This window comes from Camarhynchus parvulus, chromosome 1 (genome assembly GCF_901933205.1).
Source record: "Camarhynchus parvulus chromosome 1, STF_HiC, whole genome shotgun sequence".
NCBI classification, from domain to species: domain Eukaryota; kingdom Metazoa; phylum Chordata; class Aves; order Passeriformes; family Thraupidae; genus Camarhynchus; species Camarhynchus parvulus.
In genome coordinates this window covers 7,498,535-7,786,892 of record NC_044571.1, presented here as the reverse complement: position 1 = coordinate 7,786,892, position 288,358 = coordinate 7,498,535, and the positions used below count along the sequence as shown (strand labels likewise).

General features: G+C 40.1%; 5 protein-coding genes across 14 annotated transcripts in view; 4 read left to right on the top strand and 1 right to left on the bottom strand.

The window, feature by feature from the left end:
- Nucleotides 1-3,047, top strand: part of DDX3X (DEAD-box helicase 3 X-linked) — a 17,266-nt gene extending 14,219 nt beyond the window's left edge. Inside the window, exons 16-17 of the mRNA XM_030948156.1 lie at nucleotides 97-224; nucleotides 525-3,047. Of these exons, the coding sequence (XP_030804016.1) occupies nucleotides 97-224; nucleotides 525-607 (211 nt within the window). The 3' untranslated portion in view covers nucleotides 608-3,047. The remainder of the gene's footprint in view (nucleotides 1-96; nucleotides 225-524) is intronic.
- A 28,748-nt stretch (nucleotides 3,048-31,795) lies between these two features.
- On the top strand, nucleotides 31,796-36,901 carry NYX (nyctalopin). The gene is made up of 2 exons (XM_030957865.1): nucleotides 31,796-31,817; nucleotides 35,502-36,901. The coding sequence occupies exons 1-2, from the start codon at nucleotides 31,796-31,798 to the stop codon at nucleotides 36,899-36,901; spliced, it is 1,422 nt and encodes a 473-aa protein (XP_030813725.1).
- A 17,686-nt stretch (nucleotides 36,902-54,587) lies between these two features.
- On the bottom strand, nucleotides 54,588-240,325 carry CASK (calcium/calmodulin dependent serine protein kinase). Of its 10 annotated transcripts, none has more exons than XM_030971396.1 (27): nucleotides 240,061-240,325; nucleotides 191,045-191,157; nucleotides 160,733-160,838; nucleotides 153,933-154,010; nucleotides 152,532-152,604; nucleotides 134,452-134,554; nucleotides 124,481-124,656; nucleotides 122,195-122,317; nucleotides 119,776-119,859; nucleotides 118,107-118,206; nucleotides 112,951-112,968; nucleotides 105,118-105,239; nucleotides 89,568-89,645; nucleotides 88,175-88,255; nucleotides 84,415-84,603; nucleotides 83,863-83,941; nucleotides 81,538-81,623; nucleotides 80,438-80,506; nucleotides 74,904-74,972; nucleotides 73,492-73,527; nucleotides 70,533-70,729; nucleotides 69,176-69,291; nucleotides 64,304-64,384; nucleotides 64,130-64,210; nucleotides 62,498-62,700; nucleotides 60,620-60,703; nucleotides 54,588-55,028 (listed from the first exon to the last, which is right to left on the bottom strand). In XM_030971396.1, the coding sequence occupies exons 1-27, from the start codon at nucleotides 240,117-240,119 to the stop codon at nucleotides 54,852-54,854; spliced, it is 2,781 nt and encodes a 926-aa protein (XP_030827256.1). In that variant the 5' UTR covers nucleotides 240,120-240,325; the 3' UTR covers nucleotides 54,588-54,851. The 10 variants fall into 10 exon arrangements, with proteins under 10 accessions (XP_030827256.1, XP_030827265.1, XP_030827287.1 ...); XM_030971405.1 differs by having other exon boundaries at nucleotides 64,304-64,369; XM_030971427.1 differs by lacking the exon at nucleotides 73,492-73,527.
- GPR34 (G protein-coupled receptor 34) lies at nucleotides 138,066-139,478 on the top strand. The gene has a single exon (XM_030971492.1). It carries the CDS (start codon nucleotides 138,083-138,085, stop codon nucleotides 139,226-139,228), a length of 1,146 nt encoding a protein of 381 aa, XP_030827352.1. The 5' UTR covers nucleotides 138,066-138,082; the 3' UTR covers nucleotides 139,229-139,478.
- Nucleotides 146,113-147,225, top strand: GPR82 (G protein-coupled receptor 82). Its single transcript, XM_030971502.1, has one exon. It carries the CDS (start codon nucleotides 146,113-146,115, stop codon nucleotides 147,151-147,153), a length of 1,041 nt encoding a protein of 346 aa, XP_030827362.1. The 3' UTR covers nucleotides 147,154-147,225.
- Nucleotides 240,326-288,358: the final 48,033 nt, after the last annotated feature.

Genomic DNA, 288,358 nt, shown 5'->3' with positions numbered 1-288,358 from the left:
GGTTGGTACCCAGAGTCAGAGCACATCACTCTCAGTGTGTGCAGTGCTCAGAATGCCCCCTGTTTGACCCCAGTGTTTGTCTCCTGCCCTCTGCAGCAGTCGGTTCAGCGGAGGCTTCGGAGCCAGGGACTACCGGACGAGCAGCGGCTTCGGCAGCAGCAGCTCCAGCAGCAGCCGCTCCACCAGCAGCCGCAGCGGCGGGAGCGGCAGCAGGGGCTTCGGAGGTGAGAGAGAGGGGCTGGGCAGCTGCACACACAGTGCTTGCTGGGGTAAAACTGGGTGTGATGTTGGAGTAAGAGATCATCTGGTGCTTGTCATGCAGTCTCAGCATCCTGCTTGGATCTAGGCCAGGTTACCTGATTGATGGTTTGATGCTACCTGCCTTTCCAGTGTTAATGTTGCGCATTTGACAGTACTGCTGGGTGGGGTTCTTTAATAGACAGCAGATACCTGGGTTGTTTTCTTGTTGTAAAGGTGCAAATCTTTAGAGTTAATTAAGCGTCACTTTCTCTTGCCTTTCATAGGTGGTGGTTATGGAGGCTTCTACAACAGTGATGGATATGGAGGAAACTATAACTCCCAGGGGGTGGACTGGTGGGGCAACTGATCTGCTTGCAGCAGATACCCCACCAAACAAGCTAATATGGAAACCACATGTAACTTAGCCAGACTATACCTTGTGTAGCTTCAAGAACTCGCAGTACATTACCAGCTGTGATTCTCCACTGAAATTTTTTTTAAGGGAGCTCAAGGTCACAAGATGGAAATAAAGGAACAAGTAGCCCTATCTCGAAGGTGGTTTTGAAGACTCTTATTGCTGTAGTCAGGATTAACTCCCCTCCCACCCATCCCCACCCAGAAACTGCATTTATAATTTTGTGACTGAGGATCATTTGTTTGTTAATGTACTGTGCCTTTAACTTTAGACAACTTTTATTTTGATGTCCTGTTGGCTCAGTAATGCTCAAGATATCAATTGTTTTGACAAAATAAAAATTACTGAACTTGGGCTAAAATCAAACCTTGGCACACAGGTGTGATACAACTTAAACAGGAATCACTGATTCATCCATAATATTACAAAGAAAAACTTATGCGGTAGCCTGCATTAGGGCTTTTGGTATCTGCAGATTTGAAAAATAAAACATCTTGAAGCATATCAATGCAATTAGTTTCTAATGTGGCAAAACTGTACTAAGTTAAAGTTCTGATTTGCTCACTCTATCCTGGATAGGTACTTAGAACCTGATAGCCTTTAATAAGCCATTCCAGTCATGATGAGATGATGTATGGATACATGCATACATTAAAAGCACTGTTTTTGAAGTTAATGCAAGTAAATACAGCAATTCCTTTTTCAATATTTAGGCAGATCATTAATGTGAGCTAGCCAAATGTGGGCAGAACATTACAGGGAACGTTTAAAGGTCTGATAACTTGAAATAGTTTTTAGGAGAATTCATCTATTTAGACTTTTTAAAAATGCCTGCCATATGAAATTGAAATGGTAGAATGGCTGACCATGGCAGTGATTGGTCCTCCGTAAGGGCCTGACTGAATTTTTGGTCTAATAACGCATGCTAGTGTTGATGTTTTTTGGTCAAGAGGGTATGAACAGGAAGAATTATGCAGCAGGCTTTATTTTAATGCAGATTCACATTACTCTGTTCAAGCTGCGTGGAGATGTTAAACTGGCTTACTGTAGACTTTGTAAAATGGCTCCAGAAGAGTAACAAACAAACCTGAGATCACAGAGGTTGGAAATGTACATAAACTGCACAAGGTTTCAATTCTGCTATTAAAGTGCAGTTTTAGTCAGTTTTAGTTGCATAGGTTTCCATTGTATTTATAGTCTGTTATGCTAAATCTGGCCAAAGATAAGTATTGTCCACCAGAAAAATGCCTCTGCCACTTGGAATTTCTGTGCTAACTTTGCGGCCAGAGCATTTAACAACTAATCTACAGTGGCATAGGAAAATGGCAAAAATCTCCTAAAGTGCAATAGATTTTTTCAAGTGTATTGTGCCTTGTTCTAAAACTTTTATTAAGTAGGTGCACTTGACAGTATTGAGGTCATTTGTTATGGTGCTATTTCAAGTCTAGGTTTAGGCCCTTGTACATTTTGCCCATAACTTTTTACAAAATACTTCTTTTATTGCACATTCAGAGAATTTTATATATGTCTTGTGTGCGTGTCCTTAACTTCCAATCTTATTTTGTCTCTTGGAGATTGAACGCAGCTTGTTTAAGGAGAAGGAAATAGATTCTAAAACTTATTTGGGACCATGGGAATGATAGCTGGGAAGAAAACTATTTGCACACGACAGATTTCTAGATACTTTTTGCTGCTAGTTTTGTGTAATATTTATTGAACATTTTTGACAAATATTTATTTTTGTAAGCCTAAAAGTGATTCTTTGAAAGTTTAAAGAAACTTGACCAAAAGACAGTACAAAAACACTGGCACTTGAATGTTGAATGTCACCGTATGCGTGAAATTATATATTTCGGGGTAGTGTGAGCTTTTAATGTTTAAGTCATATTAAACTCTTAAGTCAAATTAAGCAGACCCGGCATTGGCAGTATAGCCATAACTTTCTGATAGTAAAACAAAAATTGGCAACTTAAAATTAAACATGCCAAGGTTTTGATACACTTGTCTTAAGATATTTATGAAACACTTCTAAACACTGATGTGAAGTGTCCAGATTCTCAGATGTTTGTTGCGTGAGTTTTGTTTAGTTGTGTGTTTTTTTTTTCAGTGAATGTCTGGCACATTGCAATCCTCAAACATGTGGTTATCTTTGTTGTATTGGCATAATCAGTGACTTGTGCATTTTAGCAAGTTTTATCAGCCAGCAATATTTTCAGTTCAGATACAAGGATTCAAACCAATATGCAAGAATGGATTTAAACTTGCTGAATGTGAAAATTGAACTTCAAGTCACTGTAGGTTTAGAATTGCTTATTGTATTAGTTTAGATGCTAGCACTGCATGTGCTGTGCATATTCTTGATTTTATTAAAATAAAAAACTTGAACTGCACAGTCTATTCATTTGTGAAGCGTCACTCCTGGTTTCTGAGCTCTGTAGCCCCAGCAGTCTCATTCACGTGCAGCTCTGGAAGCAGGTGACTCTAGTGTGGCACATGTCAGTGTGGTGGCAGATGGCAGCCAGGCGCAGGGCTGTAGCTGGAATAACCTAAAATGGCCTGTGCCCCACAGTGCAGGGCTACTGTCAAGTGTCAGAGGTGGGACAGACAGAAACCACCTGGGTTTGTTCATTAGGGGAACCAAGTTAGGCTGTAACAACCTAATAAACCTTGTGGAGTTGGGCTTGGTTCCTCAGCCCCTGACTGCTCATCTCACAGTTGTCCCTCTGAATTTCACAGGAGTGCCTTGTAGAGGGCCTTAAGTTTTGAGGTCATACCTGTTCATTGTTCCTAGGTATTGACAAGCCAAAATGAGGTGGAATACTGGAATATCCAAGGAAGTAGAGTGGAAGGAATAGATTCAGGTGTTTCCAGTTTCTTTGAAGTGAGATAAATTGCTTCATTTGAGAGAAAGTGATTTAGAAAGAGCCTGCGTTTCGAGTTTGGTGCTGAAATGACTGTAGAAACTTGAGATGCTCTGGTTGGTGAGTAAGGAAGCAGGGGTGGGGGGGAAAGTAATGCCTGGGACCTCTGATCCATAGAAGTGGGATGCAGGTGAATGGCATGGGGTAAGGACTGGTAAAGGTGTGATGTGCCCCTGCAATCCTGGATCCATACAGGAAATGAAATCCACCCCACCAATCCAGTGTATGGGCCTTGGAGAATAATGGACAGCATGGCGATGACTGATTACCAGGATAGCTTGCTGGAGCAGCTGCACTGAGCACACTGACTGGGCCACACTAAATTTACCTGCTTTAGACTTGCATTAATTATCAAACTCATCATGCAGGGCTTTGTGTTGTCATGCGATGTCCCTGGATGTGCAACATGCACTTAAATACCTTCCAAAGGCAGTTCTCCCTCGCCTGTGTATCTGTACAAATGCTGGAACCACACTTAGGAGATGTATGTGCCAAAGGAGGTGCCCCATGGTATCTGGAGTGTTGAGTGTGAAGGTTTGCACTTGGTGCTTTAGCTTAGGCTTGTCCCTGGCAGAGTGCAGGAGTGGCAGAGGAGTCATTTGGCAGCCAAATCCCCAGGAGCACAGGGCTGTGAGCAAGGCTCTGCACTGGGGCTTGCAGAGGTGGTGGAAGGGCTAATGTAAGGCAGTAATGGGCACAAAGGGGGTGAAAACCAAAGGAGGAAGTCTGGCCCTCACAGGAAGTTTGTTCCTACAGATTGGAGGAAACCATTTACTTCTGGAGATGGAAGTTAGGCTGGGGAAAAGGCAGACATGAGGAGCCTTGGGACGCCAAAGTGACTGGGGTAAGAGAAGCATAGAGAATGTTCCCACAGAGGTGGAAGTTTGTATCTCATTAGGTCTTGGCATACTGGGCAGCAACATTTTTCCCACTGTAAATGAGAAAAGATTTGGGAAGAGGTGGGCAAGGCATCCTAAATTGTAAAGAAGAAGGCTGTGAAGTTAAATGGTAAAAATTATTATTGATTTGTCTTTGTGAAGCTGTGTTGTGTGAGGCCTTCAAAACATGCAGTAAAGTCAATCTTTGGCCAATAAATGTGCATGTGCCAACAGTGACAGAGGTTATGGCAGGAAGGTTGTAGTAAATTCTGCTCTTGGTTTGCCAGTGAGGTCACTGTGACCTGTACAGATAAGGAGAGGTCTTGAAACTATTTGGCTAATGGTGACAGGGGTGGGACTTGGATTGATGTCCTGGTGTGGAGTTCATAGAAGTGGAGAGAGCAATGGGGTTACCAAAGAGACTTGGTTACTGTTTGTTTGGTGTGAGGATTGAGCACAGGAGAGGCAGCTTGTACAAGCAGGATATTGCTGGGGCTGTGGCAGCCTAAAGTTGCCCTATAAACCTCGTTAAAGCTGTGTGTCTGTAGCCTTCCAAGTTTGTGAATCCTCATCCAGTGCAGTGTTCAGTGTTGCTCATATTGATCAATGTGTTCATGAAATAGCCTGCAGTCAGTTACGACAGGCCACACTGAATTACAGATCCCAGGTGTTGGTGCTCATTCTTGGGTGGAGGGGAGCAAAGGGTGGGTCAGGAGTTTCACTGTGCTGTGAGCTCTGTGAACTTCAGTGAACCTGGCTGGAGCTGTCACACCAGCACTCAGACCAACCTCACAGTCTGTCCGTGGATGGTTTTTGAGGGGTGGATTGCCAGGGCTGTTGAGGTGACAGTTTCATGCTGTGTTCTCTGTCTTGATTACCACTTTGTGTCAGAAAACAGCAGTCCAGATCCTGTCTGGTTCTGCCAGCCCTTGGCTGGTTGCTTCATGGGATCAGTGGCCTTGTGCATAACATGGGTAGCAGTTGTGTAAGTAGTCCCAGGAAGTGGGAAGTGGTTTGTGTAATTGTCCTGTGCTCACAGAATGATGACCCTTAGCAAGCTGAAAGTCACCTGCTGGTGGTTAATGAGGCAGGCCTGGAGCAGAGCCAAGACCAGGAAAAGTGTAAGTGGTGGGAGGGCTTTGCTGATGTACCATGAAGAGCTCCTCTACTGCTGTCCTTAGCTCTTTCCTGGCATTATTTAGGGAAGGTCTGGAAAGGCTGTCAGTGCTATGCATCTGCAAGTCTGGCCTGTCCCTTTAGGATAAGCAAATTCTGCTGTGTATTTAATCATTAAGGGCACTGCATCTCCTCAGAGTGTTTTTGTAAACAATTGAAATTCTGCTCTAAACTGCATTCTAGCAAGGGTTTGTTCTTTGTCCTGCCACTTCAGGGGAAATTCACCATCATCTGATTTGTCAGCAAAAAATATTGCTGCTAAAGGAATTGCATGGTTCAAACAAACATTCAGTGTGTCAGAGCATAGATTACACTATTCTGGGCCTGATTAATGTGCAAGTTTCAGTAAGTGATGCCGTCAAATTATGTATTTGGTGTGATGAAAGCTTTGCTCCCACTGGACTTCCATGCAAACCAGAGTTTGTCATAGGGACTACAGGCTTTGCAGGGAAGGCTGAAGTACAGCCTGGAGCAAGTGTTGGCATTACGTGCTTAGATACTCAGTGCAGAGAATGAAACTGTTGCTTCAAGGTGGGACCTGATTACCAGGGGTTTTTTCAGAGGCTAAAGAGTTTGTCTAATCTCCTTCAGTTGATGACTCACTGGGAAAGAAGGAGTAGTGATAAATTTGAAAAGGAAGCAGAACAAAAAGTTTGGCAAAGACACAAAACATCTGCTCCCAGCTGTGCTGTTGCTGTGGGTAACCTGGGCTCAATCACATCATCATACCGCAACTGTTCTTTGTCTCTTGTTCATCCTGTCAGTGTAAAGACATCGGTTTTTTCAATCAGCACTTGCAGCACCAATATCCAGTCTCATCTGTTATCTCACCTGGGACTTGTAGGTTCTACTACAAACCAGTAATTTGCAGGTACATTCAGCTTAAAAAATGACAGCCCAGTGAGAGCATAGGACACCCTGGCATATTCCTTGATTATTCTACTCTAACAAGGGAGAGCAATGAGATTTCTGATAGCATTTCTCAAATATTTACCCTAGTTCTTTCTAACCCAACTTCCGTTGTTTACTTTTCTTTTTTTTTCTACATACTTGTTTCTTCTTGCAGTCAAAACAAACATTGCTTCTGATGGCACTTGAGATCTCAGAGGCTCATGTGATTGAAAACATTTCTTGTGCAGCAAGGGAAACAATCTCTCAGGGTTATTTACAAAGAAGGAACAGCCAGAAATTAAGTGGACTGTGGGACTCTTAATGGAAGCAGTTTGTTAAATACCACTTGTGTGCTGAGCTTAGTCAGAGATTAGATGCAGGTTAAGGAAAGTGTTCTCTGAAGAAATAGAAAAACATTGGAGAGCTGAGAAGTGGCTTATGGAAGCAGAGAACCACCATCTTTTCCAGCTCTCTCCATTTATGCATGAAGATGATATGCCCAGGACTCTCTGGGTGAAAAGACTGTACTTAATTATGTGAGTCTACAAACATAGCAGGATCTTGTACTTGAAAGCTTGCCTGAATTTTCTGACTGTATCAGCTGGTCTGAGGAAGGATGCAGCCTCTTCTCACAGCTCCTTAAGCAGCTGAGGAATCTGGTAATTAGGCTACTGTTAAATCACAGTGTGCTTTATGAGAATTCCCACAGGGACTCAAGTACTTGCCTATTTCATGTGGATAAATTAAAATGATGGGCTCACTGCAACCACTGCAGAACTTCTCAGGAGTAAATCTCAGCAAAGTTTGAAGGAGGTCAGCCTTGCCAGGAAATGGGGAGACAGAGCAGCCAAGCAAGAGGCCAGTGGCCGAGCTCTCCTCTGAGTCCCAGCTCTCCTCTGAGTGAGTGACCCGTGTTGCTCTGACACACAAACATCAGCTTCCTCTCACCATGACCTAGGGATCTGGGAGCAGCCCAGGCTCCTGGTCATAGCATAGGAACTTCACTCAGCCCACAGCCACTGCCCTTGCCTTGGGACTCTTTACCCTTTGGGAATAATTCCCTTGGAATCAGAGTTCTCCATGCAGGATGAGCCTTGTGGTGGTCACCAGGGTTTTAGGAGATTTTCTGCTACTGCTCTTTGGTTTAGCACCAGAGTGATTTACTTTTGCTTCACTTGCTGTAAAACTCTGAGTTGTTAACTCTGAGGTTTTTAAAGGAGTTAATTGTGACTTTGAAATGCCCTTTATAGGAGCCTGTCACAGACTGGTGGCAGCTTTCAGTGCTGTAGTCTGTGATAGCATCCCCAAAACTCACAGCAAATGGAGCTGAACCCTGCAGTGCCCTGGTGAATTTTCTGGCCTGAGCTGTGCTCTAGGATTATGAATGTCTTAACAAGCTGGAAGCACCAGCACATTGTTGTTGATGTTGTTGACATCTGGTTGTTGATGTATGCCAATAGAATGTCTATCTGATAACAGCAGTCACTTCTCCAGGGCCTTGTTAGCTCAGTGGAGACTCTAGGATGCACCAGAGGTCAAATCATGCTTTTTGGTTTGGATACTGGAGTCTCCCTCCCATGTCAGGAAAGGATCATACTACTCTGACCAGTACTTTTAGTTTTATTGGCACAGCTTTTCTAGACTGATCATCTTTCTTAAGATGATCAGTTTAGAAGTCTGATAATCTTTCTTAACTGAAGCCCACGTGAACAGGCTGCAGACACCACATACAGGTTCATCCCTACCTCAGTTTCAGTTCTTGTGCTGAAGGCAGTGGATTGGAGATGGATCTTGCAGCAATGGAAACATCTGAAAGCAGTTTAAGTTGACTTATCAAGAATTATGTGAATTAATTATGAGTTAGGTTTAGGGACAAGGAATATGTTTCCACATGGATGGTTCAGTTGGAAACCCAACTTCTTTTTTGTGGTGTACTCAACCTTGGCTGTTGGAGTGGTTTTTTATTTGCAGCCACCAGATTCTCTATGATTGTGCTGTGCTGGGTTTTACATCCATCAGTGTGTAGGTAGGGTGTTAAATTGCCAGCCTTGGAGCTGGGGACCACCAGTCATTTACTGCTGTGTGTTTGTGCCATTTGTCCCCCTGGCCTGAAACCCTTTTGTTTTCCTTCTGTCCTCCCTGACTCTTTCTGCTAAGCCCAGGAGCTCACACTTTGAGTCCCAAAGACCTGCCCTCATCCTTCTGCATCAGGTAACGCTTCCTTTCCCCCCAAACTCTGCTCACCATCTGCAACCTCTGCTTGGTTTGGGTAATTTCAGAGATCCACCTGCCTTCCCAAAGTCAAAAATTTTCCATGCTGTTGTTTCCTTCAATGTTCCTGCTCCCACAGGCCTGTTTCTAGAGGAATAGTTTGCAGGGCTGCTAAGGCAGCATCTGATAAGTGATAGCTGCAGGAATATGGCTGTGCAAGGCTTTTCTCAGCAGATTTGTTACTGTAGGTTATTTAAGCATACCTCTGCTGGGTCACTCAATTCTTTCAGCCCAGAGCAGTAGCTGGCAGAACTGTAAATGGATATGGCTGTCAAATTTGCATGTAGTCCTCAAAAACTGCTTTATGAACTACTTGGTATTTGAATTCTCATCCGTTCAGGAGAAAATACAGATGCTTAGGGTTTTTTACTATTATTTTACCAATAGCATAAAAATAACAAGAATGCAATGACTGATAAGCCTCCAAAATTAGGAAGAGGCTGTTTTTTATTTACATTTTATATTTAATTTTGTTTACTAGAGCATGCTGTGTTATTAAAATTAGACCTGGATGAAATGTTTTTCCTTTTCCATGGAATCTTTAACTTTAAAATTGAAATTTTTTCTCCTTGCCAATACAGATCAAAATAGCATGTCTTTGATGTAACATAAAGTCTGGGTGTTTGATAGCTTTGGGCTTTGTTCTACTGCTTCCTTTATTAAAAATTGCAGTAAAATGGTTTTAGTTTCTATATCCAATTCCCAAAACACACCCTTTTAAAGAAGGGTGACATTTTGACAATTCTGAACCAGTTTTCACAATGCCCCCGCCTTATAAATGTTTTTTCAAGTATCAGCACTTTCTAACAGCCACAACAGTTTTGTTGAACAGCTGCTGTCCAGCTCTGTGGTCACTTCATGTCAGTGTGTGACACCATTTCCATTGTCACAGTGTGACTCACCATCTGCTGTGCCTGTCACCAGTTCAGCCTTGGGTGCTGCAGGTTCAGGTAGTGATGCAGAGTGACCCCAATGTAAGGAATCAAGAGTCTTGACTCCATGATTCAGAAGGTTGAACAAATGCTTTATTAAGCTATGCTGTATTACATTATTCTAATTCTATACTAAAGAAAAAGCCTGTGACCCCTTACAGACAGTCATGACACAGCTTTGACCCAATTGGTCAATCAGTCCAAACAACTATCAGCAGAATCTAATTAACAAATCCCTTTTGGTAAATAATCTCTATAACACATTCCACATGTGCCAAACAACAAGAACAACAAGTAGAGATAAGAATTGTTTTCTTCTCTCTCTGAGCTTTCTCGCTACCTAACCCAGGAAAAATCCTGGGAGAGAGAATTATGTCTCTGTCTGTTCAAAAAGTATGTAAATACCACATTCAGGGCTCCTGTATGGGTGACACCTGGCAAGAAAAACTTTATTTTAGCTCCAGTGAGCAGCAGGGTTCCTGTTTTGCTTTGCTATTCACTGTACTGTTCTATATTTTCATTTTACAAAGTTAGCACCAATTTACAAACGTACAGCCTCAGCAGTCTATGTGTTCAGTGTGTGGATTGCAAAATATATCTGATTTATAGCTCCATCCTGGTGTCAGAAATGTAGAGAAACTGTCTATTGGATTTTCAAGAGCAAAAGTGGTCCTTTAAGCTCTGGGTTAATTTGTCTCCTTCTGTGCACTGTGCAAGGCTGATTCTGCTGAGGCCAACACCAGTGTTACATCATCTCTATTAATGCTCTTGCAAAGCACTTTTCCAGCTCAGAAGAGACAGTTGAGGCAGTATTTCCAAAGCATCCTGCCTCTTGCTGTGCCTTCACCACTGTTTTCTTGAAAGGAGTTCCCTGCAGATGCTGAGTGGGAAGAAATCTCAGCAGCACAACTCTGCTGACACCTCCCCACAGCCCAGCATGGGGTGAGAGGAGCACCAAGGTCAGGTAAAATAGGGTGAGAAGAGCACCAAGGTCAGGCTTAAAGGGAGACTTTCCTTAGGGAGGCTCGGCCAGGAGAGGTCTTCAGTGGCCTGCCAAAGACACCAGTGTCAAACTCAGAGTTTTTGTTGGTTTTCATACAACAAAAGGTTTCCCCTTCCCTCTTCCCCACACATCTTTTCATGCAATAAACAACCCTGCTAGTGTCACCTGTGGCCACTGAGCTTTGGCTACCAATGGGCCTGGCTTTTCCCCCAAAAAAGAGAGATCACAGCATCTTTGTGTCCAGGAGGCCAAGGCATACTCACCTGGCTTGTGGCAGAAATGCAAAGCCCAGTGAATAAAATTGTCACAGTGCCCCTCAATACCCAACAACTGCAGGAAGACACTTCTTAAAGTGACCCTTGGGGGTCTGGCATCAGCCTTCACATCCCTGTGGGAGCAGCTCCAGAGATCAGGAGACCTTTTTGACCCACCCTGTTCTATTAAAGGGCTGCCCTTTTCTTCCTGGTATCTCCTGTCCTGAGGATGTCAAAGTAACCAGAAGGAGGAAAAATGCCATTCCATGTTTCACTGTTTCGGCAGCCTGCAGCATTCATTCAAACCAAGCACTTTCTGGAAACCATGCCGGATGACTCTTGTTTTCAGGAGGAGGTTTGTTATCAAGAGAGGAAATTGTATTTGGATAGTAAGTAAAAGTTTCAGAATTCTTGATTTCTGTCCCCTTCCTTTTCAGTAAATTCCACTTTTCAGAGTGGCACCTCCCCAGCTTAGTGCTCTTTGTGTCCTCCTTTCTCTTCTGCCTTCCTTTACCTGCTGTTTCTTTCCTAGTGTCAGACTTTAACCCCAGCAGCTCCAGCCAAGAACCCTCCCCTGATTTTTTTCCCCAGTCCATGTGCTAAAACAGCCCTGGGTTAAGTCATGAAGGCTGGCAGTGAAATGTGATTGTGAAATCTTGCTCCACTTGGGTTTCAGCCCTTTCAGATCTTTGCCTTAGAGGGCAGGAACATCTTCTCCTTGCTGGAAACTGGAATTCCTGACCATTGCAGTGTGTGCCACGGATCACAGAGGGGAATTACTGAGGCTCCTGGGGTGCTGTTTCTGCTGTGCCTCCCCAGGGAGCTGTGCAGGTGACAAAGTGACAAGCTGGACCCTGGGAACCTCATGAGCTTCAACAAGGCCAAGTGCCAGGTTCTGGGTTGGGGCAATCCCTGAGTCCTGGATTCATCCTTGCTTTTGCCATTTCCTTGAAAGGAAAGTTTCCTGCTGATGCTGAGTGGGAAGAAATTTCAACAGCTCTCACCACTGCTGATGGGGATTCCTGGTGGGCAGCTGAGGGTGATCCCTCCTCTGCTGTGCCAAGGGGCCCTTCTGAAGGAGGGGACATCCTCTGCTGTGCCAAGGGGCTCCTCTGAAGGAGGGGACATCCTCTGCTGTGCCAAGGGGCTCCTCTGAAGGAGGGGACATTCTCAAGCCTTGAAGGCAGCAGGTGCTCAGTCACGGGGTTGGCTCTGGCTGCTCTCAGTGAGGTCTGCAGTGGGTCTGACACCCAGGGGGAGGCAGCTCAGCCTTGCTGAGGAAATTGCAGCGTAGGCTTTGCCCTCCAACGTCAAAAGCAGAGGGTGGGAATGAGGTCAAAGCTTTGGATGTTCCTGCTTTTAGTCACGGGACAGATCGCAGTCTGTGTCCTGGTCTGTGTACCGTGGGGGCTGGCTGGAAGCAGCAGAGACACTCCAGGGAGGGAGGAGGATGGCAGCTGTGGGTGCTGGCACTGGTGCAAGCTGGCTGCTGCTGACGCTTGCAGGCTGGCAGGAGGATGTGCTTGATCAGCTTTGTGGGTAGAGAAAATGTCCTGGATCAGTTCGTGCTGGCAGGAAATGAAGTGAGAAAAATACTGAGACTGAAGTGGTGGAAGTGAGTCCTTCCCTGGCTTTCCATGCAGAGCATTCCACAGCTCCCCTGTTCACAAGGTACATACCACATTTTTCTTTTGAAAATCACAAAATTGATCCTCTCCATACAGAAATTATCTGTTTCCTTCTCATAGTGGGAGTTATTTAGCCACTTTACTTGGAAGTAGCTGGTGTTACCCTTTATTCCCATTATCCCCCTTGAAGTTCAAATTTGTGTTTCCTTGGGCTGGGAGGTGAGGAAAAAAACCTTGTGGCTCTGGGGTAACACCTCCCACCCAGCCTGATTTAACCTGTGGTGCTGCCCTCAGATTCAGTCTGGAGTGGGTTGTACTTCTCCTTTTCTCCCAGAGAAAGTTCCCACTATGGTTCTGCTGGAATCACTGAGGGGTCCTCAGAGTTCTGGCCTGGAATAGTGCTGGGCATGGCAGAGTGAGCAAAGCAGCAGCTAAAATGAGTGTGTTGGTGGGTTTGATTTCTGTTGTTCTTGTACATTGTGTCACCAGTGACTTTCAGAGCACATTTTCAGGTATGCTGGGAAGATTACCTGCAGGATAACATGACAGTGTTAATAAAGGAGCAGGCAGGAACGAAACATGTTCATGTTCTTGCAGATCAAACTGGAAAAGAAGCAGCTAGGGAGTGAGGAAACGGTGATTTCAGTACAGTAGAGAAGGGTGTCAGGCTCGGCTGGGTGATTGCTGATGGGCAGCAATGGAGTGCAGCAGTGTCAGAACATTCCTTCCCCTGTCACCTCAAGTTTCCAGGGCCCAGCTGGTGCAGGATGCATATTTGCATTGTGAAGGGCCAGTGAACCAGGCTAGAGAGGAGCCAGGCTTCTCCTAGCTGACTTAAATAACATAAAACTACTGTCCTTTAGTGGGAGACACTAAAAATCCCAGGGATAGTGCTCAAGACCCTTTCGTGTGATGAGAAATTAATTCAATTTCAAATTCAACACCGTATAGCCAATAGCTTAATTTATGCTTCAATTTCTAACATTAATCTTTAATTCAGCCCAGTGCCTCTTCATCTAGCTGAGAGCTCAGCTTTTGATTAAAGATGCTGCTCTTCAAGGGCTGCAGCCCCTCACACTCTACAGTCACACACAGCAGATGGTTACCCAGGGGAGCAGGGACAGACCTGTCTGCTCAGACTGCTCAGTCTGTTCAAAACTGACAACTTGTGGATTGGAAACTGGATGTTCTGTTAGTTTTGGAGCTGAGCTCTTAAACAGTGCAAGAGTGCTTCCTTTTTAACTGAGGATAATTCAGTTTGAACTGGACAAGGATTTTGCATGTCCAAATGCAGCTTTTCACTCTTCCCTTGCAGCTTTCCTGTTTTGGTGTGCAGTCATGTGTCACATGTGTTACAGCTGCTCATGTTCTGATGGACAGAAGCAATTTCAGGGGAAATCTGAGGCCCCAGAGCACACAGGGGTGTAAGGCAGAGAACTGCCCAGGTCCCAGGCTCCACACTTCTTCCATCTGTTTCATTGTCTCTCACTTACCTTGTTGCCAGGTGCTTTGGTTTTAACACCACAGAACTCCAAAAAACTCCTTCTTGGACCATCTTTTTATATCTCATCCCACTTTGTCAGCTGTGGAATATGTCTCCTTTCCATTATTTACCTCCTTTGCCCAAATGAGATCATAGAAGGGTTAGGGTTGGCTGGGACCCTAAAGATCACTCGGTTCCAACCTCGCTGCCATGGCCTGGGAACTTCACACTAGCCCACGTTGCTCAGAGCCCCATCCAGCCTGGCCTTGAACACTTCCAGGAGCAGGAAATGCACCTCTCTGAGCAAACCTCTTTGGGATCATCCCTCTGGAGGGTGGCAGTGTGCATGCCAGGACTTGTGGGGTAACAGGAAACCTGGGGAAACTCATAGGAAAGCAGGAACACAGTCCCAGGACATCTGTGATGTCCTGCAGCCTTTTGCTCCGTGTTTGTACAGCATCTAGGGAAGTAGCATCTTATCTGAATTGCCTTGCAAATCCATAGAATTAGTCATGAGAGCAGGGAGGTTTAACTGTGTCATTCAGAGTGATGCTAATGAGAGCTTAGAGAGGTCATTTCATAGTGGTCTCTTAGGTCTTCTTCTCACCTGTGAGCTGTGAGAGTGTGGCTGACAAACTGTAACCAGATGTTACAGACCTGAGCAGAAATTCCTATCTGGGGAATAAACAAGCAGTGCTTTACACTTTGCTGTAGGAAATTCAGGGATTAGCTAAGGCTGTGTTTTAAACCTCCCCCATAAACAGACTCCAGCTGTGGCAGTCCTGGGATCTGAACCCTCTTGCTCCAAGCTGCTGTGCCAAGTTAGAAACAGGCTTTTTCTGGGCAGGCTTTGTCCTGAGATGATCTCTTGGTTTGTGAGTGTGTTCTGACTGGGCAAAACCCCAGTTGTTTAAAACATTCATTGAGACAGCTGTGAACCTGCACAGGCCCATGGCGTGATGAGTGACCACAGGAGCCAGGAGAGCCTCTGCAGAGCCACAGCCAGGGCTGGTGTCAGGGCTCACAGCTCCAGCCCAGGCCATTCATGAGCCCCTCATCACCCCTCACCTGTCACAGCTGAGAGATGGAGGTGCAGCTTCTCCTGGGAGATAAAAGGGAGTAAAATCCATCAGCAGCCTGGAAATGCCTTGCAGTGTTTGCATTGCAGTCTTCTACGTGCAAGGCTAAAATAGGACATGTCTGTGTCTATCTTAATAGGGGCAGAGTCCTCCAGTGACCTTCCTGGACTGTAAACCTCACACTGGATCATGGTGTCTATTCACAGGTATAGAATCAAATGTTTGAGCCAAAAGGCTTGCTGCCAATTTGCTGTGCAGGCTGTTTGATTAAATCTCAATCTACGACTTTCCCTTTGATGGAAAAGAAAGGCCATCCCTTACAACAAACCCCTGTGTAGTGTGTTTGTGACAGCACAAGTTAGGCAGATGAATAACAGTATTTGGAGGAAATTTCTGTAAGCTGCTTAGTGAGGTTACAACAGCCAGTGCAGAATTACATGTGTCATTTGCCCAAGTGGAGCTGCTGCTGTGCCCCCTTTGCCTCACACACAGCACCACACACACTGTGCCTGGATGCCTGGGTACCAATGATGCCACTTCTCTGATTTAGGGATGATTATCTGCAGCTTTCACTTGTCCTTTCATGTCAGCCTCAGGTGAGAGCACTGAGTTTTCCGGACTTATCAGTGGATTAAAGCTGGCAAGAAAGTACAAAAAAACCCCAATCATTTCTTCTTAGCTAGCTTATGAGAGATAAAGGAACTCTGAAGTATTTCTATTTCTCCCCAAATAGGGAACTGTTTTCCTGCCTTTCCTCTCAAAAGAATATGGCGTGGGAGGTCTCAGAAGTATTAAATTATTTTTACTTAATCAGGAAGACAAGAGTCTTGGAGCCCTAATAGAGACATATTTTCCTCTCAACGCTTCTCAAACATTTGAGCTACATCGGATTTAATGACACAGGAGTTTTATAGGGGCTGAATAAATCACTACTTTTGCTTTTCCTCAAGTGACATGCTGGTGATAAAGCTTCTGTTAAAGACCTGGTAGACCTTTCAGGAAAAAAACAGCATTAAAACTAGACTGAATCCACTGTGTTTGAAACACAGCAGTGGAAAAACATGCCTCAATTACATAAATGTTACTGTTCAACACAAGAATGTCAAATGTGCATGAGGTTCTTGGTTATATTCAGTAAATATATTCAGTTACTAGTGGTAACTTGGAAGACAGGAGCAGAGAAGAGAGGGAGGGATCACTGAGCAGAAAGCTGACAAGGGCTGCAGCTGTGCAAGCATGGCTTGGCTGGCTGGAGCTGCAGCATGGGGGCTCTGGTAGGTCACAGCACAGTTTGTTCTCTCTGATTTAGGAGCCCCACACTTTGAGCATGTCCTGGCTTTGCTGTGTTAATGGCTTTGAGTGCCCAGGAGTGTGTGCATGTCTCATCAGGGATCAGCGTATCGCCAGTGTCAATCATGGGGCAGCAGCTCTGTGCACACACTGCTGCATTCCCACCTGCTCAAAAAGGCTTTTGCTTTGCAAAATGCAGAGCCAGGGCTGTGTCACTGCCCTCCAAATGGGACCCTGAAGGGAGCAGTCAGCAGCTAGAAAGGGCACAAGAGGTTCTCATTGCTGTGGGCAGTCAGACCAAGCTCGAGGTGCATTGCCAGGTGAACATTGCGCCCTGTATTTCCAGCACAGCTCAGCTCAGGTGCAGTTAATCCAGGGAGAAGGAAAATAAATAAAGCAATATGCTTGCATGTACTGCTATTACATCACATCCTGTTCATTGCATAGAACTCCTCCTACCCTATTAATAAAACGCCCTAAGGTTTCAAAGTGGAAAACTCAGCAGCTGCTGATGCAAAATGACAAGAGCAGAGTGATGGTGTTTTATACCACGCACAGATCAAGACTGAAAGCTTTGTTTCCATGCTGCAAAGCTGTTTGCACAAGGCCTTACCCACTTTGGAGCATGAGAAATCCGGTGGTGAAAAAATTCAGTTGTGTTACAAAATTAAAAACCCTTCTAAAGACTTAAGGCATTAAGTGCTCTTTGTGTGCTGCTGTATTACATTCATAAAATACCCAAGCCTGGCTCTAATGGGCTGTAAATGAACTCTTGGTGAAGAATATATCAAAATAAAACTACAGGCAGTCTGGGAAAATGCCTTCCAGGTTCCTCATAAAGACTTCATACCAATTAGCAAAGCCAGTCCCAGAGAGCACATAACAGGCTTTTGACACTAGGCCTGGCACATACTGGGATGTTACTTTATTTTTTACAATATCAGTATTTACACCAGCTGGGGCTTTAGTGAAAGAAATGCAGGATTTTCTGTGAGGGCAAGGAAACGGTATCATTTACAACAGAAGAGAAACAAAATTGTTACTACCAGGAAAATGGGAAGTCAGAGCTGTGTGGGCTGAATTCTGTCCTTATTTGGCTTTGGGGAATTATGTGATTTTATTCTATGACTCAGAGTTGTTTTTACAGCATTTGCGTCACCCAGAGAAGTTGAATCTGCATAAGACCCAGCATGTTCCAGGAGAGAATATTTTGTTCTGTAATGTGAACTGGCTAGCAGGCACTGACAGGTCTCATGTTTAGCTTTATTATTGTTATTATTATTATTGTTGTCATTTAGTCATAAACTGCAAGATGTCTCAGAGCTATCAGTTTGTGTTACTGCAGCAAGTATGTGCAGTATTGGGGAAAAGCCTAATACTTGGAGAATCATTTCACAAACCAGCAGCAGTGAATTCCATTTGCTTTCAGTTTGCCTCCTTTGACCTCAGTTCACATGTGGAAAAACACAGCCTGTGTCTGACGTGGATAATGTAACTTCCCTGCTCAGTTCCACCCGGATCTCAAGGTATTTCACTTGCAGAGCCTCACCCATTATGGGTGCCGCAAATCAGCCACTGCCCTGAAGTGTAAATGCTTGTGTTTTTCCATCCAGGAGGCTGGTTAGAGAATTTGGCACATAATGCTGCAATGAGTTGGCAGAACTGAAAGTAGGTGAGCTCAGACACTGCTCTGAAGAATGCAGCAAATCCAAATTTAGGGCTCTGGAGGCTGGATCACAAGTGCTGCAGCCCTGTGATGCAAAGTGCTGATCTGATACTGGCTCATCCTGCTCGTTCAGATGTGTTCGAGTGTTTCTGAGAAGTTATTTTTGTGCTGGCAGGCTTTGTGAGAGATCAGGTGGTGTCTGCCCATGAGGCTCTGTCTTTCTGCAAGGCTGGAGATCATTTCTCTTCCTGCAGCTGGCACGGAGCTGTCATTAAAAGTCTGACACTGCTCTGGCTAATTAGCAGTGAGGTTGTGTGCCTGACCCAGCCTGGGGCATCCTGGCAGCTGTGGAGGAGCCTCACGCCCCATCCATTGCTCAGGACAGAGGAACAGCTTGGGCAGGGCTGAAATCCAAAGCAAAATGAGTTGGTTTTCTCATTCCCGAGGGTGGGACCCCTCTTTGACCCCTCCTCCTTGCTGGAGGGTGCTGGCACTGGACTTGGACTCCAGTTCCCTGTGCTGCTGCTTTGGCACCAAGTTTGGGCCCGAGGGTGAATCATGGTCCTGAGGGCCATTCCTATAAAGCAAACTTCCTTCTCTCTCACCTACTAATTTTTTTTAAAATTTGCTTTAACAGTGTTTTGCTAGTGGTCTGCTTTTGGCTTTTGCTTTCTGGTTGCTCAGGTTTTGTCAGGACGAAAGGGTGAGGCTCAGCAAGGTGCAAGCATCTCTGCAGCCTGGGAGAGGGAGCACTGCAGTAATTTCCTGCTCTCTGTCTCTCCCCTTGTGTCCAGAGGAGAAGAAAATGAAGCCTGACATGATTATCAGACAGCTCATTACCTGAATCCCATCAGAAGTGGTCACTCGGCAAATTCTCGGTGATTTAATTCCCCCATTTAATTAATTCCTCCCCTAGAAATTATCGGCTCACATTAGAGACAAATTACCTGTTAATTTTCCGTTTGATAATTAGTGCTCTTCTAGGCCTTAGTTAAGCTTTCTTGCTTTATGTCAGATTTGATCAAAAGGAGACACCTGAGCCTTTTGATTTGTGCTCCTGCCAATGTTGACATTTCCCCTTTTGTGTGTGGAGCTCAGGCTAAGGCAGGGTCTGACAATGCCCAGGCACCTGCAGAGAGGGTTCCCTGCCCACTTCTGCTGGGGACACTTTGCATGGGCCTGGGAGAGACAAAAGACAAAAAACCCACCTGTGAAAAACGCCAATCACTTGTTTTCAAAATTTTAAAAGTTTAACAGTAATAAAATGGTTATAAAAATAGTAATACAATTAGAGTAATAATAATTTGGACAAATTGAATTAGGACAATATGAGACAATAGAGACAAAGAGCTATGGACGTCCAGGTACCTTTTTCTGGGAAGCATGAGCCTGAAAAAGGACACACGTTAACAGAGGATTAACCCTTTACAGCAATAACCTGTTGCATATTCATACACCTCATACATGATGCATAAATTCCATTCAAACACAGGATTCTGTCTGGTCATCATCAACTTCCTCTGAATCCTGACAGCACCTTCGAGGTGGGTGGGAAGAAGTTCATTTCTTCTGATAAGAGGCAATAAATTCTTTTTCTCTGAAAGATTTCGGTGTCCTGTGGCTGCTGTCTCGCTGCAAGTCCTTTCTTTAAAAAAAATATCCTACATAGCATAGTTTCTATTTTAACATTTCATTATAACCTAAAACTATATTTAACACACTACTTAAGAGAATTAATAGAGCATTACTTTCTAACACAACACATATAATATTCATTTAATATTTGCGAAAAGCCAACCATAAAATACGCATTGTCACTATACGACACAAAAGAACACAAGCACACTGCCTTCTCAAGGTGAAGGAAGAAAGAGAGCGTTTATTTTCCTGACTCCAACATTTATAGTTTTCCAAAAGTGACAGTGGATTGGAGGGTGACAGTGATACCTCTCCAATGACACTGGACAAACCAACAGTCCATCAACTTTCTCGTCCTCCATAAAAGAAGACAAAACAATCAGTTATTTACAGAAAGTGTCTGAGAAAGTTCACCACAAGAATGTCAATATCAGAAGGCCTAGAAAATCTTAAAAAAACAGGGTGACATCGCATTTTTCACACCACCCCAAAAATAATTACAGTGCACCCCTGTGACCTTTGCAGCTCCTGCTCTGCTGGCGCCCGAAGCCTCTGAGCGCTGATTTTTTATCTGCCAGGGCAGTGGCCTGCAGGGGGTGGCAGTGCAAGGGCTGCATGGAGGGCTGTGATGGTGGATGGGGGAATTTCTTGGGCTCTGTCTCAGCCCCTGAGGCTGCTCCTGTGTTTTATCTACGGATTTGTTCCGTGCAAAACGCAGAAGCTGCCGAGGAAACAGAAGGCGCTGCTCCCCCCGCCGTCTCTCCCGGAAGTGTTTGCAAATCCCATCTCCTCTGTGCCGTGTGTTCCTGCCAGAGGCTGCTGGCGTTATTTATTCCTTTCACTGCACAGTGTCATGGTTTCAACAGGAGGGGGGGACAGTCCCCTTTTGATCCCTGCTGGCCCACGCCTCCTCTTGGTGGGACACTTCCCCGGGGGAGGTGGTGGGGCGGGCTTGGCTCTCCTGGAGCTTGGGGCGCTGCTCCCCAGGCAAGCACTGAGAAAGCTGCTGGTTGTCAGCCTGGGGCTGATGGTGAGGGTTTGCTGTGCTGCACGGTTTGCCTTGCACCCTCCCAGGGCAGGGAAAGGCTCAGTTCGGGCTGGTGTGGGGCAGAGCTCAGAGCACAGGGCTGGGCTCCCTGCAGGAGCTCAGGGCTGTGAGCAGGGTCCCAGTGACCCCTGACAGAGCCTGCTTGGGCTGGGCTGCCTGGTCATGCACAGGCATGATGGACTAAAGGCAAACACCCCACAGACTTTGTCATGGAAAAGTGATAGGCACGTTCCAGGCTTGGATGAATAAAATGTTTAGATCTCCTTCAGGTGCTGCCTGGGTCTCACAAAACACTTCTGGCCAAACATTCAGGCCCAGAAGCTCGAGGGTGTTTCAGCATCCGTGCTGCTGGCATTCCCTGGCATACACTAAATCCTCTTTAGTGAGTAGGGCCACCCAAACACAGGTGCTGCTGCCTGGCACAGCCCCAGAGCTGCAGGTGTGGGTCTGAGGCAAGGTGTGTCCAGATCTGGGCTTTGCTAGCACAAGCCAACCTCTGTGTACTGTGTCAGTGCCCTGGCTGCTCATCCTGCTCCCCAGGGGATGCTGCTGCCCACTGAGTTGTGTGTGCTCTCCTTCTCCCCACCCTGAGCTCAGGCTGCAGCACCTCACAGCCAGCTGGAGGCACTGGTGGGGTCCCCCAGACTCGATGGGACCCACTGGGCATCTTCCCCAAATAATGGTCTGAGAGCATCCCAGCTTGGTGCTTTCATTCATTGCTTCCACAGTCTGCTCTTCATTTTGCAAATTTTGAACTGCACCAATTGCAGCCCAAGCAGCAGGGTTTCCCTATCCAAGGGAAGCATTTCTGTGACACCGGTGAGAGAGAGACTGTAGAGGCTGCCACCAAGTGCACCTGAGTGGCTGCTGTGAATGCTCAGAGTGCCAAGGAGAGAGAGAGAGGATGTTTTGGATGCCCCAGAGGTGCTGCCCTCTGTGGCCCAGCAGCTCCTTCTCCCTCCCACACCCTCGGGTACCAAATGTGTCTCCCCTGTACAGCCCAGTGAGGCTCTGGGAAGTGTGAAAGTGCTGCTGAAATCAAAGGGAAATGATAATCATGGTGAGAAATTCTGGGTGGAACACAGGTTTTTTTGAGGGCTGTTGTATCTTGCAGAGCCCTGGTGTGATTTATTTTTAATGCTGAATGTCTGGCCCTCCATCTCATTTCCCACCTGTGTCATTTGCCCCCTCATTTATTTGTTTCCCACCACACAAGGAGGGCAGACACTCTCTATCTCTGTTATAACTCACACTGGGCACAACAGCTTGTTGCTACACACACGTGGCTAAAGCCCAGCTGTTGTGGCACAGCTTCTCTGGCAGGAGCACAGAGGGTTTCCCCCACCTGCCTGCATGAACCCAGCACAGCCTGCATCCCTGGATGCAGCTCAGAAATGGTTAAGGGGTGAGCAGGCTGTGGTGCTGCTGCTGTCAAGCTTGCAGGAATGGAGCTTTACCTTCCCCTTGCCAGTTGCTGGGTTTGGGACTCAGCACTGATCCTCTCCAGGAGTGTGCTTGCCCTGCTGCAGAGGAGCTGCATCCTCTGCCACCATCAATTTGATGTCTCAGAAAAAGGTGCTGAACTCCCTGTCCCTCAGGTAATGTCACAGACATGTTTTATGAAAAATCCTTTCCTTAGGATTTTTTTCTCCTGAGAAGCTGAGAGGCCTCAGAAACAAAATGTAAACAATGATTATCTGCTGCTGTGGAATGCAACAAGTAGATCTAGGATTGGTCTCGTGTGGTTGTTTCTAATTAATGGCCAATCACAGGCCAGCTGTCTGGACTGTCTCAGTCAGTCACAAGCCTTTGTTATCATTCTTTTTCTATTCTTAGCTAGCCTTCTGATGAAATCCTTTCTTCTATTCTTTTAGTATAGTTTTAATATAATATATATCATAAAATAATAAATCAAGCCTTCTGAAACATGGAGTCAACATTCTTGTCTCCTCCCTCATCCTGGGACCCCTGCAAACACCACCACGAGGTAACCAGGACTTCTGCAGCTGGCAGGAAGCAGAGTCTTTAGCATGAGCAGAAGTGCTGTACTTCTGTGATCCCTAGATACACCCCAGTGTGGGGGATCTGCTGTCTTTGCCGTGTCATGGCTGTGGGGGCTTTTTTTGGCAACACCCAGGGTTGGTATGGAGGAGGAGGTGTCAGCAGCCCATAAAAGCACAGGCAAGGAACGAGTGGGAAGCAGAATATGTGGGTGTAAATGTGAGCTTATCTCCTGCAGTGGCTGTTCCCCTCCCACCCCAAGCTCTGCTAGCTTTGATCATCTCAGACCCGTGCAAAAACTCTGCGTATGTCAGGTGCAGGATGTTTGAGCAGCTGCATTGCTGAGCTGCAGGACCTAAACCCCTTGCACTTGGGCTTTGTGGAGGTGGCAGACGGCTCCCAATGGCCACAGCTCCTGAGCCCAGGGCAGCTCCTGACCCCAGTGACTGCTCCACCCCCCTCTGGTGTGTCCTGGAGCAATGGGTGTTTCACATCTGGGCTTGATATATTCAGAGAATGCACAGCCACTGCATATTCAGTAAGGCATGATAAGTTCATTAAACAAGTCTTCCACATCATCTGTGAGTGTACACTGCTCTAACCTTCTGTTTAATGTGCTGGTTATTGTGGTATTGAAGTTTATTCCTGATCTGATGCTTTCCTCCTTTCCTGCCTGCCAGCATCTTTGACAGACAGCAGAATTCTATTTTAGATCTGTACCAGGTAATTGTGTTTGCTTGGCATGTTGCAATGCTCCTTGTTACTTTGCATTCAGAAGTGTCAGGCAGGCAGGGGAAAGTGCCATGACAGGTGGAGTAAAATCACATTGCAGCCCAGCTGTAGCCCCCAGGTCCCCTCCTCCAAGAGTCCCAGGGCTTGTGGTTCATTCTCCCAAGTATTTGACCTGGCTGCAGAGCAGGATCCTGACATAAATGCCTGAGTTAAGCATAGACAGGTAAAGTGATGAACCTCACCCAAATATTGACTCCATACAGGGGTGAGAAGGTGGCACAGATCCTGTCCTGGAGGTGGGAGAGATGAATTACCAGGAGGTAAATAAAGTGTCTGGTGAGTCCTGGGAGGGCTGCTGGCTTGGATAATGTATGGCCTGTTGTGCCTTTACTGCAGAAAGGCTGTTTCAAAAGGTGTTTGCAGAGCTGTGTTCAATTCATTGTGCATTGCCTGTGTGTGGCTGTGGAGGAGTTTATCAGGATGAATGGACCCATGAGCACTAAGGGGGAATTAAGCAGAACTCACTGCCATGTCCTTGCCTTCCTGTGTGCACTGTGCAGGCTCCCCATGAGATCACAAGGAGCTGCAGGAGCCCCTGCCTTGGAGAGCAGCCTGTGGGAAGGATGGCATGAGGACTTCAGCAGGACATGAGCAGCTCCCTCTCACTGTCCTGGCTGGCAGTGGGAGCTCCAGACAAAATTTACTGCAGAAACCCTGCCATTGAGTCATGAGGTGCAGAGAGGACCCCCTTGCTTTTTAAACTTCTCAGAGAGGAGCCTGAAGGTGGCTGGATCCAATCTTAGCCTCGGACTGCCAACAGTTCAAGTAACTTTGACCTGCAGGATTTAAAGATGGCAAATCAGATATGTTTATATTATAAAACAAATTATTTATTATGACAAATGATTAGACAAAAGATCTTAATCAGAATTACTAACTACACAGAATAAAAGCTGAAACTACTATAGTTTATATAGTATACTATATATAGTTATATAGTATAGTTTATATAGTATACTATATATAGTTATATAGTATAACACAGTGCACTACATTAAAGCAGTTGTATTAAAGGTAGCAAAAAGAAACATTGATGTAATTCACCATACCAACACTCAGAGCGGACAGGTCTTTCTTAACATTGAGGAGCAGCCTTGAGGGCCATCCCCATTCAAGGGACTGCGTCCAAATGCAGTCCAAAAAGTCAGAAGAACCTACTGTATAGAAAGTGGACTGGATTTTTAGAGTTTAAAGGGGCTGACTGTCAGTCATTTGCCTGCAGGTCAGTTTAGCAGCTTATCTGCCAAAGCTTTGCCTTACTGTCAGCATGTTGATTTGGGCTTGGTGTGCCAGATTGAGTTTCAGCATAATTCAACACCAAAACAACACACAGGACCCCTCTCAATCCACCCTGATAGATTTGCAAATAGGACATTGTCCACTGAGTTCTTGACCACATTCCAGGCCAAAGCATGAGGGGGTGTGGGGGGGAAATCATCCTGCCACAATTCCACAGGATAGAAATGTCCCCACAGATGGGCTGGAGCAGAGCAGAGCATCTCCCCAGCTGCTGGAAAATGCACCAGGAGCCCACACTCCCCCAGGGCTCCCTGGCTGTGCATGCCCACATCAGTGGCACCCTCAGGTGGCACCTTCAGCAGGGAGGGCAGGCTGATGGTCCAGGGGCTGTGCCAGTCTTGGAAATCCCCATCTGCTGTGGGACATGGGAGCAGCAGCTGCTCCTTGGATGCTCCCTGGATTCCAGCGATGCCCTGCTGCACAGGAGGGCTGCTCGAAGGCAGGAGGGAGGGCACAGCTCCCCTCACCCTGCAGAGCAAGAGGATGCAGCCCTGTTCAGGCTTCAATAGCAGTGTTTTTTCCCTGAACAGAGAACCCTGAGCACAGCTGGCCAGTTTTAGTCAAGGCCAAGAGTCACAGAGTGGATGTGGGAAACATGGATCCAAGTCCCTCTTCAGTTTTGATTAATACAGATGTGAACCCATCTCCTCTCTCCTTCCCCGGACTGCTCTGGGTATTGAGGGAATTACCCAGCAGCCCAAATAATGTTATTTTTCAGCACTGCATCCATACACATGTACCTGCTTCCCTGGCAAACACCCAGCCCCTCACTGCAGAGCAGGCCTCACTGCTCCTCTCTTGCTGGAAATGTTTCTGTTTGATTGGCATGGGACAATCATGAAACCACATCTGCAGGATGGACTGGGAAAGATTGCATGAGCTGATGTAAAATCCAGTGGCCTGGACAGACTTGGAGAGGATCTCTGTCCTGCTCTTAGCAAGCACTGGGAGGATTTCACCTTGGTGGAGGCCATGCCCAGGGCTCCTTGTCCTCTCTGTGTGGGGTCTGTGTGGTGTCTTACAGAGCTGCTGGCAGATGAGTGCACTGGCTGTGTTTTGCTGTGCACTGCATCTGCTTCAGGCTGCCTACCCTAGAGTGTGCTGTTCCCTTTCAGAAATGCTCCTGCTGCAGCTGCTCCTGCAGCATGGCTTGGCCACCAGGCACCACCTGGGCTGGGGCTGAGACCTGGTGCCCAGCTTGACCCTCTCTTCTTCCTGCTCCTTTATTGGCTTTAATTCATCACTTTCCACGTGAGTAAGTGGCTTTTTGGTGGCTACTTCTTGCCAAGTGCTGCTGCTGGCTGCCTTGTGTCATCCACAGACCAGGTGGTGAAGAATTCTCCAGCAGGATTGCTCCTGCAGGCAGCTGCCAGCTGCTGTGCCCTTGGGCTGGGTTTGGGCATTGAGAGGTGCTCTCAGTCCACAGTCAGGTGTCCATCAGGAACCTGTCCCCACTCAGGCCACTCTGTGATGGCAGAGATGATGTGTCTGTGTGTGTGTGGTGGGGACACGGCTCAGGTGAGATGGTGCTGAGAGCTTGAGGCCCTCCTTGCTGAGGAGCCACAGGGAACTCGTGGGGGGAACCACAGCAGCTCTTCTGTCCAAGGGATGTCTTGAAGTGGTGTTGGTGTTCTGCAGGGGTGGGAGCAGGAGAAGGCAGGCTGGCAAGGACATGGCACAGCTCCCTGAGGGGGCTGAGCCTGCTGTGAGGGAGCTCTGGAGCTCAATGCCTGGGCAGTTTGGTGGCCTCAGTCTACACAAAAATGAAACCCCAGCCTGCAGATGGAAGTCTGCCCTCTCTTCTGAGCAAACTCTTCAACTCCTTGCTCTCGAAGTCCTGGTTGGCTCCTCAGCTGTTTCTGCATCTCCTGTGAGCAGCCACATCCCGCGTGTACCGAGTGCTATTTCTGGGGGCAGTGCAGGCTGGGCTGCAGCTGCAAACCCCAGCACAGCCACGCTGGTCCCTCCTGTCTGCTCACAGCTCTGTGATCCCACCACAGGACACATCCTCCCTGCCCCAACTCACCCCAGCCAGGGCTCTGTGACCATCCTGTGTGCAACCGGGTCCCGCAGGCAGTGCTGACAGCAGGAGCTCTGCCAAGAAATGCTGAGGCAGCTCCTTCAAAGGTCACCCTGGTGATTACGAGCACAGGAAAGGCTCAGATGTGACACAGCTGTGGCTGGGAGATGAGGGGAAGTGTGCACTGAGCTGTGCCTGCTCTTACAGGAGCTCAGGAAACCAAAGCCTGCAGAAGGCGGAGGGGCTCGGGCGCTCTGTGGCACGAGGACCTCACCCCCAGCCCTGGTGCCATGAATGCAAGCAGCTGGTAGGGATAAAAACCAGGGGAGTGAAGATGTTCAGCCACCAGAGTCAGGCAGCAGCTCTGCTCCTTCACTGCCCAGCACTTGGCTGGATGTGTTGGGATGTGCAGTGCTTGGGTTCCAGCTCATCCAGCACTGGTGTCAGCAAAGCTGCACCTTGTGCATCCTGTCAGAGAAAGTGAGCGCTGCTGAGGGCCGTGGTGGTGCCCACAGGTAAGTGGCCAAAGTGAGTGAAATGAGACCTGTCACCTCCTCTTAGGTAAAACAAGTCCCACCAAGCTGTTCTTGGACAAACTTGGAAAATAACTTGGAATATTTTAATATGCAAGAAGCAGTCCCCAGTGATAATTTAAAATCATATCAATGTATATTAGAGATAGGAGCTACCTACAGATCCTTAAGTCACCATCACATGGAATGCCCCTGGCCATGAAGAAATGGGCTTTTAGAAGCAATCTTTGCACTGAGTCTACTCAGGATTGCCCTGCAAGGCAGACTTGTCCTCACTGCCAGCTGGTGAAGCTGTGCCAAGGTTTATAACCCCACAGCACACACCTCTGGAGCAGAGCAGGTTCCTTCAATCAGGACTAAATTCTCCAAATTCTTTTGGTGGAAGATCAGATATAAACATCTATTGATTTTTTTTTTCAGTGGCGGCATATCTCTGCAGTTTTCTGGTCCTGCTCCCCTGCTCTGTTGACCACTGGCTTCTCAGAGTTTCCAGAGATTAAAAAGAGCAGGATAGATCATGAGAAGAAACTCTTGGTGGCAAAAAAATTTACCAGCACAGAGCTGCAGTAGCACAGTCTGTAACTTCTGACTACTGCCAGCCAGGCAGCCACAGCAGCTTCCAAACATGAGCATCTCTAGTGTGCTCAACCCTCGGCATTAGGCAGCCATGAGTGATGCTCTAGATAATGCTGAGATGTGGTCTAGAGCCCGAGTTTGTTTCTTTAGACAGCACATGCTGGTCTCCTTTAGGTACACTGGTATTTCAGTTTTCCTACCTAAGATGACAAGAAACTTCTCCTTTTCAGGCCTCTTTCTCACATTGTCGTGCCCTTTCGGGGCCAAGGGTTATCAGGAAATGAGTCAGGAGTCACCAGAAGTTCATGAAGTCGTGCCCTGCTTGGTGCACCTGCAGTGCTCTGCTGAAGCCACTCACAGGGCAATGCTCCCTGACTTTCCTAGAAATGGGGACCTCATTTGCCTCCCAATCCCAGCTGGCTGCAGTCACTGCACTGGGTGTGTGTGGGGTGGGTGCTGGTGGCAGAAGCTCCTGCAGGAGCAGATGCTGTCTGGGCAGGTCTCTGCTGAGGCTGCCTGCTGCAGCAGCTCTCTCAGAGGTGTTCCCTGCCTGCCTTCCTGCGCTGCTTTGGCAGCATCACCTCCTCAGCACTGTGGCTGCTGATTCCTCAGCAGACACCTACTGCCCCTGCCCCCTGTGAAAAATGCGTGTTTTAGGATTGGCTTTTCGCAAATATTAAAATGAATATTATATGTGTTGTGTTAGAAAGTAATGCTGTGCTAATTCTCTTAAGTAGTGTGTTAAATATAGTTTTAGGTTATAACAAAATGTTAAAATAGAAACTATGCTATGTAGGATACTTTTTTAAAGAAAGGACTTGCAGCGAGACAGCAGCCACAGGACACCGAAATCTTTCAGAGAAAAAGAATTTATTGCCTCTTATCAGAAGAAAGGAACTTCTTCCCACCTCAAAGGCACTGTCAGGATTCAGAGGAAGTTGATGATGACCAGACAGAATCCTGTATTTGAATGGAATTTATGCATCATGTATGAGGTGTATGAATATGCAACAGGTTATTGCTGTAAAGGGTTAATCCTCTGTTATTGTGTGTCCTTTTTCAGGCTCATGCTGCCCAGAAAAAGGTACCTGGACTGTCCGTAATTCTTTGTCTCTATTGTCTCATATTGTCCTAATTCAATTTGTCCAAATTATTATTACTCTAATTGTATTACTATTTTTATAACCATTTTATTACTATTAAATTTTTAAAATTTTGAAAACAAGTGATTGGCGTTTTTCACACCCCCGCCCCCAAAAGGGGCTGCTGAGGTGCTCCCAGTTCATCAAAACCACCCATCCCCAGCCCACCAGCCCCCACCCACCTGCTGTGCACAGCAGAGGGTCCCAGTGCCCTTCATTGGGAATTGTGTTGGTCCTGCAAGCTGCTCCTCTGAGGGAGATGGTTCTGCTGATCACAGAAACACTTCCCAGGGCTCAGTGGTCCTTCATGTCCCATCCCTCCAGCCCTTATATTGTGCCCATGGAAAAAGAGCAGCGAGGCACAGGGGAGCCCCAGAAGCTCACAGAAATGTGAGATTTTGTGCTGCAGAGCAGCCCCTCCTCGCTCCCTGTGAGCAGGTTTAGTGCTGCTCTGCAAACCCAGCTGCAGGTCTAATCCCTGGGGAGCTGCCAGCTGCTCAGACACCAGTTTGTCCCCAAATCCCACACACCCTCCCCGCCCTCTGCCTTCCCCCTTGCCAACAGCGTGTGCGCACCTGGGGAGAGGCATTCCTGGTACCCCTGATAAGGCTCTTGCAGATACTGAGGAAGAAAGAAGTGGGAATAGCACCTCCTTCTCCTCCCCTCTCAGTTTCTTCATGGCTGAAAGGTCAGTGATCTCCTTTCTGTGGTCAGGGAGGTTGTGGCTTCCTGGTATTCCCATGGGAACCAGAGCTTCCAGAGCAAACATCAGCTGCCCCAGCACTGGTGAGGACCCAGCTGGTGCTGGTTCTGTCACCACAAGGTCTCCAGCAGCCTCAGCTCTGTGCTGGAGGCTGCAATGTGCCCGTCTGTGGCTTTGCAAATCTCTTTCCTCCTCTGCAGAACAGCGCCCTGCAAAGCACTGAAGTGCAAAGCTGGAGGGTTTATTACAGCAGGTGGTGGGGAAAGGCTTAAAATCTAAAATTCAGCTAAAATCTGTGCTCTGTGGGTCACCCCCTGCCCTCCAGCCTCACCCCAGCACAGCCTGCTTACAGACTGTTGGGACAGACAAATTTCCTGAGGTGCCAGCCAGATGCCTTAAGACTGAGGGAAAGCCAAACCAAAACAAACCTGATGTAGCTGGGTGCTTTAATTTGCAGGAAGAGCTGTGCAGCAGCAGGCTGAATATTTCTTGCTGTATCAAGCATAAATTCATCAGGTATTCCATTTCCTGGGGAAAAAAAAAATAACGCAGAATAATTCACTTGGAAATAAAGAGTGGAGCTATTTTTCCCTCTGACACTGTGAATGCAATTACCTAAGGCATGGGAGGCTGAGATAACTCACTGATTCAGCCCCCACTCTCCAAAGAAACCATCATCATTCTGTCAGAAAAGGCTTTAAACTCCAATTCACATCCTGAATGCTAAAACATCACCACATACAGAAGCTGTCCTTATGATTTCCATGCACCAGCTGCTGCATCACAAGGAAAACACACTCAGAGACAGGCCAGAATTTGTTATTGTCGAGGCCATATACACAGTGCAAGCTCCCTGTGTTTGCTGACCCTTTTCCTGATGCTGTTGGTGTCTCCTTGTCCATCAGGAGCAATTGCTAGTGAGGTAAAGCCCACTGACACCCTGTTAGTAGTGTGTGAGCCCTGCTGGGGCTGGGAAAATGTGCATGGGGGTTGAGAGTCTCAGGCTGTGTCTGTTTGGAGAGCTCAGTGCAGGCAAGCCATAAGCCTGTCATTGCCCCCAGATTCAATTCCATTTGGGCAGCACTCTCCCACCTCTTCTGCCATTACATAATGGGGAGCAGAGTAATGACTTTCAGCAATACTGTTTGAGTGGCAGCAGTCCAATTCTGGACTGTATTTTATTTTTTTTTAATGGTGGGGGGAGAGCAGGTTGGCAGAGGGGAGGAAGCATCCGTTTGGTTCGTCTGCAATCCCTGTTTCGCTCTGGGAGCTTTAGAGGACGGACACATTCTTCCATCTCTGCTAATCCTCCTCTGATACAGAGGATTTTCCTGCCATTAAATGATAGCTTGTGAGAAAAAAATGCCAACTTTTCAGGGACTGACTCGTGTGGCTAAGGGCAGCCTCATGAGCAGGAGGGAGGACACAGCCACTGCCTGGCCAGGTAAGAACACATCCTGGTGGGATTTCTGTTGGGAATTTTGGTTTCCACCATTTGATGCTAAGCTGGTTACACTCCTCTGTACCAGCACCTACTTCCTGGGGATAGAGCCAGCCCCTTACTGTTGGTGATCCTTTCCCACCTCAGATGAGAGGAATCTGCCTTTGGCATGGCTTGTGGGAAGGACGCAGATGAGCTCCTGAAAAGCAGTGGCACAAAGCTGCAGGATTCCCTGAGAAGGTCAGTGGTGGAAGACAGATACTCACCAGGAAGGTGCTGGGGACTTCTTCAGTTTGAAAGTGTGTGAGAGAAGAGCGTTTTCCTTCATCTTCCTTTCTAAACATAGATCTTGTTGTGGAAAAATGATGCAGGGAAACGACAGAGGATGAAACCCATCTCTATTCTTCCTGTGTGCTTTTAGATCCCTTAAGTTTGCTTGTCAGACCTGAAATGCCACTAGAGAATAATCAAGGTAATGTTTGCCATCATCCTAAATGGTGAGTATGCTTTTATTCTGCATTATCCAGTAGTGGATTAGACAGATCATTTGGAAAGGTGGTTGTTAAATATTCAATTATTGCAATCATTTTCTCTTTACCCTTCTTAAGAATCTGCAACCTTTCTTTTTTGTTTCTTTTCCTTTGGTCTCTCACTCTTTCTTCCAAATACGGAGTTACTGTAGTATTTAAAAGAGCGAAAGATATCATCCATGGGAGGAGATTTTTTTATTCTTTAATGTCACAAATGTTTTTGACCTTGCTGCTCTATTTCACACATCTCATTTGAGGGCTCAAGTGTGTCACTGAGGGGCTGAAAGCTTCCAGCTGCTGCCCTTTTTTAGGGAAGGGGAAGGAGTGAGGTGGGAAAGATGGGAATGTTTCAGGCTGTGTTGATCAGAGGAGATCTCACTAAAGGGGAAGAGCTGATCTCTTTTGCCCTGAGCAAAAGCTCTCCCAAGGTTTTGGTACAGTTCATGTAGAGGATTTTTTCCAACTTCCTTTCTAGGAGAAAGAGGGGAAGTTGCCCACTAATGCTGCATTGCTGATGGGTTTCTCTGAGCTCCTGTTGCTGGGGGGATATTTTCTCATTGGATGGTCCTCACACTCTTGCTGTCCATGTCCCACACATTGCAAAGGTGCACTTGTAAACAGAGATCTTAGAAGCCTGCTATGAAATGCCACTAGCAGAAGACCCAGATGTGGCACTTGTGTATAAGAAAACCAGGCTGGATATGGCTTGGGGACAGATATTTCCTTTACTGAGTGATTAGAGGGGAAGCAGTGGGGGAAGGAGGGGATCTGGTTATCAGCAGGCTCATTCCTACACTGCCCACCGTGGGCACAGCGGTGGGTGGAGGTCTGCTCTGAAGGCCAGGGGTGTGACTGAGCTTGGGGCAGCTGGAGCTGAACATGGGGCTTGCTCAGGACAGCCTCACCTATGGGACAGGCCATGCAGAAATGCCCCTCTGGATGTCACCCTGAACCCACACAAGGCTCCCTACCAGCAGCAACCCTTGCATCCCTCATTCTCCAGACAACCACCTGCAGTCAGACATTTGGGAACAGGCAAATCCTTAATCTGTCTGGCCCTCAGTTTATGTAACAGCCTAACAAAAACAACATATGCCCCTGTTGGCAGGCAGAGGGTGGACTGGTGCAGAGGGGAGCACAGAGGCAGCCCTGGGCAGGCTGCACCAAGAAAGAGCAATCTGAGACCAGCTTATTGTTCCTCTTCTTGTCCTTAAACTCCCGCTATTGTCAGGAGGATTGAAGGGGACTTTCTTTTGGCTGTGGCTGTTAGATAAGGGCATGGGAAAAAGGGGAAGAGCAGACAAACAAAATGACAACCTGTCTAAAATCCTTTCCACCTCCCAGAGTCCTTCACTATCATTTATCCTTGAAGTGATGCTGTTTTGCTAATTCTCCAGTCACAATAGTGTGCCCAGGCATGATGAGACCTGAATTTCGATGAAGAGACCACAGCTCATCCTTTTGTGATGCTCTCTGTGTGTTTAAATACCTTTCCTACATGCAGTAACCAGAATGGTTTGAACAGACCCAGGCTCCAGGGCAGCTCCTGGGTTGATGCCCTTCAGCAGGGACTTGCCCAACAACTGGTTCTGCAAGTTTCCTTTACACAGGCAGTGCAAACTCCTAAACACAGCCCCATGCATGTTGTCTTTAGAAAGGATGGAGGAAAGGCAGAGCAATTGTAGCCCAGGCTGTCTTTTGTCCTGTACATTAAAGCCTTAAGGACTGCAGAAATAAAACTTGATGCTTGCTGAAGCTGATGCTTCTGGGCATATCACCTCACAAATCTGTCTTATTAAAAATGCCCATGGGAATCCAGCTGTAGTGGGCAATCCTTGTGCTGCACACCACAGGGAGAGGCAGCCCAGCTGCTGGGAGCTTCCTCCTCTGGACACTCAGCAGGAGCATGGAGGAAACCCCAGCAGCACAGGAATAGAGGTGGCTGTTGGTAAAGCTGTTGGTATCTCATGTTTTGCTGAAAAAAAAAAGAAGAAAAGGGTTGTGTTTGTATGGGAGCTAATAAACTGCAGCAGAAAAGCAGTCAGCAGCAATAGCACCATTTTGTGCTTGTGGCTACATGGAGATTGCTGGTGTGGCTGCTCATTTTGTGGAGAAGATTGGGTGTGTCTGGGAGAGCAATTAGGGAAACTGCCTTCAGTTCTTCCTCTCTAATGAGTTTATATTCATGGAATCAGAGAAAGGAAGGGACCTAAAAGATCATCTCATTCCAGGCCCCCTGCCATGAGCAGGGACACCTTCACTAGCCCGGGTTTCTCAGAGCTTCATCCAGCCTGGCCTTGGGCACTGCCAGGGATGGGGCATCCACAGCTTCTCTGGGTACCCTGTGCCAGGGCCTCACCACCCTCACAGTGAAGAATTTATTCCATACACCGAACCTAAATTTCCTCTCTTTCAGATGGGAAAAGCATTTTGAATTTCAAAAAAATCACTTTTCAGATTTTTTTTTGACTGGATGTTTTTTCCCCACAAAACTCCTGTCTGTGGAGGCTGATGTCTCCCAGTCCTTTTGCTCCTTTTTGCTCTTCTCTCATTTCTCCCAAGAGCCTCCTTCTCTTCTTTGTTGTTCACCCACCTGTGTGGGACTAATTTGGGAGGAAACCACAGCTTTGCATGTCAGGCTGATAAAGGACAAAGCGGCTGCTCCCATCAAACATAAGGCACTCTGGTGACTCTTGAGAATTGGCAAAGCAGCAAAAACTGTGCTGGAGATGCAGAGTTTCTCATCTATGATTAAATCATGAAGCCAGCAGTTGAACAATATCTCTTAGCTTGTTTTCACTCATGCTGTCATAGCAGCACACAGTGGGAATGTGTTTTCAAACACTGCATTGCATCTCCTTGAGAGCTGAGAGTTCCCCTTCCAGTGCTGCTCCAGCTCATGGCTCTGGTGGAGAAACATTAGGTAGGAAGGAAGGAAGGAAGGAAGGAAGGAAGGAAGGAAGGAAGGAAGGAAGGAAGGAAGGAAGGAAGGAAGGAAGGAAGGAAGGAAGGAAGGAAGGAAGGAAGGAAGGAAGGAAGGAAGGAAGGAAGGAAGGAAGGAAGGAAGGAAGAGGAAGAGGAAAAGAAAGAAGAAGGAAGAAGGAAAAGAAAAGGAAGAAGGAAAAGAAAGAAAGAAAGAAAGAAAGAAAGAAAGAAAGAAAGAAAGAAAGAAAGAAAGAAAGAAAGAAAGAAAGAAAAAGAATTTGACACACTTTGAGCAATTAATTGATCTCCCCTGCCCACTGCCAGACTCAGCACACACACTGCCATCCCCTTTTCCACACCCAGGAATGCTGTAATCCCCCCACAGCTGCTGGCCTTCAATGCATTTCTGCCTGCCCCCTGGCCAAACCCTGTCCCCGTCAGGCAGCAGAGAGAGCCCAACAGAGACACCTGAGAAATACTGAATTCTAGGTGAGCCCCCTCTTGGGGAGAGGAATTAATCAGAGATTATATTCCAGGTGATATATTCTCAGCAGGTTTAGAAAGCCCAGAAGATTTTTAGGAATTTTCCACAGGAGCTCCTCAGTCAGCACTGGTGTTACTAGTGGCAATTAGCTTGGCTAGAGGGGAGGAAAAGATGGTGTAATTTCTTTTTACTGCTCTAGTTGATCTGCTAACGATGCATTCTTTTCTCTGTGGGGATGGCAGTGATCCTTTGGGTCCCACAGGCGCACGGGGCGTGGGCCTGCGTGCGCTCCTGCCCTCCCAGCTGCCTGTGCACCCCGGAGAGGAGCTGCTCCGTGCGCTGCGACCGCGCCGGGCTGGGCCAGATCCCCAGCGAGTTCCCCTGCGAGGCCTCCTCCATCAACCTGGATAAAAACAGCATCAAGTTCCTGTCCGAGAGGGCCTTCGGGACGCTGCCTTCCCTCAAGTCCCTGTCACTCAACCACAACAACATCTCCTTCATCACGCCGGGCGCCTTCAAGGGGCTGCCCAGCCTGACGGAGCTGAGGATGGCCCACAACGAGTACATCCGCTACCTGCACACGCGCACCTTCACCGCGCTCCGCCGCCTCGTCAGGCTGGACCTGGCCGACTGCAACCTCTTCAACATCCCAGACAGGATCTTCATCGAGCTGCCTGCTCTGCAGGAGCTGTTCTGCTTCCAGAACAACTTCCGAAGGATCCCGGGCGCCATCAGGGGCATGGAGAACTTGACCCATGTGTACCTGGAGAGAAACAGGATCGAAGCGGTGGCCTATAACTCCCTGCAGGGCCTGACCAAGCTGAAATACCTGAATCTGCAGGACAACAAGATAAATGTCATCCATGAGCGAGCTTTTCAGGGCTGTCAGAGGATGGAGTACCTGTACCTGAATGACAACTTGATCAGTGAGCTTCCAGAAAACTCTTTTGATGGCCTGAGGCGCCTGAAGATGCTCAACCTGGGGGGGAATTTTCTCAGGAACATTTCCAACACCTGGTTCCGGGACTTGGGGGAGCTGGAGTTCCTCTACCTGGACCGCAACAGGATCAGCTACATCGAGGAAGGGGCTTTTGAGAACCTCACCAGCCTGGTGGCTCTGCACTTGAACAGCAACAACCTGACGACGCTGCCCTTCTCCGTGTTCGAGCCCGTGTACTTCCTGGGCCGGCTGTACCTCTTCCGCAACCCCTGGGAGTGCGACTGCCGCCTCGAGTGGCTCAAGGAGTGGATGGAGAACTACAGGCTGGTCAGAGACATCCCGTGTGCCTCCCCCTCCTCGGTGGCTGGCACTGATCTGACGGACGTGCTCTTCGAGAGGTCTCCCGAAGGTTTCTGCCTGGACCCGGAGGAGCTGAACGTCACGTCTGAGCGGCCCACCCCCAGCGAGGAGCCTTGGTCCACCACAGAGAGCAAGTTCAACAGCCTTATCTCCAAACTCCTGCTCCAGATGGGCCTTCCCGAAGAGGTGGCAAACGCCACTGAAGTGTACAGTAACAGCACGCAGCCAGATGGACAGACTGAAGGGGTTTCTTCTGGCGTGGGGGAGGACAGAACCAAGGCTGACTCCTCTTCCTTGTACCTCCCAGCACTTTTGACAGCGATTGTTCTGCTGTGCAAATAGTCCAAGGGCTGGAGGGAGCAGGGGCTCTGCTTAAGTGTTTAGACCCTGCGCCTACTTAGTCATCAGAGTGGGCCTCTGATGTGTAAAGGGCTCCCAACTCTTCCAGGTTGGGTTTGTTGGATCTGGCTCCAGATTCCCTTGGGAGCTGGTGAGATCTGGGTCCCACTCTGGGTGACAAACCTGCCCTGTGGGTGTCCCAGAGCCTCCTGGCTACTCACAGGGAGATGAGCAGCACTAGGGTTGAATTTTGCCCAGAGATGTGTGATGTTCCTGCTGGGAAAGGAGGGATGAGGGGTCTGTCTGTGGGGTGTTTGTTCCATTGGGCCAGCTTGAGAGAGCAAGATGTTCCATGGTGACTCAGCTTCATGAGAGAAAGATGAGGCTGCAAAACCGGGCCCCTCTTCGTGTCCTGACAGACACCCACACCCACAGCAGATGCTGCAACAATGGGAAACTATTCCTGATTTCCCCCAGTGGGTGCAGGAGGGAGCAGGGCAGTCCTGGGCAACATCCAGGGATGCAGCACTAGGCCTCATGGAAACATCCAGGAAATATGTACAGGCCTCATGGAAACATCCAGGGAACATGTACAGGCCTCATGGAAACATCCAGGGAACATGTACAGGATTCATGGAAACATCTGGGGAACATGTACAGGACTCATGGAGACATCCAGGAAATATGAACAGGCTTCATAAAACATCCAGGGAACATGTACAGGCCCCATGGAAACAAGGAAAGTGCCTGGGGGGGACACCTGCTCCAGGCAGATCTGGAATGGGCACAGTATTTTGGCTGTGACCACAGGCATGAGTTTGATCCTTTCTCCCCCCCCGTTATCCTGGTACTGGTGCAGAACCAGATGGACCTGTGTTTGTCCAAGCATTCTTCTCTGAGGCAAAGCTACTTAAACTTAACCTACTTATTCCTATAATTTTAATGTGTTTAATTTTTCAGTGAATTTATTGTTTCAAGGAATACATTTTTTTATTTGTAGATTGTTTCATGGCATGGCTGCAGGGGCAGAGCAAGGTGACGACAAATGCAACCAGGGCCTATGAACTATTTTGTATTTCCACCACTAATATGTACCATGTAGTGTTTCACATTATGCCATATTGATAATTTTCTTTTATACAGCATCTTAAATGTTTTATCTTTGAACTTCTCAATAACAGCTGCTAATATGACCAGAAAAAATGATGTTTTAGGTATCAAAGCATATTAATAAAATAATTTGATATTGTACTCACAAAAATAAATTATCTGCTCAAACCTAGGTTTTGGGGTTTTTTTGAGATCCTTGAACAACTCTAGTGATTGTTTTTTGGTAGGCTGCTCAAATGGGTGCACATGAGTGTCCTTTCATGGCCTAGAGCAAATGGCAAGATATTTATTTCAACATAAGTACTTTCAATTAGAACCTGACTGTGCTTGTGTTTGTGTTAAGCAGCAGCACTTGAAAATATAAGTGACTATATAGAGATACACTTCTGTCCAAAAAGATCTACTGCTTTCTAATTAGTGCCGGAGATTTCCAGAGGAAAAGCTGAGTACAGGGAAAACCAAGCCTGCAATGGCTTCTTAGTTATCTGTAGCTCGACCACAGCTTCCCCAGGGAATCAGAATGCCAGATGGTTTGATAAATGCCTATTTGACCTGTTCCATGAACTAAATTCAATGAGTTTGGATTTCCAGGCTATTTATGAATCCATTAATCTTCTTAAGTGCTAAATTCATCTGAGTATTATAAGAGGCTGTTTTTCAAACCTAGTCCAGCCTGGTGCTGTAGAGGCATATTAGGTTAAGGATGCCTTTTAGAGGAGCACTGTTTCATCCTGTCAGGAAGGTTTAGCAATAGGCCTGGCACAGATGGGAGGACACAAATGGTTGTATTTCACTTCCTATAAGTACAGATGCCTCATGAGTGAATTGTTTTTATAACCCACAAATTCATTTTCTGTGCTGGGGCACATTAAAGCTGAAGATCACCTCACTGTGCAATTGCTGAGTGGCTTTCAAGTCAATCAGTGCTCCAAAGATGCTCCTGCTTTACCTGCAAGATGCAGATCTGAACATGAAGCATCTTAAAATGCTTTTAGCAGAGATTGTGCTGTCAGGTGATGGGTGAGAGGGCTGTACATTGCACTCAGCTGTGTGACAGCAGGGACACTGACCTTGGGGTCAATGGTTTAAGTGTCTCTTGTGCTCAAACAGCTGCCTGGCCCAGAGAGCTTTCCCTGTGCTGCTCTGACACAGCCCAGAGAGAGTGGCTGACATTGTGCTGGGTGTAATGTCTTCATCTTCCCTGCAGGAATGGGGACAGACTCTGTGCTCTCCTGCTCTGAAATCCTGCTCTGAGCTGAGAGATCAGCAATGGCACAGGGCAGCTGGCATGTGGCACTCCAGGTGGGTTGGGAAAGGTCTGTGAGCCTGTGGTTGCTTTTCTCCTCTGCTCTGTGTTGCTCATTCCTTGAGGAGACACTGGAACTGCCTGCTTCATTCTTTCATGATCCTTGTTTCTAAACTCGTATCAAATGGCTTGTTTCTCTGATTACTCAGGCAGGTGACAACTCATAATTACATTTTGTTGCATAAATAGTTTGGATTTTTTCTTTATTTTCTTAGACCAGACTCTGCAAAATTGTGCTTCAGCTGGTAAACCTGAACCAGCTGTTGGTTACAAGTCCATGCCTCAGAGTCCCTTCACAAATCAATGCTGTTTTCAAAATCTCTCTCTGGACTGGGACACCTCCAAAGATGCCAAACCTTTGTCTGTTTGGAATAACTGCAAATATTTTTCAGCAAAGTGGTGCTCCCTGCCCTGCCCTCAGCATGAGGTGCTGAGATTTTATTTGAAGCAGTGGGAAGGGATGGCTGTGAGTTAGGATACACCTTCTGACTGAAGTTTATTCAGAGAGCTGGTGTCCCCAGGCACCTGACATCCTGGAGAAGGCAATTTGTTTTAATGTGTGGTGCCTGGTGACACTGCACTGCTCTGCACTGGTGCAACTGCTTTTCATGCTTTACAAGAGTTACTGTTGGAGCAGAGGGGAGAAGGTGTAAATGGAAATAGAGGAAAGAAACAATTTGATTTTTGTATATACCTCTGAGTCTCAGAATTCTGTTGCTATGTTGCTCCCCTAGGATCATACTCAGTGTTTTAACATGAACACCTTTATGTACACTTTAGTTTCTTTAAATTTGCAGCTATTGCCTGTAACCCCTTGTGAAATGAAGCTATTGGCTGTTTTGCTTCTCTTGTGGATTGTCATAGAAACATGAAGTGCAGGACATGAGAAATTGCTGTACTTTTCTAGAGAGGCAGCAGCTGCTGTCTGAGACTGACAGCTGCTGGCCAGCCAGGACTCAGGAACTTCATGGTCAGTTTTCAAAGAGGCTGTATTTTGGCTAATTCTTGTCTTCACAGCATCCAGCTGATGGCTTTTAAAAAATTGATTTTTAATTTGTTGGGTTTTCCTTTGATAATTTTTGTGGTCACAAATTTAACTCGGTTGATTTGGAGGAACCAAATCAACCGAGTTAAATTCCAGAAAACTCTTGCGCCTGCTCTAGAGGATATTAAGCCTTGCAAGAAAATAGCCTGTCATGGTCACTCCTGCTCCAGTGTGAGCTTCAGAAGACAGGGCTAGTTTGGGTGAGAAAACAGTGATTGTAAATGCCTGCTTTTGCAGAATCAAGGAATGGGATTGTTGCAGAAACACTAAAACTACTGATCCTTCCTCTTCCCCCACCCACATCTGATAGAGATCAGTGGAGTTTGAAGGATTTGCTGCAATAACCTTCAAAGCAGTTTTAAAAGAACTTTAAAGAAAATTCTAACCATGGAATAAAGACCAGAAGTTCTAATTTAAAAAAAAAAGGTATCACAAGTATTACTTCAAAGAAAAACATACAGCTAATATTTAAAACATAAACCTAAACATGTGCAAGATCAGCACCAAAGTTCCATTTCTCATGGGACAAGGCTGGTAATTTAAACTCCAATATAAAGATGAATACAGAAAATAGATATTTCTGGACAGAGAATTATCTATGCCTCTCACCCAAAGCCTGATTTTCTTGACCCTGTGGTTACTTGAACCAGTCTGATCTTGTACTCTGTGGTTAGTTTTAGCCTTGAATGGGAGAAGTTTATTTCTTCTGCAGTTCTTCTCAACTTTGACCTTCACCACATCCTTTGATTTTTGTTGTACTTCCTTCTTCATCTGTCCTTTAAAAGACTGTTTCAGAGTTAATTCTTAACTTGAACATCATAAATCTTATATTTTCAATGAAAAATACTGAAGCATTTCAAAAAGACCTAAAACTACCTTTTAGTTTTTCTGTACACACCTGATGGTTTACTCTTCATGCATATTCTATGTATTTGCCATTTGGATCAACAGCTGCTTTCACTTTGTGCTTGTTCAGTGGGTTTTGTCCTGTGTCAGGAGCTTCTTGATGTGGCTGGAGCTTTGCAATGAGGCTCGGGGCATTCTTGTTCTGCCTCCCCTTGTATTCCACACCCTCCTTTCCACTCCTCCTCTCCTCACCTGCTTGTTTCTGCTCTGTGCCCTCACTGTGCTGCTCCAGCAGGGCCAGCTGTCATTGAAACTGGATCAGTTAAAACCAACATTCAACCCTTCCCTCTTTTTTTTATGTTTAGATTCCCTACTATTTCCCCTAATATTTTGTAAGTCAGGTTGGGCCATAAGTGGGTTAAACTGGGGATAACTGGAATAAAATGCTATGGTTGTATCTGAAAGGAGGACAAGCTAAGTGGGAAAGATGGTGCTCAGTTTGCTTAGACTGAGGACAGACCCACAGGCACAAGGATATTGGGAAGAGGCTTAGGGAGTTCGTGGCTTTTGTGGGGGCAGATCAGGGGACCAACAAGTGAGCACTGAGCCCCTGGTGAGATGAGGATGTGCTGGACTCTCAACAAACTGTGGCACGAAGCCAGGTGTAAAAACGTGTAAAAATATAAGTGGTTTTACTTCTGGGCTTTTGATGATGAGAACAAGGCTGAGTGCCCAGTGCCAGAGTGGGCAAATATGATAAATCAGTAACAAAGGACAACCAGCTGTGCCCACAGAAATTGGGATGGAATTGGCAGCAGCAATTCCTCCCAGTGCTGAATGATTATGTGTCAGTGTGCTGTGACAATAAGAAATACATCAGGCTCTAAGTGGACAGGCACTTTCCTGATGTATGAGATTGGTAAAGAGCCAGAGGGCAAAGCACAGAAATAAGTGATAAACTTGCAATCAGACTAAGCTGGTTCTACAAAGATCCCTTTGTCTCTACTGAAAGCAAACCTGAATCCAGATATCCAATGCTGCATGGATCATGGGCAATGTGGGTCCCAAATGACCACAAATTCTAGGGATGGGTGAGACATCTCTGCTCTGTGCCACAGGGCACAATGACCTTCACCAGAGGAACCCCTAAGGTTGTGAAGTTGATTTTGATTCACAGAGCTTTTCTCTTTTCCTAAGAGTAGGGCTGGGTTTCTGTGTTCTTGGCTCAGACGTTGTCTATCTGTGGTGGCTCCTCCAGTGATGCTGCCAACCTTTATAACCAAATCTCAGCTGTGGATCTCTGACACCTGAGGGCCAGCTGAGGACACCCCTTGGCCTAAGGTTAACAGAGCACAGGAGGCATTTATGCCAACGCAAACCAATAAAAATCACCACGGAGCTCTCAAGGATACAGAGCCTACCTTTTTGAGAGGAAAATGTTTTCATTAAATCACTAAAACAGGACGAATCTGAAATTAGAATGGTTTGGATTGGAAGGGATCTTAGAAATCACCTAGGTCAGGTTGCTCAAAGTCCCAACCAATCTGGCCCTGAACACTTCCAGGGATGGGGCATCCACAACTTCCTTGGGCAACCTGTGCCAGTGCCTCACCACTCTCACAGTAAAGAATTCCTTCCTTATACCTAATCTAACCTTTCCCTCTTTCAGTTTAAAGCCATTTCCCCTTGTCCCATCACCATATTCTCTTGTAAAAAGTCCCTCTCCATCATTCTTGTAGGTCCCCTTTATGTACTGGAAGGCTATGGTGAGGTCTCCCCTTAAAAAAAAATGTTTGTCAGAAGGAGTTTGGAAAACAAGAGACAAACCAGACAGGAGGCAGATGCAGGTCAGCAGGAGAAGGAGAGTTGCAGCTGGTGTCACACTGGAGAAAATGGTTTAGAAAAACAATGGCCCAAAGTTGTGAACTGGAAATTAACAAAACAAACCAAAAAATTAGGGACCTACATCCATCCCACAGACTGCAAGGTCCTGGATTTTAAACTGTGGGCAGATTCCTTTGGCTCAGTGAAGTGCTCCTGGTGAGCATCTATGCTCCCATCTTCCAGCCCTGGAAATTTCTCATCTCTCAGTCTTTGGCCACAGAATATCCTGAGTTGGAAGGGACCCCAGTGGAAGATCTTCCACAGCATGCTGCCTGTGCAGCTCAGTATGAAAAGTGCTAGTTAGTGTTTCAGTAAACCCACCTGTCTTTGAGGCATGGATGCATCTGCACCACCCACTGAAATCCAGATTTGAATCCCAAAGTTACTGAGATGGGGTAAAATCTCTGATGAAACCCCAAGTTCCCCCACATGGGCCCTGCCTGCCGTTACTGCTCAGGGGCTGGGGACAATCCTCACCTTTGGGATCGTTGTCAGCCCGCAGCCTGACCTTGGCCTGACTCTATCACACGTGGTGTCATGTCCCTAATGCATCCTGAGCAGGGGTGACACTGCAGGAAGAGGTGAAGGGACTCCCCCTGTCCTGCACAGCAGATGACTCCTGCACAGCTCTCAGGTTCCACATCTGCTGCTCTCTTTCTGAGCCTTTGCCTTTTTATTTTCTGAGTAGACAAAGCACCTTTCTACCAGTTCATTCAGTCCTACTGTTTCATTTCTACTGACAGGTACCCTTAAAAATCCAAATTGGGTTGGGTATGAACTCCTGAAGTGGAGTGGATTACTCAAGTGAAGTTCAGGAATTTTCAAGTGACAAGAGATAAAAAACCTGACAGCTGAACTATCAGCTTGGATTGAGCAGCAGTGTCACTCTTCCCTCAAGGCTCATTACTGCACACAGCCAGGACTGAGTCTGTGAGACCCAGGCAGGATTTCATCACTCTGTGGATCCTAAAAGGTCCTTTCTAGTGTGAGACTGGGCATGTGAAGCCAGCCAGCCTCAGAGCTACAGAACAACCCAGCTGCAGCACAGCTGGGACAGGCAGAATGGGGAAGTAGAGAGTGGCACCCCCAGTGATCTCTCACTCTTTAGCTGTTTTAATGATCAAACCAGATGCACATGTTAAAAACATATTAATAAAAGTACACAAGACAGAAAGTCAAAGATTCTTGAATTATTTTGAGTCTTTCCATTGCCCTCAGAGGCTTAATATCACAAATTACAGCCAAAGGGATAACACTGAGCTCAGCAGCCCACAAGACAGTTGAAACATTTTAATTTCTACCTGAAATCTTGCTAATTTAAAATCACAACTTGTAACAAGATGATGTTGGCAGAGCAGAACCCTCAAATGGCTGGCACTGAAATTCCTTGGAGGCTGCTCTGGGCAGGGGCAGCTGCTTAAATCAACAAGGAATTTTCCTGGAAGCAGGATCTCTCCCCTTTTCCTTTCCTAACACTTGGGAAATATCCTAAAGCCTTTACTGAAATGCCTATTATGATGAGTGGAGAAAAAGAATATTTTACTTGAGGAGGGTTGTCATGATAAATATCCCTTACATTTCAGAGAAAAATCTTTTTTATCCATGATAAAATTTACTTGACTGCATTTTTTTCCCCTAGCAATAAATGAAAAAATTTTTGAATGTTTTCATAATAAACAGAAAACAACCTTGTGGGATTTATCTTCTTTCACCTATGGCGTAACTTCATAAATCTTTACTGATTTATAATCCAATAATCCTTATTGGGTTGTGGTTTTGACACAGATTTGTTGCTTTTGTTACACCCATCCTAGTAAACAAAAATGGCTGTAAGGCAGAGTAAGGAGATGTTTAGACATTGAAATTATTGAATTTAGTGAAAAATGAGTTTCAAAAACTTTATTTCTTCATAAGCCTGGGGTGGATTCTTCAGTATTCAGTAGTGTGTCCTGTAACATTGCTGCAACCTGTAATATTTATTGCTTATTAATGAAATACTCTACACAACAATACATCCATCTCTCACCCCACAGTTAGGTTAGTTAAGAGATGAGGGCTTCTGTAACTTCATCCCCTTGCTCTGAACTCAGGAAGCTGTTGTTGTGCAGAGGCAAAGCAGACAACTGTGTTGAAGCCATCTGAAAATTCATGCAGTGGTTTAGCCCACTTCCACAAATGACTCTTTCATCCTTGATAAAAAGCAGTTTTTATTCACTTTTACATAAATTTTAATTCCAATTAAAATACTTCCAATTGATAATTCCAGTTTTGATTACAGAGTCATTTAGGTTGGAAATCAGCTCTGAAAACCATCTAGTACAACCCCCTTGCTTCAAGCAATGGGAACTGCAGCAGGGTTTTCACAACTGTGGGCACTTGAATTAAGTGTCTACAGAACTTTTCTCTAAAGTGTTTTTTTAAAGGAATTTAGGAAAACCTTCTAAAGGTTTTATGTACATGCTGCAGACCCTTGATCTTTCCAGATAAGAATTTCCCTAAGCATGCTCATCATGGGCTGCCTGTCTCCCAGTGGAAACTGTGGCATGTTTAGGTTGGTAGCTCTGAATTGCCCTAATGTGGCTGCAACTTATCAAGGAAACACCTGGAGCTATTGTCATGTCAGGTTCTGAAATGTGACCTACCTGCAAGCAGGGTTAGTTATAATCGCTTGGTACCTGCTCAGAATGTTCAGTTTTTTCACAGTAAGATTAGGTATCTCTTGAAAAGTACAAATATATTGGAAGTCTACTGAAAAAATGAACATATGTAACATATATTTTACCATTGCCTTGCTGCCTCACTTTTAACCACAGTAAATATGCCTATTAATGCCAGGAACAAACTTATTTTTCTTTATGGGAAAAGAAACTGGCTAATGCTGGGCATTCTACCTCCAAACACTTTTATATAAATCACTATCCTAGGTTTTTTTTTTTAAGAGATTTTTCATAGCAAATAAAACAAATACAGTGACTTTGGGATATTAAAAATAAAAGAGCAGGCCATAACATACAGAACTTTTGAAAAAACCAGCAACATACATGGCTTGGCCAAATCAAAAGAGAGCAGCCAGCAGCAAAGCTGCTGTTGATGCTATTTTTCAAAGGAGGTCAAGCTGCACCAAGGTTCAGGCAATTCCAGGAGGAATTTCTTCACTGAAGGGATGGTTAAGCACTGGGACTGGATGTGGCACTGAGAGCAAAGGTTTATTTGATATAATTATGTCCAAGTTTGGACTCAATGTTCTTAGGGGTCTCTTATGTGATTCCCTGACTCTGTGTAATTTACAAAGTATCCGAATCTCTAATTATTTACTTGCATCAAAGATGCTTTGTTACACTTTGAGGATTTCCCTCTTCCTTTCTTCTTCAATCTGCAGCTATTTAAAAAAAGTGAATTTAATTTATGTTTTATTAGGTTGATTTCATTAATATGTTCACTGAAAATAGATCTTTATTTCCTTTCCCATTTGCCCAATCTTAATTTTTATTCCAAATTTAATATGAAGGCTTTAAATATTTTAAAATATTTTTTGCAAAGGCAAACTTCTTGCCTTTCCCCCCCTTCTTGTAGACCTTTCTTGATGAGCTTTACTGTATTTGTGGATTGGTTTTGAATTTCTTATTTTTTACTGTAGTCAGTTTTGGTATAAGAAGTACAGTGCTGTGCATTTTTTAAAATTTTGGGGTGAAATTTTAATACCTGCTAAACAAGTCTCTATTTGACTTGTGGTAGCATAATGACATAATCTAAATATGAATAATAGGAGTTGCCTGTATATATGAAATATAAACAAATATGGAGACAAATTCCATTACCTGGAATCTCCCATTCCAGTAACTGGATTTCTTCTGCTACAGCTGTTGGTAGAATAATGCTGAAATGCTTTTTGACCACAACTAAAGATCTTTTTTTTGTATCTATGTGGTTTTGTTGGCACAAAAATTCACATGAACTGAAGATGGCTGAGCTGAGTAATAGTTTTGATTTTTTCCAGATTTTTTAATAGGGTAATTCAGCTGGAAGAGATCTTTGGAGGTCTCAGGTTTAAAGTAGGGTCAGCTCTGACATTAGGCTGGATTGCTCAGGACTTGATCCACGCGAGTCTTTTAAAACCTCCAGGGACAGAGCTTGCACAAATTCTCTGGGAAATTGACTCTGTTACATATGAACTCTTGCCTTCTGCTATGGTTCTTAAAATACTCTTTTATTGTTCAGAATTACCTAATGCATGAATTAAAAATTAAGTCTGGTAGACCCAATATCTGAAGAAAATTTGAAAAAAGGAAAAATAAGGCAAGATGGGCTAGTTGATAATGGGCTTGGTTATCTGCAGTAAAATATTTAAAATAATTAATCAAAATAAAAATAGCTAAATTAACTTTTTCCATAAAAAGCCTCAGAAAAGGCTTTATAATGAAACCAAAAGAGATAATATTCAATTAGTTCAACTTTCTGCATAATTTATTTCCATATGTATGCTTTTCTTTAAGTTTTTTCTTTTCCTTAAGGCAATTTCCCACTCCTGTTAAAGGCTAGTGGAGATTAAGTTCCTGATGTGAATACAAACCTGATAGACCCATCCATTTTTTATTTTGTTTACATATAAAGTTATTTAAATCCATTGCAGTAACTTCAAAATTTGTTATATGAAATGGATTTAAAACAAACTGCAACCCTGATTTCTCTAATGTATCAGTGGTTAGAGTAAGACCTTTGAAACAAACTATGTGATTGGGAAGAATTCCATGAAGTGTAGCTAACATAATAAAAATTTTACTATAAGAAAAATGTACAATTGATATGGAATTGAAACAATGAATGACACTAATTATTGACAAGTAGCTTAGATTTCCATTAGCTGGCTTGTGGCTTTTTGAAAGAGAGCAGTAATACTTACCATACTTTGGTTCTCAAAAAAAAAAACAAACAAAAACCCTATCCAAAATAACCACAAAATCAAATAAACTTTTTGCATGGTTTTAATTCACGTTGTTCTTCAATACCCACTGATCATTGCATGGAGGAACTTCTGAAGGTGACCCTGGGGTCTGGGATCAGCCCTCACCTCACTGAGGGAACAGGACAGACCACGAGACCTTTTTGCCTCTTCACTTCCTACTGAAGAGCAAACCTGAGCTGCCCTTTTCTCCTGGTGCCCCATCATGTCCTCTGCTGAGAGGAGGTAAAATGCCAATCCATGTTTCCTTGTGCCTGCAGCCTGCAACTTCCATTCCAACCAAGCACTTTTTGGAAACCATGCTGGATGACTCTTGTTTTCAGGAGGAGGTTTGTGATACAAGGGAGGAAATATTGTACTTGGATAGTAAATAAAAGTTTCAGAATTCTTGATTTCTGTCCCCTTCCTTTTCAGTAAATTCCACTTTGGTTTTCACAGTGCCACCTTCCCAGCTTATTGCTCTTTGTGTCCTCCTTTCCCTTCCGCCTTTCTCTGCTCTGTTTCTTTCCCAGTGTCCATCTGTACCTGTGGCAGCTGAGCCAAAGAGTCTCACCACATCATTTTTCCCCAGTCCATGCGCTGAAACAGCCCTGGGTTAAGTCTTGAAGGCTGGCAGTGAAATGTCATTGTGAAATCTTACTCTACTTGGGTTTCAGCCCTTTCAGATCTTTGCCTTAGAGGGCAGGAACATCTTTTCCTTGCTGGAAACTGGAATTCCAGACCATTGCAGTGTGTGCCACGGATCACAGAAGGTTTTCTTTGCTTGAGATGAACATAAACCTCCAGAGACCTTTCAAATGAAGGATACCAAGTAATACTGAGGGATAAACCACATTTTCTGACTGGTAGGAAAATGCACCTTAAAATCAAGTTTGTAAGACTGTGTAACTGTGAGGGGAAGCAGGTGACAACAAAGACAGACCCAAGTATGAGGCAATTCTGCTATTTTGCATCTATTTACATTTTGGGAAGAATGATGAGTGCTCCACCCGGATGGCCAACAATGAACAAACACAGACTGATGTTCCAGTTTTGAGATGGGCTACACTTAAAAATGAGCAAATTCCACCCTTCCTCATGGGTGTTCCCATTATGCAGACACTAAAACAAGCTTTGGCTGCTGCTAAGGGAGAATTTGCAAGAATTACTTTGCTAATAATCAACCTGAATTCTTTCAAGCATACAGCTACTAGTTCAGTTATCTTCCACAACACTAATGGAGGCTCAAGCTACATTTTAATAAGAACACAGAGATGTGGCCAGATTTAATGTTCCTGATTGTCCCATGGCAGCTGCCAAGAGATTCAGCAGGATGCATGGAAATGCATAAACACTCCCCCTCCCACTATTTTTGCTTAGAAAGGTTAAGATTACATGAGAAGCCATCAACTTTCTGCCCAAAATCTTAACTGGGAAATGTACTTCTGAGGTAAGAATTAATTATTTATTCATTTACAGGTCTGAGAAAGAGGCTTAACTCTGAGGCTAAATTGTAGGGAGCCAAGAAGATTTTTGTATTTGCTTCAGTCCAGCTTTCAGAGGATTAGAGCAGGAGACTGTTAAAAATCACTTAAGGGGACAAAGTATAAATTACTATAGGTGCACTTACTGTATCAGCAAGCAAAAAAAACCCCAAACACTGCAAACATTTACATGTGGGAAGTAGCTTTGTATTTTTTTGTGTAGCATTAGTAAAAATAGTCTCCTCTATCCTAAGCTTGTGCACTTGTCCCCTTGTGGACACAAGGCACAATTATTCAGAATTTACTTCTGTTGGTCAATGACATGCTTCCTGTTGTGCAGATATTTTGATTTATATGTGACTATTTGACATAATGTGCAGCAGTTTCCTTGGTAAGAGTTATGACTATCTCTGAGCTCATTAATGGTAGAGAAGAAATCAGTGTGAGAGACTGGTCTATTAAGGAAATGAATATGCTTTACAGAAAAAAGCAGACTTTTTATGGTGCCTGCTTTAGCTCATCCTCTGTCAATTTAGCTTATAAAAACAGATAACTCTTTACTATAATAGTCAGGAAATAGATATATTTTTCTGTAGTTTTCAAAAATCCTTCTCTATGAAGTATTTTAAAGTCTGAAATTGAGCTCTAACAGCCTTCATTAAAGTTGTTGAATACTATCTGCATTGGAAAAGAATGGGGCCAGAACTGTTTGCATCTAGAATTTCAACGCAGATTTGCAAAGCACCCCTGGAAGCTCTGGCAGCATTTCCAATGATTTCTTTAAGTAACAGCACTCTGAAATATTTTCCTTATGGAAAAGAATAAAAATGGAACAAATACTGGTTAGTTCTCGGGATTTCTAGCTGGTCAGTGACTCTTGAGATACGTTAGAAAGTCTCTTTTCTCAGCTCGGTGATCGACGAAGGAGTCAGAATTCTTTTGCTCTCATTCTCAAGGTTGTTTATTGTATCTTATCTATAAAATTCTTTCTCCTGTCCAGCTGAGGTCCACTCAGCAAGACAGTTCCAGGCACTCTGCCTGCCCCCGGGCAGTGTTATGTCTTTATACTAAAAACTACGTGTACAATGTTTACAACTACTTTCCAATACCTATCACCTGTGTTAGACAGTGAGCTTCTACTCTAAACCAATCTGTAAGTGCCAACATCACAGCAGAAGATGGAGGCCAAGAAGAAGAAGGAGAAAGGCTGGACACGCCCAGATTCCTCCATCTTGCCCCCTGAACCCCCATATCAAAAACTTCAAAAACCTATTTTTCACCCTGTGATAAATGCATTATCATTCTACTTAAACTGTCGTGGCTTGTAATTCTTCATATAAGGTTGGTAATTGTTTTTTCCAAGGGCTAAATCAAAGGCACAGAGGTCTTGAGTTCTGTGCCAAGGTCTCTGAGCCCCCTGGGCAGGGGCTCGAGTCTTTCAGGGCAGCCAGAGGAATTTCTTAGGTTCAGACAGTTAGTCTGTGCTTTAACTTTTCCTAGTGCCTCACTGGGCTGGTGTGTATACTCCAGTTTTTGGAGTATACACACCAGCCCAATGTTGCTCAGGTTGCAACACCCCTTCTTCTTTGTTGTGTTTTCAAAGTCAACTGAGTAACCTTCTTCATGCAGTTTCTGAGGTAAGTAGATGCTGTTTTCTTTCAGAGGTGAGTGGCACAGTATTGTTCTTGACCAAACCACATAAAAAGAAAACCACTGCTAAAACACATGGAAGAATTTGGGTTTAGTGATGAGATCAAGAATGTCCATCTGGCAGTGGCCAGGAGTCTAAACTAGGCTACCATTTCCATGCAATAATCTTACCACTCTGAGACACTGAGTAACCTAGTGTACTTTTATTAGGTAAATGGAAGCAGAGGTTAATGAACATTTATTGGACCAACTTAACACCTTGAAATCACAGGCATCAGTCAGACTGAGAGGCAGCATACTGATAAGATCAAGTTTTCTTTACAAATCTATGAGCCCCTGTACAAAAATAAAGTATTAAAGGGGCAAACAGAAACATTTGTTTCTTCCCAATCCCAGGGCTGCTTCTGAGGTCACATTCAGCATAAATTTAGAGAAGTCCATGTGGTGCTCCAAATGATGCAGTGATATTTACAGTACCAGGAGGACCCTTCACCTGGAGACTGAAAAAAACAACAAACTATAACACCAGCTTTCCACCTGCAGGAGCCTTCCTCATGCAGGTGAAGCTTCCAGCTCAACTTCTGCAGAACTTTGCCCTCTATGTACCACACAAACAACAGAGACATTCAGAAGGGTTTGAGCAGGGTGGGAGGATTGGACAGACTGAGGAGTCCTGGGCTTGCTCTGTCTGGGACTGTGCTGAAATCTGCTCATGGAGCTCACTGTGTGCTGTGGATCTTATGAACTTAAAGCCTAGGCAGGGTTTCCAATTTAATCTTTTGCTACTGAAGGCTCCTACAAAGAAAACAGACTGTGGTAAAGGAGGCAAGACAGGATGCTAAGTGTATGCTTTACAGTTTTTGTCTCTTGATAAAAGGTTATACAGTAATAAAAGAAACAAAGCTCTCCAGGTCAATCTTTCTACTGTGTAGCATTACTGAATGGTAGTTCCACTTAAGAAAAGGTATTAATTACATCAAATCACTACTTATTGTCATCTACATAAGGCAGAAGCACCCTCATGGGCCTTGTGAGATTTCTTTCCTTACAAGCTGGGTACACAGAACTCCAAGAAATTCACATTAACAGAGTCAAAAGTGTAGTTAAAACATTTATGATAGACTATACTCAAATTATCAAAATTACTTTACCTGTTTAATGCCATAAACATTTGAGATGAAAAACGTGGCACTGAAGTCAGATACCAATGTTCACCAGAGAAGTTTGTATTTCTAACATCAGAAACACTCCACTGCTTGATTTTCAGTAGGTCTTCCCATCTTTGTGCTTTGCTGGGAAAAGAGGTAGTTCTGAGAGTGAATTAACCCTTTCACTTCCATGAGCTCAGCCACTGTGGACTCACCACTGCAACAGCTGCCTACAGGACACCAGCTACGCTCCACCAGGACTAAACAACACAACCACTTGAAAAATTACCTCTTACTCACAGAATAGTTCACAGTTTTCACCATCCCCTCCTTGTGGGGCTAAACCCAGAACAGATGAGCACCTACAACTCCTCTGACAGCTCCCCTGTTTCCCTCCACGTGAGGCCCACGCTGACTCTCTCATCCATTACTTCCCACAAAACCACAAACTCAAGCGACTCAGGTACAGTTCTTGTTTTGGGATGCACAGAACTGTGATTCCAGCTGTGGCACTAAGGGCACTCAGCAGCTGGGGTAAAGTGATGGATGAATTTCCCTTCTGTGGGCTGCAAGCTGGGCTGTGGATGCTGCAGGAAATAAACACCTTTGCCTGCCCTGGCTGGGTGGGAGGAGGCACAGCCAGACTGAGATTTCAGCTGCGGATTTTACAAGAATTGTAAACATATTTGGCCACCCAACCTGCAGAAAGAGTAGGCAGGAGAAAATTAGCAATAGGATTACTCTTGTGAGAAAGATTCAACCTTGAGAACCCTTTTCTGATTGCACGTGCAATGGTCTCAAACGACTGGAACAGCCCACAGACCAACTCCAGCTGCAAGTTCCACTGTGAGGAAAAATCCTGTATAATTTTAATATAAACACTAAAATTCATGCTATACAACAGCACAGCCAAACCAAACTTTGAGGAGAAGTCATTTTAAGGAACAGTGTGCTTCTGACACCTAAAAGGAGGTGGCAATGCCTGCTGCTTTTAACCATTTTCAGAGAAAATTCAGATCATGTGGGCCAGCAAGAGCATGAAGAAGGAAAACGAAGTGCCAGGTCTATCCATGGTTACACTTCCTCAGTTGGCTCTGCCCTAATTCCAGCTTTGTGGAAGGAAGCCTGTGCTGATCCAGGAGGAGCAGAGCCCCTGGGACAAACTGCAGGCTGTGTCCCTACAAAGGCTTCCACTAAAGACTTGAAGACACTTTTCTTCACTGCACGAGTCACCGATTCGTGCTTGAAACTCCCTGTGATGAAATGAAGGACCCAAAAGCATTTAATTGTTGAACACATAAAAGGAAGTATATTTAAAATAAAAAAAAATTGGTCAGACTGTAGAGTCAATTACCATTTTTAAAGGAATTTACAGGGCTGTTGTAGATGAGTCTTTTGGAATAGTCAATTTATCGCAATGTCTAAACTGGTTTCTTCATTGCACAGTATTTTCTTTTAAAATGTGTGCATCTTTAAACAATTACATACATATTAAAAATCAGCATTTCTTTGCTTGAACTTAATTAAAACGTTAATACTCTCAGACAACACAGATCTGAAATGGTGAAACCAGTAATTGCCCCCTCCCACCTTACAACAAATTAAATTGAGACGAAATTACAAACACATTTCACTACATGATTATTATTAATAAAAATCAGTTTTTCTTTTTTTTTTCTTTTTTTTTAGAAAGTTGCCCAAAATGCAAGGGATGTGCATAGGTTTACAACTTAGTCAGAATAATATTTTGCTTTATTCCCTTGGGTACGTGTTCCCATGAACGGAATGTACTTTGCTGTAGATTACAGGTTTTATCAACACAGATACACCAACGGCATGAACGCTTGCGACTGTCCACATGCATTAAGAGTCAAGACCCAATTTCAAATTTCTAAAACTTTTACAGAGTTCTTCAAAGAGACAGTATCACATTATCTGGATGTTACACAAAAAAGTACTTAAAAATACTATCCTAGGAGAGAAAAAAAAAGCATGGAAGAAAAAAAAGGCCTTTAAAATGTATGAATTTGTTTTGTAATCACTAGACTAATTACTTCAAATAAATAAAGGAAAGCAAAGTATTCCAATCCATAAAATCAGACTCTAAAAAGAATGTAGTGTTCCACCCCCAAGTTAAGGTAACAGAATCATATTATTATTACTATTAAAATAGATTATAGAAAGCAGCATCTATTTTGTGCAGTTTTTAGGGGCCCTTGAAATAAAAAGCTATGATTTCCAAAAATATAACATTCCAAAAGACTGAATAGTACATATATTTAAAGATACATTTTATTAAAGTTTAGGAGAAATTATTAAAAAAAAGATACTGTCTCTTTAAATTAGTGTTTCATCTTTTTTCCCCCTCCTCCTATCTATTCGGACATGACAATAATTATATTTTAGGTCACACTACATCTAGGTAGTCTCTAGGGGCCAAGACCTGTTGACACAAGGTCAATAACGAAGAGGTTTTCCATGTATGAGGTGGTTCCCAGTAATGACAGATTTTTTTTCTTTCTCAATTCTCTCATTCCTGGTCTAGTAGACCCAGGAGACTGGGACCCACTGGGAGGCTGTACACACGAGCTCGATGGCTTCCTCCAGGTGCCTGATGGTTTCATCAATCTCATTGTTGATAATTGTTAGGTCAAAGTAGTGTGCATATGTTCTCTGTAAGATCTCGGACTCCTTCTGCAGGCGCTGAAGGGATTCATCCTGTGCGGTGGCCGGGAGAGAAAACGGGAGAAAACAAATGTTGGATTCTTTCGTGCTCTCCCACAACAGCTCCTCAGCTGAGAAGGAAATGGGCAAAAAGGCCTCAGGGAGTTGAGGTGCTTTAGCTCTCCCACCTACAGCTATGGGAATCACATGGGAGAAAGGGCACAGCTCCCTCTGGAAGCTGACACTCAAACAGCACTCGGTTATTGACATACTGGGAGACAAACACAGCTCTAGAGTTAAAAAAGCAAGGTAGAGGATGGAAGCTTGGAAAAGCAGCAATGGAGACCACATGTGAATAAATCAGACCTGGTGCTCAAGTAAGAGCTATTGGGCCTATGTCCCAGTGAGAATGTGAGAGAAATGGGAGGAGGGGGACAGGCTGTCAGGAATCAGCTGTTCCCACTTTTAGTAATGTTTTCTGTTCCACACCAATCCTCTGGGTCTGCTTCCTTTAATGACAATTTACTGATAAGGAAGTTCTCACTCCACATCACTGCTCTGTGGTTTCTGTCTCAGAGCAGGGCATTTCCAGCCCCTCTCAGTGGGAGATCCTGGAGATGAACCAGGCACCCTGGACATGAGACCTTAGCCAGGTCTGCCTGCCTGAGGGAGCTGCATGCAAAACGCTTCTTCCCAGGGCTCTGTAGCAATTTTAAGTTTGAATTCTCTTCCTGCAAATTGCCTTATGAATTAAAAAAAACCAAAAGCCAACAAACCCATTTGCTGTTTTCAGGAACCTTGAAATAGGCACAGGAAAGCAATCAATTCCTGTCCCACAGGTTTGGGGTGGATTTGGTGTAAAGTGACTCCTGCTGCTCTGCAGCATCCATAGGCTGACTCTACTTGATCAATCAGCTGGGATACACTTTGCTAAACAGAGTTTTAGGCTGCAGAAGTACAGACACAGTGCCCACAGCTTTGTCACTAGAAATTACTCTGGAAACAGATTTTTATCCAGCTGTTAAGATGACCCCCACCTTTATTTTTTTCTGTTTCAGTTTCCCAAGTATTTGTAATTACAGTGGCAAGCAGCTGTGGAACAAGAGCTTTCAGGTCCCCTCAAGGAAACAACCTGCTCTGAGACAGTTCTCCTTCCCTGCAGCAATGAAACCAGCCACTTCTGGAGGAGAAGTTCTCTGCCAGAGTTACAGTTCTGCTTCTCTCCTGAAGCTGCAGCCTCAGATGGGGAGGGGGCTGTGTGGTGTGCTTGTCTTCACTTGAAAATTATTACAAATTTCCTTCCAAGTCAGGCAAACACTCCTCACATGCATTTCTGTACAAGGGATGTTCCCTGTATGGGCCATTATGCAGCACCAGCAACTCCTGGAACTTCTGTAGAAAATTCTAGTGTGTCTAAATTTAATTTATGCTATTAAAATAGAGAATAATGTGGATCAACACTAGTATTAAATATTTTTGTGGATTATTTCATATGGCCCAGTGTCTTTAAGCCAAACCCCTAGTTAGGTGAACTTCCAACTTCTCAGAGAGTCCAAAAGAGACATCGATATGTACCAGCTGAGCATCAAACCTTTCCTGCTTAAATTAACCTACAAAGGAAGGTCAGTAACTTGTCATGCAGACTATTTTCAATGCTTTAAATATATCTAGCTAAGATTAATTTTGTATTTATAGTCTGTCTTGTCCAAATCATAGTGCACCTTGAAAAGAGTTTTGATCCCATGACACAGGGCTAACAGTACCTGAAAAGCCCCCGGAAGCCTCAGAACTTTTAAGTTCTTAAGCAGATTTTTAATTATTATTCATATTTCCCATCAATGTTACTTTTACCTTCAGATATGGACTTTTCTCACTACAGCATATATCCTATTGTGAGTGACAAAGAAAATCTGAAAATCTTACAGCTCTCTCATATTAAAAAAAGTGAACTGGTAAACTTTACATTGCACACACAGTTCCACAAAGCTAAGTCTTTCATAAATTCATTAAATTTCAGGATTTTTCTGACTTAGCTTCCCCTAGATCCAACTTTACTGGGATCAAAGTGGTCTTTATTTTGGAATATCTAAATTTCCCAGCCTGCTGGAAATATAAATCATTGCTTCTTTCATATACTTTAATGGGCAGTAGTAAGTTTGGGGTAAGCCATTACAATAAGTTTCAAATAGGTTCAAACTTTCCTAAGCTCAGCAAAAGGAAAGAGATCAAAGCTCTTGATTTTTGTTTCATTTTGGGACTAACTTTCACCTGTGCTTGTGATAGAGTATCTGTACATGTCAGACTTGGCTGTTTTCTCTGAGTCTGCAAGACTTAAATACCAAAATTCATCTTTGAAGCTAGCTGTAATCAAAGAATTTGCTGTAGTAAGTTCCTCTCAATTTCTCTAAAATGTCTTAATTAAATTTTGCATACTGAACATCCCAGCTTATGTTCCAAGAAGGAAATTCTTCAGCAGTTGTGCTCTCAATAGTGTCAAGAAAGAAGATATTTATCAAAATGTTCAGTGAGCTGCAGACAAATGAATGGCCACAACTTCAGAAATTAACATTTGGGAGCACAACATCTGCATTTCCTTCTTCCCTCAGCTCTTGTGCAACAGGAATTTTATGTGGGTCTAGTTGCAGTGTGTCCATTACTGGATCAGACTTCTTCTTCCTAATTCAATTCACTTTCATAATCTCTCCTTTTCCACCACAGCTGAAAGGAGTTAAACATGGCTTTGTCCATGAAATACTCATGTACATAAAGGCCACCAGTGGCACCTTCACTCTCTGAGGGCTGGGTTTTTTTGGCCTGAAAGTCCATAGAACAACAGCTGCCACTTGTGGCAATCAAAGCCCAGCCCAAAAAATTACTAATATTCCCTTCTAAGGCTGTGGACAATGTGTAAACACCATCAGGCCTTTGCCAGATTTGCTTCAATAGAAAGAAATTCACAATTTAAACAGCTGGTGGGCTCCACACTTCCTAAGAAAAATTCCTTTTATTCTTTGGCTGTAGGAAGGGAGGAAGCACAGCTAAAAGTCTGAAGAATTTGGCTCAATCAGGTTTACATCAAACAAATGGAGCCTGTGATCTCTTTGCTGCTGTCGGGGCAAAGGAGGTAAGAACAGCTGGAGAAAAAAGGAACCACCCCAAGGTTTTCTGATGCACTCTCTCCTCTGTTTTACCACAACAACCATCAGATTTAAGCTTCTTCTGGGAAGATTCCCTGTATAATTTACATTGGTCTTGTGCTTTGCAGTTCTGCTCAGGGTGCATTGCTACATCCACTGGAAAGGAAATATTTTGTCTCCTGACTCTTGATGCGTGGGCCTCAATTACTGAAACATTTTGTGTGGTCTTTGACAGGATAAAGTGTCTCAAGAGAGACACTGTTAGATTAAGCCTCTGCACTGGTTTTACCACAAAGTTCAGATATACATCTGGAAGAGGAGAATTTTTACTCCATAGCCTCTCTTTTTGCTAGCAGATAATTCTAGTGCAGATATCAAAGTCATTATTATATTAAATTTTGACTCCAATGGCAAAAGTAATGTTGAATGGGAACAAGCATGTCTACATTCTAGAACTACTGCAATAACCAGGACTACCTTGTGAGCCCCTAGCTGGTACTTACAGGCAGTTTTCTGCACCATTTTGGCAGCTATGTACAATTAGTACGAATGCAGGAAAATGAAAAGAAAAGCAAAGATGAATTTTAAGAAAACATGGGGAGGGGAAAAAAGGACAGTTATTACAGAAGTGTTCTCAAAAAGTGCAAGTAAAATAAAACAAGGCAGGGCAAGAGGATCAACAGAAAGGGACACTCATTATGCAAATGAACCTTTCAAAAAGGAAGCATGAATGGGAAATAGGAAACACACACTCCTCACCCTTGTTTGCTGCCCTACACACAGACACACTGCTTATCTGCCCAGAAAACCTTGGAAAATAGAATCCTGTATTTGGGTAAGGGCTGTTGCTATTACCATTGCCTGCCCCTCCCTTTCCTTAGCTTTAATTGATTAATAAATTAGCATATTTTTTAAGTGTGGCCTTGGCTTAGCAATTCATGTGCCTGTGGGCACAGAGACTTTTGTCACAGGAGCTTATAACAGGTTTTACAGCACAAACACAATATTTTACTTCTACTAGCATGAAGTACTTCCCCACCACTACTATAAAAGTCACATTTCTGTTCTCTTCCCAGTGTATGAGGGAAAATGTCTTCTCCCTCACATGAACTGTCCCAAGTATCTCTGTATTACATCCTAACTGGAAGATTAAAATTTAAGTACCACTGGCAAATGAGTGAGGCCAAGGAAAGACTATCTGGGAGCTGAGGCAGGTATGGAGGCAACAAGCCTGAGCATTTGTGTTTTTTACAGGGTACTGGATGCAATGCTATTTGTTTACACAAAGGAAAATTCAGTGTAGATGACAAAATTCTAGTATTTTATCCAGCTTGTACTGATTCACAGCATCACACCAGCAGTTACATGAAGTGTCACTTCACTAACATGGCAAGCTGTGCTGTGCTGCGAGATCTTTGTTTTTACACTCTTGGGTTGTACCATTAGGGTGGGGGTCCCTAGGACACAGTGAAATGACATAATGCTGTGAAAGTGAACAGAGCCATCTTCCCCCTCCTGTCCCTCTTTCACTGCTTGTTCTAGCACTGGTGCTTAAAAATTAACAAAACTCCAACTTAGAGCTGAAGTAGCTCACTAAAGCATCACAGTGAACTAGCAGAATGCCTCAGCTGTCAGTAAAATTCCAGCTTGAGGCCAAAATTTTTCACTTTCCACTTTTGGTTTGAATAATCATGCAGGTTATTTGCATTTAAATGTGCAAGTCTGGCTCCTTCCTTTCCTGCAAGCCTCTGCAGTGATGTCACAGCTTCATGTTTGTGATATTGTAATTTCTATAGAAACCTGCTGTAGTGACATGGCTTCTGACTTTGTGTTTTGATGATCAAGGAGACATCTAGGATATATGGAACAGATTCATGATCAAATCCAAAAGATTAAATACTTTAATATCATGGTTTAAGGAAGGTGTTTGTGAAAATGGAGTTTGTGTTAGTGTCAGCTAAATCCAGAATTGCTTGGTATCCTTGAAATCAGCAGCAAGAGCAGAAACCCTATTAAAACTAAGTAGGAAATGGATGATGTGGACCTCCATGAATATTTAGCATCACTCCTGAGGTCAAAGAGTCCAGTTCTCAGAGGACAGCTGTCAAAATGAACAAGCCTATTTCTGATACTTATTTGCTGCGCAGGGAAAATGCTAAAGCTAAAGGTGGGATCAGTGCTGGCATTGCAACTGACAATTGAGTAATTTGTGCCAATGATTTGGAAATGGATCTTTGAGCTGGAGCAGGGAATGAAATATAAGAAATGTACTTCTAAGAATATGTACTTTTAGCATACAGCACTGGATCCTTCCTCTTGAAGTCCACATTTTGAATTATTGGTTCATAAACAATAAATGTATGTCAATCAGCTTAATAAAGCTGTTATTCAATTATTTTTCTGCTTCTTCATTTACAGACAAGGAAACAATTGAGAGTCTGATTTGCACATTTGAACCTCATCCTTAATTCTGTCTCTGCCAGGAAATCAGATTGCAACGTGCCATACCTCATTAATGCCTGGGGTAATCGTAGGTGCAGCAATAAAAACAACAAAAGGAGCAAACTCTGCAGTTCTCAGGACCTTCAATGCCTAGGGGAAAAAAAATCAGATACTTTAGAGGAAATTTCCAACAATCAATGTGAAGTAAGTTTAGTCACACAAGCAAAAGAGACAAATTCATGATCTACCAATGCTGGATTTGTTTTAACTGAATTGGAGTCAAGACCTTAGTAATACAGACACCTAACTTTTTCTATTATTTTATATTTTTGGTGGTCAAGACATGCACCTATCCTTAAATAAAGTGAGTTTATGAGTCAGTAAAAGCTTTAGCATTTTCAGAGTGCCCCTCCCCATACACTCTCAAAGAATGTGGGATTCTGTTTACATTTAAATTGACTGATGAAATACCATGTAAAAAAATTCAGTTATGCCATAAATAAGGAAAATAGCCATCTGTATTTTAGAATATTGATTAGAGTATGAATTTTATTATAAAACTATTATTTTTTTAATGAAAATGTGATGTGAGCAGTTTGAAGTATCTAAAAATTGAGCATAGCACTAAATGGAATAAATACAGCTCCAATCTCCTGAACCAAATCTGTGCAAAAGAGAAAAGTTCTCTTTAAAGAGTTGCCTTAATGAACTGAGTGACACAGAGCTGCCATGTGTGACACTCTGTCACAGACCTGGGCTGGACTGAAGTGCAGGACAGTGGGTTAAACACCTCAGCTGAACCCAAAGGGATGGACAAGATTAAGTCAGACTGCTAAAGGTCACTCTGGGTTTGCTCTTTTGATTTTTTGTCTTCTCCAGAGCTTTTTCTTTTTAAAGAAATCAACAAAACAAAATCCCCATAATCCACCCTCTGCTTGAGCTAAAAGGTTTTCATCTCTGCTACCACCAACAGGAATCACCTCTGCCAGCCTGCTCCAAACAAGAGACAAACCCCATAAGTGAAATGCAAGAAAATCCATAAGAGTGCCCAAGGGAGAACAGGCAAGGGGTGTAAGAGAACCAGGAATAAATCCACAAACAGGTTGGCCTCAGTGAGCTGAGATGGATGAATGAGGAAGCTGGTTAGCAAAGTGGCTTGCTGGACATGAGCTGGAGGAAATGTGGCAAAGGCAGCTGTTACCAAATGTAAATATATTCCAACAAAGATTAAAATCTCTTCTGAGAATTGTACAGCTCTTGAATTATGCATATTGAAAAAGTTTATCAAGAGAGTTTGCTGTTAACAGCGGCTCCATTTGAACTCATTATAAATGCTGCTCTCCCTGAATGCTGTTAAATGTGGGATTTTATTTCTAAGAACACCACCACACCATCATACTCTGAACTCTCTTAAATAATTTCAGTCAGGTATCTTATTTCTGTTGTGAAATTCTTAGAAAAATTTGAACTTCCTAAATCCATTCACAAAGAAGAAATAAGTCAGCAAATTTAAGTAGATAACCCTGGTCACAATTTTGTCCTTCCTCCCATTTCCTTCCATCTGCTAGAATAATATGAACATCACAATTGTCTATATTCATGTTGTTTCATTTAATAAAACATATAAACAGATCCCTGTGAATTGAAAGTAATGACTACACAGATGTTTCAAAGGAAATGTACCAGAATTTTCAACAGATTTGCTACAATGAATAAATAAACTATTAGGGTTTCTTGAGAGCCTGATTTTTCTTTCTCCTCTGTGTTCTTCTAACCATATGATTACCAGAATTCAACAGATTGATATCCTGGTGGTTCAAGGACTTTTGTTTCACATCACTTTATGCAGCACTTACCTAGTGTGCAATCAATAAAAACATTTCAATGAAACAAGGTTGAAGGATTTGTGATGAGTCCCATTTTTATACACGTCTAACTAGTTACCTGAGGTTCTACATCAAGTATTGCAATTAGTCCCTGCTCATGGATCTTTCGTATTGTTTCCAGTTTTGTCCCATACATTGCATCCTCATGGCTGCCATATTCCAAATATTCATTGTTTGATATATCCTGCATCATTTGGTCATGTGATACAAAGTAGTAATTTTTGCCATTTTCTTCATCTTTCTTTGGAGGTCTGGTTGTGTCTGAAAATATAAAATATTTTAGTATAGAAGCAATATTAAGGTTATATGTGGCTTCTTTTTTCTGTTTGTTTATCAATACTTATTCACTGAATGATAACCTGTCAGATCACACACAGAGCAATGAAGTATGAGGCAGTCAGAATGACAGGCACTGGGAAAAGCAGGAGTTTGAGGGACATGTGTTGGAAAAGGCAGCAGAAGAGTCCCCAGGGTCTACTGAACCTAAGATACTCATATTTCTCCTAAATCCCCTTCTGTCACAAAAACATTTCTGCTTTCTCCTTTTTAAAAATTTTTATGAGGTTCTTATGAGTGTGAAAAGCATAAATCTAAAAAACTGTTAAAAAACCTGATTACCTGTGGTCAAGAGAGGTAAAAGGTACTTAGGAATAACTACTTCTTGAATATTGCTTCTACAGACTTATGTAAAATGGAGACTTATGTGGTAAGAGAAGTATGGTCTACTAATCTTTACAACTAACTGCCATTGTGCCTGACCTGATATTTTTGATCTGGTTTTCAGTATGCAGGTAATTCCTTCATAAAGCATTCTTCTAAACTCCTCACCCAATTTAAGGCCCATCTCAAAAGCCACCTACTACACCATGGTTTTGTAAAGGAGTGCAGAAAATGCATCTTTTTATATTATAAAATCAGTGAAACAATTTCAGGGCAGGAACCACAGAGCAGGAATCTAATCCAGGCAACCTAAGGCATGCTCACCATGGTATAGGTGAGTCCATTTTAAAAGCATCTGCAGATAAAATCACTACTTTCTGTGAAGAAAATTAAATGAGTGTCACTTGTGAGCCATGTATGGCATTTCTGAGGTCAGTCTGAAATAGAGTGGACAGGTAGGGGCTGGATGCTCTTGTTTTGGCGTGCTCAGCTTGGGGAAAAAGGACGCATCTCCAAGAGACCACGTAATGGGATCTGCAGTTCCTGCAGGGAATTCATAGAGAAAACACCTCTGTGGTTTTCATAACAACCCACTGGCAAGCAGTGAAATAATTGTGTTTTCTGGAAACCTGAAACTATTTTAGTGCAATACCAGTCCTTAAGATATGGCTGTGTGAAGTAATTAAAACACTACAGAGTCCCCCTAAATTCAGCTCATATTTCTTCTCATGAGAATTATACACAGTTAAAAATGGGAAAACTTTTATCCTTCATTCTAAATTAACAAACATTTGGGTAGAGAGAAGTAGGTCTAACAAGAAGTTTTATGAATAGTAACGAACATTTGATGCAAAAATGGTGTTTTCACCCTGCCCTTTGCAAAAGCAAAAGAACCAGCCCCAGTCCTACACAGATCCCACCTTCAAGGCAGGATTTGTCTCAGCTGAGCTGAACACAGGCAGTAGAAGCAGGAGGGTGTTGCCAAGGAGGACACAAACAATTCTGCAGCACATTGAGCCCTGCTACTTACGAGGAATGGGGTAAGCAAATCTGTCTGGGTGTTTTGTGATGAGCGTATTTTTTATGTGTCTTCTTCCCACACCGTGGGCACCTGAGCCACAACACAAAAAAATCATTTAGAAATATTCCACCAGAAGGGCTTCAAAGCTATGATGCTATGTTCAGAAAAGTAACTGAAAATTACCTAGTAGGACTAGTGTTTTCCTTTTGAATGCTGGCAGCTTTACTACTTCTTCATATGTGACGAGATCTAATTGATCAAACACTAAAACACAAAAGAAAGCCCCAAAGGATAAGAAAAAAAAGGCATATGAAGGGTGACAACTAATTCTGCTACAAATTATAGTTTTATCAAGATTAAAATTTATAATACAAAGTAACATGTTATGGAAAATAGAACCATTCATTCCTTATGCAATTTTAACAAGTGTTCATTTAGGAAACTGTTAAGAGCAGTAACAAAGCTACTGAGATGCTCAGCAAAGTTTGCATGTCCTTTCATGCAGTGTTCAGCAGACCACAAAAATCAGCTAGAACAGCATGCCATTCACGTTTGCATTCCTGAGAAATAGCAATACTAAAGAAAAATTTGTGGACAGCGACCAACATGAATACAATATGAGAACATCTATTTACACTGAAGATAGGGATACTTTCATCATAATGTTTTAACAAGATCTATGAGAAATGCACAGTGTTAATACTTTGTGGTATTTATTCTTTCAAACCACACCACTTACTTGTAATTAGAGTTCTCTTTAAACACACGTGCTAATTAAACTGACATGCTTTTAAAACTTGTGACAGAATGAAGAATTCTAATGAAAAGTGATGGCATTACAGAAAAGAACCTCCACCATATTTAGGGAAAAATTGTAAAAGTATTATTTCAGATATCATTTCAACTGCAGTTGAAATTGGATGAATTCCAGCATGCCTATCAATCTGTTGTCAATTGCCAGGGAATAAATATAGTGATTGACAAATCAAGTTTTGTTCATTAATAACAGCTTATTCCTCCTGTGCCCAGCAACACATCATCTCTGGTAACTCCTGCTGAATTCTAATGACAGAAGCAGGCAAGAGGCAGTTATTTATATTTGTAAAGATTGCAGCAACCAGCAATTGTGGAGCTGAATAACAAACAAGAGTTTTCAGTTCTGTATTTCTGCATGCTATGAAAAGGAGTCAGGAGAGACTCCATCCAAACTATGGAATCTCCCTCTGAGCGTTTCCAAGGCTTAAGTGTTGTATCCACCTCAGCCATATCCAATCCATCTTTTAGGATGAGTGTGGGTATCTCTCAGTTTTTCAATTTGATGGCAGTCTTTTCACCTGAGAAAGTCCAATGGCTTCAATTTGGTGAAGCTACAAATCAGCCAATTGACACACCCAAGTCTTTAAAGCCTTGAAAAGATACAGATATGAAAACTTCCTGGTCCATTTGAAGCATTTTGAATTTCATCCTAAAGGAGAATCTCTTTCAACCTTTCCCCAAATACTACAAGCAAGAATTTAGTAATATTTTTCTTTCATTCCACAATGGAATTATTACTCTTGTCCTTTTTGCAACTTCACATTATTTAAACAAATCAATAATTCATTTCATAATAACGATCTACAACACACTAAACAGCTTTACCATGCTAACCACCTAAGCCTGCAAGTGTCTTTTTCCATTGAAAAATAATAATTAAAAAAGAAATCAATCCTTCATTTTCTTCTTGAACAAAACCACGTTATGTTAGATACAAACAACAGGAACAAACACCAGAAATGACACATATTAACGCCTTCATCACAAAGTAGTAGCATGGAGAAAATGTGTCTCAGTCTACATGGATTTAACTAATGATTGTGGGGTTCTCAGATGCAAAAGAAAAAGGATTCATTTCTTAATATACAAAGATAGGAGGAATACAGGGCACACTTAAAGACTGAACTTCAATGCTTCTGTGTTACTAGCTGATAAAAGAAAAGGAGTTCTTGAAAGGAAACAGTAAGAAGCAAATAAAGAGGCATTGTCACTTGACAGGTTACTTACATGCACAGAGGCCATTGGGAGTAAGACAGCATGAAAAATGTACAGGGGTCATTGAGATATGGCTTGTAATATATTAGTAAAATAAAAAGTATATGCACAAAATAAACTTTACCATGCAATAGTCTAAACACAAGGCAAATAAATCACATTAAGAAATGATAAACATATTTTATAAAAGCTTGGCAATTTTCTACATTATGCATAATATGGAGCATAGTTCTGGTATGTTCTTCTCTTTTCTGAAGCCCTGCAATAACTTTTCAGCAAAATAAATGAAAAATGTATCTGGATATCACTGCAGCGTATCTCTAGAGCATTTATAAAAATGTCAGTGAATCTAATAATGGAAAAGATATTTCATTTTTCTGGGGGCTTTGGCTTAAAACTGACTTTATACTGATAAAACATATGATCATGAAATTGTCCAATACTCTAATATGAAGCATAAAGGCAAGAACAACAGGATTACATTTTTCTTGCAAAGGAGAATGTATTTGCTTCTAATTCTAAAAAGTAACTGAAATAATCTCCTGTTTACTTCATAAACTATGTCTGATTTGCAGAATAATCTCATTTCTACTTCCAGTAATATCCCAATATACCACACCAACTCTCAAATCATCAGCTGGTCAACAAATCTGAGTTGACTATGAATTATTTTACTGGGTCATTTCTCAGCACCCCAGACTAGTCTCACCCCTAAGAGAAAAATAACACACAAGTCCAAATAGATTACACACTGCTGATCAATTTATTTAATTTTATACTCGGATAAAAGAGAAATAAATTCTACTTTCCTGTAAGAGCAACATTTTGACAATGATTATACTTGTTTTGGATCCAGGAGAAGAAAAGATCTGGTTTTTATTCTGAAACAGAAGCACTGAAAGGTTGCAAGGGCCAGTGCTGCCATATTTCTGACCAGCAATCCTGGATGTGACAGAGCACTTCAGAGAATGTGAATTCAGAGCCACCTCAGATAAACCTGAACTCACCTGAGCACCAAAGCAATTAATAATATTCATATATTGAATATTCTATATTTGGTGTCATTCCCTGGAATATTAATGGCATTACTTTCAGTACCTCAGGGACACTAATATCAATAACATTTCTACAAGATATCTTGATTTCAATCTGTGCTTACATTAACCTTTTGACTTAGGGGAAAGGAGAAGCTGTATTCTAAAGGGAACAGTTTCTTTTATGGTCATTATCATAATTTTTAATGTTGGTATTTCTAATTCTTGGCAAACACCTGCTCTGATATAAAGCAAATAAAGGTATAACACTGCTGGTGAAGGCAGGTGAACTGTGTGAATCAAAGTGCCATCAACCTACCCCAAAATGTCCCCTAAGTCAAGACTGCAAAGTCCACATTCCTTTCAGGAATTTAACTGATAAAAAATCTCTGAGCTAGGTCTGCTCCTACAGTGCTGCCTGCTCCTCCTCCTACCCTGGCTGTCCTTCCCTTAGCTCAATCCCTTGTAGCAGCCCCTGCTTACCCACAAGACATTTTCAGTTCTGTATTTGCACTGAGAGATGCATTAAGAAATGTACCTGCCCTAAAGAAATAAAATCCCTGTTTTTTTAGGTTGTTCTTGATCCATTTCACAGCATGGCCACAAGTGAAGGGAGGAGCAAGGCTGCGGGAATGTGTGCTGGGAGCAGATGATACCAGTACTGGGAAAGGCTTTGGCTCATAAAATCCAGTTTACTCTCAACAGCTTTTGTTGCAATTATTAAAATGTGGTTGAGTGCTACTGCAGTGAGGGGGAAACATTAGAACAAGCAGGGTGTTACAGCAGCAAAAGGAAGGAACCTGCTTAAAGCTTTCAATCTCTGCTTGTGAGAGCTTTCAGAGTAACAAATAGTTTCATATTCACCTGTGAACATCTTAAATGCAACAGTGAATATAAAGAGTATAAACAACAATTACTGTCTTAGAATTTAGGCTTTCTTAGAATTTACTGTCAAATTACTTTTAAGGAAACACATATTCTGTAATAGTGACACATTATGAGCTCTGATCCTGCATACATTGTGCATGTAAAGAGAAATACCTGAAAATTATGGATTTATATTGTTTAATCAGTGTGCTCAAGAATGCAACTGAAATAAAACCCCTAGAAATGAATGTAATATAGAATACTTTCATTACAGTGCTTGGACAGGTATCTATTCTGATTCTAATAAAAATCTCTGCAAGTCTCTCAGGAGACCACAACAACATAAGCATCACAGAATGTGCTACCAAAGCAGGAGCAACAGAAAAGTGTTGAAAAGCAGTTTCAGCACATTAAGTATTTTATATTAAAAGAAGAAAATAAGCAAATTCAGCTCATAAATGACAGGGTCTGTCTTCTTTACTACTAAAACTAATGAATTTTGCTTGACAAAGATCTCTTACTCTACACTTTTAAAATTTTCTAAAACAATTCATTTTTTCAGCACTCTAAACAGAAGCCCAAACTCAGGATTCAGGCAGAAATCACTGCAAGGAGGATAAACCTCCACAGCTGGTTCTATCTGGTAGCTGTAAATAACACACTGACTGTGCAATGACTCTTATTCCACTTCCAGCTGTGCCACTTCAACAAAAATGCTCTTTCATGATGTTCTCACATATGTAATCTGTAACTATAAATACATATTTACAAGGATGCTACAGAACAGTCTGTTGTAGAGCACAGTACAGTTATATAGGTTGCAAAAATCATATCCTGTTTGTTTCTAATGCTGCTTTACACATAAACCCCCAAACACTCTAAGCCTCTATCAGGACATACTATGATGCACTGCTTTTGTGGCAGCTTGCCCTCTCCACTGACTAAGCTCCATGCTTAAATAGCAAAGAACAAGCAGAGTAATGTTGGCATAATTAGAATTTTACTTATATTTTCTTAAGTAACTCATTAGGTTTATACAATACTGCCAGCTGAACAATTAATGGCAACGCTTAAACTCCAAAAAATGTAACCTGTTACAGATACCTGCATTTTCTGTTCATACCTGCATTGTGCTTTGCCAAATATTTGTCTTTGTACTGCTTTTTTTTCTTTCCAAACCAAGTACAGCTGGCCTGTTGCTCCTGTTTGGTCTTCTCCATGGCAATACAAGCAACTCGCCTGACATAAGGAGGAGAAAAAAACATTTTCTGTTGTAATCAAGGATCTTTAAAAAGCTGCACAGAATGAACTAGAAAAGCAAGACTTTTTTATAGAACATGAGTACAGTAAAACTTTTAAAAACTTTTTTTTATGACTTTAAAGAACATATATACAGGGGTATTATGTAAGAATATTTTCTTAGAGGTAGGTGATGGAAGCTCACAGATGAAGTGAGCATGGGAGGAAGGGCAGCTCCTGGAATGAATCCAGACCACTCTGCAGCAGATCAGAAGGGAAGAGCACAAGGTCTGGAATGACCACCATGGTCCAAATTCCTGCAGAGCAAGTGGTGCTGTGCTGGGGCACTGTGAGGAATTGATCTCTAGGGTGGAGCACTGCAAGGGACCCTGCTGCAATGTGGACTGTGCCTCCCTTACACAGGGCTGGCACAGAGCTCAGGACACGGAACTAAAGGTCTTGTCTGCCTCTTGTCTGTCCCTCTTCTGCCAAAATCTCCCTTATCCAGCACAGGAGCAGTGCACAACTCCAGCTCTTTTACATGGCAAATCCTGTATGAAGTATTTTGTGTTAAATTATCTGAACTTTACTGAGTTATGGCCACGCCTTCCAAGGCCCAGGACTTGTTTGCCACAATTTGTGCTGATACATTTAAAATTTTTTACCAACAGCTCCTGCAAGAGGTTGTTTAAAGGCTCTGCATTGTTCAGTGCCACTGTTGTTCATTGAACCTGCCACTGGCACTGTGATTTTGTTCTGCTTTTTGACATTCATATGAAAAATGAAAAGGAAAGAAAACCCTAAAACTCCCTCAATGACCTTTTTGCTTGACAACTTGCTAAAACCCTATTCCTGCAGCACTTGCATGTAAACAGTACTAATGAAATCCCTGATTAGAAGCTGAAAGAGAAACTAATTTGACCCTCTTATATAACCAATTTGTGTGTAGCCATCTTAAACTCTAATTTCCTACAGTATACTAGAAAGCACAATGTTTATTAACACAGGAATTCATTTTTTAAAATGTAATCACACATATGAAATTGCAGGTAACCCTTACTGCTATGCATACATGAGAAAAAATTAATACCACACAAATTGAATGAATATATAGACTTAGAGGGAAAAAAAGGAAGAAAAAGAGAAAATAATTCAAAGGCTGGCTATACAACAATGAAAAGTCTGAAAGACAGAAATAAAATCAAAACTAAATTCATTTTTATAGAAAACTTAAATCATACCATTCCTGAAGTTCAGGAGAAGGAATAAGACCTGCAGTACCATTTTTGGAGTTCTCAAGTTTACCCTGCCACCAGTTATGATCATCTTTGCTAATGATTTGGATAATATCACCAACTCGGAATCTGATGCCAGCTTCTTTGCAAGGAATGAGGTCATCCTTTGCTGGATCATATTCAAATTGTGCTCTTACATAGATCTAGAAAAAAAAGAGTTTATAAGAGACACTGCAGAATCATCACTGCTATTCAGAGTAACAGGTGAAAATTTGATCTGTGAATGCAGCTACACATATTGGTTGCAACAAGCAAAGAAAGAAATAAAAAAGGAAGGTGCCAAAGAATAAGTGATAGTTGAACATGAAAATGAAAATGCCCCCTCCAGCAAATGATGGAGACATATGATGTTATTTCAAAAGCCCATGTTTTCTACATTCTATAGAACCTGAACAGCAAAAATGTAATAAACTCATGGAGTCCCTCAACAGTTATTAACTACCACAAATCATTCCAGACACAAGCCAGCACCTTACAACTCAATCTGTAATGTATTTTCCAACTGAAGTCCCACGGTATGTTTTAAAACTTTCTGTGACAGGAAATTTTACTGGATGCTATGAAGGACTTTGGCTTTATTAGTGAACTTCAGAATGAGAATTTTTAAGATTTAAGGCATTAAAAAAAAAATCTTTTTTTTTAGGAAGTCCTGTATTGCTCCTATCACAGAGTTACTCAGGAGGAATGTGGGAATTCTCCGTATGGGTTTTTCAGTAAAAGTCTGCTCCTGTGTAAATAAAACTCATGATTTGAGCAAGTTATTCTCTAAAGAACATGAAGAGAAAGAATCCAGACTCTGACTTCACAATCCTTTCCTTGTGTGTTACTAAGTTCTCAACTCTAGAAAATCAAAATAAAAGTGATACCCAGTTTTGGTTACTAATTGGAGCCCTGATGCACCCAAGGAGCTCAAAACCAAAATTAAGTGTCATGCACTAGATGGGTAATTTCTACAGTTCATGAACTTCCAACATCACCCTGCAGCATCTCACCCAGCTTTGTATACACATACTGCTGATTTTCTTACTAAAAATAGACTAGATTTAAAAATCCCCAACAATTACATTGCAAAGTAATATCCTTAGAAAATGTAACAATCACTTTTCAACTCTACTCAAATTCTGCTCCAGTAATAGCTGTAACTGTGCAGTGTTAGCACTATTCATGGCACTTAAAGTAATCCAATCTGCACCTCAACACATGAATAAATTAACTTAAAATGGCTAATCACTTTTCTTTTGTATCTGATGTATTTTTATTGGTTTGCAGTGAGAGCATCAGATGACAAGACCAATACAGAACTCAATTTTTAATATATTAAATCTGACCCATGCTCTGCTGTGCATTGAGTTAAAAAAAGCAACCCATCTTCTTTTAATTACTTGAGAAATAGGATATTTTGAAACCAATTATGTTTACTTAGTAATTTGTTTTTCATGAAGTAATCAATACTGAGCCAATCCCTTATTTTGGCTGAAGCTTATTCATACAGGTCTAAAAGCATTAGCAGTATTTTTACTATCTAGAAACTTCCCTGTTTTTCAAGTCCCTGCTCCAGTTTGAGCCATTATCCACCATATACTGGCAGCTCATGGAACACTACAGACTTTCTGACACATAAAAATGTATCTATTAGCCAAGCCCTCACTGGTTTCAAGGATGACAAGAAAAATATGCTGGTTCAATGGGAAAAATCAGGTAAAAATTGAAAAAATAATGTAATTATAAATGGTGTGAGTAAGAGAAACACCATTGTTTTGATATTGCCTTGAACAAAGTTTCTTCTTCTGGGGAAAAAAAAACCTATAAGAAGCAAATGAAAACCTAATATAAATGTCTGGAAGGTGTTTCATGGAGCCTCTCCAGATTTACATTCAGGCAGCTTCAGAAGAAAATGGAAAGTTGAAAGAACCATAGAGAGCTGTAAAAATGGGAAGTGAAGTAAGAGCAAACCATTCTTGTAATAGAAGTTCCAGCCAACTCAACTAGACAGCAATATAAAAAGGTTCTCAGAGACAAGAGTTAATGTAGCTGATTGACTTCTTGAATGGAATTGCAAGAGCTATTAAAAAAATTCCTGGTAGAGAAAGAGGCTGAGTACACAGTTAAAAATTCAGCGGTAGATTCTGGAAAGACTATAAATAACTGGAGCAGTTACTGGAGATCAATCACAAATCACTTCATGCTATGTGCTCATTTGGAGGCTGCAGATAAAGAACAAAAATTCTTAATATTGCAAGAAGAAAGATGGGGAATCATCTGAGAAGCCCCACATGCTTTCTTGGAATTTTCTGGAGAGGGAAGATCTTTCTGTGGTCTGTGCTGATCTGCACAACCAGCAGGTCAAGGTAACAAAGTTAAGGGAGGTTATTGAAAATGGGACTAAGGACTGAAATTTTAAGAGACCATCTTCAGATTTATCAACCCCTAACAGAAACTATCTTTAATGCTTTTCTTTGAAAAACTTTTTTAATGTTAATAATTAGTGTCAGATAAACTCAAGCTTTACAATCTTTGTCAGCACAATATTTTAGAGTTTTAGACACTTGCCCTAATTGTCTCCATTCCAGCTAAAATAGAAATTTCAGCTTTCCTCTAAGATTAAAACCTGAACACGTCACTGCACAACAGGAAGTCTATTAATGCATTCTGAACTAAATCAACATCTCCAGTTAAATTCTCAGTGAATTTGTAACTCTCACACGTGGACACATGAAAAAACAAAAAGGTATTTTGAATTAGCTACAAACAAATGAGTTAAAAGAAAAATGAAAAAAATGGAACAAAATTTTCAAGCTTAAATGTTTTAGTCCAGCACATACAGAATATGAGTGGGGAAAAGGTAAGCAGGGATGTTTGCTAGCAGCTAAGTTTACAAAAATTCCCATGGAGGATATCTATTCACCTGTCGTCCTTTTGGTTGTGTTGTCGATGGCAAGTCCTGCAGAATAAAGTCAACCCAGGAGAAGAAATTTTCATTTTACTTTTTAAGGGTACATAACACTGTTTGTTAGTGATTCATACTACATTACAGTAAAATGGTAAGTTAGACAAAAGTATAAAGCATTGACCCATGTTTAGAAATAACTTTTTTCTTAAAGAAAAATCAAACCCAGGCTGTTTAGCAGCAAGCTGAAGAAAGCAGGTAAAAAGTTTAAGCAGATAGAGAATGTGCTTTTTAATAAATAATTCAGCATCTTCAACACAAAAGCACCACCAAGTGAAAGAGGCTCTTTATGTGAATGCCTTTTCCATTTAAATATCAAGTTTTGCTTTCAAAAGAGAGAGGCTATTATAAATGTTAAAAAACCTATGATTAAAAATGTATAAATGTGATCAGTTGTGCTGAGAATTAAGATTATAACTACTTTCATGTTATAAATTTAATTCACAAAAATGTCCTAAATTTTTCATTCACACAATTATTTTTCATTCTACTAATTAATAAGCGCTTTACCTTGTGGCAAATAATGTCTAATTTTTATCAATAGTTAAAGAAACAGTTACTTGGTTTTGGGTTTTTTTTTTGGTTTGTTTTTAGCTAGTCCCATGAACTCATGATATTGACAGCACTCACTGAAGAAACTTGTATGCAGTTACTACATTGGTCCAAACAACAACAAATGAGAAACAAGACGAATTTTAACACCAATGTACTTTAGGAAGAACGGGAGATTGACAGCACCTTTCTACCTGAATACATACAAAACAGAAGTACTTTGTGTTAAAGATGTGATGGTAATAGCTTGGTTTGTAGTGCAGTTTAAAGCCACTTCCTTTTGCTTTCCATATCCAGGCAAGGCTCATGTTTCACACAGTATGTGCACGTACCACGACAGCAGAGAGCACACCAATTCCTTAACTCAGATAGCGGAAACCAGTACACGTTCCAGAGGGCTCTCAAACACAAAACTTAAAAAAAAAAAAGGATCTAAAATGTCTTGGGATACCAACTGCACAGTTACTCCCTTCCTTCAAACTCTGCTTCCAAAGTTCAGGATGGAAATAAAAGCTTCCACTTTAAACCTCTGCTCAGTTTTGAGGAAAGTGCTGACAATGATTTAAGGATGACTGAAGTGTCACAGTACAGTTATTACCATTTAATTCACTGTATGGCTTTTAATGAGAAGAACATGTTGGAAAAAGCCCTTAAAAAAAAAGAAAAAAAAAAAAAAATGGGGGAGTTACATATGCAATAACCTGGGTTCTCTCAGCAGGACAAAATTTTCCACTGACCACACGATAAGTATAACAGTAATGGCAGATGAGCACCAACAAAACTTTCACACTTTCTCTGTGTGGAACTGGAAATCTTACCGAAACAGAATTGTTAGTGCTGCTATGACCATTAGCGGGGGACTGTCTGGATGTAGAGGGGGAATCTCTCTGAAATAAGACACAAGGTTCATTAACAACACAACACTATCACAGGAACACAGAAATATTTCAAAGAACAGTTACATCCACAGCCTCATAACCATTTGCTTAGCTGCTTCATTTGTGAAAGTTTCCACACTACAAACTCTGTAAAGCTGAAAACTTTTCCACAGCTTAGGATTCAGGTTTGACATTTTGATTTATCTGAGGTAATAATAAATCTGGTAGTTCTATGTTGCCTTCAGCTTTTTAATAAATAACTGGGATTTCAGAGATCTCACATGGCTGACAACGCTACCAGCCCTCAGTCACACACCAGTTCTGGTTAAAGTACCTGGAAGCTATACCCTGAACAGTACTTGGAATAGAATGAGGCCCATATCCTGTTTTAAAGATATTTCTGAATATTTTTTCAGCTTTGTGGTGGTTGTCAGTCTCTACTCAGCAAGATGCATCTCCCTGCAGTGCCTCACAAACACCGAGGAGAAAGCTGGATTTTCTCTCCTCCCTTCTCATCCATTTTACAGCATAGTGAGGGTTTTCCTCCAACATTCTTATGGGCTTGAAAGTATCAAACCTTGCCAAAATACAGCACTTTAAAAAAGCCAATTCCCTTGACCCAGACTACCAGTGTGGCCCTACACTTCAGTGCAGAGACAGCAGACACAGGGAGCACACTGGGAAATTCTACAGGAAGGATAACAGGAATTTCTGGTGGGTTTTTCAGAGCCATCTTTTTCACATGCCATTTTGACTGCATAGTGCTTAACTCCATGAGGTCAGATAATTGAGCCATCTCTTCTGAAAATAAAATAATCCACTCATATACTGTAAAAAAAAAAATCCCCTTTACCCTCACAGGAACTCTGGAATATAATGTTCCATGTCAAAAGTCAGCTTAGGAATGTCTGGTCATTTTGTGTAACATCAAGGACAGCAGAGAAAAAGAGCTAAAACAGTTTTCTAAGCAAACAAAGTTAACCCTGTCATATTTTATCAATACCATTATTTTGTGAATAATTAAAAACCTGGAGCTAAACTGTTCATGCAACACTAATCAGGGATTAATGCCACATACATAAGAACAAAACTTGCCTCCCATAAGTATTTGCAATATGTAACGGAGTGGGGGAAATCAGCCCTAATTCTAATTAGAAAATCACTCCAGCAGAGGTTTAAAATATTCAAATGAGAGCAAATAAACCATTCATTAGTGAAAAAATATTTAAAAATTTAAAAAATACAAAAAACCTGAAAAGCCTAAAGGAATCAGTATTCTTTTTTTTTCTTTTGTGTATGGATTATCAGCACCACCTTTATCAAATTGTAACCAGAAGAACTTTTTTCAAAAAGGCAGTAAATTCCTTGCTTTATAAAGAAATTACATGCTTGCTCTGCAATTCTGTCTATGCTATTTTCTCGCTTTCAAGAGGTGAAAAATAATTTTAAACTATTTTTTAATAAGGTTTATTATGATCTGTTGTCAGTGATGGTTTAGCAAGGGAAAGCTTTGGAAACTGATGCAAGCACCCAAATCATGTGGAGAAAAACAAGTTTAAAGAATGCCACTATTTCTGGACTGTCTTGAAGAATTCTGCCTTTGAAGGAAATTTTCTTGGTTTGAGAATGTTTTGATTTGTATTCCTCCAACAATTCCCAACACAAGACAGCATATTATTCAAAGCAAATGTTCATCATAACATACTGAGGAAAATATACATTTTCAGTGCTACTGGTGTTTCAGTACTGTCAGAAATAATCTAACAAGTTAGTCAAGAGACATTTTTTTATGTATGACTTTTACATAATTAGGCTGTTCTGTCAGAATTTCAAAGGCATTTAGATTCTTAATTTTCTAGGGACAGGTCTTTCAAAAAATACCGGACTCTAAAGTTAGGAGAAAAACTGTATTATGGACAATCTAATGAGACAAATCAATAAGCACAGAGATCCTTGTAGAATAACAAGACTGCTTAGGACTGGCCTGGAAAAATTCAGTTTGGGTTGTGAGTTTGTGTCTCCAGTAAATCAGCAGAAGCCTTTCTTATCCTGGGAACAGGGGCAGAAAAACACTTGGAGGATCCAATGATTCTGAGAAATGCAGGAAGGTTATTATAATTATATTTTAGTAAACTAGACTGTCTGGACTTCCCAGCCTTCTCCAGCCCCAAGACAAAAATCACAGAAACTTTTGGGGTCACCACTATTCAGCAGAAGAGCCACAGAGCCAGAGCCTTAGAGGAAACAACCACAGTTATTTCCAAATGATGGCAAACCCAGCTTCCTGTTGATTCCCCATTTTTAGGTGCGGTTTTTGAATGATAAACTAACGTATTTGAGATGTAAACCTATACAAAAGAACTAAATGATGTCTATAAATATGATCTGATCAAATTAGATACTGACAAAAATGGGTGGAGCAATTGTTGCCAGACATAAAAAAAGAAACTCAAACAAGAAAACCAACAAAACCTAAACCTCCAATAAAAACAGACAGAATTTCCAAAATTCTGGAAATACTTTACATTTCTGTCTTGCTCAAGGAACACATCTGTCAGTATCTTTAATACAAATTTTAAAAAGGTTTAAGACAATAAAAAATCCTGATGTTTGAGCACTAATGGAAACCATGGAAGATAAAGGAAAAAAATCTGTGGTGATTATCACCAGGCTTTCAAAAACTCCCATGTATAAAGGCTTTTCTTCTTAATGAAACAACTTAAGATTTTCACAAAGGCAATCTGTTTATAAGGATTGTTTTTTGTAAAAAAAAAAAAAAAAAAGAAAAAGTACTTCTCTTATCATTCTCACATATCTGACGCTATAAAAAGCCACTCTGGGTGCTGTGTCAGTACAAAGCAAAAATAAAATGTAGCCAGAGCAAAATGCTTAATCATTGGGATAAAACTGAAACACATAAATAGTGTACACATCCATCAGCCATAAGAAGGATGTGTTGCAATAGTTACTTAAGTTCATATTTATGTAAATCTGCAATTTTCCTGGTATCTGATGAAGAAAACAACACCCTGGCCCCTTGTTATCTAAGTTTGTGTGTTAACTCAGGTCATTTGCCATGTCAGTGACTAAACAGGTCACCTCACACCACATCAGCTGATCCAATTTTTACACAAGGGAATTCAAAATTATTATGTCTTCAAGCAAGGTCTGCTCCATGAAATAGAAGGTCTGGTAACTGAATGGAAGGCATGGGTGCAGGAAAAGCCACAACTGCCAAAAAACCTGAAATTATTCAGCTGAGATTTTGCAAACTGCCTAGTGACCCTGAATTACATAGTGTCGGAAAAAGATTTCCCTATATATATGCAGAAGTGGCTCAATATTTAGAAAATAACACATATTTTAAATGACTATAAAAGAAGACAAATATTGCAAGTGAAATTTGAATCCTAGTTATTAAAAAAAAACATTCCATGCCCCCTCACCTTTGTGAAGGTCTAAGATTGTAAATAAAAGGCACATCATCTCTTATTCTACTAATATGTAGTTTTTTTCTTATTCAAGATTAACAAGATGTTTTGCAATTCAATGATGTGATCCTGGTAGGAGCCTCAAAGCCCCTCAGTCCTCAATTCTGTTTTATATTCCTCTTCTCATAAAACTACACTACATGAGCACCAGTCCATGACTGAAGGAGGGGAGAAACAATATAGACTGAAATGTTGCCAAAAAACACCTTAACTAGGAAGATTATATTAGTGAAGACCCAATATCTCTCTATTTCTCCTGCTGGAGGGCACAAGAAGCAAGATTTCTGTTAGTACTGTCAGTCAACACTGAATTTTAGCCTTTTTCAATAGTTAAGGATTTAATTCATTTTCTGAATCACCTTCCTGAAAAATTCTGTGAAAAAAATTCTCTTTGTACCAAAGGAGTAGTGACACTTTAACAGGATGATTTAAGAACACTGGGGTTTTTGTGTACACCTGTAAGTGATGAAAATCAAGCCAAAGCCTCAGCGTGGCTGAGCAAGTGGAAAAGACTGATCCATCTCTGACTTAATGAATGCTAAATGCCACAAAGTGGGATAATTAGACATGATTTCTTTTTCTCTTTGATCACACATTTCTGTTTAGCCATTTTTTTCCAAAGGAAGGTAAGAGTCTATTTTCCATTCTTCTGTGAAATAAATAGTCATGAAAAGCCTAAAGATGCAAAACTAAAGAAAAGAGATTATCTGCTATTACTAAAATGACAACTAATAGTATTAATTTAAAGCTGTATGCTGAGTCTTTCCAAATAATCATCACCCCAGCAAGTCTGCAGTTTCACCAGTTTCTGTATTTCAATACTGGGAAGTGAGGTATCTTTTAGTATTACTCCTCTTTGCAGCACAGAAGTCATTACATGAATTTGTCAGCACGCTGCAATTTTTTTAAAAGCCTTTGCATTTCATGAAAAACTTTTGGTTTCATATTTATTTTAAGAAAATTGGCCTCATAGGTAAAAATCTGTCAAACCTTCTACCTCTAAAACCTTTTAGTTTTTGTTGAATTCTACTAGAAGAAACGAAGGCAACCAAAAACCAGTAATTTTTTCCCTTGCAAAACAGCTTGTTCTGACAACCACAATAGCAATTTCTGTGTATTCTAGCATCTGCTGAGCCATAAGAACAATTAAGGTGAAATCAGAGCTCTAATTAAGATAAGGTGCTTGACTTCAGCAGGGGTTGTGATTTCACTCGGGGAGTTCTAATTCGGGAGCTGTTTGCGCAGTAAAGGCGCGTGGCTGAGATTGGCACCATCCACACGCTGCAAATGCCATCTGTGTGCTCACACTGAACAGGGGCTCTCAAGTAGCCATTTCATACAATTTAATCCCCTTCAGTTGCAATCTGGAATCTAACTTTGCGAGCAGAAGGGAATTAAACGTTGCTGTGCAAGAGCTGTAATACCAAGTTTCTAGCTCAGCAACAACTCGGAATCTGTTTTTCTTCTGTAGTGACAAAGACCATTTTTTCATGGAAACATAATATTAAGCCACATGTAACTGTTACACACGACCACCACAAATTTACCTCAACAGGGTTATACAGAAACAGGTTTTTCAATTAACCCTTAACAGCCCAAAGCAGCAATATAATGTTTAAAGCCTAAAAAAGAGGAGGATCGTTCCTCAGCTTAGGAACTTTAATAGACTTACTGAAGTATGAGTTTAAATGGTCATATTTTAAAGGGGCTTCCTAAATGCATAAGTTGAGGATCCCCTTTCCTATTTTTTTTTCTTTAATAGGCTGTAAAGAGTTAGTTAAGGTGCTGATGAGATGAATATGAAGGCAGGGCTGAGTAGGTAGGTGGGACCTACTCGTGTTCCGTTATCTTTGTTGTAAAATTGGTGTGCGATCTAACAGGACAGGCAGAAAAAATTTCCCAGAAAGCAGGAACATTCAGCCATCAGCAGGCAGTTAGTTACAGGACTGAGGAAGAAAGGGGATGGCTCATTAAATTCATTACCTCACAGGATGAAGACTGCGTGCGATAACTTGGCACAATCTTGAAGGTAATACTTCCACGCATTTCCCTCTGTGGAAAAAGAAGCACTTTGAGACTAACACTGAAGAGAAAATCTCCAAATTGTTAATGTTAGAACGGAAACATCATAGTCCAAAAGCTAAAATGCTATGGATGAGTTGTCATATCACCTATAAACAAACATTTATATTGTCCTCGTTAATCTAAAGGATGAACATGCATTACCAATTTGTTCACCTGACCAGGTTTTGAATGCTTAGAATCCAAAATTGTATTTTTATGCAAGAGATTCAGAGATGTGTAGGCTTCTTCCATGTTAACCTTTTCTTTGTAGCTATATTCTTGTCATCTACAGTCTTTTCTACCAAAGTGGCATTTTCTTCCACTTCATAATACGTATTAAATAGCAAAACTGTATTCAGTTTCTGGAAAGCTGCATTTTCCTGAAGGTAGGAATTTCAAAAACAGTCTTTCATCAAAACAGGACATGGGGTCTGCCACTTTGCATTTACTATTGTGTAAGAATATTTACAACACGCAGTAACTGCAGAATAGCAGCAGATTGTGACAACATATTTTCTTAAATGACAATCTGAATACTTGTGAGTACCACGTGGCTGACAACTGCAGGACTGGATCTGAACAGAAATGTGAGCAGATCACTTCAAGAGATCTCAAGAGTTTCTCCCCTTTCTCTCTTTGGCTGGCTCACTGTGACTCCAAAAAAATTCTATTCCCCTTGAAGTTTGTCTAGGATTAGTGATACCATCCAAGATGTCAAGGTTAGTATTGTGTGTAGAAAAATTAACAAGTGTTATGGAAACGTCAAATAGACTCTACTAGCAAGGACAAAGGTGGAGTTTTCCTGGAAAAAGATAGACTGTCTGAGCTCAACGTAATGTTTTTTAAATTTGTAACTGTGAGCTCAACTGTAATAAACTGAAAGAACTTTTTGTTGCATGGACATGTAGCCTATCAAGAACACTAGAAAAAGGGGAAGCTAGAACACAATTACACAAAAGTTTTGACTAAATAAGACAGGCATTTTTACAGACAGTATGAAGAAGACTTCAGGCACTTACAAGCATTTTTTGTAGCTGTTCTACAGTTTGATTTGCCACACTGATTCCGTTTATTTCTCTGATTTCATCTCCTACATGTAGCGTACCTGCAGAGTTAACAAACACACTATCACCTCAGTTTCTACAAACTGAAATAATTATAACACAGCACTATTATTCATAGAAGGGTATAAACAGAAAACAAGATTAAAATAGTTTTTTTGCTAGATTCAGAAAAGGACTTTGTATTAGCTACAAATCTGTCTTTCAGAGTGCAGTGAATACACAGCAAGAGATGCCCAGGCATCTTCTCAGTAAACAGGAAAAACATGTTTTTGTTATTAAACAATAATACTGAATCAAAACCACCATATGGCCTGGAATAGCATAAAGACTCTCTGATACTATTCAAAACATAAAACTGACTGGATTACATATTAGACTGAGAATCAGATTCAGTAACATCCCTGTATCAAATAAAATCCCCTTTTCTGCATCATTTCCCATTTCTGTCACTCTGACAGAAGTGAATATTGTTATGTTCATGACTGTAAGGAGAAGTATACATAAAAACTAGGAATAAAGAATGGACATTTGGCAGACATGTCAACAACAAACAATTTTTAATGACTGACACTGGTGTTTCATTTCTACTGAATTCTCTGGAAGGTGTGAGTAGATGGAATCTTTAAAAGCCTTTCTTCCCATTTCAACTCTGCCACCTTTGGAATAAGAACAATTTCAATCACCAGGACTAGGCAGGGCTGGCCTAGAGACAGGAGGCAACTTCACAGCAGCTACAATTTTGTGAATGGGAATTGCACAGTTTGTGTTTAATATTGCTAGACCTGAAATTATACAGTTCCTGTAACCCTTACAGCAGATAAAAATGATCTAACACTCCCCCAAACCAATTCAAGGCACAGGCCCTACCAACAGGATTCAAAGATGGGGCTTGAGATCACTGTCAAATTACACTTGTGTTGTTCTAGTCAGTACAAATATTCTAAATACAGGTATGTTGAATGAAGCAGTGAATCTAAGGGGCATCTAGAGCACTAACAGAATTAGAAGCATTAAAAAACAGATGACCATACTAAAGAAACACTGAAGTAAAGCTCAATTTCAAGTGCAGAAGCATGACCTTAGCTAGATGAAGCACACATAGATTAAGTTAAATTTCCCAAATCTTTAGAAATAAAAGATACTGTATAATTAAAAAGAAGAGTTGTAATGGGCACAGTTGGATATTTTACCCAGTTTTAGCAGGTTTTAAAAGTTTTATTAGCCCCATTATGGAACACAGCCATGTGAAGCAATACTGTGCAGAGCATCATCACTACCTAAGCACAGTTGGAAGAAAATCTTGCTCCTGTGAATCTTAGAGCAATCTCCTTTTAAAACTCACTTTCAGAAGCCAAATAAATTTCAATTCAGAAGGTCCTCCAAAGACACAGAATTCTCTCTGAATTGCATCTTTGTATTAAAACTTTTGTCTTTCCTGCTTTCTGACAGATTTTACCATGTCAGTGAGACAAAGTATGTTTTGTCTTCCCAATCACCTGTTCCTAGCTCCCTTTGAAATAGAACAGTAGGCTAGAGGGAACTCTGGTCTGAAAAATTAAGAAAATTTTTGTTTTCATCACAAGAAAAAGATGCGATGTCTGAAAAAAACTGAAGTAACCCTTTCATGGCTGCAATCCAAACTTGAAGCCAACAACCTAGTAAGGAAGTTCATATGTTTAAAGCAGGACAAAACCCAGTTACTTCTGGACATCTGAGCTGAACACACAAAATGACAAAAAGGAGAAGACTGGGGATGAGAAAAAAAAGCATGTTTGCAGGATTTGTTATGGTAGTGAAAACTGAAAATAAAGATTTAGAATCTAGGCACAAGTAATATTTTTATTTCAAACCCCATTTTTGTGATTCTCAACACCAAAAATATAAAGATCCTCAAGAACTGCGTGGACAAAGCTCTTTCATTTTGGCAAGAGAAAGTACTGCTACTTGTGTAAGGATTGTTTTTAAACAGAGGATTAAGTAAGTACAGCTCCAAAATTATTGGTGTTTCCATCTCCAGCCGAGTTATACTCAGTAATAAGATAGTAATTAGTAATTATCCTAATTAAGACCTAAATGAAAGACAGCGGGCCCTCACCTCAAAACACTGGCAGAATTCTGCAACTAGAAGGTTACTAAAGCAGTTAGCAGGAGTCCATGCACACACAGAGAGACACTGCCATGGAATAGTAGCAATCCAAATCAGGAGAATGTACACAGTTTGTACAAAAGGATCTAAAATAACTGTGTTTGATGACAAAACTCTTCATGAGATGTGATTACCTTGCCGGTGAATCATTCCTCCATGCATAATTCTTGCCACAATGCAGTGGTTCAGCTCATTCATTTTTAAAGTGATTCCCTAGAAAAAAAGGGATGTTTATACTTTTAAAATAAAATATTAAGCACTGTGATTCTTGAGTGGTTAAGAATAGTCATGTTTCCTGAAAGCTTGAAGGCAGGGTATAAATTTTAAGATTAAAATAAAATCTTTGTCACTCACTTCGAGATGAGCATTAAGACCAGATCCTATTTATAAGTGAGGATGCAATACTTCAACATATGAGTATTTAAGGACCTGGTTTGTTAAAACTGTGGTTTTATACTGAAGTGCAAAGGCTCAGTTGGGTTTAAGGTGTAATTTGCTGTAGCTTTTAAACAAACCCAGCCGTAGTGGCACAGCAGCAGTGTGAGCGCACACAAAGCATTTCAAGGAGGATAAATATCTATTCCAGTTAATTGATAACCCCACCTCAAAGTGAGGAAATGACACTAAAATCATCACAACACTGGTCTTTACCAGCACAGAGGGAAACAGTGAGCTTCCCCCCCTACCATGGGCTCATCTGTGTTCTTCTGGAACTGCACCAGGCGGACGCGCGTGACGTTCTCCATGTCCATGTCGCCGTTGGCGCTCTCCGGGGAATCCCCGTTCAGGTAGGGCGAGGTGGGAGGAGGGGTCACCCTCAGCGCTTCGTCACTGTAAACTTCATGTGCCACTACATCATGAGTTTGAAGTAAGGCCTGCAGGACAGCACAGCAACCAAATGTCACATTTCCACCATCTCCCATGTCCTTTGCTCGTTTCTTGTAAGGGATTTTTTTGAAGATTTTCAAGGAAATCCAAGATATTTGTGCCCTATTTCCCACTCAAGAACTTTTCCCTTAAAGGAGTCTAAGACAGACTTTCAGAATGCAAACACCTACAAACACTGAGACTCTAAAGCCTGCATGAGTTAATGTGATTTTTACTGTAGGGACTTCAATGAGAATGATGCTGCCTCCCTTCTCCTCATCCTCTTGACATCTGCAGGGTTAGAGTAAATCCATCTTCATGTGCATAGACAGAGAATGAGGAATCTACCTTTCTGTGCAAACCATTCTATAATAATTACTTTACTAAAATGCAAAGCTACTCAGATCCCATGGTATCTCACTCTAATAAAGGCAGACTATAGATCAATACCAACTGAATGAAGAAAATACTGCTTTTTTGTTGCTTACTATCATAATCACTTCCATACTGTCCCATTCCCCTAGAACTTGGTCCCAGCACAACCACCGAGTTAATAATGCTTCACAAAAATTAAGAGTGCAAACCAGCAAACTGCTAAAATACTGCTTCATTAGCTTTCATTAGTTGCTTCAGTAGCACTTCTAAAGTGTACTGTAATAAAAGGTAATTTCTTAAATACTTTATGTTCTCATTTCTCTAATTGATTTGAAACTATATTTGGAAAGTCAGCACTATAATGATGGAACAAAATTCCCTAAACTAAACAATGCTTTGCCCATATTCCCTCCCATTTTCCCAGTGTTTCAAGCATACTATTAGTTAAATATTAATGTGTATCTGCATTTCCTACTTCTCATCTTATTTTGTCAACCACTAAGCCCAAACTCCCAACAATTCCTCTGCATTAGTCTGCTCTACAGAAGCAACATTTTATATTAGAGATCTGGACCATGTAAGTTAAACCACTTAAACAATATTTAATTAAAATTTGATTTATTTGTGGGTCCATTTACGTGTGGGAACTCCAATGCAGGTTAATGGTTGGACACAATGACCTTGGAGGTGCTTCTGTGCCCCTGCCTGTATCTGTTACACTCTCCACACTTTAATATTACATTTCTTACGTAATCCAGGTCCTTACCTTTTCATCACATCAACTATTTGCCCTGCTTTATATTATTTTTAGCCATAATATGCACCTTGTAGGAGGTTAAAATTTGGCACTTCCAGCATTTTTAAAGGTCCATAATTATACTTAATGACTTCTGAATATATTCACAAAAATGAACACTACTTCAGAAATACATTAAAGTACAGCAACCTCAATTTAATATTGAAAACATTTAATAAAAAGATTCCTATTGGACCTTACTTAAAGATGCCCGTTTTCAGGCATTTCTGCTAATTTTGATAATGTGTTTTTTCCTGTCTGTTTTTCCTTTGCAGGACATGATAATCCTGTTAAAAATTAGTTTAATGAGGGCAACTGCTTTCTGCTGTACTGCAGGATCACTGCAGAGAACAGGAAGGCATATGATGATGGATAAAACTTCAACATGTCATTAAGCAAAAGTCTCCCAGCAAATATTTCAACTGTTACAACATGCTAAACTTAAATGATAGAATCTTTTACACATGAAACTGGCATATTTGAAAAACTACTGAAAGTCGTGAAATGGAATAAAAACTCTTTGAAATGCGTACGTACATAACAAATGAGGTACTTGACAATGCTTTCGGAATTCTTAAATTAATTATCTACTAAAAGGCCTTCATGCAAAATTTACATACATTTCTTTAACTAAAAATGTTAAGCATGCACAGAATAAATTGATAATTTATTTCTGCAGCCATAAGGCACATGAGGGCGAAAGAAAATTAGAACAGAACACCCTAAGATCTGTTACAAACATATTGGCTTTGGTTCTGTGAAGGCCTGCACACAGTTTAACCCACTAACACTGTGGGGTTAAGTAAACAAGACAGGTTATACTCTTTTTTCTTCTGATTAGGGATATACAATAGATAAAAAAAAAAATAAAACAGTCCATTATTATATAGGTGTTAATGCACACTCTTATTTATTACACCCAATTGATTACTGAATTAATGTGCATTAATAACCAGAATATTGCTCAGTAAAACACCTGGTAAACACATACAGCGTGGGTTAACAATATTGGTTTACACAATTATTCCTTTTCCTAATAGTTTCCTTTAAAATAGAAAGGCTTTTGCTCTGAAGGGAAGTTTAGCAGAATGCAACAAATGTAAGAATAATTTTATTAAAGTCTGCAACCCATAAAGGCGCATCTGGGAGCAGGAGTGGGAATGATGGAGAGGATAGAGTTGTCCCTTTGGCATCTGGAGACTCTGGGGTCTGCAGGTGTGGATCCACACCAACTTATGCTGCTTTAATTGCTGCTTTACATTCCTCCCTAACACTGGTTAGTTGGGGATTTTTTTTTTTTTTGGGAGCAATTTTCTACTAGTTCAGCTGAGGGCAACATTAAAGTGCAGTTCTAGATGAAAGCCAGCACTACAAGGGAGAGGATGAAAGATGGGGAAAAGGGATAATAGGACTTCAGCAACTGGCAATTTAGCCTGGGATATCACAGATTCACTTGCTGAAATTACTCATCATCAAAAGTACTTGTTATGGAATTGCAGCTTATTCCTTATGAAAAAATACTTTTCACAGATTTGCAGCAAAAGAATTCTGACAAAGGGTTTTAGATTTATGAGCATATTAGGGAACAGAGATACCTAAAAAAGAGGATTTTCAACTCCATTTTTCTGTCACTTTATTTGATATATGAAATTTCTACATACCACTATCACTTTTGTTGATGCCTACTCTGAAAATAATTTATACTTAAAAAAATGCTCTTTCTCAACAGTGCTTCATGTTTTAGCAACACTGTGGGCTGATTACACACAAAAAAAATTAAATAAAATGAACCTATCTGATTCCAAATGAAGCTGAGTAGGTAAAGTCAAATTCTTGACTCTAAGCTGACAAGAGTGTACAGCAGATTTAAGCAAACATGTTTATTTCTCAATTTATGAACTTCACCTACAGCATAAACAAAAGAAATCCTTCAAATTAGTAGAATTCAGCAACTTGAACCAAGTTACAAAGCAGTAACATCCCTGAATTTAGGACAATTATTGCCCTCAAATCAGATTTGGGAAACAGACACAATAAGTGTTGATATGTAACACAAACTCAACAGACTGTACAAACTACTGATTTGTTGTAAAATAACATTAAATGAACACTTATTTTGCAATGAATTCACACAACTTTTTCCTAAGAAGACCTTTGGAAAAAGAAAAAGGAGGATCCCGGCTCTATCTATGGATATCCAAAAGGATTGATTCTTCTTTCCACGTGCAAGACAGACCTCCAAAACCACAGAGAAACTGCTCCATAACTACACTACTCCAGACTGCTGACAGTTTTCAGCAAAGTAATGAGGACCAATACAAATTCTTTTGCCAGAGCAGCAGGTTAGAAATACTTATTAATAAAAACAAATAGAAAAAAAACCCCAAACAAGAGTAGGATCTGCTTACCATGAAATGAGGTTGTGTTAAAATACGCTTTAGCTCCTTTGCATCATTGTTCTCTGGGTAACATGAAATTTCTTCCAATACCTGCAAAATAAGCAGGAGAAATGTCCCATAGTAACTTTCTTTTAAAGCTATTAAGGAACTAAACCTCTCACTGCTCAGTCAGAATATCCCCAAGTGATTATACACACCAACATTTCTGACACAGGGAAGGGTTTAAGAGAATGTGCCCCTACCCAGCTGCCCCAAGAGAATAAAATACCTTGTTCCAGTGTTCTCTCTGAAAGAGATTAAAGCAGAAATTTGAAGGAATTTTTCAATTTGAAGGTTTTTTTTCAATTGACAGCATTCCTCCAACAGCTAAATACATGGGGACAGGAATGGAGTGCTAACAGGTGACATGCAAGACCTCCACCAGTTGTGCTTTCTTACATGGTCTCAATTTATTAAAACAAATTATTTAAAAGCAGAATTAAAAACACTCTAAAATCAATTGTTAAAGACACCAAGTCCAGCTGGGCAATGTGCTACTCCACCTCTAAGCTCCAGATTTTATAAAATTTGAGCCACTTTACCATTGGGGAAGGAGTAAAGAAGCTTTAACTCATTTGCTTGCAACCTGATTATTACACCTTAATTTTCACATGCAGCTAGTTGGAAAATGAAAGCAGAGTATTTTGCTTCTGGGAGCACCCCCCATGATTAAGTGACAGCAAATTTTGCAGAACAGGACTTGAGGGTATCTATCAGTGTGACTTTAGTTATTACACAGAGTTTTAAATTCTTCCTCCTTTAATAGCACAACAAACAGTTTTCTATGATCTAACCTCTAACAACTGCATGAATTTTTACTGGTAATACATAATACAATATGGGTCTAGGTTTTTTACTACTTGCCATAAATAAGCAATAACATACTATTTGCAAGGTACAAGAATTAAGAACATCTGTGTCTATCTTTGGTCTTAGTGGGTCACCTTCACTGCATTTCTAAACCTGCTCTTCTTGGACCTATCTATGATAAACTTGGGGTTTTTTCAATTTAAAAAGCTGACACTTAAAAACATTTGTTTTTGTGACTAAATTTTATAAACATCAGATTTCTTGATGAACAGGAAAGATACTGCAATTACCCAGGAGGAATATTCCTTTTAACACCACTACTGTTGAAGAAAAGGTTAAATGATTAAACTGAGTAATATTCATAATCCTTACACAGATAATGGAATTCTGCAAGTTTATGCAACTTATTTACATAACTTGGGTAGGCAATGGTAATATTCCAGATATATTTCAGATAATGAGCCAGAATACACATGTTAATGAAGAAAACTAAGTTACAGTTTAAATACAATCAACCTTTCAAAGTAAAAAAAACATACTTTAAAGCCATTACCTCTTTGGCTCTCTGTACAGCATCACTTGGAGGATTCCTGATTTGTGGCGAAGATTTTGTGTTTATTTTGTCATAAAGCTGAAATAACAAGAAAACAAACTATTGAAATAATATGCTACTTTATATAAATTAATGAGTGTTTACAATAGCCTGCTTATGTTACCAGGATTAGGATAATTGTTAAACTGCAAAACCCCCAGATGTTCTGTATACAAAATCTAGCAGCCTAGGGTTTTGACTTTTCATTTTTAAACATTTCCTGATTTGAGCAGTGCCATAGATTCAGAGTTCATAGGATGACATGGGAAAGTTCAAGAGGTTAAGGGCTTCTGCAAACCTCCCATGCTTTTGCCACAGATTTACAGAAACTATATTCTTCTACTAGAAGTGACCCTATGAATCTTGAATAAATGCTATAAACTGAACATTCTGCAATAAAATCAAGCTAATCTGCATATCTCACTTTTCTCAATAAATCAAATATTCTGAGCAGTAATTTAAATAAACCTTGGAATATGGGAAAATGCTCTTGAAGGCAGAATGTTACAAAAGCCAAATACTCTGAGAACAGAAAAACAAACTTTCCAAGAATGAGTACTCATAAAAAAGGGTAACCTTATTTTACTAGGATTTTCTGTTAGACAGAAGAATGTCATTGTATTTAAACAGGCTACTGCAATTAATTAATAATTAACATGCAAACCTTCCGCATTAATTATTTTTTTAAAAAAACCCTTTTAAGAACCATTCAACTATGTAAAGCATAACAGAATAAAGATCTTCATGTTTCAAATTAGAGATAAGACATTACAGGGTCTTCCTCATACAAACCTAACAGACTGTGCATGTTTTAAAAGAAAAAATATATACTTAAGAATAAACAGGTACTGTGATAAGCAGCATTTTCAAATAAAACCCTTTGGTTTACATTTCAAGTGATATAAAGATGGTCATGTCTGTAATTATTTTCTAATTATGTTAGACTATTTCTTTGATATATAAGACAGAAAAAAAAGCACAAATAACATTTTTAGGGAATTAGAGAAATTTTTATCACAACAAGGGTGGTGAAACACTGCAACAAGTTGCCCAGGGAAGCTGGGGAATCTCTCAACTTTGGAAACACTCAAAATTTAACTGAAATTCAAAATACTGAATACAAAAAAGCATTCAAAATATAAAAGTGATTCTAAAATCTTCAGCAAACCCTGACACTACCAAGGATGAGGTGACAAGAAATCACCATTTAGGCTGCTCAGCAAGGAGTGCTCAGGAGCTTCCTCTGGAAGTTCTCAGCTCCACTGTTTGGTTCAGAATGGCCTTGGATGTTTGAAAAAGGGAATCCTGCCAGGACACGGAACTGCCCTCTTCTCTTTCTCACACAACATGAAATACCACTCAGTTTTAGATACATAAACTGCCATAAATGCAACCCAACACCACCATCACTTCCCTGGGTTAACAATTTAACAAACATGTTGAACATCTCAAGCCCATACACAAATAAGCACAAAACCAGCAAACAGTGTCACTTCCAAAAAAACATTCCCTGCAGGACAGTTACACCACTCTCTTGGGGAAAGAAAAGTAGAAAAATCGAGCTAAATCAGTTTCTTCCAATGCAACAACTTCAGCTTGTGCTGCCAAAACACCACTAAACTCCACAGTTTAAGCAGCCTTGAAAGTTTTGTGATAAAAGCTTTCTCCCAGCTTGTAGTTCAGGAGATATTTTATTTGTGCACACAATTATTTGTTTTACCTTTTCTTAAATAAATTAACAAAATCTACCCAAAGTCCAGCAACTGCAAATTACAAAGTACCACCCTATGCCTGTTAAGAAACTGCACTGAGCACTGTGTCCTGACCAAAGCACAGCACAAAATGCACAATACCCACCATGAATATTACTGAATGTCTTTTTCCTTTTTAAGAGCAATGAAATTATAGAAAAGTTACCTTGAAAATATTTTTATTAGTTACTTCTAGCAATGGTTGAGAAGCTAAGTCTCTAAGTTGCTGATTTCCCTTGTTACTGTGACCCAAAACAACCAGCATTTTACAGAAATAATTTTTCCCCCACTAACATGGGAGAGTTATCTTCTGAGATTAGGAAGGAGGCAAAAAGAAAATTAGGGAGCAGAGTTCTTCAAATAATGTTTAGAAAAAAATCAAGGCAAAGTTCAGACTAAACAAGAGTGCATTTATTTTTCCACAGTGCCTTCATGCTGAGGCATAGCACCTAAATTTCATCTTCCAGGATTTCTGCTTACTGAGGTTTGCTTTGAAGGCATCAAACTATCAGAAGGAACTCTGACAGCACTTGAAAGAAAAACCTTCATATTTGCATTAAGCTTTAAGGATCATGTATTACCCAAGGCAAGGGATCTATTAATTGTGGAGCTAGAACACTGCCTCACCCAGAGAATGGATGTGAATTTGGTAGATTCACTAGCAGGAGGAGATCTCTTCATTTTGAAATGGCATACTCTAAGTTACTTCAAGGAGATGTTTTACAAGAGGCAAGAGGAGCAAAGCTTATAATGTGCACTAATGCACCAGAACTGGTGAAGCAGTCCCACTTCCCTTGCAATCTTTGAAAAAAGACTGGTTTTGCAATACTTTTCAATATTTTTCCACTTAAATACTAGTTGTAGCAAAAACAATTTAGAATTAAGGAATTTACTGCTTGCACAATTAATTTGTGAAAGCGTTTGAATGTAAAGGTTTCATTCAGGCATTAAAAAGAACATTTGCTCCCTTGGATGTAAGAACCTAACACACATTTACATGAGTGTTTTCAAAAAGTGTATAAGAAAATTTTGAGTAACATCTGCACACATCATAGATTGAAGTAAACATTAATTACATTTCAGCCAGGCTCTGTATGCTCCCTGTGGTAGAGAACATACTACTTTGTGCGGTTAGCTACAATATATTCATCACAGAAACCCATCCTCTTCACAATACCGCCTCCTTTCAGCAACCCTGAAAATCTAAATTCTACAGGGACCACACCAAAGGTGGTTTCTTGTAGAGAAGAATGAACTGGCTCATTCTTCACTGTCCTCTGCAGAAAGCTTTTCTATGCACTAACAACAGACTTACAGCAGGACAAAATGTGTGCCCTAATCATGGCTTTCTTTTTGCTGAGAGACTCTATTCTCCAGCAAATAACTCTGCCCCCTCAGCCCAGGTACCCAACCTCCAACAATTTCACTCAGCAATAAGCATAAACACACCAATTAAAATTTTATAATAATTTAAAAAAAGGTAAAATGACACAGTATATGTAACTTTTAGCATGTCCAGACTTTCGAATACTTTTTATGTCAATCTCACTCCTCAGCATCAATTATTCTGCATTTCCTAGAAAGAAAATTGAAATTGAGAGCTTGCTCTTGACAAGATTAACAATCCCAACTGAAGTATTAACAAACTTGATATAACAAGCATACATTGACATTATAGCTAATAAACAGTATAGTACTGCTTATCAAAGCAAGTTCTGATTTAAATTTTGCATGCTAGAACACAAAAGCTATGAAGAGAATACCCACAAGTTGAGTTGCTATCAGTTCACCAGCTTTTGCAGTGTCAAGACTTTTTGTCTTCTGCCTGTACAAAGGGAGCTCCTCTCTTCTGATATTTAAAGCAGACAGCCCAAAGCCTAATCCACAATCAGGCAGTGGAGACAAAACAACCAACTCTGCTCTTCTGACTAGTTTTTCAGATGTGCAGAAATTCCTTTTTAACAATTTCCTGTAAGAGGAGTCAGAATACTGTTCCAATGCAACCCCCATTCAATGTCACACTGAAAAATTTAGATATTTCACAAGCAGCAGAAATGCAGCTTCACCACCTAGTCTGATCCTGAATGTAATAAAGATCAGATCACAGTGAAATCAGTAAGTATTTTAGCTACCCAGACCTCAAAGTTCCTGTGAAGCAAGTGAGAAACTTCTTAAAACAAGAGCTACTGAACTGCTAGAGCATGAAGCCTCCTGATCATTCAATACAAACACACATTTTGTGGGGATCCAGTTGCAATTCAGACCAGATACTTGGCTGCCAACCTCAAATATTAAACTCCCACATTGAAACATCTAAAAATAATCATTACAGTACGTCCTTATATATTTCACTTTCTGAACAGTTTAACCACAGGCAACACAGTGATATTAGAGGGTTGTTTTTAATCGCTTTTAGGTTTTGGGACAAGCTGAAAAATTCTCATCTGGAGGTGCTGCCCCTTGCACAGCAGCATTTACTAACAAAGAGAGTTTTTGCTCTGTTACCTCCCACAGCTCCCTGTCCTGGTTCTCCATCCGCCCCAGAGGTTTTATGTGCTCAGAGACTGAAGGAAATTCATGTCCACTGAATAAATAATACTCACAAGTAGAAGCATCAAAGAATGGCTAAAATTAAAGGGCCAATTAGATTTATGCTAGATCACATCATTCTTTCTTCTGCTAGTTCTGTTTCACATCTCCTTTTCCATGCAAAATATTATAATGTTCCCATGGGTGCCTCTTTTCCTGGGATTCTAAGCACTCAAGGAAACACATCCCTGAAGCTAATAACTCCTACTGGAAAACACAGAGTAGCAAGGTCACAGCAGAGGCCTTATCTTTGTTTAAAGACAGTTTACTCTTTCCAACCTGCTGTTCTCCACTGTTAAGGACTGTGCATGAAGTTAATTTTTACCATTTCAGCATCAGAGACCTAACATTTGCTTCCCAGCATAATTCTACAGAATTATCCCAGAACATGTTACAGTTCCATCCCGTACTAAAGTCCAAAGCATCTTTCAGACTCTACTTGTGCCTGTTAGAGCATTTTGGCTACAGCCCTCTACAGCTTCAAATCTTTTTCTGCTATACACTCACTGTAGAAGAGGAGCATAATCAACATCTGCATGCCAGTTCCTCACCCAGTGAAATGCTGCACAATGCAAACAAAACGAATTCAGCAAAAGGGTTCAGGAAGCAGTTTATCAGCTAAACTCAAGATTCCCTGACAGAGTGTTCACAGAAGCCAGTCTGAAGCAGAACATGAATTCTGTCTGAACAAGTGTTTGTTTCTGTCATGCCCCAGAACTGGCAGCTGCCAACACTGCAGCTTGTTACTGGAAGCACTCAGACTTTCAGTAACCCTGACAAGGGTCATGCAGATTTGAAATACTCAATTCCTCTGTGCATATTCGCATTCAAGCAACACATGAATAACTTTTCCAGTAAAAAATGTTGCAGTAGCAACTGCACCCTGAATTTCAATTTTAAGTTTGATCATTTACATGACAGAGCAGAAATAAAAACTCAAATTTTTAGAGGAACTTTTATCTGCAAAAAGCAGGACAACTGTATCTTGTTTTCAGAAGTCATCTATATTCCTACATACTCATAATGTGTCTTTTAGAACAGAGTTACACTTGGTGCTACCTGTATCAGAAATAAACATAAAATCAGATTTTCTTACATCTTTACCTACTACACATAGGAGAAAATGATGCCAGCTAAACTCAGTCAGCCCTATGCAATTTCAGCTTTTACTCAAAGCTGCCTTATTTTTTTTTGATCATTCCTCATCTGGGCTTCTTCACTTGTTTTGTTATAAACCAAAATGTAACTTTTTGGAGGTAAGAACAGAGGAGAGAAACTCAACTGGGCAGAACCATTTTTTTTGAGCATTAGTTCAGTTCCCACTGTGTGACTGGCAAACAAGTGTATTGTAGGGAGTGAGAATGACAAACTTCACTGCACAAACCCGGAAATCCTGGCACACCACTGAAGCTAAATGCCAACTGGAGAATGTTTAATATGTATTAACAGGTTGTTAATGACCACATTTCTGAGGCACAAAAGATAATACTTGCTTCTTAGGGGTCAGTGCCTTGCTATGGGAGAAGGAGATACATGAACTTATCTACTTCAAGAACTGATAGAATAAAATTCTTGACCCTCTGGTGTGTTGTACAGACAACAAACTGCCTGTCAGACAGGCAGAGTTGCCAGAACAGCATCTTAGTAAAAGACAAATGATGAAGGTTTATTTTACTGAGGATGAACATAAATGACAGGTGAGAGATACAGTTCCCTTTAGTAAAAGTGGAACCCTGAAATGATTGTAGGCTCCTTTGAGATGGAAAACACAGTCCCAGCCACAGCCAAAGACTGTGCATGTATTGCCATTGTAGTGATCCAAAGGGCAAAAAGGATTCCAGAAAGAAATCCTCTTCACTGCCTTCCCAGGGTCTGTCAGTGGCAATCTGATGACACAAAAACTGTAAGGAAAAGCACACAGCCCTTCACCTGTGCCAGCAGCAGGGAGAGATGCCCTGTGGCATTAGACATTACCAGTCAATATTTTATCAAGTATATCTTCCACTGACAAATTTTGTATGCTTGGAGACACGAGGGGAACCAGAAGGTTCAGGTAAAGAACACTGAAAAGGTTTTTTATCCTGTTATGTAGCTAACTGTTGGCATATCTGTTGTATATCTTTTGATCAAAACATCAAAAAGTGAAAATGTATCCAAGTTTAAATTCTCTCAAAAGGTTATAATGCTGTAGCAAAACTGCAGGCAGTCATGAACTGTGGGGAAATCACAGAGTTCAGTCTGAAACAAAGACTACACAAATCCCTGCAGCTCCACACACTGATACAGTGACAAACAGATTCAAGGACACATTTCTGCTTACATTGGTTCAGACCCCACAGATATCCAGTAATATCTGATTTGTATATTCTATTTCTTCGCAAAGGTTGAAGTTTCTACCCTCAGTGTACATGACCTGCAAACAAATTTTGGCTCTGTTGTGGAACATATTCCTTTTTAGCAGAGATTATCAAGTGCTATGCACTTACTCTGTAAAATCAAAGCCATAACACTTCAGAGGCAAAAGAGCCAAGGAAAGGACTATATTTGTACAAAATAAAACTCCAGGTGTGTGCATTTCTTCCCCCACAACTGAATTTTGAATTATGCCTTTGGATTTGCTCCACAGTTACCAAGAAAAGATTTATTTATTTATTTATTTATTTATTTCAAGTTGTCTCACAGAAGTACTGATAATGAATGGTTATGCTACTCCTCAAAATCACAGCAGACATTATTTTCTTCTATTTAATTTCAGGTGTCCCTAAATGCCTCATTCATGTATGATGAACCCAGACACTGGTGTCTGACAGCATTTTATTTCCTTACAAAGTAGGACTCTAACCTAGTAATTTGTCTCCTATTTTAAGGCAAACCCATATTAATACTCATCATAAAAATGTTATTGACTGCAGAAGCTGCAGTTCTCCACAAGTGGCAGATGTTGAAGACATGCCAGACAGTACACAGACATAACCAGACTTTATTCTGTTCACACTGCAAATGTTTCAATATCTTTTGCAAAGATGAAATATGCCAAACTAGGATGAGTTAAAGGTACTGATTTGCACATGGCAGTACCAACAAAACCAGCACAGCAGTTGGAAAACAAAAATTCAAAGGTCCCATTTAAAAAAAGCAAAACACTCTCACACTGGAATGTACCAGTAGTAATGTTGGGAAAAACTTGGGCTTAGAACAGTATTTCCCAAAGCACTCTGCCATATTAGTGACTTCAAGGACACAAAAATCCCGTTATTTCAACAACAGAGTCACTTTTTTTCTTCTTTTTTACTGCATTGGATATCATTGAAGCTGATCTTAACAAAACCAAGACAAAGCACTTTTTAGAGATGACAGCATGCAGCTGATCAGTTAAAAGTAAATGTAAAAGACATTGAAGTGCTGGAAGGAGTTTAGATAAACGGTCTGGAACATAAGTCTAAACAGGGAAGCAGAGAACTTGGGGTGTTTAGTCTGGAGAAAAGGAGGCTCAGAGGAGACCTTATCACTCACTATAACTCACTCAAAGGAGGAGCAAGCTGGGGGTTGATCTCCTCTCCCAAGTAACAAGGGATAGGTCAGGAGCAAATAGTCTTAAGTTGTGCTAGGAAAGGTTTTAGATTAGATATTAGGGAAATTTTTCACAAAAAGTGTTATCAAGCTCTGGAACAGGCTGCCTGGTGAAGGGGTGCACTTAGCAGTGTTGGGTTTACAGCTGGACTTGATGACCTTAAAGATTTTTTCCAACCCAAATGATTCAATAAGCACCAGGAAAAATTACTCCCTCAGTACAGAAGGGCTTCATAAAGAGATTTATTCCATGGACAACACCTTGCTACACCCCACAGAATAACCTTTGCTCCTGTCTTTCCCTCACCTTTCAGTATGGACTAATAACCAAGAACAGGAACTAACAGAGTTGGGTTAGGCTTGAACGGGCTTCATTCCCAAACCTGTTGGCCAAAGTACCTTGTCAGGGTTGGATCATCACCCTGAAGAAAAAATGTTAATGACCAAAAACCTCATTCCAGGGGGACAGAGAACCCATAAAATCAGTTAAATGCACAATAACTAAGAAGAACACAGCTCCTCCCCGGTTTTGTGACATGGAGCACACACTGCACCAGGAGGTGTTAATGCTGGAATTCACAACTATTTTTGTTTCTCCCTATTCACATAAATTTTCTGCAAGGATATTCTGAGAATAAAAATACACTGCAATGACATCACCAGCATCTAGAACAGACAACAGGCCCCAGCCAAGTACCTGAAGGACTGGAAGAAGGAGGCAGAGAGGACTGACTGAATTCAGAGACAGAGGCAGAGCTCATTGGGCTCTTCATACATTGCCTTTGGGTTTTTGAATGCAAACGAAGTGCAGACTGAAGTATCACTCCAAAGTTAAGCTCCCAGCACTAAGAAAGCTGAAGCATTATTCAAGATTTGCAGCCCAGGTGCTGCAGCATTTCCTTATTTTTGTCATTTCTCAGAGCAGATCCCAAACTCTAGGAGAAATAATAAACCTAAGAATCTGAAGGTTTATAAGGAAAAAATCCCAAACACAATAGGTAGCCCTCATGGTTAAAAAGAAACTTGAACTACACACAACACAAGAAGTGAAGGAAATGCAGAAAGTTAAATATGAAATTGATCCTCTTTATCTCAAGACAATATTAATGAAGTTAATTAAATATTCCACAAATGTCAGGAATACAATGCTACTATTCTTTGATGTATCGGGGCCCAGTAAATTAAAAACGGACTGAAATAATGGGAATTTTTAGTTCCACATAAAAAAGGAAGTCTATGGATTTGGAGTAAGAGATGTTGGTGCACACAGACATAACGACACACCTTTTACATAGAGGAGATGACATCAGGCCAAGAAGAATGGGCTAAGTACTAAAATTGGCATTTAAAATACATTAGCAAGCTGAATTTCACTTGAGGATTCACCACATCAGTATCAAGCTTATAATTACTCAAAATGACGGAATATTAGTTAAAAAGAAAACAGGTTAAGCATAACAAAGTAACTCACAGTGTCATGAAAACAGAATTTTGCACTGTTGGAAAGTGGTGGATGCATAAATTTCTCAAAAATTACTCTCAATTAATATAAAAGTAACTGTTGGCTCATATTTGTATTAGCCTTGGGTTTAAGAGACCCACTCACTTATCAGTATTACATATTATAAAAATGTGGAACAGTGCCTTCTGCTCTGAAGGCTAAATATAAAATAAATTCCCCATTTCATTTGTAAGGCAGAGGAACAGGAAGAACAAGAAAACAAGGAGAGGATGCTGAGTGGCAAAGTGATCCACCTATTCCAGCAGCAGAGAAAATGAAATGCAAAGGTACAGTGGAAGATGAAAATGGAAAGTATTTTAGAGAATGATTATGAAATAATGCAGAAAGAATTCCAGGATAGCCTCTGCTTTTTGTGTTCTTTCAGACAGAGCTTCCAGTGAAGTTACCTGTTGGAGAACAAATGCACTGCACTGCTGGTGATGATCCAGCCCACCTGCTGAAGGAATTCTCCCCAATTCTCCCTAAGGCTTGGCCATTGTTCTGTCTCCACTGCTGGGAAAAGGAGTTCCCACTGCAGTGTGGGACAGTCCCTCCCACTCCTGGGGCTGAGCATGCTGCCTCTGCTCTGGGATAAAAGCCAGATTTGATTCCCCAAATAGCAAGGTGCCTTCCTGCCAACATAGTTTCTTCTGGTTTTTTTTTAACAAATATTTTCCATGTGTTTTTGTCTTACAATGATATGAAATAAAGGACAATTAAAAATATGAAAACAATGTGTTTTAAAAATGATAAAGTAATATTTCACTACAGCATAACATGCTCTGAGGAATTGTAAGCAAGGCATCCATAACACACTTTGTGGTCTGTTTTTGCAAAAGAGAAGCATTCAGGTTTCACTAAAACATGTTCCCCCTATAAGTGCTAACAAAATCAGTATTCAAGAGGGTAAAGACCAATGTGCATCCAAAAAAACTCACACCACACTATGTGATTCACATATAAAGTTATTCTCATTCAAATCAAAACACAGTAAAACTGGATGATCTAGGAAAATATTTAAGCTTGCTATACACACCTGCTAGTTTTATTTTCTATATCATATGATAGATATTCCACCAGTCTATTTATGAATTAAAATTAAAGAAAAAAGGAAATGAAAGCAACCTGAAGAGAAAAATCTAAAGGTTTTTTGTTCCCCCCCCTTTTTTAAATTATAAAGTACATATTATAATTGTTAAAATAATACACTTTGCTCCAAAAAGAGCAGATCAGGGATAAATACATGGAGAGTTTAGAACATTGTTAAGTAGAGGACTATAGTATCAGCCCTGCCTGGACACTGCTGAATAACTGCAACTTTTACAAAGGACATTCAAATTTACTGTGCCAACATCCAGCCTGGGAGGGTAAACAGAACAAACCAAAATAAACCCAGCAAAAAGCTTTAGCCAACCATGTAAGAAGCTAAACTGAGGTTCCAACAACATTCATTTTAGCAAAAGAGAAAATATGTTTCCTTAGAAGTCTGGACTTCAGGACCAAATCTGTCTGGATGACAGAGTTCAAAAGAAATCCTAAGGAAACTCTGAAGTGTGCACAGATGCAGGTTCCTGTGAAACACTACCATGAGCAGCAGAGGATAACAGACACAGAAGTGAGATTCTCTTGAGAAATCAGCATGCCTTAAATATGCACTGTGAATATAAATTAAACTAGAAAAAGAAAGAAGTCGCTGCACACATAGATATGATACAAATGGCCAGACCAAAATTTATTTATCCTCATTTTGTTAAAACCATACATGTGTAATGTATTAAGCCAGCAAAAAATAAAATAAACTTTCTTGAAAGCTTGTAACATTTCTATCACAGAAATAACAAAACTTACCTCAATGATTCCCTCTATGAAAATTTGTAACAAACTTTTAAAATTAACAGCCAAAAGACATCAGCCTAGAGAACTATCTCTGCCTTGGGACAGACAGATGCAGACAAAGCCAGCAGAGAGGCCCCAGTCACACAAAAGCTGATATTGTTCTCCTGCTGGGTGAAAATCTCACTTGTAAATTGAGGGACATCTGCATTCAGAGTCAGCCCAGCCAGGGCCCTGCAGAGGTGACCAAAGCACAGGAAAATGATTGCTCTGATCTCCTTCAGGGCAGGCAGCTGCACCAAGCAGCAGCTCCTGGGTTTCCATCTGAGCAAAATTCCTTTGATGCACTGACAGAGATGAAACATCATGGATAAAATTCTACCCCACTAAGCACAGCCTTGAAGCCTGCTAGACTTAGTAGAACAAGTAATAATTAAAGTAAAAGACCTCCAAAATTAGTAACCTCTTCACAATTCTTTCCAACTTCTTTATCAGTACTGCTAACACAGGACAGCAGTGTCTCCCAGGATGTCTTTCATGAAAATCAATAAAAAAGAATTTAATTCAAGCATTTGATAAGGCTTCTAAAAATCTGTCCATGGTGATAAAAAACTGCTTTCACTACTTAAATTTAACTCTGTTTTTTCATGAAGTTATTTATATACTGTACTGCATTCTTTATCATCTAAATTGGATACTGGAATGAAACAGTCTATAAAGCTTTATATAGTCATAAATCCAGACATTTCTAAGTGACACTGAGAAATACCCTACAGCATGCACCAAAATTTTAATCATCACACATTTAACAAAGCAAGAGAAAAGAAAAATCTGTCCAAACCAAAGTTATTCTTTTACTTAAAAAAAAATCAATTATTAAACAATCATTTTTTTAGGCAGTGAATATTTCTACATGGCTGTTTCTAGAAGGGCCTTTACTCTCTGCAGTGAACACAATTAAGTTTTTAATAATAAAATGTGAAACTTCTGTGCAGGAAAAAAACCCACTCGACACAAATAATAGGATTCTATAAAATGATGAAAAAAACACACAATGAAACTACTCAATAAACCCACATCAGGATATGCTTCTCTACTGCAGAATTTGGCTGAGAGTGATAAACTACTTTCTAAGCTGTTGGCACCTTTTTTCCCCTTGTTTTGAACACTTTTGGCCACCAAGTAAATTAGAAGAGAGCCTTAAGACAGTTACCTAAACAAATTAATCAATTAAAAACAATCAATAGGATGGATGCCTTCTGTGGCCTTCAGAGGTGCCTGTCCTCATAACACCCAAGTTAATAAATTACCGAGAAAGAAGATTTCTATTTTGTAGTCTGAAAAAACCACAACACATGGGTAACTTGCACCCTTAACAAAATGATTGTTCTTTCCTTTTTGGCCTTCAGAAGAAGTTATTTCAGAGGCAAAATAAGGTATTTCAGCAGCAGGCATGATCTACCATCATGTGCTTAATCTAAAAATAAGGATAACTCTTGAGAAAGAGTAGGAACATGAGAACAAATTTAACTGTGGAAAATGGCCACAGAAGAGGAACAGTATTTAATGCAAAGTGACAGCCACAACTTCATAACAGAATAGAAAATTCCTACTAAGAGGGATATAATGGTTTATAGGTTACTTGGTCTAGAGGCTTCAGTAAACCCAAATACTTTAAGATGAATAAAAAGTTTCCCTGACAGAACTTCATCCAAGTACAACTGGTGATTTTTCCTGAGAAAGAAACTGGAATAGTATTGATACAAAACCAGAAATCAATCTCCCACATGCAAGTTATGGACATGAAAAAACTACCCTTTCAAGTAATACTGAAACTTGCTTCAGGCTTTAAAAGGTGTATTTCAGGGCACAGCACTGTTTCAGAATTTTAGTTTGTATTTTTCTAACCAAAGTATCTTTGGAAGGATTCTATCATCTCCCTTCCACATAGCATAATAAAAGAAAAATGCTTTTCGATGGCATTTTGTTCTTACAGATATCTTTATAAGGTGTAATTAAATGTACCCCTTTCTGTTTATGAGAATAACTGATGAAGAACGTGAAAATTGTACTAATTCACTGCTGGTGTTTCTTATTTGAAAAGCTACAACAGACCATTACAGCAATAATAGGTCATGAATGAAGTACTAGGAACCTGACTGGTACTGTCAAGGGCAGAAAAAAGCAAAAGCATTACAGAAGCATGACTTAATGTCTGGCAGATCTGTCACCCTGAAAAATACTCAAACTAAGGCCATGTGGTTTACCACAGCCCAAGAAGTTATAAGATAACACAATAATGGTTAATAAATATCTAAAACCTTTCTGCATGAGTGACACAAGTATTTTGGTTCTTACTACACTAATTTTATTCTACTCCTTTCCAGATTTTTTATTTCTTATTCATATTAACTGAGCACCCTTTCTGTACTGCAGCATGCCATATAAAAAGTAATTTAAGCATCTGGGACACAAGCTAGGTAAACTTAAAGAGGGAAAAAATACATTTTTTAATGCAAATTGCAAAGATGAGTTGTTGGAGATGCAATCAGGAAGTCATGAGCTCCTAGTCCCTTCCTTCTGTGTGCTCCGTATAATTTTATCCAATGACTGTTGGTGTAAAATGCATAAACACTTATCAGAGAACAAAGATGAGGACTGCAGTGTTGTGCCAGGGCAATGCCACCATCACTTAGCAGCAATCCCCTTCTCTGGATGCTCCAGTTTCAGGGGCAGCTGTGCTGTGGGGAAGCTCTGCCAGCAGCTTTGTGTTCAGGCTAGCTCAGAACCCAGCAGCTGGGGCCACTTCCAGACTGGAATCCCTTGAACTTCAAGAATGCACAGAATTCAAGTGACTGATCAAACTGTAACAAGTGTACAAATCATTCACTACATTTTAAAGAGTCTGGACACCAAGGGACCTGTGGCACTGTTGACATTCAGCTCATGCTCCTGCAAAGCTGCAAAGAGGAACCAGAGCACTCAACAGCATAGCAGAAACTCTCTCAAGTCTCTACAAACATCATCATCTACCTGCAGATCAGACAGCTGGAATGACTCCTACTCCTGTGGTTCTTTCACCGAGTGAAAAACACACACATCTTGTTAGATTTGTGATATTCACTGAGCTGTTCAGTTTAAGACATTGTACTAAAAAGGTCATCCCTGTGATCACACAAACATTATGGTTTGATCCAGGAGTGCATATTTTAAAGTAATCTCATTATGCCCACCTACCATTCTTTATTTTTCACTGTACACTGTTACCAGAGCATATTTACCCTCAAACAATAAAATAAAAGATGCGGTCCACCTACTAGCGGTTATTCAGCCCACAGGACTGCAGCACAACTGACATAAAGTAAAAGCAGTCAGAACACACAGAACTGTCAGCCCTGGCTCCTCAGTGCCAGCTGCTTTGCCCTGCAGATGTGCCACTGCTGTGTCACAGCACCTGCCAAGGTGCCTCTGTGCATTTGGTTCCATCTGGAGTTTTTTCTCAGTGCAAGCTGTAGATTGCTTTAGAAAAAGCTGGCCTTTCCTAAAAGCAAGTCCTCTGTCTTCAACATGAAGTATCCACATAGCCCAGAAAAAAACATCAGGGAAAGTATTTTTTCTGCTGCCTTTTTTGATTTTCATTTTAGACCTCAGTGCTGTGCAGATACAAAGTCACTGACAGCATGATGTGCTTTTGAATTTGTCATTCAGTGAGTGTTTTGGCACTCCAGTAAGACACTGCTGCCTTATGGACTAGCAGCTCCCCAGAACAACAAAGAAATACAGATTTTAGATGACTGAGCCTATTACATACCATGCCCAGGTGTGAAAGAGAAATGAGCATACCTTGGTGCATCACACAAAAAATTTCACACTTGTAAGAATATCCCCAGAACTGGCCTAATATTAGTACATTTAATGTTAATAATAGTAATAATAGAACATGCACAGTTATAAAGTCGCAATTCACATTTAAAATAAAAACTAAAATCTCATCCTTATTAACCAAAAAAATCTATTCTGATGAATTATTTTAAAGCAAACCTATTAACTAAAACTCTTAATCACTTACATATTCTAAAATACTCTATATTACAGTCCTGAAAATGTATTTTTGCATAAAGTGCTGGATGATTCTTACATTCTACAACTAAAGAAATTGATTTTGGTATCAAACAAGAAAAGGGAATATGCTAAGGATAAAATAAAATATTATCCAATGAACAACAGATACAGGAACACATTCAAATTTTTATCACAGAAAACTTACATCTAGTAACGTGTGAAGATGCTGATCCTGGAAAACACTGTGAAGAAAATCTAAGTCTTTTTCACTGCAGTCTGTAAGTGCATGAATTTCTTCCAGGCTGTCTAGCACCTGTGAGACTGCTCCTATGGGGCAACAGACAGGGAAAAAAAGAGAAAAAAGAATCAATAAAGCAAAGGCTCAGGGTAAACTGAACTTTGGAAAAGGAAACTTTCCCTTCATCTGGTACAACTGGAATAGGAGCTTAAAAAAGGTGTAGTTTTAACAGGAAAACTCACTGAATAAATTTTACATATATCAAAAGTGCTCACAGATAATGTAATTATACATAAGAAACAGCTTAACGGGAGAGAGGTTAAAACCTGATTTTATTAAGCTCAGCTTTGTTCTATTTTAGCCTTGCTTCCAACAATGTCTCATGGAGCCACTTGGATTATTGGCCTGTCCTCACCATTCCCACCCCAACCTTCACTTCTCTTTTTGAACTGCCAGACAATTTCAAATACATACTGTACAATTTTGAAACATCAGTAAGAATTATTTTGAAATCAAATCCCAAACACTGCTAAAATCAGCAAGAACCAATGCTTTCACAAATATTTTTAAAATCAGCATCGGGATAAAGGATGGAAGAGGGAGAAACACGTGACTGCTGGATCTTGGGGGACAAAAAAGGCTGTAATGTGTTTTTGTTCTGTTTGTCCTGCTTGCCTGGTTGTCTCCTACCCAGCTATTACCCTGCTTTTTCACCAGGGCATGGTTTTGGGTCATAGGATGATGGGGATGATTTTTATATGGCATGAGGGTGAGAGAGAAGTGAGAGCTATGGAGACAAAAAGGAGAAATGGGAGGCATTGTGGAAGGCACAAGTCCATGAGGGAAAGCTGAATTCTCAGCAGGAGAGGACAAAGAAACACAACACAAACTCACAGTAAACCACCACACAGTGGTTCTGTGTGAAAAAACTTGTTTAAAAATCAGAGTATCAGGGGTGGCTGCCACCTGTGTGCTTTACTAGGATGACAACTTCGGCGTATCTCAACACCCACAGATCATGTCTTCACTTTTTCCACTGTGGTAAAAGCATTTGGTAAGAGGCAGCATATCCAGTGAGAGTCTGCAGCAAAGCTGGTGGTCTGGCAGTGAACAACTGAATGCTTTTTCATAAATAAATTCTTAATTCTGGATACTGAATTCTAGACATTCTCTATTTCACTAATTTCTCATCAATATGCTTATTCTGTTTACTTACGCATTTGCCTGTGTCTTTTTGACAAGAGAGATAACATCTAAAAAAATTGCTGCATTCCTTTTTTATCTTCTACTGCATGAACAATTCTTTTATCCTCCACTGCATGAACAATTCTTACCAGTCCTCAACTCAAAGCCTCCTGTACTGCATTTTCAGAATGTAATAAAAACAATATACCAAACTGCCTCTTAACCACACAAAGAAAAGTTAACTTATTTCTCTGAAAGTCTTGAAAAAGTGGAATAAACATAACAAAATACACAAAAATTACTATACAAGACTCGCAACCTCATGGCTTAGAAGGAGAAATAAATTACAAATCTAGAAACTCTTGCATCACATTCAGTACAAACCTCAGCCTAAAATTCTCCTCACAGTTCTCTGTACAAGGTTTGAGAACCACAATATCCCCCTCACTCACAACTCATGTCTCAGGAACAATAAAACTTCTTAGCTCTCTCCCATCAAGTGTGTCTGACTACTTACACCTATTTGATGTACTAATTTATGTTCTTTTAAAAATCTGTGGCTGTCAGCAAATAAAACAAATGGTTTTACTTTTAGTAGTTGCTGCGCACGAGGTCGGGTGCACTAAAAAAAGAGAAAAATTTGCTGCCTCTTTGATAATGAACAAGAATGCTTAGCTGAAAAGAACCATCCACATCCCTCTGCCAGAGGAAATACAAGGACTGGGGATCTGCTGGTAAGAGGATAGAGAGATCACAGCTAAGCCTCAAAGGCAAGGAAAAAACCTACCCAGGGACCCCAAAAGGACTGCACTGCTTCCTTTCACTGTTTCCTTTCCGTGTTCAGCACATCAGTTAAAGGCTGATGGACTTCGAGATCTCCAAGCCCGAAGGAAAGTGCTTGACTTTCCAGGATCCAGTTGGCAGAAGAAAATTTGTTAAAATTCTCTTTTATTTCTGCTCTTTTCACACTCAGAGTTTGGATTATTTTATTTCCAAGCAAAGCTTCTTTTTCTGGGTTCAAAGCCATTTCTGTGTGTTTGGAGTATTTAAGGAAAACTCAAGAAGAGATTCACTTCAGAGGCCTGGGGATCTTAAGAGTCTCTAATACTGCTCAGTGTTGCCCATAATCCCCAAAACCTGAGCCAAATCTGGAACCAGGAAGAAGTGTGTTCAAAGTTGCCTGCAGTGCTGTGTTACTGTGAAACACCAAATGCTCTGGACCACCACATTTTTTATTTGACAGTATTGTTTCCTTTGCAAACTTTATTTTGTGGAATACTTTGAGGGCTTTGAAATAGAAATGAAAGTTATGATTTTTCAATATTTGCATCTCAACAACCTCTTGAATATTTGGGAATTAAAAAAAAATAGGGTTTGATCATTAGGTCTTTTTTTTCTCCTGTCCATTGGTCACATTGAATAGGAGGCTGTAAATAAAGTTTCCAAGAATGCCCTTAAGAAATTTGATGGGACTTTGTGAAAGTGGCTTTGTTAATCTCCCAAATGACAGTTTTTACCTTATGTTTTTATTTTTACCTATAATCTTATGCTTCACCTACTGCCATGCACCTCACTCATTTACAAATAATGTGCACCTGCATGAGCAAATGGCATAGCAGCAATATACTGACAGCATGTTAGTGCTTAAAAAGAAGTGACAGAAAATTTTACAGGAATTTTTGTGAACATCTAAACGATCTTTGTTACAGACATCTATTAAAATGTCTAAAAGTTCCTTTCAGAAGTTTTAAATTCAGGGAAGAGATATTACATAAAATGAAGTTAACCAACCTTTACAGCACACCTGTTTCTAGAAACATTCATATTCAAGCTAAATTTCTAACCTTTGGGGAAAGTGTAAAGGCACTCAATATTTATAATTAAAACTTATACCCTCTTGAAATAGGATGTAACCTCTTTTCAGCATTGCAAGTGCACCCCTTTTAGCCTTAGCATAGATAATGAAGGACTTAAGTGAATTATTACAGTCATACAAACTAAGATCTCAGACTTCTCATGGTGTGTAGCAGTTACAGACAGAATCTAGAAACATGAAAATTAAAATGATGCATAAATAGTAGTAAGGCAGGAAAAATCAGGAAGTTGACTAACTTGAGTGGTGGTATGTCCATTTGTTTTTTAAGACTCCATAAAGTAAACTTTGTTAGAAAATGCTGCTCACTGTCCCAGAATTTTCAAGTAAGCTCCAACTTTTGGGTGAGATGAATCTCACTCTGCACCTTAAGTTACTATAAAAACAGATCCAATTGCACAGGAAAGGCTGCAATTCCAGTGATATAAATAGAAGACTCTTCTCTGCAGAAACAGTAACAAAATCCACACCAAACATGGTTCTGTGAGAAGACTGTGGATCCTCCTGTAAATGCACAGTAAGTGACCTCAGTGTCAAAAGGAGCAGGGACACTCTGGGCCATGCACACAACCTTGTCTTCCCTGTATTCCCATAAGAAAACCTAGGAAAGAATGGCTGCAGCTATTCAGAGTTTCCTGGGGACTGCCAACTGTGAAAAGTTGAAAACTATGAGCTGTCATATATAAAAAAGAGGAAAAAAAACCACATTAGAATGCTTATGACAGTCTCCGGCAGTCAGTACTAGTACATAAAATGCTTTTATAGTTAGTGGAATGACTTCTTAAGGATGATACCCAATTACTTCTGAGAAGACAGATGAATTGAGCAGTTTTCTGCCTACTGAGGCAGATCTGTTATTTATCAGACACACATTTGCCTTGTGAGGCAGAAACTTGGGAATTTCTCTTCACACAGTGCGCAGTCAAAATTTCCACAGGCATTATGTGCAAGGCTCTGCCACCTCATTTTTTGACATGGCCAGTGAGAAACAGTTTTCTCTTACAGTTGAATTATGCCTCTAGAGTCTGTAGTTGTCATACAGCGCACCTGAAGTTGCTACAGACACTGGTTCATCAGGCTGGAAGTAGACAAAGCTTTGGTAAAATAGTGTTGTTACTACAACATCCAGCTATTCTAGTCTGGAACAGGTGGTTTGACTAGAGAAACTGAACTTTAAAGGTAGGGAGGAGTTGCTTACTTCTCCCTAGAACAGAGGAAAAAAAGAACTTTAAGTACTGATTCCAAGTACATATTCTGCAGAAGCTATGTGTTCCCCCAGTACAAAGCATTCCAAAAGTTTGATTTTCTGAGGCTTCTCAGCACACCAGGGAGGTATAACTGGCTCTCTCTGTTATGTAACAGGCAGTAAATAGAATTAGGAGCCTCTTTTCATGTGACATGTATGTGATCTGCAACACTGTACAACTGAATAAAGTGTTTAGGTAAAGAGACTCAGATATTGCTACAAAGCACAGACTACATCCTGACTGCAAACATGTTCTGATAGAGGGCAAAAGAACTCCTTGGTTTATTTTTTAACACTGAAGATTACAAACATTCATGTAAAGTGTCATAAAAATCAGAAATTCACTTCTGAGTAATGAAAACCCAGAACTCAAGAAGCCTGACATTGTTTGAACACAAAACTATAAACACCTTTTTGCCATTCTCCTGCAATTACTAAGCCGGGAAATAACTCTGCAGAAGAACTTGTAATAACCATTATGCTATAAGCAATTTTTATGAAAGAGACATTGGCAAAATCTGAATCTCTTAGATTTGTAGAGCCACATAAAATGAAGCTCATGACACCAGCCACTCCTTTGTATCCTGTTCATTCTTATAAACTATCTTTATTTGACTGGCTTTCCAGCTATTCTTTATATTGTGTAAATAGGTAAGTAACTGCATCTTGAAGATTTTACAGTGGTATTTAAAGCAAGGCTTTGCTGTCATTTGCAATTTCTCTATATATACAGTTCAGTCCTTAAGCCAGCCAATCTACAATAAACAGAAGCTGATTTCTCTCAGCCTCATCCCATGGCTGCCTTCTCATGGGCAGCTGCTGGAAATGAAATTAAAAGACCAATCCTGGCTCTTAAAGCACAGGCATTTCAGAAGGCAGGATTTACATTTTACTTTGTTTGTGAAGAGGTCTCAGGTTAGTACATCCAGCAAGGAAAGATGAAAAATCATCAGAAATTGCTAAATTTTGGAGAGACCAAATATTAGAATCACAAAATGAAGTCACAGGATACAATCTCATGAAAAAACAAGCATGGGCATTATTATAAAGCGCAGACCTTTCCACTACTTTAAGTGATGTAACTTCTCAGATTTAGAGAAAGCCAGATGAGCACCACCTGCTCTTCATCACTTGCAACAACATCATCAAAAATCACTGGAGCTGAGATGCCTCTGATCTCACACAGGAATTTGCTGTTCTTTGCTGCTCACTGTGTTCCAGAGCAACTGACTCTGCAGGAACAGATGACAGCCAAAGCAGGTGTACACATGTACATGACTATAATAGTTTAAAATAAGGTGGCAGATACATGTTTTACATATACACAGCAGTGTAATTAACATGTAAGGCAAGTAAAGGCTCTGTCCGGCTCAAATTTGAGCGATAGAGCATTTCATGACTTCTTCCTTCTTGGACTGAAATCAAACAGTGAAGTTTAGACACCCTATAAAATTACAAATAAGCTCCTACATGCACACAGTTGTGCGAATGCTACTGGGAAGCAAATAAGGCAGTGATAAAAGAAATGTATGTATATCCATACACTGCATGTATATAAAACAATTAGGAAGAGTGTAGTAGGGGAACTGGAAAGATGGAGGTTTATGGAGATGACAACAACGATTCAGAAAGAAGACTGCTGGTGCAATGGCAGGGTATTGGGATTTACAGCTACATTAAAGAAGGTAAGAACATCTAAGGAGTACAAGAAAAGAGAGAAAAGCATGCAAAAGTCAGAAAAGAAACTAAAGGAAATAGGTGCAGGAGAGAAAAACAGGGAGAAAGAGACTAAACAAAGGAAAAAAGAAAAATAAAGAAAATAAGAAAAGAAAACAAGAGATTAAGTGTTTCCAAACAGCAGAAGGAATATAGAGGAGAGTACTATGCATGGAAAACAACCAAGGATGGCAGGGAAGAGGAAGTGGTGGGGGAGAGGACAAAGAGGGCAGCAAGAAACTGATGCTTAATTTTGAAGAGAGACTTTGTTCATCCTGCACACACAGGGGCACTGAGAGTGGGCAAGGTCCCACTTTCTCCTGTCTCTATACTTGGCACCTTCACACAGTTTGCCAACTCTTTTTCCCAGCTACCCCTCACTGAAAATCCAGCCACAGATATGACAGAAGCCAGTCTAGTGTGGTGGCAAATAAACAAGCAGAAGTGTTGTTTTTCAGACCAGACCTGTAGCTTACATCTAAGTGCACTCACATGCAACTAAACAAATGAATATTTTAATAGATGAATGCCCTTCACCATCCCTTCCTTAGATCCTTTCTTCCTCCTTGCAAAAATGTCTAAAAAACCCTCTTCTGACCAGCATGAAGGGAGCACACCCTTATAGTCAGTTTGTGGAAGAAAAGTCTCTATGCATGAACAAAAACCCAAAAATCATGGCACAGGCTCTGTATGAGGTTTTTTTTTTCTCTCCCCCTACAACTGCTTAAAAATAATACTATCACAAAGTTTTTTATACAAAAATCCATTGAACTTTCACTCTCATGTTACTGGACAGGCATTCTGTGATGGGCAAATAGGAGGAAAAGGAACAACTTCCTCCACAATCTGTAAAATCAAAAGAATGAACCAAACAACAACAACCACAAAATCCATGATTGATCAGACATGGAGAGAGGGACACATGTCCTGCTGACATGTCCTGACCTAGGACAGAAGCAGAGCTGTTAATCTACAAGTCTCAAAATGCTGCAGGAAACCCCCACTTTCTATAGCTTGTTTTTGGGGAATTAGTTTTGCTGAATTAGTTGTTTTTGAAATGGTTGTGGTTTGTATCAAAGGGTCTAAAATTTCACAGCTTCTCCTCCGCCTAGTGTAGTCTGCAGGTTTTAGAAATGCTTGTGGTCCCAGTTTCTCACAAATTGTGCAGCTGCTTTGCACCAGAACCTCCTCCCTACATGCCAACAATATTCCTTCATTGAGGAGACACATTTTGGATAGCTGTTGAAATAAGGTGTATGCATATCCACAGTGCATATGCATAGATCAGGGAACACACCAACACAGAAGGATCAAGAAAGTTCATGCAAGTTGAGAGCAAGAATATAATATTTGACTAATATTACAGTATATGTTTGGTAGTAGAAAGAAAAAAAGCAAACATTAGTCCATGAAAACAATTTTGGAATGAAAATGCAAACCCAAAATATACTTTATTAATTCAATGAAAATTAAATTTTAGTTCAGTTGTGTTGCAAATATTAAATATTGGGAAAAAAACCCCAAAACTCAGGTAATTTTAATACTGCCTCTAAATTAGAACCTTCAGAATTCCCTGGAAATCATTCTTCTGCTTAATTATACTGTTGATTATACATTACACCGCAGACAGATTTAGTCAATACCATATAATTTTGTCTGAGCAGGCAGTATTAAAACTGAAAAGAGCAAAGAGAAGCAAAAGAAAGCGGATTTTTAAACATGCAAAGACACACACCATAGCTGACTGATATGCCTTAAAGGAAAACAAAGGGATACCTACTTTCTGCTGCTAGAAGTCCTAGAAGGAAGGCAGCATTTGGACAAACAACAAACAGTATGAAGATTTCAGAACAAGCCATTTATAAAGCTGCAACCTAGCAGACTAATTTAGCCACAAAATAGTCTCAACAGAGTGACAAAGATCCCCCCAGTTTTTAATATGGATTTTTCTATGTGTGAAGCAAATGGCACTGGCAGACTGGGATGGGAGGAAAACAAACACTTGGCATTGGGAAGGCAGCACATGGATGCAGTGTTAGAGATCTTTTAATACCAGACTTTTCCCAACATTGGTTAAACTATTTTAAAAAACTCATGGACAAAAAGGGATTTTTTAGTAAAAATATTGCAAGAGTTGATATGATAAAATAATTCAACATACTGCAAATGATGCATAACATCTTAATATCCTTAGTAAGCAAAATTTAGCAATGTTATATTGAAATCAAAAGTTTCAGTGAAAATGTTATGTGAACCATTTAGAAATGCAACCACTTCTTTATTGCTTTTAATTAACAGTGTCTTTATGCCCTTTTAAAAAAAACTTAAACATATCAGAGCAAAGAATCAATAGCTGAAAAATCATCAAGTTAATAATGGAATGTTGGAAACACAAACTCATGATCTCAAAACTGACAGCTGTGCTTGCAATACTAGCAAAGGAATTAGTAACAATTATAAGGTGAATGTAGTTTTTTTCCCCCAAGCATTCATATTTTAAAATCTTCCACAACACCCTTTGCAAATATTTACAAAATCAATGCTAATTTTTGTGTAACAAAAGTGGGTTTTGTTTCTTACTTCTGTTGATGAAACTGATGGGTTTTAATATGGGCTTGTATTGACAATATTTCATGAATTCTAAATCCCATAAAACAAGTAACTATTCTGACTTGTGAGTTCAGCTGCTTCCATGTAGGTTGGAAACAGTGAGCTCACAACTTGTCTGTATCTGTGCTGTTTGACCTTGCTCTGAAGGACTAAGAGATTTAGCTTTATTCCCATTTTTATTATCAAATTTGAAAATCAAGATCTCACGCTGTTAAAAATTTCTCGTTTGCTACGACAACACGGAGTCTGACAAAATAGAACAGGATGAAAATTTCAATTTGCACACATCAATCCTGAGACAAAATACCAAAAAGTATTTGCAAAAATGCTGTGTGTGGAGAAAACGAGGCAGAAGCACTAAAGGAGCCTCAGTGTGGCTGCTTTGTGCGCAGTGCAAAATTCTGCTTCTGTTTATCTGCTTCCAGAGTGACCACAGAGCCCAGCACTGACATGAATGCAGGAAATACTGCAGCACTGCCACTGCTCAGCACAGATGCAGGAGCGCATTTGGCCACTCAGGCTCTTTTCTTGTTCTGAGGTTACCCCAAAGCACAGCTTGAGGATCCTTTACAGGAATCCAGACCTGTCTGTGGCAAAAAGCTGCTCTGAAACCTCTTAGTCACAGTTCAGAAATGTGTGCCACAGACCAAGCAATTCCAGCAGACACCAGAGAGTAACAACCTTTAACAAAAGGTAAGGGTTGTTTTAATTAAAATTCAGTTATGCAGTTTTCCAAAGACTATGGACTATCCATTAGCTTAACTCCAGCACTAACTGGAGTGGCTACAAAAAGCTTTTGGAAACATAAGTTTATAAAAAACCTCTTCAATTTATCAGTTTTTCTAACTGTTGGCCTGAAAATGTAACTATTTTGAATCTACTTAACACCCCATATGAAACAGTCATCCTCAATTCAGCTTCTCAAGTCAAACCCCAAGAAACAAAAGGAGGAAAAATTAAAAGCTTTACACTGGTGCTGCTCATTCCCAGCCTGAGGCACTGTTATGAAAACACTTGAAAACTGTATGTCTGTACATTCTGCAGGGGGACAAGTGGCCAGCATATGACAGAAGGAGAGGAAATCCTGTCTAGAGCTAATGTGCAATCAGGAGGGTCAGGCACTGGGCAGGGAAAGGGAGGGAGGCAGATGGGGAAGGGCAGCAGAGAGCAAATGCTGTGAATTTCCCTGGCACCTTATGGATTTCATGGTCCACTTCAAATACTGCCTACTGGACCAGTTTTTCTCCTGCGACAGATTTAGCCTTCCGGGCTGCTGATTGCTAACTTCTGATTTATGTTTATTTCAGCATATTAAAAATATCCAAAACATTTGTTGCCTTGGGGAATACACATTTTAGAATGTCTTGAAGATAGGCAACCTGAAAGTCAGATGTTTCACATTCTAGAGAAGACCATTTGCAGCAGGCTTGCCAGCTGAGCTGCTTGGTGGCTTTACTGGAGAAGTTACTGAACACAGCAATAAAGCAGCATTGTAGTTTAAAAGTATTTTAAAAGGTTTTATTGCACTCAAAATTCAGCAAGACTGATTTCTGCCATGTTACCAACAGGATGGTAGCAGGATTAAGTCAAGTTTTTCAGAGGATGGTTGGTGACAAAAGAGGAAACAGACCACCCAGTGGTCAGCAAGTGGTTGGAACCAAGAGTTGTTAACACTGTACAAAGGAAAAGAAGATGTGTACAGAAAAAAACCTGGTTGACCTTAAACAAAATTTATGTCTGTTCATTCCCATCTAATTTAGCTATGCAATTTTCTGACTTTCACTGGAAAACTCTCTAACAAGAATATCCTTTGTGATTCTGCATCTACAGAAGTCATCTGACTGGCTGCCTGCAGTGCCTTCCTATCCTGGGATAACCCTCTGGTAGCACAGGAAGATGCTCCAAGGTTCCAGCAACCCCAAGTTTCCATATTGAACTTTGAGGAAGAACACCTCTAGACTAATTGAGTAAAAAGGGAGAACTGAATTTTTCTGTTTCTGTGTTTGGAAAGCCCTGGAAGAATGGAAATGTGATTTGCATAACCTAATAAGCATCTATATTTCTGTGTATTTATCTCTGTAGGAGTTCTGTATTTGCCTGTTTCTGACAAACCATTTAATTACAGTGACAGGTTTCATGAAATTTTATGGGAGGAGTAATTGGCAACCACATCTAAAATATTAAATGGTCTTCATTAAGAGTTTATGATCTGGAATAACATTATGAGGTACTAGGAAGGAAACTTAAATAACCTTAAGATAATCAAGTTTCTACTGCAATTCTTGAGTTTGTATTTCTCCAAACTAGTTTGGTTTAGAATCATCACAAGACCCATCCTCCAAGCCAGAAGTATTTGAAAATACTATTGTATTTGAAAGTACTATTGTATTTGAAAGTACTATTGTACTATTTGAAAATACTAATGTACTTCTGAAGAGGAAACAAAATAGATTTCAGTATCTAGGGATTTCAGCTGAAATGTTATAATCTCTGAAAGAGAAAGCTGAAAGAGTTGTAGAGTCTTTTCTTGCAAGGCTTAGTGTTCAATATTAAATATTTTGTCAGCTAAAGTAGTGGGTCAGAGAAACATAATGAAAACTACCCACTTAGGATGGTCTCCTGATCACTGTGATTCCCCCATCAGTTTGATCAACAATGTCAGGCTAGAGAGTAACTTTGCTTTCCTGAGAATTCCAAGCTTTTGTTTCCGTTATTTCAGAGATGACCACATGCTAACAAAGGATCCAACACAGATATTCTGTACAATTTACATGTGCACTAGGTTCAAGTATTCTGTGAGCAGAAAAAAATAGAACTTGGAACTTTCCTGTGTAGTGATATCTGCAATTACATCACTCTGAGGAAGACACATGTCCTGTTGATGTGAGACTGAAACTGGAAAGCAGAACTGCTGTTTCCAGATTAGGAAAGTTGCCACTGCCAGTCATGTTGGTGGCCATTCACCACTGAAATGGGGGAAGTAGATGGAAACAAAAATTAAGGCACTGCAAGTAGTTCTAGGTGAAGTAAAACTGACTTATTCTTTCTTTAAAAGAATAGGTGGATCCTTAACTGCAAGTACAAGTATCCAAAAGCTGTGTGGCTGAACTTAAGCCATCAGGCTTTGGTTACATTTGCAATAAAAAATCTGAGATTCTCATTAATTTCTATGGGAATTATGAATCGTGGTCATGTCTAAGGACAAAGAAATGTTTTAATTTTAGTACTTGAAATTGGATTCCAAGAAGTGAAATTGGAGAATTTCAACCAAGAGAAGTTGCCCCCATTCTTATGGGGCATATCATTCCTATATTAATGACATTGAAAGAATTTATAAAAATTGCTTGCTTAAATGAAACAGAAGGAAAAATAATTAATATATGCAGTCAATACATAATTTTCTCACCTATAAAAATATTGGGACAGAGAATTATCACACAGCAGATCAACACACACAATTAAGTTCCTGAAATGTCTTCTAGAGAAGTCATTATATAGCTAAAATATTCTGCCAGTACTCCTAAATTGTTTAGAAAGATTAAAGACAGTCCTTTTGGTCTTAGGTTTTTCTTAAAGGTTCATTTAAATTGATCCTAAATCCTAATTTTAGATCAGACAAACCAACCTGGACTTTTGCACTGCAAATATTTTGAGCAATGTCATCTCAAAATTAAGATACATAACTAAGACAGGGGCTGTGGTAGTTTAGGGACTGACAGGTGATTTAAATTTCTGAATATGGGCTATGGACAAAAGGATTGCTTGGTAAGGTCACTGTCCTGTCCAAGGCCTAGATCACAGCACAAGTATTATCTTCCCCTTTGAGTACATGTATTGTCTCTCTCTGAAGATTTGGGGTCAGAAATACTGTCCAGTGTGCTTTAAACAGGACACAGTCATATTGTTCTCTAAAACAGGAGTCAGGAAACTTTGGTACAGAATGGCTTCTTTTTATAAATAACTATTAGTAAGGTATTAGAGCTTTGCTCCTGCCTAAGAATTCAAGACAAAATTTCAATAAGCTTTTATACTCAAGGAATATAAAGAGAAATGTGAGATTGTAACATTATTTGTAATTAAATGTACATACACTAAAAAATAAAAAAATCAGACAGAATTTCTGTAGAAGCTTAAAACTGTGCCGAGATTTTTCTCTCCATTTTTGCCAGCTGTGAATGCCATTGTGAATGAAAATTATTCATCCTTTCATATGTAAATGCTAACTTAATATTCAATTTTATAGAATCTCAAGAAATGAGTAAATACTTGGTACTCTGGTCAGTATGGACATGCTGACTGCAGTAAAGACACTTTCTGTTAAAATACCTGAGGAGGTGGGGTCTTCAGAGAAGTCTGGCAGCTCTTCAGGGGGGTCACCATAGAAGGAGTTGAATTTGTGGCTTGACACAGCTGCTAGTACTGCCCCCTGAATAAAAATACCCACACAGTCTCAATTACACAAAGCAGGATAACAAAACATTTCCAGACCCCTTGGATCACTCAGTCTCCTGAGGTCTCTTGTTTGTTGACCTTTTCAGTGAAGAGCAAATTTATTTCTAGTTTTCAGCTCTGCCTCCCTTTTCACAGTGACCATATCTAACAGAAGAGCTGGGCATACACTAATAAACAGTAAAAATATTCTTTGCAAGAGGATTCATCAGAACAGTTCTTTATGTGAATGCATTTTGAAATAGTAACTGTGAGGCACAAATTCACATTGTAGTACAATATAAACAAAAGAACTAATCTCTTTATCTTTTCCTCTTACCTAGACTGAGTGGATTAGCTGGAATAAAAATTCACTCTTTAAATCAAACACTATGTTTTTATTTTAGAAATTAATTTGACACTGACAGCACTAGAATACTTTGACACCCATAATGCATCAATATAAAAATAACAGAGTTATATAGGCAATTACAGAGTCCCAGAATGAGCATTACAGGGGAATTTACAAACCCAGAAAAATGGTCACCTCCTCTGACATATATTTACTTGTTCAAGTAAATTACACTTTCACCACTCAGGTTTAAATGCCTCACAGTTAGGGAAGTATGGATGAATTTCATGAAACATACTGCAGAACAATGCTTTGGATAAAATGGCATAAATAATATAATAAAGGTATAAAAGCTCAGGAAACAAATATAGTGGTCTCCCCAGGAAGAAATCCAGGAAATATCTGAAATTGCACCTAGAACAGGAATCAGCTCATATTCTAAAATGTACTAGATAAACATTTTAATGGAAGGATTACCAGGGCATACAAACCACCTAAGAGAAAGAGCTGTTCATGAACTGTGGCAGCTGTGCATCCTCATCATCAGCCACATGAAGCTTTTGCAAAGCAGCAGCTCAATGTGAATACCTGATTCTGAGTTTTATCACAAATTGTAAAACAGCCCATGAATTGTAATGCTCCATGTTTCTGTCATAATTTTCTGAACCTTTCAGTGAATTCAGAAATGTTTCTGTTAAACATTCCACGACAGGAACAGAAGGAAAACCATGCTGTTTTGGGCTGAAATGTTAACATTCTTTTCAACATGGCTTAGAAATAAACTAGTATGTAGTTAAACATAAACAGGATAAATTGAAGAATATGTATTTACTCTTCTTCCACAAAGAAATTAAAAAATACTATGTTCCTTTTATTCTAAATGTAACACAATAATAACAGAAGTGACTGCACGATTCTCTACAGTAATTCGTATTACACAAAATTACTGAATTATTGAAGATGAAGACCTCATATACACCTTGGTTGATACCAGACAATTTGCACTGAAATTTGAAAACTATGCACTAAGAAAGAAAGGAAGGACAAACACCCTTTCTAAGCATTTCAATAAACACCTGTCAAGGCCTGCTGCAACTTTTGATTTTATTGCTGACTTCAAAACATGGATTTCTCTTAGCACTTTTTAAATTAATCAAGTATCATAGAAAATTCAAGCTGTGTAATTATACTGTTTAAACACTACATTGAGTTTACCTTTAGTTTTCGTCTTGCATTGAATTTTCTCAACTGTTCTACTGTTTCTGGAAGATGAATCTTGTATGCATAGCGATCTCTCTCCTTGAAAAACCCCACAAAAAACAAACCAAAAGAACATTAAATACAAGCTTTTAATATCCTCTTGACAGTAAGAAACCAGACAAGAAAAGTACCAGCTCATAAATATCCTAAGGAGAATGAGGATTTGTTGCAACTTAAGGAAAACTTTAAGAAATTAAGAGGGGTTAAAGTGCTTTGACAGAATTCTTAACTTGGACCAAGGATATTTTATTTTTGTAATTGTTTCCCACCTTGTAGTAAGACCCCAGTCTTTTGTTTTACTGTTGTGCTGTCAGTCTGTGTCTAGCACTGAACTTCAAAGCAGAAAAAGCAGTTCTACTGTTTGGAATTCGCAAACCTCAGTAAAGGAACAAGTTCAAGCACTCTTTGACAGGGTGCTGGATACTTCAGGTGAGTTTGGGAGATGGGGTACCTGTCCAATAGGGCAGGAAATGCCAACCCAATGCCAGCCAGAGGATGGTATAGGAAGAATTCTCCATTGTAGGTGCAGATGAAAAATGTGCCAATGAACAACTGCAGTGACAGAAGGGACAAAACTTGCAGCTGCCATCTACCTTTTCCCCCTGAAGCTATATAAAATCATTAATTTAATGTGTTTATCACATTCTTCTCCTGAATCAGAGTGAAACCACAGCAGTCTGTGGTCTATGGTACTAAAGATGTCTCTGTCTCATGCTGTATTTGCTCCTATCTATAAATGGATTGGAAAGCTCTGAGTCAGCAAAGAAGGCAGTTTATTGTAGGCAGAAATAAGAAGACTGACTGGTAGAATGCCTGGCAAACAAAGTTGTCATAAACTAAACCATGTGACTTCCAACAAATAACAACATGGTCAAAAAGAGACCACAGACACCAAAAGTGCAAAACTGCACAGGCAGAGCTTGCACATGCACATTACAGAATTGCCTTTTTAACAAACCTAATTAGCTTAGTTGCTCAAACAACAAAAATTACAGGTTTTCTGCCAAAATGACCCTCAACCAAGCTCTAGCTTTGGCATCTCAATGTGGGTATGCTTTCAAAGTGAAGAAAAGGTCCACTTACAAGCAGGTAAAAACAGATCACCTGTGTTTGTATGATATTCTGGGATTCCAAAACACAGCATTCATTTCCATACCCTTTGATATTTGATGTACTATGTACATCCCAGACCAACAGACAGAACTTTGCCTCTTTTTGAGTAGAATGGCTTGAACCTGCAGTTTCCCAATACACAGAAGAGCTGCCTTAACCACTGTCATTTCTGAGAGGTGAACACTCCCAACCTCCTCTGACAAGCTAGACCATTCTGCAGCTTGGAATACAAGAGTCAGAGGCAGACAGAGAGCAGAGAAACGAAGACTGACTCCATTCACTGGTGGCTACACCATTTACTTGGAGGGAGAACAGCATAGGATCCTGTTCTTCCCAGGTTGTGTCTTTGTGGGTTTCTCTTTGTCTCATGTAGAGCATGAAGAGAGGCCAGCAGCAGACACCAGATCAGCCCCCTTTCAAAATAAGTGCACTGTTTAAGTTAATGATATTGTGACCTTTCTACCCTGGACACCCACTATAGAAAATCAAAGGATAGCTGAGAAAATAGTTAATTCATCAGCTTCTGCCAAAGAAAATACAGTGCTCTGAACCAGCACTTTTCACCTTTTAATTCTGCTGCACAACCCATCATTCTCAAACCCCAGTGTTTAGCAGACTAGTGATGGACTGCTGAGAAGCTACAGGTGTATTTTCTCCTGCTCCTGTTGCAAACCTTCAGTGTGCAGCAATTACTCTTCCACTGGCTTGAAGTGTGCTGTAAATTCTGCCATCACTGAAAAATAATTTGATTACCAGATGTCATATAATTTTATGCAGTCACAGTGGCCTTGGAGCAACACTCCACTAGACTTCCTTCCCTTTTGGTGGGATATTTTCAAGAATCTAATGTAAGGAAGCAGCACAGTTCAGCAGCATAACCTACAGCCGTAGAGTGCATGGCTACATGACTAACAGGAAAGAGGTTTAGATATGACTAAAAGCAAAAGGAGATCAGAAATTACTTCTCTGGAGTTTGAGAGCCACAGAAAGACACATTAATACCTTCTTTAAGCTTTATGTAATGCAGCCCTACTCCCCGCACTCTGGTGCTGCTGAAGATGTCCAACTGAGTTTGCTCTTAAGCAAGAGTTTAAGCCTGGCAATTATCAAAATCTCAGGTTCTAATCCTAGAAAGCATTTAAATCATATTATCCCACATTTTGTACAGTTCATGTCTACTTTGAAAAGCTCAGAAAACAAAGAAATCCATGGTTTTCTCCCTTAAATGAGAAAGTAGCATGTAAACAGCTGCTTTTACTACCTTTAACCAGGGGTGATTCAGTGCTTCATACACTGTTATCCTCTCTGCTGGATCCAGCATAAGCATGCGGCGCACCAGATCTTTGGCACTTTCAGAAATATGGCTCCATTGCCTAGGATTCATCTGATTAGGAGCAAGAAAAAAAAATTAAATTAGTAACAAGAATGTAGAAAAGAACCTAGTGTTTATCTACAAAAATTGCAGAGATTTAACAGAATCACAGAATCAACAGTGGTTGGTGCTTGCAAACATTTCCGTGTAATGAACGTAAAAGGAAATTTCTAAGGGTTTAAATAACTTGTAAAAATGGAACACTAGTTGTTACTGAAATGGCACAAAAATTGAAAACATAAACCTGACATGTCGTTAGTATTATGTTATAATCACAGTGTAATTTCTACCTACTCTACATTCTGCTCAGATAAAAGTCACCACTCACTAGATAAAGCAAAACATAATTAAGCTTTGTTTAACTGTTAATGATGCATATGATAACTGCAGAAATTGAATCTACTCCTGAAATCAATAAATGACAAGAGAATTTATCTGTTTCAACCCACAATTCCATGCTAGTGATTCTGGGTAAGAAAGGAATAAGAGAATGCCTGTTGTGAAGTACACAGATCCTGTCCTGAAGGTGCTATGGGACAATGTTTCTTCCCAATAAATTCCTTCCAACTTCACAACAGGTAAAGTTTTTCCACTAGGAAAAGGAAAAAAGTCCTTTTCCTTCCTTTCCACAGAAAAGCATAAAAGGACAAGACAATATCAGCAATTGTAACACTTTCAGAGCAGAACTCTAGGAGAAACAATGTGAAGGATGATTTAAAATATATTTCCATTTTGTGCATATATGTAGGTTTGTGCCCAAACACTCAAAATGATGGACACCTGATAAAACTGTACCAAAGTAAGAAAATTCTGTATGTGATATAAAGGATAATATCCTTAAGGTATTTCTAGTATTTCTTTAAATTATGAAGAAGCTAAGTTTTATTTAGATTACAGACAGCTAACTTTACAAAGTACTAAATGCAAATTCAAAATTATAACCAGACTCTTTTCAATGTTACAATCTGGTCATTTAAAGAGGTCCATTTCATTTAAAATCAGTCTTTACAAAAAACGGTCACTTTGAATTGGGACACTTAGCAATGTTATCTGGCTATGAAATGCACATTTATAGCTGTGATTTAATTTCCTTTTCAGCTCTAATGAAATGAAGGTAATTGCAAATTTGACAGGATTTTCACTGAATAGACAAATTACTGCGGAAACAGGAACAGAAAAGGAACTAAGAGGACACAATGTACTGGTTGTAGCTTTTTTGTTTAAAAAAAAGAGAAGTTAACTTGTATCCTTCCAGAAGGTTTTAGCTGCTTAAGAGATTCCATAAAGAAATCTTCCATAAAGTGAAATATCTGTCAGTCTGTACAATCTCAAAACTAGTGCCATGAAGAAATGCTGCTGTTTCTAGGATTATAAAATGGAAAAAATGAAATATGTGCTCCTGACCAAGTACAGTAACACTGCTGTCACTTACATTTCAGCAGGCTGTTAGTGATAAAATAAATCAGACTATCAGACAGCTTTGGGAGTTTCCATTTGTAATTTGCTCATGCACAGCTCATGTATGACCTTGGTTCCAAAGCACAGCAAAGCTGATCTTAGGCAAACCCACAGTGAAGCTGCAGCTTTAAATTTGTCACCACAATGGTCTGTGGCTGAGGCTGTGACAGCTTCTGTGTGCACCCTGACCTGCCCCTGGCTGCAAGCGGCTCCTGGTGAATCATCAGCTGCACTTTATTGCACTAAGAAGAAAAATGCTTGCCTGCATTTGTAAACTAACATACATTTTGTTTTAAATCAAGGCAATATGATGACGATGAATGTTTAGGACAGCTCTGTTATAAACAGATAACAGATCAAATTTTTGATCTGTTCGCTGATCAAAAATTTTAAATTGTTTATATATCTGAGGTTACAGTATGTTCTAATTCACAGCTAAACCTCTTGTCTTCCTGCTGGGGTCAATGTACAGTTAGAGGCTGATTGTAATTATTTATTATTTCACTTGAGCAAATATTTCCATATTGTAATTCCTAACAATGATACAAAACACATCAGGTACAAGACAGACTGGGGAGGGAAAATAATCTCTCTTCCTGTGTGACAGATTTCCATAAACTTTAAATTTAAATCAGGCTAAATACAAACATCAACTTTCAGAAATGTTACCAACAGAGCTCATCTCATTGGAAAGGATTCATGTATGCTGTCATTTACCTTGTATTTGCCTTTAATAATGCCTTCAAATAACCTTTCCTTGGTTCCATAAAAAGGCAAACAACCACTTAGCAGGATAAACAGGATCACACCACAACCCCAAACATCTACAGGCTTCCCATATGGTTCTCTTTTTACCACTTCTGGAGCCATAAAGTGAGGTGTTCCTACACGTCCTGAATGGAAATAAAAATAAAAATAAAATTGAGTCAAAGTGATGTGTGTCAAACATGGAAATGAAGAATATCACTGCATTAAAAAAACCCAGCTTTAATACATTTTGTTCATGGCTTAAAGCTTTTAACACGTTTTTTTTTTTTTACCTTAAGTTTATATTTTTATATATACGTAGTGAGATAAATCAGCATTTTCCCTTTTGCTTAATTTTTACTTTTATAAATTGAGGAATAGTCTACCCAAGCTGGCAGAATGTGAAACAAGACTTGTAAGAACACTGGGACTCTTCAGTAAAACTTGCCATATAAAAGTAAACCCATCAATTTGGACAATCTTTGAAACAGGAATTATTTAGAGAGCAAATACAAAGATGCTGTAGAGTTCTAGTCCACACTGATAACCTGAAAAAGCTGCATCTAATTGGCAAGAGCAGAGTCTGATGCTCTGCCCATACCTTGGCTGGTCTACTGAAACTGCCAGCAAAAATGCAAAATGCCAGCAAATGTGTTATTCATTTATTTGAAGAGGGCAGTATCTTACTGGAGGTGAAAAGATAATGCTAATTTCACGGAGTGCTTTCATTGAGTTTCATAATGTTTTCCTATGAAAACAAAATGCATTTAGCACCAACTGATCTTTTGAGCAGATAAAACTGGTTAGAATAACTTCATTCAATTTCTATGTAACACATTTAGCCAAATAAAGCAATTAACATTTTACCTCTCCTTATAAATGCTTCCCATTGTAAAGAGTTTTGTCTCCTTTGCAAAAATGAAGCTTGGAATGCTCAGGTTATCACTGACACTTACAAACACTGCAGTCTTTGGACTACCCTGGTTCCACCAAATAACAACAGAAGAAAGAGAACATCAGTGTAGCAAACTTTCACCACTAGTACCTCCTAATAAATTATTGTTGCTTATTACAGTGGATTTCAGGGGCTCCACTCCAGGCCTGCAGCACCTGCTGGTTAGGAGAGCCTAAAATGCAGCCCAGAGGATCCAGGGTGTTTGCAGGGCATGTATTTAACTCAGTCTTGTCTTTGTAAAGAGGCTCTTGCTTGATCAATCTGTCCTGCTCACCCTCTGCCTGGGACTCAGCCAAGTCACAGCACTGAGAAGAACACCTGGGGGACTACTTGGACATGGCTTCCTCAGGGAAGACCATCCTTTGGTTATCCCACCTAATCCAGGAATATGATCTGACCATGTTCTCTTAATGAGTCCTTTTTGCATCTAAAGGATTAAAATATTGTCAGAAAAGACAGCAGCTTTTCAACCATACTCTTAAGAAATAACATCACCACTATCAAACTTCTTCACGTAGCTTGCTGCTAAATCTTTTCAAACCCAGTTTAGCAGGGAATTCCTCTGCCAAACAAATGTTAGGGATCTGTCTGTGACAAAGGGATGTGACCTCATCAGTAGGCTAAGCTGGCATCTTAACAAGTCCCTGCAGTCCAGGTTGACCTGACAGCAAAGGGGCAGTTCCTTCCTGAGCTGAAAAAGATTAAATCACCAAGATGCTGCAAGTCCAGCTCATCCCTCATATCACAGGAGGAAGAGGAAGGATATTTAGTGTGGACAGAGAAAGAATCCACATAGGGGAAGATGAGTCATTCTTCTTGTGGGCTGTACACACTTTGGAGGTGTATGGCATAATTTCAGCCAGAGAAACCTCAAAGGCAAATCTTCAAAATCACATATATGAGGTACAGAATTATCTCCTTAGATGACTCTCTCTCTTTTAGATGCCTGGTGGCAGGGAAGACAAGGAAAATGGACATCATATACACACACATCCAGCATGCATAATTAGCTGTGATTTTTTTTTGCCTTTTTTATGTGCCTAAAAACTTATATCTATAAAGTTTCCTCTTTTTTTTCCCCCCTCTGGATGCCATCATTGGTGACAGGAAAAGCATCAGCATTTCCAGCTCTGCATCAGGCCATGCCTGTGCATAAGCAGCAACACCTGCCTATTCAAAGAGCATTTCTCTATCCCTCAGACTTGCTCACGGGATGTTCGTGGTGTACCTACCACAGACTGGAGACCTTTAACTCAGGAGGTGATCACAGACCACAGACCAGAGTTACTCAGGTTTTGTTTGTCTCAGTGGAAACTTCTTGAGACTTGGGTGCAAAGGAACCCATGTGCAACTTTGGAGCAGGTGTAACCTTTCTTACATGTTGAAAAAAATATCTTTTGTGGTACTACAGCGCACTTAAATATTTTTCATAAATACAAATGGAAAATCGTATATTCTCTGAAAATTCTGCATTCCCACCATGCTTTATAATTGCTGTTATAAAATCTGACAAGTGTGGAGAAGAGGGATTACTCTGAAGACAAACGGGGGAAATCAGCAGAAGACAAAATATCACATGGGATAACAAGCAACTTAAAAGAGGCATTAAGGTACAGTTGTCTGGAAAAAGTAGCTAATGAAACCATGAACCTCAGATATCAAATGATATCTAAGTTGATTTAATGTGCATTTTCAACAATTATGCACCAGCCCTCTCAGCTCAAGAACTTTCTGTGGTTTCAATAAGAAATTGCAGAGGTGAACACAGTGCAAAAATGGCTGTGTGCTGTGAGAACACTTAAAGGTTTGGGGTTTGGCTTTGGGGTTTTTTTGTTTTTGTTAATGCACTTAAGTCTGCTGGGCATTTCAGTGAAGGGTAACCTCAAGAGTATCTTGTGTCTTGGCAAACAATTACATTTTCTCCTGGTGTAAATAGCATATTGAGCAGCAGCACATGCTATAAAAGCAATCCAACAGCATGATGGAGTGTAGGAATTCAGGTGTTAAGGGGCTGGCACCGGGGCTGCAGTGGTGGTCTCTGTGAGGAGGGGCTGGAGCTGCCCCATGCCAGACACAGTTCCAAGGGATCACTGCAGGCACAGCTCAGCCCAGCAGACAGGACAGTGGTGTGAGAAAGCAGGGGAAAGTGTGTGTAAGAAAGGGAAAAAAACCTGCCCAGCAAGTGAGGAGACTGGAAACTGCCCCTTCCCATCCTCCCTGAACCACCTGGGGCTGGGGGGTGAGTCAGGAGTGAGGGGGTGAAGCTGAACCTGGGGAAGGTGAGGAGAGGAGGTGGTTTAATTTGTCTTTGCTTCCCACTATCCAAATCTATCTGATAATTCAAAGCTCCTATTTTGCTTCATCTGGAGACCTCACATCAGAATGTCAGGCTGCACCTTCACTTGGTGCTCAAGTGCTCTTACAAACAGACAAGTGATGGTCAAAAACCAGTCCCTCTCTGATCATCACACATCTTCTTTCTGGTCCCCTGAAGTTAGAAGGTGTTTCTTCCACCACAGGTAGAAGAACTTGATCTTTGTTGGCTTGGTCCAAACCCAGGACACAATAAAAATCCATTTTGATGAACTGCTTGTCATGGAGCAGAAGGAATAGAGTGATTTTGTAAAAGGAAACACTACACAGCTGTTTAAGTCCCCACCAGGCTGCTGCCATAACCCAGATGAAAAATGGATTTTACTTAAAAGCAAACTGAAAAATCAGTGCTGCTAAACTCTAATACTCACTTTAAAACTTGGATGAAGTGGGTACTTATGGTGGTGGAAATCACAATTTTATGTCCATGAAAAAGCAAATCCAAAAGAAGCAGAAACTTAACTGGTTGAGACTGAACTGTCCAGTCAAACAGGATTTTAAAATGCATGTATATATGTCTACATATGTATTGGAATCTTAAAAAGGCTATAGAAGTTTCTGGGCCAGCTGTTATCCTTGTGACCAGTCCACTGGGTTCATCAGAGGAATAAATGATGATTTTGAAGTTATTTTAAAAACTGACCTGAGCAAGGACTATTGAGCTGCACCTTTGAACTGAACTTAGCTCAGGAAAATGAACAAAGTGCACACATGAACTTACACAGATGGGGAACTTTCCTATGTTGCAACTACAAGAACTGTAAGGAATATCAGTAACAGCATAAATACAGGCAATAGACAGCAAAGTTGTCTAAAACCATGGATATTCACTGCCCCTAAGGTCAAATATCACTTCTGCTGAAAATTATTTAGTAGAAAATCTGCCTTCTAAACATGTCCAGTGTAAAATTTTAAAATTCTTCTCAACAGCAAATTTTTAAAATATTTTAGAGATTTTCAAAATTTCTTTGGTATTTTGGGAGAAAGTCTGCACTTTTTGGAGGCAGTTTGAAAAAGAGCAGTAAGCAAAGGCACTTTTCTCTGAAACAGGTGACTTCTGCCTTCCACAGGCTTTTTATTCTTCAGAATATAAGCACACTAATGGATATATTCAAATGACTGTGCATGAAAAAAACCCAACATTTTAACTGAATATAGATTGCATGCATGCACACACAGAGGATTTTTAGTTGTATCCATATATGAGAAGAAATCATATGGAAGACTGGAATAAATTTTCTGTCTGTGTGCATTTAGGTTCTTTGTTCTAGAGTGGCATTAACTGAAAATCATCACTGTACAAAGACTCAACAGTGGCATGTGATACCTGCCTCCATCCATTTCACTGCAAATGCCTACACCAAGGTGTTTGCTGAGTTAGGAAGCACTCAGTGCCTGGACAGAGACATCTAGGTTACATTGGTATGGACACCTTATTCCTAGAAGTAAACTTTCTTACCAGCCAGTTTTTAAGGCATGTTGGCTGCCTGTAAATTTATTAAGTTGCTAATTTTGCTGATTTTTCCTGTGGATAAACAGAAAGCTTCAGCCTTCAGGTGCTGTCAATCTGACATCATTTACAAGCACTAAAGATAAATTTTGACTTACCTTTGGTAATTTAGTTTCTATGACTCTTTCCATATTATTCCAGACAATAGGGCTATGCTTTCCACAAGAAGAAGAGTATATACAGAGACCCAATCAGATTTTGTCATCCCTAAGGCAGGGGATTGATGACCAAGATATCAGAAGGAGAGTCTTTCAACAGCAGTAGTATCTGAACGATGTATAAGGAAACAACTGGAACAAATAATTTTTAGGAAAAAAAATGTGAGGTACTAATAAACATCACCATCTGACCTCTCACAATAGTGTAATAAGAAATATGCTCACAAATTAAGGTGTTTCTAAAAGAGTGGGATGTCCAGAATAATGTGGAAGGAATCAAAGAATCACACACAACAGATCAGAGAGGGCAGTACTTTACTACTATTAATTCCTTTCCACATTACTCCAGACAATAGAGATGTTTAAAGCAGATCTACAGAGGAGATGAGTAGATTAAAAAAAAAAAAAAGGAAAAAAAGGGGGCAGAAAAAGGGGTAATTCAGCTTCAGCACAGAAGATTGTCTGAAGAAAATGTGTTTAAAAGATGCATCAGCAGACGATTGGACCACTGGATATGACTGTCCAGAAAACAAACAAAGCACCTAACTCACATGTTAACAAGACTAATTAGAATTAATTCAATGGCCTTTTCTGCCATACAACTATGGTGGAGGAAGCAAACCTAAATGATTTCTCAACACATTAGCCTCCTGTAAGCACTCTCAAATCAGCCCAGCTGTGAAGTGGCATTTCTGTGAGAAAGCAAACCAAAGCTGTATCTTTTAAATAAAACAAAGTCTCTTACAGGCAAAGCTGTGAAGGGACTTGCATTCTTTTATTTTTCAGGAAAAAAAACCAAGTGAAAACTCTACCCTGTAAAAGAAAGAAGAATAGTAGTGTAGGATCTCAGCTTACAAAATTTTATTTCTCTTTGAAAAAGAAATGAAAGCTTCAAAATACCATTCAGACTCTGATGATGAAAAGGAAAAAGAATCTGCACAGTATAAAAACCCTCCAACATTAAAAACAAACAAAAGAAGAGTTTTCTAACATGGGGTTGATAAAACCACCAAGATTCAGTTTGGTGAAGCACTGAAGATGTTGCCCAGAGAGGTGACAGATGCTCCATCCCAGGAGACATCTAAGGTCAGGCTGCTCTGAGCAACCTCATCTGTTGGAAGGTGCTCTGCTCCTACCAGGGGGTTGGACTGGATGAGCTTTAAAGGTCCCTTTTCAACCCAAACCATTCTATGATCATTTTCACACTGATGAGAACAAAACAAAAAATAAGGAACTCTAAAAAGTTCTGCCCCCTTTCCCCACCATTTCATAGTCTTAATTAGAGGGAAATTTATGGCAATGCCTTCTTTTGCTCTTTTGGTAATAAGCCTACAAATACAGCTCACAAGGAACCAAGAGCACTTGGTATTTATGTGCTGTACTGCTGCTAAGAACACATAAGATGTTTTCCAATAAGAGAATAATTTACATTAGGATACTATAGGATTTTGAGGCAGCCTAGGGCATGTAACTAACAATACATGAAAATTAATACTGGACTGGATTAGCATTATGGTATCTGTGACATTTTGCTGCTGAAGGTAAAATGTGAAAGTTAAGTATTGACAGTTAACTATCCCCAGATAAAGAACCTCATCCTACTTAGGTCTATACAGTTATCTTGGCACTAGTTGAACCCAGGAGAAATTAAGTAGATTAAGTGAAGGAAATATCAGTTGTGAACTTGATGGGTTTAGTTCCTTCTGACTTTTTTACCATATACTAGTTAAAAATCCCAAGATTTAGCATCTAAGATATTTGATATCAGATAAATATGATGTCACATTTAAGAAAATACTGCGACAATTCATACTATGCTCTGCAAGAAAAACTCTTCAAGGAAGGAGACAGAGATCATAATGTGAGATCAGTCTATTAAATCACTGACTTCCCAGAGGTTCCACTACTCCAGCTGCATCATGACAATGCAACACAGACTGTTTACTGTCTTATGGAACTGTGCTGTTCCTTAAAATGAATTCACTCATAAATTATGATGTTCTCTAACTCCTGTGTATACTGCCAGAGTTCCTTTATAAAGTACTTCAAGGCTTCAAGTGAAGCCCATAGCACAATTTTCCACTTCTGATCATAAGAACTGAAGCAAAAAGAAACCTTCAGAGATTGGTAGCTCATGAAGCCTATTTCCTCTAGCTCAGATGACAACACATGAATCTTAGCCATTTATTGCAGATTGGGGCAAATGGAGTGGAACAAAGAATATTTCCTGCCATTTTCCCCTCTGGCCTTATGAAGAAATGAGTTATGGCTACGTCATTTTTTTTTGGGTTTTTTTTTTTTTACTTTATTTTACTTACGTAAAGTAAACAATAACTAGTAATAAAACTTTCTTAAAAATAATGTCAACTGAGTTGTTAGCTGATAAAATACAGTTACTCCTAAAATCTCCTCCATACACATTTTCATCAATGACATCTAGTATGATGTCACAGCTTGTTCTCCTGAGCTCTCTTACACTTCTGTAAAACAGCCATCTACCTAGTTGAAAGAAAGAATCCTGTAGTTATAATCCTTCTAAATTTTCTAAGTTTGTCTTTGGACTAATATAAAAAGATTTTAATACCTGGGGTTTAATTTAACTTCACTACAAAAATCCTTCTCCAGCAATTTATGCACACTCTGATAAAGATGCCTTTGTCAAGTCAAAAATGCTACAGTCCCAAACAAAGCAAAAGCTGTAAGCTTGAAGGCTGGCTTCAAACACACTGAGGGAGAAAATTCCCTTTAGTTTGTTCTCCTGGGGCTACATAGAATCTGGGATTGCCAGGCACAGGTGTGTCAAGGTGTACAGAAGTAGGAAAAACAGCACAAACAAAGCACAGGGGATTTCAGGTCAGCAAAATTATCTTAATGCCATGATACATTTTATTTAATAAAGAATTTCTTTTTTTATGTACTATCCACCAAACGCAGGCATTGCCATGCTAAAATGGAAATAGTTGACTATGTCAAGAGGAATCAATGTTTTCCACTAAAAACTAAAAAAGCAATGTGAAAGTGAACAGGTTGGTTATGATGCTGTTCAGACTTCTCTATTTGGAGAATTTCTACTTTTTTTATGAGACAATTGAGAAATAAGAAGCGCCTGTAAATTATTGTTAGTATTATGACAAAATTTATCCATATGAATAACACCCTTAAACAAATGTGTAGATAAACACTGATTTATAAGGAATTTATAGTCCAGTTCAAACAGCCAGTAATGGCAGCTTTCATATAACACATGTGTTATATTGTAAAACTAAATAAATAAGACCTGGCCAGTTCTGTGTAGGGAACTGTCCAGTAATTTGTCTTCAGGTAGGGTTCTGGCAGGGAAAAGAATTGTCAGACAACAGAGGTAGTTTGTGCTTAAAAGACTGGAATGGAAGATGAGAAGGAAGAGAGGAGTCTGTTATGGAGACTTTCCACAGTAAATAAATGGAGTGGAATTACTCTGGCTATCCCTGAAAATGAGTGGAATTTGAAGTTGAAAGCAACAAGTGCCAATGAAAAGGCTGCAAATTGGGAGATGCCAGATGAGAAAAAGGGAAAAAAATAATTGTGTGAAGGCAGACCAACATGGTAGAAGTTGAGGTGGAAGAAGCAAAAGATACTGATAAATATCACAGTGATGAGATTTGGGATCTTCTGTGAGAGCTGCAAACAGAACTCCCAGCACTGATCACTGCTGGAGGTTGAGCTCAGGAACAGTGAGTGGGCACAGTAACACAAAAGGAAGGCCATGGCAAACTTCAGGAAAAATGCAGTAATTCTTTTTTTAAAGTTGAACTTGAATGTTTCTTGCTAGACAGCTGGTAGTCTGAAAGTACACTGCACCTGACTACCTCCAAAAGAGTGGCTGAAACAGAAGGAGTGGGTAAAGTTGCTCAGCAGAACATAAAGAAAAATGAGACAATTAGAAACAAAAGTGTAGAAACTACCGCTAAAAAAAACAGTGACTGAGGTAAAGATAATTTGAGTAACACAAGAAAACAATGACTTTCTTTTACAGCTTAACTGAATGTACTTTCTTGGAGAAGATGTCTCTAGTTAATAAGATACTTGGATATTTCCAGGGTATCAGCAATATCTGGAAGGGAATGAAAGCTGTTGATATGTTTATATTTGATTTGCTTTTTATTTAAAAAAATGTACAAAACTCAAATTGACACAGAATGTTAAGTGGTTAAATTAGGAAATCTGAGATTTTGAAGATGCATGGTACTGAAGAAAGTTATTAATTCAGAAGAAAAAAATATTAAAACTAACAAAATGTTTTGTTGTGGTCTCCTACTCTGGCAATGAAAGCATCAGAAAATTGCTTGGGTCTTCATCTGTGCAGGCTGATTAAAGCATAACCCTATTGTCTGGAACAATATGGAAGGCAGCTAGAGGAAATAAAATCCACAGAAAACAAAATACAGTCAAAAAATATACATACATATCAAGATATTGATGTCTTATGCAATAATTACAATGAAATTTTAAAACACAGAAAAGAATCACAGTAAGCTTTTGCTATTAAACAGGACAGCATTCTGACAGGAATTGCCTATCAAACCGGGGAGCACTGATGATGCTGCAGTAAGTCCTTACTCAAGTGCTTCAATGACTGCATTTTTATTTTCTTTGCTTTACCAAGCATGGCAGAATTAAGCCAAAGCTTGTATTAAAGTGGAAAATTCTTTGGGTTTTTTCAGTTTTATTTTGATCAAACCAGCATGAACTCCTGTTAAGTAACATTTACAGGGATTTAATGTTTGAATGCAGGTTATATTCCACTACCAATTTAGCTTGGCTGGGTGCATCTACCATGTTAACTTAGCCTGTAGTGAAATATTATTTTTGAGCTCTTGTTTTGCACGTCAGGCTGTGTCAGAAAAACAGAACTCTGCACTACAACATGCACAACACTAAATAACTTAGAAGGAAAACTTCTTACCTCCAGCAACTAGCCCAGACTCTCCTAATTGAATTGCTACCCCAAAGCCACCAAGCTTTACTGGGGCTGAATTCTCTTTTGAGGCAAGCAGTACACAGTGTGGCTGAAAAGACAAAAATCCAGACAAATTATTACACTGTTTGAGAAAAACAACCCGTATTTTAGAACTTACTCTCATAAATATGTGATCAGAGGTTAGATTTTGGTTTTTTTCAATAATGTCTTAATTTCAAATATCTTCTTTTCTGGCATGGACTCCTCTTTCTACACTGGCTTCCCTTCTATTACCCCAGGCACAGAAAAATCATTTCAGAACTTACCAGAACTAGCAAGGAACACAAAGTGAAATCAAGATAAAATGGAGCTAAAAACCCCATGTCTATAATTTCTTACCTAGTATTACTTTTCCTTTTTGTCTGTCATCCTATTAACCCTTATACTGTTTCCACTCTCCAGCTGAAATATCTTGCTTACGGTATGTTTTGTGGGGTCTTATCCTTCCCACAGAGAACATAAAACTCTGTTTTGAGCCTTAATCACAGAATTCACTCAGCACTTCTCAAGTGCAGGAAAGAAAAGGAACACCCCTGGAATATTCCAGTGAGGGATATTCTTTAGGTGTCTAAACTGGAGTCCAGCCATAGGCATATATACCTTTGATTTTCCACAAATAAGAGTGAGGTGTAATGTATAAAAATGAAATAACTGAATGAATTATAATTTTATAATAAATATATAAATGAAATAATTATACAACAATTCAGACGGGTACTGACTGCTGCAGGAGGAAGCAACATACAGACAAAATCTATCAGAACGCAGTTTGGTATTAAATACACGTACCCAAACAATTGCATTTAATTTAGAACTTCATGCATTTACTCAAAGCCTCTCTTTTCAATACCATATTATTTAAAATGAAGAACCTCAAATTTGTATCCTACTTCCTGAGAATACATTACTGCTTAAATTGCAAAACCAAGAACTCAAAAAAGTGCACAGGACCTACCAGAAGTTCCTTCTGACTACCTGTGAAGTTATCATCTCTAACCACCCACGTCTTTTCGTAAAAGTTTAAATTATATGAGAACAAAGACCTTCAAAACAATGTTCTTGAGATCTTAGTTTAATTTAGGCCTAGTCATATTAGGTCTTCTAGAATCCACTCTTAAATTTCCAATTTATATATGTAATTTTCAATTCCTATGCCCCACTTGGAAGTGTATTACCAGGTGGTATTATTGCTGCATATTGTATTTCACTTCTGCCTTAGTGAAATGGTTCAGATGCACACTTTGGGCACTTTCACATCCTCTTGTCACTGTCATTTGGAGTGAGAAAGAATTCTAAAATTCTAATCCCAGGCAAGGAGAAAGGTAGATGGGAGAACTATATAAACATTTACAAAATGTACCATTACCCTGTGGTCCTGACTTATCTTTACCCTCTACTGGAAAAAAGTGACACTACTTCCACGAAGTATTAAAGAGATGACAGATAGTACCAACATCATCACCCAAAAAACCACTGGCACGGCTCACCAGAAACAAAACCTCTGAGAAAAAAACTTCCCATCTCCAAATCAGAGCAATACTGAGAAAAACTGATTACAGAACCTCTCTCAGCGGAGCTCAAATAAACTGGGTAGAGCCAGATAAAAATGCCTTCAAAAAAACAAAGCAAACCAGTTGCAACACCAGATAAAACTTCCCCCTGTTGCCAATTGTACGAGTCAGCTGGAGCTCGCCACTTTCAGACAGAAGCTGCTGCTGCAGCTTTCTAATAAAAGGACCTGCACGTTTCTCCTCCCCGTCTTCACCAGCGCTTTTGAGAACCAGCAGAACTTCTTAGCACGTAAATGGTAAGTGAATTCTTTTACACTTAAGCTATAGTTCTCTTGTAATTCTTTTAATACCTAGGTTTAAGCACGTCTGCTTGCTTAGAGGTGACACAACTTATGAGAGTGAAAAGTTTTGTTCCCAATCCATTCGCAGCGTAACCCAAGTTTCTCTCTCATTGATCTAAACTTCCTTATACAAGTCCCCATATCAAACATTTTCATAGAAAAGCAACTTAAACATGAAGTCATTGCAGTAGATGGGTTTCAAGATATATTTGAAAACACTGCAGTTTGAAATCAATCTTTTGAAATTACTTGCCCTGACAATATCATGTGGCAAGTATGAGAACAGCTGGTTTGGAAACTGCTAATGTACCCTACCAGTTTAATGCAAGTGTAGGGTCAAACAACACAGGATGTTAAAATATTTTAGACTCTCAAGAATTCAGATTCTGTAAGTACATCAGGTCTTCTTAGAATTTTGCCAAAAGTGTTGCCATTTTCACTGCTGTGGCTGCATCACAGAATTAAAGGTAAATTTGCATTTTTTAAGACCTAGCATGCAAAGTGCATGGCTTAGACACAGAGCTAGCATAAAATTTATTTTAAGATTACATGTACAGCAGTGGTTTTTTGGTTTTTTCCGTAACAGTTGCCAGAAAACTAAGTGCAGAGTGAGAAAACCACTTCTGAAAATTTTGTGAGATTATAGGAAAAAACCTCTTTCCTCTGTAAAACTAAAATATTCTAAATAAACTTTTGTATGGCATTTCTTGTTGCTATGACAAACAAGTTGAAGGCTAAAGTTTTGTCGTTACTTATCAGTGAAAAACATCTCTCTAAATGCCTTCATGTGACTGCTCTCCAAACCACACGCTTCTGGTTTTCCTTTGTTGGTCAAGGCTGATTTTTATCTTTCACATTGTACCTTACTGGTCAGCAATAAGCTTAGTGAAATTAAAAACTATTCAATGAAAGCCAAGAAAAACATGAAAACAAGAAAGGTTTGAAAACAACCTGTTACTGCATTATTGTGATTTCCAGCTAATAGTAGTTTATTTGTGTAATACTGATATGTGAATAGTCGAGAAAAGGAAAAAAACCATTTACATTTATGTGAAGGTACAGATTATTAAAGACAAGCTGCTACTGCAATAATACTGTCTCACAGGGTTACTTATAACACAGTACATAGCCAAATAAATATTATTAATTGATGAATGCTTTTTTAATTGAGAACCAGTGAGTTGCATGTGAGAGATGTGAATTACTTAAAATTAACACAGATGAGTTTAGACTTCCTTTAACATACTCTGTGTACTTTGTGTCAACACTGAGAATACTTAGCTATGCTTACCTGTCCCTGCACCTTAGTTAAGATTTTTTCTGTGCTAGAAATCCTGGTCCTAAGAAGTGAACTTAAAAAACTTATTTACTCTTATAGATAAAGAAAATTCGTAAGTTTGCAGGAAAATGTAATAGCTGACTTTTAAAACAACACAAAACAGTAATAACGCTGTAATTACAGAAATATTTATCTGTGAGTACTCTACACTATCTGTTCTTTCTTGCCTGCAGATTACATAGACTTACATTATTTTATGATATCTGGCTGAAACTCCTTCTATTCAGCTACACCAATACTTGGCACATTTCTTCCTTTTAGCTACTGCCTTTTATGTTTATACCACATTAGACTGTAGGCTATAAAGCAAACAGACACTTGAATGGAGATTTAATTCTTAAAATCTCTCTTTGTCTTTTTGCAGAACAGCTAAAACCCCTTTGCAAATGATGGCTGCAACTTCAGCTGATTTACCAACCATTGGTCCACACAAGGAAGAATTCTGGAGTAACCAAACCAACCTGACCATAAATGCCTCAGAAAGTCACAATGATGCCAGCTGTTCCTTGGATGACAACAACTCACTGTCACTTGCTTTGATAGTTTTTTACTCCATTATTTTTGTTGTTGGATTGGTTGGAAATATTGTAGCCCTTTTTGCTTTCCTGTGCATTCATCAGAAGAGGAATTCTATCCAAGTTTACTTGCTAAATGTGGCTGTTGCAGACCTCCTGCTCATCTTCTGCCTTCCCTTCCGGATCCTCTATCACGCCACCAACCGCTGGATGTTCGGGCGGGCTTTTTGCAAGGTTGTGGGAACTCTGTTCTACACGAACATGTACATTAGCATAGTACTGCTGGGACTAATTAGTCTGGATCGTTATATAAAAATAACGAAGTCTGTGAGGCGTCCAAAGATGCTCACCACTACCCGGAGCGTGCAGATCTGTTGCACGGTGTGGGCCATTGCACTGGCAGGATTTATAGTGGTAGTTGCACCATCTTTCTTTAAGACTGAGGACAGCAACTCTACCAAGTGCTTTCATTACCGAAGCAAACAGAATGCAGAGAAGACAGAAGCAATTTTAAACTATATCACTGTACTGATTTTTTGGATTGTTTTTTTCCTTTTGATACTTTCGTATGTTAAAATTGCCAAGAACCTTCTGAAAATTTCGAGGAGAAGGGCAAATTTTCCCAATGCAGGAAAATACACCAAGACAGCAAGAAATTCCTTCATTGTTCTCATAATTTTCACCACCTGTTTTGTGCCTTATCACATGTTCCGAGTTGTCTACATCACATCACAGTTACAAACCCCATCCTGTTATTGGATGAAGATCATTCACACGTGCAATGAGGTGATGCTCATATTTTCATCATTTAACAGCTGCCTAGACCCAGTTATGTATTTCCTAATGTCCAGAAGTGTCCGTAAGACTGTATTCCAACTGATTTGCAGAAGACTCCATGGAGAGAAAAGCCTAAACCTGGAGAGCACTTCAGACATAAAACTTGGCCAATACGGTCAAGAGCGATTATCTACCACCACTCCTCACTCCAGCTACTCAAGGAAGAAGTCTGTGATTTGAATGTTTAAATTGATCTCTGTGACTCCAGGTCACCAATTTCAGATCACAAAATCCTCTACTCTAGAGTTACTAATTCTGCCTCTTTCCTCCTGTAAAGAAAAATGAGAAGTTGTACTTCTGGTTTGTGAAAATGGGAAGTTACTTTTCAGAAGAATTTTTTCGCTCTTGTTTATCCAAGAAAACAAATTAGGAAGTTCTCAGACTTTTTTGTGTTGGACTAAACTAGAACACTAACTCTTTAGGGACATTTCCACAAAAGGGTTTGAACCTGTAAAAGTAAACTTGTATATATACATTAATATTAGTCGCTTGTGTATGTAAATAATAGATGAATTTTTCAAAAAGTAAATTCTGTCCTGTTTGAAAGATCTAGATACCATTACAGATTTTATGTATTTTATGGTTTTCTCTGTTTTAATAGGTTTCCAAGAGATCAGTATTTTTACTACATTTATAAATGCATTTTTAAAGAAAATATTTGAGAATTTAGCAACATGTGTCTTAAAAATCACGTGAAGAATACAACAGCTATCGATTCAGTTTTAAGTACAGAAGACACTCTTAGTTTTATTAAGCAGCAAAATTAAAATATTCACTCCTACTAAGGCCTTTGTATTTCCAACATTTTAATGAGTGCCAAGATCAAACACCTGAGGAAAAGCAAGCAACGCCTTCAGAAAATTCTAAATAAATGAAGGAGAGATGATGTGGGTATTTCCTAAGATTTCCTTCAATGTGACAAATCTGATGACTGCACAAAGTAATTCAGCAAGGAACACCAACTCACAGAATGGAGCAAAAAGATCAGCCAGGCTCAGGCACTGGTCTACTCCTAGATTTCCAAAGCCACACATTCCAGCTGTATGCTTCCTCCCTGGCAGGAGACTTTTCTTTCCATGTGATTAAAATAATCTTAATAATTGGTGATGCCATGTGAACAGCAATGTAATGACAACATTTCATAGCTACAGCTACATTCTCAGATACTAAACAGCTTTACATATTTAGGCACAAGAAAATATCAAACTGTAACATTTCTCAAAAACCAGAGAGCTGAAGGTGGGGAATGTCTGGCACCAAGATGACTAAAGCAGCACAACCATGAACAAATTAAATGTCTGGCATAACAGACCAGAAAGGTGAAAGATAGAGAGACCAGACATCAAGCTCTGTGAAATAAGGATTTATTGTCTTTATACACACAAACAATACTGCTCAAATAAGTAGGTGTAAAGAAGTTGGTTTTAATATGACTACCAGTAACTTCTTTAATGCATCATGTGACTGTTAATGCCAAATCTGTGCCAAAATGTGTGAGTTTTTACTAATTCTATACAATATTCTGATTTTACAGAAGATACTCATAATATTTTGATTGAACAAAGTAAACATAAGGCTTCACCTCAGCTAGATATATACTTGGCTTAATTTTGATGTGAATTTATATCATTCAGATTTGATGGAACTGGATATAAACACGTCAAACAAATTACAATGACTAGCCAGTCTGTTTTGTTTTCCTTTTTTTTTAAATAAAAAAATTATGGGGTTTCTTTATCTTCAAAAGAAAGATTCCTACAAATCTGTAATTTCATAAAGATATGATAGTAACTGACTTTTTCTAAAAACATTTCAGCATACAACAGAGGTGTTTGTACAATAATTTCTGACCGATTCTCACAGAAACTGCATTTCAGGATCTTTTATCTATCATTTTGCCATCCTATTATATTAAAGCTTCTACTGGTTTTGTATTTGTCCAGTGCAATTTTATTATGCAATACTGTAGTTCTACATAATGACATCAATTCTGGTACATCTAGTGGAGTTTATAAACTATAATTTCACAAGATTTATATGTATCTCATCATTCTTTCTTTTCTATGCTCATTCTGTGAGCAGTTGGTTGATGATACTGAACAGCAGGTTGGGGTGAGGTTGTGGGCTGGGGAACTCAGGAGAGGACAGACATGAACAACAGCAGCTTTAACAAAATGTGATTTCTAAAATTCTTTTGAATGAAGTGTTAGACCAGAATTTTCATTCACAAGGTTTGTAATTCATGGACACAGCAGTATTGCCAAAATAAACTCAGATCTCTTCAGAAGATCAAGTAGTAGTACAGGGTTTTGATATAGAAAATCCAAACTGCATTACATTAATCAACTCTCCAGCTCAGAAATGAAAATCTGAGAGGGAACAGGTCTGTAAGAAAATCTCTAAGAGCAGGAATGGCACAGAAAAAGGGAACAGGAATGACCACATGATCTTGACAAAGTGCAGCATTAAGGGAGCAGAAGTTAGAACAAAGAGACAACTACAGAAAGCAATCAGAAAAAACATTTGGATTTCTACAACTCTATAAATCAGTGCTTCAAGATGTTAAAGGTCAGATGTATCAACTGTCTCACAATGGCATCTGAAACTAGACAGCACTGTCATGTAGGAAGCAGTCACTACTGACCAAGAAACAAAAGCAGGTATATTTACTCTTTAAAAAAAATATTTAATCCTTACATATTTTTTCTGCAATCAGTTTTCCCAAATTTAAAGGGTAAAACACCAGGCCTTACAAGAAAATATTACTGAAGAACAAACAGTACCGAAACATCTTGGGAAACCTGCTGAAAGTCACACTGTGACGTGTCAAATGACCACAGAATCAGTCACTCAAAGAGTGTCGTACTTCTCCTCTTCCCAGTGCTTCCTGATTACCCGAGTCTTCAGAAGAATTTTAACATGAAGGTAATTCTATTTATTTTGCTTTCTGTATTTAAAAGCTAACTCAACACACATCCCTATACAATTGCATGAACCTAATTTTCCTCAAATCTATAAACACATGAATTTCTGCTGGTGTACCAACATGTACCAGTGTTGTGCTGGTTTTGGCTAGGACACACTTCACAATATGGGCTGTGGTTTGGACTTGTGAACAAAAGTGTTGACACCCAGGGATGCTTCAGCCATTGCTAAGCAGCCCTTGCACAACAAGCAGGACTTCACTGTCTCTCAGAACACCCCAGCAGAGATAGGCTGGGGGTGCACAAGGACATGGAGGGGACACAGCAGGGACAGCTGGCCCCAGGGATATCCCAGAGCACATGGTGCCATGCTCAGCAATAGAAGCCAAGAAGGAAGCCTGGCTGTGTTGCTATTTTTAGGATCTCACTGGGCACTGGTCAGGCGGGGTTGCTTTCTATCACTTGGGTTTTTTTTTTTTCTTTTTCTTTAAGCTTATTAAACTCTTTCTCACAAACCATGAATTTCCATTTTAACCCTACTGGTTCTGCCTCCCAGCCCACTGGAGAGGAAGTAAATGAATGTGTGGGATTTAGGAGCTTTCTGGGATAAACCACAACCACCTACTTTGGTAGACACTGGCAGATTTGATCAGTGTTTCAGACAAAGCAGGAGGGAAGGTCTGTTCTGCAGGACACCGGCCACAAGAACAAGAGGGGGAAGAGGGAAAAAAAATAAACAAAGTTTCTCACTTTTACCTTTTTGATTCTTCCCATCCCACTGAGGGGGAGTGGGTGGGCAGCTGCGAGGGCTTGCCCACCTACCAGCGTTAAACCACAACATCAACTTTCATTTTTGCATTGAAATTAAATGCAATTATGGTTTTAACTTGCAAACTGTTTCTGAGAACAGTATAAAAGAGGAGTGCAACTCATACCACTGAAAAACAAGTGAGAATCACATTATTCCCAGAACTGGGAGCTTCACACATGGAAGTTTTAGTCTGATGCTCTGACAGCACACAAGGCTGTGAGAGACAGTGCCAAAGCATTGCTGAAGTTGAGGAATTCCACCACTGGGAATTTCCTGGGTTTTGTGTTTTTAGGGCCAGAAGACAAGTTGTCTGCATATAATGATGAAATGCAACATATGCTGTCTATTGGCAATATAAAATCTAGAACATGTATAAACTAAGAGTAATCATGGTTCGAGAATAGAGAAAATGTCAAATCATTGAGGTGAATGATGCACATAAAAATAATTATGAAGAACTTAAGAGTGAATGGCATAAAAATGCACATGTTCCATTTGAGTATCTTCAAATACATTTAGATAAAACACACCATTTGTAAGTTAGGTAAATGGAAACAGTCTACTAAAAGAATAAGGAAGGCGCTTGCTACAGCTTAGAACCAACTGCAACTGTATTCCTGGGACAGATGGCATTTTTAAAAGACTTACAATACTTCATTACTTTGCTACTGCTCTCAGTAATCCATTCCAAAATAAAGTCTGATAGACTCTAGTTCACTACAACAATCTATTATCATACAATAATTCAGAAAAAAATGTAGCAGTTATCTCTTCTTACAGCATGAATTATCATCATTAAATTATAAATACTACAGGCAACAGTCAATAACCAACCAAATAATACTACCAATTTAAAAAAACCTGCTAACTGGAATTGTTCCCACCACTCTCAGCAACTTTTCAGGGTATGCATTCTTGTATCTAAACCTCAGTGGAATGCCACAGCAACAAGGACTTCTAACACTACTTAAGAAACTATTAAACATGTAATAAATAGAAGATTCTCTCTGTTAGAATGATTTTTAATATAATATACATTTAGAAGTGGAAAATGAGGTATAATTAAATCTAACAAGAACAATAATTAAAGTACATGCAAACTAATTACAGCTTCACAACCTAATTACTAATACTCCACAGCAAATAAATGTAACTGTAAATGAGTTCAGCTATGGATTCAGAACAGGAGGCCAGCTTATATGTCCATCATTTAAAAAAAAAATTAGTAATAATAAGACTGAACAATGATAACAGATCATGAGGTGAATTTATGCTTAAACATAAAGCCAAACTAGCAAAACAAGAACCTTACCAAACTTCTGTTCTCAGAAAGGAACTTATTTAGATATTTAAGATTATCTTACAACCATAGATGTATCAGAAAGCAGAAAGCTCAAAAGTCTCAACTTCTGCAGAGGTGACCAGAGTTTGCCCTGTGATCATACCTATACTGTGGAGGAAGGAAACTGTCCTGTGTACACCTCTGGATGCTTTGTGTAAAACACTGCATTTCTTGGACAGTCCACTGAGTCCATTTTCCCTGCCAGAACCCTCGGATGCATCAGGTATAAATTGCTTCCCGACATTCCATCACCTGACCAGACAGAAGGGATGTGTCCATGTGGTCACTCATGTGAGGACAGACATGGACACAGCACTACTCCACATGGCCTTTGGGAATAAACCCCTTGTGGAGCTGAAAACCTGTTAAATATGACTGAAAGGACAAGTTTTCATGCATAAAATAGCAGCATGGAGGAAAGTGGGCAGTCCTAAAGAGAACCCCTCCACCCCCAAAAGAGGAAAGCACTACATAAAGTATTGCGAGGTGTTTTTTCTCTGCTTTACCTAAAGGACTGTCACAGCTGCTCTTCCATGCTACCTCCAGTTTTTTTTTTTCCCTAATGGAGATGATCCTGACTTAATTTCAAAGCCTTTTTTTTGTACAGACATCATATTTTCTGAACTTTAAATGACTACCTGCCTCTTGACATTGTAAAAGGAAAGAGTACGCTCTGAAAACCCAGTTATGTCAGAGAGAAATTTTTAACTGCACTCTCCAGGTTCCAGTGCCATCATTTTCACTACAGCAGTGGAAATTAAACAGATATCAGACAGAAATATTTCCTCTCAGCAAAAGAAGGTGCCTGCAACTTGTATAGGTAAGCTTAAAATTACTGCTTTGTTTTACCTGATGAAATTTGGTCAATTACACAAAAATTTTCATTAACTTCTAAAATGAGTAAATTCAACAATTACTTTGTGAATTCAACACATTATAATAAAAATTTAATACATTTTGGTTCGACAATACATATAGAACTTAGTGTACATTAAAATGCAAGAGCTATAAAAGTTAGTTTAATTTGCAAGTTTGTCAAACACTGCCTACAGCAGTTTTATACTTGGTGTCTGGGCTTTTTATAATCGCTACACTGAACTCTCTTTAGCATCTGAGTTCATTTATTTAGAGCTGTTTAAAAAAATTATTATTAGTCTCTAAGTTTGAAATAGGTTATTTTTTTCATATGATTTGATATGAAAAAAAGCTAACTAGGATACACTCCACTAAAATATCTATGCAAATGTATGCATACAACAGGAAAAACTCTCCACTACAGGGTTGTAAGCTGAAATGTCACTTTTTACACACAGTCATTGCACAGAGCTTTCATTTCTTATTTTCAGTTTGGAAATTGAGAAAAGACTGAAAAATGAATTTGGAAAAATTAATATACATCAGTTTTCAACAATCACTGTATGTACTAAAAAATATAGACTGAGTTGCTAAATGTACATCTGACATTAGAGCTGTGATAAAGTAACACCACATACAGACATGAGCACAGAATAAATATATATAGAGTGAGATTCTTCAAGTATACAGACTAATTTATAGTTAAATGGAGGTACAGATACTCTTCTGCATGTCTGGAATTAAAGTAATTCTTTGCACTTAACTTGCTCATTTAATTTTAAATGGTCTGTAAGTGGTTTCCAAATTAGGTTACAGATGTTCCAGAAGACTGAGAAATAAACCAAGATCATAGAAGTTCTGCCAGACCCTAGCTTGAACCTTCAGCTTCCTAATTTATTTTATTAGATTCTAGGCACATAAAAGCTTTGGGGTTTAATTTTTCTTCATGAAACTCCAGTGGAAGAGAATGCCCAAACTGTAACCTCACGCAAACTTAAGGTAACAGCATGAAAAGTCAGGGAGACAGAAACAGCTCAGATAAGAGCAAAGAAGAGATGTTAGATGCACATTACAGAAATATTAATTTTTAAATTGTGTTTCAACTCTGACCACTCAAGGAATCCTGCCATAAATGAACAACTCATCATGTCTTCAGCCATCGCCAGCTACCACTGTAGCTCTCCCTATCCTCTACTCCTGCCTGTTTCCCGCTGGAATCTTTGGGAACATTCTGAGTGCCTGGATATTTTTACGTAAAGTGCCCACCAGAAGGACTCAGTACATTTACCTGGCCAACCTGGTGGCTGCAAATCTGCTGGTTTGCAGCACCATGCCCTTCCTGGCTGCCTACTTTGCGGAGGGGCACCGCTGGCCCTACGAGTCGGCGGCGTGCAGGATTGCCCAGCACCTGGGGACGCTGGTGGTGCACGTCAGCATGTACGTGACCATCACCATCCTGTGCTCCATTGCCCTCAGCCAGTATGCCACCCTGAAGAAGAACTGTGGCCCACAACACTCCCAAGCTCTGCCAGGAACCTTCCACGGGCGCCTGCTGCACGAGTTCCGGCAGCCAAAGTTCGCTAAATATTTGTGTGCTGTTATCTGGCTGATTGTACTCTGCATTACAGTCACAGCCATCACCTACAACGCCCAGGAGAGGGTTTCAGGAGAGTTCCCCACGTGCTACAACATCAAGGTAGAAGCTGGTGAACGTCCTGCAATGATTGCAGCTTATCTTGCCACTGTGGGCTTCTTTCTGGCTTTTATGACTGTTTTGTGGTCATACTATTCGCTTACCAGACATCTGAGCAGAATACAAAGAAACACCTGTATTGGAGAAAAACATCTCATTTACAGAACAGTGAAAAGAAACATTCTTGTCATCCAGATGATATTAACTGTCTGTTTTCTTCCATACCATATTTTTAGGCCAATTTTCTATGTATTGCTTACAGATAACAACTGTCCAAGGTTAAATTATCTAGTGGAAATTAAAAATGTCCTTACTTGTCTTGCTGCTACTAAAAGCAGTTTAGATCCAGTTATAACCCTTCTGTTAGATAAAACATTTAAGAAAAGTCTTTATAGCCTGTTTACAAAATCCACACCAGAACATCAAAAACAGAATGATGATATTTTCACTGAAATGGGAAGGAGTATGGAAAGATTTTAATAGACTATAAATAATAATAAACTAATTTTAACTACCTTTAGGCAGGCTTTGATATAAAATTTAAATTTAAATAAAATGGTAACATACTGTATTTTCTTTTCAAATCATCTTGCTGCATCAACATTGGCCATAATAAATCCTATGTGTATATCCAAATCAATCCAAGTTTGTAGAGTGAACAGTGTAGTACCCATTCATCCATGTAATACAAAAGATGTTTTACATTTGACCTATGGACAGTTCCTTTTACCTAAAAAGTCAAGGAAGAAGGCAAAAACTAGGCTGAAGTTGAGGACCCAGCTCTCCCTTGTTATCAGCAAAATTTTTGGACAAAGGTTTCCTTTACAAGAAGGTTGAACAAAGCACAGACACTTTCCTTGGGATGGGTGAACCACAACTGTGCTACACATCCAACAGCCATGTAACCACAGCAAGGCAGAACTGAGCAGTCAAAGCTTTCCAGATGGCAAAGTGCTGCTGACAGGACTGGTTTTAGATCATCAGCTGCAAGTCTGGGTGAGCAGAGCTGTTCACTACCTAAGTTCTCTTCTGATTTGCACAGACACAAACTCAAACCCCATCACTTCTGTCCTTCCTGAAGTACACTTTATAGGGAATGTAGCTGCAGTTATCTCAGCAAAATGCCTGCCTGGGCTTGTTTCTCTTAACACAGTTTTTGAGGGCAGCATAGGCTGAAGACATTCCTCCTACATTTTTCTAGTCACAACCACTTGTTCCCCAGTGCTTCATCAAAAAGGCAAGAAAATGAATGAAACTTTGGGAACTACTAATCAAATATAACTTTGTGATAGACTCTTAGCAAGATCCCACTCCAACACTTCCACATAGCACCAAAAAATGACATATACCTGATTATTTTCCTATGTAATCTGCCCAAGATTATGTCCTTTAAAGTTCTTAACTGCATCAAAGTTTTTCTTGTTTCAAATAGTGGAAAAGCTTTTGTGCAGTACAGGCAATTTGAGAAACTACAAATTGAGTCCTGCACTGGTCTAGCATTTGACAGAAGAGTTCATGGAGGAAAATCCCCCAAAATTTAAAGGCATGAGAGATGAGGAGAGTTAGAAAAACACTACAGCAAAACAGAGCTCATGTGGAAAATTCCTTGCATTGCTTGGACATGCTGGTGCCAAAATCAGAAGTTAGCAGGTAACATGTGAATTGTTTAATAAAAACAATAAAACAACTAATTTCTATTGCAGTGAACACAAAATCATAAAACTGGTTTGCAAACTGGTTTGCACCTGGTTTGCAAAGCAGTTTAGAGACCACAAGAGTCTGTCAAATTTTTGGTTAAGCTATTCAAATGCGCTGCATGGGAAGCCAGCTCATCGATCAGAAGACAGGAGTTTTCTGAGTGTGTGAGCAAATGACTGAAACATACAAACTTATTGACCATAAAGTTTGTAAATGTTGAACTCCAGGTAGGCCAAGCAAAATAAATACATTTTTCTCAGCAAAACCGCTTCTGAACATACTAACAGGTCAACAGGAGAAGGGCTGGACAAAACAAGCATGGGGACCTTGAGATAGGAAGCAGGGGCCCTGGAGTGAAAATAAACAGGGGGAAAAGAGCATTGCCTGAAGAAACACTGAGAAATGATACTGAAAGTTTTGTTTTTGGAGTCTCAACTCATACATTGAATGAGGAAGTGCACCTCAGAAAAAAATGCGTCCAGGTAGGACATTTCAATTGCATCTCTGATAGTAGTTTTGCAGCCTTAATCACTTTCAAACAACTTAATATGTAACAAAATCCTCACCAAGAAGTTGCTACTGGATCTCAAGGATCTAGTAAGCTCTAGAAAATACAGAAAAAACACCAATTATTACTGCATGTCCCCAGAAAGCAGAAAAGAAGTTTCAAAGTGAAAAGACTGGAGGGAAAGTAACATGCCGCAGATTTCTTGTTTTGGGTATTCAAAGATGGAAAAAGATAAAGAACAGATTCTATCCTGGTAGTTTTTTAAATAGCCAAATATAGAGTTACATAAATACACACAAACACATATATACTACTTTTACTCATTTTTAGATATGCCTAAAAGCAGAAGTGTAGGAGTGTTGAACTCTACCAGCAAAATCTGAAATGCTGAGCTAGAAGCAGTTCAGGCAACGAAAGACAGAAGTGGTAACTGAGTGTGCTCTCAGAATTCATATCACAGGTTAAGTTCTGTTTAGTGCAAAAATCACCATGCAAATCTATCTACAGTTCAAGTCTCAGGTCACCTGGACCAACTCAGATATGTATATGACATGCAGGGCAGAGCATAATACTTGGTCCTATTCCCTGGAAAAACTCCCTGGTTTTGACTCCCAGTCACAGAAATATTGAACTGAATCTTAGTGACAGAGAAGGTAGAATATGTGTATTTTTGCTTTAGCAGGTTTATCTATTTAGATGATCACATGTAGGAAACAAGCATTCATACCTATCCAGATAAAGCCATAATGAAAATTTTGGATGTCTGCATTTTGCTGACAGGCTCACCCGGACCCCAGCTGCACACTAATTTGCTAATCAGTAACATATACAGGTACTCAAACTACGTGAAGTCATGGAACAAAGCTGGAGCACTTGGAATGAGTTAAGGATAAAACTTCAGCAACTAAAGCTCTTGATGTGATTACTCTTGCACCTTATATACTCTCACTCTTATATCCCTCAGTTATATTAAGAGGTATTTTTATAACAACAATTTTGCAACTATGGAAAATTCTACATAACAATAAAGGCTCAGAAAGGATTGCAAAACCTCTTGATCTTTTACTGATAAAAACCATTCTGTTGAAGTTATTGCAAAAATAAGCCAGTAACAAATGGTACTCAAATTGCAGCAGGAGTTTTACAGGAAAACACAAGAAACTAATTTCAGAGCCATATCCCCCCCTTTCCCTTTTGCTGTTCTCTTACATAAAGATTTCTCTGTACACAAACTGCTCTGTAATAACATTTGGTAATAGAAAAGCCTTCCTTTCAATGCTGCTACTTTCAACAGTCACCTTCTGGGTATTCTTGACACAGCAAGGTTATGACAGTAGAAAAGGAATTGCTGAGTCCTCTATCAGTAGGTTGAAAGAACAGAACAAATGTGGCAAGGGAAAAAGTTCTTGACATTCACATTTCTGATGCACAACTGTCTTGAGTTTTCTACCTTCCTGCACGTTCTGTTTTCCTTACCATATGATCCAGCTTCCAAGCACTGCAGGATCATGTTAACTGAGGGTGAAGCAAATTTGTAATTGTCACAGATTATAGTCTTTAAGCAATGCTGAAGGGGGTCAAATGATGTACACAGGCTCAAGACATATCGGGTCTCACAGAGCAATCAGGACAACTGCAGGCCATCCTGTGAAAGCTTTCACATTTTGATTCTGACATCAGAGGTAAATGTGGAGCACAGGGAGTTTGTCCCAGCCTGGAGTCACTTGGAAAAGTCAGGTGAAGTTTCTGGGACCAGACAACAGCAAACTTTAATTTTGTCTACTCTAAACTGTCTAGCTTCTTAACCAGCCAGGAGCTAAGGGAGCACAAAAACAGCCGAAAGACACCTGAACCTCATGGACTATAAGGTGCTGATTTTCCTGAGCAGTAAAAAACGACCAACCATTTTACATTTCAAAATAACACTGACAGAAAGTCTAAAAGGGATAAAAATGTAGCCTGACTATATCAACCTTACAGATTTTATTAAAGCACTTTCACTTTCACCCATTCAGGTAATTTCTAAAGTGGTCATTTAGTCTATTTCCTTTCAAAACAACATCTACAGTGACATCTAGAGCCTGGATACTGCAGTTTAATGTGTTCAACTCCTAAACCCCACAGCTCTGCACTGCTTTTGCCAAAAAAAAAAACCCCTCTTGGTTTACACTGCTTTAGGCTGATACCTTAGACTTTTTTTCCTAACCCATGTAATTTGAACAGGTTCCTTTCTAAGGATGGTATTTTAAAATAAAACAACCCTGTGATTCTGAGGTTCTAAGAGACAGGATAAGCAATAAAACAAATCCCCACTTTACCCTCAGCAAAACGGCCTCCCTCAAAGGCCCTTGAAGTTAACACTTGTTTTTTTTTTCAAGAATATGGTCCAAGAAAAACAAGAGGAGCTTTCACAAAGACACAGCAACATAAAGATGACGTTAATTCTGAAATTCAAGCGGTACCAAAACCAAACAATTAAAAGTACCTACAATCCTCAACACAGAACAAGATGAGACATTCTACCAGCAATTAAGAGCTGACATTCAAAAATTCTAATTTTTAGACTCTGTTTTAAGAAATGACTATTAAAACAAAAAAAAAACTTAAAAAGAAAGCCTGTTTCATAATAATCTTCTTGATTTTAAAAGGAAAGGAGTAAGAGGTTGTGAATGGTCTGCAGTATCTGGGTACAGAAGACCAAATGACTCCTCATAAAAACCACCAGTTCAGTGTCTGTATTCTCTCCCCTCAAAGGTCACCTGCAGGAGTTTGAAGCACAGTTTACCCTCTCTCCATCTTCTCTGTTCACTAAAATCCAAGAGTCATTTCTCAAACTACACCATCAGAGCTTGCTAGTATTTTCCTTAATTCTTACAGTGCTTGACTCACTTTGGATGAAACGAAATTCTTGGAGAAATGGGAATAACTACTTTAGGCAATGACAATAACAAAAAATATGCATATTCAAACTGAAGAGAGTCAAGCCCACTTGGGTTAAAACTCCCATCTACTTACAATGAAGTACTTAAGGATAAACTACTTCCATAAATATCTATAGAAACAGCACAAAGTTTAAAAGTTTACCAGATTAAAACCAGTATGTAGACACACTGATCTTAAACACTGCATTTATCCTCTCAAACTTATTTATATTAAAGACGTTTTCATAATAATAAATGTTTATTGGACCGTCTCCAAGAAGCAGATAATATTATTAATATTGTAGCATTTAAGCCTGTGCATTTCTGTGAAATCTTAGTGTGAATGAGGGCTGTCATTATGCTGTCAAATTGATGCCGATAAACTACCAATTCCAGTTTAATTTATGCAATTAATTTATATACACATTTTCCTAACAAGAAGAAAGTGCAAGCAGTTTCTGTATGAATATTCAAAAACTAGAAATTAAACTGACTTTCAAAGCATGCTGTAATCAAATGCACGTATAATTTGTGAATACAGACCTCCTAAATGTTCCATATTGATGGAATTAGGGTGGGCTTCACTCTTACACGACACAGTAAGAGTAAAGACACTCAGCAAACAGAGATTCCTTTTCTACAGCTGCTCCCCCCTCTAAATTATAGAAATTGAAATTCAGTACTTTGCATTATTGTGGTGAAGAAAAAAAAAGTAATTAAAGCCCCCTTACCTTCACATCTCTGTGAATTATATTATTATCATGACAGTAACGTAGAGCTTCCAGTATCTGTCTCATGTAATGACTGAAAAAACAAACACATTAGGCATGACAAATTTTTCCTGCATGCAGGAAAAATTACTATACACATTTAACAATCTAAGTATTAAGAGTCTAACTGTATAAAACTAATCAACCAATTTAATCTCAAATATACAGAGTTTTGTAGAATGGAGTTTAGGTTTATAGTAGTAAATAATACACTCTAAAGCTTGAGAATTATTCTGACTGAAGATGAGAGAAATTAAAAAAGAAAAATCCGTGTTTTCCAGGTTTTTAAAGGTTTCAAATATTCAATATTCTGCTTGATATAACAAGGAAGTCAGGGATCCTTCATTTTTTTTTTTAGTAACAAAACACAAACGAAAAAAGAAAGAAAAAAGTGAACATCAGTGCCTGATTTATCTGGAAAAGGACTGCACCAAGGTCTTGGCTTGCTCGGCACAGACTGGAGAGCATCCCTGTTCTCCATTGTGTCCAGAGGATGCCCTGAGAGATCACTGCCCACAGATCACTGCCCACAGCAGGGCCAACACGTGCAGCAGCACCCTGGGCTGCATCAGAGCATCACTGGGGCTCAGGGAGTCCTCTGGGGACTCCAGTTAGTTAAAGGCAATGTTTTTGTCCACAGGAACATCACAATGCACTGGATCAAGCTGCTCAGGGAGGCTGTGGAATCTCCCTCCTTGGAGGGAATCTAGACCCCACTGGACAAAGCCTGAGCAGCATGATACAAATGCTGTGCTGAGCCTGAGCAGGAGCTTCAAACACAGACACTGATGTCTCCTCCAACCTGGCTCCTATCATGCTAAAAAATCTACAGTGTTGAGAAAAGCAAACACAGAATGCTGTGGGCTTTGAGCTCAACTATCAGGCCATTAGGACAGTGGATTTCATTATCCTTTTGCAATTTTACAGTCTTTCATCTTAGTTAATCTCATAAATGAAAAGACGAGGTGACCATAAATACAGTGATACATTAGAAAGAAAAAACCAAACCAACTCCATGTAGAAAGAAAAAAACAAACCAACTCGACCAGTAAAATTCTCACCCTGTCAGGCAAGTCACTTAATGCCATAATATGAGAGATCCATAAAGGCAAACACAGACAATTAGGTATCAGATGTGAAATACAGTTTTACTCAGTAATCTCATCCAAATCTGTAACTAGTAAATGGCAAAATGTTCCAAAATTCTAGTTTGATTGTGCTAATTATTGCAATAAACATCTAGAGTGCGGAAACAGGAATATTTATAGTACAACTTTCAACTTTTAGCTAACAGATTGTACAACACTATATTCCATTCTTTTCTATTTATCCCGAGGGATTAATTAAAATGATAATAAATACCTGGCTACAGCTTCACTGTAGACAAATCCAGCATCTGCTCTCTTCACAATTTCAAAACACAGGTCTGCTCCATCCATACTGCAGGTAAGAAGAGGCAAAAATGCTTAACAACTGGTAACTACAATCCATTACATAAAAATGCTTTAAAAAAATCTATTTATTTCCCTTAGATAAATCTTACATAAAGTACTCTAGATACAAGTACAGTGCATTACTCATTAAAACAGCATTTAATGGGCAATCGAATAGAAAATGGCTTGCCACAGGTTAACCATTTTATGTCCCTCAAGTCATGTAACAGTTCTCTAAAAGCATCACCAATACCAAACATTTACTTAATTGCTTAAACTGCTCATTGAACAAGGTGTGCAAGAAAAGTCAATGCCCTGCAAAGAGGACACTGCAATTTAACAATTAGCTCCTGATATTAGGTTAAGTGTGTTCTTATAAGCATTACAAGTGCAACTCTATACTAACAACTGTAGTAACAAGAAGATGTTACTCAATCTGAATTTTAAATGAAGACTTTAAAAAATACTCTAGAAATACAGTACAGTCTTCCCAGTTGGCATTGTCCTCTGCATAATTAAGCAGCCAAGATGAGATTTTACAGCTCACAGACACCTGAGAACACTGACAGCCCACATACTGTACCACCAGCTCTGAAACTTGATACCTTTTTCCTCTTCTCCCTCATCTTTCTGATCACCAAACTTCCCACAATGAGCAGCACTACACTTTGGATGCAGATATATTCACAGACCTTAGTCTGAAATTAGGCTGGCATTTCTTTAAAATGAAAGCAGCCTGGTGCTGCCCTTCTTTTCCCTCTCCTGAAAGGGACCTAAGGCAGACTGGTATCTAGAAATGGTCTCAGCCTGATGGGGCAAGAAGAGAGTCACGAGTTAACAGGAACAATAAAAATCACGTAACTCATGTTTAATAAGGAACTTGCAAAAATACTGAATGTAACATGACATCTTCAGACTTCACACCTTTTCTTTTTACTCTCCACAAAGAATCAAGGGGGAAAAACCCAAAAGGCAGGATTTCCAGGGCATCTGGACAGCCAACATTCCCAGGGCTGTTTCAGTAAGTTATTCAGAATATCAGCATCACTTCTGCTTTGTTACATACCTGCAATGCCAAACTTCTGCTTAGGGAGCCACAAGCCATGTGCAGAAGCTGTAATTCCCAAATAAATCCCTAAGGTGTCCCTCATGCAAAATACACTATCATGTGGATAGAGCACTGACAATATAAGAGGGACTGGTGACCAAAAGAAAAGCACATTGAAGAGTGCAAAGAGCCCCATATTGCCAAACCATGACTGTTCTTCACTGCATCAATATTCCTCTCTGTAGGTTTTTTTCCCAGCAGTTTTTATGTCTTGCACAGCTCCTGACACCAGGTCTGCATACAGGGCTAAATATCACTCAGAGGATATCACAGTGTCCATACATCCCAGAGGATGTAAATATAAAATAAATATAAATATATAAATATCACTGAGTCCATACATCCCAGAAGATGTAAATATAAAACATAAATATATGTATATTCACATGTAAATATATTTATATATAAATATATAAATATCACCCAGAGGATATCACAGAGTCCATACAGCAGCCATGGGGCAGAGACCTGGAATTCACTGGCTCATTGGAAAAAATCCCTCATGTCAACCTCTCAAACCTCTCTCAAATGTAGAATATATAAAATGTATGATCAGCTACCAAAAATAAGGAGATGTAATTCTCATGAAGCAGCAGAACCCTTTAGAAGACTAATTATCTGTACTTTATAACAAGTCAGTGAAATTAAAGATCCAGAGGCACTCAAGCTTTTTAGCAGCATCCACAGTTCCTGAGACAGGGAGGGAGAAGTGTAATGTTTTTACATTAATTTTTCTATTACACAAGGTGTTTATAATCAGCATGGTCTTTAACATATATTACTACCTCCCACTTACAGATTCCAGCATTTTTAATTGAAATTTTGTACCAGTAAGTGCCAGTTTGTATTTCTTCTTGGCACATATGTTTGAAAGTTTTACTCCGTTAAGATGAACTCTGTTGACCTCCCAGGCACAAATATGAGTTAGGTGTACTTTAATCTCTCACTTCAATTGACCATTTTTTCAAGACAAATCTTTTTTTTTTAAGAGAAGATTGTGATTCACATGTAAAGAGGTCTTTTATCACTCCATGTGATACAATATATTCAATACATCATACTGAATTTTACCTGAAAATCATGAGACTTTTGTCTAGCTGAGGCTGAAAAAAAGCCAGAGTCAACCTCAGTTATAAGAAATCCCAGAAAATTCAGTGAACCAACAGACTAAAAACTCAGCAATAGCTCAATCACAAGATGACTTTGCAGAAACTGAAAGCCTTGTATGATAAAAAAGCCATAAAGTTTTTGAATATTGACGGAATGAAAGTTTAGGAAGTCTCAAGAGTTTGCAACTATCAGCATAAGCATGTGAAAATCACAAAAAAGGAAAAAAAAAGGTAAGTTAGAATCCACTGAAATAAACATACAAATATATTCTAGCTGAAGACGTAAGTGGATGATGCAAAAAAATTTGGGAAAAATCAAAACACAGTCATAACCTGAGAGAACTCCCTGACACCAGCAGAGGGAGCTCATGGAAGGGACATGAACTGACTGGGATGGATGTATTTAAAATAAATAAATAAATATACACAATAAATAAAAAAAATATGTATGTATGTATGTATGTATATATGTATGTATGTATGTATGTATGTATGTATGTATGTAAATCTGCTCTGACACCAGCAGTAACTGAAGAGTAGACAGCATACTGCTTAAGAAATCTGTGTTTTCATATTGGGGTATGATAGCTTTGAATTTGCAGACCTAATAGGATGTGGCTTACAATTTAATTTATAGATGAAGAATGAGAAAGCTTTAGAAGCATTCCTTCATTTAGGGAACTGAATTATTACTTAATGAAGATAAGAAAAAAAATTCAGAGTTGACATACTGCTCTTACTGAGTTTACTAAGTTTTGTACCATGTATGTTCAAGGCTTGTGTACAATGGCATTTTCCCCCTCACCTGAACAGTTTTCATACATTTGCCATCTTCACTTACCTCAAATAAGCCAACTGCAACCCTGTTAAGTACTGCTTTTATGAATTTGAGATTTTAAACCTGAAGCATTTTTACATGTTAGCTACATTAAATGGCAAAGCTGTATGTATGCAACTATATTTACATACACATCCTAACTGCTCAGTCTTAACACATCAGTTCTTCTAATGTCCACAATATAAATCTCTCTTAGAATACACCAAGAAAAACAAACCCCCCTATCTATAGTGGTGAGACAATATTCTGCAAATTATCAAATACCAAGGTATTTTGGAATGCACTCACTGCCCCTGTATCTGAGCTCTTCAGCATGGAAGTACTCTCAGTCCATATATACTGAGAATAAACTGCAAATAATGTACTCATAAGTCTAAAATCTAGTTTTCAGACCCTTCAAAATGAATATTTGCTTTCTTTTAGAAATATTGCAAGTAGCTCTGACCCTTCTCAAAGTATTCTCACTGATAAAAATCAATGATCATTAGGAAAAAATGTAATAAGCAATAGAATATCAAGTGACACTTGTATACCACAGAGAAAACAGTATTCTAAATTAAACCAGGAGGCTGATGGGGGACCTCATCAGTCTCTACAAATGCCTGAAAGAGGTTATAGCCAGGTCAGGGTTGGTTTGTTCTCTCAGGTAACAAAGGCAATCACAAAAGGCAAAATGGCCTCCATTTGTGCTAGGGGAGGTTTCCATTGGATAGCAGTAAAAATTTCTTTACTGAGAGGGTTGTCAAGCATGAAAACAGGATGCCCAGGTTAATGGTGTAGTCACCATCCCTGGGGTTCTTTAAAATATGTGTAGATGGGGAGTTTAGGGACCCGGTTTAGTGGTGGACTTGGCACTGCTGGGTTAATGGTTGGACTTGATCATCTTATGAGGTCTTTTCCAACCTAAATGACCCCATGATACTATACAGCTGCCAGCAAATAACATCAAAAATGGGAAAGAAAATTGCAACTTTATTATAGAGAGCAGAATTGGCCTCTCTCAGATGTAAGGTGTCTCCAGAGCCTCCAAGGGATCATTTCCTTCAGAGTAAAGAGCCCCTCTGGGGGGCCAGCTGGGATGTGTGTGAGGGAAATAATTTTGCACAGGTAGATCTTCTCTCATTTGTAATGCAGTAACACCTAAATACTTTTAAAATAATATTTTCACCTTAGCAATAATGCCTTCTGAGATAGGGTCTACTTCTTACTCTACACATGCATTTCATCTATTATGGCCACCTGCTTCACTGCAATTTATTACAGCAGCACCATGCGGCCTGCTGGGAATCTGAGATACAGGCCAGTCTAAAGAGTGCTTGGGCTTATGTAAGAATAAGGGGCTCAAAACAGAGCTCATTTTTTGGTGTTAAACCTCATTGCTACTCTGCATCTTCATCAGTGCTTCTATGAATTGTGGTTTGATTTTTAAAATGGTTCTTTTTATGAAAGCTTTCAAAATTGGGCACAAGTTGTACATTTTCCTGAGTGGTTCAATCAGCTGTTCCCAGGTACATGCTACATTTGCTTATTTCATTTGTATTTTTCCTGTATCAATAGGTTTGGCAAGGTATTCAGGGTTCTCCTAGCAGCTGCCCCATGCAGCTCACAGCTTATGAACAGCAGTGAACCAATGTTTCATTTATGTGCAAGTGATGGCACCAAGTTTTAGCTTTGGTTATTCCACACATTTCATGTGCTGGGCCTGCCTTAGTTTCCATGCAAAGCACCTGCCAGCCCACAAATCATTCATCACAGCTGGGTTTATGTCTCTGCAGATCTGTGTTGTCTTCCTCTTTTCAGTCCCTTCAGAGTAACTAGACCCTAATGAAATATATTTTATTACTGTAGACAGAAATTTGCTGCAAATCAGTTGAGCTGGTTACAGTAACAGCATAATGAACAGAAAGCAGAACGGAGGAAAATGAATTACCTACATGTACAGAGATGCTTTTGTGCTAACTCCAAGTTTGTTTTTCTGGTCACAGTTGCAGAGTATGTCCCTAACTGCTCAGACTCAGACAATGCAGTCTCACTTCTCACAAACATCAGCCTGCTGTGAATCCCTTTACCAAAGCATCCCCTCCAGCACAACTACACATCCTGCCACAGCCCTTCCATTCCCTCCCACATCTCAAGCACAGGTGCTCCTACTGCCTCAGTTTCTATCACTGCTACAAAAGACTGATGATTTTTGTGTACAAAGGAAACAAGGACATACATATGATAAACAATCATCACCCCTCAAATAATTTAGCTTTGTAATTCCTTCTTTCATGTAGCCTGAAGTCAGGTGCAGTATTTGTGTAGTAATTCTAATTGTTCAGACTTGCTTTTTGTGTGTACAAACATAAATTATAATAGGGTTGTCATTAAAAAATAATTACTGCTTTTGTCTCATATTTCTGAACTATCAGCATGTTAAAAATAGAAGCAACCCTTTTTTTTTCCATTTCAGAATCTTGTTAATTATCTGAGTATGACTACCCAAGGTGTACATAATTATTTCATAATAGGGTAATTAAAGTGTCTCGGTCAATGCTTTGGGATTTTCAAAATAAAATGCAAGTCAGTATTGAATCAAAATGTACAGAGAGGAAAGCATATAACAATTATTTCACAAAACTATAGGTTTATAAACTCATTTAAAAAATGCAGAAGACTTGCAAACAACAATTTTCTGCTTTACCTTATGTTTTATTGTGGCTTTTCTACTACCTCAGTGGTAAAACATGTGAGAATTATTTTTTATGTGGACATCTCAAATCAAATTCTTGGCTCTAGTGGGTAAGCCAGTTTTACCTAAGAAACCTGTGTGATGTGGTTACTCCAACATCAGCAGCTCAAATCCACCAGAAAACACAATGGAGGAAGATCAGAGAAATTTAGGAGGTACAATTACAACATGCCCAGACTGACTAGGAATGAATATATGGGGAGCATAAAAAGAAGAGTTGGTAGGCAGAGAGAAAGAAGATCAAATACAAAACATGCACAAAAGACCATTTCACATGTCTGGCTGTATCCTTCTCATTTAGATAAAACCTAACTCAGGAAGAACTAGTAATTTTCTCTCAAAGAAAGAATGTGGTAATTTCAGCGCTGCTCCTCTTCTTGGTTTCTTCATGTTGAATAAAAATACCTGTCCATTGCTGAAAAGTCATGTTTTGTTCCCTCTTACAACTAAACTTTTACATTCAAGCTTTCAAAACAAATCATGTAGACAAAAGCCTCTTTTCATATCTATTGTGAACAGGTATATTGATTTACAAGAACACTTAAAAACACCAATAACTTTACTTTCTTATCGAATATTAGGAAAGCAGTGCTAAGGAAGCAACAGTGTGGAAAGAAATAAATAAAATTTCACAACTGGAACAAAATACCCTCAGTTACCCAAAAGTGATGTCTACCAGCAGATTTTCAACTTGTTCTTTTACCCTGCAGCCATCAAAAAAGATCATGTCTGTCTTTGGAAAGCCCTGATGTTCACCACTCAGACAGTGGGAGAACTTTTTTTTTTTAATTGGGGACAACCTGAACTTGCCAGAAGTAAATATTTTCAAAGTACTCAAGCCCTCTGAGCTACAAAACCTACAGGTATGAGCAGCCATACTTGTAGGATTTTATTTAGCAAATGACAACACAGAAAGGTGGAATCGGGGAGAGACACTTACAACTCAAAGACCATATAAAGCATTCCATCTGAGCTGTATGTCTCCAACAGTTCAACAATGTGAGGATGCTTCAGCATGTGACAAATACTGGCTTCTCTCTTCAGATCTGTGGAAGACAAGAAGGTAGTTGCAGATTAGCTATATATTCAAGCTGTTTAGAACACAATGTTTGGAAAGGTGTACACATTTGAAATTTCTAAAAAAATTCATTAATTTTTATAAAGATCTCTGACAAGATGATATTTAATTATGTTTAACTCAAATACATTTCTCTCAAAATGTAACAGATTCTTGAATTCACATATTAATAGAAGATCTCCTTGGTCATAGACTGAAGAACTCTACAGAAGTTCCTTGAATGTACAGTTGCAGACTACACTGAGATTTTCATCCTAAATATTTAACAACACTGCAGAATTACCTCCAAATGCACAAGACAGACTTTCACCACACTACAGAATTATTAATAAGTGGAGGTCTCTAAATCCTCTGCTCAAAGGAAGGTGATCTGGAGCAGATTGTGCAGGGTCACATCCAGTTGAGCTCTGAACACGCCCAGGTGTGGAAACTCTACAACCTGCTCAGAAAACCTACACCAGTACCTGATCCTCCTCAGAAGAAGTGTTTTTCTTATGGTTAAATTTCTTGCAGTTTACTTCTTCAATAGTATTTATTTTAAAATTGCATTGTATGAAATTACAATGGCATAAATTTTAACCAGCATACATTAGTTTGCATCTCTGCTCTAGAGAAGAGTGAATAAAGCAGGAAAAGCTGCAGCTAAAAGAAGAGCAGAAACCACTCTGAAATCTCTCAAAGCTTAAAAGATTTTGTTTTAAACAACACTCTTAACTTTTTCTGATCACAAATCAATCCTTCTGCACAAAAAGAAATGCAAAAACCAAACCACACTGAATTAATTTTCTTTCTTCTTTGTTGAAACAATTTGGTATTTTTGTTATCTAATCATCCTTAAACTTTTTTCTTTTAACTTATCTACTTGTATTCTAGAAAGAATAGCAAAATCTTGAATGAATAGCTTTGATGATAATTTGATAAGTGAGGAAAATATCAGTCTGAATTCTGAAGCAGACATTTTACTTCCCTATTCTCTTTCCATACAATTGGTCATTGTTCAAGAATGACCTACACATGCATTTATGGAGAAATAAAAATATCATTTCTTGGTTTGAGAATATTCACCATATAATTGGGCTACACTAGAAAGAAATTTACAATGCACTATTTTCACACGTGCCCTCCTACATTTTTAACATGAATCAATTATATTGAAAAATGCAAGCAGCAAGATGAAGATTCCTTTATGTGAAGCATTTAACAGGTAACTCAGATTTATGCTAGACTCTGGATCTTTCAGCCACCTATAAATTCAAATGAAAAGCTGAGAGTTTGGAAATGACTGAATTTCAATCCAAGAAAAATGTTCAGACCCACGAAGTGCAAATTTTGTTACCAGAACTTTCATATTACACCTGCAATTTGTGTCCCCTCCCTCACAACCTTGCAAATACAATCTAAAAGCAAAATAACAGAACAATCCTTTAGAAACCACCAGGTAATGGCACCTTAGGAGGTGCAAGCTGAACAGCAAACAGAAGTATCATTCAGTGATACAGAAGAAATTTTGATAAAGAAATTAATCTAAAATTTGGCCTTTATTTGTCCATCTATTTATTTAGATTAAATTCTACAACCTGAGGAAACAGCAGTGTGTCTTTCAGGATGGAAAATACTCACATTATCAGTTCTTAATGCAAAATAACTACTAAAGCCACACTGTAACCTTCTCTTCCATCACATTAGGCAATGATTTGACACTAAATGGTTCCCACTCCTTTCCTAGGCAGAGAGGTTCACACATCCAGTCCTTTCCAAACAGGATCAGAGATGAGCACTCCGAGGAGCGGGGTAAGGGAATGAAAAACTGTGATTCTGCGAATGACTATGATCTTCAGAAAACTGGCTGCTTGTGTTTTGTCTCTCACTTTGTAACAACTTTAATGCCACCACACTTCACCGTGGATCTGATACCTATTTCAGATGGAAAGTCAAGTGAAAATACCCAACATGAAATTGCAGGAAAGTTCTGCTATATTTACGGGCAAAAATTGTGTTCAAAATAGTTTATTTTGGCTGCTCCCTTTATTAATATTTTGTGGGCTTTATTTGAAAGGAATTAGAACTGAAAGGAAGAAAGTATATGCTGCCATTTCCCTCATTCCTCTGTGTAATATTGGATGAGTGCAGCAATTGCTCAGACTGAGTACCAGCACATGAGGAAGGAGAAACAAAGTGGAAAATAAAATCTCCAAACAGGAAAACAAATGAATAGAAGTTACAGAACAAGGCTTTTTATGACTAAGGGGTCTTGGGGCTAAGAGCAGAACAAAGTCCTATTTTAAACACAGCAGGGACTTGTTCAACAGTACGCCTATTAAGAAAAAGAAAACGAGGTATAAGGAGACAGACAAGCACATACCACACTGATTCAACAAAGCCACAGGGCAGGAAAGAGATGATGGATTCTGAAATACATTTGGACCACGACCCAAAGATCAAAATAAGTCATGTTTCAGACCCGTAAAAAGGAAAGGGGAGGAGGAGAAAAGGCAGAGATGACACATATGTTTCATTGTTTGCACTTAAAAAAATGACATCAGCATCTACTCAATCCTTTAGGAAATGGTTTTTCTAGACTGAATTAAATTTTACCTCTGCAAGTCAAAGTGGTAAATAAAGTCCCAAGTACCCACAGACACATTCTGAATGCAACACAAACCCAAGCAGATGCTCACCTGCACCAGGTGATTAAGGATATCCCAAAAAAATCCCATTATTGTCTTGTGAGCCACAATATTATCTGAGGCATCATTCTGAATACCACATTGTATGAACTATGCTACCTCCTGTTAAGTTTTCTAAACCTCTGCTGAGTATTTGAGCCATATTGTGTAGTAATAAAGGTCCCAGACACACATCTCATATTCAAATTAACCTTTCATATTCCAGACACCTACAAAAGATTCAAGACAACTCCAGAATCTGCCACTGGAGCAAGTTGGCTTTAAGCAGCAAGAGGTGATGTGTCATTTAGTAATGGTCAGTGTCCATATTTACAGCAGTGTCCTCCACTAGTAAACAAAATTTAGCTGAAAGAACACACCCTGTAGGTCTTGGAATCTAAAAAACTTTAGATCCAAAACTTTTAAAAGTAATCTTTTACTGGCTGGACTATTTAACTTCATTTGAATCCTTTCTGAATGCATCATCTATTCATTTTTCTCTTGTTCTTGATATGGCTGAAGAAATTACTTTCTGGTTCATTCTTTAAGCCTTCCCTGTCACCACTTTTTTCAAAATTAAACATAATTGACAACAGGGATAATAAATAGAACTGCAAGTTTTAAAAGTACAAGTTTTATAAGTTTCTCTGTCAGCTGCATGAAAGGTATTGTCACACAACCAGGAAGAGGGAAAAAAACCTGGTGTTCCATTTGACTTGTTTAACACACAGGCTCATACTTTACATCACAATTTAAAAAGCATTTACAAGCTATCCTTTTACACAACTGTCATCAATATACATTCCAGAATTTCAGTCTATTTACAAAACTTCGAGGGTTTTTTTAGCAACTGGAGACATGTTAAAGTTTCCATTTTAGACCTGGCTACTTACTAAGGGAGGCACTAAAGCTGTTTAAAGGGCAGGAAAGTTCAGACTTTAGTAAAAAAGAAGGAAAGTTCTAAGATGGAAAAGGGAATTCCCAACCATAATCAGCACACAGAAAATGCAGCCTCATGTATGGAGAGCAATGCTAAAAGTGAATTGCTGGAAGCACTAAAAAAGATAAGTGCTCCATATAATTGCACAGAAAGATATATCAGTCTTTGATAAAAAACATAAAACATGAGTATCACTTAAAATTCCCATGGGAATTAACAATCTAATATCCTACACATCTCTGACAATTCTGGCAAACACCTAATTTCCTTTCAAAATCTGATACCCAAGGTTTTAAAACACCTCAAATATACTGAACACATTTTCAAAGTACATTCATGGAAGAATTAGATGATCTCTAGCAGCCTACATAATAGCACCATTTCATTATTTTAAAAGTAACATGCACAGACTGTAGCAGCCCCATCTTTTTTTGGGACAGACAGCTCCAAGTTTCTTAGCAAGACGGAAGACACGTCATTTTTATGTATACACATTCTGATTTTCCAGGTTCAGTCCTTTAAAGGATTAGTTTTCCAGCCACAGCTTGGGCATGACAGTATTTTGAAAGGAAGTCTCTTCAACAGTAAGCTTCTAGCTTAAAATGCTTCTATATGTTTTGTACAGCAAGATATGATTATTTATAACTTAAATAGATTTGGTAGTACTGAGTTTTAAAGGGAAATCAATATGCTTTGTTCACTTGGTTATGTCATTCTCACCAACCATCCTCAGGTGAGCATCATGGAGAAGCTTCTGACCACCCAAATGGATTTTTTCCAGAAACAGCTAAACTGAACTGTGTGTCTTGAAATGTGCATGATGCATCACCTGAAGCATGGACAAGGGAGATCTCAGCCCCAGCTGTTTCATCCTACACACAACTGTCCTGTGGATTATTTGCCTTTGCTAGATGCTAAACTCCCACTCAGCTGGGCAGGTGTAGAAAACAGAAGTAACAAGAACAAAAAAACGTCATTGGTTGAGACAAAGACAAGGAGATTGTTTATCAGCTATTTTCAGCCAAACAGCCTTGATGAAATTAACTTATTTTTTGCAAATTAAAAGAAGATAAACATGAAACAAAGCAATTTCCTCCCCCCTTTCATGGGCTTACCTCCACTGCTTCACTGCAGCCCCAGCTGTGAGGGGTGCAGGGGTGAGGGCCATGCTCTCACTGCAGCCTCCTCTCTGCTACCCCAGCAAGGGTTCTCCATCTGCTCCTTCCCTGCCCTTGCTTTTTGTTCCACACTCCCTACACTTTGTCCCAGTGTTTCCTACCCCTCCTGAGATGTATCTGTACAAAGCCCCACACATGAGGCTGAAGGGCTCAGCTTGGGCCCACTGGGGCTGTCTGGGAACCCACAGGCCTGAGCCTCTTCCCACAAAGGCTGTCCCTGCACCCTCCTGTCATCAAAAACTTGCCACTTACATTTAATCCAGACCTAATTCCCTCCCTGCTGCAGACACTACACACCTCAGCCACAGACCATCCTGTAACAGCCCCATGGAACATCCTGCACAACACCAAATTCCAGTTTAACCATCACACCCTACCTGAGGTCACACTTCCAGGGAAATACTGACTCAAAAAATTTCCCTGTCTCCTCTCTTTGCCCATTCTTGCTGCTCTGTGAAAATTACTTCTAGGCTCTATTCTTCTAATAATACATCAGGGAAGTCATAAAAGCTTTCAGTGCAGCCAACACACCACAACAGGAACGAGGAGCTGGAGGTGGGAACATCCTGTATTGCCACTGGCAGTGAACTCCTGTGCTGCAGAACCACAGCAATGTTTCAGCCCCAAAGATTTGTTCTTTTTAAGTATTTTTTTTTTTTCCACGAGAGAGTATTCCCTTTTCCCTTAATTAAAACAGCACTTCCTGCCTTCCTGGGACATGTGAGTGATTCCTCATCGCACAGATACATCCGACCAGTTAATGACTCGTTGCCTCAACAAGCACTAAAAGCTTTTCCAGCCTCTCCTCCCACACACCTTGGGGTGGCTGAGGCTCTGGGGTAGCCAAGCTGATTTAACTGCTGGCTGTTTCCCCCTTCATCCCACACACATTCCTGCCCTCTGTTCAGCAGCCTGCAGCTTGTCACACCACACACCAAAACCATTTCAGTGTTAACTCAGTTAAGGAAAACAGAAATTTATTTTTGTCTCCACTGGCTCGCTGTTTTGCAGTTTTAGCACAGGAAGTGGCTCATGAGCAACCTCAATTATGGAACTTGACTTAAAAGAAAGAGAAGGAATATGGAACAAGTAACATGTTTCCCTGAAAGTTTCTCCACTGTTACCAAATCCTTATTGCATAATCCATCTGTACCTTAGCAAACACGCTCAAAACATGCACCAAAAAGACCAAATGCATGTGGCTGGAGCGGCCCTTGATAAAAAAACCATGGGAATCAACAAGCACAGTGGCACTGTGTGAGAATCCATCTCCCATCAGTATCTTTTGTTTTAATGCTACTGTAGTGTTTGCAAACAAAACGCTGGCTTGAAGCAAGAACAACAAAATGCAGTTACAGCTAATATTTCCCTTTCTGTCACCTCCATGAAGAAACCCATGGAAATCTTCATTTTATGGAATTAGACTTTGAAGATATTTGCTAAATTCTGATTAACTTTCACTTGCTACTCTATTCTTTCTCAGTGTTTGGACACAAATATAAACACATTAATGGCTTTTTAGCTGGAGCTGGGCGTCTTGGGACAATTTTCCTTCCTCAGTTTATACTCTGTCATCTATGATGAACACGAAACTGGGTGTGAAAAAATCCCACTTTTCTCTCAACTTCTGATACAGCCACCAGACTTGTCCAGAATCAAGTATGTGACGGACAGTGTAAGTTGGTTTCCATGATTGTGTCCATGAAAACAACTATTCCCTTTCATTCACTTCCTCATTTTTACTGACATGCAAATAAGCAATACTTCACAAATAAGATGGTGTATTTTAGGAAATGAATCCACTTGAACTAACAAAAATGTTTAAGAATGCTCAAAAGACTATTTAACAGCTGCCTACTGCAGATAATCTAAGCCCATTTCATTTAATTAAATGGTAATTCTTAGCAACTTTTTACAAAACACCACTATACTGAAAAAAAATCTTAACATTTTTCAAGGAAGAACAAATATTAGATATCTCTCATCTAAGACTTTCCACATTCTATGTCCTCTTGGTTAATACTCAACAGCAAGTTCAGAGGTAGGGGGAAAAGGGAAAGAGGAAACATAAGAATGCGAAAGCAATATTTTCTGGATTATTATTATTTTTTAATTAATTATATGCACAATCTATCTTTTCTCCACAGCAAAGCAGCAGTTTCTGAAGTGCTTCACAAACTCAAGAAAGAACATAATAATCAGAAGCAGGGTTACAAACTCCATAAATTAATTTTAAAAGGAGTAAGGAGGGTTCTCTCTGTTGTGAGGTTGGCCTTCCAAATAGAAATGGAATAGTTGCTGAAGGCATTTTACAACCTGCGCTGTAAAATCTGAAACACTTCTAATGCTGCACTGTTTTCAATAATTAATGAAAGGAAATTGAAAATAGCCATTGACTCTCAAGCTGTGATCAATCAAGTTATGAAAGCAGGTTCACTACTGATATCCACATTTATTATATCCCACGTTCCCACCTGTTTCCCAGCACTGTGTAACAGCCTGAAACCCAACACCTTCTCAACAGACCACAGGTTTTTACACTGTAAACCACAATTTTAAACACTTTGTGATACAATGGGTGCCTTAAAAGAATGAAGTGCAGCATATCTGTCAAGAGTATGCTGTGAAATTCCTTTTAAAAACAAACAAAAATAAAACAGAGAAACAATTGGCCATAAGGTGTGTATTTGATAAAATAACTCTACATGCTGACTGGAGCACTGAACTGGCAAAATTCTCACCTCTGTGGTCACAGTGGACTTTACTGAAATAATTGCAAGGCTGTAATTTCATAAAGTTACACTGACTGTGCTTTCTTGTACTGAAAACTAACACTTTAAAGTAGCAGCCCCATTAAATGCAGCAATTGTTCCCTCTTTTGTCAGCTTCTCCCCTCCTGCAGCATATTTCCCTTCATGCTGGTGCAATGCTTGTGCAACTGCATTAACACAATCAAGGAATGATCCACCTCAACTGCAAACAATCCTTTTCCCTCTGCCCTTGGTGGAGCTCCCTGGTGGAGCTGTTTTTCCACCAGACTGGTTCTGGCTAGTCCTGGGAACCTGCACAAACACCTCAGAGCACAACAGCGTTGATAGCCTGGCAATAGAAACAAATGGCCAGATTACAGCAGCAAAACACATCTGACAATATGTCAAATCTCAACAGTTTGTACATTGCTGTCCTTCTCCTAACGAGTAAAGAAGCCACAAAACCAGATTTCACAATATTATCAGGAAATGCTAACTTGCCTTAGTTTTATGTTTTCATATGTTTAACTACACCTCAAATTAAACTGAGACATGAACTTTAGGTCAGGTGATATTTCTTTTCCCCCTCTGTAGTGTCCAGTTTGTGCAGTTCCACGTGGACATGAGTCCCTGCAGATTTCTCACTAGGTGGCAACGCAGCTCCAGCTTTGATCCACGTGGAGTCAGCAGCTGAACACACACACAGAGCCTGCATGGATTCAGCTGCAAAGAGCTTTGTTTGGCCAGCTCTGCACCCTTCATCTGACTAATGCAAGTACAGTTCATGCCTAAGAGCAGGGAAAAGATGCCACTCAAAAATATTTAAGGTACATCCAGTGCTAAGTGCCTTTTTATCCAGATTCTGTGTAAGAGCAGCCTCTGCTCTGCTTCCAAACAGAGATGGCCACACACCAGTATCCTACTACACTACACACAATGAGAGGTGTATAACACAACTAGAATACATTTAGTTTGCTCATATACACCAGAAATTCTTCATTTAAACCACAAACTATAACACAGTGTGTATTTATTGCTATTAAGTCTAGCAAAAAGCTTTAGAAAGCTAAAACCTGCAAGTAGTTCATTTTAAACCACTGGAATTTCTCCTTTTTTAAAGGTTAGTCACCCAGAGTGGAGTTGTTTCATTTTTTGTACATTTGTTTATTTCTAGAGGGTTCTTTTTGCTGCAGGCGTGTGTATGTGTGTGTTCAGGGTTTCTCTCCAGCCTCTGGCCATGGCAGCACAGGCAATGCATTATCTCAGAACGTGCTAAAAGCATTATTACCAATGTTATGCTTAGATTGGCACAACATTTTTGTGCCAAACGTTGATATCTTCTGGCCAGAATTCACTTAGGCTGATCAGGTTAACTAAAGGTTATAGACATTGCAGTCCTTTAAGTGAGTTTTTAGTACTCATGTACTAAAATGTAATGACATTAAATCAAGTAAGCGCCCTCGAAGGCAATGGAACATTATCAAGAAGAGGATGTTAGCTGATCCTGAAAAATTAAGTGATTTCTCTTGCTGATCATTCTAACATTTGAAGGTTTTTGGCTTTTCTTTCTTTGAAATGTCTTTTCTTCTGTGACTTAGCCTTTACTTAAATGTAATGACAGGCAAATTTACTTTTTGGTAGTAAGAAAGAATCTCAGTTTTACAAGAAAATCTCTGGTATTTTAAAGATACAAAGCAAATCTCTTCATAACACATTCAGCTAGTCTAGACAAACTGTCCGTAACTCCTACTCGAGGAAGGGTTAAATAATCCATCACACTGCTTCTGCTGCTGAACACCAACAGTGAGAACAGCCCAAAGGCACTCACAAAGGGAACTGACTGCCTAAGATGCTTCTCATGCAGACAAATGTACTTGTTTGCTTTGATCAAAGTTTCTTTGGTCTTGAACTGCTGGGCTCTGCACAGCCAATACAAAACAAAGCCAGTTGCACACCAATGCTAGAAAGGAAATCATCTACTTTACCCAAGTCTGGACAAACCAAGCAGCAGCAGCATCTAAAATTTACTCCACAGTGCCACAGAGCTCAGTGACTGACAGTGTTTTAATGGGCAAACAGCTCAGGTTAATTTAGTTTTTCTCAGGTAAAATAGTACAAGTTGCAGTAAATGCTGCTGTGAGGGAGAGTTGAATTCTCAAAGTCCCTGCACAGCACATGGAACTCAGCACAAACAGCACCTACAGTGCACCCTGAGTAATAGACAAATACCTAGCAAATGTAAGAATGATGCCAATTCTGTTCTACTTGGAAATAGAGTAGTGGAATGATGTCTGAATGCTGGAGAACAACTACCTTAGCAAAACTTGTTTTCTGGTTCAGTGACAGAACAATGTCAGGAACCAGAAAATTCTTCTCAGGCAGTAATAATCCAGGATATAAGAAAATTTAATTTTGGTTTGTTCCACTTCTGCACATGCTTCTCTTTGCAATTATTACCAAAAGCCAGAAGATTTTTTTTGTTTTCTTTGTTAACTGACATGTTATAAAGCAAGTTTTGTGAAACTGGTGTGCATGTCTTAGTACAGTCATTAAAAAATTCACTACAGAATGAACTTTTTAGCAGCACTTTCAGGATTCCATACCAACAAACCAACAAAGTTTTAACTAGATTTGCTGCTACTTACCAAATATCCATAAAGTACTTCTGCATACCAAGTTTGTAATGCTTTTAAGAAGCACATTGCCCCTTTTCTGCTTGTGTAGCTGCAATACTTCTCCAAGCCTCTGAAACCAATGCTCTTAAAACACATTCTCCTCCTTTCATTCCACAGAAATCAGATGTTAATGATGAAGGCAGTGCAACTGAGCTCAAGCCTGTTTCTAGCAACATTGAGGTCACAGCTCAAGGAATAAGGTTTTAATGTGCCTGATTTGTCTCTGATTTTACAAGAGGCTAAAAATACCACAAATCTTTACAAACTGCCACTTATACTTTCCTTTCTAAAACATTAAGCTGACAGAGGTAACATACCCCCATAAAGAACTAATCCAGTGACAATTCCGCCTATTAACTGAGTTCCAGCACAATTACAGGTCATCAAAGATACATTTTCTTTCATAATATTCACAAACTTCTCATGTTATTTAAAGGACGATTTCTCTTCACCAATACAGACAGGAAGAGTTTTTCTTCTTTAATCTCAGCCAAGCATTAAGCAAAAATTATTTCATTTCCCTTCTTTATTATCTGGTGATAAAAAACACCTAAAATTCATACTTGGTAAAAGTTGAGTTAGAACTCAACTAGTTAGTTTGATCAGCTAAAAAAAGCTATGAATTTGGAACTTGTATTGAAGTAGGAGATGAGACTTGAAAACAGTACACCTGCATGGCTTTTTACCTAACTTTTGAGAGAGTTTCCCATTGCCTCTGAACTTTCATGTGATGCCAACAGCAAAAATCACATTGTAATACACAATTTCCTTCACTGTCACAGGGTATTTTGAGGGACTGACATGGATATACAAAGCTTTGTAGTAGCCAGCTGGGAATAATGAGTAGCTCCTCCTGCTAGACAGAGCAAAGATTATTTAAGTACTTGCATATAAACCCTTTCAAACTGAATGAGCTAAAATGAATGAGCCTTTCTCAGGTGCTAAAGTGTTTGACTCAAATTTGTTTAAATTTCTTTCACAAGGGTTCAAATCTGAAATGATGATCCATTAGACTAAGAACAAACCTTTATAAATTCTGCCAGTTTTTCTTGCTCTAAAGTGCAACAGCAACAATAAGCTTGTATATATAAGACATTATCAAGACATATATCCACAACTATATTTTAGAAGTCCACAGAAGTAAAATAACTGACAATAATCTGCATCCTCTCTGCAAAATAGCTTTACAAGAGCACTGTAAGAAACTGTTAGCAGGTTCCTTTTGTTAAAATAAACCCACATTTCCTTTCCTCACAAGTTAAATGCCTGCCAAGGATAAAGAATATCACTGACATGATAAGGTACATGGAAGTGTAAAACGTGACACATCAGTCATCTGAGTTAAGGAGGGCCCTGACCCATTCCACAGGCTTTTTAGAGCACCTTTCCTGTCTGCACAACAAAAATTAAAACTCTCGTAACATGACAAGGCGTGACTCTCAGGCTGAACACAGCCTTGTCCGGATTCTGAAAATAATCTGAAGCACAGGGAGTTGCACAAGGTGTTCTCCCCACCCTTTCTTGAAGGAAGAAGCAAACAGTATTTCAGAGCCTGACCTCCCTCTCCTCACAAATCTCTTTTGGTGAAGCAACCTGTCCAGTGTGTCTCAGGCTGCACAACCTGTTCTCATTCTCCAGAACGCTGCAGCAGGAGAACAAGAAACTGAGGCAGGGAGGGGCAGAACACTCCACTCCGAAAGGAGATGAATTATGCACCTGCTACTTTGACATAAAAACTCAAATTTGCAAACCCATGAGCTGTTTATGCAGGTTGTATATGCATCTGCAACAGAATTAAAAGTCAGCTCAGGTCCTAGCAGAATTTATGAGCTTAAATGCAGTATATGCACAGCAGTTCTGCTGCTTCAGGGCATGATGATACAGAAGAGTCTCTGCCAGTCAATACCTGGATTAATAAACCATGATGGACCTGAGTTAGCACCACACAGAGTCATCTCAAAGTCACAGGGACCCTGATTCCTGGGAATACATTAGCCCAGCTAAACACAAGCTGTGAAAATGCCAATGAACACCCCCTGAAATGGAGTGGCAGGAAAATGGGGCTGCCACTCTCCAAAGGGTCAGTTCTGGACTGGTGCTATGGTACAGCTCACAAACCTTAGGAGATAATAAAAACACACTGTACATGTTTTGCACATCCAAATGTTTTCTAACTATAGCTGTATTATTGCACCTATTTTTTTCTTATGAGCTACAGTACACCTCAGTCTCCATTTACATGGAGAATTAAGACTTGACAGCTTAAATCATCCTGCTCCATAGATCTTCAGTCATGAACAACTAATTAAGGAAATAAAATGGCCTCAGAGCACAGAGAAATGAATACTATATATATATATATATATATATTTATATATTTATATAGTACATTTTACAGTCAGTTTGGCTAGCCTATTCATAATTCCTAGGTAAGCAGGATTTAAAAAGAGCCTAACTGCATCATAACATTCTTTAACTGAAAGAAGAATAATTAAAACTCAACACATTTTTTACAGCTTTGAACCTTCAGCATTGAACCTGAGCCTAAAGCTTTGAACTTTGCTGCAATCTTGAAAATGTACTAAATTAAACTGGCTTTCCTCTCCTTTTTGTTTCCCAAATGCCACAGAAAATCACGAAACTGGAATCCATTTAAGCCTTTTGTTACCACAAGCAATATTATTCAAGTGATACTTGTGCCAACTTAAGAACAATCATAGACACAGAAGTGCTGTGTGCTGTCAGCAATGAATAGTGGAATCAAAGCAAACAACACATCTGTCATAATCCATTTTTAAGAGTTTTTGCAAAAACACACGTACCAAATAAAACTGAGGACAGCTACAATGGATGTTAATGAAAGTAAAAATGGAAGTAAAAACGTAAATGCTGCACAAATGTAGCAACCATTTCTTCTATAGAGTATTTTCTTTGCTTTGTTGTTTTATAACTGCAAATTTAACTTTAAAATACTGCTAAGGTTCACATGATAAATATTAGACAAATCCAGCAGCCTGTTGGTAGTCATGAAATCTGATTCATCATCTTCAGTTTGGAAAAGGATTTTGAGATACAAATCTATTATTTACACATAGTAAAATTAGCAAGCACAAAGAATTCCCAACCTTGTAAGAAAATTTACAAAATCTTGAATTTTTGAAATTTAAATGTCAAATAATTTTCTTCTTTTTCTAGCATACAGATATTCCTCACCACTATAACACATGTTCACTATACTCACTTGATACTACAAGTTACAAAAGATTCAGCAATAATTGATCTTTGAGTTGAAGCTTGATCACTCTTTGAATGGGTAAAATCTGATGGAGAACGGACTTAGACATTGAAATAACTCATCAGGATAGCATCAGATGAAAGCATAAAAACCATTGACTTTCTATCATCTTTCAAGATCTAAGGAGCCATGGAGTTGCAACAGGACCCACCAGAGCCCTGCCCAGACAGGAGGCTCAGGCAAGGCCCAGAACAGAGCTGGCTTGTTTGAACAAGCTCTCCTGAGTCCTGATCCCTGAAACACACAGTCCTTCTTGGAAACAGGTCAGGTGGAGAGGATGCCACCAAAGCCAGCTAGCTGATCTCAGAACACTTTCCTGGTCAGCCTTTGTGCAAAAGCCTCCAGACCAGATGAAAATGACAATTTACACCATGGTAATTTAGGAACACAAACAAAACTGCTCCTCTGTCCCTCCCAGAGAGCTTCAGCTACCAAGATCTCCATTTACACAAACAAGTAAAACACATACCACATTGCAAAGAAAATTAGGGTTACATCACTGTAGTCCTTAAAATCTCAACAGGACTTGGGCCCTTCTTCAGTCAGTTCAACTTTTCCTACATGCAAATGTCAAAGTGACATCAATTAACTTACTACTAGCACAGTAAGACTGTCTGCTGCCAGACAGGCTCCATCCAGCTATGAAAGGAACAGGATTTCTTAAGCTCCCACAGTCTCAGACAGCTGCAGGGGAAAGTTCAATCTGTAGGGATACAAAGCCAGAATCTGTTCACTTGTTGAGGTAAGGAACTCTTACCTTCTCCTCATTAATTACAAGAAAGGCAAAACAAAACCATGCACAAGAGCGCAACTATGCACCCAGTACCTACAAAACATAAATGGAGCATGAGTGGGGTGATGCAAAACTTAGAAGCTTTGTACCAACTGATGCAGGAGGGCAGAATCTTCAAAGATGTATGAAGCAAATCCTGAAATTGGCCTTATCTCAGCAAAACCAGTGTTCCCACATTTATCAGTTCCTACTCGTTAAAAGCAACCTCAGAACCAGGCCAATTGTAACTGATTTGTGTTTTGGGCCAGCAGACAAACGAGGACAATCACAAACACAGAATCAAACTGAGGCAACAAAGCATGTACAGGTACTGAAGGTCCAAGGTTTGTTGTTCAGAAGAATAATTGCAAATTCAGCAAAACAAAGGACTGTAGAATCCTCTTCACCTGGTACAACATTCTTCAGAGGAGCTACTTCCCTTGTGCAAATCCAGCCATCAGTTTGCAAGAGGCAAAGATGATAGTGAAATGTAGTGCTGAGAGCAAGGGGGAGTCAAGTTACTGCAGTGCCACATGAGAATACAGATTTGATTCAGGATATGAATCAAACCTGCCTTCCTATCAGCAAACAAACACTCACCACAGCATGACCAGCTCTAAAGCTTTGTTCTACAACATAACATGCCTAAATGCTGACACAGAAGAGACACAATTTGATAAAGAGACCTTCTCTCCCCATCTGGGTTTATAACACTGAAGAAAACAAATTTTCTTGCAGTAGCTATTACTACATGGAAGACAGAAAAAGACTTCAAAATGTAAATTATTTTTATAAAAATAATTATAATATAATGCCCTCAGTCCTCAGACCAGCATTTGCAACACAGATTAACCTGCCCTGAAGCTGTGAATAGCTTTGACTGTTACTGTACAGCCCATAATTCCTCAGTAGTTACCAAATAAAACATGACCAAAGAGGAAGATTTGATTGTGTTCTAAAACACAGAAGGATAAGCAATGAACAAAGCAGTGCCCTGCATCAGCAAATGACCAAGTCTTCACATAAGAGTGAAAAAGCCAACATGTGGCCACTGGGATGGAGAGCAGGGAGGGGGATGGATGTTTTGCCTAAGCTTGAATGCGTTTGTTTCAATACCAAAATCAGTAATTAAAAGTTTGTTAACTGACAATTAATTAAATTGATTGGAATTACCTCCAAATTAGGAAACTCTTCATTTGGGTATGCGATGGGTAAAAGTGAGGATGAGGACACAAAAAGAGCTGAATTACCTTCAGTAATCCAGAGTAAGAGGAGTTAACCACACAGACAGACCACACCAAACAGGACATGACCAAAACAAGGGAATTGGTGGCACAAAGCCTGGTAGCCCAGACCATTTCTAGAACGAAGTGCATATTTTCACATCTTTAATTGGTATTTATTTGCTGACCAGTCCTACCAAGCCGACAGGAACATAGATAAGCTACTATTTATTGCAGTTCTGATAAGATTTGAGGCTTTCTCCTCTCCCTCTATTGTGTTACCTTGTGCATGCACTTTCTCCAGCTAGGGTGCTCGTAGTTTAAGGCAAAAAAAAACCAAAACAAACAACCAAACTCAGAACAATGCCTATGAGCTATTTAGGAAAGAACTGTAGTATCAACTATAGCTATTGACAATACATGCTCTTACAGTTCCTACTCCAAAAACACAGCCGGCATTTCTGTCTTAAACAGAGTCACTGGTAGCCCTTGGAAGAAGTGAAAATCTCTTCTGTTTTCTGACCATTTCACACCAGTTTATCTCAGATTCCAGAATAACACAGAGCACACAGAATTATCTTCCCCTAAAGGGAATATCAAAAGTCTCAACTGAACAAACTCAAACTATGTTTGCTTGTGCTTTCCCCCTTAAGAGGATAATTCCTCTTCAACCCTAACAGGTTTCTAAATAAAGTGCATTTAAAAAAGGAAGCAAGCCAATCAACAAGACAGTAAAGACTAGGAGACTTAGGGTGCAAGTCTTCTCTTCACTTTTCCCCCCAACTTGAATTAAAATGAATCAGCCCAAAGGTAAAAAAAGTACCAAAGCAAACCCAAGTGAAGTCACAGGAGTGCCGAGTAAGGAAGGTGGAATGAAGAAACAGAGCTTTCCCTTCCCCTTCAGCAGCCAGGAGCTGTTCAGTCCTCCTGAGGGGGAAGGGGAGGATGCAAAGCACTGATACTCACCCACACACTGCACAGACAGTGACATCTAATAGATGCTACCATCCTACCTTTCCAGGGAAGCCTAGCTCCTTCACTGGTTTTCCCCTCTATCAGATAAGCTATTCAGAGGTGGAGATGGTGGGTGCCCTATCAGCCTGCAGCACAAGATTGGCTCCTGTAGAACTACAACATCAGAGATGAAAAGCTTCTCTGCAAACCTGTCAGCCCCACTTGTCCAGTCCTTGCTGGAAACACAGGCTCCAGCTTGGAACAGCTTTTCAAAGAGGACACAAGAGGATGCAGCAATGATAACCTGTACAGACCTGAAAAGAGATGTGCAACATATACATATTGTAACAAACATTTTTGCGGCAGCGACTTGGATTCAAATCCTAATTTGATTTGCAAAGGAAAAAAATATACTTTGCTCAGGCAAAGTAGTATTTCATAAGTCATTTTCACTACTCATAATGCTATAAACTAAGGCAATTTTTTCAGTAAGACCTGCAACTGTAAATTGTCAGTATATCACAGGCAATGTTAAAAGTGACAGACATTAAGAAATCAACAGTAACTGGTTCTGTCACAGTAGATAAAACTAGATTTTTGAAATTTAATTTTATTTAGTCTTCTAAAGGAAATCAAGATGCTTGGGGTTTAGACTGCTGACTGTGCAAGGAGCTTTCAGTGGAACTTAGAATATATCTGTAAAGTAATTTTTTAGTTATTTAAAGTATTAAAATTAAGTTCTTATTTAACTGCCTTAACAAATGCAAAGACACTCTCAACCAACAAAACATTGCTTTTTAGCACCAGCCTCTTTTGCAATTGGGCTTTTCCTTCTACAGCAACTTCAAAAAACAGAAAAAAATCCTGAACACTGAATATTGTAGGCAAAAGAAATACACAGAACAAACCCCCTCCCCCAACCAAGAAACACACCATAAATCTTACTCATATGAAGTGATCTTAAAAAAAATCCACCATTCCATGAAAATCTCTGTCATAGATTTTAAGCAAACCAACCATAGATCACAGTGATTTTACTTACATTGCCAATTTACTCACTGTCACTGTGTGTATTTGTTGGTTGGATTCATATTAGGAAATCAAATACATACAATATATTCAGTGTGAGTAGCCTGTCCCTGGTAAATGTCATCATTAAAATAGATGGCTTGTAGCTGGAAAATGCCATGCCAGAAAGGGCTCAGTAACACACAGAGCTGGTTAACACAGCTCTCTCTCCCAAACTTATGCTTATACATGTTTTAAAACACAGAACCAGAAAAAAAAATCAATGCAGTATTAAAGATAAAATTTAATTAATATAAAATATGTCCATTCAAGGTTTTATTAAGTGAATTTTTACCTAAAATATAACTGTGTTGACAATAATTTATTGCTTGTACCTAACTTCTTTCACTCCATTAAAACAAGGAATATACTGGAAGAAAACTGATGGTAGGGATGGTAGAACTCGAACATCAGATAAAATGTAGGAAGTTTTGAAGAAACAAGTTCATAGATATCCTCAGGACTTTCAGGTCTTAGACTTATTTAAATTTCCATGCTTCTCTTGACTGAGCAGCTAAAAAGCTTCAGTATTCTACTGTGTATGTTAGCCAAGAGATACTTTCACAAGATAGTTTCCAAACACAAGTATTTCCATCTGCCTTCATATCAAGCAGACCCAATTGTTTCTCTTAATATTTGTCTTTTCTCAAAGATTTTTTTTACTTAAAAATATTACAAATCTATTCTTTTTTCCCCTTCTGAAGCAACTCTTACCCTGGGAAAGAGTCATTGCTTGGCACTGTGTACAACTGGACTAAACACTCTCCTACATAATGACAGACTGTGGAGAGCTCTCAGCTTCTACATATTTCATGTATTACTCATAAGTATTTGCTGATGCAGAAGTTAGAATGAAAATTTCCATGGAAATCAGTGTGCAGTTTCTACAACTGCAGTACAATTGTGGAACTCTGTCACTGGTCTTCAGCTTCACCATTTTTTCCATGCTTAATTTTTCAGCTGGAAGAGCAGTTGGATCATAGGAGGATTATGCTACATGTGTTCATTTTATTATGAATATACACACATATATACAGTACAGATCAAAAATATGCTCCCCATTTTAAACCCTGTAATTCTCACTCCCAACCAATTATTTAAGGGGTTTATTAAGGTTTGCTAACACATCCTTACTTTTGTAAATTTTTGTAAATTCCATTGCCTATAGCTCAAAAACATGTTCATCTCAAATCTCATTAAACACCAGTAAGTGCAGAAAAGCTCCAAGAGGAATGTTTGCAGCTGACTGATGGGAAAATTGCCCAAGATTGTGATGTACCTACTGAACTTAGCAGAAAACTCTAGATAGTACAAAATAATAGGAATCTGTGCATCAGAAACCATCAACTTTGCTTTTATAAAATAAATAAATAAATGTTTTAGGCAAGATTTGCAAAGGATTGAAACTGCCCCAGCCAAAACCCACACAACCAAAAGACAGGGGTTTCACCCATGTCCTACTGCTATGGCAGCACACAGGTTTGTCATTCTAACAGTGCTATTGCACAAGGATCATTATTTATCATACCACAGTGACATGTATTTTTAGATTCACAAAACAACAAATTCCAGCATTTAAGAGTCAAAAAAGGTCTCTTTGGATCAATGAATTAACACAAACTGCAGCTCAGCTGCAATGAATTTTGAATTTTGTTGATTGCACAAACCAGAACAGAATACACACTAGCACATCCAAACAGAAAATATTTGAAAATACAGCTGATGCTTATTATCTTCCTCCCCTGTGTTTGTAACCAGCCTGAATTCCATAAAGCACAGCTAGAGCCTATTTCTGGACTATTGGCAAGAATCAGGATTTGTTAGATGAGTACAGAGTGTGTACAGAGACAGAAGTGTTTTGAAAAGCATTTTAATTTTTCAGAACAGGAGTTGGCCATACCTCATGACTTCTGCTGAATTTCAAGACAATATTGTTTAAGAAAGAAGTCTTGAGAGTGTTTATAACATAAATATTTTTAAAAGTGTACTTACAGATTTTTTAAAATAAATTTAATTAAGACTTTGATTTGCAAAGAGGGTTAAGAAACACACCTTTGTCATTTGGCTTATTGTATTGGTAAAAGCTCCAAGCATTGTTTACTGCTCTAGGATAGCTGGAGCAGGAATATCCTTCCTTATCCCTCCAAACTAAATTTATTTTTCAAATACATTTGCTTTACTCAAATTCTATCTCAAACACTGAAGGATGCTGTAATTAAACCAGGGTTTTAGAAAATAAAAACATTAGGTTATGTGATAAAACCTCATCTGCACACCCACAAAGGAGCACAGAGAAACAATGGCATGTAGGGCAGGGGAGAGCCCAAACACTGCCCGCCTCAGCTGCTGCCAGGTGCTCACAGCAGAGCCACCAACCCATCAAAGTTAGGAAGTGGAATCCCAGAATGGCTGAAAGGACCTGTGGAGGTGATGTGGTCCAACTCCTCTGCTCAACCAAGGCTACCAAGACCCCATGGCCCAGGACTGTGTCCAGGCAGCTTTTGACTATCTCCAACAATCCACAACCCCCCTGGACAATCTGTGCCAGTGCTTGGTCACTCTCACAGTTTAAAAAGTGTTTCCTGGTGCTGAGGCTGAACCTCCTGTGCTTGTTTGTGCCACTGCCTCTGGTCCTGTCCCTGGGCACCACTGAGAAGAGCCTGGCCCTGTCCTCTTTGTACCCATCAACAAATCCTCCTGAACCTTTCCTTCTCCAGGCTTAAACAGCCCTCTCAGAACAAGAGAAGAGAGGTTCCAGTCCCTTCAACCTGGTGCCAGCCCTTTGCTGGGCTCTCTGGTACCTCCATGTTCCTCCTGTTCTGGGGATCCAGAACTGGAGCCAGCAGTGCAGTGTGGCCTCAGGAGTGCTGAGGAGGGGCAGGACACCTCCCTCCCACCCTCCACCTGCTGCCAATACTCTGCCCCAGGCAGCTCAGGATGCCACTGGCTCCTCTTTACCACAGGGGTAAAGCTCATGGTTGGCTCCGGCTCACCTTGGGGCCACCACAGGAGAGACATCTTCTCTCCTCCAGTCCTTGGGCACCTCTCCCTCTCTTTGTTCACTCCAAGACTATCCTGAATGTCCTCTCAGTGGTATCTCTAAGCTCTGTCAGCACTTCTGGGTGTCACAGACATGGTTTATGAAAAATCCTTTCCTGCTGAGGCCTCAGGAACAAAATGTAAACAATGGTTATCTGCTGCTGTGGAATGCAACAGGTGCATCTGTGATTGGTCTTATGTGGTTGTTTCTAATTAATGGCCAATCACAGTCCAGCTGTCCGGACTGTGTCAGTCAGTCACAAGCCTTTGTTATCATTCTTTTTCTATTCTTAGCTAGCCTTCTGATGAAATCCTTTCTTCTATTCTTTTAGTATAGTTTTAACACAATATATATAATAAAATAATAAATCAGCCTTCTGAAACATGGAGTCAGATCCTCATCTCTTCCCTCATCCTAAGACCCCTGTGAACACCATCACATCTGGGTGCACATCTGTGTAAATACATTTAACAGTTCATTAGCCTCAGGTGCTTCAGGCTGTTTCAGAACTGGCACAACACTGAGTTCTCAAACATCTCTTTTGCTGCATACTTCACAAATTTAAATACCAAATGCAAATACATAAGTCATCATACTCTTAAACTGTCCTATGCATCCAACTAATACTCAGTAAAGGGACAGACAAGGCTGAAATAGTATGAGATTTTAAAGCATTTTTTGAATAGCAGTGAAGTGTGCCTGTGATATTTTATTTTTGGGCAGAGCAAGGATTAGGCTCTTGAGAATCCTGCTCAGCTACAATCTTTCACACTATGGTTTGGGAGATATGATTTGCAGAGCAGAGTCATATTCAGAGTGCCTGACTGAGGATGCACCTGCAGCTGACTGGGATGAGCATTTCAATGACAGGCTTACCACTGGCAAAACCCCCACAGAACAAACCTAGGACAGCTATCTCCAAGACTTTTGTAAGCTATTCAGTACACCCACAGGCATCATCCTCTTTGGAATAAGTGGTATTAACTGCAGCATACCTTTTCACTTCTGTGATTCATGCTGGATCACAAGCCCTATCTGAAAATGTTTCTGCCAAACCTACTAAGAATTTAAAGTATTTTAAAGTTTAATTTTCAGTGACACCTGCATTCTAAATGGGTGTGAGCTCCTGGGAACAGATGGGATTCAAACAACAGGTTTCAAGGACCAACCAGTTTTTGTCCAGGTGAGGTGATGTATAAACATAAATCTTCACTGAAGTTGTCCTGAATTAGCAAATACCCTGTTACACTTGAAATGGCCAAAATGAACATAAATTATGTTTATTTCCTTGAAAAATGGTTCAATATTATACACAGCTCAAATAGATTCACTAGTTATTTCAGTAAAGATTTTAATCAAATGCTCCCTAAGCCCTATATTATATGTATAAAGAGGAATTAACTTTTAAGTGAAAAACCTTATTTCACTGGGTTAAATGACATGAAGTTTAAAGAAAGTTTTCAACATAATATTTCTTGTCACTAGTCTTATTTTCTTGTTTACAAATGTGAACATATTTTCTTATTTCACATCTATGGAAGTGTGATATAGAATCACAGGATAGTTTGGGTTGGAAAGGAACTTAAAGACCATGTAGTTCCAAACCCCCTGCCATGGGCAGGGACACCTCTCACTAGACCAGGTTGCCCAAAGCCCCATCAAACCTGGCCTTGAACACTTCTAGGGATGAGGCATCCAAAATTTCCCTGGGTAACCTGTTCTAGTGCCTCTTACATAAAGTGAGAAAAAACGTAACAGAGATGTTACTGTAGGAGCACTTTTTAATCAATTATGATTACTTAAAAAACCCCAAACTAGGCCAACTGAATACTCAGTTATGTAATAAAAATAACAGTTAAATTATCTATTATCTGCTGCATAAATTCTGTTTAGTGCTAATTACATAATCATTTCCATTATTATATGTGTTCTAAGAATTCCAAGATACAGCAATTTTTTAATTAGCACCCTAATAAGTTATTCTTAGAATGAATATTTATTAAAATGGCAGTTAAATACACTTGATGTAATTGCATTTTGAAACCTGTAAAGTGTACCATTTTTATTTATAAAGCTGGGAAATGTTGCCTGCTCCTGCTGCTCAGCTGCACGACACCTTTCTCAAAAGCAGCTTCATGATAATGTCAGGCAAACATCTGGCAGCAAGTCCACAGTGGTTTCAGCCACTGGGCACAGCAGTCATTTTTCACACTGCTGGCACCACAGTGAAACCAAGAGCAGAACAAAGCTGTCAGAGCCAGCAAGCAGCCAAGCAGCAAAGATTAAAAGAGAGGGAGGAAGAGGTGCACTCCTGCAGAGCCATTGTGTGTTCAGTGCTGTCCTAAACCCTGAAAATCAGATACATGTTAAAGGCAAGGGACTGAAGTCACACAGCAAACAAAGCTGTCCTTTTTCTAGAGACTGATTAGAAGGAATAAAGAACCAATTGCTTGAGACACATAAAAACTTAATTATTTTCCTTCTACTAAGCAACAGTGCATAAAAAAATTAGGTAAATATGCTTTTATGCTTTAAAGTGGGTGTAATAAATTCCCAAGCTTTCACTGCTGAAGATGGAAAAGAAAAATGTTTCATGAACACTGCTGTTAATATGCTTGCATCAGTATTTCCTGAAATTTTATGTTCTTGAAGTAAAGTAATACCATGTAGTTGATCTCTGTAACTCTTTGGATTATGATCTGGATAATAGGCTGTATTTCCCTACAGAACATCATATTTCCTTCCTGGGATGAATCGAATGTTCTTGTGTGACTCCACATGAGGTCAAAACAATGATAATTTGATCAGTGACACTTAGTATCCCACTCCTGGATGCCTGTATCTGGGCACATGGCAGGAAATCCTAAAAAAAAAAGAAGACGTGTAATACAAAATGCTGTATTTTACACTTAAAAAAAACCAAAAACAGATGAAATGTGGCCCCAAGACTGAATTCTGTATTTACAACCAGAAAAACATGGGCACCATTTCTGCAGTGAACTGACTTTCAGTAGCAAGGATAAAATGAAAGAAACCCTTGTTAAGCGTTCATGCATTCCTGTGATCCTTTATATGGATCTGTTCTATGGTAAACATGCTGCCACACTTACAGAAGTGCTGCTGGGGGAAAAGCCTGCTTCCATCTCTTATGTCACACTTCTGCATAGAAGTATTTAATTCTAATGACACTTTGTTTATGAAAGTCACAGCAGAGTTATTAAAATTAGATATTTATGAAATTTGTACTCCTCATAGAAAGAACTGTATTTATAACCAAACCAGCTGACAGCTTCTCCAGAAAAACAAAGAAACCTCAAATCCTTCATTAAGTTAAAGTAGTAAACCCCTCAGAAAGGCTCAGGTAACATTCTCAGTACCAAAACAGGACCAGTTCCTCGTCCTGATCCTACCCCTTTGTGGAAAGAGAGCTGAGACAGGAACAATGCATTCCCCAGAAAGGCAGAGTCTTGAGACTACAAACATCAAAAGTGACTTCAAGTATTGATCTTCCAAGTCCTCCTGAGAGGCATAAGTTACTACAGGTCCCTTCCATCATGACCCAGACATTCTTTAAAAAAAATAAATTCCTAAAAAGCATTATTTTTTATATTTGATTTTATATTACCACAGGTACATGATTAATCTAAATTCTTCCCACCTCTTTACCCCAGCTTGCTTTATTGTTTGTACAGCCTACACAGAAACTATAGTGGTATTTTAAGTACCAGCAACATAAACTCCATGACAGTCAGACTATTTTAAATCAGCAAGATTTTAGAGAGTTTCTTTTCAAAATTCCACATTTGTGCATTTTCTTATGAACAGAGGTGTCACTAATACCATGTGATTTTTGTGGTCTATAAAAAGATGCCTCGAACTCTTCACCACTGAGACACACACACTAGATGAGTCTTCAAGAAAACTCCTCTGTAACAGCAGTTATACCTGCAACATTACAGTCACTAAATACTTGGATTATGGCTTCTCACAGGGTTAAAATGGTAATTCAAAGCAAAGTCAAGCTGGTACAGAGCTCTTCACTCTCTGAAATATCCTCATATTTTCTGCCTTCAATGAAATGAAACCAATAATGGTGCCTTCTTCCTGTTTTCTTTAGATCACAAAAGCTGGTGGGAAATGACCTCTGATGGACATTGGGTCCAACCCCCACTCAATGTGAGATTGCTGCACACACTGGGTCAGGATTGCTGTGACTTCATTGAGCAAACTGTTGAAAACCATGTCCAACCTGAACCTTCCAAGCAACAATTCCTGGCATTTCCCTGTGTTCCAGCAGCTTCCACTCAAGGACAGCTCAGCTCTGACATTTTTGTAGTTGAAGAACACATAATAACACCCTCTCAGCCTCCTCTTTACCAGATCAAACAAACACAGCTTCTTCAACCTCGCTTTGCCCATCGTGTCCTGCAGGGTCCTGATTATCTTGTCCTTTGCAGGGACCTTTCCAGCTCAAATTATGAAGCCCCAAACTGGGCACAATAGTTCAGGTGTGGGCCCAACAATGTCATACAGAAGGAAGGCACCTGCCCTTATCTGTGAAATATGGTACAACGCAGAACTGACAATGACCAGAAATTCCAGATTAGTTGGTATTTCCAAATCAAAGGCAATGAGTCACTCATTCTTTCTTCAGATCCAGTCTATATATGGTACAGTATCATGAAATATGATGACATACAGATTTGTAGTATTTTTTACTCAAAAGAGATGAGCTCAATGCTGACAGTACATTTTTTTTTCTGAAACCCTTGAAAACATGCAGGGAGGGAAGTGCAAAATCTTACAGATACTTTTGTGAAAAATAACCTATGATTCACTACAGCCTTCCAGTACCAAAAGCTAAAGATACTGTCATGCAATTCCATTATGAACTAAATAAAGCCTTTTGAAAACACTGCCCCCACAAAATGATTCTAAACAATGAAAGTCTAAATAGATTAAATAAATAAAAATAACAAAACCAAAAAGGGTAAACTGTTTAATGAAATAAGTGGAACAAGAGCTAGGTCTCAACTTTGAGAAAATCTCACAATCTGAAAGTTATTCAGGGATAAGATCTGTGGGCCCCTTTGTGGAGGAAAAAACACCAGAAGACAACCACTAAAACACCACAAAACCCTCCCAGTTTTCATTCCAATGCCCCATTAAATAATTTTGGAATTCTTCTCCTGAAGTGGATTATGCACAGCAAGGCCACTTTTGATTTCATTATCTTGCCCGTCTCTGTGCTAGTAGTAGTCCAAGAACTGTATTTAAAACACTGCTTTCTTGGTTACAATTTTGCTCTTTGTCACAGACAAAAGCATTTTGCAGACTGTTTCCACAGCCTGCTTCCAGAAGAACCAGTTTGGGTTCTGAAGAAAACCTCAATCTGTCCTTATCAGCGTATTCATTCAGCTTCCCATGGCCTGAATGCATACAAACCTGTGTATCAACCACACACATCACCCTAATAAATAAGGTATAGAGTATTAGAAGGCTGGAGAAGAACTGGTAACCACTTTGTGAGGACATTCCTAAAGAAATGAACTACAGGTAAGAGAACCTAATATATGTTGAATTAAATTCTGAAAAACAACTTCAATGCACTATAAGCACAAAACACTGCCCTTTAAATTGCTTTAAAAAACACTCAGCATGTTACAAGAAAGCAATCTAGATTTAAGAAAAGGCAGATAAATAATGTGTATTGGCTTCTAAGTAGTAAGGACTGATCACAATTCTGTTCCTGAGAAATGGTGCCTGTGTTAGAGAAGGTAACTAAAAATCAGACATGCAAGCTGTGCAGAGAAAAAAGACAAGAGAAAATGCATAGGATGTGAAGAGAGCAGCAGAGGAAATGGACAGCCAAACTAAGATGTGAGCTGTAACAAATTCAGAAATAAGGAATATGCTACTCACAGTTTTCTATACCAGAAGTTCTGAGTATAGCAACTAAGAGCTGTACTTGAAAATAAGTTTATTTACACTGATACATTTTTTTAGACCTCAATGAGTCTGCTACTACTGGCTTCTGAGAGCATCAAGTGCTCTTCCACATGGATTCTCTCAACTGAACAGCAAAAAAGAGACTCGTTATGTCTAAAAATATTCAACCTTCACATTTTCTTATTTTTGATTTTTTTGTATCTCTGTGATATGAGCGAACTGTAGTAGAATCTGTCAACATGTAAAATATCCAACATTAATCCAGCAGATCACGTGGACGCTTGAGCAGTGACAAGGTGTCAATATACTTCATTAATATGGCTGAATTACAACACTACAGAGATTGATGATACACAATATGCAAGACTATGAATACTAATACATAAATCCAATAGAATTTAGCCTAGATTAGATTTGCTAGCTGTCTGGCATTGTTACATTGCATTAATTTTCCCTGCTATTATCAAACCACTCCAGAGATGCAGCGAGACACAAAAATCACTTGAGATGTCTGTGTCTACACATGCTGTGAGTACTGAGCAGCCTTATGGAAAGAGCACCATACCTGATAAAAGTTTGTCTTATGAGCTAGTGGCTTCACCACCATATGCCACAAATGCCCACAATAACACCAACTGGTAACACATCAGCCTAGAGAAGCATTTCAGCTTGTTTTTGTTACCCTGATAAGGAGATACCATTATTGTAAGACACCAGTATGTATTTTTCTAAAAGAATTGCTTAGAAAACAGTCCCTTTAAAATCTATTCAGTGCCCTGCTGTCTCACAGGTTAAAGAAATCAAAACTAGTTTTAAAAGTTGTATCAAAACTAGTTTTAAATTATCTCCTTTTTAGCACAGTAATGCTATGCCTAAATTTTCTCCCTATGTAGAATTGCAACTATATTGGCCCACAGATTACATGTTGCTACAAACACCACAGGATCATCTAGGTTGGAAGGACCCTCTGGAGGTGACCTAGTCCAAACTCTTGCTCCAAGCAGGTCAAAATAGACCTGGCAGCTTGGAGCCTTGTGCAATTCACCTCTGAGCATCTCTGAGGATGTTCTCCACGAACTCTCTGTGCAATCAGGTGCAGATTTTTCTTTTCTTTGCCTCTAATTGGCATTTCTTCATGTTGCAATTTGTTCACATGGCCTTTTGTCATTTCACTGTGTGCTCAAATCAAGAGTTTGGCTCCATCTGCTATCTATCCTTTTATGAAGTAATTGGAGAGAGCACCAAATCTCATCTCAGCTTCTCTCATTAAGGTCTGACCAACTCAGTCCATCTCTGCTGGACTCCTGCCAGCACATCATTGCTTTTCTTGTACTGGAGAGACCAGGACTGCACGCAGTGCTCCGGGTGTGGCCCCACAAGGGATGAACAGAGGGAACAATCTCTTGCTTTGCCTGGCTGGCTGCACTTCTGCAACGCTCTGCTCTGCAGTTGGCTGCCTTTGCCACAGGAGTACACTGCTGACAAACAAAAATGAAGTTCTTACCCATGAACACATCATCCTACAGGGGTATTTATGTAAAAGCACTCAAGAACAAAGACGTTTTAGATTTAATCTGAAAGTGTGGAGGCATATTGGGACCTTTAGCTCTAAGCAATCTAGATATATATGAATTAATGGAAGGAAATGTCATCAGCTCCCTCACATGCAGAATGTCCTGTTCTCCCACTCCTGTGCCTCAAAGAAAGACTGGAGGTGGAGAGTTGTGCAAAAATAACTTTCAAGAGCAAATTGAACTTGCAGAGGTCAAAACTTCAAGGTAAAGAGTATCTCCAAGGGTTAATCTTATTACTTCATTACGACTGACACTTCAACACAGTTTACAAACACAGCTTCCTCACAGGTGTATATTTACTTTATATCAATACCACCATGGTGGCTGCCCACCAATGTGCTTAAGAAATGCCACATCAGAAATAAACAAACAAACTAGGAAAAAAAAATCTTTAAACCCCCCCTAGAACCTAGATAGAGCAGAGGTGTAAAAAACACCCAACTAAAAAACAAGCCAATGAAAAACAGAGGAAGAACAAAGAGTACAGAAGATGGGAAGAGTTTGAAAAATTCACATTCTTATGTTAAGGTAAGAACTTGTTCCACGCTCACTTACACATTTATGTGTCTTTGTGTCTTAATATTACAAATCTAAGGCATAACAATTCAAAACCTTTAAAAGAACCAACCTCAAAACAACAAAACCAAAGAAACCCAAACAACAATCCAAAACCACAAAACAAAACAAAGCACCACTAAACCCAGAAAATGTTTATGATCATACCTCAATGATCTGCTACCTTGAATTAAAATTACAATACAACAAAAGTGGAACTGGAAAAACCCCAGACTTCTTAATACAGTCCCAAGCCTATTCTTTAGACCCAGGCAGAAATTGCAAACCATCCACATTTATCCTTTTTTCAGTTAATCTATTTTTACTGTTGGCTTTTCTTTTCCTCCTGATGAGTCCCTTCTCTTTTACCTATGACTTTTCCCTTTCAGAAATTCTTCAAGGTCTCAAAAGGTTGAATTTTACTGTCATGGAGCCAGGAAGGTAATATTCCACCAAAGGCAGAAATGTGTCCTATCATCAGCAGTTCAAATGAGGCTTAGAAAAAAAAGAATTTGGACACTATTTATTTAAAAGGTATCAAATAATTTTAATAAACATTCAGTAGCTCAGAATGCAGTGGTTTTGGTATAACTTGCCAAAACCATGATGGAGCTAATTAGAAGCTGACTACTGTGGGAAATGTGGCTTATATTTTGTTACAGGGCTAGAAAAAAGAAACAACAATGGCATTATTACATGAAAATATCTGCTAAAATTTGAAGCAAGACCTGTGATTTACCTTGTAAATCAAGCTAGTCATTAAGGCTCAAGATACTGTTTGTTTTAAACATCAACAAAAGTCATTGATCCTTTTTTGCTGAAGTAGGGTTCACAAGGACTTTCATGGCATCAGTGGAACCCCCCAAAAACAGAACTGCACAAAAGAATATGATCTCCAAAAAAAATATACAGGACATGCAGAATTCAGCAAGTGTCACTCAGCTGCCAATGCTCTTCTCCATGTAGGGTAAAAGAAGAACTTTATGCACACACAAGTTGTGTATTCAACATAGATTGTTTTACTCTAAAGCAGGAAATGTTAGAGAGTTATAGCCTTGGGTTTGCACTGTAGCAGTTCTGCAGCATTGCCTGTAATCCTGACTACATAAAAATATATTTTTATATAATTTGCACTTTAATAGCAAGTCTTCACCCATTTATAGTAAACTACTTGCTAAATCTAGACTAGTATAACCAAAACTCATGTGTTCTTGCTTTCCTTCCTGTGTATGCTTTTTTGACTCAGAACTACTTTTTCTTTACAAAATTCATTCTTAAGACAAAAAAATCCAAACAGAAATAGAAATGGCTTAGACCTAACTATCTTTCTAGTATTTATGATCACCACTGAATATATGTAGAAACTACTAAAGATTAGAAATGCAAGCACTAAGCTAATTTTGAGATATACAACATTGCTTTAAAACTTCTAGAAAATATAAAACAGAAAGTACCATAAAGAGCGCAAACATAGGAAAGGCTGACAAATCAAAAAAACCTGTCTGCTGGGAGTTTGCTTAATTATTAATTCTTACCTTCTGTGCTTAATCCAGGACTTGAAGTGAATTTTGCTACATCGACGATCTTCACAGCGAACTGCTGCCCCGTCTCCCTGTTGATGCATCGCCGCACGACGCTGAAGGGACCCCTGCAACACAGAGACCAGCCATGAAAAACTATCCTCCTCCTCCTCACTGGGCCACAATTCCCCTGCTTCTCAACAGGGTTTTGATTTGTGCATTCAGGTGTAGTATTTACACAGAATATACATCTCGTCCTTGCTGCCCATTAAATGTAAAATTAACGGTTCCGACCATTGACTGGCGCAAAGAACATCACTGAGTTCTCTATTTTCCTATATTAAAGACATTTCTCTTGCCTTGCCCCTTCAGAAAGGCTATACTCTTAGAAACCTTATGTAATGTGCAACTGACATCATCACTATTAAATTTTAAGTGGACCTTATTTAGATGCAAAATCCAAATGGGGAGGTAGAGGTAAACAGAGGTGAGAAAGCCATTCCTTCTCTCAGTCCTAATCTGAAAGGATAATGGACAACAAGAAGAGTAACAGAATTGTGAGCAGTTTCAGTTTGTCTGTTTTACATAAACTAGATTTATTTCAAGTATGGCATCACTAGATACAAACAACCTCCATTACAATACTTTGAAATTCCACAAAAGCTCATGATTTTCTCTCATTTTTGACACTTAGAGAATCCCAGAAGTAAGAAATTAAAAGATGAAAATTAGTTCATACAAATGTCACTATTTCACTCAAATAAAAAGAGTAGTTATTTTTTGAAATTGAAGTTACATTTGCCAAAACATCAGTTAGAACAATGGCAACCTTTTAAAAACCACCAGCGCAAACGTGTATTTTTGGAAGCACCTTTTAGTAGGTGATTTAAGTTTCTGGTGCCTTAACTTCTAGTATGGAATCTTCTGTCCAATGTTAATAACAACCAATACAATCAGATAAACAGGGTATGTTGAGCTTTCAAACATGAAATATAAATGTTATGAAAGCAAAACAGGATTGTTTCAGGAGTGCACTAGCTGTAGCAAATCAATCCTTTTTACTGCTACTTATGTAATGACAGACATGTGAGTTCTAAAGAAATCCATTCTGAAGTCTTCTCAAAAAGATGTGAGGGAAAAATTGAGGATGGAAAGAGCCTTTGTTCAGAGTTTATTGAGTGATCATTCACCTGCTGAGTGAAATAAATGCTTTAATACAGCTTGAAAGAAAAATTCTTCCATTCAAACAACGAACTGGAAGTTAGCTGACACCTTCTTGAGCAATGGGATTGCAAAGCAACACCATTCTCAAAATAAAAGGCACCCTGAGGAGGCAGAAATGTCCCTCTGAGGGCACTTACAAACCTTAATAACTGGCTTTTGGTATTCCTTTACACACCAGATGATCTGAAGTGTGTAATCCATCACACTACCAAACCTGTACTCAGAAAACTAAACTCCAGGTTTTGTACTCTTTCAACGTACAACATACTTGCAATGATTTGTTGAAATAGGATTATTTCTGACAGAGAACATGAATTGCAGAAGTAGTCAATGAATGCCAGTCTAAATATAAGTAAGGAAGATATTTATTATCACAACTATGGACATGTGATGCACTCAGAACAAACTACTCAAGAAAATCCATGTTGGTTTTCCCTCTTCGTTCCTTGCTCCAAACACACAATGAAATCCCCCATACTGATGGCTATTTTCCCTTCTGAATCCACACCCCACTATTATTCAGTTTTTGGTCCTCTACCAAAAAGTACCACAGACATTTTAAAAAAGACTATCAATTAAACCTCCAATACATAGAAATCCACTTTCATCATTAAATGAAAAAGGTTCAACTGACTTCATTTGGCAATGGAAGGATACAGCTATTGACTAAGAATCCTCCCTCCATGTTTCAAAAAGTGATCTTCCATGAAAAAATTACACTTTATACAGATCACTGCCACCTTCTTATTCCAAGCTCCTGCTTCCTCTTTGAGCATTCAAAGTAAAATTGCTTTAAAACAGTATTAATACATTTAGGTTATGCTAATCCAAAAATATTTCAAAAGCTAAACCGCAGCTTTGGAATAATGCTGGCAACACCTCCTTTCACTCCCAATTGTCATAAATCACTAGAAACTAAACATATTTAATTCAAATGATGCTTTTTCTTTTCATTGCCATTGTTTCCCCCGCCCCCCAAAGCCTTTCTGGATACATGAAATAATGCTTTTAACATATTCTGACATAGAAGAGTAGATCACTGGAGTGCAGACACCTCACAAGACCATATCCTTACTTGCAGGCAGATCCCCAAATTCTGTAAATTCACCCAAACTCTACAAATATCAGAAATTCTCACTGTTGCCGGAGCTACATTTTTATCTCCTGGTTTTGCCAAGTCTGGGCAGCAGAGCTTGTCCAGCCACCACAGTGTGCGTATGTGATGTGCTTTGAGCAGGCAAAAAGAATTGGAGGAATCATTAATCAAAAAGGAGCCTATAAATGGCAGCTCTGAGAGGATCAGATCTGTGTGTAACCCACCTTTGTCTTGTATCACCATGCCCCGATTTCTCCTTCCATCATCTATTAACATTTTAAAATCCTGACTTGAATAATTTCCTTCCTGCATATTAAATCTGGGACAAAAAATTTAGAGCATTTTATTCAGTTCTGTAACAGAAAAGGTACAGAGATACCCCTACAGTCTCAAAATTTATGGCCATATTGAAACTACACTATGATTATGACAGAAGCTTCTCTACTTGGATTGAGGAACGTCAAAGACTTTTAACTAAATGAAATGTGCTGTAAAACACAGAATACAAAAACTGGGTTGGAACCAAATGATCCTTAAAGTCCCTTCCAAACCAATCCATTTATGATTCTATGAATTCAGTGGCACTCACAATTAACTCATTCTATTGAAACAATACAACCAAGTTCATACAGAAATAAAAATACTTTAAAACACAACCTGAAAAAAGACTTAGCTATTTACAAACCTCAAACTTCCAACATTTTCAAAACACTCTCTCTGATACTCAAGCTACACACAGCCTGAAAATAGTGTTAAGACACTATATTAGATGAAAGCATCCCATGACAATAGCATCACAACAAAAACTTGTATAGTCCAATTTTAGGTAATTTTAAATCACTCATGAGACATGCCCTGATCAATTAAACAGACACCATCACTTCCATGTGCCAAGTAACACAAAGGAACTTTTAAATAAATTATGGTTGCAGTTATTCCTCTCCAGCTGCAATGGCACACAGCAAGTTTACAAATGAAGTTCTAACAGCCCACGGTGATGCTGTATAACCTGAGTCAGGAAACAAGAATCCCTGTTTCCCAGCACAAGAACTTCAAGCCTTATTTAGAAGCTGAGTAACAAAAGTCTTTCAGCCCACCCTGAGTCTCAGCACTGAAACCACTCAGTGAGGAAAGGAACCACAACAATTCATCTCTCAGCTGAGATGAGGAGCTGCTCAACAGTTGTGCCTGCAGATGGGGAATGTGTATCACATCCTTGCTAAATGACAATTTCTAAAGCTCATTTTGCCAACCCTGCAGCTCAAATTTTACAGATCTGAAGTACAGAGGTGACACAGACTGGGGAAGGAACAACTGTAACCCCAGACACAGATCATCAAAGCTGCCAGAGATAGATAAGACTGCTTATTTATTAGGAGTAACTGAGTTAAGTTGTGTAAGACTTCATTTCCTAAGTCATACAAACTGTAATCCTATCATGTGCTTTATATTTAATTTCTCTCTGTGCTACCTTTAACAGACATAACCCAAGCTTGCAAAATCTTTCCCTGCAGACAGCTGGCACACCAGAGACTACAGCAGCTCCAATATGAGGATCCTTAAAACATGCAAGCAAGGAGTAAGGACAGATGATTCCTTCACTGATATTTTATCAAGGTTGGCAGCAGCACAATCCAACACCTGGAACACTTGGAGTCCCACCTACAGTGTGTGCCAAAATCCAAAATGTATCAACTTAAACTGAAGCTGGGATGCATGATGGGTTTGCTGTGTTATGCAGATGGAAATCCAAGAGTTACATTACTGAGGAGGTTAGTGAGTATATATAGGCCTGAAAATGTGGACTGAAATGCTAAAGAGGCTGTCTCATGTCTTTTCATTAGTCCAAAATTTCAAATTAGCAAAGTAGGCCTGATGTAACCTTAACCCTACTGAAACTATTTTCTGATGGTAACTTTACTGTCTAGCACAGAGCAGTTCATTTTCTATCAGCTAGACACAAACTTGAAGAAAATCAATTATTAATTACTCTCTCCTTCAGGAGTACATCACCTGAATAAGAATAAAACCTTAAAACTCTGATAACATCAAAGCCTTTTTTATCATCTCCTTCACTTTAAATTATTTTACTTTGTGTGTCATTGGGACTTCAAGGACAATGACCATAAACCAATATATTGCAAACTATCTTTTTATATGACAGTCTTGTCAGTTTATCTGTCTGTCTCCTTTCCTTCAATCCCTGGTGGTCTGCAAGAAGGAGAACTGGTAGTGGTTGGAATATTCCACAGCCCGTTGCCTTCCCATGTTCCCTCAATAAAATGAGCCCACCTGTGGGAATGGAATTCCTGTAAAGACATTTCCTGAACCCCTTTGCTTCAGAGCCTCAAAATTTGAGATTTTAGATCATATCAAACCATCACGAACTTGCTCAACATCTCTTCCAAGTAATTTTTTGAGGAACTTAATTTAAACAAGGCGTTTTGGCTCTCTAATTATTTTTCATTAAGTTAAGAAAAAGTAAGAAATATAAATTGAACATTTTGACAGAAAAAAAAAAAAAAGCAAATAATGAGCAATATCTCCTCCTTTTAAAATGATCTTCCATTTAGAAGTAAAAGGCCCAGGACTCCTTTTCCTTATTAACAAGATTTAATAGTTAAGAACTTGAAACATGCAACACAGGTCTTAAAGGCATCTTAATTGAACATTTTAGATCAAGTGTTTAGATCAAGATCAGTGTTTTCTAAAGTGCTTTGTCAGTTTGTTGCAATAAGATACCATAGCAATAGACACATAAAAAAAGACATTTATACCCAGATTATTTTTTCTTTTTTATTTAAAGGCTGTACATTTGCTTACCTAAGCAGCAAACACTGCTTTGTACTAACGTGGTTAATACTTTCAAAACAATTGTATTCAAATTGATGACAATTATTGGGAAGAAAACAATTTGCTACTACATTTAAAGAGACAAATCTTTTTCTCTCTTTACTCATCTACAAAATTTATAACATATATTTGTTCCTTAACTTTCCCTTTGCCTTCTATTGGACCTCTTTAGAAAATTAAGTATTCCCAGAATTAATTAAACCTCCAATTAGTCACTATCAGCTCATTTACATATGGCACTGCAGCTTAAAATAGTGATTGAACTTTTCTGTGAAATAGCACTTCAGATTAGAAGGCATCCACATTTAGAAAGCCATCACTGGCAATGCTGGGTTGACACTTTTTGTTTTATTCTCAAAGGAAAATTTAAAATAATGCATTAGGATGACTATGGCACAGAAGAACGTTTGGGTTGAAGATCTGATACTTTGGAAAATTAGATATCCCAGTACAAGCCACAAACTGAGTTCCCAGACAGCAATATTTCTATCACAGTCTATCTATTTCTACTTTTCAACTTCTCACATCTGAAACCAAGTTTAAAACTCGGCTTTGGGGTGAAACCTACAGAGAACAAAGCACAAGACAGCAGTTCACTGGATCTCACCCCAATATGAATACATATTCATAGGTACTTTCTAATATTATTCCAAGAGAAAAAAAAAAAGAATATATAACACCAAATCTTAACCATTGCTTTCCATCCACAAGAAACCCAGAGAAGGAGCAGCACTCAGTGCTTGTGAAAGGGAAATACTCCCCAAGAAAACCTTAGGGTATACTTGGAATTCATGCAGCAAACTGAAAAAATATTTACCTTCAATTTGAGAGATTTTCTGAAGTAGTTCAGAAATGTGTTTCCATGGTTTTGTCAGTATAAAAAGCAAAATACAGGCCAAAAGAGATTTCTTCTGCTGTCCTGTCTTTCATATCTCCAAGCTAAAAGGGGATAAACTATCCTTAAATGATCAGCCACCTCTACCAATAAAATGGTAAGTTTGTGGTCTGATTTTTTTTCTTATCAAGCAAAAAAATCACAACCATTTTATCAGTCACTCTATATATCTACTAAATCTCTTAGGCATCCATTATAAACAGATGCTGGTATGTAAAAATATATTTAATGTATCTATAGTTTGCAAACAACTCTTCTTTTACACTGACTGGCTGGGATATTGAAGGGATGGAAAAGGAAGAACATTGAGATAAGATGCTCACTAAATTTGCTATTCTATTACCATGAAATATTTCAGCACCAGGCCCCCGCAACATTCTTCATACACAAAGGATTCAGAAAGTATTTTTATGTTCACATATACTTCATTTTCTGAACTCCACAATTACATTGTTAACATTGACCTTACCCTTGTCAATTCTCCTATTTTATTCATAGAGTCACAAAAGGGTTTAAGCTGGAGGGTACTTCTGAAGTGATGCGCTTAATAAATTTTATCAGAACTTGCACTTGTTGCTATCAAAGATGATACATCCGTGGTTTGTTTTGTTTTTTTAAGAAAACAAACTATCTTCCTCTTCAAAAAGAAGCATTTGCAAATAATGATTTACCTCAACACACAGACAAGCAAAATCTGTTTTCAATAAATATCCTAGTAAGAGGTTTCATGGTCTTAAAAGAATTGCAGCTGTGGCAGGTCCAGAAATAGGAAATGCACTTTGTCAAGGCCTTTTGGAGAAAGGTCCAAGAGGAGCTGCTGGGTGTGGCACACCCAGTAGGTCACAGCACAGCATCTCCAGGTCCTGGTTGGCACTGGAGTGTGGGGACTGCCCCAAACACAAGCAACAGCTACAGACATAGGGCAGCCCTTCAAAAGCCTGTCCTCAGACCTTCCCTTCCTATTCTTCAACTCATTAAAGGTCATTTCCCAGCAAAGGGTCAAGACCTCAAATTCAAGTAGCTACTAAGTAGAACTTCTTAAGGAGTTCAGGCTCTTGGCTCCACAGATTCCTTTTTTACCTCATTTCTTCCTTGAGAGTATGTTTCCAATAATTCACTGCTAATTTACTAGTTTTTTTTCTGCAAGATTACACACTGGACACTCTTTTCACTTTCCTAGAACACACATGGGTCCAAAACTATGATTCCAGAGTTAATTTTCAAGGAAGTGATTGATTCCCATTACCAGATGGAGCAAAGAAGGAACAAAAATGATTTTTGGGCATGTATGTACTAAGCACACACAGGTAAATGATGAGGCATTTCCCTGAGGTATAAATAATTATCAGGATCTTATAAAATCGAACTTTCCAATAACTTTTTTTGACTAGTTTTTTTAACTCTTGATACAAAAGAAGAATCAAAAGTGGTTTATTAGGCGGAAATGAAATATTCTGTCCCCTCAGCAATAAAGAACTCAAGAAACTGATGACAAATATAACTTTCTCTCTGGTTCACCTTGAGGTAGATGAGAATCTATAGCTCACACAAAAAGTGATTTTGGGCCAGTGAAGACTGGTACTCAAAGCACAGATTCTAGTACTTGAACAGGAGAGGGGAGAAATAAGGAGAGCTTTGTCCACTGATATATTTCCACTGTGAGTGTTGGAATAAATGCATAGAATCAAAATACTCAGAATTTATTTTTACACTCAAACATCCTGTAACACTTCACAGAAAAACAACAAGATGCCAGCAGCTGAATCAAAAGCATCAGCTCAAGAGGGCTCAGAAAAACTGATGCTGTTCTAACAGACTCCTTTAATATATGACCAAGTGTTTTGCCTGTTTCTTTTCCTTCTGAAGAAAAAGAAGATCAGGAGGAAGTGAATGAAAACAGAGGAAAAAAAGTAAAACTACTTTAGGTATTAAATTATTCAACAGTGAGGAGAAAAGCAGCAAGAATGAACAAATGTGTCAGAAAAAGAACTTCAATTACAGGAACAAAAGGGAATATATTAAAAATAACAGCTTTGCCTACAAAAGAAGAGATGTTGTAGAGCACCTTCAGACTCAGCTCATCAGCTGGAGATGATGATCGCCATTTTTCTGTTTTTCCATTCAGAGAACTTTTTTATCCCATTCATGTGTAGCACAGCCTTCTTCCATCCCAGGCTGCGGCCTCACCAGCATTTCTTCAGCAGAGCACTGGCCAAACCAGCAGCCCCTCTGGCCACTGCATCGTCCCAGAACAGCCTGGGCATGGCTACACTCAACCAAATCAAAGGAGAAACTACAACTGCTCAAAATACCCCAGACAAAGCAATTTTCCCTTTTTTTACTGTGTTGTTTTTCAGTCAGGGCAGATGCTTGGTTTGGCTTGAAGCACAGCTGTGCAAAGAGCTGTGTCCAGACAGACCCAGGAAGGAACAGCTTGGACAGGAGGTCAAACAGAGGTCAAACAGAGCAGCACTGCTGCTGCTAAAGCTGAGCCTTGTCTCAGACCCCAATGATCCCACAAGGGTCCTACAGCCCCCTGGGGTACCTGCACCCCTCCTTCACACCTGCACTCGTGCAGTGGAGCAAAGGAACTGATCTGGCAGCCTTGGGTAAATCCACACACAGCTGCCTCCACTGTGTTATCAGTGCTGCAGCTACAACTGGCTTTGACGGCATGCAGCACACACAGCAAGATGAGTAATAAAAACAGGAATATGTCAGCCACCAGTGTTGTCAAAAACTCCTTCATGAAATTACACCCTCAGGTGATTGTAGATGCATTAAACCACTCCCTACACCATCTCTCCCCCTGCATTCTGGTTATATTTTAGACTTCCCCTTTATGACTTTTAAAGTCCACTTTAAATCTATCAGTCCTGCTAACAAAATTGAGCTTACATACTATTTCCTCTACTCTCCCTCACAGATCAATGCAAGCCTAACAAAACACTTTTTTTTAATGTCAGGGTCCCTCATTTCAGAATCTCTTCCTAGTGCCTGCTCCACTTCTAATTTTTCTTAACAACAGTAACCAGAACTGTGAGTAGAACTCCAGATGAGGTCTTAGCAAGAGTTTGCACAATGCTAACAATATTTCCTTCTCTGCTGGAAATACTGTGCTGGTACACAGTCCTGTGCTTGCCTTGCTGACACACAGATCACTGAGCCACCTACTATAGCTGAGTTCTTCTGCTGAGCTGTTGACACTCAAGCAGCCTCAGCCCACCCCACAGGCTGTTACTACTTTTTCCATTCTCAAGTGGTGAGTCCTCTTTTAGAAGTTCATAATTTCCACTACTAAAGTCCTTTCTGGATGGTGTCCAGGTCCTCCTCTGCATTGTCCTCAAATGTTGCTTTGCAAGAAGGATACTTAAACTGTAATAGCAGAGTTCAATTTAGCACTTTTTAATTTTAAAATAACCCGGCAGACATCTAATCCAAAACTGGCCAATGACAAACCTTCATTTTTACAGTATTTCTTCTCTGAATAAATAGTGTTAATTTCTTCTTTAATCCAATACAGACTACTTAGATTTATCATATTGCCATCCTTCTGTTTGTTTTAAAAAAGGCCAGCAACTCAAAGTACAAGAGGGAAGTCAGAGAGAAACACTGGAAGATCTGATCCACAGAAGTGTTTTTCTCATTGCTTGAAATACACCAGCACTAATTCAGCTGCCCAACACTACTGCCTTACAAAATCAGAAGCTTTCTACAGGTTCATTACAAAGGACAGAGGTACATCTAACTTGCAGAGGCCACTACAGAAGCAGAGAAGAAACTCAACATTTTTAATGGAAATAACCTCATTTAAATATTGCTATTATGCCTGTGGTAACATATGACAGTTCCTCAAAATTGTATTATATTGTATTGTATATTGTTGTATTATATGCAAAAAAATCAGCACTTTTTAAAGGGCCTCTCTGTTCCTGGTATTTGACTAAAAACAAAACTCCCATTCAATCTGCTAGCAATACACAGTAAAGTCAAAAACTTGAAAAACAGCAATGGTCAAACAAAATAATATTTTCATAACATGCACATAGAGCTATATACAATTCACTCTGATAGCCAGTTCAATCAAAATTGCTTTCTGTGTAGCACAGTATTAATTCTCAATTAAAAAACCAAAACCAAAACAAAACCAAACAAACAAACAAACAAACAAACAAACCCCAGCAAAAAACCCCAAAACAAAACAGCAAAAGCAAACCAAACCCAACAACTCAGTTCAGTCTGGCTGTCACTAACAATCCCAGGCTCAGGGATATTTCTATGAGAATATCAGTTCACAAGAGACCCTTTGGAAGTTATTGAGGCCAGCAAGAGAAACCAAGTTTCTAAGTGAGAAGTTCTTCATTGCAGCACTGATCAGTAAAGCCAAATTATCTGAAACATCTTGATCCAGACAGACTTTACTGTGCTTCTTACACAAGTGTGGCCTCTGAAATGCCAAACACATTCATGTGCTAGGAAAAGGAAAAGTATCCTTAAAAGAAAGTCTGGCCTGTGTGTTTCAAAACTATTAAATTTCATAAGTTGTCATCAAAATTGTGTATGAAGTGATGGAAAGCATAAATACTTGAGCTTTTCTTTTAAAAATGTTGGAAGACTTCCAGTATTTCAGAAATTGAATTTGCTACTCAAATCATCAGCCTTTAGGGTCATTCATAACATTTTAAATTATGGAAGGATTATGGGATTTATTAAGAACATTCAGCTGAATATTGGGAAAAAACTTTCTGGTTATGATATTTATAGAAGGTTGCTGAATTCTCTTTCCAGGAGAGAAATAAATGAATTGTGACCTCTTAAGGTCTGAAGTTTTCAGCAATGTACTGAAATGAAAAACCTGTCACAGAGGAGGAAATTTCAGTTTCTCTGTCTGGATCTGTTGGGTTTCTGAACAGCAGTTTCTTGTATTTTTACATATTTAATGCATATAAACTTCTGTTTGAAGACATAGTATTTTTTCTGGTTTGGGGTGGTTTTTTTGTAATTTTTAAGTATAGATTATAAATTTCTTTTAAGAATAGATTGTATTTCAACAGTCTAGGGATCTCTGTGAGAAAAATATTAGTCCATACACCATCTGTATTCAGTTCAGCCTTTTCCTGCATTGAAATAAGCTAATTTTTAGTAGTTCAGTTAGAGTTGGACTCGATGATCCCTATGGGTCCCTTCCAAATCAGAATATTCTGTGATTCTGGAAAATATCATCTCTCTTGCTAATTTCAAAAATTAAGCTAAAACTGTTATATGGTTCTACAATTCTTGGGAAAAGCTAATGCAGCTACTAGAAAAAACTTTGAAACTGAAAAGAACTATTTACCTAACTAAATATCTGGATGGTAACAAATACCCTCCCTAAGCATTTAAACATAAAATACCAGCTTTCTGTGAAACAACTGTTCATGAATTTTAAATTCACCTCTTCTCTCCATGTGTCTAAGTAAAGTTTAAGGTCTATCCTTAGCAAAATCTTGCCATCATGAAGACTCAGCCATAGAGAATCTGTCATAGTAACTGCAGGACAATTATTCCTGTGTGAACTATAACCACCTACATGACAATTATTAGTACACATGCAGTACAATGCATTACATGATCATTTCACAACTCCTTTATTAAAAAACCCACAATGCTTTCCAATGGCTAAACATTTAGCAGAACTGCTAAGTGAAACTAATTTAGTTTAAGTGAAGCCCTTATTTAAAAGCCACATAAAATATTTCTCTTTTTTTTTTTGTCCATTACAAAAAGGGAAAGCTGCCTGGACGAATTTCCCAGTGAGCTCTGAGCACAGCTGCACTGAAGTTTGTGCCAGAACCACTGTGAGGAAAGCACAGGGTGCCAGGAGAGGACAAGGGTTTTACTACAGCTTTTCAAAAAAGACCAAACAACAAATTACTCCTGGAAATACAAAAAGCAGGAATCAGAGCATTGACTCCATCAGTGCATGACCAAATAAAGTGCTCATGCTGAAACACCCCACACTCCTGCAAGTGATTATCTGACCTTTGGGCACTGACAAAAATAGGAAGCTGAATCCATGGTCCAGATCAGGAACAGCATCAGCATTTCACCAGGTTTCAGCTGCCCTTTATTTATGTTCAAGGATTAAACAGTGAAATGAGGCAGCCAAGCAACATCTTGGGTCCAAACTGGGCAGATCTCAGTTTGTTTCCTTATGTTCTCACACCAAAAAGCAAAAAGTCGAAGTATTCTTTCAGTCATGTCACTTCAGATTCAAATTAAACCAAAAGTGATTTCACCTGAAGTGATAAATGCTGTGGTTCCACAGAATCAAATTCCTTCCCTAAATTACTGTCTCAAAGCACCAAACCACCTGTGCACCAACGTTCTTAAAATAAAACAAAATTTAAAATATCCAGTGACACTGGCAGAAGTCCTAAAGAAGAATTAGGAGACTGATCAGTAAGAAACTTTCTGTTGCCTATGAGACATTCCCAAGCATTGCTCCTTTGGCTGCCACAAGCAGCTGGTACTGCTGTCACTGGAAAGGAGCCCAGCAGCAGAAATGCAGCCTCCAGCTTTGTTCCAGGCTATACACACATGAGATATTAGCACATCTCCACATCAACCTCCCTGGCAGTAAAAAGGCAAAAATAGAGAATTCAACTGCTCCTCTGGTTTGAATGATGGAGCATTCTTGAAGCTATGAAGAATCCCAAGTAATCAAAATATAGGGTTACAAATGTTAATAAAACCAGGATTTAGAATTGCCAATTGCTTTTGGACTAATAGTATATACCTACACTATGGAGCCTTACCATAGCAGCCTGCTGTTTTACACTAGAAATTGCATTGAAAATTCAAGCCTAACCATATTTTTAGATGAATTGAAGGCTACACAAAACAGAACCAGAAGTTAACTGCTAAGAAAGGCAACATTTAGGAAAAAGTGAATGAGGAGAAATGCGCTGGCAGTTGAAGACGGGGGAGAGGGAAATGGGACTAAGAAATCAAATTATCATACTATATTTTCTTTATTATGCTTCTCTAGTCAAAACAATTTGAAGAGGGAAAAAAAGAGAAAGACAAGTGCTATAGACTGCAGAGAATACACAGCATTGCTCAACCACAGAACACAACTCCCTGTTGGCATGCTTTTCAAATTACTACACAACACTGCTTGTAAAGATATAAAAATATAAATACCCAACACTCGGTACTTTATGTGATGCATGTGAAAGTGAAAACCAAAACCCAACCACAACCAACCTCCAAAACTTTTTAGAAAGCTTATGATGGTTGTTAGTCCCTTCAAACAGCCATCCAGCACTTTTTGAGCCAGTAACTGGGCAACTGTTAATGCAGGTGAAGTTGTCAGCAAGGCTTTATTTGGCTTTTAGGAGCACAAGATCAGCTCTGACAGCTAAGGTTTGTTAGGGAGGGACAGGTCCCACAAAACCAGGGCAAAGCAGCTGTGCCAACAGGATAATCACCTTGGAAAAGGAGCACTTTACACTTTTGTGCTTTTATGGCCTGGGGAGATTTAATTATCTTCCTGGTAGCTAATATGGGGCTATGTTTTGGGACTAAGAGGGGAAAAAAGGATCAAAGCATAATGTCTCATCCTCACTGCAAAGAATGTCCAAACTTATGTACAATTTTAACCTGCTCTACTTCAGTTTAAAACTGTTGCACACACTATTGTCACCACAGGCCTGTAAAAATCCTCTCTCCATCTTATAACCCTCTCTGAAGCACTGAAAGGTCACAATAAGGTCTCCCTGGTGTTTTTTCCAGGATGAACAACCTCAAGTCTCTTGGCAGCAGAGGTGACCCAGCCCTCTGGGTATCCTGGTGTCCCCTTGTCCATCAGCCCCACACCCTTCCCATGCTGCGGATCCAGAGCTGGAAGCAGCACTGCAGGTGAGCTCTCCCTGATAAACTCCTCCAAAAAGTTATGGCTTCATCACTGCAACCTCAGCAATGCCCTGAAGGTTGAAACTTTATTGGTTGAAAGCACTAAAGTAAGTTTCTAATTAAAATGAACACTGGCAACGTATTTAAAGCAGCAGTTCCTGCACACCATAAGGAATTCCTATACTAAATTCCGTGGTAAAACTGCTCTAATATTCAAAACTCATTCAATACAACAGGAATTTCAAAGAGACTGAAAGATTTAGCCTTTCCAAGCCAGATTTAGCCTTTCCAAGAGTTGAATGAGTACATTTTTTGTAATGTATATTGGCATAGATAAATGTGATGCATATATTCACACCCCAAACCTCCCCCCATATATGCACACATAATTAAAATGTGGTATAGCAAAGCAATTCAAATACATGTTCCTGTCAAATCTCTTGCAATCATTTTAAAATCTGCTTTTCTTCTCTGAAAATTAAGTGTATCTGAGACTGCATTACTGGGCTGTCATTAAGTAGCTCAGATCATTCTTCTATATTTTAATTTTGCTCAAGTTCCTATTCTTCAAAGACCAAGCATGCAAGATGCCAGACCAAGTTATTGCCTTCTGAACAAAAAAAAAAAAACCAAACAAAAAAGGCCGATACAACCATAATATGTTTTCAGTTTCATTTACTCTTGCATAAAATGCACATCTGAGGTATCAATTTCCCCTACCTTAGATATTTTAATTATTATAGCACACCAGCACAAAAATATCTCACACAACGGTTCAACAATGAAAAAAATCCCAGTAATTTAAGGGATATTAAATGTAATAGTGTTTGGAAGCCTTTATCAACAATGTAGCGCTGATCAGACAACAAACTGAGCCTTCCTGTAAAGAGCTGAGCAAAATTCAGCAGTCACAGACTTTAGCTGACTAAAAGACAGAGAAGTGCTCATGTCTGTGAAGCACATCAAGATTTAACTTCTCAGAACAGCAAAGACCCAATTCAGCAGGACTTTGATATCTCTTGTCAGCTGCTAAAAGCTCTTTCATTGGCATTCTGTGTTCTCTACTCTTTTCACCCATTAGCTAAACTCTGCACATCAGTGCAAACAGAAAAACGAGGACAGACTTTTATTGTTTCTTCAGGAAAGTTAAAGAAGTCAAATCCCAATGAAAGTGTAAACTCAGTGCATTGCTGAAATCCACCATTCTTCCTGACAATTACTGATGTGTAATTTGCAGAAATCACTATCTTTAGCACATGGAAAGCTCCACTACTGCAAACTGCAAGCTAAAGAGCAACACAAGGAGCCCATGCCTTGAAGTTTATTGAAGTTTATATTCATGATTTATAACAGAGTTTCTTTAGTCCAGCATAGAGTTAGATTTTTGGTTAGAATGCAGAGTTATGTCCCATCTCTGTTTGCCTATCAATCTTTCCCATCTATTGACAAAGGTTTAGCTTCAGATCACAATCTAACAACAGACAGTCCTACACAAATATTTTAATCAGTATTTTTGTGTTGTACATCAGATCTTTATCTGGGAACAACAGGCCCTGAATTTAAGTTAAAAGAAAATTACTCTACAGACAGCAGAAGTGAAACAGAAGGACACATTAGAATGCAGAGTATTTGCAACAGCTAAGTTACTTAAATCCACAGACATAATTTAGAACAACAACAAATTATCTGAGAACCACAAATTCTCATTTCCAAAGTTCTTAAAAAAAGTTAAAGGCTTTGAAAACTGGTTATGTCTCCACATTGATAAGCACAGATATTCACAAGAGCTCACTGCAGGTATACAATGGCATCTGGTATTCACATCCCCTCTCCCTGGCTAAACCCCTGGTATCAGCTACAGAAGGAAATTACAGAGGACATCTCTCCTTCACCTCTCAGCTCTTCAGGAGCTGTGACTGAAATGCAGAGCCACAGGACCTTGCCATCCACCAAAATGACATAAGAGAGCCCCTTCTCTACTTTTTAAAATTTTCCCTAAAAAACCCCAAAGATCTTAAAAGCCACATCACAGCCTGCCTAAATTAAAGTTTCCAACTGCTCTACTGAGAGCAGATAAGGCCAGTTTGGGAGAAGAAAAAAGCAGTTTATGAAGTTTTTCATGTGGAATTCAAGCAGTCCTGTGATACCAACAAAGGTACCTCTTTGCCTTCGTGTACACTAGTGAAGAAATACAGATATCACAAATTTACCAACAGAAAAAACAAATGGATGAGGCTCCTTCTCTCAGAGCATTTTAGTCTTCTGCTGTTTGCAAAAAGTTATGCTGGAAGTTATGAGAACAACTAGAGCTGTCAAAACAGCAACAGTGAGAACCTGCTCAGACTTCCTTCATATTAGAACTTTGTAGTAAGCTCTTAAAATTCTTCTTCTCTCCATTGTCATGAAGCTTAACATGACACTTCTCTGGGTGCCCCCTTGCAGCACTCAAAATGACCACATTTTCTTGAAATCTTTAGAGATAAGTTCCTTCAGTAGTTGACTAAGGATGCCTCACTAATGAAGGTACTTCCTATATGCAAGAGATACGGTTTCAGGATATGTTTTTTCTGTTGTATTTGTAACACAATTAAAAAGTTATCCTTAAAAGCTAAACACTAAAAAAACCCTAAATTAGTCACAGGTTATCCACTGCAGTTCCTGGAAGTGCATTGTTTTCCATTTTAAGCTGCCTCTGCCTTGCACAGAGCATCTTTCTTTGCACCTTAAGATCAGCATAGACCACACCAAACTGCCTGAATGTTACAGCTGTGGCTGAGTGACAAAGTTAAATGCTCAAAACAAAGCTAAAGGCACAAAAATTTTCCTACTGCATCTGAACAGAAGTCTTTCAAGGCTGGCTGCCTTCCTAGCAGCCTTCCTTCCCAGGAACACCCAGAGAGCAGGTTGAGCATTGGACAGACTGTAGGACCAGCTGTCCTTTGTACATTAAAATAACAAACAGAACACAAATTTACTAAAAAAAGAGAGTATAAACATTTTCATACATGCCTCAGAGTAATTTAAATGCAATTTAGGTACCGTTTTGGGTCAAAACCAAATACCACCAATAAAAAACTCTATTACTGAACATGCATTTCCAGCACAAGCAGAGAGCTTTCCACTCTTATGTACCTACTTTACACGCAAACAGATTATTTTGGCCAGACTTCAGTGACTCTTTTCTGTGCCCTGCTGCACCTCTGGGCATTTTACAAGAGCTGAAAAGTTGGGGAAATGCCAAAAGTGACTCCAGCTGCCACCTGGACTATGGCTGGGTGGGTGCTTTAGGAAGAACTATCATACAGGTAATAAGGAAATCCTGTCCTTCCACTTCTGCCAGGTTCCTCCTGGGCAAAGGTGTGGCCACAGGGGTGAGACAGGTAAGAAATGGATCCAGCGAAAAACAAACCATCACAAAGAACTGGGCTTTTATGGGCTGGTTTTCAGTTCTCTTCTGGCCCCTGGAAGGGATCACCTCCTTCAGAAACAGATGTTACTGCAATCAGCTTGGAACAAGGAAAGGAGAGTGTAACTTGAGCGCTTGCCAGTGTTAAAGGACAAGAGATTGTTAGCAGAATCAGACAGGTCTCAAAGATATTTCAAAAATTTTATTTACAAAACAGGTTTGGCTTCTCTTTTATACTGATACTCTTCTATTTTACACTAATTCAAATTACACCAAGATTATTCCAGCCAGAAACTTAATTATGTAAAAAAGCTAAGATCTCACTCATGTGAAAGCAAAATGCACATCCCATGACTTTTCTCTTAAAAGCTAATTCACTTATGCCTAAAGTTTAGATTCAAAGAGTAAACCTATCATTCAAAACCACATCGAAATGAGGTGAGAATCACAGGATACAAAATGCTGAAACAAAACCTTTTTGCTCTTCCTACAGCTATTAAAAATCCTGAAATTTTAATGATATAGTATACAAACAGATGGCCACTAAAGGCAGCTCTCCAAAACATGTATTTCACTATCAATTAGATAACCTACACTTCACTTCTGTAATTATGCAAGTTCAGAAGTTATTTTAGGCATAACATCTACCTGAAAAAATCTCCCAAGTCACAAGCCAAATAGAAAATAATTTTAAATGAGCATTATTTGGCAGACTTTCCAATATGTACATATAAACAAATTCCTAAATTATGTGCACAACCCCCTTCTTTTAGAACAGAACCAACTATTTAAAGCAATCCAGTGCTACTTCCCACAGACTTTAGACCATCTGCATTTTCCACATTTGCTTCCATATTTGTTTTTTAACTGTAAAGTTCATTTCTCAGGTGGGAAGTGACCTCTGGAGGTCATTTGGTCCAAGCCCCTGCTCCAGCAGGGCCTCCTAGAGCCATGGTCCTCCCCAGGATGATGTCCAGGTGACTTCTGAGTACATCCAACAATCAAGAATCTCCCTTGGCAGGATGTGCCAGGGCTTGGGAACCCTCACAGTTGAAAAGCGTTTCCTGGTGCTCAAGTTTGTGCCACCACCTCTGGTTCTGTCCTCTCTGAATCCTCTGTTCAGATATTTGTACATCAGTGAGATCCTTCCTGAGCCTCCCCTTCTCCAGGCTCAACAGGCCCAGCTCTCCAGCGATGTTCTAATATTCCCACAATAAAAGGCACAGTGCATTAAACAATGTTTTGTTCTGCTAACAGGACACATTACATTGTCTCTTCACATCTGTGTTGATGTCGCTCCATCAGGTTTGTGTGAGTCTTGACACACACAACAACCAACATCTGGGCTGCCACAAACCAAAAAACACATTAAGGTTGGATGATCGAGAGACTTAATTCAAAAGAGCAGTTGTGAACTGAGAAAAAAAAGAAAAAACAGCAATGGAGACACACCCATACTGCAGGTTACTGATTTTAAACAATATTTCTCCGTTACAAAGAAATCTACATCTTACATTGGTAACAGAGAAAAATACATCAAATACTTCAAAACAACCTAAATTGCCAACACAAAGGGATTAGCACTATTACATCTTTTTTGCACATTTGTTCTTGGGGAAAGATAGGCTCATTTTCAAGTACTAGATGGGTCAATTTTGGAGTGTTTAAAGATGCTTTGAGAAAGGCCAGAAGTGTCATATGGTTTACACAGTTCAGTTAAAGTCCCATGTTAATACCCATCCTCCTCTCAAATACCATTAAGAATTAAACTATGATATACATACATATATATATATATATATATATATATCTACTGATGTGACTTGGAAACATTAAGTCATACCACTGTTAGGCAGACATCTGGAAAAACAGTAATTAAAAAGAAAAAATATCAGACAAATGAAAAATTTTAACACATATTAAAAATCTAATTGTTTCCCTTTGAAGAATTAATATTAAGAAGTGCCTGAAGAGTTCAATTTGCTCTTTCTCAAATTTACATTGCATAATTAATCTCTTGATTTTCCTTTTTTCTTTCCTGAATTCACAAACTGAATGCTAAATTAACTTCAACATTTCAATGCTTTGGCAGCAATCTTCTAAAAACATTCTATGGGTAGACACACCATGTAACCTATGGGCAGAAACAGCTACACTCCTTTCCACATTTCCAGTATTATTTGAACTTATTTCCAGGCTTTTTTTAGGATCATAGGTATATGCCCTAAATCATAACATGGAGTTGGAGCATCTGGAGGGCAAGATGCATGCAAGTTGTATGAAATCTAGCCACATTCACTGCATGAGTATTCAGATACAGATATATTAAGAAAATTACTTTCACTGGCTCATATTCTCAGTACTAGTTAATAATGGCACTATGTTGGTAACTGCTGTGGGTTTGATGCCTCAGGTTTTAGCTTTTATGTTTTTCATATTCTGTACTGTTTTAGTCTATATTTCTGAGCTTCATATTCAGGAATGGTGAGCTCTCTTCACAGAGCAGGGAGACAAAACAATTCTTTCTCCAGCTGGGGATCAAGGACAAATGATCCAGATCTCAGGCCCAAGAGCACAAACAACGTGGGCTGAAGAGAGAAAAACAAGCAGGATGGGACTTCATGGGCTGAAGCTGTAACTGGACAATATTAGCTCCCATATGCAAATGGACCAGATTTTACAAAAGTGAGAGACCCCATGACCATTTATCCATTTTGTGACCATTTTGGGTTCACCTTGGGTGTAGCCCTGGCTGGGCTCTTGTGCTGCCCAAGGTGGATCCATTGAGGACTTTTAATAAATCCCTACTTTATTCTTTAGCTCCATCTAGTCTGTTCTAAGTCTGCTTTCACAAAGCAGCAGGTTAACCCAGCAAGGAGCAAACACAGGCACTCACTCCCCATCCCCAGTAGGATGGGGGAGGGAAAAAAAGGAATGTTGTGAGTTGAGATAAAGACAGAAGAATAGGACAGAAGTAAAAGGAGAAATTTGTATTAATAATAATATAATAATTATTTATTATTATTACAAGCCAAACAAGTGATGCACAATGCAATTGCTCCCCACCTGCTCCCTGAGTAGCAGCCTCCTGCCATCTTCCTCCCTTTAGTTTGTACACTGAGCACTGTACATGGTCTGGGATCTCCTCTGGGTCGTCTGCCCTGGCTGTGTCCTCTCCCAGCCCCTGCTCAGCCTCAGGCTCTCCCTGCTGGGATGGGCTGAGGACCAAAAAGGCCTTGACCCCCTGGAAGTGCTACTCAGCAACACCAACATCCCAAATCCCAAACACTGCACTGTACCAGGCACTAGGAGGAAAACTATCCCAGCTGAAAGCAGGACAGTGACCAATGCACAAAAAGTTTTCCAAAAATGACACTTTAGAAAGTGGGATTTGTTTGGCTGCACACTACAGAAGTTTGTAGAAGTTTTGGTCCCAGGCACTGCTGCTCAAGTCACAGACTTGATGTGCTTTTTTCCCCCCTTCAGTTAACATCAGGATGTAAGAATCAGCTAACAAGAGATGCTTCAGCTAGAAAGCAACTTCAGTATCTGCCACAAACCCACCAAAATCAGCACACAATTCATTCTGTTCTTCAGTTTGAAGAGTCAGTCAAAGCAAAGAGCAAGCTGCTGTAACCAGGGCTTGGAACAAAAGGTATTGCACTGAATGCTTGATCAGCTTTGAACTGCAGTGCTATGTACAGATAATACTAGAAACAGAATAATGTTAGATGCTAGAGACACAGACCTGTTTTGCTAGTAAAATCAATAAGCCAAGTTTGCTAGACATAACATTTCTCAATTTATTAGTACTGCCAGGGTACAATTTTTATTTAAAACAATGCAGCTCACTGAAAGGGTTTTTAATAATGAAAATGTCAACCCTAAGTTATATTCACACAACCTTGAGACAGACGATATTTACTTCCACGTATTTAAAAGAGACAATACAGAATTCTATTGGAGCAAGATGTAACTCAGTTTACCCAAAGAATGTGAACTGCAGGTGTAAAGTAAGCCATAGTCCAGAAATGGTGAAATCTTTTACGTGTCTGTATATCTGAACTACAGTCCTACTGCTTATCTGAATGCAGACTTAGTGTTACCAATATTAAAGAAATAAAGCAAATACTTCTACCAATACTGTAATATGCCCAAGCCATAACAACTATGGAAGAACAGTGTTTGTAGGAAGAAGTTATGCAAGTTTTACTCATACAGGTTGAAAAATCATATATATAATACTTCCTCTAATGAGTTCTGACAGTAGAGTTTTATGTACCTCTAATCCCTTAACAACATGCATTTTACTGATTGCACTCCAATTCTGTTCGAATATTTTATCATGAACAAGCAGTAATTCTAACAATTCCCAAAACACACACAAAGTCCAAAGCCAAAATCCTTGTTAAAACTAATAAAAATGCCGGGAAACCAGGAGTTTTGTCTCAGAAACAAGATTAAGTAGCTCTCACTCATGAAATTTCACAGACAGGAATGATTACATTAAACCACACAAAGAGGGGCACACTCTCCTCTGCTCCAGTTTGAACCATCTGTCAGTCCTAGAAAAGCCACACACAAAAGAGGAGTTTAGAGAACAGGAGTCAGCATATCTAACACAGAAAATAAGATGCTACCCTCAACAGTCACAACAAAATAAAGCCCCTTGCAGTGCTATGTATTTTCATTTGAGACACATTGAGAACTAAATACATAGAACTAAGTTCTGCACATATTCCTTATGGTCACCTAATTCACTTAATGCTATTTCATTACTTGAATCACTGCAGAGCTTCTGTAAACACATAATGTGGCTCTTCAACAAGAAACGCAGGGAAGGTTGGATGTTGTGTGTGTTTGTGAGGTTTTGTTTTGTTGTGGGGGTTTTTGGTTTGGTTTTGTTGTGTTTTCGTTTTGTTGTGTTTTAAAATTCTTTTTGTTCAGTCACAGTTTGTGCACAGGACAAACTTTTTTTGCTTTTAGAAAAAGATTTTAGTATTACTTTGAGATGTATTTTGGCCATTGAAGATGATGTACGGAGATCAGTTTATTTTACTAAACAGTAGTAGTACAGAAATTTTTACAGCATGCAATAAATTGTGCAGGAAATTGTACAAGAATTCCACAGGCACTTCAATGATCATTAGCTCTTTGGTACATATTCACATCTAGTTTTATTCAGTATCACAAATTATTCTTCAGTTTTGAAGAGAAAGATTAACAGATCCATAAGGAATATAAGAAAAGCAGTTACAGGAAAAGTTATAAAGAAGAAAAATTCAGAGTTAAGGAAGTTGTTAAGAAAGTTGTCATTGTGTCTAACTTACACCATTGTTCTTGCAATCAAAACCAGTAGCATTGTTGGTTCATATTAAAGAATCACTGCTCATTGGTGGCTGATTTGGAAAATATTTCATTTCTGTTTGAAAATGGTCTCACCACTCATAAGTAGCATCTGCTCAGGCCACAACCTTGGGTTTAGAGAACCTTGAACACAAGATATAAAACCACTAAAATTACTGTCCAAGGACTATGCTCTAAAGCATTAGCACACACAGGACAAACCCATTTAAATAGTGCCCATATTAGTAAGTTGCACTATTTCCAAAACACTAGATTCTGATTAATTATAACACTCATTTGCCTCTGCTAGTGATGCTCCTTGTCAAGAATCTCTCAGACAGAGGTACATAGAGCTCCCAAGAACATGGAAGAATGCAATGACAAATGTCAATTTTTCTCCATAATGTTTTAAGATGAACATTCTGACAAATTTATGTATATGTTTCTAAGAGACAGATTAGATACCCTATAAATTATGTTTATATGCCTACACAGTACACATAACAAACACAGCTCTAGGATACTGTGCTTGGAGATTTCAATGTGGACCTGAGAAAACCATCTTTTTTATTTCTCACTTATCCTACATTAGAAAAAATTAAAAGAGTTCTACGTAAAATGCCCCAATAATACATTCTCCAATTCCTAGTGAAATTATTTTCTTTATTTCCCTGTGTACTTGCCAAAGCAGGACTTGTCAGAATTGGCAGGGGGAATGTGTTCCTGAAATTGTCTTTATGTACTGATATTAAAAGTATTTGCCACAGTTATGTCACAAAACAGTTTTGCTACAGAATAACAATATTTTCTATATCATGGCTAGCAGTAAGGCTATAACCATGTACTTAAACCCCAAACAAATTATGTTCGGGGGAAATGCAAGCACACATTAATACTCACTGCACAAAGGAGCACACATTTAAAAAACCCCACTTCAGCCAAATTTTAATTTGCTGCCATGCTATTTTTCAGTTCATAAACATAATGAGATATTATTAGTTTCCCACTTGTTAGTCTCAGTAGTTTTGTTTTTAAATTAATTTCTCTGTGACTGGGCTGCAAATCAGAAACCTGCCTTAATCTCCTACATGGTCAAGACTTCCAAGCAAGTGACTACTACAACTAATTCCACTATTAAGCAAAACCAGCTTACAGACAGCACATAACTGACAGGCTTCAGTACTACTAGCACCTAAACACAAATCTTGGCCCTATCAATGAAGAAACTGCTTTGCCCCTCATGAAATTCCTCTCTGTGTGTATCACTGTACTGTACAGAAACCAAGACATGTTGCTTTGCATAAAACAATTACAGTGCACAGCACATCATCACAAATATATTTTTATGGATAAAGCATAATAGACAAAACTCTGATGTACTTATGCCACCTTGTATACATGTGTGTTTAACTACTTGCAGAAATTAATCTAAACAGTCCTTCTTCAAAGACCTAATTACTCATCAAATGCCTACAAGGTCATTTAAATTAGAGAAATAGCATTAGGCTTTCCTGAAAAGGATTTTTAAATTCTTTCTCTTGGCCAGAAAATTATTTTTATCTGGCAACCCCCCTACCACCTTAATATTTTGGTAAAAATTTAAATTATATATATATACAGTTCAGGTGATCTCTGGTCTCCCATTCTTGTACAGCAAATTTTGAGGACATTTGTTCTAATTAACACACAAGTTCAAGTATAATTTAACTATGGAAAAGGTATTTTACATTTACTCTTCTGGAGCTGCAAGTTTGAAACAGGTGATCCTTTGTGCTCTTTTACATATCAATTTATACTTACATCTTTTTTTAATCACTGAGGAAATTATAAATTATATCAATTGTGATGAGTGAAACGTGGTATACTCAGAGAAGAGCTGAACACTCCCTGGACAGTTGACAATGAATTTATCCAACTAATTACTGAGGCATGCTGCTAACTCCTGAAGATTTTTAAGAGCTAAAATCACTAGATGGATTCATCCCCTTCCCTCTTTTCCCATGACTAAAAAATTTTACTTCTTTTCTTATTTACTTTCACCGCTGAAAAAAGGTCCATTGAAAAAGTGATCTTACTCACCAGGTGGGTCCCCCAGACACACAGGTCAGGCTGTAAAGCACCCACAAGCCTGTTAAGGGGCCTGCTGCCAAGGACTGGCTTTAGATCTATTTATAGCATAAACATGGTGAAGGCCAGATAAGTCTCATTAGCCTATTTAACAGTTATTTGAAGATTTGTTTATTTAAGATGCAGTAGCTTAAAAATAACTGCATAAGCTTCAGTTTCTTCAAAACATTTTAAGGCTTAAGCAACACCCTGTTAAGGTTGTTAGCAACACTACCCTTGAAAGCTTTTCACACCTTTAATAACTGCAGAATATTGCTGCATTAAAGGACCTCTTGAACTCCAACAATCACAGCAAACAAGCCTTTCATTACATCACCTTCAAGTAAAAGCCTGTATGTACATACTAAATCAGCAAGACAAATTCAAGAACTAATACCTTTCTGTAACTGGATTTAAATAAGCTAATTTTGGTCTTTAGCACTAGGTCTCAGTTATAGGAGAGAGGCTTAAAATCACAGACCCACGTGGCTAAACCAGAGAAGAGTAAACATTACTGCTGCACACATGCCACTGGAGGTAGAAAGATGCAACTTGGAAAAACAAGAATGTGATGATCAGATTTAAAAAAAAAAAGAAAAATAATATGAACTCATTTTATGCAATGGAGTGAAAAATAAGGTATTTGAAGTGCATGCCAGAAAGGCAAATAAACCCCCAAGAATCATTCATGGACACATTACTATAAATCAGTTGTAAGAAACAACTTCCTCTTAGGAAACACAAATTCCTGAGTCACAATTAAGGCTGAAAAGAAAAAAAAAAAGAAAAAAGAAAAGAACAAGCAAAACAAACCATGAACTGCAAGCAGCTGGGCACATTTTGCTATGGGAAATAAAACAATTAATGATGACCTCCTTTTACACCTGACTTTCAATGGGAGGTGTATCCCTATATAACATCCCTCTGGTTTACATTTCAGTTTAAATTTCACTATCATTTGAAGGGGAGGAAAGGAATCAACTCCATAATTATATAATGGTTTTAAGTTAAGCTCATCTTTTTCCACTCCTGTGCAGAAGACTATTTACATCTAGTTTAGCAATGATGGTCCAGCAACCTAGTCAAATGTCTACATTAATTCAGCAGAGATTTAAGTGGAAAAGCTACCTTGTACCCAGGTGCTTTACCTACTGCTGTTATCTCCCTTCCTGAGAGAAGTTCACATGGAAAACCAAGAGGAACATGCATGTTCATTCATGTTTCTGTGATGGGTGCAGTGAAACACAAGCTTTGGAAAATATTCCAATTTTTGCTTCTCTTTACAATGCAGAATTAGAGGATGCTGAGAAGCCATTAAAACTTTAAGAATAATTAGGTTTACTAGCACATAACTCCATGCAAACCTTGTCCATTCTCACAGCTTCTACAAGAAATTTTAACTGGAATGTGGTGTTCAAAAGGAGGAAAACATTAGGATCCTTGTTAGCTGTAGCTTTATTGTCTTGTACCCTTTTAAAGAATGATTTATTCCAGTTGTTACCAGCTTTACAGAGTTAAACACAATAGCACCACACTGTGGGAGAAAGCATTGCCATATACACATAGTGAATGAGGCAGCAATTAAGAATTGAGACATCATAAGAAATGTTTCCAAATGTTTTGGAAGTTGTGTATGGCCCTCAGGTTTAGGATATGACGTCTGAAGTGCTGTCTAATAACTTCTAGTACTAAGTGAAAGCTCCAACTTAAGATGACAAACTTGAAGGTATATTACAGCCAGATTTTCACCATACTTCTGATTTCAGCAATCTGAGCATGTAAAATTGTGCATCTCATTCCCACTGATTTTATAAACTGGAAGATATTGAATAAAGTACAGAGGCCATTCCACCTCAGAAACATGAAAAGCAGCTGCCACATGCAAACCTTGGCTGCATCCAATTAAAAACTCAATGCTTCAGTCTCCTGCTGAGAAACTTGTCCCAGACCTTATTAAAAACAGGAGTGATGTTTCTCTAAATCATGCACACAGAATAAGAGAATGGTTGAGGTTGGAGGGAAACTCTGGAGGTCATCTGGTCCACCCCTCTTCATCAAGCAGGGCCACACACAGTGAGCTGCCAAGAACCATCTGCCGTGAACCATTACCAGGGATGGAGACTCAACAACCCCTCTGAGCAATCTGGGACAGTGCTCAGTCATCCTCACAGTAAAAACCCCAAGTCAGTCTCGTGTTCCAGCTTGTGCCCTGTGACCTCCCTCAGCCTCCTGGGGACACTCCTCCTAAGGCAGCCCAGGATGCCACAGGATGCCCCTTTTTTACCACCAGGGCTCATGGCTAGTTGGTGTTCACCTTGTTGGCCCACCAGCCCAGACTGTCCTGCAGACACCCCCTGCAGCCCTTCTGGTTCCTGGGGTTGTTCCTCCCCACTTTCCACACTTATCCTGGTGGGATTGCATGAGGCTGCTGCCAGTCCCAGCCTGCCAGGGACTCTCTGGGCAGCACCACCACCCTCTGAGGCACCAGCCCCTCGTCCCTGTTTGGTGCCACCAGCAAAGCTGCTGAGGAGCAGACTGTGCCATCAGCCAGACCATTCATGAGCACCCAGTACTGACTCCTGGGGTACAATGGTGGTTTCTGGCTTCCAGCTGGACTTTGTGCCACTGATAAGCACGAAGTTCAATCCTCCTCACTGTGTGCTCAACCAGCCCCTATTCCTTTATTTTCTCAAGAATCTTAAGGGACACATTTTCAAAGGCCCTTCTAAAGTCTAGAGAGACAACATCCTTTGCTTTCTCTTTATCTACCATGATTTCGTTTTCCATAGGGGAAAATAAAAGATGAGCCAGCTGTGAGTAGGGACCAAAGATCCCTGAAAACAACTGACAAATCAACCATCCAATTAAATTTGAAACATTTGTTCCATGAGGGCAAGCTGAGGAAAATGAACTTGTGTAGCCTAGAGAAGAGGAAGTGTAAAGGACTAGCTGGCACTCATCTTTCAGCAGCTAAGAGGTTCTCAGGAATACACAGCCAAGCTCTTTGCTGTAGTCCAACAGCACACACATAGTGATCATGCATGGCATAACTCGTTCATTTCCAAAACTTCATTCACTTATCTGAGTCCTCAAGCTTTTTTTGTTTGTTTTGCCCAAACAACAATGCAGCACAAATCTTGTTTATCCACTTTACTGCCTCTGGAATGATGGGTCACTATAAAGGAGAGAAAACTGCAACAGCAAAAAAGGTTTAAAGGGTTATTCTTTTTTTTCCCACCCATAAATCTTCAGACACTGAAAGAGGCCAGCAGCAAGAGAGTTTGCACTGCATTTTTTACTATACAATACATTAAGCATCTCCAGCCTTATTAATCTGAGGCAGAGGTGACAATGCCCTGCTTCTTTCCAGCAGTATAAAAGACAGAAAAAATCTGCAGGGAGGAGGGACAGAGCACCATTTTCTATTGTTGACTGAATATAAATAACTGTCTGATTGACACAAAACCCCATCTTCTGACTACATCCATACACTGGAATCTTCTTTTTCAGTGACAGATAAGAGCATCACAGAATTCTATAGAGACATGGAAAGCTGAATGGCATCACAGTATCTTGCACATTTCAAAGAAGGAAATGTAAAATTACAACGCCTGATTTCTGGTAAGCCACTATACAAAAATACTATATGAGCAAGGGCTATTTTTTATTATGTCTATACAGAAGGCTCTTTTACAGAAAAGCAGTGCTTCAAAAGGTAATTTTCAGACTCATGTTTGTAAAATAAGTATTTCTACATGGCAACATCCTTCCAAGAACGTTTAATCAACTCCTTTTCTTTGTAAGATGCCAAAAGCAGCTGAAGGTGAATTCTGTGTGTTGCTGACCTTACTCAAGAACACTGTGAGGAGAGGATACAGGAAATCAGGATACAAGGATACAGACCAACCCTATGCTGATTCCTGTGCCACTCATTCAAGTCTAGACACTAGATTGAAAAAGCCAGTCTGGTTACAGTGTTCACACTGCACATCACAGGAAATGAAGAAAGTGCCACACTTGCTAATTTTAAAAGTCACACTTACTAAGTAGCCCTGGATAATTTTTCAGTTTGCAATGCTAGCAGGACTTTTTTTTTTAAACCAATGACTTACATGCGTCATGTGGAAGTGTTAACGAAAAACAAAATACTAAGAATTTCAAAAAGTGGAGAAACTTACTCTTTCAGAAGAAAGACAGAAGTAGTACCAGTATGTAGATAGATGAAATCCACAAGACTCAGAATTTTGATGTTAATAGAGAATACACTGATCATTCAACTTCAGGAGACCAAAAAAAAACCAAACCATCACACAACCCCCCACCCCAAAACACCAAAAAAACCCCACCAAAACTCAAGGAAACTAAACAAACAAAGGAAAGGACTGCTCTGACAGTAAGATTTTAAGAAAAGTCTGTCAAGAGGTACAAAATTCTTCTATATTTTCTACACTGTCTAAAAATAAGTCTGTCAACTGAGCATGAGTTGACAAATTTTGTCCAGTGAATGTCATCAAGGTCAGCTGTGCCAATGATGTTTTCATATAATGTTAGCAAGTTTGTATTAATTTAAAAAAAGGCCCAAATGACTTTTGCTAAATTGAGAATTTCTGTGTATTCACAAGACAGCTGCAGTACAGTGCATGCAAACAGGATCAGGTAATCCAAGCTGGCAGAGAGCTGTCAAACAGAGCTATAAGCAAGTGCTGTTTCCTCTACTGGAGATGAACACAATTCCATCCCTCACCCTGGGATTCCTGCAATTGCTCCCTAACCTGCTTTAGCCTGAGTGAGCTAGACTAACATCACAGAATTTGTGCAACATTTAAATGAACCTAGTTTATTTAAAATGAAGGGAGCAGTGCCACAAGCACTGGAGACAAGGGAAGAGCAAGAATGAAGATTTAGCAGGAGTAATCTAATCAGTTAAAATATAAGGATTAAGAAGCAGGGGAAATATAACTTGAGATGGCTGACAACAACCAACTATTACCACACGCAATTATCCCACGATTCAGCTCAGTACACTTTTCTGAAGTCAACATTTTTGTTCATATCTTATTTTAACATACTAAGAATCTCTACTCTTTTTGCTCTTCTGGCTAAATGGCACACAAATAAAGAAATAAATCACTGCAATTAAATAGCATTCAACTTAAAAGCCACTGAATGCTGAAGACTTGATGGCAATAACCTTGTCAAACATTCCCTCCCTACTCATGAATCAGTCTTTGTGCCCTTCTGCATACTCTGCTTTGCTAAAATGGTCTCTCCCATGTTTGATTATCACCTAAGTAATCCTAATCCTGCCTTTCACGAATCTCACTTCCCTTCCTCTTCCCCCTTCTCCAGTACCAGCTGCATCTTTTCCACAACCTTTAGCTCATCTGGGATGTTTTCCCTGTAACCTTTACAAATATCCTGTTATTAACCAGTAAATCAATTTCTACTTGCTGCTCCTTTTCCCTCTCTCAACCCACTTTGTCTGTCCTTGCAGACTGGCAATCACAAGATTTCCTGTGCTTGTTTGTTCAGTTTCACTTTTCAAACTGTGTTCCTTATTCCTTCTTACAACCTACTTTTCTCATCTTTTTTCCTCTCTCTTCCTCCCACAGTCACCCTCAGTAGGAATCTTTCTCTCAGCAGCTTCCTATTCCAACTTCTGTTCCCCTTCTTTCTCATCCTGCAGCATCAGCAGAAGCAGGCTGGACCATACTCCAATTAAAAAACAAGCTTCCAAAAATCCACTTGGCCAGGATTTCAATGATTCCTGCTCCCTCCCCTTCAGGAATAACAGAAAAAAAGAGAAAAGGCAAAGCACTGAGAAGTTATAATTTTTTTTTAACTAGGTTTTAGTTTTTAAACAAAATATGTAGATTTTTCACAGATTGTTACAGAAGCCCTAAACCGTGAAGTCCTTCACTTACCAAACACACATAAACAATGAATCAGTCACTTTTTAAAAAGCTGCTGCAGGAATTTTTAGAGTTATTATTTTTCCAACGTATTGACTCTACCAATGACTGCTTTTTCATACCTTTTCCATAAAACATTATAATACAGTAATTATTAGTGAGAAAACAAAGGGGTTTTTACACCTTTATGCTCTAAAACATTGTTGCTTCTGCTTTTCTACAGTCTTCATTTCTTTGTATTTATCCTCCTTACAGAAGTTTTGTATCTTGGGTCTAAAATGCAACTATAATCAATTTCACAGAGTTCTAGGCCAGTTTTCTTTAAATATTGACATCTATTCTCCTTCTTCCTTTTCCTACCATTTTTCCTGGATTGGTTAAAGCTCTCTTTAGGACCCTCAATGACATTCTTCAGTTTTTACCTCTACCACTTCTGTTATTATATACCTTATATCTTTTTATACAAGCTAAACCAGTTATTATTGCACAAAAGACAGTTCACCTGGAAAAATTAATAAACCAAACTGACTCTTCAAAGCAAATAAAAATCCCAAACCACAAAACACCAAACCAAAACCCAGCATTCATGAGATGAACTGTACACAAGCAGCCAGAAGAAGCACATCACACTTTAATGGACTGAAGTGCTCTTCCTTGGAGCACCATAGAACAAGATGAATAAACAGAATTAGAAGCTCCAACCTGTAAACTGCAGCTTCCTTCACAGGCAAGAATACAACCCAAATTCCCCACTACCTGTAGAATTGTGTATTTTTGGGTACAGAATCACCCAGCTAGAATAGCAGGATTGCAGAGCTCCACACCTGACTGACAGCTCCAGAATGCAACTATCAACTCTCTTCAACACAATGTAAAATTAAGGTAATAGAAAGCTTTAAAAAAGTACATAAAGACACCAGAACACCTACAAAGTGAACCCCAGCCTACAGCCAAGGCTCTGCCAGGCTTCTCCAAATAGAATTTTGGCAACACCTCTGGTCTAAACAGAGCCCTGAATCAATTCCATTTAATACACAGATGTAGATTCTTTGACAAAAGCAGTGGCTGGAATTCACCACTGACTTTAGCAGGCACATTACATGACTACAGCTAATTCTGAGGGGGGGAAAGAATGAAATGACACTGTAGAAATATAAAGCTGTTTTTTTTAAATGCAGAATTTCATCCCTAGAAACTGCCTATTTACTGCTACCAGGACAAAAAGCTGAATGACTAATTCAATGCCATTAAACCACAGATAAGTATCCCTTCAGCTTGTCACAATAAAAAAGCTCAAACTTTTAATTAGCCTTTATGTGTAATAACCCATAAGAGATGTGAATATGTTCCAAAAACATCTGCACTGGGGATATTAGGAAAAACATAATCGTTTTATTCATCTTAAAGCAGCAATGGCAAAATACTAATTAAGATAAAACTTGGCAGCTCAGTATGAGTGATAGGTCCAAAAAATGACATCTTTAGCCTGGACAGAGCAGCAAGAAAATATTTCAGCAGATAGTTTTCTCTGAGTATATATTACTTTTTCTCATGTAAGGCATGTGACAGCGTTCAGTCATTGTTAAGACCTGAAGACAAATCAAGGAGGGTGGAAATCCCAGAAATGGAATTAAAACAAATTCTCACAAGACATAACATCCAGCTACCTCTATAACAATAACAATAATACTAATAACAATAATAATAACAACAACAGTAGAAGGTAAAAGAAAAGAGGCTCGCAGATGCTACAGTAAATGCATTTACCTGCCTCAAATTTCGGTGCAGACAAGGCTCAGTCTTGGAAATGAGAAACTGGCAAAAGACAATTGAAATACACACTGGGACTGGTGGTGAAAGACTTCTGTAGACACGGCAGGAGATGATAAATCTGCCACAGCCTTCGGCGCAGATGCAGCTTCAGTACAGCAACAACAAGTAGAAAAAAGTTTCAAGGCTGTTCCACATGAACCTTCTCAGGGGGAGTAAGGCTGAATGCTGAAAGGAAGGATTTATGGCCAAACAGTTTGTATAAAACTCTGTTTTTTCCCCCCAATATACTGAAAATTATGCTACATGTGTGCTTTAAAAACAAGCAAATTAACAAACCCATTTTTGCCCCCACAGACATTTATCAGCTTATTATAAAACTCTCTTGGGTAAGCTTAGGCCATATTTCAGAATTGAATGTACTAATTAAAATAAGGACTTGCAGCAGCTTAGCAAGGTTTTCTTTCATCAGTTTGTTCAAGCATTCATTTCAATTCTATCCTACCTTGCAAAAAACCAAGTCTGATTTACTCCCACCTGAAGACCCAGTGACAGAACCCGGAAGAATGATGGTCACAGTTATCTCCTTTCTCTCTCCACATTCAAGTGAGAAGCAGCTGAGTAGGTCAAGAGCTGCCACCTCAACTACCCCTGGTAATAGAGATCCCATTCCTGATTCTCAATGCAAACACATACTACAGACTGAATAATCAAAGCCCCCTTCCCCATTTTTAAGTTAAAGTTCAACTGAAAAGACGAAAGCAATACTGCACACCTTTCGAGATTCAGATCTTGCTTCTTCCCTTCCCTCTGGGTGCAGACTTGGAATGCAAAATAAATACAAACTCCTGTACACCTTGGATCTGCTCTCTCCAAATACCAAGAGGGTGATTCCCACCCCCCAGTTTATTATGGAAATCTTACTCAACACCAACTGCTATAGCCAAAACCAGATCATATGGCCAAAACCAGAATGAAAACAATCCATTAAAAGAGTGCTATAAGGTATCTAGAAATAACTTTAGGTAGCTCACAGATGTCACAGTTCAATTGTATGTCCACGGTAGCAGCACTTGTATTGAGCCTTACTTACAAAATTGATTATTTCCAACTGTTTGCTCATTTCATCTCTTAAGGAGAAAGGACTCCTTTCACATGACTAGAAAATTCCATCTTTACAGTCTTCACCTTTCTGCAGGTATCTGCCTAAACAAAGCTTTAAAACAATCGCTTTATTCTCAAGGGTTTAGTCCAAATGTGACTTCAAATAGAAGCTGGAGGAATGCTATGCCAAACTGAGAGCACTTTAAAAAAATATGCATATGCAAAACTGCTAATGACGTCCTGATCCTCCCCCACTTTTTTTTTTCTTTGGATCATTCAAGAAAGGTGCTGGTCTGGTTCTCAACAAATGAATTTCTACATGTGACACTCAAGGAATAGATAATTGTGTTAACTATGGGATACCATTCTGTGACAAACTAGATTCCAAGTACCACTAAGGCAGAATCACTGAAACGTCCCTTCTCCCACTAATGTTTTCCAGCACATGACAACCACATGTAATCAATCCACTGAGAAGCAGAAAATATTTGTCTGGGAGATTAAAAAAAGTATAATCTGTGCTCTCCTTCCAAAGACACAGACATGTAATCTTTCTGATAAAGTGGTTTCCTGGTTTAACTGTTTTCATGGCTTCCACTGCTCCCCAATTCCTATCCAGGTGAAGATTAAAGTTTTAAGAGTAATTGCACTGTAGTTGGAAAACTGGCCAAAGTCCCTGAAGAAAATGACTGAGTGGGAAACCTATGAAAGTGGTGAGGGGAGAAAGACACTTTTTAATCCTGATTTTTTTCATCAGTCTAGTTTAGCCACCCAAAAGAGCAAGAACATGAACAAGAATGACAAAAAGGGAGGGGGACACACCCCAAGGAACACTGCTTGATAAGATTTTTTTGAGTTTAAGAACTTCACTGTATGCATTTTACTACATAAAGCACTTTGAAAATGAACACTTGCACAGAAACTGCTTTCTGGACAAGACAAACTTGAGCTGTGATATTAATATTGTGAATATTTTCTACTACTTGCTGTCAACTTCCTCACAAGGAGATAATTCCCATTTTACAGAAATGCCTATAGAAAGCTGTAGGATTTTCATACACGGCATAACTGTTACCAACTGTTTACATAAACTAACGTGGACTACAATTTAAATAAACTGTTTTTATGAGAACTATCTGACTATAGTTAGAATCTCTACTACTAGACACATTTTCTCAAGAATTTAAATCAAGAAACCATTTTAACTGATAAAAGAGCATATACTAATCAATTTTAATTAGCAACTCACCTTCAACATAATACTGAGAAACTGAACACTTTTTTCAGTCCACTCTGAATAGCACCAAACACTTATGAACACACTGAGAATTTTGCACACTGGATCATTCCAAACCATATTTACCTCATTGATTACTAGCTCACTAACACTGAACAACAGCCCTTCCCAACCTACCTGTTCAAAAGCAGTAACAGAAAACATGCTCTACTGAGAAACAGGACTAGAGAGGACTGAAAACATCTGGAACTACTTGGGGAACAAAACAACAACCACAAAAATAAGAGAATACTTTCACATCAGATCCACACTGTTCTCTTTCTCACTCCTGGCATGCAGTAAGTATGCCAGGATCAACAATGTGCTCCTGATTCTGGAGCTGTAACAACTCAGCTCCCATCCATTAAAGCAGACAAAAAAATAGGGGTTCTGCATGTTTTGCAGGGTCTTAACTGGAAACAAGTGAAATTACTTAATTAGCACTCAGTCAAATGTGATTCTGGACTTAGCACACCTCTGTGCATTTGACCTGCTTGAAGGAATGCTGATTAAAGATTTTTGCACATCATTAAAGAACAGAGTATTTTCTGAAGCTTTATAAACAACACATTTCCAAAGAGCATTTAAGCTGATAGGACAGAAGGTAATAATTATATTTGCTAGAAGTGAAGGAGAATGGGCAAATAAAATGAAGCATTTTACCAGCCCATTTACAGGTGGATAAATTTTAAAAAAGCCAACCCAACATACAGTGGGTATCATCTCTGACAGACTAACAGGGCGGGATTACACAACTCTTCAATGAGTTTACTGGCACAACATTTTCCACAAAACATGAACTCCTGCACAAGATATGCTTCAGACTTTGGAGATACAACTTTCTCCTTTCTCTTGGAGATTTGTATTTCTGAAGTCCTTTAACTTGAGCAGTAGGTATGTAAGTTCTCCTGAGATTTCAAGAGTTATCCTGTAAGACAGCATCAGCCTAAAGAAAGCAGCAAGGAAAAAAAAAGCAGCATTTTTTAATCACATAGATTAGAGAAAGCAGAAAATGTGAAAAATACAAAAAGCACTTTCTGCTCATTAGAGTATACAGGAAAGAGTGGAGCAGGTTCCACTCTTAAAACCTTATAATAGGTTTATACTTTTTAGGCATAAAACACTTGTTTTATAAGTGTTGTTGCTGAAAACCCCTTATTTTCCCAGAAACTGACTGGGTAGAGAGGAATGGCTGCTAAGACAAGGAGGCCAAGATCTTATTTCCCCCTGGTGAGAAGAGATCAGATAAACTTCCTCCTTCCACACATGCTCACAGGAACACAACTCCACTCTCCACCTCTCTTCCTTGAATTCTAGGCAGAAGCAGTGAAGCTACACAATTTTACTTTTTCCATGCTGCAGAGGCAAAGTCAACCTGGGAAAAGCATTTTCCTCTACAGCTTTTACAGGGGAAAAAACCCAACCCAACCAACCAAAAAAAAAAAAAGTCCCATTAAATACCTGAACTGTCATCAGGAGTTTGAGACAGTAACAGAACAGGTTACCCTGTACCACTCCCTCCACAGAAAAAAAACCACAGGTCTCAACACCACAGTCTCAGTTGGTTGGAGATTCAAAGATAAAACTGTAAAATGATGACACTTTTTCAAAGGTTCTTGTAACTCTGAGAAACCTTTTGTGAGCTCAGGTTTCAGACACTGAAACTGCAGTTTGATTTTGCAGCAAGCCAGTTTCCATGGGAGCAAAATTCTGACTGACAGCCATCCTACAGTCTGCTGTGAGCCCAGTGAGACTGAAGAACAGTGAAAGACATCTTAGAAAGCCAGAATACACCATGTGAAACTTTGTATGCAAGTTGTTAGGAAAAGTTGTCATTGATAGGAAAAGAAATATGAGGCAAAGCAGGAAAAAAAATCCAGAATGAAGCTTTGGTAGAACTACCATGGAGTGTCACCTTACAAAAGAAATGCTTAAAGAATGAAAACTGGCAAAGAAACATTTAAAAACCATTCAGGTGTATTGACACTCAAACTGGAAGTAAAATGCTGGTGCTGAAGAGACCAGCAAAACCCCAAACTGTTCTATATTCAATAACCAACCAACAGAATATACTGCCTTTATCACAGTAAATACAGTAACAGAAGCCTGACTTACAAATTTTAACAGACAAAACTAGAGCAAAAAATGTAGGAAGTTGGCTTAGTAACTAAAGCTGTATCTGAAGGTGAAACAAAGAAGAATACAAGATATTTCTCCTTAGAAAAACTCCCTAATGTATTCTCAAGGGAAAAAACCACAGAGGACAGCTATTTTCCTCACTGATACAAGCTTTACAAAACAAATTCTTCTAACAGCAGCCATGAAATCCAGCCAAAATCTGTCTTTTTAAGAATACAGATGAGAATGCAGGACCAAATAGCAGCTCAAGATAAATTTCATCAAGAAACTAGAGATGGCAGCAAAGTCTCAAGCTAGCATCTGAGTGTAAGAGGAAAAGTTAAATGAAAAGGAAAAGTTCTGAGTAATTCTTACAGCTTTGTCCAACAGTAAACATTTCAAACTGCTTTTTCTTTTTTCCTTTTTCAAACAGTGACAAAAAAAAGGAAATCTATCAGTAAGAACAGCTACAAATCACTGCAAGGCTCTATTTTTAAATGTAAAAACATCACAGATCAACTTTTAGCACATATGAGAAAAAGAACTTTAAAGCAGCTTTCAGCAAAACACACGTTTAAATTCTAACATGCAGCAATATTCTCACAAGTCACCGCTGATTTCTGAATGTTCCAGCCATATATCTGAAACCACATTTCAGGAAGGTATTATTCTTACACTCTTCCTTGTCTTTGCAATTTTAACAAATACTGAGAAGCTGGATACAGTCTGGGTTTTGAGAAGAGAATTTCCCAAATTAGTTTTCTGGAACACTTTAAAATTTTAAAAAATACACTGGCAACATGAGAAACTAAGTCCCATTGTGAAATACAATGAACATTCAGGAAAGAATCACAGAAGTTTCACTTCTTTCTGCTTAACTACATCCCTGAGAATAATTGCAGATTATACTTCTGAGTTTGCTGTTCAACACAACACCTAAAGGATCCTGGATATTGAAAAGCACCATTTCAAGAGACAGTGTAGCTCACCAGCATGGAGAATTACCCAAACCAACAGTTCTGCTGTGGATTTTGCCTTGCTGCTACCTGAGACATGTTCTCAGAACTTGTCAGCCCATGCCTTTGCATCATCAGTGCTTGGAGCAATCCTCCCAAAATCAGGACACTCAAATTAAAATCCTTCCCTAGCACACAGTGCCTGCAAAAGCAGTCAGCAGGCTAGAAAATACGGGAATCAAAGGTATTCTTAACACTCCCAGCTGATGTTTTATGGAATCATTTAAAAATCACCAGACCCACTAGAAAGGGAAACAAAGCATCCATGATGATCATCTTCACAAAGCAAAAATCTGACTCCCAGTCCCTGTTCTGAGCAAATTTTAAGTATTTCAAACACACAACACTAAACAACTCTACAGTCAGCAATCTATTTGAAAACACCTCTTATCAACACAGCAAACAGACAACTCGAACTTTTGAAAACTTCAAACCAAGAATCCAAGAAGATTCATCTGCAAGAGCTGAGGAAGTATCCTCAAAGTGTACCTCAATGGCAGCTATGAAGTTTTGAATACTTTACAATTACAAGTGCCTGCAGCTGATAAAAAAATTGACACACTTGAGATCTAAGATTAGGGAAAGAACTTCTGATATTTTAAGCACCCTGTTTACTTTATGCTTTTAAAGATAATTGAACCTTAAGGGCTGAACATCCGAGAAACTCGGCCAACAGATAACTGCTTTTTCCAGAAAGGAAAAAGTAAGAAAAATAATCTTAATCTAATAGCTCTAACTGAGCAATACAGTTCTGTCTGACCTTCAGTTTTGAAAGCCCCTTTTGTTCCTTTCATGTCTGTAGTGCTGAAGGTCTGAAATTAAGATACTTGCAGAAACACACTAAGAAAAAGGTTACTTCTAGTTTGGGGAGGCTGTAGAAAGGAAAACAGTGTTTTCTGTAAATGGAAGTTGGTACTTCTCAATCTAAACTTGATCCAGATGCACTAACACAGAACTTTTCCTAAAAAGACCGGAAACAAAAACCCAAACAAAAAACCCCAAAAAACAAATTGACAGAAAGACGGATATTTTAACTGAAACAAGTTCTTGATCAATACAATACATTTTACATTTAGGTTTACAGCAAAACAAAATCTGAAAATAGGTGGCTTGGGAAAACTTTGGTTTTGAATTTCTTCAACATTCCTAAATATGTTATCAGAGCTTTTGCACACAATCACACCAGAAGCAAAAGTAAAAGATTTGGTTTCTATAAAGATTAGAATTACCCACAAACATCAAAGCACGCTTGCCGTTCAGAGTACACTCAACTGTGAAATTTTAAGTTCTGAAGGACCCAACAAGGCACATGCACATTTGAAGAACATCTAACCATGTCAGAAGCTAATATACTTCAAAGAATTAATTCAAATATTCAACAAATAAAAATCCCAGAGTCAGTTGCCTTCCTAATTTTAATTGGCTGCATCACCAATTAAAATCCTGAATGAAGTGAGGTCCTGATGTAAAGTTAGTGCTTGGTTTTAATTACAGGGAATAGGAATATGTGTATAGGAAGAAGGAAAAAACAAATTAAGACCATAAAAACAACTCTTTTTTTGTGTGCATATGTTAATAATTGCATGTTAATTTGGAACGTTTCCTTTCCCCTCAAAAGTAATCTGTTTCCCTTTTTTCTTGCCCTTTCCTTACCATTGTCTGGATTATTGCAGAAAAGGGTTTGGAAGCTAACTTCCTGATTATACAAAAAAAGCCAAACATACTTTAAAAAAAAAACCTAACAGAGCATTTTACGATATGGTCATAGTAGTTGACTGTTGCCAAAGGTGAGAAGAGGGAGAGGTGCCCACTTTATCCCTCTCCATCCCTGAGTCTTCCACCTCGAGCAAGCCCTGACTGCACTGTAGGTCTGGTCAAGTCAGTGAAAACAGCAGAAAAACCATAATTTCTGTAGTGCACCTGGCTCATACAGACCAGGTGAATATGGGAGTAGGCACAGGGGAAGGGTGGATCACTCGGGGCACATAAAGAGAGCAAGATCTCCGAGAGCAATGCCTCCTTCTTCCAGCAGCAGCAAACTTAATTCAGCTCCTGTCACCAAGATGCCCTCACACACTGCTCACACGGGGCACAAAGAGGAGAAAGGGTACCACTGCCATGTTCACACAACCTCCAGCACAGCTACAGCTTGTCACAGCTCTCCTTCCTGAACTATGATATACTTGCTGAGGCTGCAGGATCACAAAGGTGCAGGATTTCACCTCAATTCCCACCCTGGTTCCTGCTCTGCATGCAGCCAGACCAGTGCTGAGCAGACAGGTCTCTTCTCTAAACCCATCCAAACACAACCTATCTGCTGCTGCTGCATTCAAGTTCAACCCTGGCAAAAAAAGCTCCACAAAGCTCTTTTCTAGGAAAAATTACTAGCTCGGATCACTAGTGATGTAGAAAAGATCATATCACTTAATACATAATTCCCTAAATTGTTTGTCATCTTCACAGGCCACCCTCACTCCCACCTCCTCTATCATCTTCTCCTAACCAGAAGGAGGGGGGTGGAGGAGTGGTTTCAAGAAGGGAGATAAGATTACCCCACTTGCTTCTTCACTATCCCTTCCATTTACAGGGGTATTGATCCCTTTAATTGAGTGTAAATGAGTGCTTTCCTACGGTTCAGAACTGTTCCCCTCTGTTCAGTATCAGAATCAACATCTGGAGCCAAAATAAAAAGGAGAAAGTGGGCAGCTGACAACTCCATTTGGACGATCAGGATTTCCGTGGAGCAGGGTGGAAGTAAAGCAGTTACACACTCCTTTGGCTGCCTTCTCTGAGTGGGAACATCAAGGACACAGCCAAAGGCTTCACTCACAGACCCTCTCCCCAAAACCAAAGTGGGATAAAGAAGGAGGCAGAGGAACATGCCTAAGTTCTGAGATGGTCAGGACAAGATGAACTTTCTTTTAGGAGAAGTTCTTTAGATTTTTCTGGGTTTTCGGTTTGTTTTTTTGGGTTTTTTTGTTGTGTTTTTTTTTTTTTGCTTTTGGTGGTGTTATGTCTACTTCACAGACCCGCATAACAAGAGACCTAGAAAAAGATTTCATGAAGTTCTGAATATCCTAAAGACTGTACCTCAGAAGCCTCAACGTCTCTACAGTTAAGACTTCCTTCCTTACTTCTAGTGATCTTTGGATCAAAAATTCAACTTGCAAAAGTCAACTGCCTTCCAAACTCTGGTAACTGAATTTACATGAAGTCACAAGTTACCCTAGAATAACATGTTCCTAGGAAAGGCACACTTTGAAATTCTAAGGGTTTCTTAATCTCAGCTGCAGCAGAACTGACACTTTGATAAGATAAAACTAGTTTTGCAACTTGCCTTAAAGTGCTTCCAAACAACTGAACACATTTTGAACCACTGTAAATGCCTGTACACCCCAGCTTTTACTTCTAAAAATTTTTTTCAGAGGAAAGTTTTGTACAACTTTCTTAGTTCACATATCCTAGGAAATTTACTCACTATTAAATGCTAGGAATAACTGCTTATGTCCACATAATCCAGAAAAGAAAATGGAGACGTTAGTTAAAAATGAAATCAGAGTAGCTGCAAGCAGTGACCTCCCATTGGGTAGTCAAAGAAACAGGTGAAGGAGCCAAGTAAAAATCTATTCAACCAAATGCTACTTACAATCCCTGGTGGAAGGCAAATATTCAGTATTTCTTAAACAGACAATGAACTTTGTGAGTTTGTAAGAACTGTGCATCAACTATTAATGTTTTCAGGTGCTGAAAACACGTTCTAACTACTGACTTCTGAAAAAATTAAGTCAATTTAAGGCAAAATATTGATAACCCAAGAATTCTGACAAATCCTAAGCCTGGAAGGAAAGCATAGCCCCACTGCAACAAAAGACAGAACATATGGACTAACTTGCTGGCTACCCCTTCTTATCCTATTCTAGGAAAAAAGTGATGAAAGTAAAAGAGCAAGGCACTTCTTAACCAATGCACATTCAATTCTGTCCTGTGAGAATACATTAGGCAATAGTCCTCAGTCCTTTTAGTCCTAAATTTATCCTGTAAAAGGTTTTTAGTATTATCTCTGGAAAGACTTTGCTTCTCATACAAACTGAAGTGAAAAAATAAACCCTTATTACAATGTAAAGGTCTTTTATGGTCAAGCTCCAAAAATTATTTGAACCTTATTTCACTGTTTTCACCTCCAAAAAAGACACTGGTAAAAGGGAGCTTAAATACCCAGCAACACAAAGGTATCTGAAATGCCACAGTTTTGCTGTGCACTGCCGTTTCCAACAAGGGCAGCATTCCTTGCACCAACAGACACCTCCCAAGGAACACTGCAACCCATTCTGAATGCAGCACAAGTTTATCAAGAGAGGGTACTAACCTGGCACACAAAACACAGTTCACTTTACAGCCATGCTGAACTCAAGGCACTCTCTTCCCATGCTTTAGATGCCTTACCAAGGTTTCCTCTTACACACTTATCTGATGTAGGCAAAGAAAAAAGTTTCTTGGGGTTCTTTTGGTGGGAATAGCTGATACACTATCTCAAGAGGCAAGTTTAATTTTTTAACAGGTAGGGATGATAGTTCTGGCCATGCTGATAGTCATGCTGCATATTAAAAAAAAGTACTCCCTTCATTCATGAGTTATTTTTATCAACTCCACAATTCGGCATGAAATAGCTACTTATAACAACCACTCGTTTCTGGAGTCATCCTTCTTTAGATGACACATTTAATATGACTACAAGTTTCTGAGAAGTGATCTTTGGAAACATCATACTGAGGTTAATAATGCTTGATTACCTTTCATAGTAGTGACATCTGTATAAAAGATTATAAAAAAGCACAGTGTATAAGAGAGAGGGCTAAGTAGGTGAGTGGCTGTTGACATAAAATGTGTCTCTCTTCTTTCCCTAATATTTCTTTATCCTAGAGCATTTTATCTTAAGTACTATGTTTGAATTGAAATTCAGAAGATTGAATCAAGAATTACTTGGGTCCTGAAGCCTGGCCCCCATTTTTCTGAAACTTCATACTATTTTAATAACACGATCAAACTCCTAACTAATCAAATCTTCAAGTCAAGGTCACTTTTTTCATCCCACAACTTCTCACAGACATCTGATCCAGGATCTCCGTAGTGATCTGGTCTAAAATCTTCAAACTTTCAGGCTGAAATTACACAGGACTAGTCTGCTCAGATTTGCTCATTTTCAAGGCTTCCTTCTCTCGGGTGTTTAAACACATAAATATATTTGCTAAGCCCCTGCACAATCTTTCTCAGCTTGTATTTTCCCAGATCAAGCTCCTCCAAACTTCCCTCTTAAGCAATTCTCAACTTCCCAATCACTACAGCTGTCTTGTTCACATTTTAAGAATCACAGTATCATTTATGTTAGAAAAAACCTCCAAGATCATCAACTCCAACCTCTGACCGATCCCCACCCTGTCAACTCAACCCTGGATGGCACTGAGTGCCACATCCAGTCAGCTCATGAACAGCTCCAGGGATGCTGACTCCTCCACCCCCTGGGCAGCTCATTCCAATGCTCAGCAACCCTCTCCATGAAGGAATTCTTCCTCAAGAAGGAGCTACACAGGAGTGCTGCTGGTTATCAATATTAGAAAAAGCTGCACAAATAGAATAGTGGTTGAAACGTACTCTGCAACCAGGTTTGCTCATTCTATTCTGTGTTCAGCTGCTTAAGTAGGCAGAGCCTCTTAAGTAGAAATGGGTCACTGCTACAGCTAAAATCTATTGCAGAAAAACTTACCTAAGGTTATACTCTAGCAATTATACACTACAAATAATAAACCACTATTTTCTTGAGGAAATGCACATTATGACCTCATGCTTAAATCAAATATTTATTATAATCTGTTACTCTTATGTACTGCAACAGTGACAACAGCCAAGTATGTTTTATTAACAGAGAGTTTCAAACAGCACTAAAAAACTCAAAAGCTAAACTAGACAAATCAGGTGTCATATCCCAAAGAACTTCCCTTCCCTTCCCCCCCTTTACAAACAGTGAGTACATACAGCAGTTGTTTCACATTTCCATTTGATTTGTCATTAATTACACCCATCAGTTATTTGCATTGGTTTTACAGGAAATGCAAAATCTCAACTGCGTACTAGACTAAAAGTATGTTTGAGAGGCAACAGCATTCTAATTCCTGTGAGTGAAAATGGAGGCAATAATGAAAAACAATACTACTGAAACCATCAAAAGACCTCTACATAGTTTTGTTACCACAATAATTACAATTATTAAAAGTTTTCAGTATTTCTTAGACGAGGAATCCACAAGCTCTGTCATCCTTTTCCTTGAACACTCCCAGACTGAGGCATAAATCCAAAGCAGCTCCAACTCCAGGTAAGAGCTTAGGCTGGAATTGCAACCAGCACCCCTTGTCTGATTCAGTGGGCTAGAAGCCTTCAAATTTTAATGGAAAAAACCAACCCACCACCCAAACCCTGTCCCACGATTTGCATTCTCAGCTCACATCTGTGGTTCCAGCTGTGTTATCAGTCTGGAAGGAGAAGGCAGAAGGGAGCAATGCCTGCTGGCTCTTGCCCTTTAACTACTCTTTACTAGATGGAAGAGCCCAAGCAGAGAGATTCATCCCATCACGGAGCAAAGAGGGATGAAAACAAACTAAAATCCTCACACGTGCAGTGCAGAAGAGGATTAGCCTCAACCAAGATTGCAGAGAATGTCCTGGAAGCTCTGACAGCACTAGCACCAAACATCATGGTATCCTTGGGTACTGGAAATGCCAACAACTGCACTACTACACACACAGTGATGCCACATACAGCCCACACATAGAAGAAAAAAATTACAAAAATGTACAGTTTAAGTGACTATTAGTAGTATCACAGAATGGGTCAGGCTGGAAGGGACCACCGTGGGTCATCAGGTCCCACCTCCCTGCTCAAGCAGGGTCATCCCACAGCACATGGCACAGGACTGTGTCCAGATGGTTCTGGAATATCTCCAGTGAGGGGGACTTCACACTCTGGACAATCAGTTCCAGTGCTTGGTCACTGCACAGTGAAGGAATTCTTCCTCATGTTCAGGTGGAACTTCCTGGCCATCAGTTCCTGTCCCATCGCCCCACGGAGCAGCCTGGTCCATGCCCTGACCCTCCCTGCAGACACTGACAGGGGTGAGGGCCCCTCTCTGCTCTCTCTTCTCGGGGCTGGACAGGCCCAGCTCCCGCAGCCTGTCCTCAGTGAGATGTTCCAGTCCCTCCATCATCTTTGTCACCCTCCACTGGATCTGCTCCAGGAGCTCCATGTCTGTCCTGTCCTGAGGAGCCCAGAGCTGGACACAGCACTCCAGGTGATCCTCACAGGGCTGAGCAGAGGGGCAGGATCCAGCTGCCAGCCATGCTCTTCCTAATGCACCCCAGGATTAATGATTTCAATTGTGACCAAAGCCCTTTCAAACACAAATAAATGACTATCATCTTTATCCCACCGTAGTTACAACTTAAACATTTGGAGAAATTTTAAGTAAGTCCTACTGTTAGAAAGGTCAGACAATCTTTATGGTTCTCCTCTAATGCTAACATAAAGTGATATGGATCTTAAGAGGTACAGAAACGTAAAACCAGATAATTTAACGTAAAGTCCTTGCAGAACAAGGTTCTGTCATAAAAACCTTGCCTCACTCTTCCAGATTCAACACCTACTGAAGACAGGCATTCTCTCTCTGGCATAAAGAAAACTCCTGCTATGTGTATGTGGAGCTTCTCTGATAGAACAGTTTGCACCTTGGATGAGTAGCCAAGAAGTTTCAGTTTTACACCTACTACGTTTTATAAACTACTCAAAGCTTTTTGAATGAAAATTCTAATAAAAAAATAAACAAGTACACATAGCACTATCTGTGAGCTGTCAATCAAACACATGGTCTGATCCACATAGGAACAGCCTTAAAGATTTTAGACTGTGAACTTCTCAACCAATACACAGGGAGAATCTCTTCAAAGTCACCTGGAAGCAAGTTAGGAAAAAAAAAAGGCACACTTGTATTTTTCATCACTATCACTTATCCTGAGATATGTTAACACATTTCTGAAGGCTAATAAAGAAATCCCCAATTTATTTCTTTCTGAAGAATGTTTGTGTCAGCCAAGTTGAAGAGATGGTAACCTCAAACATAACATGTCTGGTTAAGTAAAAATACATGACTAATGTTAGTGTCATAAATGCCACTTTAAAAAGTTCAATGAGAAATTGGGATTGTTATTCCAATTTGTATTTTCATATAGCTTTCAGCAATGGAAAGGTATACTGGAAATATATGCAAAATAAGATTTTCCCTAACATTTTTTTCTAATGAAAACATGAATTAGAATTTCTCTCTATCCCTCCTGGCCTTTCTTTCCACCCACACCCCTTAAAAATGAAAAATGCATGCTTGCAGAACTTAAACACACATGTTTAAATGTCACATAATAAACAGTTTATCATTGTCATTCCCATCAATTCATTCATATACTACTACCCTGTAATTGTTCCTCACCAAAAGCTATTATTGCTGCATTTACTCAAAGTCAGTCTTATCAGTTTATTGTATTTAGAAGTGTTTAAAGCTTATCCTAAAGATCAGAATATGCCTCAACAAATTGGACTGTCTACTGTCAGCCAACAAAGTATCTCCTGATTTCTCTAGTAAATTATATGAGAACTTTGACTAAACACTCAGACATTTTACAGGCAAAGACCTCTTCCCCACACCCTTTATGAAAATACCTTTTACTACCTTAAGTGACAGTGGTAACTACCTATTTAGGAAATAAATTACACATTTTAGTATTTCATGTGTCCAAAATGCAAATCAGAGCCAGATGTGCTAGCTACAAGAACTAAATCACTGCATCAATCAATAACAAATCCCAGGAACATGCAGACATTTAGTGTATGTTTCACTGAAAGATGTTTGGTCAGATGCATATGTAGCAATTCAAAGCAGATCTAGCTTTCCTGAAGTTTCTTATGGACAGGCAAGGTGGTACCTAGAATCTGTAAGCTAAATAAAGATGCTGCACCTCTGGTCCCCTGGAATTTACCTGCATAGCATTGCAAAGAAACGGGAATACCACTCATAAATTGCACATGAAAGTTGTGTATTTATATTTTAAATGTTTGGGTTTTTTTAGAGGCTGGACTTGACATCTGTGCGGAAAAACCTGAGTAATCACAACCAGCTATCAGCCCTTCACACCACCACTGCTGCTATTTTCAGTGATACACCCTGTTTCTGCTACAGCGTTCTTGGCATCACCCTGCTGCTGTGATTCAATATTTATCTGTTAGATCTAGTTACATCACAACACTCTCTACACTACCTAAATCTCGTGTGGAACTTCTGCAGCTAACACCTAATCCACCGGTTTTGAGCTCTCCCTTCGAAATTCTCCAGCCACAGAAGAAAAAGTCAGTGGAGATGTGCGAACATCTGGCCCCCTGTGAATCGATCATCCATCCTCTGAAAGGGTGTGCGGTCATGCATGAGCACTGCACCTTCCTGCTAATGGCAATCGGGCAGGAATAAATCCCAGCATGAACTGCAGTGGTTAGCATAAAACCACTTGTGAAAGGAGTGTGCCAAAAATTGTATTCAAAACACTTTTAATAACAAGAGTTCTGCTCCTACAGAAGCTCCTCAACAGCATCAAGTCAAAGCAATCATACACCATTTATGATGGCAAACAAGGCCCTTGGAGCTTAATATTTTTAAAAGTTGTGTTAGGAGCAAGGTGGTGGTGTCTTGTGAAACGACACAACTGAGTACTGAAACTTCTGCTGACAACAAAGCCACCTGCTATGTCTAAGACCAGCATTTCAGTATAATCCTGAGAAAAGATTAATTCTGGAATATTTTTAGCCCTGGCTTTGAAAGCAGACAGCACTCCATATACACTGAAAAGCATCAGGGTGGAGAGCGGGCAAGAGAATACATGCAGGAAACATTCTTTGTTTATAATCAAAACACGCTCAATTATTCTCATAAAATCCATTGTCGTGAAGAAGAAAACTCCAGGCACATTGAACAGTGTCACTACTAAGGTTTGCAGAGCAATCTCAGCTTTGGAATCAGACACATAGAAAATTAGGCAGTCTCAGTATCACTGTATCTTTCCCGTCCTTTTTGCAATACAGACACAACTACAGAAAATACATGAAAGTCGATGAAGAAATAAAGAATGGATTTCAAAACTGAGCAGTCACGGAAATATGGGGGCAGGGGAGAATGGAGTTCATGTTCAATTCTTTATCACCATCTGATTTGGGGGAGTCTCTGCATATTCTTGGTGACTCGAATTGTCATTTTCATCCAACAGCGGTAACCCGAAACAGCAGCTGGGGAACGCCAGCCGCTGCCTCAACTCCCAGGTTTCATACAAGCCTCGAGCATCGGTTTAACAGCAGTTGCATAATAAGACTCAAAAGGCCAAGCACTCCTCCTGCCTTGTACATCTCCATTTCCACACGAGCCGGAGTGATGGATCTGGACGAGAAGCGAGCACTACCCAAGCGCCACTACCAAGCCGGTTATTATGCAGCAAAGAAGAGGAAAACCCAACACCTGGCGCACAAATATGCAGACACCCAGCCAATAGGTGGATCTACGGAGAGCTATCTCCCCTCTCCCTTCCCCAAGAGGCAATCCTTGATGGGTGTGCCAGGAATGGGATATCGGGGGGGAGGAGAAGAAAAGGGGTGGGAAGTGGTTGCCGCTTGCTGCAGCCAGGCTGAGCGATGGCGAGGTGGTTAATCATGGTGGCTGAGGAAACATGGGGTCACTTCTCCCCCTTCCGCCTCCCGTGTGACGAGGACGGTGGGCACCGGCCACGGGGGGGGACCCGCACCCCGCACGGACCCGCCGGAGGCGACTCAGGTGGGTACCGGGCGGAGCATCCCCGTGCCCGGTGCGGGCGGGGGGCGCGGGGCAGCGCTCCCCCCGCCCAGCCCAGCCCTGCCCTGCCCGCTCCCCGCCGCACTCACTTGCCGATCACCTCGCAGAGCTCGTACACGTCCTCGAACAGCACGTCGTCGTCGGCCATGGTCCGGGCGGGGGGGCTCAGCCCGAGAGGCGGCGGCCCCGGGGACGCCCGGCTCCCCCGCCGCTCAGCGCCCACCGCCACCACGGTAAATCCCGGCCGCTCCCAGCGCCGCCCGCCCGCCCGGGGCTCCCGCGGCCGCGCCGGGACTCCCCGCTCCTGCCGCTCCTCCTCCGCCTCCTGCCGCGGCCGCCGCCGCTCCCCGCGCGTGTCGCACCCCCCGCGCCCCCCGCCTCCCACCCCCTCCCGCCCCCTCCCTCCCGCGCTCAGCCGCGGCTCCCGGCGGGCGGCTCCGGCTCAGCGGGGCGGCGCGGGATCCATGGAGGGGATCGGGGCGGGCGGCAGCGCCGGGTCACTCCTCGCCGGGCGGGAGCGGGGCGCGCGTTCCCGGGCAGGCGGGCGGGAGCGCCGGGAGGGAGGATAATAGTGGGAGGGGGGAGGGCGGGAGGAGCCCAGGCGCGGGCGCTGATTCCGCTCCCGGGCGCGAGGAGGAGGAGGCGGCGGCGGAGAGGCGGCGGTCGCGACAGGCGGTCGCGATAGGCGCTCGCGGTACCGAAGGGCGGGCGCGCGCGCGTGCTCCCGGTGCCGCCGTCACGCAAACCCGTCACGGGGGCGGGCGCCGCCGGGGGCGCGCGCGCACGCGCGCGGGGGCCACGCCCCCAACCGCCCGCTCGAGGGGTCCGGGGAGGTGCGAGGCGAGGGGAGGGGGGCGCGCGCGGGAGGGGTGGGGGCTCGCGCAGGCGCGGGGCGCGGTGACGTCATGGCGCGGGGAGGGGGCTGTGACGTCATGGCGCGGGGAGGGGGTGGGGGCGCGGGTGCCGCTCAGTCCTATCGCTCCGGCCGCCCTTATCGCCATTATCGCCATTATCGCCCCCATCGCCCCGCGGCAGGCACGGGGCGTCCCGCCGCGTCCGCACGAACCGGGCTGTGGCAGTAAAGAACCTCAGCGCGAACCCGGCTCGTACGGCTTTGTGCAGTGCTTTATTTCCCATTCAGTGTATTCCAGCGGGATGTGAGTGTTCTGTGCAGCGCGATCTGAGCCGCCTTTGTTGCTGGGAAAGCCGATCTTTATCCCTGAGAGCAGCGAATTCACTTTTTGGGAGCGCGCCTTCAGAGCCGCTCCAGCTGTGCGGCGCCGCTGGCTGATGTTCCTGCAACAGCCCCAAAAACAACGTGCGAGACACCGGGTGAACCTTAAAACACCTCGGTGCCTTCCCCATTCATCGTTACACGGTTTTTAACATGTTGCACGTGTGTGCTTCTCCAAGGTTTTGAAAACTTGGCTGCTTTGTGGAAGAAAGCAAAGCGCTTCTTGAAGGAATTAGTCAGGAGCTCTTGCGGTTTACAAAAAGTGTTTCTGTCAAGGTACATTAGCAACATGTAACTTCCTAAAACTCCTTAACAGAGGTAAATCATGGAATTGTTCCCCAGACAGAAAAAATCTGTCAGAGCAAAATTATCTGATGAAATGGTTTAAAGGTTGGCTTTGAAACATAGAGCTGACAACAGTTTACCTTGTTCTGTCTCCAGGAAAGAAAAAATCAAGAAAAAATAGTGAAAATAATTACATCTAATTAATTATGTCAAATAATTACATCACTGCACAGTGCTGTCTTACAGGGTGAGAGACATTGCTGTGGGTCTGTACTCCATCCCATACAAACCTTTTAAAAATATTTAAACCACCATCTGCTCTTTGGACTGCAAACAAAAAGCTGATATATTTACACTGTTCTCCAAATTTCACACAGCTAAACGTGGGCACCCAGTTTTTTCCTTTTGCAGGCCCACAAGGCTGAGTCCCACACAGGTCGCTCAGTAAGAATTTTTAGAATATGGGTGAGTGTTCACTTTATGCTTTGAGCTGAAGTTGTCTGCAAAGCCATCGTGTGAAGTTAACACAAAAAACAATAAAAAAGTGCACAGGGAAGAAAATTGCTGCGGGTGGATCTCCTGAGCTGGGGCAAATGCTTTGGCTGCTCCAGCAGCATCACCTGAGGTGTTTCCTTCCTCTGGATGAGTTCTTGGTGTCACACCAGGCAACATTGCCCAGGTGTGACAGCTTAAACTGAATAAAAGTTTACCACGCATAATATATGGGGGCCTTTGTGCCAAAATATTGCAACAGAGCAAACCCTTTAAGAACTTCAGAGGACACTTGGGTTGGTTTGGGGAATAGGCAGCACATAAATGTGGCTTTCTGCTAAAGGACAAGATCCTGGGGCCTAGGTTGGGGGTTGGTTGTGGGAAGGGAGGAAGTTGGAAGACATGGGACAAAAATGGGCTTTTGCTGAAGAGAGGTGATCCATTCCCTGGCGTCTGGCTTACTTGAGGAATGAGGGCAATGGCTGCTTTTTTAATCTGATGGACTGACTTTACTATTTTTTTTTGTTTGTTTATTTGTTTTTGTTTTTTTTTTTTTAATTTTTATCCCCATCCTTGAGCAAAGAATGTGCTTAGAGCAGCCCCAGCATTCACTAGGCTCACAAGAAGCAAGGTGGATCCATCAAACCTGTCGGTTGTCCATGCTCAGTGCAGGGGAGGGTGAGCTCGGGTGCTGCCTCCCGTTTGAGTGGCACGAGAAGAATCTGTCTGAAGCAGGCTTTGTGTGTAGATCTGGATCATAAAAAGTTGCACAGTGAGCCAGCAAACACAGCAAGGATACCACTGCATCAGCAGTTACTGGAACAATTGAGAACTGTGCTGTAACTCTGTTTCACACTGAATGGGCTCAGGAAAATATGAGCATTTGTCTGCCAGCAGCCAGGACCCAGTAGTGTGATAATCCAAGCAAAGCATTTACAGGTGTGTTTGTGATCAGACATTCCAGCCACAAGTTCAAAGGGAATTACTACCCTTTCATAGTCAAGCATTCTTGATTTTCACCCATTTATCCAGTGTGGATTCTTATAGATTCTGGGATTAAATGAATAATTCTGAAATATGTACATCTAACATCTCATCTCAACGTGTAACCATAACGTTTGACATAGGAGCAGAAGAAACGTTGCACTTGAGACCTGAAATGATTTCCTGGCAAGGTGATGGTCTGAAAACAGATCAGTCATTTCAGAGCTGGGAGAGGGACTTGTTGATCAGGAAAGAGCAAGAGAAGGACACTGAGTGTTCACATGAGGAAATGCCCTACAGCCCCTGGTGGCCTTCCCCAAAGCACTGCACCTGTCTGAGCTGCCTGTCTGCCACATTCTGGACAGGCTGGTTAAGGTTGTGTATGTTTAGGTTAACCAGTTTTGCATTCAAAATATGCTAAGGAGTAGCTGAGTGTGGGCTTGGGGACTAGAAAACTTGTTTCTTAAAATTTTGTGGGGTTTTCAAGTTTTATTCACCTGAGGTTCTTCTCAGGGTTTCCACATACAGTCTGCACAGCGTGAACCACAGGGCAGGTAAGTTGTTCAAAAGTTGGTTTTGGAACAGTAGTTATTAGTTATCCAATGAGCCTTTATTGTGTTTGCATTTAAAGGTTTGATGTAAAAGGTGCATGATGGTGAAGAACAAGAAATTTCAGTGGTTTGCCAGCGTTCTGTTATCCCACAGATGTAGGAAGCACCAAATCCCGTTCCTGAGATTCCAATTATAACAGGAATTCCAATTATAACAGGTTCCTGGGTGCTTTGATCTGTAACCCCGGTATTAATTCCCTCCCTCTTACAAAGTTTGAGAGCAACACTGAAGATGAGTATGAGCTGTTAGGAATTTGTAAGAGAGAACATTGCAGGCCTACCAGGTTTCTGACAAACTGCCATATTGTTTAGGTGTGCAAGTTTTATGAGCTGAAAACAGTTCATACTTTGGGCAGTAGAAATGTGTTTGGGTTGAAATGAAAAGAAAACGTGTTTTGATCACAGGCACAGACATTTTCAGTCCCTGTAAAAACTGTTAGTGAAAAGAACCCTCAAAAGCCATCGGCTGACCTGGAGTAGGTCTGGATGACTCCTTGCAAAAGTCTGTAATTAAATCAGCTCAGAATCTGCCATGTGGCAGGGCAGGCTGCAGCTGCAGAGCTCAGGTGTAGCACACAAGTTGTGCCACACTGTAATTAAGGAGGCCAGGTTTCCCATGAATGCTTGTCTTAACAGGTGAGTGATGTTTGTCTGGGAAGATCATCTCCAACTGCATTTCCCCCCCCCAGTGGAGTTGTTTTTAAGCTCCTTCACTGTGTCAGTTCTCCACTGCTCAATCAGAAGGGGACTCTCAGTGCCACCTTTCCTCACTGAAGCCACCACCACCAGGTCCCTTTTCTGCAGCCACTTCTCTTCAAAAAGCAGTTGGAGCTTATCTCAGGCATCTGTACCTTGCCCCCAGCTGATTCCATTGGAATTGACCGCCAGGTTCAAAAGTTCCTGGGAAAGTTGGGTGCAGTGTGAGCATGGCAAAACCTCCTTTCCTTGGGCAGCAGGCTGGGAGGTGCCTCTTTGGAATGAGGAATTTGCTTTCACTGCCCTTGAGACATGGTGGCCACATTCCCTTCCTCTGGCACGGCTCACACTGACCCAGGGCCAGTAACCAGACAAGTCTTGGTCAAGGGAAAAATTAACTTTCCTCATCTGCAATTAGACTTTACTCATAATTAAACAGAAGTTATGGTAACACTACTGAAGATGAGCGTTAAACTAAACCAAAGCTGACCCATCTCATGTTGTCAGAAGTATCACAAGTCACCTTTCAAAATCAACTTCCAAAGGGGAAACAGTGCCAGGTAAGAAGAGCTGACAACATCAAAAGAGAGAGGAATTCTTTAAAATTACACAAATCCTTATTTAATTGAGTTTCTTTAGCTATTCCTTGCCATTCTGCTGACTTTCCCCTTCCTTGTGTACCATGTAGCTGTGTCTTGATTGCATTACTGGAGGTGTTTATTTATTTCTCCCCAGCTGCAGCTTTTCCTCATTGATGAGTATGGATTAAATTATAAGAACTGTAGAGGAAATCTCTCCAGGATGCTTTTATTGAAACTTTTTAAAATTAAAAATGTCTTAGAGGGGTTAAAACCAGGTAATAAAACCAACTGAAAATTCTAGTTATCTTTTTCATCATTTGCAACCATTCTAGTCATCTTTTGCATCATTTGCATCATATGCTACATTCATGCACCTATATAGAGAAAAATAATTAAAAATCACATTATAAAGACAATATCAAAATGCTAAGTACTAGCACAAAAAAAAGAAAACTAGTTACCTTTTTATTTCCATGTCTTTCTTCCCTTCTTTCTTGCATTTCTCACTCTCCTGTCTTTTGTACAAGATTATTAAGCTCTTTTGACTAGACAGGTGCCACCCTAATAGAAACTCCAGAAGGGCCCCACAAAGCTGAGCAAATGAGGAGCTTTGATGTAGATAAATGGCAGGGAATACTTCACTGAGAGGAAATCCTCATCTACACCACCCCTGCTGGATGCTGGGCTTGGAACTGGTGGTTGCAGCTCTGGGAAGATCCCTCAGACTCATTTTTCCAGGCGTTTTTCTGAAACCACTGCTGTGAGGCGCAGTGACAGTGACAAAAAAAAAAGCCAAGGCAGTGTTGGGTATGTCAGGAGAGGCATGAAAACAAGGCAGAAAGTGTCATTTTGCCTCCACATAAAACTCCTGTGCACCCACAGCTGGAGGCCTCGGATGTTTTAGGCCTTCCCATCTCCGGGAAGATGGCAAAGGAGTTTGCAAGGGAACAGAGAGAGAATGGCAACAAAACCAACCCAAGGATGAGCCAGCTGCCTTGCAAGGAGAGAGAAAAAGTGGGGGATTTGTCAATTTGCAGAGAAGACACCTGAGGTAAGGTATAACTGAGGTTTATAAAAGCATGAAGTTGAAAACAGAGTTGGTGTTCAAACCCTGCGCTACTGAAACCAAGGGATGATCCATAAAGGAAGTGGGAAGGTAGTTTAAGACAGACCCTAGTTTCAAAAAAATACTATACACACACACTGGATAGCAAACTTTTTGAGAATTTACTGCTACAGGAAGTGTGGACACCAATAATATCAGGAGGTTCAAAAAGGAATGAAAGCATTTCAGGAATGACAAATCATTATAAAAAACCCCTGGATGGAATAGGCAGGGGTGTGCTGTGGGGCAAACCTGATACAAAACAGTAGGTGCTGGGGAGATGGAAGGCTTGCAGGGTGTGACCAGGCTTTCATGCACTTTTAAAGCTATCTCCTACTGCTACTGCTCTGTTTTCATTTTTGAAGGTGTAAATTCAGTTTTCACTACAAATTATACAGTCAGCTTCTCCACATTCAGGTGAGTCCCCAGAGTCAGCACACCTGGAATTCAAATAATCTCCTTAACCAGGAAGGCCACATTACTGATCTCAGTCTTCCCTCTCAGGTAGGTGAACCCATTAGGGCATTTCTTGTGTTCTCAGCCTCTTAGTTTTATTCTGTATTTCATTTTTCATTCCAAACTTTGTCCTCTATTTTGTCCCCATTCTGCCACCAATTTATTTTCCAAACCCTCTTTATGAGGTTTAAAATACCTAATTTTTCTTACTGCATTTCCCAGATCACTATTAATGTGCAGTAATGCAATACAAAAGCTGACAAGGTTTACAGTTGAAGGCTTCTAAGACACAGCTATGGCTTTACCACTTATCCTATAGCCTCAGGGTAAGCTAAGCTTGCCACATTTTAAAACTTTAGAAGAGAATGCTAATTCTGTAAGTAGTTGTTTACTAAATATTTCATCTTCCTCTTTGTCATCCAGCTTTTTTCTGTTTCTCCTGGTATTCTCAGCCTCCTTTTTATTTTTCAGAGGGGGAATATCTTCACAGAAGAGTGAACAACCTCTGCCTCACCATTTAGTTACTTCCCACTTCCTTCTCCCTCTTCTGCTTTCCCTTTTTGGAGTATTATGCTGGGACTGCATGATTATTCACACCCAGACTTCAAGGTTGTTTTACATTTCATGAGTAAAACCACTTGCAGTGGAAAGAGTTGGTATTGACTTCCTGATTCAGACTGGCCAAGTTGCCATTAAGAAAATTCTTGTAAACTTTTTACCTGCAGGAATCCAAGCCATAGATGGTTTGAAACAGATCTTTGAAATTTAGCAGGAGAAAAACTCCTGGAGGTCAAAGGGGTGAGGTTTTCCATGTCCCATGAAATTCTATTCATGTCTGTCAAAGGGAAAAAGTGGGAGAAAAATGTCTTTTTTTCCTCTGTTTTATGTTGGCAGCAGGACTCTGACAGCCATCCAAGGGGACTGGCCATGGGCATCCTCATCCCTGGCAGTGTCCTCAGCATTCACATTGTGCTGGGAGCCTGGCACTCTGGCTGCAGCTGAAAAGCTGTTGTGAAACTGAAGTTTGGAGACAGCAGGGAGAGAAAAAGACTGCCACACTTTATAACAGCTCTCTAGACCCGCTACACAGCCTCTCTCTGATCACTCCCTTTATGGGCTCTCCCTTATTTTGAAGAAATTCCAGCCACTCTCCCTTGATGATCACCTGTGCACTGCACATGGTTCAAATCTCAGCAGAGACTTCTGTGAGTAGCTTGGGGCCTTTTCATTTGGAAGGAGAAAATGCTTCCACTAAGGCAATTTTTTTCCTTGGGAAAAGGCACTTGTGTGGTAAGTATGAGCCTGTTTTTGTGATTGCTGCTCTATTTGCTCTCACTATTGGAACATCAGTGGAGAATGTAACAGAAGGTGGGAAGAAGTGGGAGAAGGATCTTGATTTAAGGACAGGAGAGTGATACATAGGTGAGCAAATTGTTATTTATGTTATAAAGTGTGGTCCTCAGTGATGCTTTGCCTGGTGTTTTTACATCAGGCCAATATGCTCAGCTTCAGGCTTTTTTTGGCCATCAGTGCTCATCTGGAGACAAGACTTGCCCTCAATTTTCTCTCAGCTCCAGGTGTACAGCATCATCAAACATCTCTCTGCTCCTTCACCAATGTAAAATATGTTATCATAGAAGCAGAGGAAAACCAAGGGTCATGGAAATATGTAAACACTTCCTAAAGAGCTGCAAATGCCTGTTCTAACCTCATGTTACACATGGTGACTCGTAATCAGAAGCTCTGTCTGATGCTGGTGATGTCCTTAGCACAAGGAATACAAAAGAATCTAGCAGAACTAAGTTCTCAGGACTATATTTTTACAGTAACTTAAGAAGTAAAAAGCTCTAGGAATAATTAAATTTTCTGTGAGGAAAATAGCCATAAGTAACACATGTTGCTGATAGTCCACCCAAACCTCTGTCCTGTAAGAGGCAAAGGGACAGAGAAACATCTCTGAGGCCAGCCCAGAGCAGAAATGCACACTGGTGTCCCTCTCATGCTGTCAGCCTCAGATCCCTCAGACTCCCTTGCTGTTTGAGTTCTCTCTGAGGATTTTCCAGTGCCGTGATGTCCATTTTGTGCTCCACACCCACAGATTTTGGCTGTGCCTGTGCTCAGTCATTGCAGATGTCAATAAAGGGCTTCTTAGACTGGAAGCTTGAGTTTTGTCATAATAGTTGATTATTTCAAACATGGGCTGGACAGGACCAAGTGTTTTCTCCTTTCAGAAGACAGGAGATGTTGTCTAAAAATCTTCTAAGTACTTATTTACAGTAATTGTCAGATCAGCGGGTAAATCCTATCATAAGTGAAAAAGTTGTGACTCATAGTACTAAGAGGTTTACATGGGGTTGTGTTGTCCTTCCTTTGGTGCCTTTGGTTGGAAGCATGAAGATAATCAGAGAGCAGATGTGGCCCAGAGTAGCTGTACCTGTCCAGAATCATGTCAGCTCAAGGATGCGAAGGGCACAAAGACCAGGAATGAATTATGGACAGGGAAAGGCACTTGGTTTGCCTCTGCTGTGCAGATACAGCCAGTGCCCAGCTGCTCAGGTAAACCAAGATTTTGACAAGCAGTGGACAATTCTGTTTTCTCATCCTGTTGTTTCCAACAAAGAATCACATACAAATCATCTCATTAACTTTAGGCCTCAATAGTCTCCATCTCAGCTAATTGTCTGGATTTCCTTTACAGACAGTCAACAAATAGAGACATTTCTGAGGCATAATCACTCTGGATATGCTGGGGAGGCAGTAAGGAGCTCCAGAAAGTTTCCCTTTAAAAAAATAGAGATTTTTTTCCTGTGATCTTTCAGAGGGGGATTCTTTAAACTCTTCTGTTAATATAATAATAGATGCCCTAAAAGAAAAGGAGAAGATTACTAGCTTTTAAAAAAATAATGAGAGAGGTATTTTTTTCCTTGTCTGGCTTTCACAGAAATGAAAAAAATGTCTCCTCAATATTTCCTTGTTCTGGAACCAGCAGGCACCACGGAGTTTGATAGGGATCTGTCTGACTTGGAGTGTGAGCTCCTAACAAGAGCAGTGCAATTTGTAGCTTGTATTTAACAACTGGTTCAAGCCAGAACCTCTTAAAGACAAGGTTCTCAGCAACTTCCCTCTGCATCCTGAAATTAAACATTAACATAATAAGGAAGTTCAGTTCCTAACTTAATCTAACTTAATGAACAAGCACATGTTCAATTAGTCTGAGGTGCTCTGCGCTGATTCATGGAGTTGGAAATATCTCCCAGAGTATCAATATTCCTGCTGTCAGATGGCAGCAGGACTGTTAGCTCCACTTGTGCCACGTCCTGAAACAAATTCATCTCAACCTGTGGTATTTTCTGGGGTCCCCATGCTTGCAAGGGAAGATGAATCTGACTCCATGTTTTCAGAAGGCTAATTTATTATTTTATGTACTTATATGATATTAAAGAATAGAGAAAGGATACAGACAGAAGGCTAAAAGATAATAATGAAAACTCATAACTCTCTCTTAGAGTCTCGACATAGCTGGACCGTGATTGGTCATTAAGTTAAAACAATTTTCCTGAAACCAATCAAACAATGACCAGTGGGTAAACAATGTCCAAACCACATTCCAAAGCAGCAAAACACAGGAGAAGCTAATCAGATAATTATTGCTTTCATTTTTCTCCGAGGCTTCTCTCTTCCCAGGAGAGGAAATCCTGGCAAAGGGATTTTTCCAGGAAATATGGCAGTGACACAACCTGCTGTGGCTCTTGGCTGTCAGAAATTCTCAGGTGAAATGGCAATGCTGGGACTCCTCCTTTGGAGAAAGTGTCACATATTCCTCTGCATCTGTCCACCTGCTGTGTCAAGTTAGTCTCTGGCCACAGGGTATTTCTTACAACATCATTGCTGTTTGCAGTCATTGCTCTTCATTCCCACAATTGTTTTACAAAATGGTGACAGCTCCTGATATCCCAGATTATGCTTCCCTTTTACCTTCCCCCACCTCATGTTTTTTCCTATGTATCTGCTGATTGCTGTGACTTTGACATGAATTCCTAGTAAGCACTCAAGAGCAGGCACTCTTGTTTTCAGTTTTCAGTTGAATAAAATGTAAGCAAGTGCAAGTCATGTTACAATGGTGCCACTCCATTATTAACAGCACTAGGTACAGATCAGAATTGGCATCCATTCCTGTGTGTTTTTTAACATTTTCTGCTGGCCTGTAGAAGCTGGAGATGATGGAGGTAATGGTTATATGACTAAATTTATATTTCAGAACAGAATGTTTAAACAGGACCCCAATAGATGTCTGACATTCCTGTATCAGATGTGCCAGGCCTAGCACAAGGGTTCAAATTTGGGATGCCATCTTTCTAAGCTGTTATCTTTTCTAGCAGCACTGTCCCAGGAAAATGAGCATACTCTCAATACACATCTAGCATAAGGGACTGCTGACTGCAGATTTTCCTTTCCAGCCAGGACATGCAAGCTTGTTTCTCCTTTGCATTGGGAACAAGTACTTGCTGTATCATATGGCAAGTCTTACCACTTCCTTGATGAATTCATTTGTTTAGGATCAGGACAAATCTCTATACCCTTTTCTTAGAGTTTTCAAACCCTAAATGAATTTCCTTTGCTCATTTTATAATTTTTCAAAGACACCTTAAAAATGATCACTCCAGTCTCTTTAAGCATCTATCTGACATTAAAAGCACCCCCCAATTCGAGCTTGATAAAGATTATCAGTAAAGACAGAATAATATACTAGGCACAGTATGTAAATAGTTTTAATTACATTTTGTAAAAAACTTGTTTGTAAGAGCAGGTTTGACAAACAATGTCTGTATTCTGTGTTTACTTTTTTTTTTTTAATCTGCTTGATTCATGTACAATCTAACTCTGGACCTTGAACCACAGCTCAGTTTTTAAGCAGGTGAGTGTGCCTGCAGCCACCAAAACTTTCTTAGGTTTGCATTTAACTTGCAAATCATGTTTCTGCAACTGAATGTTGTTTTTTAAAGTACTACTTCCCAGGTCCCTGTGGCAGACAGCCAATTTCAGCCAAAACTTATCTCTGGGGAATGAGAGCATGAACTTTTATAGTTGCGGTGCTGGCAACTATTGACACCCACATGCAACTGAAAGAGAATCACAGAGTCACAGAATGGCTTGGGTTAGAAGGGACCTTCAAGATCATCTCATTCCAGTTCCCCTGCATGGGCAGGGACACCTTCCACTACGCCAGGTTGCTCAGAACCCCATCCAATGTGGCCTTGAACACTTCCAGGAATGGGCAGCCACAGCTTCTCTGGGCAGCCTGTGCCAGGGCCTCAGCACCATCACTGCGAGAGAGCTTGCACCATTCTCATTCTTGGAGTGGGTGGAAGAAAACTTGATGTTGTGATTACTTTCACAGGCCTCTCACTCCTTCAGCTCCTCAAGAGCTTTGTCACTGGCAGTGGCACTTGTTCCTGGAGTGCTCTGCTGTGTCCTCTGCTCTGCAGAGTGCCAGCCTTAGAAAGCTGGTTCTGGCAGCTCTGTCAGGCACACATTTGCATGCAACATTTGTCTCTCCAAGGAATCTTTAAACCCTTTCTTGTCTGTCAGGCTAGGTGTACTAATGATAACATCAACCTCCCTCGTGTGATCATTTCCTAAACCATTCTAGAAAATGAGATGGATTAATGAAGACTTATTATTTAAATTGCTCAAGGTACCCAGCTCATTTTTGACTGAACACAGGAGCTTCTGCCATGACTGCTACAACCAGAATGGATGTCTATTGGTCCCTAAGCATCCAGCACATCTCAGTTTTAAGATTATATGCCTTAGTTTAAACCTCATAAACTAAAGCAGCTATGACAAAATTTCTGAGCGTGTGCTCACTGGTTAAGCTGGTTGTATATGAAAGCACAAAGCTGTGCATGGGTTAATTTGCTCCCCTGAAAGCTCTCTGATTTCAAATTGCCTCAGCTATCTGTGCTGTCCATTGTAGCCTTCAGTGTAGTTACACCCTTAGTTTTACTTTTGGTCCTGGGCTTTATTCTGTAAACCTACAGAGCCAAGATGTTTGAGTGATTCATTCCTGTCTGGTATCTGACTGCAATGGCTTAACCTTGCTCTGTGCATCAGCTCTTGGCATTTTCCAGAGCTCTGGAAAGCTGTGGTTCCCTGCCCTGGCTGCTCTGCAGCTGCCACTGTCAGCCCACAGCGGCTGTGGCTCAGAAAATGTTCAGGTCTTGCACTTCAAAGTCTCTGGATGTCACTCATAACTAATCACTCATCTCTGAAACATTCTCCCCAATGCTGAAAGTGTTTACAGAATTAATTTACTGTGGATAGGCAAAAAAAACCTGCTGGCAATTTAAAAGTAATTAAAAATTTTCCATTTCAAGACTTGAGGGTTTCCACCTTCAATGCAAAAACATCACAGGTCTCAGCAGCTGTCACCCTCAGCAGACCCTGCTTTTACTGGAATTACATTTGAAATAAAAAGTTAAGGTTTTAAAAAAACTTCTGATTTTTGTTTTAAGTTTAATCTCTCACTTTAAATAAGACGAAGCTCGTAACACTGTTTGCCCTGTTTCTTAGATACTGGATTATGCACTTGCCTGATTTTTTATTTTACCTTTTCCTCTTTATTCTTTGATTTTTCTGAGTTACAAAAATGACACAGTAGCCCTAAATATAGCAGAAGATTGCTCATGAGACCATCTTAAATTAATCTTATTAAAATAATTGATTAAACTTGGTTCTTGACTAAAAATTAAATCTTTTTTTTCCTCTTTGTTTGACTCAAGGTCAATTTTAAGCACCTTTGTCATTCTTTGACAGATAGGCACAATGTCCTGGAAAACATTTTGAGGAGAAACAGCACAGAGGAAGCTTGTTCCCCCACAGTTCTAAACCCTGGGGTTCAATTCTGTAGCACAGTGAAAGTTCACATGTGTAATCTGCTCCTTAAACTTGGGACCTCTCATATGTAGGGCTAAGTGTGTGTTTAAGTATCTGAAAACTTTGTGTTGTCTGTTTACCTGACTCAGCCCTCTGGATGGTGATAATTTAATCCAAGTACCCTCTGAAAGCATGCCTGGCTCATTTTCAACCACTACAGTAAAAAGACCTTTCTCCAAGAGGGAAATAATGCAGGGGAAATACTAACTGAGGAATCCCCCACCAAATGCAGTATATGGTCTTGCCTTGGATAATTTCTTTGCTGCTTCTTGCTGCTGAATACACCAAGTCTTTAGAGTGGACCTTCAGGTCATGTAGACTGGACATAGACATGGAGAAATTATTACAATTCTATGTATTTTTTTCTCCTGTCTTCCTAAAACACTTATGGGAGAGAGACTCAGTAAAAAGTTATCTTTACAGTATGACAGGCTGTTGCCAGGAACTCAGCACGAATGATCAAACAATTTTACTAATCTGTTTTTAACACAGCATACAGAGGTGTCCTACACAAATATAACAGAAAATCAGAATAATATTTTCTGATTCAAGTATCAGCATGTGGAAAAGAAAAGAAAAAATTTGCTCTGAAGTCAGCTATTTAGATGCTTTGGCAGAGAGAAAGTCAAAAGTTCTGCTGAAATAAGGAAAGAAATACGTGGAAAGTGGAGATCAAAGCCAGCCTACAGTGTAGGATAACCAGCTGTCATTGGCTGGTCTCTCTGTGGTGCATTTATTTAAATACCTGTGTATTCAAATAGTAATTGTTCTACATTTCTAAAGCTCTCTCTCTTCTATTTGCATATTGGTCTCGCATAATTTTGAATGGGACTAAATTGCTTCACTAATTTTGACTAATATTTTAAATGAAGCAGCCAAAAAGTTACAACCCTAATTTGCCTAATAGATTTGCTTCTATGAACTTTCCTTCAAGCTAGTGCCTGAGTAAATATATTAAAAGTTCAGGTGGTGTAATTTATCTCAGACCTTCTGCAGTTAGGGTACTGTGTAATACTTCATGTAGTCAAAAGCCAATACAGTGCTAAAATGACAATACTGGAACAAACTGTTCAGATTCTTTATTATGTTAAATATGTCAAGACCTTGAATCTAATATCTGCAGCATATCAGTGCTTTAATTCTGCATTTGAGAAGGAAGATTTGACAAAAAATGTTTAAATACATGATTACAAGGATGACTTAAGGGACAGGAAACAGTGGGGGCTATTGAGACAGAAACCAGAAAAATGAGTGGTGTAAAACCTTTGTTCAGCAAGAATATTTGGTTTCTCATGAGAATTTCCCCCCTGCCCAGCATTAGAATGGTTAAAGTTGAACCCAAACATTTGGCAACTGTGCCCTGCTTGGAAATATTTACAGAAGTCTAATACCTAGCAGGTGGTAAAATTTTCCTACCAAGGATCTCCAAGAATTTTATAAAACATTAATAATCAGGCTTCATATAAAAATGAAAGCACAGCTTTTCCAGATGTGTCTGCTCCTGGAGGTGGGTGGTTTGAAGCTGTGCCTCTGCTTGGTGCTGCCTGTTCCACTCAGAAAGGAAATCCTTGGAAAGCTGTCAGAGTATTCAGGGGTGTGCAGAGGAGCAGGACGCTGCTTGCTCTGTGCTCATGTCCCCTGGCTTGTGATGCTCTGATGGAGACATGGAAAAAAACCCCAGGAATCAGCAGTGAGACAAACAGGGACCTGGCAAATCTTGAATTTTTAAAGCTCCACCTGCACTGGAGAAAGGAGAGAGGTGTGGAAAGGTTAGGAAACTTACTGAAGGTTACACTGCCAGTAGCTGGCAGAGCCGGAGCAAGAATCCAGGGCTGACTCTGAGCCTTGTGCTTCCATCACCAGGCTGGCTTTTATTCCAGGGAGCTGCAGCTCAAATGGAAAAGGAGAGACACTGCAAAGGTATTAGACAGCTGAACAGATTGTGAGTGCTCTGGACAATCTTGTGATTACAGCCCTTGTGAGCTTTGCTTAACTGCTGGGTAAATGGGATTAAACAATTATGAATAGGTACAAGGCACCTAAGAGGATATAATGTGGTAGGAACAAACATTTTTCCATCAAGGAAGATGCAAGATTTTCTACAGAAAATAATAACTTAAAAAATACTTAATTTCTGAAAAATTCTTTGTAGAAACCTGTGAAAAAAAGCTAGTTGTTGTGGAGGAAGAGAAAGTTGTTATAGAAACACGGAGAGATGGATACAGAAATGTCAGAAGTGGCAGAATGGCCTGGGGCTGAATACCAGTACTTGGTGATTAATGTAATTTGCAATCTGTAAAAGAATGGTCAGTGAGGTGGCAACGTTTGCAATACGACAAAATTGTCTGGGATAATTAAAACAAGAGAAGACCAAAGGCACTACAGAGATAGCTAAGCTAGGTCACTGAGCGTCAGATGAAAATTAATGTGGGTATTGCAGTTTGGAAGAATTACCTGAACTGCTGTCAGAGGTCAAAGTTAATGGCAACCAGTAAAAAGAAAAAAAATTGAGTGAAAACGTCGGTGCAAACCTAGGAGGGGCATGGAAGAATTAATGGATCTATATGGAATAAATCTGTGGTATGTTTATTTGGAACCTTTCAGTTCTACATATCATGTGAAAAGAATGAGTGGCAGAAAAGAAGAGTGTAGAAGCAACTGGGAGGAATGACGTGGAAAATTTTCCATATAAAGGATTTCCATATTAGGATTATCTAGATAAGAAGAGAATATGTGGCTATAGAGTGCACACTAAAAAAGGGAAGATATTTCATGTTCTTGTATTTTTAATTGCAATACAAGAGCAAAAAGATGTTCAAACAATCCAAAAATCAAACAAAAAAGATAAAACATCATATTTAACTGAAGACAGAATGGATAATAGGTAGCAATGGATGCAATACTGTACTATACTTCTGAGGCCAGGAGTAGAACCAGATGGAGGAATGTAAAATATATTTATGTCCTCAATTAGAACATACTAAACGATGCATAGAACTGAAGAGAAAGGATGGTAAAAACGAAACTTAAAATAAGGAAATGGAGAGGCTATTTCATCTTTGCATTAAAAAATTGGATTTTGTCTTCCTCATCCGAAGCACCAGGGACTGTCAACAGCTGCTGACATGATCCTAGATGAGCTGGTGTCTTTGAGTCTACCCATTTGGAAGTCAAAGGTGCTAATTAAAAGAATGAATATGAACAATAGAAAAAATCAGCAGATTGAGCCACTTTCATATTTGGGATAGTCAGATGCTTCATTCTTTTTAATCAGGGAATTTATTTTCACAAGTGGTATATAAAATTTACCATAATAATTAGTTTAGGCAGTATGTTTATCCTTAGATTCAGGTATTTCTGTTTATAAGGAATGCTTTTATGGACATTTTCAGTTTCAGTCAGCAGGAGACAGTCAGTGTATAGGCACAGAGCAGTTCCTTTATCAGGTTGAGGAGCTCATGACCTATATAGCCCTGCCATCTGCCCATCTCTTACGCCAAGGTAAATCTGCCTCACTAAACTACTTCATAAAAGAAAGGAAATGCAGCTAAGGCCAATTTATTGATAACCAGAAATCCTCAACTGTCTTATGAACATCAGAACAAGGATCAGAACAAAGTGGTTTTGCTGTTGCACCGTGACCACAGCTGTAGCTATCTGAGCAAACCAGAGGTCAGAAATATTCCCATTTAAAATAAACAATCATTTGCAGAATAGCAGGTTATCCTGTCTCCATCTTTGTTTTCTTCCTGTCTGTTTTAGTGGCTGGGTTTTCCATCCTGCAGAAGAGAGCAGAATATGCCTCAGGTGTGTCCCAGCTCATTACCTTGTCCTTTTGTACTGCTGAGTTTGTGTCTTTTCCATTTCCCTAACAGTGTGGATGTCCACAAACTGAGAAGTCTCATGAGCTGTGTCTTGTCAATTGATCTTAAATTTTGATGGGCTCAATGCAATGTGAAATAAAGGCCATAAATCTCCTGGAAGACAGCTTTCACTTTCTGATGTAATTGGAATGGAGGCAAAAATTAAGCAGCACAGATGTGATTTTTTAGCATATATTGTCTTCAGAAAGAGATTCACATGTCATGGGTGCTGGGCAGGCAGAATACATAACTAGGGGGACCTGTGTGGTGACCTGAGTCCTTTTGGTCACATAAAACTCAGCAGCACCTCAGGTTAGTGGTGCCCTGGCTGCCAAGCTGTGAACCCCCACGTGCCTGGGGCTGCCTCTGGCTGAGTGGAGCTGGGTATAAATAACCAGAGTTCCCTGACCCAGGTGTTACAGGAGCCTTTCCCCCACTCTGCTCTTACCAAAACACCTTATTAAAAGTAGTCACCTTGCCCCCATGAAAGAACAGTGTTTCAGCAGAACCTTGAAGAGTTTACATTTTTCTCATAATGAGGAATAGTTTGCTCTTAAAACATAGCTCAATTAGCACTTAAAGTGTTGCATTTAAGTAGCTTGCTGTAGCTCTTCAGTCCATACCTATATCCTTTTCTCTTTTTTTTTTAATGTCTCCTGAAAAACAACTGGTTCCTGTCTTCTTCTGTATTATCCAGTATGTAGGGACTTCTGCTGAGGATGTGCCGGTGTCACAGCTTCCCAGTCAGGAGCACTCAGCTGACAGCTGCCCCACAGCAGCTGAACTGGGACCCTTTGCTCTCCTGCCAGAGGTGATCCTGCTCCACTGCTCTGCTCCAAAGGCACTGGAGTTTGCTCAGACTCCACCAGGATGGAGAAAGAAGGAGGTGTTAGGCAGAGGAGAAGACATGGCCATGTGTCTGCTCAGCCATTTGCTGCTCTACAGCGTCAAGTGCACTCCATGAATGCACTCTACCTCGGCCAAAACACCAGTTTGTATTTCCACAGCATTCCTGGAGCCATAAAAGTGTCATTCCACACCTCCTCAGGTGTTAAAGCTTATTTAGAAACACCTTCAACCCCTATGGCACGTTATAGCTCTTGCTCTAGAGACCTGAAGTTGACTGGACATAAGCCGGTGAATCCTTATTTTGGGATGTTCACAGCTGAGCTCCTTAAATTTGAAAGGATTATGTGCTGAGAGCTTGGTCTCCTGTTATGGAAACAAGGCTTATAGTTATAGCCAGCCTTTTCTTAGTTCTGTACTTAAAACCAGTACTTACAGTTCTTCAGTTACTTTCAGGTTTTTAGTACTCCTAAGCTCCCTTTGTCCTCTCTTTGGCCCAAAAATGCATACCTTTGTTCTTTAGTCTTAACTATAAGACTATAAAATAAAAACATAGAAACAAAAACATTTTTAATTTTTTTAAAATAAAAACATTTTTAATTTTTTTTTAATAAAAACATTTTTTAACCTAAAAATAAAAACCATTTTTCTCTTAATCCTGGTGTCTGTGATACTCTGTCCATATCAATCCTGATAAAGGTACACCTTTGAACCTTGAAACCTTTTCTAGAGAATATTCCCATATTTGTCTGTGTGCCTCATTCTGATTTTTACCTGATTTCTTACATTTTTCTCATACCTCCCTCCAATCCCTTCTCCTTCTGTTCAATTTATCCCACAGCCTGCACGAGCCTCACTCAGCCAGTCAGTGTCTGCCTTGTCACACTTCACTGCCATTGCCAGGACCTTCTCTTTAATGGGCAGTTCAGGCTTCCAGAATTTCCTAATTTCCCTCTGAGCAATCTTTTCTGAGAAATACCACCCCTTTTAACTCAGCCATTACTGCCTACCAATAGTAGGGCTTTGGGGATTCTTTTTTAAGCTCTACCTTTGTTGCATTTAAACCCCATTGGTTTTAATAGCAGGACCATTAAAGAGTCAGAGAGTGAGAGCTGTAAGAATAATACACAGAATCTTAACTTAGCTATTAAGGGAGAGTGGTTTCTAAACACCAAGAGTATTGTCAGTGAGACACTGCCTGGGGCCCTGGAAGCTCTCCAGCCCACAGTGTGGGAGTTTTTCAGGGTGGCAGTGGGGTGGGAGCAGTCACATCCCTACCTGTGTCTGGGCTGGATGGTTGCTGTGGCTCAGAGCAGCTGCCTGGCACTGCCAGGGCCACATGCCACGAGCAGGAGGTCACAGCCCACCATGATCAGGGACTCTCCTGATGTCAGGGTGTAGTGAGGGCCTTTCAGCTTCTTTATGTCCACCTGCCTGTGCTGTTCAGTGCTCCCTTGCCTCTCCCTCTGCCTGTCCTGTCTGCTCACAGCATTGTTTCTCACCTGGTGCCACAAAGGCTTTTTTATGACTCAGTGATTAGAAGGTGAGTCTCACCTGCTCTGATTAGATCTGGTTCAGCAAGGTTAAAGCAGCTGCTTTAGAGATTGTCTGGCAGACTGGGGAAGGATCTGTCTGTCTGTCTGGGCTGACTTCAGACAACGCCCTTCCAGAAATCCAGCTGGTTTGATAAGAATTCCCAAGAGTCAGGCCCTGAGTTCCCTGTTTCTGGGTGGGTGAGCCTTCATTCAGCCTGGCTCTTGTCACCCAAACCAAGGGATGTTTCCAGTGTGCTGTGCACTCAAGAAACCCCTGGCCAGAAGTGCTGTAAGGACCCTGCAGCTCTAAACTGAGACAAGTTTATAAAACTGGGGACTGGGGGCTGCAGAAGCCTGCCTGTTGTTCCTGTGTGTGTCAGATGTGCTGCTTTGTGAGACACCAGCTCAGCAAATGTATCCTGCAAGTGAAGGTTGAGCTTCTCTCTGTCTTCTGAATGACCAGCAGCAGCATTTCTGAGCTGGGGGCACAGTTAATGACTTTCAGTGAGATTATTGAAGTCCAGTGATTGATAAAGACACCCCAGTTTAGGCTCCCAGGAGTAGACACAGTACTCCAAAAGCAAAATGTTAGTAAAGACTAACATTTGTCTATAAAGATTTGGTGACTTAGTCTATAAAGGAAGCAGACAAATTCAACCGAGAATTGCAATTTCTTAAATAATTTCCTTCCATAACTGTATTACAGGTTATTTTATTGGGAGATGCTGTTTACACAGAAATAAAAGTATGCAATTTCAAATTTCATACCAGGCTATTTAATTTCATAATGAGCAAAGAAAAAAATTGAAATATACATAGAATAAGTTGTTTGTATCAATGTGAAATGGCAAAATACTAAACCCAATAAAGTCCCCTAAATAAACAGCCATGGATGAAACCCTGTGCTTAAAAGTCAATTGCTTTTTGATGAGGCTGGAAAAAATGTTGTTTTTTCCTCCAGCCTAAGTACTGTCAAAAAGATATTCAAATATACATGCTGGCTGGCTGTTTGGGAGGGAGATTGCTACAAGCCTTGCTTATCTGTGTATTTGTGATGTATGTGTTATGACATCATCTCAAAATGTATTGCTGGCAGTAATGGAACTTTGTAGAAGGTATGGAAGTTCCTGTTTATATTGTTTAAATTTTTCTGATTTATCCACTCTGCTTGAGGATTCTTTTGTCTAGCAGCCTTGGTGGTGTTTTATGTGTATGCTATTATTGGAGATGTAATGGTGAGCATTGCTAATGGGCAGAGTGAGGTGAGTGCCAGTAGTATTTACAATATATTTACAATATTGGACAACTTGCAGGTTATCTATTCACTATTAATCTGCCTAATCTCCAAGTGCTAAATCAGAAGAGGGCAGTAAAGGAAAATTACATGGGAGATGTAACAATGGGGAAAATATTATTCCCTAAGGAAAAATAGCAGAGTGAGGAAAAAACCTCAAACTCTTCCTTGCCTGGCTTCATCCAGTCTAGGAGTGCTTACTGTTCCCAGGAATGGAAATTAAAAAAAAGAATGCTTTAACCTCACAATTCTCATCCCAGAAATAAGAAGTGGGTTTACAGCAAATAGAAGCTAATAACTACACAGATGGAGAGGTGGGGAGGAAGAAAGGTGCATCAAATATAACAACTTGTTAATTCAGGGACGGGTAAAAGTGGAAACTAAGGGTGGTAGAGTTTAAACCAGGGCAAGGAGATGCACATCTATGGACATCAGTCACTGTGTGAGTGCTCTTTCCCAAACAGCTTGTGCCTTCCAGGACAATTTTCAGTGCTGTGTTTCCTGGCATGGGTTTAAGATGTCATTGTTACCTGCTTGGGCACTGTACTGGGTTTGTGTGGCCAGGTTTTGGAAGCTGGGGGGCTACAGGAGTGGTTTCTCTGAGAAGCTTCTGGAAGCTTCCCCCATGTCCAGAAGAGCCACTCCCTGACAGCTCCAGGATGGACCCACTGCTGGCCAGGGCTGGGCCAGTTAGAAAAGGTGGTAACACCTCTGGGATAACAAATTTAGGAAGGAAAAAAAGTTATAGTGCAGATGTAATTGCAGCCAGAGAAGAGCAGGGTGAGAACGTGTGAGAGGAAGAGCCCTGCAGACACCAAGGGCAGGGCACAGGGAGGGGCAGGAGCTGCTCCAGGGGCTGGAGCTGGGATTCCCTGCAGCCCTGGTGAGACCCTGGTGGGGCAGCTGTGCCCCTGCAGCCCAGGAGGGCTCAGGGATGCAGAGATCACCTCAGCCCAGCAGGACACAGGGATGCAGAGATCACCTCAGCCCATGGAGGGCTCAGGGATGCAGAGATCACCTCAGCCCAGCAGGGCACAGGGATGCAGAGATCACCTCAGCCCAGCAGGGCACAGGGATGCAGAGATCACCTCAGCCCACGAAGGGCACAGGGATGCAGAGATCACCTCAAGCCCAGGAGGGCACAGGGATGCAGAGATCACCTCAGCCCAGGAGGGCACAGGGATGCAGAGATCACCTCAAGCCCAGGAGGGCTCAGGGATGCAGAGATCACCTCAGCCCAGGAGGGCTCAGGGGTGCAGAGATCACCTCAGCCCAGGGGGCTCAGGGATGCAGAGATCACCTCAGCCCAGGGAGGGAACAGGGATGCAGAGATCACCTCAGCCCAGGAGGGCTCAGGGATGCAGAGATCACCTCAGCCCAGGAGGGCTCAGGGATGCAGAGATCACCTCAGCCCATGGAGGGCTCAGGGATGCAGAGATCACCTCAGCCCAGCAGGACACAGGGATGCAGAGATCACCTCAGCCCAGGAGGGCTCAGGGATGCAGAGATCACCTCAGCCCAGGCAGGAGACCCAGAATGGGGCACGGGGATGCTGGGAGGAGGCTGTGAACCCATGGGAGGCCCATGAAGGGAGGAGCCCACCCTGGAGCAGGTTTGTGACCCTGTGAGGGACCCACATTGGAGCAGGCTGTGCCTGAGGGACTGAATGGAAGAATAACCCACAGTGAAGCAATTGATGGAGAACTGTTGCCTGTGGGATGGACTCACAGTTCATGGAGAGCTGTCTCCATGGGAGGGATCCCACACTGGAGCAGGGCTCCTCTCCCTGAGCAGTGGCAGGAGCAATGTGTGATGAACTGACCATAACCCATCCCCATCTCCCTGTGCCACTGGGAGGAGGAGGGAGAGCTGGGAAGGAGGGAAGGATGGGAGTAAGTTATTTTTGCAATTTTTTTACTTCTCATTTTCCTGCTCTGATTTTGTTGCTAATAAATCCAATTACTATCCCCAAGCTCAGCCTGTTTTGCCTGTGATGGTTTTTGGTGAGTGATCTCTCCCTGTCCTTAACCCATGAACCATTTATTGTATTTTCTCTGCCTTTCCACCTGAGGAGGGGAGTGACAGAGTGGCTTTTGTGGGTGTCTGGCATCCAGACAGGGTCAAGCTACCACAGTGTTTTTGGTGCTGAAACCCAGAATCATGATGATTTTGAAATAAGGATGGTAATTTGGAGAGATAATGGGAAAAACATGGATTGAACAATGTCAGAGAGTAAGATCATAGGGAACTTCTGTTGTAATTGTGGTGAAAGGACAAGGGGCGGGTTTTGTGTAAATTGCCCATTTTGTTCTGTGTTGCATTGATTTTATTTTGGCTTTTATGTATAAGGAATCTTTTTGTTGGTTTCTTGGTTGGGTTTGTTGACATGCATGAAGGTTGTGTGATTAATGTGGATTGTAATGATAATTCTTAAATAAATGATTCACAGAGATGAGAGGTGGAAGGGGAGACACAGGGGGACAGGAGGATCAACCTACAACAGGTACCTGGACCCCCTGTGGTACAGTGATTTTATTACCTGATTTTACCTGGATGGGGGTGCAGAGAGCCATACCCATCACCCACCAGTCCAAAGAGAAAAAATTGACATTTTTTCCCCTCTAGGATATACATACACGTATGAAACTAAATCATGTGAAAAATTATGTGCTTAAAGCACTGTGTCTATTTCAATAGCAACTGATTCAAATTCTAACGCTGTTGGTAATTTATTATGAAAAATTAAATTGCAACCTAGACAAGAGGCTTCTTTGCTGAGTTACAAATCATATTAAGAGATAATTTTTACAAAACTAAAATGATAATCATCACTATTATTATTAAAATGGCATTGCTGCATCATAAGCCCTCATAAATGCAGTGCTGTTTGGTTTATGAAAATCTCCATGTAGTTCCCTGTACTCCTACTAAGAAGAATTTGAAACAGAAAGATTTTAACTTTCTATAATCAAAGTTCCACTTTTTACCTCTGGAGTTTTTAACAAATGCCAGGTTGGTTGTTTGGGTTTTCAGGTTGGTTTTTTGTTTGTTTGTTTGGGGTTTTGGTTGTTTTTATTTTTGTTTTATTTTTGTTTTCATTTTGGTGGTGTTGTTGTTTGGTTTTTGGTGTTTGGTTCTTTGGTTTTTTTTTTTTTTTTTATGGGAGGAGTGGGGGTTGTTTGGGGTTTTTCTGTTTGTTAGTGGGTTGGGAATTTTTTTTTTTGTTTCCTTTATGACTGTACTTTCAGCAGCCTAGTGCTGTTGTGGTCCCTGTGCCTTGGGATTTGTCCAGAAGCCATCCTGGTAGGACACAGGACAGATGAGTTTGTTCATCAGAAGGGGGAAGGTTCTTCTCCACTCAGGCAGGACCTGAGCTTGGGTACTCAGGTTCATGGATCCCAGGTCTCTCCTGAAAGGAAAACAACTCTTAATTGAAGAAATGGAGGCTTTATTCAGGTAACATCACATTCCCATCCTGGCTGCCATTGGTATCAGGGTCCTTGGTTTAATCTCTGAACCTCACACCAGGAGATCAAATTTACTTCTGTCTCTGAGTTTGTACAGCCATGCTGGGCTGTTGCATGCCTGGTCTTATCTCTGGGAAGAAATTGAAGGACCAAACCTTTTCCAGCACAGCTTCCCTCTCCATGGCCCACAAACCCCCCGGAAGCACAGCAGGTGCTGCAGTGTCAATAATTATTGCTTTTTGCAGCTGTGCAAGTGTTAGAAAATGGAGCCAAATATTTCCAACCAGTTACTGACCACAGGTAACAAGAGTGCGGGGTGAGGGAAAGGGCAAGATTCAGCCTGACCCTGCACATTCCTGTTCTCATGTAACCAAGGACACCAATATCACTGTATTTTCCCCTAAAAGGGCTGGTGCCTTTGGGCCTGGGACATACAGGAGCTTGTGAAGACATGGCTCTTGCTATCCCTGAATTTTCTATTTACTGAGCATCACTGGAACACCACTGGGAGCATCCTGGCAGTTGGCACTTTTAGGTACCCTAATTGCCTTTAGGAGTTATGGATTAATTTGTCTCCTTGCTCTTTTACCTCATTACTAGACCACACTCCAATGGGAGACTGCAGTGTGTCTCTCTAGGTTGAAAAAAACTAATAGTCCAATTTAAAGTCTAGGGAAAACGCATGACTGTATTTTTTATTGCTGCCTAAGCATTATTTATGCTGTAAGAGGTGACAATTATAGGCTGCTCCTGAGAAGAGTTGCCCATTTTCACTTGCCCGTATCACTGCCTGCAAGGGGCATTAGAGGTGAACCTGAATGTGAAAGACCCATCAAAAACATTTTCACTAACACAAGATTCCCCCAGACTTCTGCTGGAAATTTCACTTTTCTTCTCTGGCAAGAATTTCTTCCATGTATTGTTAAACTGAGTGTTCTAAAGCTTGTATTGTGTGGTGCTGAATGTTGAAGCTAAATACTGAGTGCAATCCAATTTTGTTTTGTTAAGTTGCAGTTTAGTGTTTGAAGATGAGTTGCTGTAGCTCATCTGAATAATGGTTTTGTTCTTAAGAGAGCTAACAGCAGTGCTGTCCCAAAGCACCAAATTAGGAAGCAGGAGAGCATGTAGGAGTTTAATTTGTAAGCTTATGATGGGGCACAAAACCAGCTCATCTGTTAGAAACACACAGATAAAAGACAAAACTGGTGGATCTAATAATCGTGTTCAACAGTAAAGTGTTTGGGGATTGTAATAGTTGGAAAATTACAGAAATCTCTCTAGGTTTCCCTGAAACCAAAGCTGCTTTGGAGAAGGAAAATATTTCCTAGTGTATTCTGCCAAAAGGAAAATATTGCAATTATGATTAACAGATGAACTTTTAGAGGGAACTGGTAAGTTAGGTTAATTTTCATTTTTCAGGTAGTAATGATTTTTTCTGTACTTAGTAGCTCAATAGAAACTAGTCACAAAAATGTCAAAAAACATTCTTATGCCTTATTGAGGAAAACAAAAATCATTTATATAATTGAGGTTCATTTGGCAAAAAGTAGTGAGATAATTGTACCAGATTTTTATGAGCTTCAGTTGCCGTGTTAGAGCTGGAATTCCTCCTTTTCTTCAAGTGTAGGATCATGGCCTCTCCTGTGTGGCTTCAACCTTCTGTACTCATCTGTTGCTGAAGCTGCATGTTTTGTTGTGAACTCTTTTTGCAGATTCTTTAGCTGCATGTTTTGTTTGCAAATTTATTTGGTTTAATGGTCGAAGGCTTTGGTCTTGTCATGGCCTCCAAATATCTTCTAGTCATCTTTTAGAAAAGTAGTTTTGAAATCTTGTGCTGTCTTTGTTAATTTCTTAAAATGAGGCTGTATTATTTTTTTCTTTCATGATTCCAATGTGTGAACAAACCTTTAAAGAGATGATGGGGTCATGTATGTTCTGAGGCAGTGTCCCTCTAGGAGAGTGCACAGGGCCATGAGGAATTTCCACTGGTAGAGATGACCTGTATGAGCCCACATTGCCATATCCCACCTCCTCTTCCCTTCTCCTTCTCCTTCTCCTTCTCCTTCTCCTTCTCCTTCTCCTTCTCCTTCTCCTTCTCCTTCTCCTTCTCCTTCTCCTTCTCCTTCTCCTTCTCCTTCTCCTTCTCCTTCTCCTTCTCCTTCTCCTTCTCCTTCTCCTTCTCCTTCTCCTTCTCCTTCTCCTTCTCCTTCTCCTTCTCCTTCTCCTTCTCCTCCTCATCTCCAGAGCTGTAATGCTGGTCATCCCTAGAGTCTGTTCCCTGCCAGTTCCTGCTCTCATTAGCTGAGAAAAGAGGTGCTGAGCCCATCAGATGAGCAGACACCTTCTGCCACTTCTGCTGCCTGCCATGAACTTGTTGTTTCCCCTCGTGTGCAACATCCTTCTTGAAAGATTTGGTGCAGTTTATCCCCATGGAGTTTTGTGGCAAAGCGTCTCATGTTCCTGTATGCTAAACATTCTCCAGATGAGAGGAAGAGTTTTTAAATGTGATGCAAGAGTCCAGCATCTCTGAAGTTTGGGAGGCATCAAGGTTCTGTCTGCCCCCAAACCCTGGCTGGCAGCATCTCATTACAAGACAAGCAGGCTTCTAAATATAGCAGTGGCTAATTGCTTCCTGGATTTTAGAAAAAAATCTTGAACATTGGGAAATTCTCTCATGTTGCTTTACAGCTCTGTCCAGCTGGCAGCACCTTCACTTGAACCACAATGACAGCAGGTAATTGTAACAGAGCAGTCCCTGTCAAAACAAGGAAGATCTACTATGCCGCTGGATAATGAAATGGAACAACTCATGCAAGCAATAAAGAAAAAGCACTGCTGGAAAGATGAAGAGTCATATTCAGGCCTTTAAAGACTATAAAAACAGTACAGGAAAAGAGAGGGCTGTTGAGTGTAGCACTGCACACCAGGAGAACTGTGCTCACAAGCATCATTTGTGGACTCGCTTTGCACCAGGAATTCCTGCTGAGCAGCTGTGGTGTTAATTCCCAGCATCATTAGCACTTCCTTCATTGAATCCCTTGATGGAAACTCCCCTATTCCACTACACTGGCAGTTTCTGACACCAGTCCATGCCAAACAATTTAAGAAATGGTGTAGGAAACAACAATAAATATATCATGTGTAGTCTTCCTAAATCCTCAGAGTTAAAAGGGAGTTTTTGCTGTTTGCTTTGCATTAGTGTTTTTCAGTGCTTTGTGATCTGTCTCTTTCACTCTATTCTTTGAAGTTATACAAACTTCTACCCTTTTTTGGAATAATTTTAATTTTTTATGCCTAGCAATGTGAACTCTATCAGCAACTATGCCTTGTGTGCAAGTCTGAGTGTGTTTGTTTTCTATTTTACTGGCACTGTCCTGGTGCTGGCTTATGTGAAAAAGTAATTGAGGAACATCCATCTACCTGCTGTACATGAATCATTATTTTATGTATAATGCTATTGTACTTTTTAATAGTAACTAAAGTGCTGGGAGGATGCTCAAGTCAGTTTGCAATCAACTCTCAGCTTCTGCAGCTTGGTGGCTCCAGCTCTGAGCACAGCTGGGGCTGCCAAGCCCACCCCAGCACAGAGCCAGACCTGCACTGCTGCTCTGCCAGGAGCAATTCCAGCTCCCTCAGCCAGGGCTGCACTGGGGCCTACAACTTCATCTTTCCACTGCTTCCCCCTGCAGTGGCTTTGTCACCTAATTCAGTGACAAATTCACCTAATTCGTTTATTTGTCACCTCATTCCGTGCTTGTTTATTAGCAGCTGCCTTTCTTTCTGGGAGCATGTTTGCCATATGTACACTTCTTTTTCCAAAGCACATGCAAAGACCAAGTTCTTGGGTGTTCTAGAAACACCACACATAAATTACAGTATGTGTATACATGGGTAGGAAGGACTTTCCTTTCACTTCATTACTCTCAGTATCTTTTCTCTCTGGTAAACCACAGGGGTTTTTTTTTTTTCCTAAAGGATTGACCTTCCAATGGCAATATCCTTAGGATCACAGCAGGAGCAGATGACTGTGACATTGTGAGAGGGAAAAGGTGAAGGCTGCCCAGTTCCTCGCCCTCTGAGCTGTCTTGGCCCTGCTCCCCCTGGAGTTTCTATTTTTATTTCTGCACCTGGGACTGAGAAGAAAAACCAAGGGTTGTGTGTCCCTCTTTGCAGTTGCACAATACCACTTCCAATGAGGTCCTCTGAGTGTACTGGATTTTTATCTAAGATTTAGTGTCAGAGGCATTGTATATTATATTATTCACTATGTAATGACAGCAATTTTTTACTATGAATTGCTTTTTCAACTTCATGGTATTCAGGAGTCAGAAAGTAGCAAAAGAAAAAAAAAAAGCAGAAAACCCCCTTATTTTTCTGAGGGCAACAATCTAACTTTTATTTAAAATTTCATGATATATATATATGTGTGTGTGTGTGTGTGTGTGTGTATATGTATATGTGTGTATATATATATATGTATTCTCCTGTGTTCAGCTCAGGCAGCCTGCATTTATTATTCAGACAGTGTCACCACTAAAATCTTTACAATTTTGCCTTTGAGAGAACATAAGATTACCATACTATTCCTTGGGCGTTTTCTTTCCCTTAACTGAGGGAATGCTTTCCTTATATTAATTACCTGGAAAAGCATTTATATAGATTTTAAATGTTGACAACTATAATGTTTACAATGTCTGCCTATGATTAATTGCACTTTGGCAATGTGTATAGAATGGATACCATCCATAGTCAATAATATTTCACTCTTTTAGGCACGTTTCACAAAAATAATTGCTTTTTGTTTTTGTGTATTGGTCTAATGAAATGAACAATCTCAAAGCATAGGGCAAGGTCAAACAAAGCATCTTCAGCTGTGTCTGGGAGACACCATTGGAGAAAATAATTTATATTGCTTCAGTCTCCTTGGATCAGAGAGGATGTCTGTCCCTTACTCTCTTCATTCCATAGCCCTGCTCCCTTTCTCCACTGTCTCTTGCCCAGCTGACCTGTGTTATGTGGCTCTGTTGGGTGCAGTAAGAAAGTTGATATTTGCATTTATTTAGATATGTACAAATTATAAATTGTACAAAGGGTGTTTTACTTGCCATCACTTCAAAATTTTAATTCTTCTCCTGGTAGCTGTTCTCAGATGACACAAGAATATGGTTTAAAGGTATAATTTTTCTTCTTCTTTCTCTAGCACTGCCTGTAATCCAATAAAGCTAGGATTTTGTTTTATTTAGTGTCAAAAAGCACTTTATTTTAAAATGAGTCTAACTTAGACTTTGAGGAGTCTCCAATGGCAACTCCCTGGAGCGGAAGCACATTTTGAAGAATGTTTGCAGAGTATTGGGCTGGTAGCTGTGTGCCCTCAGCACTCAGAGATTAAATGCCTGCATGGCCTTTTGGTTGCTGCAGCATTATTGATGTGGAATGTGGTGCAAAAAACCTGTCAGAAATGTGCAGTGCAAAGGTTGCTGGAAAAACACTGCTTTCTTCTTGTGCAGCTTGTGTATTTGCTTAGAGGTGTTTTTGCACATATCTTTTAATGAGAAGAAAACAGAACAATCAGATGAACCAGTAGTCTGTCAAGCTGGCAGTATGGACAGTCAAAAATTAATAGAATTTAGATACAGGCTATAAATGCCTGGCAACAGTGAGTTTAGATTGACAGCGTGCATTAATTTGCCTGGAGTCTTTTCTGTGCAAGTTCCTTCTACATCATATCTGAGATTGACATCACGTAACCTTTCTCCTGGCTGTAAGTCAGTATCCTCCTGTTAAAATAAAGAATTCCCCAAAAAAAAAAAAAAAAAAAAAAAAAAGCAGGAAGAAAGGAAAGAACACTTTGGATGCACAGGAGTTTCTACCTGTCAAAAAGACTTCATGGAAAGCATTTCATAGGCAGCAAAAAAATGTCACAAATCGGTCCCATCATCCTCACTGTTGAAGCAGTGGGAAGGAAGGGGGAAGGAAAAGGGGACAGACACCAGGAGCAGGCTGCAGTGGCACTGCCATGTGCAGCTTTGTTCTGCTTGCCTGCTTCATGCCCCTCAAGTGAAGAACTCAAGTTTAGCCCCTTGCTGGGTCTGCAGCCTGGTGTGATTTTCTTGGGAGTGCACAAGGATCAGGTGCTGTGAGGGCTCTCCCTTCAGGATGCAAGTGACAAACCATGAAATGTTCTCCCTACCTTCCACAAGGCACCAGGAGCTGACATTCTGGAATGAGTCTACGTTCAGGAATGCACTTTTCCAGTCAAACTGCTGAATGAATGTGCTCTGGCTGATGCACCCGCCAGGTTCACACACAGAACACATGTGATTATTTCAGACAGGGAAAGAAAAAAAAAAAAAAGAAGGAGAAAAAGGAGAAACAATTAAAATGAAAAGTTAAAAAGAAAGCTTGCAGAAAGATGGAACTAAATATTGTCAGGGAACTTCAGAATGGCCATTAGGAGAGGGTGGATGATCACAGGAACAGGCTCCCCAGGGAAATAATCGTGGCACCAAGCCTGCAGAGCATCAGAGTACAAGGAGCATCTGGATGACATCCTCAGTCATATGGTTTAGTTCTAGGCAGTTCTGAAAGGAGCAGGAAGAATGGCTTGGTGATTCTTATGGGCACCTTCCAAATTGAGATATTCTGTGGTTGTGTGAAATGTGAGCTCTGGTGCAGAATCAGTGATCCAGCACAGTCTGGTCCATTTTCTGAAAACAGAATTACAAGGTCCTCTCTGGTTTCACACATATATGTGAGATATGGATTAATACATTGACAGAGGTGAGGAGAAGTCACAACCTTATTCTCCTGCATGTGTTAATATTTATATTGTCATCCATTTGTACCTTACTCTTTCCAATGCTGGCATAGCCACTTAGGCCCTCTGCCATTTGTTTTGTTCTTTAATTATTGTTTATAACTACATATCTTCACATGAACTAGCAAACATATTGTTTGCCTTTGCCTTTTTTGAAATGAAACATTTTTAGGAATATTTACAGGGACAAAAGGTGCTGTGAATATCAAAGCAAATTCCTGATTTTCAATCCAGACTTAACACTTGGAAGTACACTTTGGCATTGTTCACCCAAGTCAAGCTAATATTTTTAATAGAATATCTTTGTAAAGATATGAGAAAGATACATTTGTGAATCACTGGATTGCTGGGCAAGATATGGAGGTGAAAGGAAATAAAGTACTGTTTGATGGAGGAAAAAAAAAACAAACAATAGAAGTGGCTTGGTTGTAGCTTCTACTCATGTCACAAACAACACTGGATTGATAGAGTTGGCTGCTGTTCTAAAAAAGGCAGAGGGCAAAACTGTTTTCAGTTGTGCCAACAACCCCAATCAGCCTGGGCCTGTCTGGATCAAGTCACAGGAGGGAAATTCCCTTTCATTCCAATGGTTTCCAAAGTACTGAGAACCTCTGAGCAGTGAACAGGGACTGTACAGGGGAATTAATGTGGTGGATGCTAAATTCTATTCCTTTTGCTATGAATTGCACTGATGCTTTGCAAGTTGTCTCCATTAGTCACCTGGTGTCAAGAGATGTCCACTGCTGACAGCCACTGCAGGAAGCTGAGCAGGTAATACAAACAAGAAATTGTGCCTTCTTACAGTCTGAAGACAAAAAAGGGAGGCTCAGGAGCTGTGTGTTTGGTGAGATGTGAAAACGCAAGATTGCTGAAGCCAGAAGCTGTGTCAGCAATGAAGTTAATTCATTTAATCTCAAGCGTTCTGTTTTCTCAGTTTCTGTGTCTGCTGTGACCTATCATTATACCCAATGAAGATGCTTGGTTGCGCTTTCTGCTCCTCTGTCTGTCTCTGCTCCACTGCTGCCTCAGACCATTTCCAGAGACAAGAGGAGGGGCTTTTCACAAGGCTGAGGGGCTTTTCACCCCTGATTTCACCAGGGGTGCTGGGCTGAACTCATGTTTCTCTGGACAGTGACAAGCAGTACTTGGGTGCTGGGTATGACTGACTTGTCCCAGGGGTGGGATTTGAGAATCTCCATTAACATCACATAAACTGGATACTGAGCACCCCAGAACCAGGTGATATTTTGTCCTGTCTATAAGCAGGACTTGCCTTGAAGACAAGGAAACTGAAGGACTCTCCCCTTGTAAAGCAAGATCATATCTTGATCAGTTCCATTACATACCGAGTTTATAAGGCACCTTGGGAATTTACTATACAGTAAAAAGAAATGAGAATTACAAGATAAAAATTAAAATGATCAGGATTTATACACACTCAACTGTAAGAAATGCTTTCCTGAAGAGTGCAGTTAAGCAATTAACAGCCCTCCCACACCCTGTTATAAAGTGTATGAGCATTTTGGAATTTGAAGCAGGGCTTGTTGCAGCAGAAGACATTTAGCTCAGAATTGGCAGTATTGAAAATTGGAGCCTTAAAATACTGTCAGTTCCTGCTGACAGAAAGCAAACCCTGATCCCTGTGCTGTGGGTGTAAGGGATTTGCTACCTGGTAGCTCCACCTGCCTTTTTCTGATCTGGGCACTGTTCTTGCTCTGACTCAGATGAGGACATCACAGCATACACCTTTCCACACTAGAAGTGAGTATTTTTAGTGCTCTGATGTTAGTTTTAACTGTATTCCAGGAATAATAGCCATTATTGCACACAGTTTGTGTTTCAGTAACCCACAGAGACTTTTGCCCAGGCTAGTCACAGCTTTGTGCACTGTGTACCCAGTGACCAACAGCTTCTGCCTGAGAAAGGAACCAGCCAGGAGGAAAGAACCCTGGAGAACTGTGTCACTGTGTCCTTGTGTCACTGGCCAGTCATGCTGGAGGTCCACACTTAATTTCTGAGGCTCTGGCTGGTGTGTCACTGCCACAGTCTTTTGGATTCAAAAGATACCCTCCTTTCCCTCCTCCCAGTGAGGTTCTGCATCGGACTTCTGCTGGGTTTTTTGTGTTTCTTGTCATGGAATGGCCACTGTCCTGTGTTGCAAATTCCTTTCACATCACCTAATTAATGGCATTTTGCAACCCCTTCCCTGATCTCTCTTGTGATTATTCCTTCAAGTCACAAAGGGACATCCTCAATCCTGAGGTGCCAAACCTGCAGGGCCCACACTGCACTGGCCTCCCAGGGGCAGTGAACATTGTTCCACACTCCTGCCAGGGTTTTGATACCTTCCCTTAAAGACTTATATCAAACTCTTCTTTGACTTTGAAAATGCTTTTAAGGAGCACAAATTATTGAATAAAATTTTAAATAAGGAAAACCTGATTATGTTCTATAAATATTAATCTCAGAGTGTAATTGCTTTACTACTGTATTATATTGCAATAAGCTTGCTGGTATTGCAGCATTTTAAATAAGTGTTAGATGATTTCGTTTGTTCTTATGCTCTGCATGGAAACAATCTTCAGTCTGAAACAAGATTGCAATTTGCTGATTACAGTTATATCACCTCATCAAGTGATAGTGAGGAGATTTTTTTTCACTTTTTTCTTTTTATTTACCCTTACTAAATATTTCATTTTCGAGCAACTTATGCCTTTTCTACTCCTGCTGTTTCATTGGCATTAATAAAATGTAAATGTTACTAATCCCATTCACCTGGAAGGTATCACATATCCAAGGCACATGATCAAGGTTTGGTTTGGAAATGGGAGATCTGGGAAACTCTTGGGTGGCAGCAGACCCTCAGGATGTAATCTCAGTATGAATTTGGATGTGGTAATGTTTCATATTAGTTTTACTGATTGCTTCTGGGACTAGTGGGAAGACTTTGGTAAGGGGACCTTAGAGAAGTGGATTATATTTAGAACAATTTCTGCATCAGAATTGTCTGGAAAAGCATTTTGGAACTTGTATGTGGTAAAAATACCAAAGTATCATTCAATTGACAGAGGGCATTTGGCTCTTCTCTGGAGCTGTCTGTGAGATGTGAAGAGAAGGACAATTGTACATAATGAATAAGGCCACAGCAGTTTTTCCTGTACTGAACCAATTGATTTTAAGCTGGTATTTGCTTCCTTCAGCCCAGATGGAGCAGTGGTGGAATCCATGCCATGCCCAGAGGTGCATTCCCCATCACATCTCATTCAGTTTAACATCTTATTAGTTGCAGTCAAATATTTTCATCTCTCATGCCTGTGCTCTTAATGATCTATTCTTCACAGATAGCTGGAGTGGGAAATGAACCTGCACATACAATGAAAGTGAGTTTTTACTTTAAAGTAGGCACACTTATAAACATTCATGCACCATTCTTTGCCCTGTGGCCCATGCTACTTTTCAGCCAAGCCCTTCTTGAAAGCTGAAAAGAGATTATTTAGAAAAGATAAAGGGAACTGACCCTGTGGAAGTGACTCAGAATGAGTTGACTTCTGGCATAGTGAAACACCTGGGGCTTTTAAATCTATATTTTTGGTGGGGCTTCTCTTATTTTTCCTTTCCCATTTCTCTTGATATTTGCCATGCTACAAATGCCTTTTTTATCATCAAATTGAAATTGCTTTCAGTACTGTAGAGCACCTCCCTCATACACTGTCATGTAGCTTTTACACATCTTTAACAAGTGATGACTGCATGTCCACTTCCATGTGGAAAACCTCACTGGAGAAACTTCCCTTCGTGGTGGAGTTTGACTCAAATGTGAGGCCAAGAACCATCTAAACCAGTGGCAGGTAAATACCATAAATTCATGTGCATAAGACTAAAAGTTATCACCCCTGTGGTCAGATTTCTTAGTTTCACAATTCTTGGGATAAAGTGTCCTTGCAGGCCTTTGCAGAATGAACACCTGGCCTTGCTTAGCCTGGTTGGTGAGAGTGGCCCAGTTTTTGGCCCACACTGATGGAGAGGGATCAGCACAGGCATTTGTGCAAGGAATCATAAAACCAGGGAATCACTAAGGTTGGAAAAAAACTCCAAAGTCATCAAGCCCAACCACTAACCAGTCAAGTTCAGCACTAAATTGTCTCCAAGCACCCCACCTTTGTGTCTTTTTGAACACTTCCAGGGACTGCTTCCACTTCTTCCCTGGGCAGCCTTTTCCAGGGCTTGACCACCTTTCTGGGAACAAATTTTCCCCAATATTCAATCTTAACCTGGCACAACTTGAGGCCATTTCTTCTCCTTTTCTGGTTACCTGGGAGAAGAGTCCAACCCCCAACCTGGCTACACCCTCCCTGTCAGGGACTTGTGGAGAGCAATAATGTCACCCCTGAGCCTCCTTTTCCCCAGAACAAAAATAACTTGTTTTTTTTTTCTCATGGACTAGCTTAAATATACCCTTATTAATCTTGAAAGCACTGGGTTCTGATTTGGGGTATAGCCTGCATTGCAAACATGGGTGTGAGGGGAGAGCACAACAGCAATCCACAACCTAATTGTGAATTAACAAAATGCAGTGGTCTGGCTGTAGCAGTGCCAGCCCAGTGTAATTTCTCTGATGATTCTTGCCTTTTAATTTTAATAGACAGTGGTTAATCAGGCAAATTATTTCAACCGTGGAAATTTAAAAAAAAGAGAACTGAAAATATCATAGCTGTTGCTTTCCACTGGCTTTCCAGCAGATTGCTGTTAGAGCCAGGTGACTTCAGCTCTGTGGTGACAATCTGAAAGTGCCACAGGAACACAGAATTGCTTCATCAGGGTCAGTTATGCTCTAAAAAAAAATAAATTCATAGTCATTGTAACAAGTGGGTGCAACTGTGGTATCACACATGTTCATATTAAAAGCAGAGTAAATGAATGTGTTTGCAGTTCTTTTGGCCTTTTGCTCAGGTATATCCGTTTGTCAACTAGAGGATGAATATCCATTTTTTCTTAAGAGCAGGTTGTCATTTTCTCTTGCAGTGAAGGGTTTGCCCAAATTCAAGCACGTTTCCTTCCTGCAGTTAAAAGCTGACTGAACAGAACTGTATTTTTCAACTCATAAATCCTCTAAAAAGGAAATCTCATTAGTGTAATGAATACATTGAATGGTTGTTTGTTGTAGACAATTAACCTCCATTAATTGGAGTGGTGTGCTCACAGAAGGGAGATTGTTTATTTGACAGAATGATTTTATTTTATGGGGATAGGAAGACGTTTCAGATAACTTGGCAAAATAACTTCATCTCTGGGTGATGGCACCAAGTTACTGAGGGCAGTGGAAATCTGTCTGCAGAGCTGACACTGCAGGGCCAGGTAGTGAAACAGCAGGTGAAATTCAGTGCTGATGGGTGGAAAGCAGGCCAAAAAGAGAAATTTTCCAAGATTTACATGCACAACAACAGGGTCTGATCTAACTCTTTCTGCTTGGGAGGAGTCCAGTTTGCCCCCTGGGGAAGTATTTTGGAGGGTTTGGGGTATGAACACGTAGAAAAGGGGGAAGCAGGGCAGGCACGGAGGGGAGTGCCAGGGAGATGTCTAATCCTGCCATCCCCTGATATCCTTGGGAAAAAAGTGTTACTGCTCTGTCTCCCTCTGTTTAATTTAGTGGCCTTCAGGGACAATTGCTCACTCACAGAAAGATGAGCTTTAGAGTCTGAGGCCCTGATACCACAATCTTTCCTATTTTTGCAAGCAGCAGAGTAGGACATATATGCAGCAGAATGGAAAATGCAATAATTAGTATATTTTATATTGATCTTGCATTTTCTTCTGCTGCTGGATCCTTTTACTTTCAGCTTTATGATTTTATTGGTAGGTTTAGCTAGTTTCTTTTTCTGCTGTTAGTTTTTCCTTGTTTGTGAGGCAGAATTGATGCTGCTATTAAGGATCTCTGTTGTTTGCTGCCATCACAAATGTAAGGGAGGCATTATTATCTTTATAAAACTTGCATTAGCATTTACTGTTGTGGTTAATTCTTAGGCATTCTGTATCACTGTTGCTGCCTATTGTGAAGCTGAGAAAATGTTAATGGAAAATGGGCCAATTCTAAAGTGCTGCAATCAATATGCAATCCTTCTTACACGTTAACCTTTAGCATATGGATTTAATATCACATCTGATTTACACCTAATAAAACAAGAGCCTGCCTCTCTAGAGTTATTCTGTCTCTTGGTTTTTTATTTTTTATTTTTTTTTTCAGGCTGAAGCATTTTCTGCTTTGGATATTACTGCATGTAACACTTTGCTTGAGGAGAAATCCTATGGCCTTACCCAGCTCCCCTTACCCAAATTCAGCAAAAAACTTTCTGATCTCGTTTTTCTGACAGCCTTGGATGAAGCTGGATCTTTTCTTCCACAGTTCTGATGCTTTAAACCTGGCAAAGAACAGAGCATGTAAGGAGCATATCCCACGGCAGCTTCCTTGGTACAGCTAAATAATGGAATATGTTTGCAACCAGTGCATCCTACTTCAGACCCTGAGTCTTTTAAAGCAGATATTTTGTGGTTTTTCTCTTCAGTGCTTTAATTTGTCTCTTTAAGTTAGAATACTTCAAATCTTGACTGCATTAAAAAGATATGTATTGACTTCCTTCTGTTTTATTAATAAACATTTAACTCCAAGTCATTCACTCACCTTCTTCACTTGCTTTCAGAATGGCATTTATTTGTGATTTTCTCCTCAGCAGGCCTTGCACCCTCTACAGAGGCAAACAACAAGGACTAGCTTAATTCCTCACATACTCATCTATTCTCTTTTCTTCAGCTTCCTCTGAGCTCAGTATCACACCTGACCACTCACACTGTTAAGAGTCAAAAAAACACAGCAAAGGCTTGGAAAGTACCAATTATTTTAGTTGTGCTACTGAATAATAGACCGGAGAGCAGTGTCTGGAGTGCATCAAAGGCCCAGTGAAGGTCTGCAGAGACGCCTGTGTTATTTTAGGGATAAATATGTGCAGCCTAAGTAATGTATAACTACTGCATTTAAAGATCTGTGGCACAAAGAGAACACAGGGTGCTTCCAGTGACAGGAGCTTGAGAGCACCCTTGGCAGAGGAATAAAGTACAATAACTACAAAGCACATGGATATTTTCATGATGGAAGTTGATAATCAGTCAGAGAAGCACTAAAAATGGGTGAGAGAGAGGAAAAATGTAGATGGAGAGAAGCTGTAGGGTTGGGGTGCTGGACAGTGAGGTGCCTTTGCTGTTCAGTGCAGGATCCCACATTCCATGGACTCTGCCCTGGGCAGGGAAACCTGAGGGAGGGTCTTGTGCTGAGCTGGGCAGCAGGACAAGGAGAAGTGTTCATTGTTTCTGCATGAGAGGGGCTAGAAAAAGGCTTGGGGCTTCCCACTGGGTGAGCTGCTGCCCCGGGGTGCCAGCAATCCCAGCCATGCCCTGGGGAGAGGGGGCTGTGGGGCAGGAATCCCTGGGAAAGTGGATGTGGCTCTGCTGGGTGGTCCAGGATGCACAGCACCCACACCTGCTGAGGCTGCAGCTGCCTGCTGGTGGTGTCTTTAAGGAGTTTTTAATTCCTCCCTGAAAAGGCAGTACCTAGAGAGGCTGCAGGTTTAGACCAGTCCCTGCTTGACAACCAGGAATGGCTCATCCAAGAGCAGTGGTTCATCCCAGACAAGTGATTCTCCAAGACCAGTAAATCCTCTTACAGACTTATCTCAAGTGTGTGTAATGTTGCTGTGACCTTGGGGTGTCTGATGCCAAGGATGGGCTCAATGTTGAGAGAAGAAACAGGTTTGAGGTGGCCCCTTGTGTCTCTTGTTCCCCTAAAACTTCTCAGAGAGGCAGTGAGCACCAGGCTGCACCCTGAGACCAGAGGGGCTGGTGTTACATGAGGCATAGTCATATTATTCCAGGCACAGTCATACTATTTAAGCAGGTGTTAGTGGAGCCTGAGATCCTGATTATAGCATTCCAGTGGTGAATTAATTTTTCATGGCCAGAGGTGAAGATGAAAAGAGCCTCCAGGAGGCCAGACAAGCCCCGTGCAGCCTCTGTGGTGAGAGGCAGGAGCTGTTTCGGAGCGATAAACAGCTGCACGCTGTGCTGGCCTTAATGCAGCTGCCCAGAGAGCCTCTCCCAGGGTAACCTATGGAATTCACAGCCCAACACTCCATTACTTAGTCACACATTTATAGTTCCCCACTTCCTTTCCCCCCAGGCATCTGGCTGCTGTATATGAAGCTCACGGTGGCAATTACAAAATGTCTCCTGAGAAGCCATCCCCAACCTGTGGCACCACGGGGGAGCAGCAGCCAGGACCTGGCATGGTGTGTGTTGGATGGGCACCTGCTGAGCACCCAGGGCCCACCCCAAACTCTGGTTCAAGTTGTACCAGAGCTGTGACCAGCTTCTGCACCATGGTTGCATGGTGTGACCCATAGGCAGGGACCATTTCCCCTGGCAGCAGTGACAGAGGTCTCTGTTACACCACACTGCTGGCTTTGCTCCTCCTTAGTACTCAGGTCAGAATACAAATAGATCAGTTAATACGTTTTGTGTCTGATGCACCGTTTTCTCCCCTTTGCAGTTTTTTTGTTCCTCATTGGAGCAATGATCCCACACGTGGCCAATTTGCTCCTCTCGGGGCCTGTGCCAGGGGCTGCCTCTGGGCTGGGGTGGGATGGCAGCGTGTGCTGCGCAGGGCTGTCTCTGACATGATTCTGTGCAGGCATCCCAAGGTTTTAATCCTTGCTGTGAGGTACAGTGGATGTTTCACTGACTGCAGGAGCTGGGATCCTCTCTGGAGCCCTGAGGGAGGAAAGGCAGCTCCTGGAGCGTGGCCCATGCTGGAGTCTCTGTGGCTACCGGCGTTTCCAGATGTGTCCAGAGGAGCCAAAACTCTGCTGTGCTGTGAGAGATTCAATGAGAGAAGCGATCTTTGGTGGAGAAATGTGTTCCACATGCAGAAGGGGGTTTGGAGGGCAGCTGGCACCTCTAATAGCAGCCAGAAGGGATCAGAGAGCGAGGAGAGAGCCCAGCCACGCTCGTGTGCCCCACAGGAGATCACGCACATTCTGCTTTCTGCCAGGAGAGATTTCTCTGCACGTTTCAAAGGTAGCCTGGAGAAAACCTGTTTTTCAGCAGGCAAGATGTGAAGCTAAAAATGCAAAGAATAAAAACTGCACAGTCACTGGCAGAGGTCAGCATTCACTACCTGTTATCACGTTGTGCTTTCTAATGTGCCTCTGTTATTTCCGCAGCGTGTGCCGTGCTGGAGTGCAGAGATCTCGGTTGTGGCAGCTCCTTTCCTTGCAGTGATGATGGAGGGCTCAAGGGCCTGACATCCAGCTGATCCCTGGGCCCTCAGTGTGAGTGTGGAGCCTTTAAGCGCAGCTGCCTCCCACTATTTTATTTTACCTTGCAAGTGCTTCAGCTGGGACGTGTTATCCTGCAAAGCTCTTCGTCGTTTTAGCACTTCTGCTTTATCTGCACTTGTGTTCTTGTTGAATATATTTGTGGTGTCTAGGTGTAACTGCTGGCATCTTTGTGTTTTTCTGAAGCTGAAGGATACCACTTGGACCTGTAGATACATCCCATTTTCTTCCATATATTTGTAATGGTTCATTTTAAAAGATATCGCACTTGTCTTAAAAATTATTGCAGAACTGTTCTGATGCTGTGTACAAAATTGGTGTAGAACATTCCTCTATAGCTCTGTGAGTGCTTCATATTACTTGTAAAAAATCATGTTCTATTTAAATGAATTTGATTTTTTGTTGCCCATTACCTTCCCAAGTATTTTTTATAATTGTTTTTCTTACAGAATAATTAAAATAATATATATTAAAAAATCTTTTTTTCTAGTCCAGGCACATTTACAAGTCTTAGTAGGAAATTCAATGGCAAGAGCTGAGTAAAATCTAGAATCTTTGTTTAGCAGCTTTAATGCTACTCTGAAAAGAACTACAGAGATAAAGAGCTCTCTGCACCTGTCAAAACCTCTGTCGTAGTCATCACCTTATTTATTTTACAGCATTATTCAAGTCCTTTGAATTCAACTCTTCTGCACAGGAGAGCTGTATCTCATCTGCCATGAGCTGAGTAGGTGAGATACATTCATTTTCCTCTAAGGAGGTGTTTCAGAAGGAGAAATAATCAGTGGAGGAAGAGAATAATTTCCTAAGTTTTGATGCTTTTGTTACACAACTGTCATCTTTCAAATTCGAGAGTTCCATCTAGAGGAATCCCATTTCATGAGCTTGGTTTTGCTGGCCTCTAGAAATGTGTCATGCTCTGTGGCTGAAAACAGATTAATTTAGTCCCCTTTCTCAGTCTTCTGTGTTGAATACCTGTGAATTTTATTGTTTCTTCCTAGCAGTTTTTGAAACAACACTTCAACATCAGTATTTTCTGCTTACATTTAAAATAAAATTTCCATGTTTCTCTTTATTGAGGTGATGAAGAGATAGAAAAATTTTGTTCATGTCTGACTGTCACTTACGAATTTGTAGCCCAGGAAGTCACAAGCCTCAGATTTTCCCATCAAGAGATATGAAATATATACTTGAGCAAAAGAAATTTAGAGTAACCGAGCAGACTCTGGCAACACTGAAAATATGTAATAATATAAAAACTGCTGAATGCAGACAGACCCACTGAGAACTAATTCTTCTGCAAATAGATATAAATCTTTGTTCAGTTTGTTTTAGGAGTCACTGTTTCCAAGTTCTTTTTTTCTTAACCTGTAGAGAAATCTGAAAAAAATCCATCTGAAATGCCAACAGAAGCAATTTGCTATTATCCTTTTGGGTTAGGAGCTAAATTCCTGTTGGTTTTTTATCTAATGAACCTTTTGAGACCCTCCTGTGGCTCAGACACTCCAGTTTATCTTTTTTAATATTGTTTGTCAAACAGAGATTAAATACCTCAGTAATGTTTAATAATGAAGTCTCATATCTAATACTGGAATGATCTTTGTATTCAGATGTGTGGAATTTGTCTAGGACAGGAGGCAGTCAGGAAGAAAATTTTTGGCTGTTAAAATCACATTAGCAAGAGTGTGGCATGGTACAATGGATGGGAATGAGCTGAAGAAATCCCCCTGTTTGTGCTGTGCAACTTCAACTTTGCTGTTGTAGCTTAACTTGATTACAGCAAAGCAAAATAAATCAAAACAAAATCACTGGGAACTTCCCTGTGGCTCTACTTTCCTGAGCAAAATGAAACCAGATCCTGCAGATCCTACCTGTGCTGAGAGTGCAGCAGCATCCCTGGGCTGCAGCATCTCTGCTGGGGTGGCTGAGTTAGCAGAGCTTTGCTCTGATCACTCTTTGAAGAAAACCCTTTGAAGAAAACCCCTTGAAAAGCAGTGACACAGCTTATCCTGACCATGCCTGGATGGCTCAGGCAAAGGAGACCAAGAGGACTCTGCAGCTGTGCAAGGGCCTGAATTTATAAAATGCTAATAGTGAGTCCCTCAGCAGCAATTCCAAGTGCTGGAAATGCCTGACTGAAACAGCCCAAAACAGATCTTGCAAGGTAATGGCCTGGGAGTTAACTGGGCTGAATGATCAGGAGTGATCAGTGATTGCACTGGATCAGTGGGTACCTTCTTCTAAAAGTACAGATTTCCCTTTGCTGACATGGTTCACATAAAAAACATAAATACCTTTGAACAGGTAAGCAACACCAACTCAGCTGAGCACAGCAGGTAAAATGCATTTCTTCACTTAGTTATGTCTTTTTTCCTTTCAACTCAAAGTAGCATGAATTAATTTTTACCTAATTACATGATTTTACCCAATTAATTAGAAACCAGACCTTATTTCTGATTTTCAACCTAAGGCTTATTTCAATTTTGATTATATACTGACAAAAAAAAAAAAAATAGAGCTTCTTTACAGTTGTCTTTAGGGTTTTTTTCTGCCAACATTTCCCGAAAGTTTTAGGTGTTGTTATGAAGACAAATTAAAGTAAATTCCATAACCTCAGGCTTAAATTTGTTTGTACCTTTAATGAAGTCACATTGTTGTATGCAATCACAAGTTGTTTTATCTAATCTGACACCTGCCACCTTTTTCTGTCAGTGCTGACTTCAGAGTTTATTGCAGTTTTCTATAACTTTCTCCCTCTTCATTTCATAACTAGCTTTGCAATTGGGTAATTTTAGGAATTCAGCAGATGCAAAAATGGAAGTTTGCATGATTTTTTTTATTACCTGTTAGACTGCACTTATGGGATGATAACCACATGGATGTTTCTGAACAATTGCAGTCTGTGGTGAGACGTTTGCTTAGAAAGTATTTCAGGCTCTGATTAAAAATGTGGATGATTTTAAAAGGTTGCCTAAGGACTGCTGAAGCCTTCTGCTCCTCAGTGTCCAGATCTGGCGTGGTGAAATCATTCTGCCTGCAGAAAGACAAATTAACGGACATGTCCAAAACTATTCAGAAATAAGTTGCTCACTGAAGAATGCTTATTTATTTGTGCATCTATTTAGTTTACTCACTAAGCTTAATTTCATCTCACAAGTAATAATATTTGCACAGTGTAATTTCAGGAAAGACTGTGATCCATAAAAAAAAGTTCCCAAACAAGATAACAGTAAAGAAGATTTAATAGTAACAATTTATTGTTCTTCAAAATAATGAGGCTGTTTAATAAAGATGAAAAAAGCATTAGAAATCCCAGAAGCAGGCAGTGCAAAGTCTGCAATGTCCTTAGTTTTACCCCATGTCCATCATCTATCAGCTGAAGTTCCTAATTAGCTGTCACATGAAATGTCACTCCGGAGTGTGCCTTTGATTTTTGCACAATGGCATTTCTACCCAAACCTGCTGTCCATTGAATGTTAAGTTGTGGTCTAAACTGAGAACTCCAACCTGGAGAAGGATTTAAATATACTTTAGCAATTAAATTAGGCACAACAAAGTGTTCCCTTAGTTGGGACCCAGGAACTGATCTTTGAATCTCCAGTGCCTGGTGACTCATCCTATGGAAGCCCAATTTTTTAAGGCAGTAAACAGCTGATTGGTGCAAAGTGCAAACTTCCCCTGTCTGAACTGCAGAGAAACCTCAGGAAGGTGGACTGATGCTTCCATAAATAGAGAGTGGAAAATGGATTTTTTTTCCAGCGGGAAGTGTGTAATTTAATCAAGGTGGAAACATCGCATAGGAATGTGCTGTTTTCAGGATAATTTTCTTTTTAGAAAACAAAATCAGCAATTCAAGTATTTTCACTGCTGAGTCTTAGAGTCTCAGTATTTAAAGGGGAAGTTTTTTACATGAACATTCAAACAGGATCAGGCTAAAGCTGGCATTTGAAAGAGAATGAATGAATTAGTAAATGCTACCAAATATAATTTGTAAAGAATTCCCTTCCTGAGAAAGTAGCAGAATTTAAATGACTGCTTGAGTGTATTCATTGCCAGCATCTGCCAAGAATATTCATAAAAAGAGATACCCTAGAAGTGAATTTCAGGATGATCTTTGGAGGCTGAGGCCTTCTCTTTCCATTAGATAGATACAAGGGCAGAGCTAGGGGACTTTTATGGAAATTTGATTAATATAATCCCCCAGACATATATAAAATATAATGTATCTCCAGCAATCAAAGTAGGATAGAATTAGAAACAGGACAGGTGATGTACTTTTACCCTTTTGCTAAACTTCTCATGGGGTTATACTGGGTCAGATCACTTTTATACCTATTTGTCCCCCAGGTTCTTGGGAAAAAATATTTCGTATCTTCATTGTCAGTATGACCAGTGAGAAATCTTCTGGTAAATTTTGCCTATTTTGGATTATGAATGCACCAAACTTTTAGAATGGAAAGTCACAAATTGCTGATTCTGTGTTCTGAAAGAGCAGCTCCTCCTAAAACCTGCAACTTCCAAATATTTTCCTCTGATTGGGATCTAACCACAGAGCAGTGCAGAGAGGAATGTGCTGAAGCATTCTAATGAAATGAACTTTAAAAACCAAAATTGTTCTGAAACCTCAAACAAGAGGTAGCTCCTGTGACTGTATTATTATTTACTTACAGGTCAGATGACTCTTTTATTTTTGCATTGGCATCGTGTGGCTAAACTTAACTGCAAAAGCAAAACGTTGATGAGTCAGGTAGCTCAAACAAGATGCAGCATGCAGGATCCTTCAAGTATTGCCAAACATTTTCTGTGAGATCTATCTAATTAGAAGTTAGTTCCCTATTTAGCAGCAGACAACAGATGTCTCCAGAAGTGAAGTAGGCTTTCTTTCACCATTTTTGTCTGCATAGGCTGGATCAGGATTCTGACCGTGTAAATGTATTTTCTGTAATATACATAAATATGTTTTATATATTTGGGTGAGTTTCCCTCCTTTTAATCAAACTAATTATGAACTCCTACTTCTTTTCTTACCATTTGTCACTTCAAAATGAAAAATATAATAACAATAGTAGTATCAGTTAGAATAAAGAGCTTTGTGCTAATGGTCCATACAGACTTTATAATATGGACAGAAACCCAACCATTTTCATTTTTTTCTGCATTTGGCTTTGTTTCAGCTTCAGAAATTAGCTGTGGGATTACAGATAAACATACACCATGCAGAAAGTTGCATTCCACCAACTGAACCTCACCCTGAATGACCCTGATGTTGTGTCTTTCAGAAGGAAACACGTCCAGAGCAGGAGGGTGATGTGGACCAGCTGGGAGCTCTGTGAAACTCCCCAGGGAACATCTCCATCTCCAGATCTGAAGGCAGAGAGTGGTGCTTGCCTGCTGTGGGTGCAGGGAGTGGGGATCCTGTGATTGCTCTGACATGTTCAACAGTGTAGCCAGCTGCAATGGTCTTTTGTTTGACATCCTTGGTTAACCACTGCCAACTTCCAAAGGTGGGTTTTTCAATGTAGAACAGTTCCTTGAAAAATTAACCATTCCAAAAGATCTCAGGACATGTTGATACAAATCTTTAGCTCCTTGCCCTTGTGTTTGTACAAATATCTCATTGCAGGTCCCTCACTGCAACTGAAATAGTAGAAGGTGATCCTTCTCCTGTTCTCAGTGCAAGATTTAAAGGGTAACATGTAGCTTTATTTCTCTCCCAAAATATGTGGGATTTTTTTTCCCCTTCTGGTAGTCATTTCTACTTTTTGAGTCATCTTCTCTGAAGTATTTAAAAAATTAATCCCAAGGATATTCAAAGCTAACAGCAGTGAGAAGGTACAGAACACTGCTCAAGCTTTAAATGCTGTACACCAGGTCCTTGTGGCATTAACCAGTGAATCCCCACAGCACCTCCAGAACTGCAGCTTGCACTAAGCATTTTGTTGTCTGAATCCCATCATAATTAGTAAAAATCAACACACAGATATTCAAAGTAACTGCACCTGTGCCATGTTCAGGAGCAGCCAGCTGGTGACTGGGCACCAGGATGAAAGCTTAGGAAGCAGGGATCTGATTTCAGGTCCGTGTGGGAATTGTTATGGCTTTTCTGTTTCCTAATGCCTGAAGTGCTTTCTGATTATGCATGCACATGTCAGAGCAGAACGTGGACAGGCACCAGCCTCTCTAGCATTTCTGTTCTTTGTAAAAAACCCCAGGGCTGGCAGGCTGAGCAGAGTGGTGGTGGGCTGTAGATCAGCAGAGAATGAGGATTACAGGGCTCATATCCTGGCTGTTAAATCAGTAGCACCTGTCTAGTAAGCCTTGACAAGGCCAATTACTGCAGGGCAAGTTCTTTTTCCTCTGTTTTGCTTCCCCTTTTTAATCACCTCATATTTTTTATTGTAGTCTCTGGAGGACAGGGAGAGCAAATGTTGCTTAACAGTGTGGACAGGAGTTTAGCATGACTAGTCGTTGCAAAGCCTGGAGTGACTTGGTAGAACTTCCCAAGAGGCAATCACTACCACTTAAGGCAAGGCAGCACTGTTCTGCATCCTCTATAAATCCTACTCTGACACACTCCTTAGATATTTTAAATACACCTTAGAGATGCTCAAACAGTGTATTAGCACTGTGCTTTCCTTGTATACATCAATATGTAAGTGACTGAGGAAGTTCCTGAGTTACCATGGAGCTGAACCGCACAGATCTTGGGAGACAGTGAAAACCAATAAAGCAGAATGAGAGAAAAACTCCCTGGGAACTGGATTTCCAAAGAGCAAATAACTGAACGCTGCATCAATATACTTTTACCCCTTTCTTAAAAGACAGCAGATGTGGATGAACTTTGCCAGTCAGACTCCTTTGTCAGGCACATCTGTGATGTAAAGCTTAGGTGTTTTTTTCAGAGAAAATACAGCCCAGGATTTCCCCTGAGTTTAATTTCTTATGCCTTTGTGTCTCTGTTGGACTCTGCTAGAAACCCTTTACTTGGACACAGGCAATTTCTTCCTCCTTTAATCCTGGCAAGCACTTCCCCAGTGCTCTCCATCAGGGGCACTGCTCTTTCCAAACAAAGTTTGAGCACCCAGGCTCCTCTTGGGCAGCTGCAAGTGCAGCAGAAAGGGAAGAGTGTTCCCTCCTGAGCAATTCAGGGAATGCAAGCAGCCTTAGGAGAGGGTGGGATTTGTTTTACTAAGTGTGGATGCTTTCATGTGAGCAAGAGGTCCATGCCACTGGAGAGAAACACCTGCATTTAAGCTTCCATTTCTGCTTCAGATGAACAGCAGCAGAGACCCCCAGCACTGCATTGATCACCTTGCCATTGATTATCAGACCTTCAGATCCCACTTCTGCTCTCCCCCAGCAGCCCCTGGAGTGCCTGTCGGGTTGCACTGACCATTTTATCCTGGATGTTCACGTGGCCATGGACTTGTTCCTTGATTGACAGTATCCCCTCTTGCCACCATCACCTCTTCTCATTAAACCATTTAATTCTGCTCCTTCAATTCTGAATCTGGGGAGGGAAGATAAAATTTGAAAGATGGGAGCAGGGACTCAAAGATCCCTGGAGACAAGAATGTTTCATTCTCTCTTCACAGAAGTAAAATGTAGAAAAGCTGTTGTTATTCTTCTGTTTCTTCTGGGCATTTCATAAATGACTGGGTGGATTAATTTGTTTTCCAACCCAAGCAGCTTTGTTATCCAATTCAGCATAAATTCCTATGTGTATTGGGAGAAAGCAGCTATACTCCAATGGATTTTGTCAAAATGCCTCAGAAAACCCACAAGTAAATTCCACAGAAATGTTG

Coding starts and splice junctions, on each gene's coding strand:
- NYX (XM_030957865.1), top strand. CDS start 31,796: ATGTTTGCCATCATCCTAAATG. Junction 31,818..35,501: donor GTTTGCCATCATCCTAAATG/GTGAGTATGCTT, acceptor TGGGGATGGCAG/TGATCCTTTGGGTCCCACAG.
- CASK (XM_030971396.1), bottom strand. CDS start 240,119: ATGGCCGACGACGACGTGCTGTTCGAGGACGTGTACGAGCTCTGCGAG. Junction 118,207..119,775: donor ATGCAAGACGAAAACTAAAG/GTAAACTCAATG, acceptor ATTTTTATTCAG/GGGGCAGTACTAGCAGCTGT. Junction 70,730..73,491: donor CACAACCAAAAGGACGACAG/GTGAATAGATAT, acceptor TTTTTTTTCTAG/ATCTATGTAAGAGCACAATT.
- GPR82 (XM_030971502.1), top strand. CDS start 146,113: ATGAACAACTCATCATGTCTTCAGCCATCGCCAGCTACCACTGTAGCT.
- GPR34 (XM_030971492.1), top strand. CDS start 138,083: ATGATGGCTGCAACTTCAGCTGATTTACCAACCATTGGTCCACACAAG.